General features: G+C 37.0%; 2 protein-coding genes across 7 annotated transcripts; both read left to right on the top strand.

Annotated features, from left to right (window-relative positions):
• The first annotated feature begins 20,897 nt into the window (after positions 1 to 20,897).
• TNPO1 (transportin 1) lies at positions 20,898 to 114,514 on the top strand. Of its 2 annotated transcripts, none has more exons than XM_032336001.1 (25): positions 20,898 to 21,016; positions 61,204 to 61,317; positions 64,056 to 64,131; positions 68,069 to 68,218; positions 71,046 to 71,152; positions 72,817 to 72,950; positions 76,879 to 76,960; positions 80,318 to 80,440; positions 82,759 to 82,877; positions 86,045 to 86,105; positions 86,604 to 86,772; positions 88,647 to 88,799; positions 90,125 to 90,350; positions 92,620 to 92,791; positions 94,031 to 94,117; positions 95,242 to 95,349; positions 95,485 to 95,643; positions 95,724 to 95,811; positions 98,386 to 98,484; positions 98,696 to 98,791; positions 101,654 to 101,729; positions 102,606 to 102,705; positions 105,282 to 105,356; positions 106,199 to 106,341; positions 108,765 to 114,514. In XM_032336001.1, the coding sequence occupies exons 1-24, from the start codon at positions 21,002 to 21,004 to the stop codon at positions 106,304 to 106,306; spliced, it is 2,697 nt and encodes an 898-aa protein (XP_032191892.1). In that variant the 5' UTR covers positions 20,898 to 21,001; the 3' UTR covers positions 106,307 to 106,341; positions 108,765 to 114,514. The 2 variants fall into 2 exon arrangements, with proteins under 2 accessions (XP_032191892.1, XP_032191893.1); XM_032336002.1 differs by lacking the exon at positions 20,898 to 21,016 and adding an exon at positions 60,930 to 61,070.
• Positions 114,515 to 141,735: 27,221 nt separating this feature from the next.
• FCHO2 (FCH and mu domain containing endocytic adaptor 2) lies at positions 141,736 to 257,868 on the top strand. 5 transcript variants are annotated; one of them, XM_032335998.1, is made up of 26 exons: positions 141,871 to 141,956; positions 157,812 to 157,903; positions 172,902 to 172,976; positions 174,981 to 175,122; positions 175,214 to 175,366; positions 184,803 to 184,907; positions 191,769 to 191,867; positions 193,024 to 193,120; positions 206,242 to 206,286; positions 209,102 to 209,174; positions 212,214 to 212,238; positions 218,195 to 218,252; positions 218,532 to 218,707; positions 220,149 to 220,160; positions 220,629 to 220,653; positions 222,611 to 222,653; positions 225,042 to 225,136; positions 229,182 to 229,297; positions 233,683 to 233,812; positions 238,423 to 238,534; positions 242,309 to 242,464; positions 242,805 to 242,937; positions 252,287 to 252,486; positions 253,569 to 253,633; positions 256,759 to 256,923; positions 257,258 to 257,868. In XM_032335998.1, the coding sequence occupies exons 1-26, from the start codon at positions 141,924 to 141,926 to the stop codon at positions 257,278 to 257,280; spliced, it is 2,448 nt and encodes an 815-aa protein (XP_032191889.1). In that variant the 5' UTR covers positions 141,871 to 141,923; the 3' UTR covers positions 257,281 to 257,868. The 5 variants fall into 5 exon arrangements, with proteins under 5 accessions (XP_032191888.1, XP_032191887.1, XP_032191889.1 ...); XM_032336000.1 differs by lacking the exon at positions 141,871 to 141,956 and adding an exon at positions 165,299 to 165,351 and having other exon boundaries at positions 157,815 to 157,903; XM_032335997.1 differs by lacking the exon at positions 157,812 to 157,903 and having other exon boundaries at positions 141,736 to 141,956; positions 229,182 to 229,285.
• The last annotated feature ends 30,490 nt before the right edge of the window (positions 257,869 to 288,358 follow it).

The raw sequence follows: 288,358 nt of genomic DNA, 5'->3' as shown, positions 1-288,358 counted from the left end.
GGAGAACATAACAGAGTGCCTAATGAGAATAGGGCCTCCTGGTCCTTATGAACAGCTCCAAGATACAGGAACAGAGAGAAGGCTTGCAAAAGGCCAAGTAATGTTTTTGTGACATTGGTGGCTTGTTCCATTGCATCCTAGGAAAATGAAAGTTCTGACCAACTCTGAATAATCATCCTTTGAATGGATATACTATAATATGTGTAACCACTTCCCTTGTGAACATGTCGTTTTCCCCCCATTTTTTTAATGTTATAAATGATGACACCATAAGCATCTTTGTAGATAGAACTTCTTTTCTTCCATCATGATGCAGTGATTATGAGTCCAAACCATGGACCTTCCAGTTTCAGCTCCGCCAAGAGACAACCATAGGATCTTAAGCAACTTGGGCATCCCCTCAGTCTCCTTGTCTGTAAAATGGGGAGTAATAAAAGTACCTACTTCATATGGCTGCTGTGAAGAGTTAATTTATGTGAAGCACTTAGAAATGTCCTTGGCACAAAAAGACACTCTAGATGGTAATTACTATTAATGGTGAAATTTTGTCTAAGGTTGAATCTTTGGTTGTAAAGGTTTTTATGTTTTTATACTCTTGATATTTCATGCTAAGTCACTTCTTTTTTTTTTTTAAGATTTTATTTATTTATTTATTTGACAGGTAGAGATCACAAGTAGGCAGAGAGACAGGCAGAGAGAGGAAGAAGCAGGCTCCCTGCTGAGCAGAGAGCCCGATGCAGGGCTCCATCCCAGGACTCTGGGATCGTGACCCGGGCCAAAAGCAGAGGCTTTAACCCACTGAGCCACCCAGGTGCCCCAATGCTAAGTCACTTTTTAAGAATTAACTGTTATTCCATTAATTTATATCAACAATAGGGAGGCCTGAATTGTTATTTTTCCATAGCCTATTCATATTTTTGTGGTATTTCTTATACTTTAAAGCTCATTAAATGTGAGATGTTACCTTATTGTTGTCTTTAATGCAAATGTATTTAATTGCCACTGGAGACATTTTTTTACGTTTTCTCTTGTTTGAATGCTGTTAGTGTACTTTTGTTCTTTTCAGGATTTGGTGTGAGGCTTTAGCTTTGACTAAAGACTGATATCTTTAACAATTTTTAGCTCATCTGTCATATTTAACACAAACAATTCCCTGCTTATTTTCTTTGTTAAATTCCTTTACTAATTATCATTTTATAGAGACTTAAAATGTTTGTATAATCATATAGATCTATCTTCTATTTTTTTCATTTCTGTTTCCTCTGCTATTTTTCTCATTTTCTTCTACTTGAGTTTGTTAATATTTAACTTCTTGGAGTTTTCTCCTAAAAGGTAGAAACTCAGTTCCCAGCACAGGGTGACCAACCTATAAATATTTGTGGGATGAATGAAGAAGTGAAGGGGCAAGTGAATCAGCCACAGTAGTTCACAGACCACATAAATCTGGGACTATATACTAAGGTCACATTTCCTTTAGTAGCCAAATGACAAGAACCATGAACCATTTCATAGGCTCTAAGAAACTCATTCTTCCTTGGAATTTGTTTCCCACAGACCTATTACACAGTCCCCTAAACCAGTCCTCAAGATCATTTATCACCATGGTTGAAGCCAGAGGGTCTACCATTTAATGGACCCAGAATGCCATTCTTCCCAACCAGTTTCTCTTCCAGGATAGGCAATCATTTCTCCCTTAGTTCACCAAGGGACAGCCAAGACAAGACTGAAACAGTTAACAAAAATGTACTCTGGGTTCAAGGATGCAATAATGACACTCAGGATAGATTATAAGCACTGCTAAAAGGTGTAACTTTTAGCACACTGAGTGTGGCAATGCCCAGCTCACCTCCACCCATAACAGAAAATCTCCAGGCGTTGCTACACACTAGAATTCTGGCCCTAAGAATTCCTATGGCAGGAATGGGAGTGTGACTGTGTATGTGTTCATCTCTGTGTGTGTGTGTGTGTGTGTGTGTGTGTATGTACAGAAGAAAGAGAGTTAGAGATAAGCAGAGAGAGAAGCCTCTTCTCCAAATCCATGTCCTGCTTCCTATGGTTGTTGCAAAGATCGAGTTAAACAAATTAACCAATTGACAGTGGGAATACCCACACGTTCAGAGCTTAATCTGGCTCCCACCCTCACACAAGACAACAATAAAGGTCAGCAGTGCATTTCCCAAGGTGAAGTTCTTCTGTCTTAAGTAATACTATGGGAAAGGCACCAGTGGTCCAAACCAAGTATTCTTGTACTGAGTCCGGTCTTGCTGATTTCCCTTTCACACTTTTTTTCTCTAACATGAAAAGATCAGGCCTACCCAGCATGGTCCAGTATGATAATCACCTGTAAACAATTAGTTGAGCAAAACACACACACCCACTCTATCTCTCTGTCCATCTATCTCTTCCAAAAAAATAAATAGTACTTTTCAAAGACCATTCAACCTAAACCCATATTCTGGGGTGCTATAATTTGAATGTTTGCCATCCCCCAAAATTTGCATGTTGAAATCCCAAGACCCAACATGATGGTTTGGAGGAAGGGGGGCCTTGCTGAAAGTATTAAATTAGAAGGCTGACCCCTCATGAATGGGATTAGTACCTTATCAAAAGAGGCTCCAGGATATTCTAGACCTTTCTACCACCTAAAGACATAATGGAAAGTCTGCCATCATCAGACGGACCAGGCTGATCTCTGACTTTCAGTCCCCAGAACTGTAAGAAATAAATTTGTGTTGTTTATAAGCAACCCTGTCTGGAATTTTCTTATGGGAACCTGAACAGTCCAAGCATGGTGTTTTTCCCCTCTGATTTTAAAAGGACATACACCAGTCAATAAAACCAATTCATGCTTCAAGATTAAACTTGTCAGCTTAGTGGAGACTTCAGTTTCCTCCAAAAGCAACAATTGAGTACTTGTTCCACATTCATGTAATTAAAAGGATCTATTCTGGTGCTTTTCTCAAAACTAAGGAAGGATTCTTGAAGGATGAATTGATGACCCCATCTCTACGAGAAGAAAACTGGAATCTTTTAAATAGCCAGCTTTCAAAAACAGTAAAATCCTGACAGGCAGCCTATTGCAGAAGGGATAAAAGTGTAGTGTGAGGTGAGGGCCAAAGTTGATTTTTCTTCATATTAATATCTGGTATTCTTACTAGCTCTTAAACCATCCCCATCATTTGGGTAGGCTGTGTTTATATATTAAGCATTTATATAAAATGGGGTTTTTAAAAAGATTTTATTTACTTATTTTTTTTAAAGATTTTATTTATTTATTTGACAGTAGATGGAGAGGCAGGCAGAGAGAGAGAGGGAAGCAGGCTCCCTGCTGAGCAGAGAGCCCAATGCGGGACTCGATTCCAGGACCCTGAGATCATGACCTGAGCTGAAGGCAGCGGCTTAACCCACTGAGCCACCCAGGCGCCCCTTATTTACTTATTTGACAGACAGAGATCACAAGTAGGCAGAGAGGCAGGCAGAGAGAGAGAAGGGGAAGCAGACTCCCCGCTGAGCAGAGAGCCCGATGCGGGGCTCGATCCCAGGACCCCAAGATCATGACCTGAGCCGAAGAGGCTTAACCCACTGAGCCATGCAGACACCCCTAAAATGGATTTTTTATTCCTTTTGAATACCCTTTACTTCATTTTTTAACTAATACAATATCATTTCCATTCATTTCCTTTAAAATTCCAGGATCTACCACATATTGTTCCTCTTTATTTTTCCCTTATTTTTCTTTAGAGTGCTAGGGTTGACCACTGAGGGATAAAGCACTGATCCCCCGCACAGCTGAAAATCCACTGTAACTTCTGGCTTCCCAGAAATTTAACCACTAATCACCTAATTTTGACTGGAAGCCTTACCCATAACATAAACAGTTGATTAACACGTATTTTGTATGTTATATGTATTATACACTGCACTCTTATAATAAATTAAGCTAGAGAAAAGAAATGTTATTAAGAGAATCATAAGTGAGAGAAAATACATTTACAGTACTGTACTATATTTATTTTTTCAGATTTTATTTAAATTCCAGTTAATTAACATATAATGTAATATTAGTTTTAGGAGTACAATTTATGTACTCTATGTACTTTAAAAAATTCATGTGTAAGTGGATCCACCCAGTTCAAACCTGTGTTGTTCAAGAGTCAACTATATTTGATAATTCTGTCCATTTGTTTTGTCAGAACAGTTTTGTAGTCATTTTGTTGAGTTCTATATTCTTTAGTTTTTAATGGGAATACATTAAATTTATATATTAATTTGGGAAATATCATCTCTGCTATCCACAGTCAGGGTGTGTCTCTGTATTCATTGGGTTTTTTAATTCTTTCATTAAAGTTTTTTATAGTTTATGTGCCTTACACTTTCCACATTAATATCCATGTGCTTTATAATTTACTGACATTGCTAACAAGATCTTTTCAGTTATCTTCTCTAGTTTGCTTTTACTGATAGTAGCAAAGATTTGTATGTTTATAGACTTGTATTTGTCCATTTCACTGAATGCTTTTAACATTTCAAATAGTTTTGTGGAGGGTGAGAATGGCTTAATTTAGGTCTTCTATTTCTTCAGTTAACATTTCTGTTTCCCCTTCCCCACCCCACCAATATTTAGTTCTCATTTCTCTTGAAGATCCTATAAAAATAATTTTCAAGGGTGTGTGGCCAGGTCAGTCACTGGAGCATGCCACTCTTGATCTTAGGGTCATGAGTTCTAGCCCCACGTTGGACATAGAGATTACTATGGCATGTATGTATATATATGTTTATAATTTTTGCATTATAATGGAAAATTCTGGTGACAGCTTTGTTTTGCTTTGTTCATTTTTTTAAAGGGAAATGTTGCTGGATTTGCTCTACCGTTTATAAAATTAACTCCATTTTAAATTCTTAGTTCTTCCTTTTTTATGTTAAGAAAGAGCGAGCCTATATCTCACTTTTAAGGAGTTTAAGACTAAATGTTGAATTTTATCAAATATCATTTGGAGCGGCGCCTCGGTGGCTCAGTGGGTTAAAGCCTTTGTCTTCAGCTCTGGTCATGATCCCAGGGTCCTGGGACTGAGCCCTGTGTCGTCAGGCTCTCTGCTCAGCAGGGGGCCTGCTTCCTCCTCTCTCTCCACCTGCCTCTCTGCCTACTTGTGATCTCTGTCTGTCAAATGAATAAATAAAATCTTTAATTTTATATATATATATATATATATATATATATCATTTGGAGCTTTTATTGCTATTACCTTATATGTTTTTACTATTGAGATTATTGATATGTGGCTTCTGTTTTGATTTTCCTTTGATTGAATCATTCATGAATTCAGAGAGAATTTCTTTAATTTCCCAGTGTTGAGTAGCCTTCTGTCTCTGTGTCACATTTCTCATTTTAAATGTTCTTTTTTTTTTTTTTCAAAGCCTTCATTTATTTATTTGACAGACAGAGACCACAAGTAGGCAGAGAGGCAGGCAGAGAGAGGAGGAGGAAGCAGGCTCCCTGCTGAGCAGAGAGCCCAATGTGGGGCTCAATCCCAGGACCCTGAGACCATGACCCGAGCAGAAGGCAGAGGCTCTAACCCACTGAGCCACCAGGTGCCCCCACATTTCTCATTTTATTCTCTCCATGGCAGTTACTGCTATCTCGAATTCTCTTATTTATTTGTTTATGTATTTATTGTCTGTCCCCTGTGCATTGGGCCCTTACTGGGATTGTTGTTTCGAAGTCCTTATTGGTGAGCTCGTCATTGCCATATTAAATTGTCACATACCCTGATCTAACATTACAGTGCTATCTTGGAGCTGATGAAATCCAAAGCTGTTCCTAAATCCTGGCTTTTCCTACAGATCTGTTTGCAAGTCATGTCTGTGCAGAAGTGGCCTTTCACTCAGGAGAGAGCTCTGCATGGAACTGACAGTTTTCAATTTCTGAGCTAAAGTTCTAAGCCTCTGTTAAGTCTTGATGCCACTGGACACAAGAAGATCAGGGATTTGCATATACTTTTATTCAAATATTGTACAAATAAGATGTTATTCTTAAGCTTTTCTAGCAAAACAGAAACCATTCCTAAGCAAATAATAAGAACAAGATACTAGCACTAGATAAGAAAAAACATTTGGACTCCAGCCCAGATATTTTCATTTATTTACCAAGTGACCTTGGTCAAATTATTTATACTCTGTTAGATTTCTCCTCTATAGAATGAGGGAACTGCACTAGATTTATCAATGCCTTCCAGCCACAATTGAAAATGAATAATTTATTAGAATTTATAAAATTAATATTAATAAACTACTCTTTTTATATCTAAGTACTTAAAATAAAGCTTGGTACTTCAGGTACTGTCATCTTACCAGAATATGGTGGTAGCTTAGTGGGATTTTTTTTTTTTCCCTGAACATCAAATCATCTCTTCAAATTAAATCACATGAATCAAGTGATTTAGAGATCGACTTCTGTAGTGGAAAATTCTGAGGTAATCTCCTGGGCTCCACTGCTTATTCTAGAAACTGCTCCTCCCTCTTTTACTCCCCTCCCACTGCAATGTATCCACAGCAGGACAGTCCTATTGCAACAGGACTCTTCCTTCCTGGCCACAGTTAATCAGCAGTGGTCCAAGTTGGACACCACATTCCTTCAGGAACAGTAAGTCCCATCCTCAAGTATTTGGGTCTTAGGGCAAAAGAAAATTTGAAGCTACAAAAAGTAAACCTTGGGTATACCAGGTAGCCGTGTTCCTCACGGGAAAGAGTGTCTACAGAAACAGGAGGCAAGCAGACATTGTTGCTGCAAGGATGAAATATATTACAGTCCCTAGAGTAAATTGTTTAACTCTTCTTTGAGATATACTTCAGCATACATTCAATAAGCCACTTTTGCCTTAGTTGGTCAAAATCTGGTTTTGGTGCCTCGCCCTCCCCCCCAAATCTAATATAACATAACTCCCATCCAAATAAGTCAGAATCTCTAGTCTTCAGTTAATCTCCCTGCCAAGGATGACTACTTCGTTTCTAGCCTTGTTTATCTCTGTGACTTCTATAATATTGTCTTGAGTTATCTGTTCGTGGTACTTCTTTGAAATTGGAAGATTTCTATTAGCCTAACTAGTAAAAGATGTTCTTTCTAAAGTACTCCTAAAATGACCTGCATGACTTAGAGATATTTTCGCCTTGTTTCTTTCACTTCTGAGCCCTTCTCCTTCAGATTCTGTTAAAGCACTATAGTTTCCTGTAAAAGAAAACTCTATAGATCCAGATCAGTAGACGATATCTATATACTTCTATACACTATCTACATACTTCTGTTGCACCATAAGAATGGCCTTAATTTCATTTACTCAGATCTTTATGTGAAAGAAAAAAATAAAAGATGTGTAAGAAATAGTCATTTGAGGCAAAACAACTCAAGATACATTAGAATCATGGTAAATCATCCAAATGGCAATGTGATGACATCCTGCCTCTTCAGCAATCCAAATTCCAATATTACAACCATTTTTAACAGAGTAATGTACGCCCTATATTGGAACATACTTCTGAGGAAGGAATACAAATTATTTGAGCATAATTATTACTAACAGGCATAGAAAAAAGGTTAATGAGGAAATGGGAAAGGTGTTAAGGGATATAAATTAATGGCTTACTATTGAAATTTTCCTTTGTTTTGATTTTTCAGATGTCTTATCAGCTTGTGTGTTCTTCATAATTAAATTCCCTAATCGTTTTTCTTTCTAATTTCTGCGAATCTGCATCCCTCAGAAAAATCCGATTCCAAGTTAGAAAGCTTTCCTTCTGTTTAGTCCTTAGAGACCCTGAGATATGTTTTCCCCCACAGGCAACACGAGTCCTGTGAGATGGAAGCACAGCTTTTATGCCTTAAAATCCATTTATCTAAATTACAATCATGACCAGTATAGACAAAGCAAATCCAAATTACCACTTCCACTTTAGGCCAAGTAGCAAAGAGATAGCCCTCGTTTCAGAAATCTTTACATTTTCTCTGACAGGAGTACTAGGAAAAGCATAACATACGGAATCACAAATTGGTCTTTTGACAAACTGCCAATCGAGTGACTCTTAAAGGAAGAACAACAGTGAATACCATGGACAAGACAAAAGTAGTAGCTGAGAGATGCAGCTGAAAATTGAACTAAAAATGCAGAGAATGGCCTGCAGGGAAGAAGTCAGTCCAGCATATATGTAACTTCAGAGCCCCAAGGGAAAACTTCAGAAGGAAATCTTTTATTGCTTTTATTGCTTTAAAATTTATGAATAAATATAGCAGAGAATCCCTGTGGTTTGGTGGAATTCTTCGATATTATGACCCCAGAATTTCTGGTACAGAAATTAAAGTTGGAAAAAGAGTTTCCTATTTTCTGTCTCCAGGGATGATTTATTTGAAAAGATTTGCATATATATTTAATTTGCAAGTTTTGCTATGACAGTCTATGTTTAAAAACATAAATCTTTCTGGACAGAATATCTTCCTTATATGAGAGGTGAAGATTTACTTCTAAATTAATTTTGTGAGGAATTTTCATGACCTACAAAACATGAAAAATTATAAGGCCATTTATTTGGATTGATTTAATGTTATCCTCCATGGGTTATAATAAAATCATAACAGTATTCTTAAGATACCAGTGGAATTATGCATAATTTTTTAATACTCATTTCCAGTTGCTAACTTAATCTACTGACTCAAAAGTTATATACATTGAAATACTTCATCTCTTCCTCAAAATTTAAAATGAAACTATGTCCAGTATATTATCTACCATTTACTTTTCATGTTTTTAAAATTATTATGTTCAGTTAGCCAACATGTAGTACATCATTAGTTTTTGATGTAGTATTCAACCATTCATTAGGTGTGTGTAACACCCAGTGCTTATCACCACACGTGCCCTCAGGTTTTCTTTCCCCCAGAGTCCAGAGTCTCTCATGGTTTGTCTCCCTCTCTGATTTCTTCCCATTCAGTTTTCCCTCCCTTACCCCTATAATCCTCCTCGCTATACCTCATGTTCCACATACCATTTACTTTTTAAAAACAGAATCAAATTTTCCAGTTTAACCTGTTAGATGTATTTTTCTCTCCTCTCCTGTATTAAATCCCCTGAAAATGTCAGTAAAGGAAATTTTCTAAAACGTGTAAGTCCACAAGTGCAAGTAGAGCTGGAAAGACACTACAGCAACAAGAATGTTAACCAATTTGTGAAGATGGAAAGCAGATGAAGAAGTGGAAACTGGCTTAGAAGAACAGAGAAACCTAATATCTGAGTGCCAAATACTCAACTGAGGCATGCTGATTCTCTCTGTAGAGCCAAGGAAGGGCTCAGGAATCAGATGTATTCAAATAGGCATAGATGCAGAATTTCACTGACAATATTGAAAATGTTGAAAAGAACTCTACCTGTGAAGCCTGACCAGGACTCCTGGCTCACCTTAGAAAAGTGGGAGGTTTATTCTCTCCAGTAACCAAACTAGAGAGTCCCTAGACTTGAGGATTCTAGACCCGGGAAAGGGCAGGGATGAGGCACCAAAAAGAAAATAAATCAGAGTTAGCATGATGTCCAAGGCAAGCTCCCACTTCCATGCCTGGAACCCCTTCCAGATCCCAGAATACCCACAGGCATGCTCATTCCTCCCAGCCAACATATCAGTCAACTTAGAAGTTGTCTCAGTGCCCACAATGAAGATGCCCACTTGTCCATAATTTCTCCATCAAAACAGAGCTTCCAGTCTGCTTTTCAGTACCTTACTCTTAAATATGCCTGAATGGTGAGCAAAATCTCACCAGACATTTAAAAAACCTCCAAAGTGAAAAGATGAAAGGTAGAGGCAAAAATAAAAAGAATTTGGGGTAAGGGGAAAGAATGCAAGCAGTAGAAGAAAACTTCACTTTTAAACTTTGATCAGTATCCCCCAAGACAGAAAACGAACCCTGAATGTTTCCTGCCATGCTCTCCTTAAAAGGGCTAGATTTGAGATGCCTTTAGGTACCGCTCTCACTGAGTTCTACCACTATTTGCCACTATTTCTTCTTTGTCAGGGCTAGGTAACCTGCCCAACTCGTCTTTATCTTTAGTAGAGTATAACACAATTACTCAAAACATTTATCAAAACAGAGACATTCTTACAGGGAAAAAAAGGCTCTTATCCCTCTATTATACGGTTAATAATATTAGAGGAATTAGTATTATTTTCAGTTCACTTAGCAAAAATCATCTCCCATTCCAAGCAGTAATAATAATAATGAGAAGGCAGATAGCTGGTATGTACGGAGCGCCTCCTTTGTGCTGGGCACTGTGACAGACTATGGACAAGGACAGTCTCTCGTCACGCTCTCCACAGCCCTAGTCGGTGGCTACTGCTATTACTCTCATCATAGAGATGCAGAAACCAAGGATTCTAAAGGTTGCTCAACAAGCAACCTCTCCAAGACGGCAAAGAATTTGAATCTACTTGTGCCCAGCACTAAAGCTTTGTCTTCAACCTCCATGTTTACTACTTCTCAACGAAGGAAAAGGAAATCAAAATTGTATTGTAAGCATGCAAATGGAAGGGGATTAAATGTTAAACTGGTGACTTATGTCATTTGATAGATGTCTTCCTCAGAAGTCTCACAAGCTGGGGCATCTGGGTGGCTCAGTTTGTTAAGTGTCTGACTTCAACTCAGGTTGAAGGGTTCTGGGATGGAGTCCTGTGTGGGGACTCCATACTCAGCAGTGAGTCTGCTTCTTTCTCTCCCTTTGTCCCTCCCTCCCCCGACTCATGTGCACTCATGCTCTCTTCCTCAAATAAATAAATAAAATATATATTTTTTAAAGTTTTGCAAGTTGAAGATAAAAATAAACCTAAAATGTTACAGAGGAAGTAGAACTCTTCTCCTAGTCAGGGCCTCACACAAGGCCTTTACCTTGATAGGGTTACCGTGGTCCAAAGTTGGAGGTCCCTAACTGCTATTTTAAGAAAAGGTCCCCAGCAAGATCAGGGGTCACCCAGCAAAACTCTAAACACAGAGGTAGATCTACTTCTCAGGAGCAAATTCTCATTAGCCAAATGCAGGGAGACTTATACATGAAGAACCAAAATGTCAGTGTCTAAACATGCCTGGAACAGTTTTTTCTCCATTAATCAAATTTGGGTGGAAAGCTAAGTTATAATCAGAAAGCTGCTTAGCTAGCGTGGAAATAAAGCCATTTATTTATGGATTCTCTTAATAGCTAGCTAGCTTCACCAAGTGTTAGAAGGTGGAGGGGGGACAGTGAAGATTCCTCCAGACTGAGAAGGCACTTTGAGGCAAAAAATGAAGCAAACCACCCATACCATTGACGGAGAGTTTTACTCAAGGTCACTTGCTTGTGAAGACGGAGAGGGGATCAGGTGGACGGTGATCTAGGTGCTAAACCACTATATTTTCTGCAAAGTTCTGGTCTTAATCCACAAATTTATAGAGCAAAGATGTGGTTATCTAAGGTGACATCATCCATGTGCCAAAGGAGAGGAAGAGGAAGCTGGCTCTACAAGTTATCTAAACTTTAGGGAGGATCAGAACAAGCCTTCCTGCATTCTGGTCGGGGCATACGTTAACCTCCAATGAGCCTGGAACACGAACTGCCAAGGGAGGTCATGGGGAGGATATGAACGAGATGGAGGGCCAGAGCTGGAGATGGTATTGTCAGCACTCCTACGTCAAGCTGGTAGTACATTCATCCACTCATCTGCTCAGTTACTGTTTATTTAGTTCTTACTTTATGCCTGGCATTGTTCTTAACACTAAGAATGTGAGTGTTGATAAGAGAGACAGAAGTCCCTGTTCTAATGAAGTCTGCATTTTAGTGAAAGACATGCACAACCTCAAACAAATACAGAATATGACTTCAGATACTGATAAGTGCAATGCATAAAATTTCATGGTGAGAAGATAGAAGTTTAATAGGTTGGTCAAGAAATATCTAGCAGGATGTTTGCAACCTGAAGGGGGACAGCAATTCAGCAGAGAAAACAGCAGGTGTTGAGAACCAAAGGTGGAGATGAGCTCAGTATATTTGCAGGACAGTATGGCTGCAGTCAGGTCTGCAAGTAATGGACAGGTGGGAGATGAGGTCAGAAAGTAGGCAAAGGCCAGATCATGTAGGGCTTCATAACTGTGATAAGGACTGTATTCTAGGAGTTATTGAAGCCCTTGAGGAGGTTTTCAGAAGAATGGCAGAATGTGATTTCTGAGAGGCCCTGGAGCGGAGTGAGAGGTAAACATGTACTTTTCCTTGAGAATGGAGTAAGTCCTAGATGCTAAGCTAGGTATGTGACAAGTGACAAAATTCTAGCTGATGATAAATGAAATCGGAAGGATTCATTTCTCAAAGGAAGGCTCATATACCTCTCCTTATTTTTTTTCCCTTTCCACTGGCTGGGATGTGGTTATAAATCCCCAAGGAAAAACCTGGAAATTCATACTGAACCATGAGAAGGGAGCTTCATGCTAAGGATACAAAAGCAGCAAGATGGAAGAACCTCCATCCCTGGTAATTTTGAACCTTCCAGGCCCGCTGTGAACTGCCTATGGTTTATATGAGAGATAAATTACTATCTTGTTATGAGTTTTCTGTCACTTGCTGCTGAATCAAATCCTAACACACTCTGTTCTTAGCTTGCTTAAGACTGCATAATGACTAGAAATTTAGGGCCAGGACACTTAGAGGAGTCTTCCCAGCAACACTGATGGAACATACTGAGCCCTACTTCTAGTTTATGGTAGAGAGGTCAGAACTTGGCAGTCTGCTCATTGTGGCACCCAAACTCCACATAGTAGGCAGCCCCAGTCTATTCAATGAAGTCTGTGTCTTCTATTCCTGTGAACCCCTTGGCTGAACTTTGTGCTTCTCTGACATAAGATAGGCAAATACACTCTCCTTCCAACCCTAAAAAAATTTTTGAATTTAATAGAATCTTGCCCTCTTTCTTAATGTAGGACCCCTCAACTCTTACTAATAGTAAAATCACATCCAGTTTAAATTAGCAAAAGTTGTAGATCCAGTGGAGAGGGAAAGGTTGAAGATAGAGGAAAGAGAAGCCTGGAAGGAGATCAAGCAGATAAATGTTCTTCACTAGGAGAAACCTGGGGTAGGCTTTTGTCACTGAATGTTCTCCAAAAATCCATCCAAGTTGTTGTGTGTATCGATAGTTTGTTTCTTTTTATTGCTAAGCAGTAGTCTATGGTAACCATTTATCTATCGAAGAACATCTGGGTTGTTTCTAATTTGGGGCTGTTACAAATAAAGCTGCTATAAACACACAGGTTTTGTATGAAAGCAAGTTTTTGTTTTTTCTGGGATAAATGCTCGAGAGTGTAATTGCTGGATTATATGGTAATCACATGTTTAGTTTTTTGAGAAAGTGCTAAACTGTTTTCCAGTGTGGCTATTCCATTTTATCTTCCCAGCAGCAATGTGTGAGTGATTCAGATTTGGGTAGTGTGGTTTTGTTTTTTGGGTTTTTTTCTTTTTTCACCGGCCATTCGGATAAGTGGATAGGGATATCTCATCTCTGGTGGTTTAATTTGCATTTCTCTGATGGCTAATGATGTTGACTAGTTTTTATTTTTGTTTGTTTTTTAAGATTTTGTTTCTTTATTTGAGAGAGAGTACACGCTCGCACACTTTGTGTTTTTTTTTCTCAGTCTTGCTAGAGGTTTATCAATTTTACTGCTTTTTTTTTTCCAAAGAAGCTTTTTGTTTCATTGATTTTTCTCTTCTGTTTTTCCTGTTTCTAATCTCCGTGATTTCTGCTCTTATCGTTATTATTTCCATTTACTTTCAATCTGCTTTTACATTACATTTGAAGTGAGTCTTTTGTAGATGACACTTGGCTCGAATTTTAATCCACTCTGCCAATCAAAATACAATGATGTTTATATACCATTTATGTTTAATATAATTATTTATATGTATGGGCTTTAAGTCTGTCATTTTACTTTCCGTTTATTGTTTTTTATTTTTGTTTTTCTGCCTTTCTATGAGTTATTGTACATTTTTTGAATTTCATATTGAGTTATCTGTAATGTTTTTGAATGTATCTCTACATAACTTTTTGACTGGTTTCTCTAGCTGGTACATTATATATATAGTTATAGTTATATATTGTATGCATTACATATAATACACATGTGTTCTATTTAATAAATATTATGAATGTGTAAGTTATCCCAGTATAATGGTGGTGTCATTTTACCAGTTCAAGTAAAGTGTAGAGCACTTGTCTCCTTTTATGTCTCTTTACCTTCTCCATTTAATACTATAATTACATTACATATTTCCTCTTCATACATTTAGAACCACATTAAGTCAATGTTAAAATTTTTGCTTCAACCATCAGACATCATTTAGAAGATTCAAGGAAAAGGAAGGGGCAGCTGGTTGGCTCAGTTAGTTAAGCATCTGATTCTTGATTTCCACTTGGGTCATGATCTCAGGTCTGTGAGATGGAGCTTCACCATCAGAGGGATGTCTGCTTCTCTCCCTCTGCCCCTCCCCCAATCACATACTCTTGCTCACCTTCTAAAATAATAAGTAGGTCATTTCAAAAAAAGAGAGAGAAGGGAAACTTATTATATTTACCCATATTTTTGCCCACCTTATTCTTTCTTCCTTCTCAGTGTTCCTACACTCTTTATTTTATGATTTCCTTTCTGTTTAAATACCTTCCTTTAGCCATTCTTTTACAAAAAATCTGCCAGTTACAAAAACATTTTAGTTTTCTTTTTTCTGAAAATGTTATGATTTTCATTCCTAAAGGATATTTTTGCCAGATATAGGATTCTGGGTTGATAGTTCCTTCCTTTCAACACTTGAAAAATGTAGTGTTACTTCCTTTTGGATTCCATGATTATTTTTTTTTAACACAGATATTATTTATTTATTTATTTATTTGAGAGAGAGAGAGAGAGTGTGTATGCATGAATTGGGGGGGGAGGGGTAGAGGGAGAGGGAGAAGCAGACTCCCCAGTGAGCATGGAGCTGACATAGGGCTCGATCACAGGACACTGACATCATGACCTGAGCTAAAGGCAGATGCTTAACCAACTGAGCCACCCAGGAACCCCTGGACTCCATGATTTCTGATGTGAAATCATTGTCATTCAAATTGCTTTTCCCTTACAGGTTAAATGTCATTTCTTGCTCCTGTCTTTGAGGTTTTTAGTGTGCAGAAGTTGAACAGTGGGTCCTGTCATGAATTTCTTTGGGTTAATCCTATTTCATTTGTTTTTTTTTTTAAATGACTTGTATTGAGATACAATTTATGTACTATAAAATTTGCCCTTTTAAAATGTACCATAATGTGGTTTTTAGTATATTCACAGACTTGAACAACCTCCACTATCTAATTTTAAACTGCTTTCATCACCCCCAAAAGAAACACTGTATCTATTGGTAGTCACTCTCTATTTTCTCTCTTCAAATCCTTGAAAATGAATCTACTTTCTGTTTCTGTAGATTTGCCTATTATAGATATATAGAGAGAGATATATGGTCTTTTGTAAGTGAATGCTTTCACTAGGCATGTTGTCAGGGTAGCATGTATTAGTACTTTATTCCTTTTTAGTACTAATTAATATTCCATATATGGATATAATATATTTATCCATTCATCGGCTGATGGACATTTGAGTCCATCATTTTCCACTTTTATGGCTCCTATAAATAATGCTATGGTGAATATTTGTGCACAAGTTTTGTATAGACATATGTTTTCATTTCCATGAGGAATGGAATTGCTGGATGATATGGTAAATCTATGTTTAATTGTTTGAAGAAATGCCAAACTGTTTTCCAAAACAGCTGTAGCATTTATATCCCTACAAGCAATGTATGAGAGTTCCAATTTCTCTACATTTTTGCCAATATTTGGTATTAACTGTCCTTCTTATTAGAGCTGGGTATGAAGGGGTATCTCATTATTTTAATTTGCATTTCCCTAAAAGCTAATAATGTTGAGCATCTTTTCCTATACTTACCAGCCACTTGTATAGGTTCTTTGGAGATATATAGATTCTTTGCCCATTTTTTAATTTGGTTATTCATCTTTTTTATTATTGAGATTTAAGAATTCTTTGTTCCAGACACAAGTCTCTTATCTGATAGATTATTTGCAATTTTAAAAAATTCCATGGGTAATCTTTTTACTTCCTTTCTTAATGGTATCCTTTGTAACACAAACTTTAAATTTTGATGAAGTCCAATTTATCTAGTTTTTTCTTTTGTTGCCTGTGCTTTTGGTATTGTATCTAACAAGTCTTCAGTTTTCCTAACTGAAGATCATAAATATTTACTTTCATGCTTTCTTCTAAGAATTTTATAGTTTTAGCTCTTTCATTTGGTTTTAGCTATTATACTTAGCTCTTACATTTTGAGTTAATTTTTGTACTATTACATGAGGTAGAGATCCAGCTTTATCCTTTTGCATGTAGATACTCAGTTGTCTCAGGACTGTTTGCTAAAAACAGTCTTTCCCCATTTTATTGTTTTAACACCTTTGTTGCAACTCTGTTCAGCTTCTTAAGTCTGTAGGTTTATGTCTTTTGTCAAATTTCTTAAGTTTTCAGCTATTATTTTTAGTGTCACCCTCTTTCTTTTCTTCTTCCAGGACTCTGAGGATATGAGTGTTAGACCTGTTGTTAATTCCATGAGACTCTATTCTTTTTTTTTTTTTTTCAATTTATTTTCTCTCCATTGTTAAATTAAGTAATTTCTATGGTTCTAGCTGCATTTTCAGTGATTCTTTCCTCTGTCTCCTCCACTGTGTTGTTGAACCCATCCACTTTGTTTTTGATTATGGCTATTGTATGTTTTAGGTCTAAAATTTTATTCAGCCATTCTTTACATCTTCTATTTTTTCCATTTGTTCCAAGTGTTTTTGTAGTTGCTTACTGAAGTGTTTCAGTTCTGCTTTAAAATCTTTGTCAGATAATTCTAACATCACTTGCCTTGGATTTGTCATCTATTAGTTGTTTTTTTGTTTGTTTGTTGGCTTTGTTCTTGCACGGTTTGAGATATTTCTGGTTCTTGTTAAGATGAGCAGTTTTCAATTGAAACCTAAACATTTGAGGTATCATGTTCTAAGACTTTGGATTTTATTTAAATATTCTATTTCAGCTGGCTTTTTCTGACAAAGCACCGTTAGAGGAAGTGGGGGTGGGGAACAGGCACCACATTCTTACTGCCAGGTTGGAGAGTAGTCTAAGTTCCTCACTTGGCCTCCATAGACACCCAAGTCTGTCTGTCTCTCTCTCTCTCTCATTACTGGCCAGTGGGAAGAAAGTCCTGGCTGTCTACCTAACTTCTTTGACACCATAGGACGGGAGATGGGGTTGAGGCACATTTTTACAGTCTGGTGAATGAGGAAGTCCCCGCTTTCCACTACACCTTTGCTGACTTGTGTTGGAGATGAGGAGGAGTGGTCATGATTTTTTCCTGTAGTTTGCTTTTCTTTAGTTTTATTGGTTATTGTCTAAATGGTTTTTGTTTGTTCATTTTTTTGTTTGTTTTTTAATCTTTTGTACTGCCTCTTTTCTCGTTCTTCAGCTAAAGTGAGCATTATTTTGTTGGGGATTTCTTTGTCTGAACCACTGGAATTTTCAGGTTGCCAACTCCTTCAATTTTAAGTCTGGGATAGAGGAGGCAAAAAAAAAAAAAAAAAAAACACCAAACACACGCCAAAAAACCCAGGGAACTACTCCTTATGTTGTTGCTTGGGTCTTGAGGTCCTTGCTGGTCTGTCTTCTCTCCATCTTTCAGAGTCTTCATATGTTTGTTTTATATGTAATGTTTAGGGGCACATAATTGTACTTACTAGGAGGAATAGGGAAAAGTAGGTCTACTTCATCTTCCCAGAAGTAGAAGTCTAAGTAGACCTTTTTATAAATAGACTCATATTTTAATCACTGAGAGACATTAATAGTTGAGGGAACTTTGAAGTTAATCCTTTCCCAGATAATAATAACTCTCTAATTTATCTTTTTTGTACATTCAAACAGTATAGTGGGTTTGCTTTAAATGAAAAATGCCTCTAGATTATTTACACATTTCTGAATATGTAAATAACTGTTCTCTTTCAAAATTTGAATTAAATTCTTCTAAATAATTACTTTAAAAAAATTTTTTTTCCTTAATGCCAATCTGAAGATACTGCAATGGAAGGTGATTCCTGAAACTGTCTAGTATTAAAGATTATAATGAGAATTCCCACATCTTTCCCAAAGTATATGGTGGGAATATTTCCAGAAGTATTCTATTTTAAAAGATTGGCGGTATCTAAAAGATTATTTCACTTCTTTTACTGTGTATCTATATATTCACGAACAATTTCCTATTAAAGATACTTAACTATTTCTAGATTTCCAAACCTATAATTTTTTTCAATCACCACTCCTCCTTCTCAAACACCTGTTCTTTTATATATATTAATACCTAGTAATACTATCTTTCATTGTCCTCTAACTATCTGCCAGGCACTCTGCTAATGAGCTCTTAATATACTTTATCTTATTTAATCCCACTTAAGACAGGTGAAGCTCAAAAGACTGAATGGGAAGCATTCATAAGTGTTAAAGCTAGCATCTGCATACAGGCCCTCTGCCTCCCAGCTTCATGCTTGTTTTGACAATGCTGCATTGACAGAGTAAGCATCTTTTTCTTCAAAGGGGAAAGTTTATAGGTATGTTTCTCCCTTAATGCTATTTTGTAATTTCTACCATTGTTTATTTTTATCTTTGTCCATTTTTTTTTTTTTTTTACCTAAGGAAAGAATTAATGCAGAAATTTTAAATATAGGATATGTGTAATAGATTTGGGGGTTAAAAATTTAAGTTATTTACCTCTTTTAACTTAAGTATATGTCATTAAAAAATACTGACAAAGTTTTACTACAGGAGTTCTGCTGCTTTGTATTTGGGCATAAAGAGAAAATATTACTGAATAGCTGCTATTTCATGAGCAAAGTATGCAAAGGGTAAACAAATAACAGAAAAAATAAAATAAGCCATGTTAATAAACCCTTGTTAATGGTAAGAAGATCTACTGTTTAAAACATCTATTTTTAATTTAACCTAGAAGGTAGAGACAAAAATGCTTTATATAGAATCATCTCTTCATTCAATGCAGAACTATTTCATACTAAATTTTTAATTCGCTTTCATTTAAATTTCATAGAAGTATGTACAGTAATTTACTCAGTCTCAATTTCACAACATCTGATAATCAATATTTTTTCTTTCAAAAGATTTTGGTCAATAAATCCTTTTACATACACCAAACAATACTTCATTTTCTTAAGTTAATTTCAATTATTATATATAATAATCCAAAGTATTATTCAGGTGAACTCCTGAGTAATTGCTTTGCCAGTAGTTCTTTACATCCATCATTATTTGCTTAACCTTTACATTTAGAAAGAATTTCTATTACATTTCTTTAGCAAAGTAGAATGCAGATACCACGCAACTGATTTGTACAGATCAGGGCTCCCTTGATGTCCCAAAGAAGTCCCACAGTGGGACTTTTCAAATGCAGAAATAAGCCCCTTTTGTTATTTGGATATTCTGGATAAATGTTCCTGCAGATACACTAACCAACCATTTTGGAAGGTTTGCATTAAGTATTTTTTTCTTGCAATCTGTTCCCATTTAGAGATCTCTTTTTGCTGCATGCTCCTGTATCCAAGTGCTATGAAATTAACATTAGGAATGGTGGGTTCATAATTATGAGCATTTTAGTTATTTAAAATATTTTTCTTACTATGTTCCATTTCCTAATCATAAAAATAGTCCTATACTCAAAATTTAAGGGAAATAAATTGTTTTGTAAAATGACTTGTTGCAAATGAAAATTATTAGCAAGTTTGTTAACAAATAACCTATACCAATATAAATTTAAGAAACTTTCTAGTACTAGTACTGTACTTTTATCTAGACTATGCCTGGAAGACAACAACTGCTACACATTTTCAAAACGTGATATACACAGCGCTTGCAAATAGGATAGTCGAAACTGCCGGCATTTTACACAAGTTGATCTTATGAGGAAGAATATTATCAGCGGCATCATCACCGTAGGATATAATGATTATCCAGCTATGCAAATTAAAAATATTCACATATAGCCCATTTATATATAAGAATAATGTGGGTAAGGGAACTGTTATTTATCAATCATTACCATTATCATAATTGAGTATAAAAATAGCCATCTCTCCCATTTTGAATTATGTTCTGTTCTGAAAACCGAAGACATTTTAATTTATCGTGATGGCTGCTTACGGAGAGAAGGGCTTGTTATTTCTAAGAGCAAGAAACTAGCTTTATTTGAATACACACTAGGACATGTAAAAATTCTATAAACGCATTAATTTTAACGTACACAGCAATTGACATGCTAGGTGCAGTAGACCTCAAAAGTCAATCACGCAACATTAGCAAGCAGCCTTCTGCCCATCTCCATCTACTGAAGTCGCCTATTTATTTATTTAGTTAGTTAGTTTACCAGCGACTTTGGAACTGTATTATTGGGGACTGGTGGCATGCTCCGTGTTAAGTAGGCTCCCGGGGTAGGGCTGTCACTTGGGCGAGTCTCCTGGGGTACGGAAGTTCGCTGGCGTGGGGTCGTCATGCTAGGAGGCCCTGGACAGCCCCCAAGCATCCACACTTCCAGGGCCATTTTGGTCGAGGCTTCACCGCGCTGAAGAGCGGGCGACAGCTCGGCTTGAGCAACCACCGCCGCTCGCCGCTAGGCTCAGGTCCGCAGGCCTCGCAGGCCCAGGCCCCGCTTTTCCCAGCCGCGCCGCCGTTGCCTAGGCGACCGCCGCCGAACGTTCCCGAGGCGGGCCCCGCCCCCCGGCCAATCGGACCCGCGCTCGCCGGAGCCCAGATTCTCTTTGTTCCGCAGCCATTTCAGGCCCGGGACGGGAGGCAGCGCCGCTACGGCAGAGGGCCCGAGCGCCGGAGGCCTCTGGGATGGTGTGGGACCGGGTAGGTGGCGTTGAGGGTGCGCGGCCCCAGACTGGAGGGCGGGAGCGGAGGGCAGCTGTTCCGAAGCTGCCTGACGGGCTGCGGGGAGAGGCGCCCGACCCGCCGCCCTCCCGGCCGTTTGGAGCCCGGCGGCGGCGGCGGCGCGGTTCTAAGCCCAACAGCTGCCGGCCGGGGCGTCCTGCGGGACACTGGCAGGGGTCGGGCAGCGCTCCTCAGGTGTCCGAGGTCAGGGCCTGGGCCCTGTGGGGGCGGTGCGAAGGGGAGAGCCTTCTCGCTGGGGCGCTTTTTGTTAGACGCGGCGTTTGAGGGCCCTGCTGTCGCAGTCGCTGCCCCAGGACGGCTGCTTCCTGCCGGTTCTGGGCGCTTTGAGGCACTGCCGGGCGCTGCCCCGGATGGCCCGTCTTTGTCCCTGCCCGGCCCTCTCTGCCCTGGCGTCCGGGGCCCGCACACATTTTCGCCTCCACACTCAGCTGGCTGATCGCTTTCTCTGGGCTGTTTTTGCCCCCTGGGGCCTCTTGGCCTCACGACGTGTTTACATAATTTTAAGGTTTGTACGGGCTTCGCGTGGGTTTGTTTTTTGCACTTCCACCGTTTTGTACTTCTCCCACGCGAACACGGAAAAGGGAACAGCTGCTGAGGAGCAGACCGGCTACCACGATTAAAAAGAAACGGCTTCCTTCCTTTAAAAAGGATCGATTGTTTGTCTACCGGCTGTAAAAACCAACTGGATGTTGCAGAGATTGCTTAGCCTTTAAGTCCGTTATCTTAACGATCACTAATTACTTTGGTCCATCAACAGATGTAGAAATTTGAACTTGGCGGCTGTCCACAAATTGATTTTGACAGTTGTATTAAGAAGCTTAATAACAATCCTGCCTTGAAACAGTGATGACTTCAGTGATGAGATTATAAATAGTACTTTATTTTTCAGAATAAAGATTTTTTTTTAAGTTATATGGCCTAATAGCTATTTGGAAATGTGAGATTATAAAATGGCTATTCTGATCTACTCATTTTTAGGATAACAAAAGTACCTTTCGGGTTTTAAGTTTCCCTGTTACATCAGAGCTTTCCGATTTGAATGGCAAATAAGTTATACTTAGTGAAAAGGGGACGCATTCCTTTTTGTGGGAAAAAGTTGTGTTTTCTCCTTTTATCCTACTCTGCACACCATTCTTAGAGAATGTCTCCACCGAGTTGAAAACTTGTAGCCGCAAAAAGGAGATTGTGGTTCAAAGGTGCAGATTTCTTTTTTACTCCTCCTGTAGTCATAAATGCATAACAGTTTAGCAGTCCGGTTTTTACTTCACCTAATTTAATGTTAGCCTGATGAACTATTAGAGTTTCATTTTCTTTTTCCTATAAGGGGCCCCCACCTCCATCAGCCTTGATCAGTTACATTTTTGCTCTAGGTATTCAGGGAATTATTAAATTCCTTCTGCTGAAATGTCTATAAAAATCTTTCAAAGTAATCAAGCTTATTACCATTATATATTTTGAGCAGGATAAGATTTTAGCAAAAATATATATGATCCTGGTTGTAAATATTTCCATTATCAACATTTGATACTGTATTCATTGTTTTTATGACCAGTTTTTCTTTTTTGTATAATGTTAAAGCCTTCACATGAACTCAGTTTTTCTAAATACTGTAAATGAACTGCATTGAAATGTAAATGTACTATCTTTAGAAGAATTGCTGACTTTTATCCATGTTGGATTCTGCAAATACTGTTTTTAAGAAAAGAAATTTGGTTAATAAAGGAAGGCAAAACATGTGACATAGGTCATGATATAGATTTATCAAGTGTAAAATGCAGAGAGGAGCACAGCAATTAAGTGGGAGTTGTTTTTATTGCCGAGGGTATAAGTTGTGAATATTCTTGGGATTGATAATTGAATACATATATTGGTGCCCAAAAGTTCTTGTTCCAGAAAATCAATTGGGTTTACCAGCAAAAGGGTGAGAAAGCTGAAAGAATCAAAGTGATTGATTAACTGATAAAACAGTAGAGAATAATGCCATCTTTAAAAGGGATCAGAGACAAAAAAATTCCACAAATCTTTCTCAGTTGCTCCCATTCATCCAGTCCTATGGTAGATATCCAGTGAGAGCAGGTGAGAGATGTCTCCTGGGTCATAGGGTGAGTGAACTTTATGATGGAAGATGGATGTCTGTAAGGCTGGTAACTAGATTTATAGTTATATGGATGGGTGTAGGAGAGAGTTCCTAGAAACTTTGTTTGGTTAACTCTGGACCTCCTTACTAGAATTCTTTGGAAGTACTGAAAGTAGGTGTAATAACTAAGAATGGTTAAATGAGTCTTAGTGGGTAAATGAGATAATGGAATAGGAAATAGGGATGCAGATTTGTCTTAGAAGTTTCTGGAGTACGTAGAACCTATAGAGGAATGGTGGCTATCTCTTACCTCCAAAATGACACCTGATGCAGAGCAGTTATTTGATTTCAGAACTGAAGGAATGCCTAAAGCTAAAAGAAAGCTGGTAACTGAAAGACTGCAGGATTTGAGTTGACATATGCCTTTTTAATGGTTAAAATTCAAAAGCAAAGCAAATCTTTGAATGTTACAGTTAGGAATAGGAGCTCTAGAGCCAGACTTTTTGGATTCAGATCGTGGTACCTTCTGAAATTAGGTGTGAATTTGAGCAAATTATTTAATCTCACTGTGCCTCAGATTTTCTCATCTCACAGTTCTGTGAGGATTAAATGAGAATGCTCTTAGGACTGGGACTGATGTAGTAGACACTCCATAAATAATAACTGCTGTTATCATCATAACGATCATTAATATGTTAGAAAACAACTCATAAAATTATAATCACTAGTATCTAGATTATGAGATAACTACTGTAAACCCTCTGGTACATTTTTTTCCAGTATTTTTTCTGTTTATTTTGATTTTTACATAGTTGAGACTTTACTATATGAATAACTTTGCATTCTGCTTTTTTCACGTAGCATCATAAGCATTTTCTCATGCTATTAATTATTTTGTCAGCATCTTTTAAAATGACCACATAATGTGACTTTCTCATGATTAAACATTTTCCTATTGGACAATCGGCAAGTTTCTGATTTTTTTTTTTTTTTTTTTTTGCAGTTCTAAGAAACACTACACTGAACATCCTTGTACATGAAAAAATTTCTGGGTTTTAGATTATTTCATTAAGATAGATCCTCCAAAGTGAAAATATTGGGTTGGAGTATATGAACATCCAAAGCTCATGGTCCATATTCCCATTTTGCTTTTAATTAAGGGAATTTAATAATGGGCTTAAGCTAAATTGAGGAGCACAGCATTTATTGATCTTATTATTGCTTGAGATGGGAAAGAAGAGGGAGTAAATTAACATTTTTTCCCTGTAGTATGCAAGGCATTATTTGTAGGCATTTATCACTCATTTGTTACTTTTACATACATTCTGCTCCTTATCATAGCCTTGTATTATGTATAGCAGTTACCTATGGATAGGTGAGTTCTTCCAGAGTTTTCAAGGTGAATCTGAATATAGATCTGCCTAATTGCAAATCTGAATATAGATCTGCCTGATTGCAAAGCTTATGTCCTTTATTTGTAAAATTTTAGATAATATACATATTAGGAATCTCATAATGAATACATATATCAAATGAATACAGAACCTTATAATGAATTTTATAATTTACTATAATTTAGTGGAGCTACTAATTATAGATCATAGACCATATTACAAAGATAGTAAAATTTGACCTGGAAGTAATGAATGGGTAAATGACATAAACCAGACATGGCTTAAATATCTGCATATATTTTACAAAGGGAAAAAATATCCTTACCTGAATGAGATGTAATTGGTAATGAGTATTTAAAGCTGATTTCTCAAATGATTTGTGGTGAAACACTCTTAGTAATGACCTCAACACAAATAGGGTAGAAAAAAATCCCATCAGGTTTGGGGTGTCTATATAAGAAGTGACAATGGCCTGTTAAGTGACCAAATTGAAAAACAGTTTAGTAAAACCCCTGCCAAACTTAGCTAAGGTCTTAATAGAGAAATAACAACAACAACAAAAAAATCATAGAGATATTTCAGTTAAGGAGAATAAGACTACCCACAAGCTGTTGGAAATTAATTACATACTGAAAACTAAAGGGAAAAAAATTTAACTGGATTTTATAGTTGACTTTGAAGCACTCTGAAGCCATTAGTAAAATAATATTTGGCAAATCCCCTTAATCCTCAGGTGCAGAAGTGGCTGCCATAGATAAAAAGGGTCATCTCAGAAAAACAAAGATTTCATTGCTCTTGTCTTTACTAAGGAGGGAATTAAATCAGAGAAATACTTCACAAAATTCTGAACATTCTAAATAGATACACATGAAAGATTAGAAATAGGTGGTATTCACCAAAATTGTAAAGAAATAGTCATAAAATTAATATGCTGCCATTAAAAATAATGTTTTTGAAAAATACTTAAGTAAAAATAATAGTTTTGGCTGGAGCATAAGAAAATAAGAAAATTATGAGAAAGAAGGCAAATTATGATGGTTTTTAAATGTGGCCATTTATTCAGTTCCTTAACATTTATTAGTGCTGAGGTTGTCCCTTTTCATTAAGAGATTTATATACTACTGGAGAGAGAGAAGTAAATGAAAGAGTACAACAAAGTATAGTTACAGCTTTTATGGTATAAATCTGGAGGCATCCAGCAGGACTAGTAATAGGTTCCAAGTGGAGAGTGGGAGAAGTGACTTAGGCATTTCAGGGGAATAGGAGCAGCATTTCAGAGACTATGTCAGCTAAGATAAGGACCTACTGTGTTCCCAAATCTCCCAGTAGTTCAGGGGCCCTAAAAGGTACAGAGCAGGAATCCACAAACTTTTCTGTAGAGAACTAAATAGTAAATATTTTCTGCTTTGTGAGCCATACCATCTCAAATGTAGTACAAAAACAGGGACAGTACAGAAACTAAAGGGTTTGACCAATTTGACTCGTGGGTCTTAATTAACTCTAATAAATAGTAGAGGGATTTGAGGAGGAAATAACCTACTGGGCCTAGCATGAGCCATTGGAATATTTGAAACAAGAAATTCACAACACTGATTTGTGTGAACATTTAGGAATGGAATAAAATAGAAAAACAGGGTGCCTGGGTGGCTGAGTTGGTTAAGCGACTGCCTTCAACTCAGGCCATGATCCTGGAGTCCTAAGGTCGAGTCCTGAATTGGGCTCCCTGCTCAACAAGGGAGTCCGCTTCTCCCTCTGACCCTCTCCCTTCTCATGTGCGCGCACTCTCTCTCTCAAGTAAATAAATAGAACCTTAAAAAAAAAACCCAAAACCAGTTTCTTTCGAAGCACTATAAACCATTAGGAAAAGACAACTCAATTTCTTAAATGGCCAGAATCACAGAGGAGGAAATACAGAGAGCTAACATGAAATGATGCTCTCCCCCACCAGGAGGGAAGTGCAAAGTAAAATGGTGAAGATTTTGTTTCCCATTATACTTGCAAAAGTGAGAAAATTTTGCTAGTATGTATTGGCAGGGTTGTACTGAAACTCGTACATTAAATAAATCAGTAAAGCCATGTTAATTTTCAAGCAAAAACACTTTGACCCAGCAATTTCCATTTCTCAGAGAAGCATGTGGGTGTATCAGGAGACATTTGTGTTCAAGGATCTCTCAGTAGCCACAGAACCTCCAGACTTCCAGGTCACGTTTCATCATCCACACTCCAGTTCATGAAATGGTCTGTATTTGTCTTTTTTTTTTTTTTTTTTTTAAAGATTTCATTCATTTGCTTGACAGAGATCACAAGTAAGCAGTGAAGCAGGCAGAGAAAGGGAGAAGCAGGCTCCCTGCTGAGCAGAGAGCCTGATGTGGGGCTTGATCCCAGGACCCTGGCATCATGACCTGAGCTGAAAGCAGAGGCTTAACCCTCTGAGCCACCAAGGCGCCCCTCTGTATTTACCTTTTAAAAGCAAACAAAAAGCAGGGGCACCCAGGTGGCTCATTCCGTTAAGTATCCGACTCTTGCTTTTGACTCAGGTCATGATCTCAGGATCCTGGGATCCAGCCCCATGTTGGGCTCTGCTCTCAGCAGTGAGTCTGCTTGCTTGAGCAATCTTCTCCACCCACCTCTTTCTCTTTCTCAAATAAATAAATCTTAAAACAAACGAACAACCCAAACTCTTCTAACTCTGTATACCCTTCTACTGTTCCCACTGGTACAGTCCAACATCTGCAAAGTCCAACCTCAATCTATTCTTAAAAATTCCCTTCACTTTCATGCTCGTATGGAAACCTGACTTTTGTACTGTGTGGTTGTGGCTGTTTTTTCATTTTGTTTTGTTTTATTTTTTCCTTTCCTGTAACTCTCCCTATCACTATTCCTGGAGGTGAGAAGGGTGTCTGCTATGCATCTCTTGGCTGCTTTTGGACTATTCTTCCTCCCTTCTCTCTCAAAATCCTCAGATTATGTAATCTATTACCCCTTATGATTGTTACCAACTATTGATAGCATAATTGATATCGGTGACTTCCAGGTCATTCCTCTTCGTTCTTTAGTTATTTTAGCTCCAGCCTCATTACCCTTTCTTCAGACTGCCTGTCTTTATAATGAAATTGCAAAGAATATACATAACTAATCTTTCCAGTATCCTGTCCTCTCATTCCTAGACCTTTCCTCCCGGGCTTGTCTACCCTGTCTCAGTTACTCCCATCGTGATACCCCCTTGCCTTGTTAGTAACTGCAGTCCTTCTGTAGTTACAATTTTGTGTGTTCTACTATGACCCCAAATCCCCCATTTCTGTCAGTGGCAACTCCATCCTTCTTGTGTCTTAGTTATCCTTGACTGTGGTTTTTCTCTGACTTTTCAAAGAAAGTGTCCCACAAAGGCTTTTGTACTAGATCCCATCCTCTCTCATGTGCTCAAGGACACTGATTCAGCTTCTCTTCTGCCATGTCATCTTTATTGAATTCTATCAGCAGACAGGCATGCTGTTATTTCTCCTATTATTTAAAAAGCGAATGGATAAGGAAGATGTGGTCCATATACACTATGGAGTATTATGCCTCCATCAGAAAGGACGAATACCCCTTTTGTAGCAACATGGACGGGACTGGAAGAGATTATGCTGAGTGAAATAAGTCAAGCAGAGAGAGTCAATTATCATATGGTTTCACTTATTTGTGGAGCATAACAAATAACATGGAGGACAAGGCGAGTTAGAGAGGAGAAGGGAGTTGGGGGAAATTGGAAGGGGAGGTGAGCCATGAGAGACTATGGACTCTGAAAAACAATCTGAGGGTTTTGAAGGGGTGGGTGGGAGGTTGGGGTACCAGGTGGTGGGTATTATAGAGGGCACGGATTGCGTGGGGCACTGGGTGTGGTGCAAAAATAATGAATACTGTTACGCTGAAAATAAATAAAAAATAAATTTTAAAAAAAGCAAAAAACAAAACAACAACAAAAAAATACCTTGATTCACTTTTCACCCCATTTCCTCATTTTTCAGATTTCTTTTTGCAGCATTATTCCTCAGAAGACTTTTCTACACTTGGTATGCCAAATTTTTCCCTCCCATGTACTCTCCTAAACCCATTGCAGTCAGGCTTTTGTCTGTAGCATTCCTGCTGGTGCAGCTCGTGTTCTCCAATAACTTCCATGTTATCAAATGCCATGTGCCATTTATTCTGTTCATCTTACGTGGCCTATCAGCAACATTTGACAGAGCTGTTTGTTCCCTTATCCTGGCAACGCTTTCTTCTTTACTTTTCAGTATACTACACACCCCTGCTTATCTTCTACCTCTGTCCTGGCCTCTTATAATTCTCCTTTCCTTTTCTCACAGACTTATGTTGGAGAACCCCAGGGCTCAGACCTTGCTTTTTGTTTTCTATTCTTTGTTTTTCCTATCAGTATTCACTTCATTGGTTATTTAATTTAGTCTCTTGGCTTTTATGCCATTTAAATACAGGCAACAGGCAAAATCAAATCTTCAGCTCTTCTCTCTAATTACGGTCTCACATGTTCAACTCAGTATTCATCCTCTCTACCTAAATGTCTAATAATGTACAACAAACTCAGCATGTCCAAAACTAACCTAAACTTCCTCCCCAGTGCCTACTTTATATACAGATTTTCCCCATTTCTGTCAGTGGTAGCTCCATCCCTCCCATGGCTCAGGCTAAAATCTTAGCATTATCCTTGACTTTGCTTTTTCTTTGACTCTTCATATCCATTCTTTCAGGACAGACTGTTTTTTTCTATGCATCAAAATACATCCAGAATTTTACTGTGCCTTGCCTTCTCCAGTACTACCAACTTGATCCAAGCTACTGCTGTCATAAATACTGTTTAAATAGGTTACTATCTGGTCTCCCCATTCTACCATAGTCTGTTCCAATAGCCTTTTCTCAATATAGTGGTAAGAACTAGCCTTTTTCAAATTAAGACAGACCCTATTGCTTCTTCATTTAGAGCACTGCATTGACTCTTCTTTTGATTAGAAAATCTAGTGCTTACAGTGGCCCACAACGGCTCTCTGTAATCTGCCCAACCCACTCCGCTTTCTCCTTACCTCCTTGACCTTATTTCCTGTTACCAGTTCCCTCCTTGCTCACTGGCCACCTTGCTATATCAAAAACATATCAGTCATGCTCCTACTTAGGACCTTTGCTTTAGCTGATTCAGTTGTCTGAAATCTCCTTTCCCCAAACATCTACTTGGCTCACTGGCCTTACCTTCTATTCTTTGGTCAGGTCTTACCTTCTCTAAACACCCGTTTTAATACTGCATCCTACCCTCTCTCATCCCCCTTATCCTGGATTCTCTTTTTATTTTTTGCATAATATATACCCTTCTATAATGCTATTATCAGGGGTCAGCAAGCTAGAGCCCCACTGCCCTCTGGCCTGTTTTTGTACAGCCTGTGAGCTAAGAACAGTTTTTACATTTTAAAGGGTTGTAAAACAAAAATCGATAATATACAACATGTGACTTGCAAAACCTGGAACATTTACTTATCTGGCCCTTTGCAGACACAGTTTGCATTGTATATTCTGTTTATTGTCTTTTTCCTCCCACACAAATGTAACCTCCAAGAGGGCAGAGATCTTTTGTTTTATTTATTGCTCTATCTGCAGCAGCTAAAACAGTGCCTAGAATATAGTAGGCATTCAGTAAATATTTGTTAAATGAATGAAATGCTTATAATAGTACAAAATTATAAATAGGTTAAGTATTCAGTAACTCATATTGCAATTAGTAATAAAGTAGAGCTATATATAATGAATAGGAAAGCGAAGGCATATTTTGAAAGGGGTTTTGTAATTATTTATTTATTTAATTAGTCTCTGTAGGTATTTATAGGCTGTGCTAAGAACGTGAGGTTTTATTTTAAGTGTGATGAGAAACTGTTGGAAGGTTTTGATGGTTGGAAGACTTGATTTAATTGCAGCTTTGACATCATTTTTGCTGCTTCATCTCAGAGAATGGGCTGTGATGGGACAAAACAGAAAGGCAAGTAAAACCCATTTTAGTAGAACATTCTCTTGTAGAACATGCTAGTATATCCTACATACCTGGACTTAGGGTAGCCTGGAGGAGGTGAGAATTGGTCAGATTCAGAGTATATTTTAGGGTAAAACTTGATAGCACCGACTTTTGATTTGAATGTGGAACATAAAGGAAAGGCCTGAACAACTGGGTGAACACAGTGACGTAGGCAAGTGGAGGAGAAACAGATATGAATGGGATGAGGAGAAGTATCAAGAGTTGTGATTCAGCCAACAAAGTTTAAGATGCCCATTTCACAAACAATTATAAAATATTGATGCTTAAGTGTGGAGTTCAGAGTGCTATTCAGTGACACAGACTAAATGAAGATTATATAGACAGAGAAAAGAAAGGGACCTTGGGTATTTAGAGATAGGGGCCAGCAAAGGAGACTGACGAAAGAGCAGCCAATGAAGTAAAAAGAAAACCAGTGAGATGTGAGACTAGGAAGGAAAAGAACGGTTGCTTGTGTCAACACTGTGGAAGAATGGTGTTAAGGCCAGGAAGAAATCACTGGGCTTGGCAACAAGGAAATCTCGTTCTCACTGGAGTGGAGTAAAGATGGGGACATGGTGACTGTAGAGACCTTTCAAGATGTTTCTGTGAAGGGCGCGTGGGTGGCTCAGTGGGTTAAAGCCTCTGCCTTCGGCTCAGTTCATGATCTCAGGGTCCTGGGATCGAGCCCCACATCGCATCGGGTTCTCTGGTCAGCATGGAGTCTGCTTCCTCCTCTCTCTCTGCCTGCCTCTCTGCCTACTTGTGATCTTTGTCTGTCAAATAAATAAATTTTTAAAAATCTTTAAATTAAAAAAAAATGGTTGTGTGAATGAAAGGAAGTGGAGAAATTGAGTGATAGTGGAGAGGATTGGAGTCAAAGCTGTTTTTTTAAAGATACTATTTTAAAATAATTCTAAACATAGAGGAAAATTGTGGCAGTAATTCATACAGTTCCCAAATACACCTTACCTGGATTCACCAGTTGTTTACATTTTGCCACATTCTTTTTTCCCACTACCCCCCCAACACAATTTTCCTTTGATCATTTGAGAGTAGGTTTCATACATCTTGCCTCTATCCCTTCAATACTTTAACGTGTATATCTTAAAAGCCAGGATATTCTCTTCTGAAACCACATATAGTTATCAAATTGAGGAAATTTAAGTTTTTTACCTTCTGTATTATAGTTTTGTCACTTGTAACAGTAACTTTTTTTAAAAAAATAAAGACTTATTTATTTATTTACCTATTTTAGAGCAAGAGAGCATGCACAAGCAAGGGGAGGGGCAGAGGGAGAGAGAGAAAGAATCTCCAGCAATCTCCCTGCATCATGAGCGTGGAACCCAGTGTAAGGCTTATTCTCACGACCCAGAGATCATGACCTTAGTCAAAAATCAAGAGTTGGGTGCTTAACCAGCTGAGTCAGCAAACTGTTCCTAATAACATTCTTCATAACGTTTTTTCCTCTAGTACAGGATCCAGCCAGGGTTTTATATTACATTTAATTGTCTTTTTTTAGATAGAGGTTTTTTGGTTTGGGATTTGTTTTTTTTGTTTTTGTTGGGTTTTTTTTTTTGAAACTTGGCTATTTTATCCTCATAACTACCCCATGGTTAATTATTCTTTCTCTGACCAATAAATGGCAGGAACAAACGCAAAGTCAGGCAGAGAAATTCCAGGGTTTGCACTCCTTTTTTTTTTTTTTTTTAAGGTTTTATTTATTTGTCGAGAGCTAGAGAGAGAGAGCGCTTGCATGATCAGAGGGCCCCCTGCTTAGCAAGGATCTCTTTATGTGGTGAGCTGAAGGCAGATGCTTAACCAACTGAGCCAACCAGGTGTCCCTCGGGTTTGCACTCTTAAGCTCTGTACTACAGTGCCTCTCAAGCAGTGCATGGAAAAATCTGAAATTTCCTATTTGAAGTGGACTAATATGTCAAATATAAAGATCAGAGGCAATGAGCCTTCTATCGAAAGGATGATTTTAACTTTCTAGATCTGCATTATAACTCTTTGTAGTGGTGGATCAGGGTTTAATATGTCACCCTGATGAGCTTTAGGACTGAAGAAAAAGCAAGAAAAGTGAAGATATTTAAACTTTGTATGTAAAACCTGGGGCGCCTGGGTGGGTCAGTGGGTTAAGCCTCTGCCTTCGGCTCAGATCATGATCTCAGGGTACTGGGATGGAGTCCCGCATCGGACTCTCTGCTCAGCGGGAAGCCTGCTTCCCCCTCTTTATCTGCCTACCTCTCTGCCTACTTGTGATCTCTCTCTCTTTCTGTCAAATAAATAAAATCTTAAAAAAAAAAACAAAAAACTTTGTATGTAAAACTTTCCAGCCTTTGGCATAAACTATATGTCTTCAGAGCTATTGGTGCTGATTCTTTAGAAACGCAAAATAAAATACTTGGTTAATTCTTTTGTGATAGAGTTCAGTTGGAAGTATATGGGCATGATCTAAAGAGCCCTGATGTGTTTCAAAAAGAGTTTATTTAAGCTCATAAAATGCTACTTGTTTAACCATTATTAGAAAATATTATGAGACTTAATTCAGAAAGAGAGCATTAAACAGTGGCTCATTGACCACAGGTACTGCAGAACAGGAATTAGAATGCTCCATTGGATTTTTTTTTAAGATTTTATTTATTTGAGAGAGAGGGAGAGATTGAGAGCATTCACAAGCAGTGGGGAGGAGCAGAGGAAGAGGGAGAAGGAGGGGGAAAGATTCTCAGGCCGACTCCGCACTGAGTACAGACCCAGACCTTTGCAGGGCTGAATCTCATGACTCTGATTCATGACCTGAGCCAAAACCAAGAGTCCAAAGCCCAATGGACTGAGCCACCCAGGCATTGGATTTTTAGTTGAATAATGCTTTACATCATCTCTGTTAGAGTTTTAAAGGGTTAATGGGTAAAGACTTCTGTTGGGTAGAAACCCAAGTTATGATAAAACATTTTCTGACATTTTCAACTAAAGATTGTTCTTGCTATTGAATATGACTTCTGTAAGAAGTGCCCTGATACAAGAGCCCAAGTATTTGCAGAAAGAATCAAATGACATGTAACTTTGTAGTCCCATAACTACATTTGAACACTTGAGTTGAATACAAGTTTCACTGAAGGCTTGGAGAGCTTTCAGTAGCAAGTATAAAGAAGAAAATCTTGCTTTTGTGTGTGGAATATGACCAGACTGATTGTTTATAATCAACAAAATGTTTCACTTCTAGAAGCTGAGAGGACCATGGTCTTTAGTTGCTGTATAGCTGGGGAAATGAACCAAATGAGTATTAAGTGATTTGTGTAGGATTGCCAGGCTGCTATTCTCCCTATAGGGAAGAAGTGAAATAAGTGCCCCAGATCTCTGACACGCCTTTTTTCCTGATGTTATTTTGGCTCTTCATGGCATAGAAGATTTAAAGACCCATGGTCTGAAGCAGTTGGTCCTAAAGCTCCATGAAATTACAATGGGTTTGTTAGCTCCAGAAAGGCTGTAGCTGTGATTTCAAGGGTCTGTGTCACCCATCTTTCTCCTGGCCTCATAACTTCATCCTTCGATAAGTCAAGGATGAAACACTTGGAAAAACTGTAAAAGTAGGAGGCTTTCCTGGAATCTTGTTTTAGTGCAAATAATAAGCTCAGATTCATGAGTGTGATATAGTAGTTTAAGATTTAATGTAGGAATTTGATGGGGAATCTTAAAAGCTGGTAGAGAAATAAAAGGTTGAAGCATAAAAAGGAAACGGCTCTAATAAAAATCCCAGCTTTACTTTCCCCTTACATCCTAGAGGGTAGGGGCTTTTGTTTTGGCATTGGTGCTTGCTGATCTGGTACACAGCAGACAGTTTTTTATTTGTAAAACAGAATTGATACATTCATACTTCCATGAGATTCTAGTAGAGTTTCAGTTGCTCAGCCATCAGGACAAAATTGTGATTTCAGGTAAAATTATCATTTTCTGAATCTTGGAGATACAAACTCCTGGACATCTTAAATGTTTTGAATCAGATTCCTCAAATGCCTCACAATGATTTGAATTGTTGAACTTATTAACATAAAGAAATCTTAGGAATTTGTGCTTGTAATTTCCAGCTATAAAATCCCACATTTATCAGTGCTTACTGAATGTTTGCCTGTTGATTTAATTTCTGGAGTTCTTCCTTCTAGAATATGCATACTACTGTAAGAAAGCATAATGAAGAGTTCACTGGAGATTATGTATTTTATGAACTGTAAATGTGGATTAGTTGCTGTATGAAATTTTTTTTTTAGTGGAAATACTTCATGTGGCAAAGATTTGCTTTCTGTGCACCCAGCTGTACTCCAAGAAAATCATGTAGGAAAAGTGTTTTGTTCTGTTTTTTATAATAAATGAATTTATTTTTTTCCCTAAGAATCAGTTTAGTGTAATGGAAATAATGTGTGCTTTTGAAGCTTTCTTTAAACTCCTTTGTCTACCAATTACAAGTGTGTGCTTATGGATGGCTATCTATCTCATAGACCACATAGGTACACAGAACTTTACCATTGGTTTCAAGTGAAGATGATTTATAAACGTGTTTGTTTTCCATCCCTTCTTAGTTACTACATTAACTTCCTTAGGCAGAAAAGTAGATAAAGAATCCGTTGGTGATTCTAACAATTTTTAAAATCTTGAACAGTTTTTATTTACTGTTTTCTGAAGGTTTTAATTTTAAATTATTTATGAATTATTTTCTTAAGGAGGAAAATGATACATAACACAAATAATTGACTAGTAAAATGAAAAGAACCAGTTCTGTAACCTTTATCAGTTTAGTATATGCTTCATGATAAATTTAAATTATTTGTAGTATGTGCTCACTTATTTCTTTTCTTTTTTTTTTTAATTTTATTTATTTGACAGAGAAATCACAAGTTGGCAGAGAGGCAGGCAGAGATAGAGAGAGAGAGGGAAGCAGGCTCCCTGCTGAGCAGAGAGCCCGATGTGGGGCTCGATCCCAGGACCCTGAGATCATGACCTGAGCCGAAGACAGAGGCTTAACCCACTGAGCCACCCAGGCACCCCTGTGCTCACTTATTTCTGCAGTTGAAATTTTCTTATACACTAGTAAATTTTGCATGTAATTTCCATACTTGTGATTACCGAGAGACTCTTTAGAACTTTTTTCCACAACGGTCTTAAGAACTATTGTAGAAGAATTATCGACCCTCTTTTCTAAGCTAAAATTTAATTTACTTTTGGCTTTTATATTTTTGTGGGATTTTCTTTTCTTCTCGTTCCACATAGGGTTTAATCAAGATATTTATTGATTCTTTTAAGTGGTACTTCTAGAATTGTGTATCAATGTTTTTGAAAAATTAGGAACTTGATGAGAGGTGATTGAAATTTTTCAGTAGTCTCCAGGCCTAACTTGGGACTTGAATGCAAGACCCTGAGATCAGGTGTCAAATGCTGTATCAACTAAACCAACCAGGTGCCCTGAAAATTTTTTTATATTAAACAAAATGTTGGTATTCTTGTTTCAAATTTTGTGGTAGTCTTACTTTTCTGTATATATATTACTTAGTATTTCATTCAAACATTTAAGTAAATCCTAATATTAATTTGTTATAACATTAAAAATTTTTCTGTGCATATAAGATATTTAAACTGTACTCTAAAAACTAATCAGAAATGTAGAAACTATAGTAATTCCCATCATCTAAGTAAAAGTAAAACTTCCATTCTTTTTATAAGACTAGGTCTCTGGGATTATAAAACAGCTTCTTTGGTATAATTCTTTTTTCCATTACTATAAAGATTTTTTTTTTCCACTATCTTATAAGTGTGTGTCTACTCATTTTAATGGCATAATCGAGGAAAAAGTTTTGCAAGTATTTCAATTTTCTGTAAGTCCACAAAGTTTAACCCTTTAAGTGCCATAACCTTTAAGCATTTTCATATAAATCTTTCTAAATTATATTTCACATCTTGACATTTTAACAAGTAGAAAGGGTGTGATTTAAGCTTTTTGATGATTCTGTCATTATTGTGAACATTCTCTAGGGTTTTTGCCCTGTCCTATATATGACTTAAAACAATTAGACTTTTGGAGATTTTTATTACTTATTTTCATTTTCAAGGTAATAAAACCACAGTATTGAAAAAGAGAAAAGGCCCATAATCTTAACACTAATCCACTGCTAGCTTTTCATTGTTTCTTTCTAGTCTCTTTCATTTAACTGTCTTTATCTTACACGATTTACTTCTTTGTAGTTGTTCTCTACATACAACTTTTTATCACTTTTTTCACTTTCTAATCATAATCATTTTCCATATCATTACAGAAATTAACCATCTTTTTGAATAACTGCATAATAACCCAACAGTTGAATGGTTATGCATATATTTATTGTTATATTAGAAATAATCCCAGGATAAACTCTTTGACAATAACATTTTTTTTTCTTTATTTAGGATTCTTAAGATACAGTCTAAGAAGTGTAATCATGAGGACAAAGGGTAAAAAAATGCGTATGGCTCTTGCTACAGGTTGCTGAGTTCTGTCAGTTTACCTTCAGCAATTTGTTGGAGTTGATTCATCATATCTTCAGCAGCAATAGGGTATTATTGTTATAAAATTATCTTTGCTAATTAGTCTAAAAATTCTGTCTCATTATTCAGTATTTTCCCAGGTTTATTTGCTCTTGTATTTTGTGCATTTTCTTTCATGTGTTGTCTATTGGTTCTAAAATAGTTTTCTAGATAATTAATGTATTACTGTCTTGTTGCATCATCTGACTTTGTATTGCTCTGATATGCTAGGAGCTCCCTTTTGTATTTGTTCAAATAAGTCATGTGTTTATCCACCATATTTCTAAATTGTGGTGCCTCCTGGAAATGTGTAAGAGATACTGTAGGTTCTTTGACATGCAGACTGTGCTAGTCTTGGGAAACCAGTATTAATTGAAAGCTAACATCATAGTGAGAGTAAATTGCCACTCGGTCTATATCTCTCACAGATGTAAAGTGTTCAGGAAACAAATATTACAAGGAATTTTTTCCCTTGATGGCAGCAGGGGCAGTGATTGCCAGTGTTCAAAACCAAAATTGTATAATTTGGAAAAGGCAGGGAACAGGCAGAAGTAGATGAGTAAGGAATTCTGTTTGTAAAAAGGATGTACACCTGAACTTGCAGCTGGCTTTATTCTTGGTTTTCTCTATCTTCCTACTCGGTTTATTCTCCACCCATTTGGATATCTCTCAGGGACCTCCACATCAGCTCTCCAGTCTAGTCTGATTGTTCAAGCTAAGGAAATTTATTTCCATAGTAGTCATCAGCCTCATTGTACCAACCCTTACAGTTCCTAGGTAACTCCCTAAAAAGTTTAGTTCCTTCCACTTAAAGCAAATAGAATTTGGGAACAGCTTGTTATAATGTAACATTTAACATATATAATCATGTGATTATATATATAGTAGTTATTTAATATTTCTATTATAATTAAGCTCTTTTGGTTCCAAGGAAGAGAAATGCATTCAAATTGTCTTAAGAGAAACAGAGAGATTTATTTTAAGTCATTTGTGGAAGTAGAAAGCCATCAGGAAGCAAGACAACTCCCAGGAGTAGTTACTGTCTGTCTGGTGGTCTATATAATCTTGCTCAGTGGTTCCCTCCTTCTCTCCGTGCTGTCCATTCTCGTCTCTGTATGCTTAGAATTTCCGCCCTTTTGTAATTTGTCTTGCATGTGCAGTCTAATGATGGCCCTGTGCCTACCACATCGTAACATTTTAGCGTCTTCTTTGAGAACTGTTAAGTGGTAAATGATCCTAGTACTTTCTATTCATATTTATGAGAAAGGAAATCCAGCTTATTTAGCTCATCCTTTTGTGCCAGGATTCATCATCATGTACCTGGTCTTTGTTTAGTCAGTCACATTTAGGAAATGCAGTCACAACTTTGCCATTAGACCCAACACTTGGAGCATGGGCTGAGGTCTACCCACTTCCCTTTAGAAAAAGGTTTTGGTTTTACTGGTAGATAACTAGCAGAAAATCGGTATACTATGAAAAAATGAAGGGGGTTAAGAACTTCATGTTAGGAGTGCCTGGGTGGCTCAGTTGGTTAAGCGTCTGCCTTCAGCTCAGGTCATGATCCCAGGGTCCTGGATTTGAGCTCCGCATCAGGCTGTCTGCTCAGCAGGGAGCCTGCTTCTCCCTCTCCCTCTGCCTGCCACTCTGCCTTCTTGTTTTCTCTCTCTCTGTGTCAAACAAATAAATCTTTAAAAAAAAAAAAAAAAAGAACTTCATGTTATAGAACTCAATCTTCTGTGTTTTTAAAAGTTGAAGCCAGATTCTTCCTAAAATTCATTTGTAATGTTTCGAGGTCTTGATTCCAACCCCTTTTTTAAAGGATTGGGAGCACCTGGGCAGCTCAGTTGGTTGAGTGTCTGCCTTTGGCTCAGGTCGTGATCTCGGGGTCATGGGATGGAGCCCAGAGATGGGCTTTCTGCTTGGAGGGGGTCTTCTCCCTCTCCCTCTGTACCCTCCCTCTCTCTCAAATAAAATCTTTAAAAATAAAACAGAAGGATTAGATAGAGGTCTGTTGTTTTCATCCTGAAGATGAGACGTTATAATAACCTTTCTGAGTACAGTTAAAGTTGATGAATTCCAGTTTCATGGGCTGAAGGGGTTGGATGGTGCTAAGGATGTTATATTCAGTTGGCTAATAACTCAGTATCTCTATTTGGAAGAGGGCAAAAAGATTTTTAAGCCAAGATTCAGTTTTAAGGGTATATTCTTATAAGCTGAACACTTTGTTATTATATATAGTAGATTAGCATTATTGTGTTTATATCCTCAGATTTCCTTACCATCTCACATTTCATTCTAGGTTTTATATTCATTAATTTTTTTATTCCTCAGTCTTGGTTGAGTCTCATTGTCTCTTTGTCACAGTAAGAGATAAACAGACTTGAATACTCACAACATATATGCTTTTGTTTTCTGTGCTAAATGGTTAGCTGTATAGTACCATCTGTCCTACATTATTTCTTGCTATTTTTTTTTCCATTTGTGGAAAATGAAATTTTTTACCTCTGTGGAACTTGTTTTGTGATATTCTTTTCCAATCTCTTTGTATACTGTGAAGACTACCTTCACTCAACTAAATTTTGCCCTCGTAAAATTTTTATAGATTGACTACATTCATATCTGATTTAATTATTCAACATTTGATTTCTGAAGCTTTGTTCTTATTATTATTATTCCTTCAATATTTCTGTTTAAATGAGAAGTCATACAGCCTATTTTGTTGAATATCCTTTTATCATACAAAAATAATTTCATCTTTGGGGTGCCTGGCTGGCTCAGTCAGTGAACATGTGACACTTGATCTCAGGGTTGTGAGTTTGAGCCCCATACTGGGTATAAAGATCACTTGAAAATAAAATCTTAAAAAAATAATAATTTCACCTTCTTCTTAATGGTGTCTGATGGTACAAACTGCCATCAGTAGATCTGTCTTAATGTTAATTTTAGTGGGAGTTGAAGTGCAAAGGGAATGAATGAACATTAAGGACCTACCATTGTAGCATTTTGCATTCTCATTTAATCTTCCCTTCAGCCCATTTCACTGAAAACTAAACTGTCGCTTAGAAAGTCAAGCTACTTTTCTCAAAAAGACAGTGGGAAGGACTGAGGTTGAACTCCTGTATATAGGACTCTGGAACCCATGCTTCCTTTACTCTGTCTTCTAGCTTGCCAACAATAAATAGCATAGAACAGTATTCAGGTTAGGAACTAAAATTGCAAAAATTGATTTTCTTTTGTAAATTGTTTCTCCTGTCTCTATTTCCTACAGTACGACATGTGCCTCTGTTAAGTGTGAGAAAGATTTCAGTGAACAAAGGAAAGATTAGATAAAAGCTAATGATGATCAGCCTACTAACCACTTAACTATTTATTTATTACCTTTCTATTTTATTGGCTAAATTACTCTGACCCTTTTCCAATTCAGCTCTTGCCAGTGATCATAGTGCTATGTTCCTTTTCCTGTTTACACTTGAAAATGTGAAATAGTGAATCAACTCACTGCACCATAACAATCAAGGATATAGACATGAATGCGAAATTCTTAGGGCCCTGTCACTTTAGAACTTTAGGAGCAATCTAACCACAATGACACAGTACACTTTTAGTTACCAAAATGATGTGTAATGGTGGTCCTAATTTTTCTAAAAATTATCAACTTAGAGTTCTATCAATATACAGTATCTCACTTCATAAACGCATAGATTCTAAAATACTGGGGCACCTGAGTGGCTCAGTGGGTTAAAGCTTCTACCTTCGGCTCAGGTCATTATCCCAGGGTCCTAGGATGGAGCCCCACATTGGGCTCTCTGCTCAGCAGGGAGCCTGCTTCTCCTCCTCCTCTCTCTGCCTGCCTCTCTGCCTACTTGTGATCTCTGTCTGTCAAATAAATAAAAGTCTTTAAAAAAAAAATACTGGCTCATGCCTTGTATTGACTGACTTTATAATTTCAGATGTGTTACACAGAAAAATGTTTGACTATTTGCATCATAGCCCTTTTTATCAACTCCTTAAATATAGTAAGTGTAGCTATAATCAGTAACTTGCCTGGTGCTGATATATTTTAAATCATTCAGTACCAGGATTTTACCAAGAGCTATCATAGTCTTACTTGAGCACATACAGATTTGTCTCTGTCTTGCATACATGTTCACACATAATCAAACAGTGTAGAGAAATGTTATTTTAAAACAAGCTTCTCTTCTTTATACTTATATCTTATGAATCATGAATTAAAGGAACAGTTCAGAGTAGAAGAAACTTTGGAAATGAATAGGAAGGCTTCCATTCCAAACCCAAGTCTTCTTTTGGTAGGGGAGAAGGAGGGAGAAATAATAGTAAAACTTTCTTATCCACCTATCTATTTAAAGAAAAAAATTTTAGCTTTTTTGAGATATAATTGACATATGATATTGTGGAAGTTTAAGATGTACAACATAATGATTTGATATATGTATATATAATGAAATGATTACCACAGTAAGGTTAGTTAACATGTCCATCATCTCACATGGTTATAGTTTTTTAAATTACTATATTATTTTTTTGGTAAGAACCTTTAAGACTTATTTTCTTAGCAACTTTAATATATATATATTTCAAATGTAAGTATATATATAATATATATGTGTATATATAATATATATATATTAAGATTTTCTATGTATATATGTGTGTGTGTGTATGTGTGTGTGTATATATATATATATATATATATATAGTTAAATATAGTCCCCATGCTATATTACATCCCAGAACTTAATCAGCTTATAATTGGAAATTTGTATCCTTTGACTGTCTTAAGTCATTTCCGCTCTCCACTTTTACCCTGGCAAGACCAGTCTGCTCTCTGTTTCTGTGAGATTGGGGTTCTTTTTATTTCTCAAATAGGTGATCCACAGTTTATGTCTTTCTCTCTGATTTATTTCACTTAGCATAATGCCCTAAAGTTTTATCCAAATTGTCACAAATGGCAGGATTTCCTTTTTTACAATGAATAATATTCCATTATATATATGCAGTTGACTTTGAGTAACATGGAGGTTAGTGGTGCTGACCACTGTGCAGTCACAAATACACATATAATTTTGACTTTCCCCAAACTTAATTACCCATTGCCTACTGTTCACTAGAAGCCTTACCAATAACATAAAAAGTTGATTAAAACATATTTTGTATATATTCTATATACTTCATTCTTAAAGTGAGCTAGAGAAAGTGTTACTAAGAAAATACATTTATAGTATTTATATCAAAAAAATTTTGCACCTAAGTGAACCCGTATAGTTCATATCCAAAGTGGTGTTCAAGGGTCGACTGTATATCACATTTTCTTTATCCATATATCTGTTGATGGACACATTTATTTCCATGTCTTGGCTATTATAAGTAATGCTACAGTCAACATGAGGGCTTAGTTATCTTTTCAACATAGTGATTTTAAGTAGAATTGCTGGATCATATGGTAGTTCTATTTTTAAATTTTTAGGAACCTCCATTCTGTTTTTCCATAGTGGCTGCACCAGTTTACATTCCCATCAATATGAGTTCCATTTTCTCCACATTCTTGCCAGCATTTGTTATCTCTGTTCTTTTTGATAATAGCCATTCTAACAGGTTTGAGGTATTATGCTATTTTGGTTTGGGTTTGCTTTTCGCCATTTGAATATCTTCTTTGGAAAAAAATGTATATTCAGGTCTTTGCCCAGGTTTTTTTTTTTTTTTTTTTTTTTAAATCAAATTGTTTGGATTCTTTGCTATTAAGATGTATGAATTTCTTACATATTTTGGATATTAACTCCTTAGCAGATATTGGTTTGCAAAACTTTCTCCCATTCTGAAGGGTACCTTTTCATTTTGATGATGATCTCCTTTGCTATGCAGAAGCTGTTTGGTTTTATGTAGTCAAAAGTTTGTTTTTGCTTTTGGTGCTTGTGCTTATGGTGTCATACCCATGAAATCATTGCCAAGACCAGCTTGTGTTTTCTTCGATTTCTTTTATTCAGTGTCTTAAAGTTTTCAGTATACAGATCTTTCCCATCCTTATTTTATTCTTTTTATTGTTGTTGTAAATGGAATTACTTATTTTTTAGATAATTTATTGTTAGTGTATAGAAATGCAACTGGTTCTTGTATGTTGATTTTGTATCCTTTAACTTTCCTGAATTCATTTATTAGTTTTTGATAGAGTCTTTAAGATTTTCTATGTATAAAATCATGTCTTGTGTGAATAGAGATAATTTTATTTCTTCCGCTCTGATTTGGGTGTATTTTATTTTATTTTATTGCCTGATTGCTTTGGCTAGGACTTCCAATACTATATTGAATAGAAGTTGTAAGAATGGGCATCCTTATTTTGTTCGTGATTTTAGAGGAAAAGGTTTTAACCATTCACTGTTGCATGTCATTTTACTTGTAGTTTTGTCATAGAGGTAGTTTTGTGATAGATGATCTTTGTTGAGATATGTTCCTTGTACACCAAATTTGTTGAGAGTTACCATGAATGGAAATTGAATATTGTCAAATGCTTTTCTGCATTTCTTGTGATCATATTCTGTCTTTTATTTTATTTTATTTTATTTTATTTTTTTAAGATTTTATTTATTTGACAGAGAGATCACAAGTAGGCAGAGAAGCAGGCAGAGAGAGAGGGAGGAGGAAGCAGGCTCCCTGCAGAGCAGAGAGCCCAATGTGGGACTTGATCCCAGAACCCTGAGATCATGACCTGAGCTGAAGGCAGAGGCTTAACCCACTGAGCCACCCAGGCGTCCCATGTCTTTTATTTTATTAATGTGATATATCACATGGATTGATTTGTGTCTGTTGAATTGTCCTAGCATCACAGGGATTAATCCACTTGATCATGATATGTGATTTTTTAATATGCTGTTGAATTCATTGTGCTAGTAATTGTTGAGAATGTTTACATCTATATTCATCAGAGATAATGACCTATGGTTTCTTCTAGTGTCCTTATGGGACTTCATACCAGAGAACTGCTGGCTTTGTAAAATGAGTTTGGAAGTGTTCCCTTCTCTTCAGTTTTTTGTAAGAGTTTAAGAAGAATTGATGTTAATTTTTCTTTAAGTGTTTGGTAGAATTCAGTAGTGAAGCCATTTGGTCCTAAGCTTTTCTTTATTGGGATTTAACTTTATTCATTTTCCTTACTTATTTTAAGTCTCTTCAGGTTTTCTTTCTTCATGATTCAATTTTGGTAGTTATATGTTTATAGGAATTTATCCATTTCTTCTAGCTTCTCCAGTTTGTTGGTATATAGTTGTTCATAGTAATCTTTTGTGATCCTTTGTATTTCTGTAGTATCAGTTATAATAGCTCCTTTTTCTTTTATAATTTTATTTATTTTGTTTTTCCCTTTTTTCATTAGTCTAGTTAAGGGTTTGTCCATTTTATCTTTCCAAATAATCAACTCATAGTTTTGTTGATCTTTTCTATTGTTTCCTTAATCCCTATTCCATTTATCTCTGCTCTAATCTTTATTATTTCCTTCCTTTTTCTAACTTTGGCCTTTGTTTTTCTTTTTCTACTTCCTTGAAGTATAAAGTTATGTTGTTTGATGTATTTTCTTGATATATGTATGTGCTTATGACTATAAACTTTTCTCTTAGAACTGCTTTTGCTGGGGTGCATGGGTAGCTCAGTCGGTTGAGCCTTTGGCTCAGGTCAAGATCCCAGGGTTCGGGGTCGACTCCTGCATCAGGCTTCTTGCTTAGTGAGGAGTCTGCTTTTCCTTCTGCCTGCCGCTCGCCCTGCTTGTGCTCATGCTCTCTCTCTCTCTCTCACAAATAAATAAATAAAATCTTTAAAAACAAAAAAACAAAAAACTGTGTTTGCTGCATTCTATAACTTTTGAAATGTTGGATTTCCCTTTTCATTTGTGTTAAGATATTTTTTTATTTCTTGTTTGCTTTATTCTTTAATCCATTGGTTGTTCAGGAGTGTGTTGTTTAATTTCCATGTACTTGTGAATTTTCCATCTTTCTATTATTAATTTTTAGTTTCACCATTGTGATCAGAAAAGATACTTGATATAATTGCTATCTTGAATTTGTTGAGACATATTTCATTTCATTGTCTTACACAAGATCTGTCATAGAAAGTTTTTGTGTGCGCTTGAGAAGAATATGTATTCTGCCTCTTTTGGATGGAACATTTGTTAGGTCCATTTGTTTTATAGTGTTGTTCAAATCTACTGCTTCCTTATTGATTTTCTGTCTGGATGATCTATTCATTGTTGAGAGCGGGATGTTATAGTCCCCAGCTATTATTGTATTGCTGTTTATTTCTCTTTCTAGTTCTGTTTGTATTTACATTATTTATAAGTGCTTTGATGTTGAGTGCATAAATATACAATAATTATATAACTTCTTAATAGATTGACGTTTTTATATTAATGTAATGAGTTTCTTTGTCTGTTTAGACCATTTTTAGTTAAAGTCTATTTTGTCCAATATAAATATTGCTAGCCTGCTTTGTTTTGGTTACCATTTACTTGAAATACCTTTTGCCGTCTTCAACCTCAGTCTGTGTATGTCCTTAAAACTGAAGTACATCTCTCATAGGCAACATATTGTTGGATCTTGTTTTTTAATCTTGTCTCCCATTGTCTTTTTGATTAGCAAATATAATCTACTTACATTTAAAGTAATTATTGATAGGTAAAGACATATTGTCATTTTGATAATTGGTTTTTGACTGGTTTGTAGATTGTTTCTTCCCATCTTGCTATCTTCCTTTGTGATTTGATGACTTTTTATATTAGTATGCTTTAATTCCTTTTTCATAATCTATCAGATTTTTCTTCTATGGTTACCACAAATCTCACATACAGTGTCTTATAACAAAGTTTAAACTAGGCTGTCCTTCAGAATAGAAAGAGAGATAAAAAGCTTGTAGGACAAACAGAAGCTAAAAGAATTTGGGATCACTAAACCAGCCCTGCAAGAAGTATTAAAAGGGATCTTTTAAGTGAAGGGAGATCCAAAAAGTAACATGGACCAGAAAGGAACAGAGACAATATACAGAAACAGTGACTTTACAGATAATACAGTGGCCCTAAATTCATGTCTTTCAGTAGTTACTCTGAATGTAAATGGGCTAAATGCCCCAATCAAAAGATACAGGATATCAGATTTGCTTTTAAAAAAAAAAAAAAAAAGCAAGGCCCATGCATATGATGTCTGGGAGAGACTCATTTAAACCAGAGACACCTCCAGATTGAAAGTGAGGAGATAGAAAACCATTTATCATGCTAATAGACATCAAAAGAAAGCTGGGTGGCAATCCTTATATCAGACAAAATAGATTTTAAACCAAAGACTGTAATAAGAGATGAGGAAGGACACTATATCATAATTAAAGGGTGTTTCCAACAAGCATATCTAACAATTGTAAATATTTATGCCTCTAACATGGGAAAAGCCAATTAACAAAATTAAAGAAACACAATGATAATACAATAATAATAGGGGAGTTTAACATCACCCCCTGCAATGTACAGATCATCTAAGCAGAAGATCAACAAGGAAATAGGGGCTTTGAATGATACACTGGACCAGATGGACTTCACAGGTACATTCAGAACATTCCATCCTAAAGCAACAGAATACACATTCTTCTCAGGTGCACATCAAACATTCTCCAGACCACATCACATAACTGGGTCACAAATCAGGTCTCAATGAGTACCAAAAGATTAGGATCATTCCCTACGTAGTTTCAGACCACTGCTTTGAAACTGAAACTCAGTCACAGGAGGAAATTAAGAGGAAATTAAGAAATACAAAGAAGCAAAATAGCTCCTACTAAAGAATGAATGGGTCAACCAGGAAATTAAAGAGGAATTTAAAAAATTCATGGACATAAATGAAAATAAAAACACAATTGTTCAAAATCTTTGGGATGCAGCAAAGGTGGTCCTGAGAGGGAAATACAGAGCAATACAAGCCTTTCTCAAGAAATGAAAAAGGTCTCAAATACACAACCTAACCTTACACCTAAAAGAGCTGGAGAAAGAACAGCAAAGAAAGCCTAAACCCAGCAGGAGAAGAGAAATAATAATTAGAGCAGTAATCAATGAAATAGAAACCCAAAGAACACAACAGATCAACGAAACTAGGATCTGGTTCTTTGAAAGAATTAATAGGATTGATAAACCCCTGACTAGACTTACCAAAAAGAAAAGAGAAAGATCCCAAATAAATAAAATGAATGAAAGAGGAGAGGTCACAGCCAACACCAAAGAAATAAAAACAATTATAAGAACATATTATGAGCAAGTATATGCCAACAAATTTGGCAATCTGGAAGAAATAGATGCACTGCTGGAGACGTATGTAAGGATAAGCTACCAAAAGTGACCCAGGAAGAAATAGAAAACCTGGACAGACCCATAACAAGCAAGGAAATTGAAGCAATAATCAAAAATCTCCCAGCAAACAAGAGCCCAGGAATTCCCAGGGGGAGTTCTACCAAACATTTAAAGAAGAATTAATACCTGTTCTTCTGAAGCTGTTTAAAAAAAAAACAACAGAAATGGAAGGAAAACTTCCAAATTCTTTCTATGAGGCCAGCATTACTTTCTTCCAAAAATGAGACAAAGACCCCAACAAAAAAGAGAATTACAGACCAATATCCCTGATGAACATGGATGCAAAAATTCTCACCAAGATACTAGCCAATAGGATCCAACAGCTCATTAAAAGGATTATTCATCACAGCCAAATGGTATTTATCTCTGAGCTGCAAGGAAGGCTCAACATCCACAAATCAATCAATGTGATACACTACATTAATAAAGGACAAGAGCCATATGATTCTCTTGATAGATTCAGAAAAAGCATTTGGCAATGCTTTGGTATAGCATCCTTTCTTGATTAAAATTTGCTCTTCACAATGTAAGGATAGAGGGAATATATGTCAGTACTATAAAAGCCATCTACGAAAAGCCCACAGCGAATATCATTTTCAGTGGGAAAAAACAAAGGTTTTCCCCTAAGATCAGGAACATGGCAGGGATGTCCACTCTCACCACTGTTGTTCAACATCGTGCTAGAAGTCCAAGCCTCACCAATCAAACAACAATAACAACAAAAATAAAAGGCATCTGAATTGGCAAAGAGGTCAGACTCTCAGTCTTAGCAGATGACATGATACTCTATGTGGAAAACCTAAAAAACTCCACTATGAAATTGCTAGAACTCATACAGGAATTCAGCAAAGTGGCAGGAATATAAAATCAATGCACAGAAATCAGTTGTATTTCTATCCACCAACAATAAGACAGAAGAAAGAGAAATTAAAGAGTTAATCCATTTACAGTTGCACCCAAAACCATAAGATACCTAGAAATCTTAGCCTAACCAAAGAGACAAAGGATCTGTACTCAGGAAACTATAAAAAACTCATAAAAGAAATTGAGGAAGACACAGAGAAATGGAAAAATGTTCCATGTTCATGGATTGGAACAACAAATGTTGAAATGTTTATGCTACCTAGAGCAATCTATATATTCAGTACAATCCCTATCAAAATACCATCAACATTTTTCACAGCGTAGGAACAAACAATCCTAAAATCTGTATGGAACCAGAAAAAAGCCTGAATAGCCAAAAGAGTGTTGAAAAAGAAAAAAGCTGGTGGCATCACAATTCTGGACTTCAAGCTGTATTACAAAGCTATAATCATCAAGACAGTATGGTACTGGCACAAAAAACAGACATATAGATCAATGAAACAGAATAGAGAACCCAGAAGTGGACCCTCTATGGTCAACTAATCTTCAACAAAGCAGGAAAGAATATCCAATGGAAATAAGACAGCCTCCTCAACAAATGGTGTTGGGAAAATTGGACAGCCACATGCAGAGGGATGAAACTGGACAGTTTTCTTATACCATAAACAGAAGTAGACTTAAAATGGATGAAAGAACAACATGTGAGGTGGGAATCCATCAAAATCTTAGAGGAAAACATAGGCAGCAACCTCTTTGGACCTCAACCGCAGTAACTTCTTGCTAGACATGTCTCCAAAGGCAACAAAACAAAGGCAAAAATGAACTATTGGGACTTCATCAAGCTTTTGCACAGCAAATAAACAGTCAACAAAACCAAAAGACAATCAACAGGATGGAAGAAGATATTTGCAAATGAAATATCAGATAAAGGGCTAGTATTCAAAATCTATAAAGAACTTATCAAACTCAACACCCAAAGAACAAATAATCCAAATAATCCAATCAAGAAATGGGCAGAAGACATGAACAGACATTCTTCCAGAGAAGACCTACAAATGGCCAACAGACACATGAAAAAATGCTCAACATCACTTGGCATCAGGGAAATAAAATAAAAACCACAACAAGATACCACCTCACACTGGTCAGAATGCCTAAAATTAACTAGTTAGGAAAGGACAGATGTTGCAAGGATTCAGAGAAAGAGGAACCCTCTTACACCGTTGGTGGGAATGCAAGCTGGTATGGCCACTCTGGAAAACAGTGTGGAGGTTCCTCAAAAGGTTGAAAATAGAGCTACTGTAAGACCCAGCAATAGCACTACTGGGTGTTTACCCCAAAGATAACAAGCTTGGTGATCTGAAGGGGCACTTGCACCCCAATGTTTATGGCAGCAGTGTTCACAATAGCCAAACTATGGAAAGAGCCCAGATGTCCATAGACAGATGAATGGATAAAAAAGATGTGATGTAGTGTGTGTGTGTATAGATTATGTATAGATAAGTGTGCATATATGTGCATATATACACACAGTGGAACACACACACACACACACACACACACACACAATGGAATACTCAGCCATCAAAAAAGAAATTTGCCATTTGCAATGACATGGATGGAACTAGAGGATATTATACTAAGCAGAATAAATCAATCAAGATAATTATCATATGAACTCATTCATATGTAGAATTTTAAAAAATAGGATCATCAGGGAAGAGGAAAAAATAAAATGATGAAATTAGGGAGACAAACCATAAGAGACTCTAAATCATAGGAAATGAACTGAACTGTAGGGAAAGAGGGGGTAAGGTGGATGGGGTAACTGGGTGATGGAATTAAGGAGAGCATCTGATACAATGAGCACCAGGTATTATGTAAGACTGATGAATCACTGACCTCCATCTCTGAAATTAGTTATAAAAATAAATAATTTTCTATTTTGAAAGAAATAAAATCTTCACAAGGACGTCAGACCAAAATATGCAAATCAACCGTATAGTTTTTTAAGGTCAATATTAATAAACAACCTCCACAGGCACATTTTGCATATCCTTGCTGTACCAATTAATTGCCAATTATTTTCAACTAAAAACTTAACCCAAATTTTATGTATAGACATGATTTAGTATGGAGAACCCTAGTTTCCTGATCTGTATAGACAAAATTTAAGAACACATTTTTGTGTAATGAACACATTTTGCTAATGTCATTTTAAACCAATGGAATTTTTGTGCTTGGGCTGTGAAGTAAAGATGGTAGTTATTTATTAAAGATATTTTGATACAGTGTCTTTATAATAAACTAGGCCATAAATTTAAAAAATAATAATAATAAAAATGAATAGTTTAAACTCTCTGGAGCGCCTGACTGGCTCATTTCAAAGAGTATGTAACCCAATCTCACAATTATCAGTTCGAGCCTCATAATGGGTATAGAGACAGCTTAAATAAATAAAACTTAAAAAAAAAAAAAGTGTAAACTCTGTAAAGAAAAGTTTAAACTCTGAAAAACAAGGTGCAGTTACCATACCTGACCTGAAGAAAGTAAATACTAACCAGTAGAGCTATTGAATTTTTGGTTATGTATGGAATATAGAGGAAGAGAGAAGTCTACTCAAGAAGTCTACCCAAGAGTTCAGTTAATGGTTAGTCAGGTGTTCATGAAAGTTGCAGAATGAGAAAAATATAGTAGACAGGCCCTGAAGTCAGGTACGGCTGGGCTTAGGTCCCACCTTTGTTTATTATGACCTCTGTGACCTTGGATGCATTCATTAACTTGACTTAAGCCTGTACCTTTTCTGGAAAATGGAAATGATAATAACCCCTATTCATGGAATTCAGTGAGATCATGCATTTAAAGCACTTAGTATAATAACTGGCACATAAGAAGTGTTCCATAAATGATAACAGGGTTGCTGTTATTACTAGGCACAGTTGAAACTTTAAAATCACACAGATTTGGTTTTGAATGCCCAATCTGCCACAAACTGGCCAGGCAAGTACTTAACCTCTCTCAACCTCAGTTAATATAAAATGGAGTTAATATCTACCTCATACTGCTGTTGTGAATATTAAATGAGCTGAAGTATCTAGGAAATACCTGGTTGTAGATTGGATTGGATTTTGAGATCAAGTTTTCCTTCTTATCACCTGTTCACTTTGATACTAGACTCCTTTTTTTTTTTTTTAATGTTTGTAAAGTATTTGAGTCATATGTCTAGTCATCTTTAAAGGTCTTCCTGAAAGAGCACTCTAAGAATATATTTAAATTTCCCTTAGTACCTATTTTCCATTTTCTTTTTTGTTGTTAATCTTTTTTGCTTTTAGATGACAATAAATTGTAGTGCCTAAGGATTATAATTTTAGCCTTTTAGCATAATTCTTCCAAGTGGTGAGCTAGATCATTCACTCCAATCAATCAGGGATGATTTAAAACCTATTATGTGCCTCACACCTTGTAACATCAGAGAAGCTATATGGTCCCTCCCCTTTAATCTGTTCCAGCACCTTTCAGACAGCTTGGGCTGTACAGTTGGGTTTTGCTTTTCTCCTTTTCGTTCTTGAGCCTTGATCGCTGATTACTTTATAGAATCTCTTAAAGGACTTTGTAGTTTCACTGATAGCTATAATTTAACAAGCCAGTTGACATTTTGATTCTTTGACATTAAAACACCTCATTTTTAAAGTTATTAATAATTTGCTACCTTTAGACTTTGCCTTTTTTTCTTTCATACCTGATCTTTGATTTGATTTCTCATAAAAGTTTTATTAGGTATCTTTATTTTCCTCATAGCCCTTTGGATATCTCTGTTTTTTGTTTTTGTTTTTGTTTCTTCCTTGTTCATCATAGCATCTTTTTGTACAAAGCCAGTGTAAGAGACATTGACTTTGGAAGTCTACAGATCTGATTCACATTCAGCAAACGACTTCAGTTGTATTTTGTTGTATCTGTTTGTCAAATGAAGATAATACTTACCCACCCAGTTACAACAAAGCATTGTTGTAAAGATTAGATTTAGAATATCTTGAATTCGTGTACTCAGCACTATTGAAATATTCCATTTTATATATGTTCCCAATAAATATACTGCTTTATTTATTGCTTTATTTATTTATTTTACAATAGTGAAATATGATTTTTACTTTTCTCTCTTACCTCATGACCAAGGTATCAAGTATATGTTATTCCTTTAGCATACAAATGGTTTTATTTATGATTAACCAGTTTACAGAAATATGTTTCTGTTAGAAAGGCAGTATATCAGAGGCTTACAGACTGGACTCTGGAGCCAGATTCAAGAGGTGTTTTTTTTTTTTTTTTAAAGATTTTATTTATTTATCAGAGAGGTGGGGAGAGAGCGAGCACAGGCAGACAGAATGGCAGACAGAGGCAGAGGGAGAAGCAGGCTCCCTGCTGAGCAAGGAGCCCAATGTGGGACTTGATCCTAGGACGCTGGGATCATGACTTGAGCCGAAGGCAGCTGTTTAACCAACTGAGCCCACCCAGGCGTCCCTGGAGCCAGATTAGATGGGTTTAAATCAGGGCTCTGTTTATTATGTAAGTAACCTTATGCAATAAAACAAGTAATTTAACTTCTTGGTGCCTCAATTTACTTTTCTGCAAAATACAGGAAATTTTAATACATCATAGAGTTCTAAGGATTAAATTAGCAAATATGAGTGCTTAGGACACTGGTTCTCAGACACATTAGCTGTTGGTATTTTTTAAGCTATTGGTATTATTGACAAAATAATATTCGTGTTTATCCTTTTAATATATAAGTACTAAGTATTTTGGTAGTATTCTGGCTCTGTGTGAAAGATGACAGCCTTTCCCCTAACAAACTGGAACTCTTATTTTATTTTATTTTATTTTATTTTATTTTATTTTATTTTATTTTATTTTAAAGTTTATTTACTTGGGCGCCTGGGTGGCTCAGTGGGTTAAGCCGCTGCCTTCGGCTCAGGTCATGATCTCAGGGTCCTGGGATCGAGTCCCGCATCGGGTTCTCTGCTCCGCGGGGAGCCTGCTTCCTCCTCTCTCTCTCTCTGCCTGCCTCTCTGCCTACTTGTGATCTCTCTGTGTCAAATGAATAAATAAAATCTTTTAAAAAAAATAAATAAAAAAGTTTATTTACTTAAGGAATCTCTGCAACCAACATGGGGCTCAAACTCTGAGATTGGAACTCCCATTTTATCTATCTGTCCATCTGTAGAGAGTGAGATAGCTAAAGTGGGGAAGGGAAAAGGCAGAGGGAAAGAGAATGTTAATTAAACAGGCTCCTCGCGCTCAGTGCAGAGCGCAAGGTGGGGCTGGATCTCATGACCCCGAGATCATGACCTGAACCTAAATCAAGATTTGGGCTGTTTAACACACTGAGCCACCCAGGCTCCTGGAACTCCATTTTAAATTCAGATTGGACAGTTAGATCTCCTGCAGCTCCTGCCCTCCACTGATTTCCCACTTTGATGGGTTTTATGTAGAAATCATTTTTTGTTAGGAAAATATTATGCTTATTGTGAAAGTTAACGTAATACTGAAGAGCAGGAAGTTAACCTCTCCTTTCTCATTTCTGCTTCTTAGGAAGAGTAATTCTCTTCCATATTTTTATTTGATCGTGTCTTTTATTAGTTTATAACCCCTTTCACAGGCTTTCTGTTAGCCTTAGTATGTATGCTAACCCTTAACATGGCTGTGAGGTCCTCTTAGCCCCTGCCCGCCTCTCACTTTCATTTTTGGTAATTCCTGTTAGAGTCTCAAGCAAAAAGTCATTTCTTCAAAAAGTCATTCTTTTCTGACTTCCTAAAGGGGTAAGTTTAATGTCCCCCAGCCCTTATACTTGTTCTGCCATAGTCGTTCTTCTACCATAGTGCTGCTCTCTGGGGTGGGGGTCGAGGGGGGTCTTAGAATTGATGAAGTGCTCTTGGCATTTAGTTGGTGGGGCTGAGGGATTCTAGATGTTCGCCATTAAGAATTATCTTTTTGTTGTTGTTGTTTGATGATTTTTTTATATTATGGTTTTTTTCTTTTTTTTTTAATTAAATTCATTTATTTTCAGCATAATAGTATTCATTATTTTTTCACCACATCCAGTGCTCCATGCAATCGGTGCCCTCTATAATACCCACCACCTGGTACTCCAACCTCCCACCCCCCCTTGCCACTTCAAACCCCTCAGATTGTTTTTCAGAGTCCATATTCTCTCATGATTCACCTCCCCTTCCAATTTCCCCCAACTCCCTTCTCCTCTCTAACTCCCCATGTCTTCCATGTTATTTGTTATGCTTCACAAATAAGTGAAACCATATGATAATTGACTCTCTCTCTGCTTGACTTATTTCACTCAGCATAATCTCTTCCAGACCCGTCCATGTTGCTACAAAAGTTGGGTATTCGTCCTTTCTGATGGAGGCATAATACTCCATAGTGTATATGGACCACATTTTCCTTATCCATTCGTCCATTGAAGGGCATCTTGGTTCTTTCCATAGTTTGGGGACCATGGCCATTGCTGCTATAAACATTGGGGTACAGATGGCCCTTCTTTTCACGATATCTATATCTTTGGGGTGAATACCCAGGAGTGCAATGGCAGGGTCATAGGGAAGTTCTATTTTTAATTTCTTGAGGAATCTCCACACTGTTCTCCAAAGAGGCTGCACCAACTTGCATTCCCACCAACAGTGTAAGAGGGTTCCCCTTTCTCCATATCCCCTCCCAACACATATTGTTTCCTGTCTTGTTAATTTTGGCCATTCTAACTGGTGTAAGGTGATATCTCAATGTGGTTTTAATTTGAATCTCCCTGATGGCTAGTGATGATGAACATTTTTTCATGTGTCTGATAGCCATCTGTATGTCTTCATTGGAGAAGTGTCTGTTCATATCTTCTGCCCATTTTTTGATATGATTGTCTGTTTTGTGTTTGTTGAGTTTGAGGAGTTCATTATAGATCCTGTCTTTTTGTCTGTACTGTCATTTGCAAATATCTTCTCCCATTCCGTGGGTTGCCTCTTTGATTTTTTTACTGTTTCCTTTGCTGTGCAGAAGCTTTTGATTTTGATGAAGTCCCAAAAGTTTATTTTCGCTTTTGTTTCCTTTGCCTTTGGAGACATATCTTGAAAGAAGTTGCTGTGGCTGATATCGAAGAGATTACTGCCTATGTTCTCCTCTAGTATTCTGATGGATTCCTGTCTCACGTTGAGGTCTTTTATCCATTTTGAGTTTATCTTTGTGTACGGTGTAAGAGAATGGTCGAGTTTCATTCTTCTACATATAGCTGTCCAGTGTTCCCAGCACCATTTATTGAAGAGACTTTTTTCCACTGTATATTTTTTCCTGTTTTGTCAAAGATTAATTGACCATAGAGTTGAGGGTCCAAGTCCCGAATGATTTTTGAACATCCCACTAGATGGTCACATAGATGAAAATAATGTCAGCCTAAAGTCTAACATAATTTTACATATACATAAGGAATTTTTTGCAGGATTTTAATTAAACGTTGAGTTTTCCAGGAATAAAACTACTGTACTATTGAAGGAAGACTATGTCTTGTTTTCTTTGGAGTTCACTATTTTGGGAAATTGGGTCAATGACAGCAGTATTTATCACATTCTTGTAATTCACCATATAGGTAGAAACATCTGACTCCTCAGTAAATATTTTTTTCAATGTAATTGAAATTAGAAGGAAAAAAAAAGCTCTTGAACCAAAGAGGAGGTAAAGCATTTTTTTCTTCCTGGCCAAATATATTTGTGTACCTCTCTCTTCCTGTTGCGCCTTATTCATATCATTCACAGACCACACATCTGTCTCTCTCATTAAACCAGAGTTTAGTGGGTGTAATAACAGTATTTTACATACCTTTGAATCTTTGTTGCTCATTGAGCACATGGTAGTTGCTCAGCTTAATATTCAGTTGAAATAACTGCAACAGCAATAGTATTTATTCAGCAAATATTTATTGAATCAGACTCTGCTAGGCAAAGAGGGCAAAAAGATACTGTCCCCCTCAAAGAACACATGATCTGTTGCCAAGACAGACCTGGAAATAATTATAATATAATATGATAGTTTACAAAATGGCAATAGCTATAAACTTTAGATCTGTAATGAAAAAAAAAAAAAACATGTAAGTCTTATGGGGAGGTCCTGGAATAATACCATGAAAGAAAAATAGTATCCAGTATCAATTATAGTGCCAAGGAAGACTCTCAGTAAATATTAGAAATTGAATAGATGAGCATAGCTCATCTGAAGAGTGCAAAGGAGTTTGCCAAATTGTCAAATGTAAAGAGAACATTCCAGTCAGGAAATCCTATTCAGAGGCTCAGAGGTATTGGAGACTCAGTATTGGTAGAGCATAAAGTTTGAGGTTAAGTCGTAAGAGAGAAAGCTGTTCCTAGAGGTGATGGACCAGATCATGAATGGCCTCCTCCGTGAAAAAGAAGTTAGATTTTTATCTTGCAGGCAGTGGAAAACCAATGATATGACAAGTAAATCTCCTCTATTTCAGGGGCATCTGGGTGGCTCAATCAGGTAAGCATCCGCCTTGGGCTCTGGTCAGGATATCAGGCGCCTTGATGAGCAGGGAGTCTGCTTTTCCCTTACCCTCTGCTCACCCCCCCCCCCCCCCCCCGCTTGTTCGTTCTCTCTCTCTCTCTGTCAAATAAATAAATCTTAAAAAAAACTACTATATTTCAAACCATACCATATGCCAGGCAGGTACGAATAATCCTACTACAGAGTTGATACAGTCTTATTTTATAGTTGAGAAACTGAAACTCAGTGAGATTAATTAACTTGCCCAGGTTTTCACAGCTACTAAGTGGAAGAACTAGGATTTAAACTTAGGTTGGTTGAGTCCAGACCTCCCATCTCCTTTTTAAACTGTATTTTACAGCCCCTCCAGCAGGGAGGAAACTAGATTTATTTTTACTTTTTTCAACCAGTGTCTTTACCTCGCATGATTTCCAACTCTGGCAAAATTCAAAATTTTTATGTACTTTTAAGTTCTTAACAGTTTGGGAGTCTTTCATTTGCTGAAGGCCCCAAATGATATCTTACAGTAACTTAGCAGACTACTTTATATTTTGGTGTCGTCTTCTATCTAGCTAGTTCAAATAACTGTCTTGACAAAGAGTCTTTGGTTGCTGGGGGGTGTTCACTATGGAATGCCATGGCCCCGTCAGCATGATTTGCATACTCCAAAAGAGAAAAATTTGAAGCACTACTTCCCTTTTTTGAAATACATAGATCATAGTCTTCAGCATATATAAAGAATTATAATTACTTTAAGAACATCCGGTGTTAATCTTGATATTCTATTTATTATGGATGTACTTTACTATTTAAAAATGAGTTCTGCCTCAGAATCTGGTGTCCTTGGTTAGCGTTAAGTGCTTCTGATGTTAATCTAGATTTGTGATCCCTCTGGCCGCCCTAGCAGAATATTCTTCCTAATTTTAATGGCTATTAAAATGTGGTAAGTTCTGGAGATAAGGGTTGTGATTGCACAACAATGAGAATGCACTTAATGCCCTTAAACTGTATACTTGAAATGGTTAAAATGCTAAATTTTAGGGGCGCCTGGGTGGCTCAGTGGGTTAAAGCCTCTGCTTCAGCTCAGGTCATGATCCCAGGGTCCTGGGATCGAGCCTGGCATCTGGTTCTCTGCTCAGCAGGGAACCTGCTTCCCCCCACCCCCCTGCCTGCCTCTCTGCCTACTTGGATCTCTGTCTGTCAAATAAATAAATTAAATCTTTTTTAAAAAAGACTTCAAAAAATGCTAAATTTTATATCATGTATATTTTACCACAATAAGAAAAATATGGCATAGAAGTTCAAAATGACTTCAGATCTCTTTCTTATCAAGCAGTTAACCACATATTTTTGAGAATCTTTTGTTCCCAATAACTTGAGGTAGGTGTAAGGGAATGGTTTATCTTTGTTCTACCTATCCCATCATCAAATTAAATGTTCTTAATACAAACTTAGGGGAAAAAAAGGACTTTACTTACTTTGATGCAGGTATAAAGACAGAAGCATGATAATGATATTATGAGGCACTCATCCTCTGGATGGATGTGATGAAGATGCCTTTTGGACTGGCTGCTATTGGCCCCAGCTTCACTTTATTCAGAAGGGTGGCTAAGGAGTTAAGTAGGCTATCCAAAGGTCACCTACCCTGCTTTGAGGTGCATGGTTACAACTCCAGCTCTCTAAAGTTCAGATTTTTAGGTTCCCTCCTCTTAACCTCCCCCTGTCCCCATACCACAGTATCAGGAGAAATTAAATTTTCACCCATTAGATTCACAAAAATTAAAAGAATGTGCTGGTGAAGATATGAAAGACATTCATATTATTGGTGAGTGTGAATTGCATAACTGTTTTTAGAAAATAATGTAATAACTGTTAGGAATTTTTAAGTTCACATACTTTTGGTTTAATAATCCCACTGAGTTGCCACTATTGTGTATAGACATTAGTACAAGATTATTTTGTGTGTGTGTTGTTCATTGTGGTTAAGAAAGAAAAAAAAGTACAAGCATCCTGGAAGCCAGTTAAGTGGTTGAACAAATGTTCTACCATTCTAAAAACCCATACTTAGCTATTAAAAAATGAGTTAAATCTATATGTTGGCCGGGAATGTGTTTAAAAGTTGTAGCATTAATAATTTGTAGTATGATCTTAAAACAAAACAAAACCAGAACTATATGTATGTTAGAGAATAGAGAAAAGTGTAATAGGATTCATATCAAACTTAAAATGGATTCTGTCACGGACATAAGCTTAGAGGTAGGATTGATTAACTTTATGTGTACAACCATGTTTAATTTGTTACAATTTTTGTAATTTTTAAGAATTTTTTTAAAGATTTATTTATTGACAGAGAGAGAGAAATCACAAGTAAGCAGACCAGCAGGCAGAGAGAGAGGGGGGAAGCAGGCTCCCTGCGGAACAGAGATCCTGATGCGGGGCTTGATCCCAGGACCCTGAGATCATGACCTGAGCTGAAGGCAGAGGCTTAACCCACTGAGCCACCCAGGTGCCCCCAATTTTTGTAATTTTTAACAAGTTTCTGAAGTAAGAGGGAAGGAGAGATCTATAACGATAGGATTAATAATAGGGATTACTTTGGATAACTGAGAAATGGGTACAGTGGAAACCTTGGTACTGGTAATGATCTATGTTTTGATGTGGGCTTTGGTTACACAGGCATCTTCAGTTTATAGTAATCCATATAGTTGTATGCCTATGATTTGTATAGATTGTATATATATCAAAGTGTATTAAAATTATGTCACAGCAATACAAGGGAATATGATCATGTTTTTAAAAAGCACTTTGAGTAAATATAATGATATATGAAGGTGGGCAAAAAACAGGACAGCCCCATTATTATGAAATATAAGGTACATATAAGCACACAGAATGAAGACTGGAATGAACTACAATATTAACAGATACCATGTCTAGATTATTTTTGGTTTTGGGTTTTCATTTTGGGTACTTGAGGGAGTCTGTAGGAGGTGGTGAGCAAAGCTGCACTACAGGATATTAACCAGAAAATAAGGGTGAAGGAGGAAAGGTTTAAAAAAAAAAAAAAGAAAGAAAATGCCAACTAGAGACATGGGGTTAAAGTCAGGTAACTTTAACCCCTGCTAGGAAGGTACTCCTACTAGGAAGGGACTAATTTCATCTGTCAAACCATCATGTGGTAATAAAGCCATATGAAACATTCTTTCATCATACTGTTTGATTTTTACAAATAATTCATACTTGATTCTCAAGTTCTGTTTTTGATTAAGCATGTTTTAATGAAACTGTGTCATTGATAAGTTTCAAATGATTGTAGCAAATGCAACTCTTAGTAGCTTAAGAAACCTATACTTCCCCCAGTCTTCACTAATTAACTATGGTAATTTGCTCAGATATTTTTGAGCCATAGTTGGCATATCAGGGCTAATACTTCCCCAGGTTGGCTTGAGAATGAAATGAGAAAATGTATGTGAGAACACTTCAATGGAATTAAACACGATCCGCTTATAAAATTACATTATTTTTGTTTTTCCTTTGCCCCAAAGTCCTTAGTTGTGAAATGTGGGTCTTTCAGATGGAATTTATTTCACTTGAGATGAAGAGTGCAGTTTTTTCAGTCATGTTCTGCAAATGTCAATGCAACATTTAGTGTTTATCGAAGTGTGGATTGTGGTTACATTTTTAACATTTTAGACCAAATATTAGTGCTATGTATGTCAAATTGAAATGTAAACTTTTTTCCTAAGTATTGTTGAGTTGTCGGGAATTATCAGGCTCTTTTCCCTATTCCAGTTATTCTTAATTTTTCACCGTGTTAACTTAAAATGACTAATACCCAAAATCAGATCTCTTCAGGTGTTTTGCAGGGGTTTGGATAAGAACTCAACTTCTGATGAGTCGTTAAATCAGTAATAATCTGGACAGAACTCCATTTGGGTTGGGTTGGGGAAAACTGCGTGGCACTAGGACCCAGGGGGCTCCCGTGAGCGGATCTAGGGGCCAGATTGCAAATTCGCGGTGACTCAGTCTGGTCGGCTCCTTGCGCTCGGCGGCCGCGGCGGCAGCAGCAGCAGACGTTGGCGGCCGAGCTGCTAGGATCAGTACCCCCCGGGTTTCTCCGTCCGAGACTTCTTTCGGGGCACCCCAAGCAGGTCCGAGGCGTCTGGGGAGCAAAGGGGTCGTTCTGGAGGGGAAAGGGGGGTTGCTCGGCGCGGGAAGCCCTCGGGCCTGTGCACGGGGAGTAACATTTGCTCCGTCTCTTCCTGTGTCTGGCTTTATTTGCAGCAAACCAAGATGGAGTATGAGTGGAAACCTGACGAGCAAGGGCTTCAGCAAATCCTGCAGCTGCTGAAGGAGTCCCAGTCCCCAGACACCACCATCCAGAGAACCGTGCAACAAGTATCCTTTCCGAGGCCTTGCCTCCGCCCGCGCAGCTCGCCCCGCGCGGGGCCAGCTCCCGGCGGCCGGGTGGCTCCCGCCGCCCCTCCCCCTCCTCCCGCTCCCCGGATCCCTCCGCCCTCCGCCCGCCCGCGGGGAGAGGCCCGCCCGCCGCCGCAGCTCTTGCCCGGCGCCTCGCGCACGCGGCCCTCGAGCCCGGGTCCGGGGTGCCGCCGCTGCCGCCTGCTTCCGGCCCGCGGGAGGCGGGGGCTCTCGGCCGCCGCCCGCGATCGCGACATGTGCGCCCGCCGGCCCGCCACGTTCCCGCCCGCCCACCGATGACCTGCCCACGGGGTGGGGAGAGGCGCGGGCGGGTGCCCCGAGTGTGCCGCGGACCTCCGACCCCACACAATGCGCCTTGGGCCGAGGGGCGGCGGTCCGAGCGAGAGTCTGGGTGGAGGGCGCTGTGTGCGAGACGGGACTCGCCGGCCGAGCGTCGGGCCAGAAATGGGGTGGAGCTGGCGCGGGGTTTAAACTGCCGCCGCATTGGTTTGGGGTTTCTTCGAGGCCCCTGCTCTCAAAGGGTTGGAGGACCTACAAGTGGGGGGGGTCTCAGGTCTCACCCTGGGGCTGCTCTTGCTCACACCTGTTGCAAGTTTCTTGGCTCCTGAGGGAAATAGGCTTTTTGGCTCAAAGGCTGACTGCTCAGTTACTCCGTTTTTACCGAGTTTGTTGGGGTTGCAGTCATAATTGCTACGGTTTTAGAGCCCAGAAAGGTTAAAAGAAGCAGCAAAATCTGTGCTGTGTGTGCTCTCTCTGGTGCCCTGAACGGTGGACAAATAAAAGCTCTTTTTGGATACGATAAAGGAGACAGATTCAGTCACAAATAAGCTTTTTATCCCTGTTACTTTGAGGCTAAAGAATTCTTTAAAAAAAAAAAAAAACCTTAAAAGTCTGCTGTTGTTGCAGAAACAATTTGATTTTTATTGGTAGTGAACAGAACTATAAAATTTGATAAGTAAGCTCTTTAGTGCAGTTCGGGCTTATTTGAATATAATACGCTGTTAAGGTGAAATTATGTACAGTTCCGACAGAAACTCTGGTAAGTTGAAGTCGAAGTACTGCATTGCTACTCTTAAGTTAAAACTTGAAATAGGTGAGGAAGTACATAACTTCTTAATTAATAATACACTGCTCATTTAAAACCAGAGAGGATAATGTGGTGCTAGTGCTGAGGTTAAGAGTAGTAGCTTTGGAGTGTGTTGGACCTTGTATCTGAAACCTTGCTGGAGCCCAGTCTTAATTTCTGTTGTCATGGCTGTAGGAATGACAAGATATTTAATGAATTACAGGTAATTGTATGACACAGTTATTTCTTAAGTTAGCCAAGCCTGTAACCACCTTGTAATTTCTTCTATAGCACTGTATATCATTATTTTCTATTTTGGTACATATTTATTAAATACCTTTTATATGCCCGCTACTGTGCTTGGGCTGACAATCAATTTTACAGTTTATTCTGTGTGCCTGGAGCATGATATGCCTGCTGCATAAAGAACAAATTAAATTTCAATACGTGAACCATATTTAAAAGTACACATTGCTTTATATTTTCAGAGTGTGTAATGATGAATGACTTTGTTCTTTTGTGTGTCCTTAGGAAAGCATTTGTTTTATTATTGTTTCTGTATAGGCTTGAGCACCTTTTGCAAGACTATTAGTAATATGGATAGTTGGCCCAAGTTGTAAGAAAGTAAATTTTACCAGGAAGTATTTTTGAAAAGTTAGCACATCAGCTTGTTAATATTGGCCCTTCACTAAAGAAAGAAACCACTAGGTTTTTCTTTGTCAAGGAAAGTAGACTTTGGAAATTTTCTCTTTGTCAAGGAAAGTAGACTTTGGAAATTTTCTAGAGAACGTCTTTTGCTAGTTAATTCTGACCACTAACTGTTGAGGGTATTTTAGTATGAAATAAATAGCTAATACAGTGTACCTAGAGTTTGTACCATGGGATTAAATAAAAAATTAGATCTCAGTGAAAACATTTGAATATTTGTCTAATAAAAGACAATTAGGAGTATTATTAAGAAGGGTATTAGAGGTTAAAGGGGCGTGAAGAAAGATATAATAGAACATTATGTTACTGTTGACTGCCAACAGAATGAAATACCTGCAAATGTAAGTCACCAGAAATGGTAAGTCTTGGGGAGGGGGAACAGTTTGAGAACTATTGCAATTCAGTAATTTTATACTGACTTTATGTAGTAAGACTTGATATGTAGACTTGTGTATGAGTGGCATTTTATAGTCTGTTTTTTAACTCTGGAAAAAGGAGTCTAGTAAAAGCACTTTTATAAAGTTAATTTCTCTAAATGATTTTATTTCTTTGGAATGCTTTCCATTTTTGTCATTATTTTTGTATCTAAATACCCTTCTAATTAAGTATTTAAAGTTCAGATAAATCCAGAATTCTGTTTTGAAAGTTTCTTTGCTATTTTGAACATTCTGAAGGTGGAAGTTGGCTTATGTTGTAATGAATTTAATTGATATAAAATAGTTAAGTGTAATATTTCAGTCATAAAGCACCTAAGAAATCTCATGGTGAGGTTGATGGTTTTAATAAGATAACTTTATTCTTCTTGAGGAAAAAAAATGCTGGATTGAAAATACCATGAAAGGGATTCTTGATTTTAGATATAAAATGCTTAATTTTTCCTTAGATTACATTGAGAAGTTTCCTTAACTACTGTTTGTTCTAGAAACTGGAACAACTCAATCAATATCCAGATTTTAACAACTACCTGATTTTTGTTCTTACAAAATTAAAATCTGAAGGTAAGTAAGGATTGTATTGATAAAACTATTTGGAAAGGTCTTCAAGACCTATTAAAATAGGCTGAGAGTTAGTTTAATTTAAAGATTCTGCATTTTGTAGTAACCACTACTTTACATATGTGGAATGAGTAGAGACTTGAGTCTAAGTATTTAGATGCTTAATAAGCATTAGGTTGTTAATTGGGTGTTTTATAATAAATTCCCTCATGTTTTATGACTGAAAAGAGTGTTTCAAAGTCTGCTTTGGTGTTTTGCTTGAATTCTTATTCATAAATGTCATAAAGGTTGATTTAATACACAGATTGAATGTAGCATTTACTAATTAACTAAGTTTATGTGGGTACAGAAAAAAAATTGAAAGTTCATATAACCAAAATGTAAATTAAATTAGTCGTGTCACCCAGAGAGAATTATTACTACTCTTGATTAATGAATTCTAGTCTTCTATGGCTATATACACTTTAAAATTTAACTATAATAGGGATCATTCTTTTCATAAACTTTTGTGGTGGTTGTTTTTTTTTTTTAACTTCTAACAGTACACTGAACAGTGTAATGAAATTTTTTCATTAACTGTTCTTCTGCAATAGTCTTAAATTATTTTTATGCCACTTCAAAACCTGAAAATTAGTTTTATTTATTTATTTTTAAACTAGTTTTATTTTTTAAATGATGTGGTTATTTGATTGTTTATAGTACAGGTCATGTGTCCCAGTAGATTTTATTCATTTCACAAATATTGTTGAGCACCACTTCATTTCCAGGCTCAGGGGCAATAGAAGTAAACAAAATAAGAATCTCTGCTCTCATGGAACTTACACTTTAGTGAGAGGTGTTCTTCATATAGTTATTTGATTATTGAAGATTCCCTTCCTGAAACATTGTCAGATGCACAGAAGGCACTCAAATACTATGGAGTAACTGGCCTCTAAATGTAAACATCATACGCTGTTCAGTGATTAGTGTTTCAGAAGCCACAGAGCAATTAGTTAAAAAGGAAAAAAGAACCAAGGGCACTTGGAGTTGGGAAGCAAGTCTTAGTGACACTGCTTCACCTGTCTCGCTTTTCTCAGTTATATAATGCCTGTGTTAGACTACCAAACCATTTGTAAGGGTTCATCTCCAAAGCTCTAGGCAGTTAACGGCCTTAATGTGTGGTAAAATCTCACTGATTTTTTGTTTTTTTAAGATTTACTCGTTTATTTTACATAGAGCCACTGGCATGAGTGGAAGGAGGGGCTAAAGGAGAGGGCCGGGGAGGATCCTTAGGCATACTTCCTTCCTGCTGACCACCCAGGCTTAATTCCAGGACCTGGAGATGATGACCTAAGCCTAAATCAAGTGTTGACCACTCGACTGAGTGAGCCACCGAGGCACCCCTCATTGATCTTATGTTTATTAAGATTTTGATAACTTATAGAGTACAGTGATTTGTTTTTAATTAATTTTAAATATTCTGGTTAACTTGAGCGATTTTAATTTGTGATTGAGGGATGTAGTGGAAACTAAAACTTTTCCTAAATCTAGGTTTTAAGAAACTAGAAATTCCTTCAGCATATATTTAAATTCAGCAATTACTACTCTTAGTTTTTTAAATATACCTAATACTTATTTCTTAATATAGAAATTTTATTTTTCCTACACAATAATTAATAATCAAATTAGTGTTACTCTTTTTTTTAAGAACTTTAGTATTTAGTAAATGAATTTTTATAAAATTGTTGTACTTGAAAATTTTTAAACTTATTTTCACCAAGCCATCTACTCTGTTATGTTGTGTGCATACCCTAAATTCCAAATATTAGAGATTGTTAGAATATTATGCTCTTTCTTGAAGTTTTGGGAATGTAAGAATAAGTATTTTTAAAAGGAACCACAGAATTCAAAAAGCAAGAGAGTATGGGTGACTACCTTCATTTCATTAGTCACCATTTCTCAAAGGACAGAGGAGCTTAACATCTGTGTAACATAATATTCTTGCGTCTTATTTAGAATGCAAGTTTACTATGTCTGGTTTTTTATTTTAAACAAAACTGGCATTGGGGTCATCATATTAGTGAAGGAACATAAATAACATCTTTAAATGGAAATGCTTACTTAGTAATCTGTCTACCATCCTCTTGTGAATTTGTTACACTGAACTATGGAGTAAAATTTTAGGTCTGGAAGAGACGTCAGAGATAAGCTTATCTAACAGCAAATTGAGGGCCAACAAAGTAAAGCCTTAACTTTTTTTTTTTTTTTTTTAAATAAATGGTTGATTGGTGGCTCTTTGGATTTAGGACAGGACATGTTTTACCTTAAGTAAATATTTTAATATAAAATACTTTTTAATTTTAAACCATTTCTGCTTTGTATTGTGACTTACCAAAACTCTTCATCTTACAGCATTTATTGTAAAAAACAGTAATGACTTTCTTATAAACAAATACATGCCGTTTAAGATAAAATTATATGACTGAATTACTAAGGACTAATTTAGACAAAAGGATTATTGCTTGAAGAAGTTAAAATCTGGCTATTTATTTTATGGCAGTTTTAAACTTGCAAGAGAATTTAGAACTGTTTCTGTTTTGTTTTTACGTTATTCATTGGAATGGGTTGTAATTGAACCCAGAAAGAAGTTTTTAAATGGTGACATAAAAGGTTTCAGAGTGTATTGCTGTGATGACCTGAATGGGGTTTATGGGCAGAGAAACTTTGCTATCCTTTTGCCCGTCCGGTGTACATCACCCTGGAATATATCAGTGCTGGTCAGACTATGGGAGCATACTGCAAACTAGAACAAGCTCAGTATTCAATTTTTTAAATAGCGTTTGTAAAACAATAGTGCTGTAATAGCATATTCTGTTCCCCACACCAGCTTTTCATGTCTTGCAGTCTTTTAAGGAGGGTGATATTACAGCATGCATTGAAGTCTAGGCTTGAGCCAGGCTCCTGAGATTCATATTTTGGCTTCCCCACTTAATAGCCTTGTGTGACTTTGGCAAAGCCCTCAGTTTCTTCATTTATGCATTGGGGATAATAACTCCTGTCTCATGAGGTTGTCAGGATTAAAAGCACACTGTTTGAAATGCTTACTAACACTTAGCAGTGTTAGTACCTAATAAGATTCAAAAAATATTAACTATTACTAATACTGGTGGTGATGCCTATTGGTAAAGCATCACTTACATTCTACTGGTATTAAATTTCTTCTTAAAAATTTGTTGACATGTATCTATGGACTAAACTTCCTTATGTAAATTCTATTTTTAACTTCTGAAAATTTAAAAACTGTTCTACCCCCCCCTTTTTTTTTTTTAGCTCAGAGTCAAGTGAAAAACATGATATAAATGAGCATCAGTTATTTGTGTGTGAAGGTGATCCCATGTATTCTTTGTCCACTTAATTTTTTAATAGGATATTTGTAGTCACTAATACTTTCAGATCTGTAATTTGATGTTTGTATCAAGTCCAATAAAGCTTGAGTACAGTGGCCATATATAAACTAAATTAACTCTTAAACTAAGTCAGTGGTTCTCAACCAGGTGCAGATTGCCCTCTTCCCCACCCCCCATTGCAATCCATTCCACTTCTCCAACAATCCAGACATTATCTAGAAACATTTTTGTTGTTATACCTTGGGAAGGTGATACTGGCATCTCTGGCCAGTAATACTGCTAAACATCATAGGATGCACAGGACAACACCCAGCAAAGAATTATCTGACCCAAGATGTCAATAATGCCAAGGTTGAGAAACTCTGAACTATAAAGCATGGAGCTAATCTTCTGATAATCATTTATGATACTTTTTTTTTTCCTTTTTCCTGGTTATAGCAAAATTACTGGAATGTTGCAATCAATTTTTGAATATAAGTATTTTAAAAGTTACTGTTCTTCCATATTTTGAAATGAAAACTACTTTAAAAGTCAATAATGCTGTTTTATTACAGATGAACCCACAAGATCATTGAGTGGTCTCATTTTAAAGAATAACGTGAAAGCGCATTTTCAGAACTTCCCAAATGGTGTGACAGACTTTATTAAGAGTGAATGTTTAAACAATATTGGTGACTCCTCTCCTTTGATTAGAGCCACTGTAGGTAAGTTACATTGTTACATAGTTTTGCTTGTCTGGTTTGTAACTGGATTGTTTTTTGAGATGGTAGACTATTCTCATAGGAACTTTTGTCATCCATTTCATGTTGAATTGTGAGGAGGGGGGGGGGTTTCATTGCCACTTTCAAATGCTTTGGAAATGCTTTCAAATGCATTATTATAGTAAAAGCCCCTAATTAGTGAGATCAGAGTCACTGGTGTTTGCTTAATCAAAGTTCATCAAGTGGGACATAAACAAATACTAATTTAGGACTATGGCCTTTTTTTTTAGTTCCTTACTATCTGACTTCTGTGTATAATAAACATGGGATATAATTTCGTTGCACTTTCTTTACGTGGAAAGAAAGTTCCGTAAAACAACTTAAGAATAGGACATTAGGTTTTGCTATTTTCTATCCTTGTTTTTAATAATTGCCTTGTCTGTATCTAATTACAGCAATTTTTGAGTCTTTTCAGAGTTTTCAACTTAATTCAAAGAACTGTCAGTTTATGTAATACTAAATTAAAATGTTTAATTATAATAGCTGGTATAAATAGGTTTGGGAGTAAACACAACTGACTGTCGGTGATAGTTGGTGGATAGCATTCCTGGACGCAGAAATAGGCAGGAGGACTTAAAAGAGTGGCCTACTAAAGGGCAGCATTCAGTATGCCATGGGACTTAAAGCAGCTGCATTTCACAAAGATCTGGAAAGCTTCCGTTAATCTGGCAGGTTGGTTGAATGGAAGTCAGTTAAGAACGTCCATAATGATTAAATTATTTTCATTGAATGTTCTTTACTTTTGTATTTTTTGTCTCGTGGTGGGTTTGAAAAGTACCCAATACATCTTTTACTTAAAAAACAAAGGCTCTGTGACTTCTCCCAAAATATGCAAGTCTTAAATATTGCCATTATTAACACTGATTTTAAATGGGATGGATGGAGGGCATTTGTGATTTGAGAAAAGGGAATTCCTGGTTTATTCTGATGGACTCTCTTATACCTTCCTAATGTTCTGCCCTCCTTTTAACAGTAGTAAAAAAGAATGGTGAGTATATGCCAAAATTGTTTCTCCTGTTAAAGAATATGTGGTTGGTTTGTAATTTTATTATTTTGGTGACTATCCTTTATGTGTGTTTATATAATATGGGGAAAAGATTTTTGGGGGAGTAGATGAAACTATATGGGCCAGTTAAATTTGAATTTGTTGGTCTATCAACATTCTCTAATGTTCTTCTAGCAGAAGGTAATGCATGTCAGCAGTCTGTTAGTGCCAAGTTGTAGCTTGGCATTTAATTTTTGTTACTGGTTGGTTTGTTTGTTTTTTAAAGACATGCTTAGTTTTCTTTAGGCAGATCCAGAGTGTGCTTTTACCCTTTATTCTTAAAAATTTTAACTTTAGGAAAGAAAATTTGGCAAGAAGGAGCAGCTCTGCCCTTGGCCTTGATGCTTTTTGATCTTGCTAGAAGACTGTTTTAAGGGTTTTGTCTTAAAAATGCTACCAATCCATTGACTCTTACCATATAATTTATGGGGGGTTTTGGGGGGTTTTTTTGTTTGTTTTTAGTGCAGAGTACATATTGGCTAACAACGTTGGGCTTTTTAGTGCCACTGGGAGCAGTCTTCTCAAAACTAACTGTGGGAAATTCAAAGACAATTTATACACAGAAACAAGAAGAATGCACTGTTTAGTAATTGATTATTTACTGTATGCCGGGCAGGCATTTTGTTTGCGTGTCTCACTGTGAGTTCTCAAAATAGCAAGAGAATACTTTTTCTTTTTTCTCACTTTTACAAATTAGTATTTTGAAGTTTAGAGTGCAAGTAATTTGCCTACTGTCAGAGTTTATACAAATTTAATTATGGTACTAAAAGGTCTATAATCATCAAATGAAGTATATTATCTTACTCATGTTAAATTTGCTAAGGCAGAGAAAAACAAGGATGATGCCAGTGATTCATCCTTGATCCTGTAAGTGGAAACTGGTGGAGGACTGTGTGGGTCTTTCCACACCAGAAGGGTTGTTGCACACAGGATTGTTCGCCATTGATGGTTCATCTACTTTCATTTTCCCTACCTTGGTCCTTGGCTGTGATCCGTCCTAGCTTAGAGAGCTGATTTTCCCTTTATGCATTTTTGTTAAAAACTACTAGATTCAGATACTCATCACCCAGTGATAAGCACTGCTAATGTTTTGGTATATTTTCTTTCTACTATTTTGTGTGCAATTTCTATAAAGGAGGAACACGTTTGACCCTTAGAACAGTGCAGGTTTGAAATGCGTGGGTCCACTTACATGTGGAATTGGTTTTTCTGTAGATACAATAAATGTATTTGTATTGTGATTTTTAATAACATTTCTCTAGCTTACTTTATTGTAAAAACCATATAAAATACATGTATACAAAATTTGTTAACCAGCTATGTTATCATTGAGGCTTTCAGTTAACAGTCGGCTGTTAAGTTTTGAGGAGTCCGAAGTTACGTGTTGATTTTCGACTGGAGGGTAGTACCCCTAACCCGGCCACATTGTTCAGGGGTCACCTATAATGAGTGGAACTGTTCTTGTTATTGTTGGAAAAGAGCGAGGCGTATAGTTTTTTTGTATAGATAATTGTTAAAAGTACAAAAGAAGGTAAACGAAGTGTTGGAAAACAAGATTAGAAACCTCTAATTTATGCTGTGGTTTTTCTACAGATGTGTTGGGGTGAAAAGAGGTCCTGGGCTGATGTGGGCCATTTAAATGAGCGTGTGTGCATGCGTGCATTCGTGTGGCAGTATCTGACATAATGCAGTCAGATTCCCTAATGGTATGTGTTTCCTTTCAAGGTATTTTGATTACAACCATAGCCTCCAAGGGAGAATTGCAGAATTGGCCTGACCTCCTACCGAAACTCTGTAGCCTGTTGGATTCTGAAGATTACAACACTTGTGAGGTAAAGAAACATGCTTCTTAGATTTTCTTCTCTATTTTTCTTGTCATGTTGTGTATTTGCAACCTTTGGAAAAAATACTTGCTCTGAAACATACAACTTCAAAAACTTGAAAGCTTCAAGTTACCCTCTTATTTTACATTAGTGACCATTTATCTTATTGTTTTCTATAATGACTGTTAAGTTATGAAGCCTCTTTACTATAATTGCTATAAGGACGTATAATCAGTCAATCCATTAATGTGCTATTTTTTGAAGATAGGCTTAAATTTACCAAACTTGATCACTTTCAGCCTTCTCTAAATTGTTTCTGTGCCTCTTTATGACATGGCTGAAGTATATGTAATCTAGCTTTAATCATGTAAAGATTATAATCTCCTATTTGCCACTGATAAGTAGCAACCTTTGCGTATGGGAAAGGAAGTCTATGGATTTCTCACTATTTATGAGTACTTTTAAATATCTCTTTCATTACCAGGCCTCTAGTTTGTGTAGAAATCTGTTTTGAATGGAAACCATTTTAGGTATTTTGCTTCTTCTAAAGAAATAACCTAACAAAAAATTTCAAGTGGTCTTTTGATTTGGCAGTTTGTTGCCAGATCTGAAAGAAGGAAAGGAGGGACTGGAAAGAGAGGGAGTAAGCATTCCAGGAAAAAAAAAAATTTACTTTCTCATATATACATTTTCCATTAAGTAATACACTAAGATGGAGCACCTGGGTGGCTCAGAGGGTTAAGCCTCTGCCTTCAGCTCAGGTCATGATCTCAGGGTCCTGGGATAAAGCCCCATATCGGGCTCTTTGCTCAGCGGAGAGCCTGCTTCCCCCCTCTCTCTCTGCCTGCCTCTCTCCTTACTTGTGATCTCTCTGTGTCAAATTAAAAAAAAAAAAAGAAATACACTAAGATTACAGAGAAACTAAAATAATAATGTTCAACCATCGAGTAAGAGTTGATTAAAATTTAAATTGTGCTTTGGTATAGTGATAGTAACATAAAGGAGATGAGAATTTTTTAAAACAATCACTTACCAAGAATAAAAACTTAAAACTGCAGTAATCATGAAATTATGGAGCTTCTACATAAGTCACATTTTAAAAAGAAAGTATTCTTCAGTTAACTGTACCATGAAAATAAGCACCAGGTTTCTCCTCCTGGTGGAATTATAAGCAGTAAATTAGATGTTTGAGGTAATTAGTAGGTTGCATATTGTGTATAGGAGCTCTAGGTTGGCCCCTTTAGTTTAAAAATGGTTATAGGGAAATAGTTGCTAATTCGAATTTTCTGCCCTTTTAACTGATTTTGTCACCATTACCCAGTGAATGGTTTACATATTAAGTAATTTTTAAATGATGTTAACTTCTAAAATTCACCAGAATATTTCGGGAGAAATTAGCTTTTTTACTCTAGTTTCTGCCAACCAGAATATCCTCTAATTGTAAGTCATTCAATGCTAAGATAAAACACACCATTATATTTGAACTGAGATTTTTAGATAACTTAGTGGTATAGTGATTTCTGTCTTAAAATTGATGACTAAATTTATGGATTTTATGAGGCAGTATTTGATGGGGACTGAGAACATTAATTCATACACATTCATCAGTATTTTTCAGTTTGCTTTTAAAATGCCTTCATTTTTAGTTCTAATGATATAAATGTCTTTCACAGGGAGCATTTGGCGCCCTTCAGAAGATCTGTGAAGATTCTGCTGAGATTTTAGATAGTGATGTGTTGGACCGTCCTCTCAACATCATGATCCCCAAATTTTTACAGTTCTTCAAGCACAGTAGTCCAAAAATCAGGTACTTGTGTAGCCAGTATTAAATTAACTCACCCTCCAATATAACATCTGGATTATTTAGTAATTATAGATTAAGAGTTTTACATCTAATTAAAAACATTTGGAGCGTGAAGGTGGAAGGATTTTTTAGAACACTCGGCAATCAGTAGGCCTAGTTGGGCAGAAGTTAACCTTGGGCTGCTCTGTTGTCCTGTATATATCCCTAGTTTCTCAAACGGTGCCTAGCATATAGTTGTTGCACGATTATATTTAAATATTAAGTTAACCTTTGACTGACTTATCATCTGTTATCCTGTCAAGCTATAATTATCAAGGTGCTTTCACACTGTTTAAGTGTGTAAGACTCTTTTCTGTAACTACACCAGAAGTTCCCACAAACTGCTGTACTTTTTTTCCCCGTTTCCAGTTAATGTGTTTTAATCTAACTTGTCTTTCGTTTATTGATACTGTGAAAAAGTCATTGCTCTTCTGATTGGTAGTTGCTTTGTTTTTTGTTGTTTCTAATTGTCAGTGCTTCGTGTTTTTATGTAGAATGACCAAAAAACATACTGCCATTTAAAGTAGAAGTTATGAGGGTTCCTAGATGTAGTTGTTTAAGGATATCCATCCAGCAGCATGAACTTTACTGCATATGCTGGGATTGTTCATTTAGATGTCCTTTGGAGCTTACCCCCAAGATCCCAAGCTGTATTCAAAGGATTTTGGTTTGAACAGTATGACCAGAGGGCAGTCAGGCATCTTTCTCTCGCTTAAATTCTGTATTTAGTTCTTTTTCTTTTACCTTGATTTAATTTTAGTTATTTTTTATCTTAAATGGTACTTACTGCAGTGTTGTTCTCAGAGAGATACATGCTCATTTATGGTAGTGCCATGCAAATAAGTAGTAACATGCCGCAAATAAGATGTTACTCTTCCCGAAATAGTTAACTAGATAGAGTTCATGTTCCCTAGGAAGTTGTCTATTAATCTTTAAAGTAAGGTGATGAAAGAAAGTGTGGTAATTTGCCTACTTTACTTCTAAGAAAGAAACTCACTTTTTTGTGACCAGGTCTTAGCAACCAAAAGAATAACAGAAAAATCCAAGTAACATGTTCCTGGCAATTGTTCACTATTGCTGGACTCACAAGTTTTTTGTAATTTAATACATTTTTGTAGCTGGTCAGTTGTTTAAACTTAACTCGGTAGAGTTCTTTACTACAGAAATGTTTTTGTTCAGTGAATGTTCTTTATTACCCATTTGAGAATCTGTTCTACATACCCATAAACACTTTTTTTCCATTTTCATGTATACTTGGGTAAATGTATCTGCTGTATGTTTTAGCAGTACACTGAACTCCACCTTTATAGGATTTTATTCTGTATTATTACTTATTATCTTGTTTATACAGCTTAACTGGTATTTTGTATGTACTCTTAAAAATGTTTTTTCCATCTCAATAACGGTTGAACTTTGAGAATATAGAATGAGGCAAAGGAATGTAGTTTTATCCATCACATGACTAAGCAATTGAAAAATTAGAGCCATGTTATTTTTTAAACCCTACCAGAGGTACACAAAGATGGTTTATGATTTTTGCGTCATGATGTTCTCATCATGGCCCACTTCCATTTTGTCTTTAGTTACTTATTAGGTATTTTTAATAATCACTACCACCTAGAACAAAAGCTAAGATCTTGATGACAGCAACCCACATCTCATCCCAACTTTTTCCTTCCCTTGCATTGTTAAAAAATATATATATATTTTTAAGATTTTATTTATTTATCAGAGAGAGCACAAGCAGGGGGAGAGCGGCAGGCAGAGGGAGAAGCAGGCTCCCCACTGAGCAAGGAGCCCGCTGCTGGACTTGATCCCAGGGCCTTAGGATCCTGACCTGAGCTGAAGGCAAGATGCTTAACTGAGCCACCCAGGCGTCCCTAAAAAATAAATGTATTGCATATATATGTAAAATGCATGTCTTTGTGTGTTTGTCTTTGTTTTTAACTTTATAGAAAGTATTTAATGAATTTAATCTTTGGTGGCTTTTTAAATTTAATATTATATTACTAAGGTTTCATCCATATTTTTTCATTGTAGCTCACTTGTTTTGACTACTGTATACTACTTGGCATGGTTATTGAACAATTTATTCATGTTATCCGCCCCCACTCCCCCCTTTGCAGCTTTTGGGTGGCTTCCGCATATTTGCTGTTGTGGATAGTACTGCTGAAAACATTTATTTCTTGTCTCCGTTTGTGTATTTGCAAGAGTTTCTCTAGGAAGACATAAAACTTTTGGGGAGGAATTTTTGGGACAAAAGACAAATAACAAGGAAAGAACACCAGAGTTTTCCAGGGTGGTTGCATCAATTTATACTCTTCTGTTAACAAAGCGCAAGATTCTCTGGGTGCACAGCATTTAGTATTGTGATGTATTTTAATTTTCACCAGTCAGATACAAAATTGTGTTTCATTATGAATTTGATGGTTTACCTCTCTGTCATTAATCATGTTGAACATCTTGTCATAGGTTTATTGTCTGTCTGTAGTACCTTTTTCTTTTGTCTTTTTCTCTTGGGTTATCAGAAAAGGCAGACAGAACAGACAAATAATTTCATGATGAATACTGTGGAAAATAATAGAATAAGGGATTAGACAGTGATTCATAGGTATTGTATATAGAAGGTTTTCTATAAAGGTTAACGTTTGTGCAGAGATCCTGAACAAAGTTAAAGTAGCCAGTCTTTGGAAGGTCAAGGAGAAGGACGTATAAGACAGTTAACACCAAGTATAAAGATCCTGGAGTTAGGGATAAGCCTTTTACAGTGACAAAAGAAGAAAACTTTGTAGCACAGTAGAAAAATTAGGAGAGTAGGAGTAACCACAGCATAATGGAAAGTCTAGGCCTAGGCCAATAGTCAGCAACCTATGACCCATGGGGTCAAATTCAGCCCATAACCTGAGCTAAGAATGATTTTATATTTTAAAAGGTTGTGCTTGGGGGATGGGGATGAAGCTGCCACGGAGGTCTTATAATATTTACCATTCTTTTGTAGGAAAGTAGATTGTGTATTTTTGGAGTAATCTGAACAAGGGTGTAATGTGATGTTATTTATGTGTGTCTAAAAGGTTGTGGGGGCTTGTAGTAGCAGGCCATCCTTGTAGTATTTTTGTTGGAAAATTAAAAGAAGAAGGGTCCGGGAATGGTGTCATCATTTTTCCTTATCACTTAAATTGACAAGATTGTGTCCCACTTATATTTACCATTTGATCTTTTGTAGGAAAAGTTAGATGATGTGGTTTTGGAGCAACCTGAACAAGGGTGTAATGTGACAATTTTATTCATGTATGTGTAAAAGGTTGTAGTATAGTCTGTAAAGGATGTCAGGAAACCAGTTGGAGCCTGTTGGAGTAATCCGGGTAGTTCGGACTAAGGAAGAAGTGATTGGCTTAGGGGTGTGTTTTTAAAGGTAGTGCCATTAGGAATTGCTGTGGACTTGAATTGGCTACATCTGAACACAAAAACTATAGACTTTAATCATTTTTAGTTTTAAAAGGAATAAATAGCCATGATTTTAAAGTCTGTAGGTATATAAAACAATTTTCCAGTATGCCTCCATCCACCGTCCCACCCTTCAGGGGTATCTACTATTAAAAACGTGGACATGCCCTTTCTGACACTTAACATTTTGAAAGAAGTATTAATGTAATACTCTGGAACCTGTGTTTTTCACCTAATATATCATTCATTTTCTGTGTTAAATATTCAAAGAAATTTAACTCATTCTTTTCAGGGTGTGTATGTGTATATACATATATATGTATGTACAAACATGTTTATGGCTATACATACATCATAATTTATGGAGGAATAGTTAAGTTCTTGTCAGTCTTCTGTAAATAGAAAAAATCTGTAGTGAGCATTGTTAAAATTTAAGTTTTGTTTCTAGGTCTCATGCTGTTGCATGTGTCAATCAGTTTATCATCAGTAGGACTCAAGCTCTGATGTTGCACATTGATTCTTTTATTGAGGTAAGATTTGTCTCCCCTCCCCCCCTTTTGCTTTTGGGAAAGTTAGAAAATGTTAAATTTTTTCTGATGGTATTAAAATTGGATACAGTGTAGTCTTTGTGATTTTTGTTAACTGAAAATAAAAGAATTCTCTATTAAACTGATTTTTTTAACTTACGGTACAAACATTGATTATGGTTTGTAGGTGCTTAATATCTTAACTAGAAATTTTTTATTTGAATGTACTATTCAAATTCCAGATGTAAATTGAGTGTCCCAGTTCATTTGCTGTATTTGAAACATGAAACATTGGTGAGTCTGAGTAATCTTAAACTTGTTCTTTATTAAGAATCTGAAGGCACAGACTAATAAAAGGTTGGTGCTTCATTTTCCATTGGTTTCCATTGTAGAATTGGAGGTGTCGGGAAAAATTTGACTCCTGAATCTCTGTAAGCATTTAAAGGCCCTTTTACATTTTTGATAAAAGCAGAAGGTCAAGCATCATTTTCTGGCCATGAACTCAAAGCAATAGAATTGTTTTTCAGAATTACTACCACTTGATAACAGCAGGTGTGAACAAGTTAAAGTTCTTTAAGCACTTCACTTTGCTTTTCATTAAATGAAAGCTGTCTTTTACTCTCCAGCTTTTTTTTTTAAAGATGTATGTATTTATTTTTAGAGAGCAACCCTGGGCTGGGGAGAGGGAGAGAAAGAATCTCTAGCAGACTATCCAGTGAGTTCAGAGCCCAGTGTGGGGCTTGATCTTATACCCATGAGATGATGACCCGAGCCAAAATCAGGTGTGGGACACTTACCTGAGCCACCCACGCATGCATGCATGCGCCACCCACTCCCCTCCCACCCTGGTTATGCTTAAAAATTTTAGGGGCCATCCTGCTAGTATTTTTGTTGGGCAATTAAAAGAAAGAAGAGGGGAATGTTTTCATCATTTTTCCTCATCACTTAAATTGACAAGCTTCTTTCTGAGCATTTCTGACCAGTAGACTATGAATAGTAGGATCCTCTAGCCATTTAAAAGTTGAAACTAAAACACGAGTCTTTAGTGGATATTTACTGAGTCATACTATAAATGAGGCACTGTGCTTGGTGCTAGGGTTACATAAATAAATTTTCTACCTTCAGTCTACCTTGAGGTAGAGGGCAGTGGATGATACTAAAAGTCTGGAGTAAGACTGCCTGGGTTCAAGCAAAGCTCAGGTCCACAGCTGCTAACCTTGGGCACATTATTTAACTGATATTTTCAGTTTCAACATCTGTAAAATGAGGGCAATAATAGATCTACCTTGTTGGATTGTTATAAAGACATTTGCTGTAACTAAATTGGAACAGTGCCTGCTACAAAGAATCTGGTCTACATGTTAGCTATAGCTATTATTATTCTTAGAAGTAGTAGTTGTAATAATATTTCCTCTTAGTGTTTCACAGCTTAAAAAAGGAATAGGAATAAATAGCCCAACATCTTATACAGAAATGTAATTCAGAATAAAAGAAATAAAATTCTCTCTGAAAACAAAAATTCCACAGGACCATACTCAGCAAGTGGAGCAAGCATGTTTCTCAACATTTTAAAGTATTTCCCAGTGGTGTTAAATACCATGTGAACACTTTGTTGCTCCTTCATAATCCTGTAAGATTCAGCCAGTTCTCCATCCAAGAGGAGTAAAACCTCCATAGGAGGTGCCTGACACATAGTAGACCCTCAAAAAGTGTTGGCTAAATTAGTAAGTGGAGGGGCGCCTGGGTGGCTCAGTGGGTTGGGCCTCTGCCTACGGCTTGGGTCATGATCCCAGGGTGCTGGGATCGAGCCCCGCATCGGGCTCTCTGCTCGGTGGGGAGCCCGCTTCCTCCTCTCTCTCTCTGCCTGTCTATCTGCCTACTTGTGGTCTCTGTCCAATAAATGAATAAAATCTTTTTTAAAAATTAATTAATTAATAAGTGGATCATTTGTTTCTTTAATTATCATTGTTTTCATTGGGGGTGGATGTTTGCTGAGTGTGACAATAATGAATGAAAATGTATTGGTTATTAATACATGCCTAAGATGTATCTTGACAAAGCTAGATATTTCTACTTAAGACATCATCCGATTTAATGAAGACTATCAAACATGTTAAATATGTCTGATTTAAAAAGGAACTACAGAGTTGTGAAAGCATCAGATGCAGGGACAGGACTTGTAGAGGTCGAAATTTTTAAAATTTCACAACAGTACTTCACATACTGTCACATTTGGTGTTTGAATTTCTCTATTGTCTTACCCCTTGTAATAAGCTTTTATGTTCCTCAGTTTGGAGATTTTTTTTTCCCTGCGGTTTTTTTGTGTTGTTTTGGGTTTTTTTTTTTTTTTTTTTTTTTTTTGTGAGAAGATTGTGGGACACTTTGGATTTTATGTATTTTTTTTTAATGATCATTTTACTACTTTTAAATAAGTGTGTGTGTGTGTGTGTGTGTGCGTGCGTGTGCACGTGCACAGAGAAAGAAAAACTCAAGAATGAGATGGGGGAAGGCTTATTCTGTCTTCTCACATGTCCACTTTGCAACCTCTACCAAAGACAACCTCTTCTTCTAGTGGAGGCTTTTTGATACAGTGAATGAGTGTGGACTTAAAATTCCATGAAAACCATATTCAGATTCTCCCCTGCCTAGCAAGTTAGGTAACTTCTATATTTCCTTATCTGTAAAATCAAGTAATAGTGTCTTGTAGATTAAATGAAACAGTCTGTCGTTTATTCAGGCGCTTTTCTTCCCCCTTAACCTTGGTGACAAACTTGTTAAGAACAGCATAAGATTAATGGCAACTTTTACTGCTTATTCAGTAGTTGACTTGGTGAACAACAGCAGTTTGGGGTTAAGTTGTTGGAAACTCCGCATCCATTTCCCCAGTATCGATGCTTTTAAAGAATTTGTACCTGTTACTACCTTAAGAATCTGGATTGGTAGAAATAATCTCTGGACACACAGTACTTTTGAAGGAAAATAAATTGTATAATTTTTTAAAATAAATTGTATTTTAAAGATTATCTTCTTCTAGGTGAGCTAGATGAGTGTCCCATGTTCTAATGACACAATTTTATTCTCAAAAACTAAAAATTACCTTAAAACACAATTAGTCAGTCTTTCCAAAAGAATGACTTTAGATTATTTACCAAGTCATACTTTTTGGCAGTTACCATCTTATGTTTAGTTAATTGTTTTATAACATAGTATTGCAGGCCAGTTAATACAGTGTTTATTTGTACCATATCTTCTTAGGGTTTCTCTAAATGTTAACTAACTTAGAGATGACTTGTTATTATGTATAAACCTTTCTAATACACAGGAATGCTTAACTAGAAAAAAATGTTTCTCATTCACTAGAACCTCTTTGCTTTGGCTGCTGATGAAGAACCAGAGGTACGGAAAAATGTATGCCGGGCACTTGTGATGTTGCTTGAAGTTCGAATGGATCGCCTGCTTCCTCACATGCATAACATAGTTGAGGTAATACAGGTGACTTAAAGGCGCGCTCCTTTTTGTCCCAAGAAAAATCATGAGAACAAAATGTATAATGTTAAATTGGTTAAACACATTTGTTGGCAGTGATCTATGAAAAACAGCTCACGATTGTCTTAAAATTATAAGTTCTCTTTATGTGAGATTGAAGGTGTTTATAGGGGGGAAAGTTACTTAAAGGAATAGACAGCTTTTAACAAGAATAACTTACGTAAATTTTTTGTGTTCGCTAGATACGTGTTAGGCTAAATGATTACTAGAACTGTGGTAGGTTAAGTGGCACATTCTTGTGTCGTTGGAGTTGGAATTAGAAGTGTTTGCTTTCCACCCATTACTGGTAAAGCTGATGTGATCCTCTTACGATTTATGGTAAAAGTGAAATTTCTGAGTAGAAAATACATAATTGTTACAGTTAGTTCCATCAGACCATTTAGATTTTAAAAGACTCCTTCAATCCCTATGCAATTATAATTTACTAGAAAATTCTGAGTATGTTGATGATAGGTTAGTAGGAGGTAATATGTAGTAACAAGATAAAATTATTATTAGAACAAAATAACTTGTTCGGGCAGTACTCAGTCCTGATAGTGGCAAACTGTACCACCTACGTTTCATATTACTGGATTCATTTGTATGTGAGTAGTATATGTATAGCTTTCCAGTTGTATTAAATAATACATTATTTAGATCCTCCCTTTCACCTCCAGAGAATTATGGTCTGTAGAGGGAAGATCTTCTCTTAAAGGATGGGGATCTGTGACCGGTTAGAAAAAAGCTAGCATCTATAGTGTGCAGCAGCTCCTTTTCTAAAGCATAAGGAAAGATAGTTGCAAAGCAGCATTAGAATAAGAGACATTGGGGCGCCTGGGTGGCTCAGTGGGTTAAAGTCTCTGCCTTCGGCTTGGGTCATGATCCCAGGGTCCTGGGATCGAGCCCCGCATCGGACTCTCTGCTCAGCGGGGAGCCTGCTTCCCTTCCTCTCTCTCTGCCTGTCTCTCTGCCTACTTGTGATCTCTGTCTGTCAAATAAATAAATAAATAAAAATCTTTAAAAAAAAATGTAAGAGACATTTTCTCTGATGAACCTGTTCTCTCTGAAGTGCCTAGAAGAATCGGGTCAAGTTGGTTGAAGGTTTAGTGAAAGTTGGAGCTAATAGGAAAATTAAAAGATACTTTATCATTTGCTGGGGCCATGTCACCTGTGGGGAGGCTAACTTAAAATGGTATAGTTATTTAGCAGTATTCAGCATGGTAATAGGACTTGGTGTGGAATGTAATAGGGATTGGCCTGTCACAATTCTTGTGTTGCCACGTTTTGTCATGTGAGATGTTTTAGTCTGGAAGAGAATATGTACAAAGGCTGCATCTAACACTTGACCCCATTTCCAGACCCAGGTACTTTGGGAAATCGTATACGTACCTTTGATTATGTTTATTTTTGCACATAAAGGTTTTTTAAAGAGGGGTAGACGCTGCCTTTGGATAAATTTCAGGTTGATGTTCCTTAAGAATGAATTTGGTTAAGAATGTTATTTGAGGGCTCCTGGGTGGCTCAGTGGGTTAAGCCGCTGCCTTCGGCTCAGGTCATGATCTCAGAGTTCTGGGATCGAGTCCCATATGGGGCTCTCTGCTCAGCAGGGAGCCTGCTTCCCTCTATCTCTCTGCCTGCCTCTCCGTCTATTTGTGATCTCTCTCTGTCAAATAAATAAAATCTTTAAAAAAAAAAAAAGAATGTTATTTGAAGTTAAGAATAAGAAATAAGAAGTAAGAATGAATTTGGCTTGGCATGTTAGAGACTATAGATTATAATTTCTTTAAGAAATATCCCTACTTCCTTCCAAATACAAAAATTCAAGTTTTGTAATTGCATAATAATTGTATGTCACATATGTTACATATGTGAAAATACATGTAAGAAAGAGGTTAAATAATTATGTTTCGAAAATATTCTTCATTTTTTTAATGAAAGGTATAATGGACTTTATTTTGGTATTTCCAAGAAGACTGATTATTTAATACATGTTTAAAATCTTGGTGGTTTCATAAGAGAAAATACACCTCTACAGAAGCAGATATGCCATACATAGTTTGAACACTTTTCATTAAGCAGCATTCCAAAGTTGTTGTTAAGTTTGGCTGGATTTTAGAGTTGACTCGGGAACTTTTTTAAAAAAATTAAAGCCAAGGTTAAGAATCACTGTAAAGTTAAGGCGATAGCAGAGGACCTTTAACTTGCTGAGCCAAGCATTAGGTTTACTTTAATTTTATGATCTAAACCAATTAATATTAATGCTTCTTTGTTTTCAGTACATGCTACAGAGGACGCAAGATCAAGACGAAAATGTAGCTTTAGAAGCCTGTGAATTCTGGCTCACTTTGGCTGAGCAGCCCATATGCAAAGATGTACTTGTAAGGCATCTTCCTAAGTAAGTGTTCCTTCTTTTGAATGCTACCTTTATCTTAAATTTATAGTGATTCCTCATTTTTACATTTTTATGTTGCATTCTGCCATCAGGGAAGGAAGTTCTAAAGAAGCCAGACTTAATTTTAGTTGGCATAAGCATGTGTTATAACTAAAGAGATTATTCAGGAAGCAGTTGTTTTTTGGGATTTTTTAAAAATTGCAGATGGGGGACGCCTGGGTGGCTCAGTTGGTTAAGCAGCTGCCTTCGGCTCAGGTCATGATCCCAGCGTCCTGGGATCGAGTCCCACATCGGGCTCCTTGCTCGTCAGGGAGCCTGCTTCTCCCTCTGCCTCTGTCTGCCATTCTGTCTGCCTGTGCTTGCTCTTCTCTCTCTCTGATAAATAAATAAAATCTTTTTAAAAAAAATAAAAATAAAAATAAAATTAAAAAAAAAAGAACTAATTTCTTTAAAAAAAAAAAATTGCAGATGGTTTATTCTAAATCATAATCTTAATTGTCCAAACAAGTTATTTTGTTCTAATAATCATTTCATCTTTTTACTACATATTACTTCCTTTAAATAAGGTTAACCTATCATCAGTGTACTCAGAATTTCCTGGTAAGATAATTTTAATTGCATAGAGATTGAAGGAGTCTTTTAAAATCTAAGTGGTTAGCATAATTTTTTCTTCAGGGACCTCACCCCACCAAATGGATACATTCTCTCTTCGAACTTTCTCTTTCTATTTTTTCTACATAACTTTATAATTTTTTCCATCTTAAAAAGAATAGACAAGGCTCACTGTCTTTACTTCTTTACTTTACCTCTTGTTAACTGCAGAATTTTATAGTCTTCCATCTGTCCTCACTATTTCCGCCCAAATTACTGACAGAGATAATAAATGATTTCATTGTTGGTGAATGAAATAAAGCGGACTGTGCTGCAAAATGCCTGTAGCTTATGAATAGGGTTTTATTTATTATAAATTGGATATAGTTCTGTTTCATTAGCTGTAATGTTAAATTACTATTAATCTGTATTTTAGAATTTAGAAGGACTTTTCAGCTTGAAAATTTGGCCATCCCACATTTTTATATCTGTCTAGGGAATTTTAAGTCCCACTGCTTTCTCCTATTTGCTATTCCTTTAGTTAATAAGGGTTTACAAATTAACTGATGGTAAAGTTGTACTCAGAATTGGTTTTGCACATATTTAATTGACATTAAAGTGTTTAACTCTTAGAAGTAAGGCCTCTGCTAAGGCCTAACACATGAATGTGGAGAGTGAGAATTTCTTATATCTGGTGTGGGGAAAGAATTATTTTGGAGGCAGGCCAAACTGGTCTTGATTTCTGACTCTCCCATTACTTAAAATTAATGACCTTGTGGAAGTAATGTAACCTCTCCTAGCCTTAGTTGACTCATCTGTAAAATGAAGATCTTAATACCTTCTCATTAGATTATAAGGAAAGTGCTTATTAATAAGCCCACATGGTAGTCATGGGTATGAATTTCCTTTGGCTGTTCACATTTCCCAAGCCGCCCAGAACAGTTAAAGGTAGAATTCAGAAGCAGAGAACAATTGACTTTTTTTTTTTTTTTTAAAGATTTTATTAATTTATTTAGAGAGAGAGAATGTGCCAGCTGTGGGGGGGCAGTGATGCAGAGGCATTGGAGAGAAAGAATCCCAAGCAGACTCTCTGTTGAGCGCTGAGCCTGGAGGTCTGGGTGGGGCTTGATCTGCAGAACCTTCATGACCTGTGCATAAATCAAGAGTCCAATGTTCAACTGACTGAGCCACCCAGATGCCCCTAGAACTGTGGCCTTTTAAAAGCTTCCTAAGTTTTCTCAAAACCTTTTATCCACAGTAGACTCTTAAACGTGTTAAGGGCCCAGTGAGAAAGGAAATCATCAAAACTTAAACCAGTCAAAGCTTAAACTTCTCATAGCTACAAAGGGAATTGAAGTCATTAGTATTTTGACCTTTCCTTGTGTGTTTTGGTAAATTTTTTTTCCTAACTACTCCAGGATACCTGGGATTCCATGTTTACAGACATCTTGGTTCTGGCTTAATGATTATGTTAATGCTTCAGATTAGACATGATATCCTGACTTAAGCATTTTCTTACTGGAAATTTAAGTTCTTAATTTCTTAAGAAATTAAAATTTCTGGGGTCCCTGGGTGGCTCAGTGGGTTAAAGCCTCTGCCTTCGGCTCAGGTCATGATCTCAGGGTCCTGGGATCGAGCCCCACATCGGGCTCTCTGCTCAGCAGGGAGCCTCCTTCCCTTCCTTTCTCTCTGCCTGCCTCTCAGCCTACCTGTGATCTCTGTCAGATAAGTAAATAAAATCTTTTTAAAAAAAAGAAATTAAAATTTCCTAATTTCTTCTTTGAAGGCTATAATATAATAACCTTACTGGTAGAGTTCTTTTTCCATTTTTGCGTTATTTCTTTTGAATAAATTATTTTAGACTTACTATACATTTTAAACACTGTCATCTCTTTTATTAAAAGGAGTACAAATACTGAATGTAGGCTAATTGTAAAAGTGTCACACTCTTTAGAAATAAAGTAAATGATTAATTTTATCCCTTTTTAGCCTTTCCAGTTTTCCAAAAATACCAGTTTCTTTTGCATATCCTTTCTAGATAGTAGTCTGTTTATATAAGTAATTACATGGGTAATCTCATTATTTTTAACTCCAGTAGAACCATGCTAAATGTGTTTTATACATTTCTGTTTCATTTTTAACTGTACTGTAATTTATTTTTAACCAAGCCCTAAATGACATATATTTAGATTGTTTCTAGTTTTGTTACTTCATCAAGAAACATTAAGTCTTAAAGAACTGGGAATGTTTGTTATGATGTTCAGGATAAATTTCTAGGGGAGAAATTACTAAATTTTTTGTTACTAGTTTTATTTCTAACCACTCTTGATAAACTACCTTATTCTTAACTAAGATTTAATCCAGGAGATCCCATATGTGAGTATGTAAAGGGGGCCTGGGATATGTATTAGGAATACTCCATATTTGAGAAGTACAGACATCATAGAATATGCTTCAAGACCAGATTAGCAGTGGTAGTTGTCTCTTTGATGTTTCTAGTATGAGTAAGGTCATTAAGACTTCTTACTAATTCTTAGAAGATTTTTAGATCTTTGTTTCATGAATTTATCCCTTTACAGATTGATTCCTGTATTAGTGAATGGGATGAAGTACTCAGATATAGATATTATCCTACTTAAGGTAAGGAAACTTCTCGGATAAATAGGTAAGGTTTTTTTATTGATTCTAGAGAATCTTTGAATTTGACTAAGAGCATATTTACTTAAAATCGACCCTGTATAAGTATGTTTCTTCTTATATATGCTACAGAGTTTAAAGGTAGAAGCCATCAATGAGTTTGGGTGCTAATGTACTCTAACTTCATTGGAACCAGATGGTTCTGGTAGAGTTAGCATAAATTTCCTGTTGTTTCAAATTACTTGTAGTTTGTTTTAAAATTTTCAAATACAGTCTGAATTTTATACAGATGGTCTGGATTATACCAGCTGATGGGAAACAATGTAATGCAGTTACAGGTCCTGAACCTAATATGCAGTGAGGTAGTTTTTTCTCCCCTTGACAAAGATTTCTTTTCTGCGCAGGGGAGTGGTTCTTAGGTACACTTTCAGAACCACATACGTGGCGTCATCTCTCAATAATGATAATTGAATATCATCACAATTTTTCTTTTAAAAAAAGGGTGATGTTGAAGAAGATGAAACAATTCCTGATAGTGAACAGGATATAAGGCCACGTTTTCATCGATCAAGGACAGTGGCTCAGCAGCATGATGAAGATGGAATTGAAGAGGAGGATGATGATGATGATGAAATTGATGATGATGATACAATTTCTGACTGGAATCTAAGTAAGTGAAAAAGAAAAAATAGAGTTGCCTGCTTTGGTAGCAACTATATTGAGAACTAAGTCATATATTGTACAGTGTCCTCATAAAAGACTATAATTCAGTGGTTTTTTCATATATTCACAGAGTTATGCAACCATCACCACAGTAAATTTTGGAACATTCTCATCACCCCAAGAAGAAACCCTGTTTTGTTTTTTGTTTTGTTTTGTTTTAATATCCCATTTAACTTTACAACAGCCTTAGGTTGGTAAGGAAACTGCAAAAAGAGAAACTTACCAAGGTTGGTTATTTAACATGGCTAGTACTAATGACACACTTAATTTTTGGAACCCAGGTTTCCCATAGCAAGAGAGCCAATGTCTTCACCTCTGTCAGATTGTAGTAGCCCCTGTTATCTGCAGGGGGGTATGTTCTAAGATGCCCCCCCAACCCGACCAAAAGGTGCCTGAAATCACAAATATTTGCAAACCCTGTATATATTGTTTTTTCTAACACATACATACCTACAATAGAGTTTACTTTATAAATTCGGTACCATAAGAGATAGCAATATTAATTGGTGATAAAACAGAGTAATTATAACAATATACCATAGAAAACATTATGTGATGTGTTCTTTCACAATTTCTTAACTGTGCTGCATTCACCCTTGTGATGATATATGATGATAAAATGTTCACATGATGAGATGGGAGGGGGCGTTAACTGAAATAGACATTATGGTATAGTGGTTAGGCTACTATAAACCTTCTCATGATACATCAGAAGAAGGAGCATCTGCTTCCAGACTGCACCTAACTGAAGGTAATCAAAACCATGGAAAGCAAAACAGCACAGTGGGAGGCTAGTATACCACCTCCTCGTATATCCCTACTTTTAGGCTGGAGACAGGATACAGGTAACTTTACAAAAGCACTAATGTAAATTGAATTGGGGGAGGGAATTACTCCCTCTTAACATCCCACCCATTTTCATACCCTTCCAGAAGTTTTTCTGTGCACATGCAGAAAAAATGTATGTAAAAAAAATTTTTTTTTGGAGACAAGGCTGACTTCCCAGCAGTGAAATGAGATTACATGTACTCTGTTCGTTCTTTTCCGTTTATCATATAACTAACTCATTCTGTATCAGTACATTAAGATTTCTTTGTCTTTCATGGTAGTATAGTACTCATTTGTATGGTTCCATCATACAATATAACCAAGACCCTTATTGATGAGTAAGGTGTTCCTTCTAGCCAATTTAACAGCCTTTTTTCAAAAAGGATTTTAATATTCTTTAATGATTTGTGACCCACTATTTAATATGCCTGATCACATTTGGAAAGATTTTTATGCTTAATTATATTTTTGTTTTCTTAATTATTACATTAAATGAAATCTTAATTGATCCATAGTTCCATGGCTAATAGTTCCTTTATCTGGAAGGAATGTTTTCTGGCCTGTTTTATGCTTCAGATGCTAGTGACTTAGTACGATTTCTTTGCCTGATCTCTTGTTGAGGCATTATGTATTTGATTTGAAATGATCTACCATTCAGAATATTAAGTAGAAATAATAAATGTACACATTTTACTGCAGGTTGTAGAAGTGGGTATCATATCCTAGAAGCACTAAATTGAGTGGAACAGTATTTTGATTTTTCTCTGTAAACAAAAGAATCCTAGTGTGGCAGTCATATGCAAAAGAGAATACCTTCATGATTAGGTTTCTAATTCTTGGCCAAAAAATATTTCTTGTTGACAGATTGCTTCCTATTTAATTGAAGTCTTTAAAACTGTAGGTGACTAAAGTGTTGTACATAGAACAAATACGATAATAGGGTTAATGATAATAGAGTTTAATGTAATGTTTTTGAATTAAATATTTGTTTAGGAAAATGTTCTGCTGCTGCCCTAGATGTTCTTGCAAATGTGTATCGTGATGAGCTTTTGCCACACATTTTGCCCCTTTTGAAAGAATTGCTTTTTCATCATGAATGGGTTGTTAAAGAATCTGGCATCTTGGTTTTAGGAGCAATTGCTGAAGGTAAGTCTAAGTCAAAACTGAACTGTGAAGTCTTTAATAGGCTCTAATGCAGATGGACCACTTTAAGGAATGTTATTTCTAATAAGCAAAGATGATTCAGTCTGGAATTCACATACTTTTTTGCTCTCTTGTGTTGCTAATGTGGAACAGATGACACTGTGATCTACGTTAACCTTAAAAAAGATGTTTAAATCCAAAAGTCCTCTTACCAAAATCAGAGAGGAAGGCAAACCATAAGTCTTATGACTCTTAATCGTAGGAAACAAACTGAGGGTTGTTGGAGGGGAGACTGCCGGGGGGCCGTGGGGGATGTCGTAGCTGGATGATAGGGCATGTGGTGTAATGAGCTAAAATTCAGTTAAAATTATTTCAGTTGAATACTAAACTGATAAATGCAGCCATAAAAAATATTCAGATCAAAAAAATAGGAGGGCATGTGGTACAATGAGCACCAGGTATTATATAAGACTGATGAGTCACTGACCTCTCCCTCTGAAACTAATAATACATTATATGTGTGTTAATTGAGTTTAAATTTTTAAAAAAAAAAGCCTAAAGGAATGAACTGGAAAAAAAGAAAATACCTATATAGCAGCATTAGTAAATGATACTAATGGATAACTAACAAAAATGGAAGAAAATACCTAAATAGCAGCATTAGCAAATGATGCCAATAGATAACTAACAAAAATGGAAAGACAGATAGCCCTTAAACACATGAAAAGATGCTCAGCCTCCCTCAGAGTAAAAGAATGCAATTTAAAAAAAAAAAAAAAAAACCTGTCAGGACAAGTTTTTACCTTGAACCAGTTAATTATTATTTAGCCATAGGCTTACTTTTAACCCCATCATGATATTTTACAAATGCTTCTTTTACAATAAAGGGAACAGAATGAGAAGGCTGATGTTAGAAGCATCCCCACTGCTAGAAAAACAGTTTTCTCCATTGGTAAGTGTTAAAAACATGGTAGGAGAGTCACATCAACCCCCATAAAGGGTTACTGTGTCTTGGAGATAGGCATATATATACAAGAAATTGAATTATTTTGTAGGCACTTCTGAAAGCCATAATTTGTGTAGCAGAAGTAAAACAAGCTTTCCTAATTACTAGAAGATACTTAGGACCAATTAACTTTCCTTTTTTTTTTTTTTTAATTTTGGAACAGATTATTAGAGAATATTTATTGCGATAGAGATGATCTCAGTATTTTCTATTTTTTTGATCTGAATATTTTTTATGGCTGCATTTATCAGTTTAGTATTCAACTGAAATAATTTTAACGGAATTTTAGCACTTTCTGAGAGATTTGTTACTTTTTTTTCAGGTTGTATGCAAGGCATGATTCCGTACCTGCCTGAGCTCATTCCCCACCTTATTCAGTGCCTCTCTGATAAAAAGGCTCTTGTGCGTTCCATAACGTGCTGGACTCTTAGCCGCTATGCACACTGGGTAGTCAGCCAGCCCCCTGATACGTACCTGAAGCCATTAATGACAGAATTGCTAAAGCGAATCCTCGACAGCAACAAGAGAGTACAAGAAGCTGCCTGCAGGTGGGACAAATCCATAACATTGTTGATTGTGGGAAAAGGGAGTGGGTATTTTAGTGAGAAACTAATTTTCAGCTTTGTGGTGGAATTTTGGTTTTAAACTGTTAATGGAGCTTTTATTACCTGTAGATTCTGTAAATCAAAATGTGAGTCATTTAGGTGTCAGCTGTTTCTTCAATTCATTTCCTTTCTCTATGCCTATGGTAACAGTAGAATTCTTTCATCTCAATTCTTGCAGACATCTAGAGTGGTGATAGTGAGGGTCTTGCTCTTGAAGGAATAACAAAGTTCGACCAGACTCACATCACATCATTAGTTTAAAGGTCAGCTAGAAAAGTCCCACAATGACTTAGCTTTCACTTAGTGAATCCACTCCAGTAGCTATATGTCGTTTGGGTTTGGGGCTTTTTTTCTATCAGATCAGCAGTTAGTTTCATTACTATAAATATTCCAGTTTCCTGAACAAACCTTTTGTATTCTGAAAAGTCCTGACATATTTACAGCTCTTAACTTTTTAATTAGAATTGCTTTACTGTTGACTTTGTTAATAAGAAAAAAGGGAAATGAATTTAAGTGGAGTTGTACTCTTTACCAGATGAGAAGCAAAAACACCTGAAAGCATTCTAATCCTTAATAAGAGGAAAGAACATTGAACCAAAAGGGCTTTGGCACTACTTTTTTAATGAGGGGAGGATACATACTATATTTGGTTTCCTTAAGGTGTTTTGTGGTTTGTTTGTTTCTTTTTTTAAACTCTACTAGTCATTAGGCATGTATTAAATGCTATGTTTACAGTCCCTGCCATCTTAAATTTAGAGGCTAGTATAGAATACTAAACAACTGTATGATTATAATTCATGGCAAGTGCTATAAAGGAAATACATAAACAATTTAAGACCGGGCTTTCACTAACAAATGGCTTAAGCCTGTTGTTTTGGGAAATTGCTGAGTGGGTAGAATAGAAAATAATACAAACCTTAATTTTAGAAATGAAGAGCCAGGTACACCTTAGAGTCCAGACAAATTTAGGCCTAAATTTAAGTAACGACTCAGACTCTTTTGAGTGTTTGTTTTTTGTGTCTTAATTTGTCTTAATAGGTAAGCCATACATAAGGCAAGTTTATGATAACAAACTTTGCATCCTAATGTATGGTATCAAATTTAGACCAACATTTTTAAGCTTTATTGAGGAAAAGTTGACAAAAATAATCCATGTATTTAAAGTGTACAGCGTGGGGGCACCTGGGCGACTCAGTGGGTTATAGCCTCTGCCTTTGGCTCAGGTCATGATCTCCGGGAACAGGGATCAAGCCCCACTTCAGGCTCTCTACTTAGCAGGGAACCTGTTTCCTCCTCTCTGTCTGCTTCTCTGCCTACTTGTGATCTCTGTCAGATAAATAAATAAAATCTTTTTTTAAAAAATGAGAAAGTATACGGCGTGATGACTTGGTAAACATACATTATGGAACAGTTAGCAAGATAAAGATAATTAAGACATCCATCACCTGACATAGTTGACATAAGTAACTCTTTAGCATGATAAGAATGGTTAACTCTCAGGTATACAACACTGCCTTTTTTTTTTCTTTTTTTTTTTATTTCTTTTTCAGTGTAACAGAATTCGTTGTTTTTGCACCACACCCAGTGCTCCATGCAATGCGTGCCCTCCATAATACCCACCACCTGGCTCCGCCAACCTCCCACCCCCAACCCCCTTCAAAACCCTCAGGTGGTTTTTCAGAATCCATAGTCTCTCATGGTTTATCTCCTCCTCCAATTTCCCTCAACTCCTTCTCTCCATCTCCCCATGTCCTCTGTGTTATTTATTATGCTCCGCAATTAGGACGGCACTGCATTATTAATTACAGTCACCACGCTGTACTTTAGATCTTCAGAATTTATTCTTACAACTGAAAATTTGTGCCCTTTGACCACCTGCATCATCCCTTTCCCCTCCTACTAAAGGAAGCATTTAGGAGGTCACGACACTGCTCAGTTTTTTGAATGATTGAATATTAAGAACCAACAATAATTTTAGATGTTACTATTTTAGTGAAGCAAATGCCTGTAGGTGGCAGCCTCTTTGAAAGAAGTGAGAGGAAATGGGGAATGAATAATAAAAATAAGCTTCTAGTATAGTGAGGTAAGGAGATAGGCATATAAAGTATAAATAGATGTTGTGTATACTACAGACTTGGTTTCCTATCTCTGTGATAAACTGCAGCAGTAATAATCTCTCTCTCTTTCTCTGTTTTGTTTTTTTAAACTCTAGTGCCTTTGCTACCTTAGAAGAGGAGGCTTGTACGGAACTTGTTCCTTACCTTGCTTATATACTTGATACCTTGGTCTTCGCTTTTAGTAAATACCAGCATAAGAACCTGCTCATTCTTTATGATGCCATAGGAACTTTAGCAGATTCAGTAGGACATCATTTAAACAAACCAGTGAGTATCTGTGATTAACTATTAAGAAAAAAATACATACCATATTTAAGATCAAAAGGTTAATATATATTTGGAAATGAAATTGGGGAGATGTGAACACTTAGTGTGGGTTACTTTAAGAAGGTAGATCTTAAGTCAGCAAACATACTTTCTAGATAGTATTAAAAGTAAATATGTTCTTGGTGTGGAAATCATATCAGCATATCACATGAATGTACCAACACTTTTTAGAAAAGGGATGATAAAGGTCTTGTGGGTTTCACCTTATGCTTAATTCCAGGTATTTTTATCTAACACTTCATAAATATTAAAGCTTTAGAGTACCACATTTGTTTTCTTTGTTTTCTCACTGGAACTTAGAGGTGTAGGGGGAATGAACATATACTAAGATAAGACAATTAGAAATTGGGATAATAAGTTGGAAGTACTGAATAGTGGTATAGAAGAAGTATGTGTATATGGCTAAGGAGCCAAACTCTGTTTTTAGTAGGGTTAGGAAGAGTATGATGGAATTGGATTTGTTTGAATAGGATTTAAATAATAGAATTTCAGGCTCAAAATTCCCAGCGGAAGAATAGATGGCATGTTTATGATAGCTATATGAAGTCTTTAAAAAATTGTGTTTAGAAGTTAAATTTAAAGCTTAGTGCAAGACACTTGGTTTGTGGGTTTGCTTTGATGTTGGTTAGTCTTTTGTGTGCAGGGGGTTGGAGAGAGTTCTTCTGAATGTGTTAGACCCTCTGGAATCTGTGCCCCTTGTTTTTATGATTACCATTGTTTATTTAGTATTTATTTATTTATTTATGGATTCTAAAGTTTAAAGATGCTTAAATGATTATGAATCGTCTTATACAAATGCCTCTGTAAGCTTACCTGTCATTTCTAACATAGTGTACAGCAAGGACCATACTATATGTTAAAAGCTCCAGAACTGGAAAATTGATCAGAGTAAAACTTACACAGATTATCCCTATTTTGATCAAATAATTTTGGGGTAGTGGTATACTTGTATACATTTTATTTCAAAAAGGATATACAGTGACTTAAAAATAGAACAAGATTATAAAAAAGCAGAAAATAAAAATTTTAAATGTGCTAATTAGGAGAGCAGACTGAGTCTTTAAAATGCATTCTGTAATAATTTTACACGATTACTCTAAATGGATTTTAATTTTCATAGACCCAGAAAAGGCTTGTATGATATATGATAGTGGAGCTTTATGTGTTTTTCACAAATAGGAATATATTCAGATGTTAATGCCTCCACTGATCCAGAAATGGAACATGTTAAAGGATGAAGATAAAGATCTCTTCCCTTTACTTGAGGTATGCTGAGCTGGTAACCTTTAGTTAATCTAATAGCGTGTTTCATCAAAATACATCTGTAAATATAAAATGTGGGAATATGTGATGAGTAAAATATTAATAGATGAACATTTTGAATCACTTCTATTAAAATGCTGAATAAGTAGGTAACTGCCCTTACTTAATTATGGTACTTCCATACTAAGAAACACTGTTAAACAGAAAACCCATAATGGATGTGTTAAGTTGGTTGGGTTTTGTTTTCTTTTTCTTTAGGTCATCAAATGATTATATTACATGTTTTCTCACCTGCTCGGCTTCAGTGTTAATCAGTTAACTTGGAGATGTTTCCATATCAGCTTATAGGTCCTCTATTAAATTGCATTTGTTTATATAGATACATAGCTCTACCATGACAGTTGATATAGTTTAAATTATTTGGTGTGTTATATACCTATTGTATATACACACATTTAGTCATATGTGAAGTAGCATGGAGTCTTGGTGCTGATAAGGGAAGGACTTTGCTTCATACCCTTTCTGTCCATTTTGAGGTTTGATAGTTGATATGTTATTCAAATAACTGAACATGCAATCAAATATGATAATTTAAATGAATTGATGCTGGTAGAGCCATTTCAGTCATTGCCATTCTTGTTTCCCCTGTCATTTCATGGGTCATCATTTCTGCTGTGGTTGGTTTGTCCCTAGCCAGAGAAGTAAAAACCTCCATGACTAAGCAGTGGCTGATTCTGGCCCAGCAAAACAAGAAAAACCATTATGCTTAAATAGATTTACTTTCAGGCAGGCGCTCAGGGTATCCTCATTAAAACTCCACCCATATCATTAATCATGAAAGGATAAACAAATATCTTATATTTGATGAAAAAAATAAGCATATGTAATACCTAATCTGGTTCTCCAAGGATAATGTTCCTTACAGAAACTTTTTTGAGGAAACCTCCACAAACTGAACAGCATTTGTTGAGTGGCATCCAAAGAGGAGAGGTCTGAAAAGATAACCTGCTATTGTAGAATAGTAGAGCAGGCTCACACATGACCGGAAACTTACTGAATACTCTTGTAAGCATTTATCATAATTTTAAGTATGTCCAGAAATTTACATTTTCCTTTATTCTTTTTAGTGCCTATCTTCAGTTGCCACAGCCCTGCAGTCTGGTTTCCTTCCATACTGTGAACCTGTGTACCAGCGTTGTGTAAACCTAGTACAGAAGACTCTTGCACAAGCCATGGTATTTTTAAAAAAATAGTTACATCTACTCTCCCTCGCATCATAAGCATTTTTCTAAGGATAGACATAATGTATACAAATTTTTTTCATCTAATTGATTCAAACTAAGTTTTTTAAAACTTTTGTCTAATTTCAGCTGAACAATGCTCAACCAGATCAGTATGAGGCTCCTGATAAAGATTTTATGATAGTGGCTCTTGATTTACTCAGTGGCCTGGCTGAAGGGCTTGGAGGCAACATTGAACAGCTAGTAGCCCGAAGTAACATTCTAACACTAATGTATCAGTGCATGCAGGTGAGACTTGTTAAATTAAAATGTATTAAAACCTGATGCTCTGTGTCACATTGGGGTTAATTTCTTCTTATTCCTTGTAGGATAAAATGCCAGAAGTTCGGCAGAGTTCCTTCGCCCTGTTAGGTGACCTGACAAAAGCTTGCTTTCAGCATGTTAAGCCTTGTATAGGTATGAACATTTCCTACTGCTATGATGTGCTTAATATTAGTTTTACATCAGTTATATTTCTCTATTATTAAACTGAAATGTCATGGAATCCCAGTTTATAAATACATACTATACTAGTTAAAGCTGCTTTGAGTGAAACAGGTAGGATGAGAATGTCATTGCTCCCTTAAATTCAAGATCACTTTTGAGCCGGTCATGAGGCACTCATTTATAGTATGACTGGAGAAAAGCTGGAAAAGTATTACTTTAGTGTGAAGGACATGCCACCTGTGTAACCTTGGTACCATATGCTAGTTTACTGGTAACTTTTGAGTAACATTCTTCTGCGGGCGTTAGAGGTACCCACAAGTAATAATAGCCTTTCTCATAAACCAGTGTACTTTTTCAGATATCATAGGAAACTTTCCAAAGCATTTACTTTAAGTAACAGTTTGTTTTTGTTTTAACATTACAGCATTGTCTTAGCCTTTTGTGACAATAAGAGGTTCTTGAATAACGTAAACTGAACTGCTCTCAAAATCGTGGATTAAATGGCTTTTTGGTTTTCTTTAGAATCTATATCCCAGCATTTTGGATGCTAGTTTCTTAAAATACACGGACCTGAAATGGTTTTTTCATTTGATACAGTTGTACTTTGGGTTTTTCAGCTTTCTGCCCCCAGTTATATTGAGATATGATTAACATATAACATGTGTCAGTTTTGGCTGTATGACCTAATTTGATATAGGCATATATTGCAAAATCACAGTAAGTTTAGTTAACATCCATCACCTCATGTACTGAAAAGATTTTTTTTTTCTTACTATGAGAACTTTTAAGACCTCTCATAATAACTTCCAAATATTGGAATTTATATTACAGTATTATTAACTATAGTTATCATGTCATATAGTGCAATGCCAGGATTTATTTATTATTGGAATTTTGTACCCTTTGACCAACTTGACCCAATTCCCAGTTGTGCTTTTGAATAACAACTGTATTTCTGAACTTTGAGTAATAACATTAATTATGCTGTGCTAAACCCTCAGGTTTAAGCCTGACTACTCTAAATGAAAGTGTAATGAATTCTTATTTTTTGGAAAGCTTATTCTACCAATACTTAACACCTGCTTTAGTTTTTATGAATTTAAACTTGTATGAAGGATTTTCTTTTCTTTTCTTTTTTACTTTTTTTTTTTTTCAGACTTTACAAACCATGTGTATCTTCTTCAGGAGGTATACTGTGTCTAGCTACCTTTTTCTTTTCTCTCTTTTTTTTTTTTTTTTTTTTTTTGTTATTGGCCATGATGGTTATTTTCTAGATCAGGGTTTTTTCAACGAGGGGCAATTGTAACACTACATCAGGTAGCGTCTGGAGACATTTTGTTTAACTCTGGAGGTGTGTTATTTGTACCTAGTAGGTGGAGGCAAAGAATGTTGCTAAAGATCAAACAAATGCGTGATACAGTGCCCTTCATGTGCACCACCCTCCCCCAATGGCAGAATGATCTGGACAAAATTATTGTATTGCTGAGGTTTAGAAACTCTGGCTTTAAGTCTATTAACTTAGGGTGCCTGTTCAGTAAAGTGTTTGCTTTCAGCTCAGGTCATGATCTCAGGGTCCTGGGATCAACCCCCATATAGGGCTGTCCGCTTAGCGGCCAGTCTGCTTCTCCCTGTCCCTCCGTGAGTTCTCTCAGTTTTGCACTCTCTTAAATAAAAAAAAAAATCTTTAAAAAGCTTATTGGGGATTTAAAAAAAGGATGCTACTCTAATTCTTGATTTAACAGTGAGAATATATACATAGAGACATTTCTCATACCAGTGTATTATTACCATGAGGTACAAACCATACAGGGGAGGCAGGATAATTACTTGATTCTTTCTCTTTGTTTACCAGTTTTCAAATAATGAATTGATTCCCAGCATCTTCCACAGGTATCTATATTGTGTTTCAGAGTTCAGTTTTTTGTTTGTGTTTGATTCTTTTTTGAGTGTCAGTATGAATTCATGATGCTCAAATTGTCCTACCACTGGCAGTGGGAGCTTAATTAAATTGGCTCCTTAGTCCTTCCTGGTATGACAAAATAGTCCAGGCTTGTTTTGTACATTTCCTGCCTTTAGCCTGCAATGAGACGTTTCTCTGAGAGCCCTCATTCCTTTTAAGTGGAAAATGATATTTAGAGATCACAATCTGAACACTAAGGTCAAAGTTCTTTAAAAGCCAAAATCATTGATTTTTTTAAAAATATTTGTGCGTGTGAAAAACTAGCTTTGAAGAAAGTCATATCATGTTTTCCTCGTTTTTAATTTAAATTTTCTCCATCTGATCACAAGAGTGATTACTCTGACCAACTCATTTTAATGATACCTAAAATAGACCGAAATTAATGTTTCCTGGTCTACTTCATAGAAAGTTCAGTGGCCAGATAGTGCCTTTTTTACTTTCCTAAAATTAAATTTTATCAAAATCTTTTAAAAATTGGTATTTCTTGCCTAGATTTCAGTTTCCACCTAGTAGAGTTCCTTTAAAGCACAATACACTGCTGTTGAAAAGTTTACTACATAGTTATTAAAAAATTTTTTTTCTAGCTGATTTCATGCCTATACTGGGAACCAACCTAAATCCAGAGTTCATTTCAGTCTGCAATAATGCCACATGGGCAATTGGAGAAATCTCCATTCAGATGGGTAAGATCCTTCTCCCCTTTTAAAAGCACTGTAAATTTTTAGATGCCTTAATACTTTTGTAATTGCTTTTTCTTTTTAACCTAAATGAGTTTTATACATAAATATTTATTATTAACTTATGTCACAGTTAATAAAGGGGACAGAATATTTTATGTTGATATTTTAACATTAAATTTTTTCTGTTTTGTTTTCTCTTTTGGGGGTGATTTAGGTATAGAGATGCAGCCTTATATTCCTATGGTGTTGCACCAGCTTGTAGAAATCATTAACAGACCCAACACACCAAAGACGTTGTTAGAGAATACAGGTACCATATGACTGAACTGTTATGGTGAAGAGAAAACTATTTGCCTTTTAAAGTTAAGATGCGTAGAGAAACCAAAGCAAAACTAGCTTTAGAAACCCAGCTTATTATTAACAGCTATTTGAGATTTCAGTGACAGTATGTATTAACTGTATTGCATAACCAATTTTCAGAGACTTTCAAAAACACTCCCCCCTATTATGTGTTTAAATACTCCCTCAAATGGATCCCAGCTAAAATAACTATTGAACAATATGAATTTTAATTTATATTAATTCAGAGAGTAACTGGCAGCTGGGAAGTAATTTTTTTTTTTTTTTTTTTAATCTACAAAATTGTAGTCAAAAATAGACATCAGTGTAGAGGCTAATTGGTTAACAGTGGCATGTGTATTTTGTATTTCATTGTATTATTTTCCTTCAAATTGGGAACTTAAGGCAGTACTTTATGGGATTTTTATTCAGGAGGCTTGTTTCTCTTTTGCATTTATAGAGAGCATGTTGATATTAAAGAGTACCTTCCATACTATAGAACACATTTCAGGGTGATTTTTTTCTTTCCACCACCCTGATTTTTGTTAATAGTGATAAAAGATGTGAATTTTGTTTTCAATCAGGCACATCCTTTTCTTTATATAACTAAGATATAATTCCAGTAAATATATTCATAGTCAGTGAGGGTTTTACCAAAATACTATATGAAGATTAAAATAAGGTCTTCTAAATAAGAAAATTTGTTTTCAAAGGCATTTTAATTTTATATTTAATTATAGAAGGTGAATATTTTAATGTGATTAAAGTTGATATGTTTATTGGTATGGAAGGAAATCTTTGAATTAAGAAACAGTTATATAGCTGTTTGGCTGTATGGGTACTGTTTATATCGTGACGTGAATTAGATTTTCTTGCTGAAAAGTATAAAAACCTATGTATTAGGATGGTTATGAAATCTTGTCAGGTTTTTATTTCTTTAGAATGCAGTACCGATACATGACATTCAGATTTGGAACACTTGCCATTATAAAATTACTGTTGAACCTAAAGAAACTTCCTATTTATTTTTAAATGTGAATGCATAACTGCAAATAAATGTTGAATGTAATGTATACTAAAGTTTCTTGTGGGATATCAGCTTGTGAATTTGTTAGATAGTTCCTTTAACAAATTGGCTTTATTTATAAGTTTATATTCTAATTATTATTTTACTGTAAACCAAGAAGTTGATAATGTCCATCAAGTTGACAAATTAAATTGATATGATTGAAAAGCACTTGGGATTCACTGGATTAATCTTATCACAAGTGGCTGCAGAAAATGTTCCCATTATTCCTTATCCAAAAGGGGGAAGTGGGTGTTAATTAACAAAAATAAAACCATTGTCCGTGGCTAATGTCTGTAGATTTTAGCAACTTAATTACTGTCTTCTTAATATTTCATAAAGCCAATTCTAAGTACATGCAGTTATTTGCTCTTTTTCCAATTAGTATATCCTACACTGAACTTTTTCAATGGACCATCATCTGCTTTATCGCATGTTTCATTGGATTGTTCATACTTGCCTGTTTAATGAGAATGTTGCATAGTTTGTGTCTTTTGAACATAGGTTTTCTTTCTCTTGCTTCATATGAATCTGCTGGATTTTAGTATTATCTGTGTAGTTTGCTTCAAGTAATCCTTAAACATTTTTCTTTACCCTCCCCCACCCTTTTTTTATGAAAGGTTAACCTGTAAGTTTTTGAGAGAACACCATTAAAGCACCTTATGGTTTGTTTTCTGTTTGTATTTTTTTTTCCCGTTGTGTATAAATGTATTTATATGTATGTACCTTTGAATTGCAGAATGCAGTTCTGAGTTGCAACTTCTTTTAGCCCTTCGTAAGTTTAAGGACTTCCTGAATGAATTTTGATGGTGAATATGTTTGAGTAATTCCCACTTCGAAATTTTTAAGTAAAATTCTAGCATGTGATCAGTATAATGTCTTACCTATTTTGTGCTATGCCTTTTATAGCAAAGACAGATTATGTGTTTGTTCCTTTTGTCCACATATCATTACAGTGGACTGTAAATTTTCTTAATGTCAAATAATGGTTTGAAATTAGTGGGCTATTATCTGAGTTGTTACCATGATCATCACCATCAAAGGTTAATTGGAATGGAATTTGACAACCGCACAGCAATTTTCCAATTCATTCATTAGGTGTATACTGTAACCCCTAAAATTTGATGGTTGATTTTGATATCAGGCAACAAAAAGTCCACTGGTTCATTTTAGAAATGTTAACAAACAGAACTACCTAAATTGCGATTGAATTTCTAGGTGATTTTGAAAGATTGGAAATCACTTATTTAAAAAGACATAGAGAAGTAAAGAAATTTCAACTGTTTTAACTTCTGAGAACTGTGTTTGAGTAAACAATTCAGAAATGTAATCATTCGCATTTACTAATAATTCTGGGGGAAAAACATAGATTTCATTATTAAATTCTGAAATTTCAACTGACTTTGAATGGAGAATCTCTAAATCCATGCATTTTAATCGCTCATCTTTTTATTAACAGAATTTCTTCTTACTTGATTGAGCGAGAAAAGCACTTCATGGTTTTTGGTGTTCTCTCAATCTTTAGTTTTTTTAATTCCTTTTGTTTTCCTTTTTCCAAGAGTATGCCATATATGTTGCTGCCCCTTATTTTAGGGGGTGGTAATAAACAGCACTGGTGAAATCTTATGTTTATTATCATACACAAATTCTGTTGGTTTCTGTTTCTGAGTTATTTGTTGTTTTTTCTTTATTTTTTCTCCTTCCCCCTCATTTGCTCATGTCTTGGTTGGCGTTTGGTGGTGTATAACCGTGATTGCGTTACCTTAGCAATAACAATTGGTCGTCTTGGTTACGTTTGTCCTCAAGAGGTGGCCCCCATGCTACAGCAGTTTATAAGACCCTGGTGTGTATTATTCAATCTTTTTTTTTTAATTCATTTTTCTTCACTCTTTCTTTCTCTTTCTATCTCACTTTTAGATATATTTTCAGTTGGTTACAAAAATCACAATCCTTAATCATTGCCAACCATGTGACTAATCTTGTCCTATCAGGTTTGTGAGGTTTTTCAGTAGCATCGTCATGTATATTTATTTTATGTTGTGGCTAACGACTAATTGATGCATGGGATAAGATTGTCACATGCTTGCTGTGTTAAAAAGCTTGATTATACATGAAAAGCATTTAAATATCCACCAGTAAAATAAAGATGCATGCAAATTCTATAAATTTAGGTTTTTGCATTGTTTCTTTTTTAGAATTAATTTGAAAACTTGGATTGCATTAAGAAATACATGTTTAAATTATGTTATGTATAAAAACTTTATTTGCTTGTTAATGTTAAAGTTAAACATCTACACCATAAGTTGTGTAATAATAGTTTATATTGTGGCAGTATATCCTATGTTCTGCTTCTTTCAATTGATAATCTTTCAATTCAAGTCATTTTTAGTAGTGTTTAATGGAATACAAGTTATAATACAGTTTTAAAAATAACGTACTCTTGGCTCAACTTCAAGTTTAAATGGGAGATTAAAATCAACTGTCCATTTTATAGATGCAATCTATTAATAAGAAAATGTGAATTTCAAGGCTTCCACTATATTGAGATTAGAAGATGAGCCAGACATACAGGGAGAATGAGAAACTTAAACTTCATGAAAATTCTTTGAATCTAAACATTACCTATACTGTGTGCTTATTCCATTAAATACTGTCCATTAGTATTGTGATTGAACCTGCTTTTTATTTAAATGCTAATCTCAGTTCTATAATTTAATAGGTGCACCTCTCTGAGAAACATAAGGGACAATGAGGAAAAGGATTCAGCGTTTCGTGGGATTTGTACCATGATCAGTGTGAATCCCAGTGGAGTAATCCAAGTAAGATGTCACAAAGATTTTTTAAATTTTAATCTTCTGAATAATGAAGCTTTAAAGGGTGAATTATTTTAACACTTTAATTATGAAAGTATCACATACCACTTATTTTTCAAAGATAATAAAAACAAATTATGTGTTGTTGTTTAAAGATTTTATTAATTTATTTGACAGAGATCACAAGTAGGCAGAGAGGCAGGCAGAGAGAGAGGGGGAAGCAGGTTCCCTGCCAAGCAGAGAGCCCGATACGGGACTCTGTCCCAGGACCCTGAGATCATGACCTGAGCTGAAGGCAGAGGCTTAACCCACTGAGTCACTCAGGCACCCCAAAACAAATTATGGTGGTTTTTTTGTTGTTTTGTTTTTTGTTGTTGTTGTTGCTGTGGGGGTTTTTTGTTTGTTTTGTTGTTGTTGTTTTAGATTATTTATTTATTTATTTATTTATTTATTTATTTATTTGACAGAGAGAGAGAGAGAGAGAGAAAGAGATCACAAGTAGGCAGAGAGGCAGGCAGAGAGAGAGAGGAGAAAGCAGGCTCCCTGCCAAGCAGAGAGCCCAATGAGTGGCTCGATCCGAGGACCCTGAGATCCTGACCTGAGCTGAAGGCAGAGGCTTAACCCACTGAGCCACCCAGGCACCCCAAAACAAATTATGGTGGGGTTTTTTTGTTTTGTTTTGTTTTTTTTGTTTGTTTTGGGGTTAAGAGAGTGACCCACGGAATTAGAAATAAACTTAGAAATTCAGTAGTTAACAAAACAGAATACTGAATTAACCATTGAAACTGTTACAACTTGGAGAGGTTAGGATTTATTTCTCTTGTTTCCTTAGTTTAGATAGTATCTGGACATTTTTAGCATTTAAAAAATTATTTGGTGGAAGTATCAGATATGAATCTGATAACCTCTGGATCCAGGTGTCAGTTTGCAAGACACACACACCGGAGGAACGTGTTGATTGACACCATGTGTATGAAATCAACAGAATGCAGGCTGTGGAACTCTAGGTTAAGTATCCCAGGTTACTCAGCAGGTGAATGGTAAGGAAAAGAAATTATGGGACATGTTTTCAAGAAAATAACCTTTCATTTCCAGGAGACACATGCTTTGAACATCTTTCAGTCAATATTTTCTGATACCTCTTGTCTTGTGTTAATGACTGTGTTTGTTAATTTGTTTAGAAACATTATTAATTACCGGCTTGAAAATTCAAATTAATGTAGTGATAGGCATTGAAAACTTGTAAATTAGAAATGGAAAAAGTCTTTTGACTTACTTCACATTTGTAAAACAATAACTTGTATGAAAACAAGCCGGATGCTATCTTTGGAAATAGTCCCTAGTTGCAAAATAACCTCCTGCTATTAAGTTTCTGGTTTTTTTTAATACTTAAGAACTTTATGTCATCTTAAATGTGTTTTAGAGTTATCTGACACAATGTATATTATATTAAGAAGAAACATTTTCCCATCAGGATTTTATTGTTTTGTTTTCAAATTAACATTTAAGACGGTGAGAGTAACACGTATATATGTGGTCAGTAAATCACTACCAACTTAAGAATTAGTACAAATCTCTGCTTTTTGCGTATTATATTTAGATGTGGTTAGAAGAAAATATCTTAAGTGTTATTTTTTATGTTTAAATTTTCATCACAAATTTTAGATATGTAAATATTTTAATTTTTAACATGAGACTTTGATATTTGGAAGAAAAAGAATCATAATTCGAATAAACCATGAACCTCAGGCACCTGGAATTTTAATTGCTTAAATGTGTGTTTTATGCACATACTTCAGTCAGTAAATTTTGAAATTAAGAAAGTTCTCTGACTTTAGTAAAATTTTAAATAGTTGACATATCAGAACATAAGCAGTAATCTTAAGTGCTCTATATTGAACTGCTGTTTCAGTATGATAGTCTAGATCAAAAAGTATTTAAATGAAACACTTAAAGCATATATCTTTTGTCACCTGTTCTTATCATGAGAGTAATGCAGTTTTTCCTAGTAATTGAACATTGGGTTTTTTTGTTCTCTTTTTTGTTCACTCTGGTTTGGGTTTCGATAGGTATTATAACTATATAAGTAGTTTTTCTTCTAGCTTTTGGTCATTTTCTTTAAATTTCATGCTGAAATTTAGATCTGTTAATTACTATACTTCAAATCAAGCTTATTTGACATATACTTAACTTGCTTTAAATTCTTTCTAGTCCAGTCACAGCTGTGAGATGATTGAATTTATGTATTTCTTTAATTCAGTAATTTAATTAATGAATGAATGGATTAATATTTTAAGATTGGTGCTCATTTGGTACTTTAATTCCATTGTTGGTGCTACATATTTACTAGACGGGTTCTGTGGTGTAAAAAGAAATTTTAAAAGCGCGTTAAATTCCAGTATAAACTGAATGAATAGAGATTCCTTGATGGTGGAATAATAGGGACAGCCATTATTTTATCACTTCTTATCATACTTGATTTTTTAAAAAAAAATTTTTTTGAGGTAGGATTCTGTCGTGATAGGTACATTGTGCTGTGTTTGACAAATAGCAACCTAAGGTGTATTTCCTGCTTGTTACAGGATTTTATATTTTTTTGTGATGCTGTTGCATCGTGGATTAACCCAAAAGATGATCTGAGAGACATGTTCTGTAAGGTAAGGTAACTATAAAGTCTCCATGATAAACATCTTGGGACTATTACAAGACTAGTTGGAAAGTTTAAATTACGTTTACATTTCATATAGAACTAGACTCTTGGCTTCGGATCAATATTGGTAGATCATCTATATTGATCTTTTTTAAAGGTACAGCAGTGACTCTATCAGAAGAGCACGCACTTCAAAAATATTTTCTCAAGCAGTACTGCTGATTGATGTCCCATCATCCCACCTACCCAAAGCAGCATATATTTTCAAAGACAGCTGAGTGAGATTTGGAGTATAATGTAAACTGTTGAATAAAGTAAATCTGAAATGGTTTCCACGGGGATTAAGTCTATATAGTTCTTTGTTTTAGTAGTGTCCCTTTGGATTCATTCTGGTCAGTACTCAACCATAACAAAATAAGAATAAAATGTTGTTACCTGTTTGAATCCTCTTATCCGAAAATTTGTCAGCTGTGATTGCAGACATGAACTTAAAGCTTTATATATTTCCAGTTTGAAAAAACTTTTATGTGACATAAAAATTTTATCCATTGGATGAATTCTCTACTTTGTTGTCCATTAGTAGTAGGTCAGAGTTTGCTTAGCATGCATCTGTTACTAGGACACTTGCTTGAATTCTAAACTTTTCAAACCAAGGTTTAGAATATATTATGAGGTGCTTTTAGGTAAGACATGTAGTGGTATAGCATCCAACAAAGTTTGAGAACCATTGATTTAAAATTGATAAAATTTTAGAAAAATAAAGTCAGTAGTGTTTTATTTCGGAAGCTATGCAGATTGGAATTTTTCTCCTGTTAGTGACGAATTAATGATTTTTTTCACTTCTTGCAGATCCTTCACGGATTTAAAAATCAAGTTGGGGATGAAAATTGGAGGCGTTTCTCTGACCAGTTTCCGCTTCCCTTAAAAGAGCGTCTTGCAGCTTTTTACGGTGTTTAATCTCATACACTTAAGCTGCAGTCCCATAATTAGGGGTAAGTTTTAAGAAGTTTGCGGAAGTTTTTGAGGGTAAAGAAACTTGGATCTACAATCTAAAATTACTGAGTAGAATAAAAGCTGTATGTTTTCTGCAGAGGTTGAGTAAAACTCAGGCTATATTAGCCTTGAAATTTAAAATCAAAGCTAGAGAATTTTCTTTAGAAACTAGCAAGCAAGGTAAAATGCATTGTTTTACTTTGAATCCTGAGTAAAAAGAAAACCAAATTGGTATGCTCTTTGGATTACTCAACAAACTAATGCCTGTTTTTAAATTTTTTGGCCTGTAAGAAGTCACCGACATTTACTTTGGTAGGGTAAAGATTATTTTGAAGTGTAAATTTATAGTCTCTGATACATCAAGGACGTCTGTGTTGTGAGCTTTTGAGAAAAGCCTGCTAGAATTGCAGCTAGTTTTGGGCTCAGCAGATGGGAATATTTAATATTCATTTTTCAACATGTATTTTATTGAGCACCTACCATGTGACCTGCATTGTATTTTAAAATGAACAATGGATGAGTCTGTTTGGATTTGGGGTAGTAGAGGGGTAAGTCCATTTGGACTCTTGTTCCTTGAGTTTTTCTGTACTTAAATCAAACTAACAATCCTGATCTCACGGCTTCAGTTCTTTTGTTATTTTGAAGATTAAAACTATATGTGATGTCAGAACTAAGTATATTACCTAACACACTAAGTTGGCTCAATAAATGCTAGGAATATGGGTCAGTACAGTGAATAAGGATACACTTCTTTAGGTTTTGAACATGAACTGAGACATAATTGACTGGAGAGCTCAGAGAGTATACTCTGTGTGTGTCCAAAAGATGTCCACCAAATTTAATTATCTCCTTTGTTAGAGTTTTTGTTTGCTCTTCTGTTCATTTACTAGGAGCTAGATTTTAAACCTGAAAAGGTTTCCACATCCATGCTGTATAACCTATAAGGCAGTAAAAATGGACTTGCAACCTCTGGAATATCTCAGAGCCCTTTGTGTATTGTCCCCCTGTAGTTTTGAGTACTCGTGGCTGTTTTGTGGCTTTAGCATTTTGAAATAGTGTTTAATTGTCTTTATATTAAATCGTGAGAATGTCATGGATGAGAATGACTCTTAACATCAGGGCCTGAGAGATGATACAGTAGTGAGTTGAGTGTTTAGCACTTGCATATTTGGTAACTTCTGTATCCCTATCATGTCACCAGTTACATTGATTTATTGAGTTGATCGTGTTCTAAGATGAGGCATAAAATAGTTACCTGTTTCCTAATTAGAGATGAAAGTGGATCACTATCTTCTATTCCTGCCTTTTTTCAGAGGCAGGGAGAAGGTGCTGCTTGTACTTTCCCACAGATGGGCTAATCGTTCTCTGTGAATCCACTTCAATCTTCATATATACCCTGTATTTGGCTTGAGTGGTTAGTAGATTTTTGTTGTGAAAGGACCAGCATTAGGTGCTGGTTACAATATCCTAGTGATCTGATTTTAGTTCTTTATGTGGTTACCATTATAACTGCTAGTGTTGAAAAGGTTCTTTACAGGAATATCAAGAAGCCTGAGAACATAGGAAACGATTGTGTGGGATAGAGTCAAAAGAATTATTTGTAAGGAACATCTAGAAGGAGATGTTAAAATTTACCTTTTTTTTAAGATTTTATTTATTTATTTGACAGAGATCACAAGTAGGCAGAGAGGCAGGTGTGGGGGGAGGAGCAGGCTCCCGCTGAGCAGAAAACCCAGTGTGGGGTTCAATCTCAAGACCCTGAGATTATGCATGACCTGAGCCGAAGGCAGAAGTTTTAACCCACTGAGCCACCCATGCACCCCTAAAATTTACTTTTTTGCTAATACTGATTCTAGTAAACTTAGTGTATTATGAATACCTTTAGTGCTTCCTAAGCTAGAACATCAGACAACCAACAAGAAGTAATGTCCCTTTATTTTTTGATGGATTAGATTTTTTGGTTTGCTTAATATTGGACATACTGGGGTAAAAAAGGATAATGTTTTCATTCTCACCAAGTTAAAGGATTGTTTTAAAGAAAGTGTTACTTGATTTTTGCAGAAAGTAAGACATCTTGTTAAACAAGTGAGGAATAACCAATCGGGGGGATAAAGAATTAGATTGATAGCATCCTACAGGGCATCCATTGAACTTCATATATGTAATGTAGAGCTCCACACGCCTCTCTGCATGTCCTCAGCTTGGTGTCACTTTTCATATCTGACACAGATGACTATTGAAAGCCATAGGGGAAGGTATTAACATGGGTTATCAGTGACTGCTGGCATAATCTTAGGCAATTTGTCCAGTTTTCATTTTCTCTGGTTAGAGATAGCATTCTTACTTGATTAATTTTGTGTTTCGCTGGCTTTAAGAGAAACTGTTTTAAAATATAAAATTGCTTTGTTTTGTTTTCTTACAGGTCCTTCAGTCTTGGAGACTATGAGGGAGCCTCTGCACCCAGGGAAAATGTTACCCTTTACAGGGGGGAAGGGTAAACCAGTAGGGAATACAGTACAATCCCAACCCTACTGGGAGGGGCGGGAGGGAGGTGTTGCCGTCACTGTATTAAGTCGATGTTGGGAAACGTTTTAACATCTGGAGCCTTTGTGGGTGGAAATCTGTCTCCAATTACAACTCCGCACTGGATGTGAAGAAGCAAAAAAACAAACAAAAACAAAACCTATTCAGTCTACTCACAAAACAGTACATCCTGGAATATTATGGGGAATTGTACCAAAACAAGAACCACATAAATGATGCATAGGGATAAGAAAGATGAAAAATTCTATAGCGTACAAATAAAGGAAACCTAAGAATGGGGGTTACAAACAGTAAAGAAGCTTTTTTTTTTCTTAATTTAAAGATTTTTATAAATTTTCCCACGTGTTGGGGCCTTGTTTTTGCATGCTGATGAAGAACTACACAAATGAAGCTAATAGAATTAAAATCAGCTTGCCTACCCATAGTAGAAGCAGGTTCTTGGAAGTTACAATTTAAGGTACCCCAAAAAAAGTTGGAAATAAAACAAAACAGATTTAAACAATGAAGCACCCTGTGAAATGCCAAATGAGTCACTCCTTTTACTTTTGTGGGGTGGGCAGGGAGGGAGGAATAAATGGGGTTGGGCATATCAGACTAAAGATTGACATCTTGATTTTGCATTAAAACATTAATGTAGTGGATATAATTTGATGGTTGTACTTCATTAGATTTAATTTCTAGGCCAAGACGTTCTTTTTAAAGTGCAGTTTAAGGTTCAGGCATGCATTCTGGCTCATAGTGATTGAAAGTACTTTAAATTAGTGGGAAAGTAGCATGCTTGCATCGCATAGAGTGAGATTGGTATTCATTTACCTCTGTGGCGCCAGTTTGTGTTGCAGTTTACCAATTCAATATAGCCCTGCATTTAAAATTCCTTTTGAAGATTTGTGGATTTTTTATTTTTATTAAGAATATAGATATAAAGTACTGTAGTTTACAGCTAGGCCTTGAAATATCTTTTTAGGATCTTGTTAGGAGTAAGATTGATATTGTATTGTGTGTAACCTGCACAATGTGGAAAGCTGATATACCTGTGCAAAATCTTTGCCTCTGTGCTGTCAGTGTGATGTGCTTTCTGCATGGTTATATACTACTAGTGATTTTATCAAAACTTCTAAAACTTAAAATACATGGTAAAAGATCTGTAAGAGGCTGCGTAAATGTTAGTTGGCACATAAAGACAATTGTAGAAGTTGAAGACATGATTGCTATATTTCAATGTTTATTCCCACTCAACATATTGCCTTCTAAGCTTTCTTTTTTTTGTTCAAAGCATGATCTTAAAGATATGTTTAAGTTAATGGATGTAATGCAGGGTTCCTACACTGTATTGGCGCATGTTGGTGGCCCTCTGTGCCCTAGATATATGCACACAGGGTGCAAGTAAAAAGCTACAGAGTGAAAGTTGGTTTGGATCCTCTTCATTTCATTTGTTTAGCTTTTCTGTTATTTTTCTCTACTTACATGTATTCCTGTGAATAAATCCTTGTTAAGTTAACCCTTTACTTTTCCTTCCATGTGTATTTTCTTATATACTGTGAATGTGAAATCCTAACTGGTACACTTGATCTTGTGTGCATATGGAAGTGCAAGTCTTTATTAATTTGGATTGCCTGAACAGTGTATCCCATGATGATGAAGGAAAATGGAGAGATTTTTTTCTTTTTAACTCTGCTGGTCAGAGATGAAGCCACACCTTTCCATTTTTCAATGCTGCATATTTAATCTGCAACAAAAATGTTAAGCCATAACAACCTTTTTATATTTTAGTTTGTCACCTTTGCATTGCAGAATAAATCCTGAATAACCATTTTTATAAGCAGTTGCTCCTCTTTGCATGGTTCTGTTCTTCTAAAGGTGTTGAATGATACAGCCATTGCACTGAAGTTTGAGCTGTATGCGTGTGAATTTAAAAATACCGTTTCAAAAAATTTCAGATGCATGGTAGCATGCAGAAAAGGTTTTTGTTACTGTGTGTGTGTGTATATGTGTGTATTTTTTAAAACATGTTCTTTCACCTTTTTTCCTCTACTTTGGCTTTGCAAATTTCAGTCTGTAGAGCCTGAAATTAAATCCTATTTTACAATGTCCAGTTTTTTGGGGTTTTTTTGTTTGTTTGTTTTTAATTATAAGTTGGATCCAAAGGGTATGTAGCATTTTGCTTTCTAGTACCTGGCTTCGCTGGAAGCTCAAAATTTGCTTCATAGTCTTCACAACCTGATTAGAGTAGCTATTTTATCCTTAAATCCTAGTTATAGTCTGTAGTTTTTCAAATATTCTTTAGAATTTATTATGGGAGGATACCTTAGTATTCTGGAATAAATAAAATTTAAGTTGGAGGAAATGGCAAAATGCTTCTCTAAACACTTTACTAAAACAAACATATAAAAACAACCTTCAGTAAAGTTATCTGGACCTGTGATTGACAACTCTTATTGACTGAAAGCAGTTTGTCACCTATTTGATTAAAAGTTGGTTTTTAATTAAGAGATAAGGTAAGAATGTGCCCATTTTTGTAGTCACTTAACTTTTTAAATTAAAAGGAAATTTAATTTAAAAAATAGTGAAATTAAGTAAACACGACTGGCAACCTGATTGGGTTGGGTTTTTTGTGTGTCCCCCCTCACCATGAGGTTATTGTTTCTCCCTAATTTATATTTCAGATACATAGTATAGCATAGGAATTTGCAGAAGCCATTTAAGTTATCTTTTGAGGTAAGCTCTGATTTAGCATTTATTCTGATAAAAATACATCATGGGATATATATATAAAGCAACTTAATTCTTGTGGTGTAGTCTTAATAGTTTTGAATGTTGACTGAATGTCTATGAACTTGTGTTTGTCTTTGTTACATTCCAGTGTTTCTGCCTCTTGGCATGCTTAAAGCACGGCTTACTTCATCTGCTCCTTACACACTAAAGTGCTGTTAGTGTGCTCAACTACAGAAATAGCCGCTGCTAAGTGATGTAGATTTTCTACTTGAATATTTTTATGTTGTAGGAACCTCAGGAGGTCAGTGTTTACTGTTTTATATATGCCTTCTTTTTCCTGTTCGAGCTTCTCTCTTTGAAGGATTCTAACAGAACAAAAGCTGCTGATCAACCTAAGTTGGAAACAGAAAGTGTATTTAATATAATTTAAATGCATGTTTGGCAGTTCAGTGTTGTAGTCAGTCCATTAGCAGGTGAACTTAGTGCCACAGAATTCATTTATTCAGGAAAGAATTTTGCTTTTTGTATTGTCTAATCTCTTTAATAACTTCATACTGTGTAAAAAAAAAATCACTTTTTTATATTTTTTAGTTGGTTATTTCCCAAATAATCAACGTGTAAATAATCTTGAAGAGCCAGTTCTGATGCTTTACATTATTGCTACTTGATTTTGTGATGCAAGTTAGGTTTCAGAAGAATAGATTTTAAGACACTTAACCAAGCCATTACATCTTAAAAACGAAATAAGTAGCATACATTTTGTAATTAACATATTGATAAACACTGTGATTTTTTTTGTTAAGACTTTTTCATTGATCTGAATTGCTTAAATGGCATATATTGTAAAATAGGATCAGATGTATATTTTAAAATAATTTCAACTGACTTTCCTCTATTGAAATGCTTTGTCTACTCAGTTATGGAATATTCAGATACAAGTTTTATCTCAGGTGAATACTCTTGTATCCTTTTTGCTTTGGTGACATATGCTTATAAGGGGTCATCATACTTAACTTTGTTTTTTAGTGTATTTCATGAAGAGTCTTTGCATTTAGTCAGATTTTCTAGTCCTTACTCTAGCAGACTAGGGGGAGTAAGATCCCTCCTGGCAAGACTTTTGCATGCAGGTTTACCTTGAGAGTGAGTTTAATTTGGTCCTCATCTTCGCCAAACCCTCAAGATAGGAAAATGGATTTTTTTTTGTCCTGTATTAAATTACCCTGCATAGCTGAAATGCCAGAACTAAAGTAACTATATCTTAAGCCCTTTAGTCTAAATTTAACTTAAGTCTTTCGCCATAAAGAAAAAAGTGGGTTTTTTGCTTCATATAATTAATCTATATTATTCATATTGAATGTATTAACAGATAACGGTGCAAAAGACACTCTTCCCAATAGAAGAGTGTACCATGCATAACTGCAATTTAAATCCTTTAGTAGTACTTTAAATAAAATACACACAGCTTTGCTTATTGAGGTGTTCTTTAGTTTTGTTTTTGGGGTTTTTTTTGGTTTTTTTTTTTTGTTTTTTTTGCAAATATTACAAGGGGGAAAACACTAACTGTTGCTACTAGTACTGTTACTGAAGTGTAGGCATTGGAATCTTAAAACTGTGGTCTTCAGATTAAGGGATAATCTAGTTGAAAAATCAGATCAATAAAGAGCTGTGTAACAATATCATCTAATAATTATACCATGCAAGAGCATTGTATACCTACTTTAGTACATTTCATACTGTATTAAATATGGAGATATTTCTAATGCCTCTTAAATTTTGCATAAAAGTTTCATTCACTTGTACACTTTCTGGGTGACATGTGACTAATTTTTTCAGTCTTATGTAGACCTTTCCCCCATTGGTATTACTTACATGTAGAGGATTCTTTATCTTTATGCCTAATTATTATACATATTAATTTTAAGGTATACATTTAATTATAGCAATTGTTTATTGTGATTTGTATCCCAGAATGTATTGTTTAAAAAAAAAAAACCTGTATGCATGATTTTGAGGGAAGTTAAAACGGTGATTGTTTTTTTCACCTCTTGTACATTTTAAAACCAAATCTATTTGCCAAGCATTGTATCACTAATTAGGAAAGTAGTATTTTCCCTTTCGTTAACAATTTTTGTTCATCTACCATAGAGTCCCCTTTTACTATGGCTTGGTATTATGCAGAGTTAGTGACTTTGCAAATCTAATTATCTTCCTTAAAGCCTAATATAACATGGTTAGCCTATAAGGCAGTGTTTTTCCCCTCCTAATACCAGCCTCATAAAGGGGTTTCACTGTACTTTCCCCATATTCCCTTATTGATGTTCTCCTATGTGGATATATAACCAAATTAAGATTGGATGATTTTTATGGAGATAATAATTAGACAATACTGTGTAATTAATTTTACTTAATAGATTATCATCTGTGAGAAGAGATGTTTAAACGTGGTTAATGACTTCACTTCATATTATAAGGCAATTTTACAATTAATATTCATGTTAACATTGGGTGCAATAATTTAGTAGTTTTAGCTTTAGTTATAAATAACTGGATCTTTCTGCTGACAACTTAGGTTGTATGAGTTATGCTTAAAAGCTTTAAATCTGATGTTTCTGTACCTGCCACACTATGTTAGAATGTGTCCTTCAAATATATCCTCCTGCAACTTCTCAAACTGTACTAAATTTCTTGAAGTCTAACTCTGTGCTAACAGATCTTCATTTTAAATAGAATATGGTTTTAATTTTTGATAAGCTGCCTGAATTTTAAGAGAGTTTTTTGGGGCCACCAAATATTTTGGATCATGCAGAGAATATATATTGTACTGTAGTAATTTTGTATTTACATTTGTATGATGTGACATAATAGATGTGAATGTTAATCACTGCTTGACTATGTTAATAAAGTTGTTTAACTATAGATGTTTCACTCTGATTTTTAATGAAAGGAAGTGAGCTTTCTTTTCCCTCCCTCCCCCCATTTTGGGTCCAGATAAGTCTTGTTGCGTTGTTTTTTGTTGTTTGGGGTTTTTTCTCGTTTGAGGTATTTTTCTTAGTTTTTACACATAGTACACTCATCTTTGACAACCATTTTTAAATTTAGTATTTTTTATTTGTATAATTCAGAAAAAAATTTTGCCCCTTGTTTTACTGCTATTGTTGGTGTATTTTCTAAACAGTAGATTCTAGATTCAGCTCTTGGTGGGCAAGGAGGGAGAAAATACTGCTCTGCAAAGGAATTAAAAGACGAAGTCCTGAATAAAACATTGTAAGGCTAGATTGCATGAATGTGTATGAATGTTTGTCCTATTAAGGCTTCCTATTTATCCTTCAAAAAATTAAAACTTGTGATTTTGGAAATTAATACTTATAAAAATAGTTTTAGGTTGTAACCCATTATTACAGTTGCATGTGACTAATTAAATGTATTAATATATTTCAGGAGAAATGTGTGCACAACTGTTGAGTAGTCTTTTCTTATTTGAGATTTAGAATACCTCAGAACAAGGAATCTGAAATTAGATCAATGCAACCCAAAAAACGTGAAGGGAAATGAGGCTCCTCAGATTTCTTTCCTTTTGTTACTGGCTCATGAAAATATTTGATAAAACCTCAGTTGTGTTGGCAAGGGGTTAAAAAATGTGAAACTTGGGTGGTATAGTACTTACTCTAAAATACAGATTACATCTTTATGAAAGAGTGTAAGATTTTAGAATTTAGGTTGTAGGAGAAGATACTCAAAGGCAGCCTAATTATTAAGTTGCTCAGGATCCTGATTTGCCGCTGCAATCTCAGAAATTGTGCCTGAAGCTAAAAAAAATCGTTTTGGGGGGTAAGTCTTGAACATTTTAGTGAGACTAAAATGCAAACTTCATGATTGTTTTCACTTTATACTTCCTTTTGAACTAATAGGCATTTTGATCTTTTGATGAGTTCATAATTGATGTGACTCCCATAATGTACATCTGATTCTTCAGGAATGATGGGAAAAGGATTTGAACTAGACAGTTCCTGAGTATGGACTTCCTCATTCCCATACAGTTGAATACAGAAACTGCTGAAGCTGTGACAGCCATTTTCTACTCCTTGACCTCAGAGTCCTGTTCACTTGATATAAAAGAACCTCTTGAAACATCAACATTGATCTCCAGTCCAGCACAACTGCAAATTACAATGTAGAAATTTAACATGAATTCTAAACCATTGGCAAAAGTGATTAACTGGAAAAATGGTGTACTAAAGAGCCATTCATTCCATGCCTATTACAGCAGTCCTTGCCTGACTATTCTAACTGTTCCTTTTCGAGCTTTATGTTGCCTTTCAAAAAACATCAAGCATTTTAAGAATTGACTTTCTGTGCACACAGTAAGATAGTGAATTGGTGCATTGTGCTCAGTATCCAAATTTGCCTGTTAATCTGCATCAATGTGATAGCTACATTATTGCATGGGCAGTTTACACAACTGTCTTACTACTACTGTTGCACATTTAGAAGTCCTCATTTTTTACTCTTAGAAATAAAGTGATGAGTGTCCCTGTGCTGAAATGTTTGCATATGTCTGCAGTGATGTCTTAGTGCAGTTTCCCTATCTAAGGAGATGGCTGTGGGCCAGCTTCCTTTCTGCTAACATACTAATTCCCATACCCAGCAGCAACATCAGTGGATGATACTGTGTGCTGTAAGTTGTAATTTAATAGCAAGGTTTTCTAACTAGGAAACTCAATATACAAAATCTCTTCATATTACACATTTAACAGTTGTTTAAGTCGTCTGTCACTGGCACATACCCTGGTTTCATGGACTTGAATTCTCTTGTAGGAATGCAAATAAGTGAGTTCCATGGTGGCAAGTGCTGGGGAGGAAACAGATGAAAGGTATGGTGGGAGAGAGGCAGGCCTGGTATTTTTAATGAGATGTGGAAAGATAGAGAAAGGTCTAGAAGGTATCATTGAGCAAAAACTTGAAGGGGCAAGCCCATGGATGTTTGGGAACAAGTATTAGATGGTATTGGTATGCAAATAAGAAGGGTGTACCTTCAGCGTGGGGTGGGGGTTGACAAGGGAGAAGAGTAGTTAACGTATGATCCAAGAGGTAATTGAAGGGGCCTGAAGGTATAGGTCATTTTTGCACTTCAGTCAAGGAACCATTGTAGTCTTACCAGGATTTGTTTTAAAAGAGGAATCCAGATTTGCTAACATATCCAGATGGATTGTGAGGGAAGAACTCAAGATGACTCTTGCTTGTTCTGACTTGCAACCAGAAGGATGGAAATGTCATTAACTAGAACTGAAAAAAAAAATCTAGCATTCGGGTTGAGACCACCCTGTGGGGAGAGAAGTAAGCAGTTGGGAGTACAGAGGAGATGATCTGGCTATGGAAAGGAAACGGGATGTGTAAGTGGTGCTTTCAAACCATGAAGGTGAGCATCATTTGAGGACTGAGGAAAAACGATGGTGACTAAACCAGACACCATCCCAACACTGAAGTCTTTTTTTTTTTTTTTAAATAAAGACTTTTATTTATTTGACAGACAGAGATCACAAGTAGGCAGAGAGGCAGACAGAGAGAGGAGGAAGCAGGCTCCCTGCTGAGCAGAGAGCCCGATGCAGGGCTCGATTCCAGGACTCTGGGATCATGCCCTGAGCCGAAGGCAGAGGCTTTAACCCACTGAGCCACCCAGGCACCCCCCCCCCCCGCCCAACTCTGAAGTCTTAAATGAGAAAACTAGAGAACCATGACATCCAGATGGATAGAACAAGAACTTTGCATTTAGCACTGTGGAAGTCATTTGGGCAAACTTACGGGTATAGAAGGATCAGAATAGGAGCTATCTTCTTGCCCAAGGATTGAGAGCCCATAGGTTTTCCTTTCCCTCAAGGTCAAGTAGTTTTGTTTCCTAAAAATAAATAGTTCGAGAAATGTAGAAGCTTTTGAAAAGCGACCAGATCAAAGTGGCCAGAGATACAGAACTTCCCTAAATGATAGGAAGCTTATAATGTCTACATTTAAAGTTTAAAAACTTCCCAAAAGATTAGCAAATGGTTTCTGTTTGTTTCTAGACAGGATCATTTCAGAGTTCAGAAGAGATGCCAGAAAAATTGTGAAAGAAAGGTAGTAGTGAAGATGGAGCAATCCCAATCAATTTTTTTTTTTTTTTAATTATGGCTACAGGAAAACTGCTTCAAGAACAGGCAACGCAAAAGAACTAAATCCGGAAACATCTAAATATACACGAATCTAGTATATGACACTTAAGTGAAAAAAGAATGGACTATTTGACAACTGTTGGGAAAACGGTAGACATTCGGGGGAAAAAAAACTTATTCCTACCTCATATTGAGTAAGGAAATTCTAGATATCTCTAAATGAAAAATAGTAATAGTAAAACTTCATATAAAGTTTTATATAATTTTCTTTGTATATAATCTTGGTGTAGGGAAGGCATTTCGAGGTCTGACACCCCAAGTGAGTCTTGAAAGAGATTTGTTTAAAAAGCCTAAAAGTTCTGCATGACAAAACTTGGAGGAAACTTGGCAGCTCCTTTCACAGAAAATGTTTTCTTAAGTTATAAAGACAAGTCAGCAAGGCAACCCAATAGAAGAACAGGCAAAGAATATTAATAGTTCACAGAAGACTGAATGTAGTTTCATACATATATTCAACTCAGTCAAGTGAAATTTATACTTAAATTGCTTTCACATTGATAAATGTTAGGCTTGGTGATGGTGTATGCCTCCCTGGAGAATACAGAAATGGAAATTCACATATTGTTAGGCATGAAATTAATACAAATGAAGGGCAATTTAGAAATACCAAAATAAACCTCAAAATTACAAATACACATGTATATGCTTTGAAATATAAATCATCCCCTAAGTAACCTATATGATAGCCCGCAAATTAAAAGATGCCACATATTTTCCACACTAAATAAGCAAAAATAGAAAATACCGGTAGGAGTGTACAACAGAGGAACAGGAACTCTCACAGTGCTGATTTGGTGCAACTGCTTTAGAAACCAGTTTTCCATTACCCAGAAAAGTTGAACACTTGTATATGCTAAGACTCAGTAATTCTACTCCTAAGTATATACCTTAGAATAGCTCCATATATGTGCCAGGAAACACAAGAATATTCATATAGGCAAAAAATAAAGTAGCAGTCAAAATGTTTCACAGAATGGATAAATTTAAGAGTAGAACTGAGCAGGGGTCCCTGGCTGGCTCAGTTGGTGGAATATGCGACTCTTGATCCTGGGGTTGTAAGTTTGAGCCCCCATGCTGAGGGTAGAGATAAATTAAAAATAAAATCTTAAAAAAAAAAAAAAAAAAAGCCCTAAGCAAAAGAAGCTGGTTTCTGTAGAATGCCTACAGAAAAACCATTTACATAAAATTTAAAAAACAGGGATACCTGGGTAGCTCACTCAGTTAAGTGTCTGCCTTCAACTCAGGTCATGATCCCAGAGTCCTGGGATTGAGTCCCACATTGGGCTCCTTGCTCAGCAGGGAGCCTGCTTCTCCTGCCTGCTGCTCCCCCTGCTTATACTCTCTCTCTCTCTTTCTCTGGCAAGTAAATAAAATCTTTAAGAAAAATTTTTTTAAGAACAGCCGAAACTAAAAAATACATAAATAGGAGTGCATACATGTATAGTATAAAATTCATGTCTAATACAAAATGAAGATGATTAGGTCTTAGAGAGCTGAGGATGCAATCATGATCAGTGAGTTGTAGCTAGAATCTTCAAATGGTACATAAATAAGTACTCATGTATATTTCACACATAACTTCATAATAAGTTGGTCTTTTGTAACAAAATCAGACCTGAACTAAAAAAGCAGGCAAGTTTCTGGTAACACTTGATGAGCTAGCCCCAGGTCATTTGAATCCAATATACTCAGGAACTAAAGACCCATGGGAATTTTGTTGTTCAACTTCTCAAGTATTCAATACTTTCTACATGGCCAGGTTATATACTACATTCACTTTCCTGGCAGCTTTACTGATAAACTTCGCTAAGTCTTTTATTTTTATATTTTCACTTTGAAGGCACATTTTCCAAAATAAAGTATAATTAAGATGTCTTCTTAATGCTTACTTCCTTATCATAGCTCAGACTTTCAAAAATTAAAAACAAAACAAAACAAAACAAAACTCATTTAACTTCATTTAACTTCAAAAATTTAACTCCGAAGTCCCACTATATGAGAGAAGGAAGGAATCTTTTTTTTTTTCATGAACTTTGGGATTTTACAAGAATTTCTTTTTGTTATGCCTCATCCTTTTTGACAATTGTAGGCATGCACATTTTCTTGAAGGTTCTTAACATGAACTTTACTTGTACACCCAAGGATGTAGAATCAAAATACCTCCACTAGATGGAGCCATTTACCTAGCTTAATCCCAGAGTATTAGTGCACTGTAGGAACATAAGGCATATACATAGAAAGTGAGATTTTCACACCCAACATGTCATTTTTACATGAAAATAATCTTGAAAAATTATTTTCTGAACGTGATTTTTAAATTTTAGTGTTATTCAGTGTTAAAATTCAGTGTTATTCTTCCTTAGAGCACAGGGAATTTTCACGAGGCTTCCTCAAAAGGAAGCTTCCTCAAAAAGCTTGTCAGTCCAGACATGACTTCTCAAACTTTAACATGCATACATGTTCCCTGACAGTCTTGTTCAGGAGCAGATCCCATTTCAGTAAGTATGGGTGGGGCCCATGAGTGCACATTTCTAATAGCTTCCCAGATGATGTCGCCATGCTTGTTTACAGACCTTACTTTGGGTTGGCAAGAACCTAGAGAATTTTTAGGAACCTAAAGTTTCCTTATGATAGGAGGGACTAAATGGTTATTCAGAAATGGTTAGGGGCTTTGTGTATCTTGTCTGCAGTGCCTGGAGCAATTCCTGAAACAGAAGTAGATGCCCAGTAAATGTTTGTTGAATGAGGACAGTGAGTGCTTTGTGTACAGTAAGTCATTTAATAATCTTGAGAGTGTATGAAGTTGCTTCTTTCTTTCTTTTTCTTTTTTTAAAGGTTTTACTTATTGAGAGAGAGTGAGAGAAGCAGACTCCCCCACTGAGCCGGGAGCCTGATGTAGGGCTTGATTCCAGGATCCTGAGATCATGACCTGAGCCGAAAGCAGTTGCTTAACCGACTGAGCCACCCAGGTGCCCCAAAGGCAGCTGCTATTATTATTACTACTATTATTACTCCAGTTCACAGACAAAGAAACTGAAGCCCTATGTAGTGGAACTGGGATTTGAACTCAAGCACATAGTTGAAATTGTCAGTCTGGCTCCACGGCCTGTACTTTTAACAAAGTTACTATACTGCCACTCATTTTTAGGCAAGCCCCTCACCAACAAAGAGGCCCAAAGAGATAGAGACACTTACTGTCCAAAGGCTGTTGTAATGTATCACTTCATGGCCACTTATTCCTGACAAACTGGGGTTTGCTATGCTGCTACATCGAGTCCTGACAATGGGAGTGGAGAGTGCGCACTGTTGGCACACAGACCTTTTCCCCACCCTCCGCGCTGGCGGACAGATTGGGGTGGGAAGGAAAGAAGAGATGTGCAACTAAGACCCACTGCACATTCATGAAGGAACAAGCACCCCCACAGCCCTTACCCCTTTATCTAATCTGGTTAAGTTTTGTAGTTTCATTGACCCAAAGAACGAACAATGATCCCAAATTAGAGATGACCAATAGACAGACTCTCCTTATGTGTTCCTTGGGACACAGCCACCTGGAATCATTTAACATCTCTCTCACACTCTTGCGGGTGTTTTGCTGAGCCAGGATCCTGTGTTGGGCCATCTTTGGCTCACTATTGAGAATTGCTATTCCAGTTATATCATGTATTGTCAGAAGGAACTTTTACTTTATATTTATTTGCATTATTTTTTCCTGATCTTCTAGGGCTACCATTTGATCCCAGGGGCAAACTCAGTCAAAAGGATACAGAACTACCAGAAGTCAACCAGAAGTCACTCATTATTTAAAGAGTCATGGGGTGAGTTATACTCGTAAAGTTTACTCACTGTTACTGGAACAAATTTCCTACAACGAATTCTACTTTATGTGCTTTCCAGGGGAAACGTGAACTTCCGTAGCTTTGCATTTAACACTGAATTAATACCCTGGTAAAAACATTTTTATGAACGAGTTTATGAAGATCCATGGATCCCTCAGAAAGTTCTTATCTTCTTCCTAGAAAACAGAAAAGTCAGAGCCAGTATAAATTAAAATTTCCATAAAACTTTTTCCCTACTTTTTATTTTTATTATTTTTTAAAGATTTATTTGTTTGTTTATTTGACAGAGAGAGAGAGAGAGATCACAAGTAGAGAGGCAGGCAGAGAGAGAGGAAGGGAAGCAGGCTCCCTGCTGAGCAGAGAGCCCTATGTGGGACTCGACCGAAGGACCCTGAGATCATGACCTGAGCCAAAGGCAGCGGCTTAACCCACTGAGCCACCCAGGCACCCCTTCCCTACTTTTTAGATTGTTTTAGTTCCCTGTGATCCCTAGGTCGCTGGCCCATACGTTCTCCTATCTTTTCTCCCATAATGAATAACTATTCTAGCTCAGTACTTTGAAGAAGTATTTACCATGTTAAAATTGTTTCCTTCTTCTGCTTCTTACGGGCCAAATCCAATTTTCACAAATTTCTGTGCCATCTGCCTCTTACGACATCTCCCAGCTCACATTCACCCTTGTCTTGAAGCTACCGCCACACAGACATCATTGTGCCTCCAACCTGTGTGAAGTGAGGAATACCTTCTTATCCTCACACCATCTGTTCCTCCCATCTCTTCCTTTTGATTCACATGGCTTGCTCCTTTTGGTAATTCATATTTCAGATTTGGTAATTCATATTTCAGCTCCCTGTGGGAGCCTCTCCTCACCACCCAATCCAACCTGCAAGTCATTTTCTGTCATATCTCAGGTTTACTTTTCAGCATCACTGGTTTAGTTCATCACATCTCTCTGAATCCCCTCCAATCTTTGACAGTTACTCGGTCTTTTCCTTCTGTTTGCTGACCTTGCCAATTTTGAGGAGTATTTGGTATTTTATAGAATTTTATATTACACTTCCCAATTTTGGATGGTCTGTTTTTGTTTTAAGCTGGGGTTATGGTGTTTTGTTTGTTTGTTTGTTTCTATCAGTATGAACTCATAGATATTTGTTTTATTCTTTGGGTTATTATCTAAGGCTGCCACAATTTTTGTTCACATGGTTCCAGCTTTGATTACTGGGAACACTTTCAGGTTGGTTTCTGTGTACTTTTGGTATGTCCACATCCTTCCTTATTTTCATTTTTAGCACTTCCTTACTTTCTAGCACGAAGTGATGCCCCAGGCTCATCTTGTATCTGCTCCAGCCCTAGAATCAGCTATTTCTTCAAGGAACCCTATTGCCCTTATTGGAGAATGGAATTTAAAACCCAAGATCTGGGTGCTGGGTGGACTAACTGCTACCAGATCATAACCTTCCCTACGTCCTCTCAATGGACAGAGCAAGGAAATACATGTATATACACTAACCCGAGTATACCCACGCATCTGTATTTATTTCTGTATCAGTATGTAAAAATGAACTTTATTTATAAATTTATCCTGGCATCTGCAACTCTAATCCATCCTAGTCTTCCCTTCGGCTCCTGCCTTGCTTATGTATAGCTTCTTTCTCCGAAAGTAATAACCCAGCCCAGTGAATTTACTTATTTGGTCAACTCCAGTAAACACATAAAGCAGTTTCAGAACTTCTAACCAGAGCCGCTGTGAGAAACAAATTTACCACCTCGAGAGCAGTGGTCGTGTATAGTTCTTTCTTTCTTGGGCCTTATCGTCCCTCGTCGGAACACCATGCCCTCCCCTTGTCCAGAGCTCAGCTCCTTTTTCCACGCCACACTTAGGTATCTGTTACATTGACTTGTATCAATCTTCATTTCATACTTGGATTTCTGCCTCCCCCAACTTCTTGGTTGATTTTTTAAAAATCTGCCTCCAGTAAAAGTTCTATGGATTTTGACAAATGTAACAAATCATCTCTCCACCACCCCAGTATTATACAGAACAGTTTGATACCCTAAAAAAAAATTCCCCATGCAACAACTTCTTTGTTGGCAGCTACCCTCCTCTCCTCCAGCCTTTGGCAGCCTTTGATCTGTTTGCCATTCTCATAGCTTTGCCTTTTCAATAACATCCTGGAATCCTACAGTATATAGCCTCTTGAGCCTGGCTTCTTTTACTTTGGCAAGAGCTTTTAAGATTCATCCATATTGCATGAATCGATGGCTCATTTCTTTTCACTGCTAAGGAGTACTCCATTGTATGAATATACTACAGTTTAATTATTCTTCCCCTTGTTGGGGAAAGTGTTGGTTGTTTCCAATTTGGGGAAATTATGGATAAGACTGCTATAAACCTGCACATACAGGTTTTTGTGTGAACATAAGGGATTTCCTTGGGTAAATATTAATGGGTAAATGTTGTTGTTTTAAGTCTTGAAGTTTGGGGGCAATTTGTTGCAGAGAAATTGATAATACTTCTTTCCTGAATCGTTTGAGAGTAAGTTGCAGATGTTGCTTTATCCATGAATGCTTCAATAGGTATTTCATAAAATACTCTCTTGCGTGACCACACAAAAGTGACCAAAATTATAATCCAATTTGCATGCTTGTTCAAATTTTACTCATTGTCCCAATGTCATTTATAACAAAATAAAATGTCCATATCACTCATCATATTCAGGCAAGTTCATTTCTCTTTGTATCCTTTAATCTGGAAAGATTCCTCAATCATAGTCTTTCATGATATTGACATTTTTGAAGAGGATAAACCAATCATTTTATAAAATGTCCCACAACTTGGGTTCATTTACTGTTTCCTTATATTGGATCAGAAATATGCATTTCTGGCAGGTGCCAGTATGTGCTGTTATTAATCATGTCAACTTTGCTCTCTCTCTCTCTGTCTTTTCTTTTTAGAAAGCACATGAACTCACTCAAGAAAAATTTGAGATTTGCGCAAGAACAACCTTCAGATTAGGGACCTTTACTGTTAGAGTGCTTTTATATATTTCTGGTGGCTGACAAAATTGTACTGATAATTTTATTTGAAGAGACAGAGTATGAGCAGGAGTAGGGGTGGTTGGGGAAGGCGCAGAGGGAGAAAGAGAATCTTAAACAGGCTCCGTGCCTAGTGCAGAGACAGAGCTGGGGCTCGATTCACAACACTGAGATCATGACCTGAGGTGAAATCAAAAATCCCATGCTGGGGTGCCTGGGTGGCCAGAGGGTTACGTGGTTTGTCTTCTGCTCAGGTCATGATCCCAGGGTTCTGGGATCGAGTCCCACATTGGGCTCCGTACTCAGCGGGGAGTCTGCTTCTCCCTCTGTGCTCTCTCTCTCTCATTCTCTCTCAAATACAAAATAAAATCTTTAAAAAAAAAAAAAAAAAAGGAGGGGTGCCTGGGTGGCTCAGTGGGTTAAGCCTCTGCCTTCGGCTCAGGTCATGATCTCAGGGTCCTGGGATGGAGTTCCACATCCGGCTCTCTGCTTGGCAGGGAGCCTGCTTCCTCCTCTCTCTCTGCCTTCCTCTCTGCCTGCTTGTAGTCCTTCTCTGTCAAATAAATAAATAAAATCTTTAAAAAGAAAAAAAAAAGAAGTCCCGTGCTTAATTGAGCCAGGCAATTGATCTCTTAACTTAGGTCCTGTCTAGCACATTTCTCAAATATAAAGTTACTATTTTCCCCTTTGTAATTAGTAAGTATCTTATGGGCTAATACTGTAAAATTAGGCAAATATTGTTTCTCATTAAACTTTCACTCCTTCATCGCAGCATTTATTGATTACTCTTGAGTCTGTTATTATTATGCAGACTATGAAATTGTGTTCTTTAACATCTTTTAGTTGACCTTCTATAGTAAGGAGGGGCTTTCCTTTCTCACTTTTGTCCTTTTACGTACATTATGATTACTACTGTGTATGGATTTATCTGTGCTTTATGTCTGTCCCAACTCTTTTCTATCTTTGACTTTTTGGGGAGAGATTGATTATACCTTTTTTTCTTTCTTTAATGTCATTTTTTTCTTGTTAGTTTGAACGTTATATTCTTTTACGGTGATTTCAGCTATTTGAACATTCCTACCTAATATGTCACTCAATGCTGTCTACAATTAACCAGTATTTTTTTTTTTTTTTGAAACAGTGCCAGGGCCTTAGACTGTTGTAACTCTGGTCGTCACCCTCTCCTACTTATGGGCCATTATTGAATCTTACTTCAGTTCCTGCTCTTTTTTAAAAACTCTATAAAGTATACATTATATTTACTTTTATATTTTACTTTTGTTTGGGTTTATCCATATATTTGCTATTGTCTTTCCTTATCATTTCTTTTTGTATCTCAAATCTTTTGTCTAAAGTCAATTTTTATATGCCTGAAATATATACTTAAGAATTTCCTTTAGTTTTACTAAACTCTGTTCTTGCTTGTCTGAAAAAAAAAAAAAAAAACTCTTAATTTTGTTTTCTTTCTCGAAAGGATATTTTGGCCTGGTTTAATTCTAGGTTATTTCTTTTTTTTTAGAACATTAAAGATATTATTCTACCCTCTTGAGCTGTACACTGTTGAGACAGCAATCTATGAGGCAAAGCAGCACTGGGGTAGGTGATCTGTTCTTGTCTTTTTTTTTTTTTTTTAAAGATTTTATTTATTTATTTGTTAGAGAGAGAGAGAGTGCGAGCACATGCAGACAGAGTAGCAGGAAGAGACAGGGAGAGAAGCAGGCTCCCTGCTGAGCAAGGAACCCGATGTGGGACTCAATCCCAGGACACTGGGATCATGACCTGAGCTGAAGGCAGCCGCTTAACCAACTGAGCCACCCAGGCGTACCTCTGTTCTTGTTTTTAAGATCTTTTTTTGTCTTTGGTGCATGTTTCACCGAGATGAATCTGCATGTGGAAATATTTATAATTTATCCTTCTTATAATACACTGGACTGGCTAAGTCAGAAGATAAATGTCTATTAATAATTTTTATACATTCTCTTTGTTAAAATTAATTACTTTATTTTTTAATTGAAATATAGTTCACACACTTACATTAGTTTTAAGTGCACAACATAGTGATTCAACGTCTCTATATGTTATGCTGTTCTCACCACAAGTGTAGCTGCCCTCTGTCACCATACAGCACTGCTACAATATCATAGACTCTATTCCCTATGCTGTAAGCTTCATCCCTGTGATTTATTCATTCCATAACTTCAATCCTGTGTCTCCCACTCCCATTCACCCATGTCTTCCATTCATATCCCTAGCCTATTCTCTCTTAAAATATTGAAACTTCTCTTTCTTTATTTTTTAATCCCTTATTTACTTCTGGAACTGCCCTTAAATGTTTGTCAGAACTTGCTCTATCGTCTCTACCTTTTAATATTCTTTTCCTATTTTTATCTCTCACTGTCTTCAGAGATTTATCTTTCAAATCACTAATTCTAGCTTTAATTCTGATCTGCCATTTAATCCTCCTGTTGAGTTTTTTCCTAAAATTTTCTAAAAGATTTTATTTATTTATTTGAGAGAGAGAGAGCACGTGCAGAAGAGCAGTGGGTGGGCAGTGGGTGACAGGGAGGCAGGGGGCTGGAAGAAGAATCTCTGACAGCCTTCAGGCTGAGTGTAGGACCTGAAGGGGGTTCCTTCTCATGACTCTGAGATCATGGCCTGAGCTGAAACCAGGAGTTGGACACTGACTGAGCCACCAGTCGCCCCGGCCTCCCACTGAGTTTTAAGCTTTAATAATTATAGCATTGACCAAAATTCTAGCTGACTCTTTTCAAAATTTGGTCATTTTACATAGTCTCCAATTACTTGCTCATTATTTTCAATCTTTTTTTGCTTTTAAACATGCTCATCATAGTGGTTCGTAATTTGCCTCTGATAATTTCAGTATCTGAACATATTGTTTGTCTGACTCTGGTTATCTCTGTTACCTCTATCACTTATGGTGCCTGATTTGCTTGTGTTTTGTGATTTTTAACTTTGCTCTCATATTCCTTGAAGTTTTATTCACAGAAATCCTTGACCCAGGGACTTAAATTATTGTCCCCCAGAGAGGATTTTTTAAATTTCTCTTATTTATTAGAGAGAGAGGCATGATCAAGGGCAAGAAGCAGACTCCCCCCTTAGCAGGGAGCCTGAGGACCTTGATCCTCAGATGCCGAGATCCCGACCTGAGCGGAAGATAGACTCTTTACAGACTGAGCCTCCCAAGTGCCCCACCCCAGAGTGGTTTTTATTTTCCTCTGCTACTTTTTTGGCATGTAAGTCGCCCAGGGCCACTGAAATAAGTTCTCGGCTTGAGGTGTTTGTTTGTTTGTTTGTTTGTGTTTTCAAATAGCATGAATCCAGACTACAAATTCATATAAGTGCTAGCTTGTGTTGATTTTTGCAGAGATTTGCTTTCTCCATCCACTGTGAAGGTCAGGATCAGCAAGTCTCTTTGCTCTTCCCTTCTTTACAGTAGATTTGTTTCCAGCTCACCTTTACCTTGATAACATTGTCTTTGATGTCCCAAATTATGATAAAGGTGATGTTGTAAATCAGTAACAAAATGAAAATTTAGTAAACACTTGTGTGATAACTTGAAGAAAACTCAGATCCCTATATCATGCCTTAAAATATATTCTTAAGAGATTAAAGATTTGAAAGTGAAACGTGAAATCAGGGAAAGATTCTAAATGGACTCTTTATGTTCGTTTTCTCCTGAAGCAGCTTAACAATTTGGCAGAAGTGAGACAAATTTGGTCAGTAGAGAGCCTTCAGGGTAAGGATCACTGACAAGACAGAAGTTTTGGATTTCATAGTGTCAAGCAGGTGATATCCAGGGGCTTATCTATTGCTGCATGACAAACCACTTCAAAACCTGGTGGCTTGGGGGCTCCTGGGTGGCTCAGTGGACTGGGCCTCTGCCTTCCACTTAGGCCATGATCCCGGGGTCCTGGGATTGGCCCCCGCATCGGGCTCTCTGCTTAGCAGGGAGCCTGCTTCCCCCTCTCTTTCTGCCTGCCTCTCTGCCTACTTGTGATCTCTCTCTCTGTCAAATAAATAAATAAACTCTTTAAAATAAAACTACAACAACAACAAAAAACAAACCTGGTGGCTTAAAACAACAGCAGTCCTCTATTTTGCCCATTAGTTTTAGCCCAGGAAAGGAAAATTGATACCACGGAAATCAGCAAATGCTGCAAATCAAGGCATGCTCCCTTCACCCAGAGCCGGGTGTTAAACATTTACCAGCATACTACTGCTCCAGGGTAACTAAGATTAGAGAAAAAGGACAATGCCCCCAAGGGTCAGAGAGACTATGCTCAGAGAAGTTACCTAAATAATCTGCCTATCCCATGAGGCAGATCCTTGTAACCAATGCCTGCATTCACTCCCAGGTGAGCAGGCACTCCTATTTGAAGTGAGGAAATGCATTCCAACTATGAAGTTCAGTTCAGTTCAGACCTGCACCTATGAATAGCAGCAGAAAACCAAGATTCTGGGAAACTAAAAACCAAGAACATGAAGGAGAACAGCAAATTCAACGAACAGAACTACCCTGGGATAAACTATAGAGTTCTGGAAATAGTTAATATCACATAATAACACATAGTTAATAGCCTCAGAGTTAGTTGAAAGCACATCACACCCAAAAAAGAGACAGCTGTTGTGAAACATGATCAGAATTGATGAAAAATTTAAACTATGATTGCTAAATCTAAGAGTTGGGCCAAATATGCAACAAATGAGTTGGAAAACTGAGTTGAGAAAATTCTTCCAAAATGGTATGCCCCCCCCACAACCAAAAAAGTACGAAAAAAGAAGAAAGAGAGGGAGAAAAGGAGGGAAGGATGGGATGGAAAGAGAGAGCATGAGAAGAAAGGAAGGAAGGTAGGAAAGAAGGGAGAAATGAAAGAAAGAAAAGATAGGGGGCACCTCGGTGGCTCAGTGGGTTAAAGCCTCTGCCTTTAGCTCGGGTCATGATCCCAGGGTCCTGGGATAGAGCTCTGCTTTGGGCTCCTTGCTCAGTGGGGAGCCTGCTTCTCCTTCTCCCTCTGCCATGCCCCCCAGCTTGTACTCTCTGGCTCTCTCTCTCCATCAAATAAATAGATAAACTCTTAAAAAAAAAAAAAAAAAAAAAAGAGGAAGAAAAGAGTTCCCAGAACCAAAAAGGAGCATGAAAAGAAGGGGCCTATTAAATGCCAGGGAGAATTAATGCAAAATTATCCTTTGAAGGTATTCAAGTATTAACATGACAAAGAAAATTTAAGTCTTTTCCTGCCTCTGTTTTTAGAAGCCACCCGTAAATAATTTGAAGAATGAGAAACAATAATGCCAACTCTATATCTGGTGAAACTAGAAGGCATCTGAAGCTAAAATAGAAAGGAATACTGCCAGTCTGGCAAAGGTCAAACAGATGCAGGGAAGTTTGGAGCCCAGAGCTCCAGAGAGGAGGAAAAGCCAGTAGAAACCACCACTCCCAAGTAAAGTACATCGCTTGAGGTGAAAATCGATAGTCCGTCTTTAGCAACAATGGAATGAGGAGGTGGGAATGTCTCTGGAATCAGTTTGTTACTGAGAAAAAGCTAAGGAAGTTGATTTAAGCAAGAAATATCATAGACTAATCATATTTTTCAGGAAATAGTCTAGTATTGAGGGAGGAGAGAGAGGGAGAGGACTGCGTTGTGTCATGCTTTTGGTGCAGACCTCAAGTAGGCTACAGAGAAGCGAAATCTCAAGGAGCTGATGCACACACACAACTCTGTGTTATGAGGAGAGTTTCTTCTGATCATGAAGGCAGTCTTGGCCTTTCTCACACTTTCTCTTACTGTCTAAATAGCTTGTTTAAAGCTGAATAAGTTAAGAGAAAAAAGAAAGAGCTATCACAGAAACAGTGGGAAGAGACAAGAAAGAGTAGTGGCGGGGAGGGGAAACAGGCAATACAAATGACATGAAGAATTCTCACCGTTGGAGCAGTTAAAAACAGACAAGACAAATTGTCATGAATTAAGTTTTAAAATTGGGTCTCTATTAAATTCATCTGTTTAAAATAAGAGCATCAGGCAGAAATATTTAAGGGAACATATGATAAAAACATGAAGACAAGTTCTTCATGTTGTGACACAAGATAGTTGGGTTCAGTGAGAAGTGGAAAGAAAAGAAAAATGGTAGAGAGGCGCCTGGCTGGCTCAGTTGGTAGAGGACATGACTATGGATCTTGGAGTCCGAGTTTGAGCCCCATCTTAGGTATAGAGATCACTTTTTAAAAGTTAGAAAAAAAAATTGTGGATAAGAACATGACATTGGAAGCCCACAATGGAAAATAGGCTTTGCTGAAAGCACAATGAGGTAGTTACACAGAGGATAGGTTAAAAAAAAAAAAAGAACAAAATGAAAAAGCAACATTGTTATTTTGGAAAACAAGGAAAAGAAAAGCTATGTATGCATGACTAGTGTTTGTCAGTCTAAACACTGAAATAAGATAGTTAAGATATCATTCAAATAACATTTAAGAAGTATCTGAGATATAATTCAAAAGAATATTCCAGTAACCAAAGACTTACACCAACTGACTGAAGAGACACAACATATCATTGGCCAAACCTACTTGCTAGATACCAAAATTTGTTCTCCCCTTCTTCCAAAGAGCTGGCCATATGGCTGGAATCCTTGCATCACTATTGGTGTTGAGTTCTCCTATGACCTGACATATGTTGCAGACAGTTACCCTACAGAGAACTAAACCTGGTTTTGTTATCATAATAATTTAGCCTATCTCAACAGACTCAGAAAAAATGAATATGGAACATTTATAGGAAGAAATATTATAATATATTCATTTGCCTTCAAAGAAAAATAGATAACCTTTTGAACAGACAGGTTGAAAAAATAATGTAAAAAAGGAAAAATAATTCTGGCTAGCCTCAGATTTCTCCACAGGATATTTCCTACTAGGAGAGAGTAGAACAACCCTATACAATCGAAGAAATAAAACCTGACACAATAACTGCACACAATTGAAGTAGTCAAATAGTCATTGAAGCAAAAAAGGTAAGAGGAGAACATTTTACTTTTGTTCTATTTTGAAAATACCTTCGGTGGTGACATTTGTATTTTTTCTAACCAAGCATCCACTGGATTCTGGTACTTCTGGTTCTTGCCCTAACTCCCAATCCTAGTTTGACCACCATTTTTTAATATCTGAGAAAAAAATAATTTTGATTTGTTTCTTCTCTTTTAATATTTAAGTTCGTATCTACTTTTATTTTATGTTTTGTTTTTTTTTTTTTTTTAAGTAGGGTCGATGCCCCATGTGGGGCCTAAGCTCACAGGTCTCAAATCAAGACTTATACGCTCTACCAACCAAGCCAGCCAGGCACCTTATAAATTTTTTTTTATTTTTTGAAATGGGTAGTACTTCTACATAGAACAATACTCAAAAGGTGTAAAAGTCAGCTTCTTTTAATTCCTATTATCTAGTTCCTTTCTTCAAAGATAATTACAGTGGCTTTTGGGTCTTTTGGATTAAATTCAAAGGCAGGCATGGTTACCAGTTTCTTATATATCCTTTCCAGGATAGGAAATGTACACATAAGAAAATACTCATAATAGACATAGATTATGTATCTATGTATAAAACATTTATGTATATGTATAAATGTGTACATATGTTTGCATGTATATATACAGTTTTCCTCAAGATTTTTTCTTAATTATTTTTTAAAAAGATTTTATTTATTTATTTGGCACAGAGAGAGAGAGTACAAACAGGGGGGGTAGCAGGCAGAGGGAGAGAGAGAAGCAGGCTTCCCACTGGGCAGGGAACCTGATGTGGGGCTCCATCCCAGGACCCTGGGATCATAACCTGAGCTGAAAGCAGACACTTACCTGACTGAGCCACTCAAGCACCCCTAAGGTTTTATTTTTAAGTAATCTCTGTATCCAGTGTAGGGCTTGAACTTATAACCCTGACATCAAGATTACTCACTATATCGTCTGAGCCAGCCAGATGGTATAGGTTTTTCTATTTATTATTTTTTTTCTATTTATTAATATATCTTGATGAATCCCCATAACCACCAATACAAGCACATGCACCTGAAAAAAAAAGAAAGAAAGAAAGAAAGAAAGAAAAACAAGAAAAGACACCACAAAAAGCAGTATGTAGCTGTTTTTTACAACATATAAACTACTTAATCTAAAGGGTATATTTGTGAATAATGGAGGAAAGAAGAAATATAATGAGATTACCCAGAAGGTAATGGTTTAGCAGCTTTCTTTTTTTGGAGGAGTTATACTTGAAGACAGCTTGAAGAAAGAATTGGGTTTAGCTCACATGTGGGAAGTGGGAAGAAAAAAAAATAACATACATCTTCTGGACCTAATAAAAAAAAAAAACAACAACTAATTGGTGACAGTTTGTTCTTAAAACTGTATTTAAAAAGCATATTAAGGCAGACGTCATCTAGTGAAGTTGTGAGGCTAGAAATGAAATTTTATTTTGTCACCTTTCAATCTGGCCTGTTTGGCCTAGTCCAGTGGCCTCCTTGTAAATAGTTCATCAGAATTTAGTGGTCTTAAGGATTTGATAGAGAATATTCCAAGACCACAGACTGCTGCTTTGGTTGTATGTTCCCTCTGCCGTCAGAAGTGACTGGTTTTTAATACAATGACCAGACATCCTGTTTAGCGTGGGACAGCTCTAGATTTTGCCTGGAATCTGAGTTTTGGACACTTACATTTTTTGCATGTTTCAGAACTGACTGTGAGGAGAGAAAAGAGTTTTTTTTCAAAGAATTAGATATAATTACATTAGTTTGAGATTTTTATGGGATCCTTAGTAGTTCGCCTTCATAATCATTCAGAAAACCTGGTTTAGAGAGATGGTAACCAAGGGGCTTTCTGAGGAACACCAGACCATGAGTTTAAAAAAAAACCAAACACAAATAAAAGCTCTTGTTGGATGAGTTTAACTTTCACCCTTGACTAGTATTTTTTTTTTTTGACCTCTTGTGTTTCTTGAGGACTCCCCTACCTTCCTTCATTAAGAGTTTGTTCATGCCACTGTTAACAGTAGTTTACCATCCACTAGTTGTTTGACCTTGGCAATCTATTTAATCTTCTAGAGCATATTGTCTCATCTGTAAAGTTGGGATCGTAACAGTAGTGGTTTCATAGGGTCCATGTGGGGACTTAGGCAGGTGATACATGAAAGGGGCATTTCCCATGCAGAAAAACACAACTGCACATGCAGTTAAGGAGACTTTTTCCAACTTAGGGACCACGGTCCTATTAGACTTATTAGCTGTAAAACTAGAAACACCCTCCTGAAGCTCCACTTTCACTCTGGATCCCTTTCCTCTACTCAAGGACCACATTTCCACCCTTCTCTCCTCTTTCCTTCTCTTTGGCTCATCCTCTCTGGCATCCAAGCATGACTTACTACCACTCATCTTAACTCTTCCCCTTTCATCCTGGGTCCCTTCAATATCTACCTAACTCACCCTTCCCTCTCACAGCAAAACTTCTTGAACAAGTTGTCTTTACTTGTGGTCTTTACTTCCCTTTCTCTCTTCAACCCGTTATAATCATATTTATATCTTCGGCACGTCAGAGAAGGCTGGCTTGCTACGACTCCTCCTTCCATCCCTAAACCTGCTGGTCATTTCTCAGTGTTTGTTATCCACTGACCAGTTTTTGTTTTGTTTTGTTTTAAGATTTTATTTGTTCATTTGAGAGAGAGAGAAAGAGTCAGAGAGAGCACAAACAGGGGAACAGGCAGAGGGAGAGGGAGAAGCAAACTCTTTTGCTGAGCCAGCCGGGAGCCCAGTGTGGGGCTCAATCCTACGACCCTGGGGTCATGACTTGAACCAAAGGCAGATGCTTAACCATCTGAGCCATCCAGGCACCCCATCCATTGACCAGTCTTAAAACATTCTCTTGGCTTCAATGTTTTCCCTTTTTCCTGGTGCTTCTACTTTGCTACTCTTCCTTCATCTCTATTGCTGGCTCAGTTCCTTCTCCTAACTGAAAATGTAGAAATGCCCCAGAGCTTTTTGTTCAGCTCTCCCCTCCTGTCCTTTCTGTCTGTGATCTCATCCATATTTGTTGATGACCCTCAAATTTACATCTGCAATCCAACCTGTGTCCTAAGTTCCAAAATCATGCATCCAATTGTCTGATAGACATTTCCCCTTGGATTTCCAGTAGGGCCCTCAAACCTAACAAGGCCAATCAGAACCCTGGGTCTTCCTTTCTTCGAAACAGCTGCTTTTCATATCCTTTCTATCTTTGTGGCACCCTTTTACATCTGAGTTCTCAGGCACAGCTGCTGGGATTATCTTTGATTTCTTTCTTCCCCTGACACCCCATGTCCACTCCATTAGCAAATTCTGTCCGCTTCACAATCAAAATAGATCTTAAGCCGGATTGCTTCTTCTTCTCACTTCCGCTCTGTTGGCTAGTCCCTGCCACTGTCTTCTCTTATCAGGACTTCTGCATCTGTCTTTTCAGTGACCTCCCCTTTACCACCAATTCCCCCTCACCCTTTTGCATAGAGCAGTCAATGTGATCTTGTAAAACATAAATCCGGTATCTCTGAAGCTTGAAAACCCTCTCTTGGCTTCCTATTTCACTTAAGACTATAAACCAGCCTCGCCACCCTTGACTCTGCTTTCCTCTCTGACTTCATCTCTGATCTTCTCCCTTTTGATCACCACTCCAACCATGCTGGTCTCCTTTCCACTTATTTGAACACATGAAGCTCATTGCTAACTCTGGGCCTTTGCACAGTTTGATCCTTCAATGTGGACCTCTCTGCAGATGTTTGCATGGCTGTTTCCTTTGGGTCATTCAGGTCTCTGCTCAAATGTCACTTCCTTATAGACGTCACTCTAGGTGAAGAAGTAACCACTCCCCACCACAATCTATCCCAATTATATGTCATAGCATGTATCACTATTCAAAAGGTTCTCATTTATTTATATCCTTGTGGTCTGTCTGCCCACACTGAGTGCAACAAGAGTAGAGAAGTCATGTGTTTTTCACTGTTGGATCCCCAGTGTTTAGAAGCAGGCCTAGCTTAATATAGGTGTTTACTAAATGTTTGATACATAAATGGTTGGGTGGAGCTCCCTCCCCTCAATTGTCCAGGAAATTCAGGGACTATTCTTCTCACTAGTACTTAGTGCTACTGCTAAAATCTAGTGCCACGCGTGAGGCTTCAGCTGATCTCCAGAGGAGACCAAGCCCATTCCTCTATTCTTAGCTGATCCAAAGGTGCCTCTTTTTGTGGGTTCCTATGGTTACAATTCCTGACGCTCTGTTCTTCCAATTCCCATATACAGCTAGCTCCTAAGCTGCTAGCCGATCCCAGAAGCGCTAAATTTTAAAAGTTGCTCTGGATTCTGTTATCCCAGGGACCCAAAGACCTCTGTGCTAATGGAAGAAACTCCCTGTGAATCGAGGTCAATTTCCTGTCATTATCTTGAAAAGAAGGAAAGAGAGAAAGAGGTAGGGGGGAGAGAGAAAAATGAAAAAGGACAAATTGAATTCCTTTGAGGTTAGCCTGAACAGTGATTTGTTCATTTTTTACTCAGTAAATCTTTATTGATTGTCAACTATACACCAGGTACTCTTCTACGCTTATTATTTTATCATTGTCATCATCTCTATTGTCTTATTTCTTATATATCTATATTAGATTGTGAATGTTGTAAGAGCAGAGATGGTCTTTTCATGGTGTTAAGTGCCCAGTTATTGTCTCTTGCTTGAATCAATGAGAAGAGAAGGTTAATGAAAGACCTAGGGAAGATTTGCCTGGTTACATTTATATTCAAATGAAAACAAAGAACAGTGATTGCTCTTTAAATCGTACTATATTATTACATTAAACTTGATTTTAGCCAAAAGCCCGAAAAGAGATTATGTTATTACATTAGAATATATTTTAGATGTTTAGTAATTGTCATAATCTCACCATCTCAACACATATTTTCCATTTTCTTTTGATTTTTGTCCATTTATATGTGTATTTGTACACCCTTAAAAATTTAATGTATCTCATGTCATCTTCTGCCTTTCCACTTAACATTAATGACAAACATCTGCATGTTTAAAAATTATTGTACCTTTATGACTTTCTGTAATCAATTTTTCTTTTCTTACTTTTTAAAAATTAAAAAAAATTTTTTTTTAAAGTAATCTCCACCCCCCAGTGTGGGGCTCCAACCCATGACTCCAAGATCAAGAATTGCAGGCTCTGCTGGTTGAGCCAGGCAGATGCCCCTATCCTGGGTTTTTTGGTGTGTTGTGTGTGTTTTTTTTTAAATTTTGAAACCTGTGTTGGGTTTCTTGTGATCCTGAGCACCATAAAGCCCTGAAAAACCTGTCAGGTGTTTTGTGTTTCTTTTACAGACAGCTGATAAGAGGGTCCATTGAAAAGTACATCTCATTCTGGAGTTAGAGACGATGCCACATCAAAGAGCAGGCAGTCGATCCCAGCTGCAAGCAGGAGAGAAGGGCATGCCCAGCAAGCTGCTCTGAAACAAGAAGAGTGTAAGGAAGATGATATTTAGCTGCTTTCTGCACTTTGATTAGCATGTTTCCATCTCCTTGGCCTTGCATAGCTGCCTACCTGGATACCATCTGCTGAGCTTTTGCTTTTCTTTCTGTTTTATGTAAAGTTATTGCTTTCAATATGTTGCAGTGGCATAGGGAAAAACAAGAGAACACCAGACTTCTGGGACCCGCCTCTTTCTCTTCAGCCTTCTAATGGAGCTTAGTTCTGCTGCTGCTTGTTTTCTTCAGTTTGAAGTACAGAGGACTACTGCGCCTGACACGGGATGCTGTCCTTGAAGAAATTAGCAGGAAATAGAGGTTTATAGGAGCTTCTCCTCTGCTGCTCTTGTCTTGGAAACAATTAGAAGTACATTTGCAAAATTGTATTGAAAATAAATGGGAAAATTATGTTTTATTTTATAGCCCACTTTTCTGGAACAGATCTAATTTTTAAAAATGTTTTACTAACTTATTTGACAGGAAAGGTAGGGAGAGCAAGCACAAGCAAGGGGAGCAGCAGTCTCTCCCCTTGAGCAATGAGCGCAACGTGGAGCTAGATTCCAGGACCCTAGGGTCAGGGCCCAAGCCGAAGGCAGCCACTTAACTGACTGAGCCACCCAGGTGCCCCCAGAGCTAGTTTTAAATGAAGTAATGAGGAAATGGCCTTTGTAACTAAATGTTGATTAAGGGGGTGTGAGCTGTGACCCCAAGATCGGAAATAAGAGATCAAACTAAGGAATGAAAAGGGGGACATTCTTTGGATATCTTGTCCTCAAATCTGGGAGACAAGTTATATTTTGTAAAACCAGAGAATGTAGATTTAGGTAATTTTGTGTTCATTTCTCCTGTCTCATTTGCTACGACTTGTCAAATTATGTTATAGCAGTTATGTTAGAGCTTTGGTTATAACATATATGCTTGGACAGAGTTTAATGGGGACCAGCAACATCCCCTGAGAGCCAATTTTGAATATTATTATCCAAATTTAATTTTGTCTTTATAACAAAAGGCAACTTATCTTTTAAGAAGTGTACTCAAGCAGTGGTGCCTTGGTGACTCAGTAGGTTAGATAGCTCTCAATTTCAGCTCAGGTCATGATCTCAGGGTCCTGGGGTTCTGTGCTTAGTGAGGAGTCTGCTTGAGAATTCTCTCTCCATCTCCCTCCCAGTCTCCCCCCTCAAATAAATAAACCTTTTTTTTTTTTAAGATTTTATTTATTTATTTGACAGACAGAGATCACAAGTAGGCAGAGAGGCAGGCAGAGAGAGAGGGGGAAGCAGGCTCCTTGCTGAGCAGAGGGCCTGATGCAGGGCTTGATCCCAGGACCCTGGGATCATGACCTGAGCTGAAGGCAGAGGCTTTAACCCACTGAGCCACCCAGGCACCCCAAACCCTTTTTTTTTTTTTAAAGAAGTATATTCAAGCCCCAAATAATTCTTTTGAAAATATTTGAAATAATGTAAGACAATTAAATCAAGTAGAATGTAAATAATGCCATTTTTATAAGCTCTAAAGACCTAGCACCAATGAAAAGTATGAGTAAAAGAATGGAGTTACTACATATTCAAAGTTTCACCCACCCTTGACATTTCCCTGATAGGTTCAGTCATTCACCTGTTGTCTCACCAAACATTTATTGAGTGACTATTAAGGGCCAGGTGGCATAGGCAATGAGTAGAACAGTGTTGTTATCTGTGTCAGTTTTTAGTATTTCAGAATGTGTTTGAATAAGCAAGGGCTAAGTGTTTGGGTCACAAATACTTAACGACACATAAGTGAGCTACCCTCTCAGGGCCTTATCTACACTCTGCCAGACTGTATACACATCCCAGGAAACCTCACTTGAGAGAACAGAATGTGCCTGATACTACCCACATTCTTCTTGTACTTCACCATCTCCTCTGAAATTTAGTCACCTTAATTGCTTTTACTTTAAATTCCCACAATTAAAATATCAGGCAATTATAGCAAGGGTGTTTTGGCCCTAATGAGCTTTGTAAATATCCAAATACACAGAATATTTATCTTTATGGCAAGTCTGGGTCTGACAGTTATGAGATCAGAGGTAAGAGTACAGATGGAGACCAGTGTACCATGTGTGGTTATTTGAGTACTATGCTAAATTGTCAGAGTTAGAACACTAAAAAGAGGAAAATCTGTGCTTAACACCACATTGTTGTTTTTTTTTTTTTTAAAGATTTTATTTATTTATTTGACAGAGAGAGATCACAAGTAGGCAGAGAGGCAGGCAGAGAGAGAGGACGAAGCAGGCTCCCTGCCGAGCAGAGAGCCTGATGCGGGGCTCGATCCCAGGACCCCGGGACCATGACCCGAGCCGAAGGCAGAGGCTTTAACCTGCTGAGCCACCCAGGTGCCACAACACCACATTGTTTGCAAAACAATACTTCGTTATGTAAGAATCTATTGCATTGGGGTGCCTGGGTGGCTCAGATGGTTGGGCATCTGCCTTCCATGTCTCCATGATCTCCAGGTCCTGGAATCGAGCCCCATGCCAGGGTCCCAGCTCAGTGGAGAATCTGCTTCTCCCTCTCCTTCTCCCTCTCCCCCTGCCTGTGCTCTCTGTCTCCATCTTTGCCTCTGTATCTCTATCAAATGAATAAATAAAATCTTAAAAAAACAACAACAATCTATTGCATTTGTGCTGGGAGGAAAAATTGAAAAAGTTAACTAATTTGTCTTCTCTTACTTAAGCACTTCTGCTGCTCAGATTCTGCCTGAACTCCAAAGGAGTCTATCTCTGATATGGGAAGCTATCCTACACACAGATTTTCACTGCATTTGGCGTTGTGCTTTTTGTTTTGAAGACTTAGGGCAAGAGCTATGAAGAATTGTTTCCTGAGGGGCCTGAATGGTGTTGGTCATGAGAGAGGGTCTATATGGTTATGGGACAGAGGTCAGCATCAGATCGTCACTGGCAAAGGCACCCATTTGTTTTTTAAATAAATTAATGTAATATGTAAGGCCCTTTGAAGTATAGGCCTAGGATAAAGCTTTTCCTCCTGAGATATAAGCTGGGTAGTGCCTAGTGACACTAGGATTTTAATGCCAAGCTTATTTGCAGAGAGATTTAGATGGCTGTATTTTTTAGAATTTTTTTCAGGATGAAGAAAGATAGTGCTAGACTAATGGTTTAGAAAACAGTAGCAAGTTTCTAAGTTAGACTTTCCCAATGTTATGGCAGTGTTATGAAGACTTTTTAAAAAGGAAATAGTAAACATATACGAAATGACAGTGTTATGTAAATGACAGTGTTATGAAGACTTTTTAAAGAAAAGGAAATAGCAAACATATACGAAATGAGTGTAGTGTTATATAGTGAACCACCATGTTTCCGTTACCTAGGTCCTAACAATTGTTCTAACAATCCTGTTTCATGCATACCTCTACTCAGTGTTCCTCCCTCAGTGAGTTATTTTAAAGCAGACTGTTACCTCCTATATATTTATAAAAGATATTCTTAAAAAAGATATAATCACAATACCAATATCCACTTATTCCCAATTCAACAAACACTTCACAGTTTTAATCACGTGCAAGGCATTGTGGGGTTTTTGCTTTTGAGGATGAAAACAAGTTTCCACCAAGAAACACGTGTCCTAGTGTTCATTGTATCTGAAGTCAGAGGATCCGATGTGAGTGTATATAGTTAAAGCTACACGAAGTCTATTAGTGGGGCTTGGTGTCAAGAACAGCAGACTTCGGACTGAGCCGACCTGGTGACAGTGAACCTGAGACCTCTCCACAAGGGTTTAATTTTTTCCCCCTAACCTCTGGAAAGCAAGGCATGGGAAAGGGATTTAGTTCATGTTGTGCCAGGACGTGTTTAAACTTGTTTCTTTTTCCAAAATGTACAAGCTGCTAAGAGAACTAGAGACTTAAATTAACAAGTCTTGGAAAAGACTTTTTTTTTAAACTGCGTGGGTCAGGGAAATTCGTTCCTTTCGGGTCACGTTCCTGCCTCCAGCTGGCCTGGTTTGCTAGGGGCGTGCTAGAGGTCGGCGGCTTCCGCAAGGAACTTGGTGCCCGGGTCTCGCGCTGTTCCAGAGACTCTCAGGCGACACTGGGCGTTTCCTCTTTTTCCGGCCTCGGAAAGTTTTTGTTTTGGTTCTTAGTTCCCTGTCAAGGAAAGGAACCCTACGGACCAAAGGTTTCCCAGTCTCCTCCCGGTGGCCGAAGGCCAAATTTCCCCCATCACAGCTTGACCAGACTTGGTCCCTTCAAGATCCTCCAAGGCCGGGGAAGCGCGTCTTGCGTAGAGGAAGAGAGGATGGCCGGCCCTTTTTTTCCCTCATCCGTGGGCCAGTACCCATCCTACCGCAAAGGGTGCGCGCAGTCTCCCCAGTGACTCCCCAAGAACCCGGTTCTCCACCATTCCCAAGAGAATACTCAATTTGGCCGCGCCCGCGCTGGGTAGAGGGGAGGGTTACTAAAACCCGGGGATAGGATGAAGAGCGCATGCGCAACCAGGCGGTGGCTTCCAAGAGTTCGCCCTGCGGCAGCAGCCGCTAGGTGGCGCATGCGCCCTGGAGGGTGCGGGCCGGTCTCCGGGAAGAAGGCAGCGGCGGCGGCGGCGACGGCGGTGGCGACGGCGGCGGCTGTGGGGAAAGGCGGGGGCGCCGTGGGGGCCGTGCCCGTGTTTACACAGCGGCGGGCGGGCGCGGACGCGGAACCTGGCGCGGCGGCGGCAGGATGGTCATGGCGCATTTCGTCGAAAATTTTTGGGTAAGAGCGGGATGTTGGAAATTGGGTTTTGGTGTGCGAAGCTTTCTCCGCCTGACCTCGGCCTGTGTGCGCTCCGGGCGGCGGCGAAGCCTCGGCGGTGAGGGCTAGCGTCCTCGGGCCGCCGCCGGCTGGGTCCCGCCTGTGTGAAGCCGGGAGGGCTGCGGGCCGCCGGCCGCCAGGTCTCGCAGGCTCGCAGCCCTTGCGGGGGTGAGGGCTGTCAGCGCGGCCCCTCATCCCGCGGCGGGGACGCTTGGGGGCAGCCCGCCGCCCGCGCTGGGACAAAGCGCCGGATGGGGCGGGAGACGGGACCCGGCCGGAGGCTTTGGGCTCCGGGCGCGCTTCACGGCTTGGACGCGGCCGCGGGGCCCGCGGCGCGGCCGCCTCCCAATGCGCGCTGCCAGCAATCGCCGGCGGGAGCCGGGCGGAGGGGGCTCGCCCCCGTCCAGCGCCGCAGCCCCCATCTTAGCCCTTTTGCCCCCCGTGGTTTCCACACGGAGTCCCTTGCGGGCTTGGCTTGGATCAGCACTTCCTCTCGGCCTCGCAGCTCGGCTCTTTGGTCTGCGCCCAGGACTTTGCCTCTGGGCCTGTTCACAAAGCGTGTAAAAGTTGAATTTAATGTAACTGGATTCCTTGGGCTTAAATGCACGAAGACTTCTCCTTGTGTCCTGTGCTCCTTCCCCTTCCTCATTCTTTCCACACCCCTCTTCTTAACTCCGTATTAGTATTAGGTGGTTCTCTGAGAATGACTTCAGTCACCGTGCGGGGTGTTTTTCTGTATTGTTTGTTGTAATGGGAAGTGCAGTGCAGCCGAGTGCGGGAGAAGGAGCATGTTTACCTCGGTATCTTGGGTCAATCTCAGTGGAAGTCCTGACAGCTGCAAGTACTACAGCTCCATTTTAGTTAAAATTCAGAAGTAATTAAAGGAGTGCTCTTTCAGAGAAGAAGAGGTGTGTCTTAAATTCTTATTTCTAAGTGTATTACGTATGGACTTAGTAATCAAATCAGCTCCTAGTCATTTGGTTTGAATGTTTCTTGTTTTCCGCAAGCGACATAAATACGAGGCATTAGGTTTTTCTTTAAGAAATACCCTTATGAAAAAAAAAATACCCTTATGGGGCGCCTGGATGGTTTAGTCGTTGGGCATCTGCCTTTGGCTGGGGTCATGATCCCAGGATGTTGGGATCGAGCCCCGAGTCAGGCTCCCTGCTCAGCGGGAAGCATGCTGCTCCCTCTCCCCTTCACTTTGCTTGTGTTTACTCTCTCTCTTTCTCTCTCTGTCAAATAAAAAATACTTAATGAAGTTACAGTTCACATACTATACACTCAGTTAAGTGTACAATTCAGGGGTTTTTCGTCTGTGCAGTTACGTCACCACATCAATTTAGAACAATATCCTTACCTCAGAAAGAATCTCTGTATCCATTAGCCCCTAACTCAGCCTAGACAGTTTACTAATCTATAAATTTCTGCCTTGATAGATTGGTCTCTTGTGGACATATATAAATGGGATCATATGTGTTATCCTTTGTTGGCTTCTTTTCTTTAGCGTGTTTCCACACTTCACCTGTGATGTAGCATGTATTGGTACTTAATTGCATTTTATGGCCAAACATTCCATTGTGTGTGTACACCACATTTTATCTCTTCATCAGTGATAGACGTTTGGTTGTTTCCATTTTTGGGCTATTATGAATAATAAATACTGCTATGAACATTTTTGTACAGGTTTTTGTGTGGAAATGTTTTCATTTCTTTTTGGAATGGAATTGCTGGGTCATGTTGTTACTCTTTAACATTTTGAAAAACTGCCAAACTGTTTTCCAAAGTGACTGCATGGTTTACAATCCTGCTAACAATGTCTGATGTTCCAGTTTTTCTGCATGCTGGACACCACTTGTTATCAGTCTTATTGTAGTGGATGGGTGTGAAGTAATACCTCATTGTGGGTTTGATTTCCATTTCTCTGATGGCTAATGTTGAACATCTCTTCATGTGCTTAGAGAAATAACTTTTTAGATTCATTGCCCATTTTTAGATTAGGTTATTTGTGTTTTTATTATTGAATTGCAAGAGTTTTCGTATGTTCTGGGTAGTCTTTTATCAGATACATGATTTTGCAAACATTTTCTTCTATTTTGTGGGCTTTTGTTATTCTTGATGCTGTCGTTTTTGAAAACTTATTTGTTTTTAAAAGTTATTATTATTTTAAAATATTTTATTTATTTGAGAGAGAGAAATCACAAATAGGCAGAGAGGCAGGTAGAGAGAGAGAGGGGAAGCAGGCTCTCTGTTCAGCAGAGAGACAACATGGGGCTTGATCGCAGGACGCTGAGACCATGACCGGAGCTGAAGGCAGAGGCTTAACCCACTGAGCCACCCAGGCACCCCTTAAAAGTTATTTTTAATTGAAGTATATAGTTGATGTATAATATTAGCTTCAGGTGTACGATGTTCAACAATTACATATATTATGACATGCTCACCAGTGTAAGTGCCATTACTGTCTTGCAGTATTACAGTATTATTGACTCTATTTTCTATGCTGTACTTTTCATCCTTGTGACTTCTATAATTATAGCAGTAGGTTTGTACCTCTTAATCATCTATTTCACCTATCCCCAGTGTCCCCCCGAACCACCCGTTTTTTCTCTTTATGAGTGTTTCCGTTTTTTGTTCATATGTTTTTTAGATTTCATATATAAGTGAAGTCATACAGTATTTGTCTTTTTATGTCTAACTTGTTTCACTAAGCATAATATATTCTGTGTCCATCTGTGTCAGATATGGCAAGATTACATTCTTTTTTATGGCTGAGTTGTCCATTGTGTATGTGTACCACAGCTCCTTTATTCATCTATCGATGGACACTTAGGTTGCTTCCATATATGTTGGTGATTGTAAATAATGCTGCAGTAGACATAGGGGTTCATATACCTTTTTGAATTCATGTTTTCATTTTCTTCAGGTACATATCCAGAGGTGGAATTACTGGATTTTATGGTTTTTTTTTTTTTTTTTAAAGATTTTATTTATTTATCTGACAGAGAGAGACACAGCAAGAGAGGGAACACAAGCAGGGCAAGTGGGAGAGGGAGAAGCAGGCTTCCCGCTGAGCAGGAAGCCCCATGTGGGGTTCCATCCCAGAACCCTGGGATCATGTCCTGAGCCGAAGGCAGATGCTTAATGACTGAGCCACCCAGGTGCCCCAATTTTATGGTATTTCTCTCTATATATTATATCTATATTATATATATCTAGGAGATATATATATATCTATGGAAATATATATATATAATATATATAATATTTGATAATATTATTTTCCACAGTGGCTACACAAATTTACATTCTCACCAACAGTGCGAGACAGTTTCCTTTTCTCCACAACCTTGCTGACAATTGTTATTTCTTTTTGATAGTAACCATTCCAACTTGTGTGAGGTAATTTGATATTGTCCTTTGAAGCATCAAAATTTTAAATTTAGAAGTCCAGTTAATTTATTTGTTATTACTTATGCTTTTATTGTTTAATCTAAGACGTTTTTCCTAATCCATGGTTACAGAGATTTACTTGTGTTTTCTTCTACGGGTTTTATAGTTTTAGTTCTTATATTTAGGCCTGTGATCCATTTGAAGTCAGTTTTTTTGTGTGGTGCCAGGAGGAGGTTCAGCTTCATTCTTTTGCATGGATATGTAGTCTCAGTACCTTTGTTGAAGGGCTCCTCTTTCTCTGTTAAATACTCTTGACACCCTTGTCAAAAATCAGTTGACCATAGATGTATGGGTTTATTTTTTGATTTTTAGTTGTATTCCATTGTCTGTCCTTACGCTAGTCCTACACTGTTTTGATTACTATGGCTTTGTAGTAAGTTTGGCATCAGGAAGTGAGAGTTTTCTAGATTTGGTCTTCCTTTTCAAGATTATTTTGCCTATTCTAGGCAAAATTTTGCCTATTCTTGCCATTTCTGTATGAATTTTAGGTGTAGCCTATCAATTTAATTGGTTTATTAATTTAGGTATAGTTGATGTATATAACCTGTCAACTTTAGACTTCAGGTTTTAGGCAACTTTTAAAACTATTAAATTGGATTTAAAATTGGCATCCCAAAATGTTTTGCTTTATTTTATTTTATTTTTTAAATAATCTTTACACCCCATGTGAGGTTCAGACTCATGACCCCAAGATTAAGCATGCTTTTCAAACTGAACCAAGCAGGTGTCCCTTGAATGTCTTTTGATGGATGAATGTGTCCTTGGGGTTACTGGGTTCCTCAGTCGATTAAACATTTTAAGCATCTGCCTTCAGCTCAAGTCATGATCCTAGGGTCCTGGACTCGAGTTCCATACGAGGCTCTTTGCTCAACATGGAGTCTGCTTTTCCCTTTGCTGGCAGCTCCCGCTGCTTGTGTATGCTTTTGTGCATGTCTATGCACTCTATTTCTCTGACAAGTAAATAAATAAATAAAATCTTAAAAAGAAAGAATGTGTTCTTTTTTTTTTTTTTTTAAGATTTTATTCATCTATCGCTTCTCGGCCTTTTGGCTAAGATCAAGTGAAGATTTTATTCATCTATCTGACAGGCAGAGATCACAAGCAGGCAGAGAGGCAGGCAGAGAGAGAGAGGAGGAAGCAGGCCCCCAGCTGAGCAGAGAGCCCCATGTGGGGCTCGATCCCATGGGATCATGACCCAACCCTAAGGCAGAGGCTTTAACCCACTGAGCCACCCAGGCACCCCGAAAGAATGTGTTCTTGATGCTTGCTGACTTACTTCCAAATTGTTTATCAGAAATTGAAGTATAGTTTACTGCAAATTGTACGTTAACATTTTAAAGTTACTTTTGTTTCTGTTAATTGAGCTTTGAATATAGCCTTATCTAATGATTTTTGGCTGTTATGAATAATGCTTTCTACGAACATTCTTTTATCAGTTTTTGGGTGCCCCTTGTCCTTTTTAAGGGAGAGACAGGAATAAATTTGGATATCTGAAATCTAGAGAAAACACCTAGTCTAATTTACGTTTTTGTCATTTCACATCCCCAATATTGAACACAAACAGTTAAAATAGATTTCATTTTATTTATTTCCAAGCCTGGAATTAGGGCTGAAAACTCTAAATTAAATATAAAAGCTTTATAAAAAGTTCCAAAGGATGACTAAATGAAGTAGGGAAAACTAAGAACAAGAACTAAATAACTTCAGAGAATTTGATAATTGTCTAAGACAACTTAAAAATTTACATATTTTAGGATCATTTATAACTTCTTAAAACAGAAATTACAATATTAGTTTCACTCTTCTCCCCTAGTCTTTAAAGTAGCACTGTCAGGTCAAATAAAACTTGTCAAAGTGAGGTAATGGGAAACTTTAAAGTTTTAAGTTTCTAACCAAACAACTTATTAATTTTTGTTTTCCCTCCATATAAAAAGACAAACCTTTTTGTTGTGGCATTTGTTAGAGGAAAGTTTGAATCATTCAAACTATTTTCAAGCCCTTTTGAAAGTAGCACATCCTGCCTTTTTCTTTAAGGTATGGTTTTTCTTAACTAAAACAGTATGCTACATTATGAATTACTTAATATTATACTTTGAAGAGAAAAACGTATTTAAAACTTCCTATACAACAGGTGGTTTGTTGCTGATAAGTCATTTTTTGCCACAAAGTATAGTGCCTTTGATAGTAAAGTTGAAAATGTTTTTCTTTTTCATTAAAATTGGATAACAAAATTAATTTTGATAGAATTCCACACTATTGCCTTGGTATATAAAACAGTTGTTAGTCCTTCAAAAGATAATGTAACTTAACTTTTTTGCTGATATTATAGTAAGTATCTCTGTACACTGTTTCTCAGAGTAGGGTACTAATTTATAGTGCTCTTGAGATTGTGTCAGCATTGCACTGTAGTAATTAAAATGGCTTTATGTTTTCATATAAACCCAGATTAATTGAGGAGTTAAATTTTGAAAAACATATGCTTTTTTATGTATAATTAACATACAGTGTTATATTAATTTCAGGTGTACAGTATACTGATTCAGCAATTCTATACATTACTCAGTTCTCATCATAAGTGTACTGTTTATCCCCACCACTATTTCCCCCATCCCCACACTAACCTCCCCTCTGGTAACCAGCAGTTTGTTCTCTATAATGAAAAGTCTGTATTTTTGGTGTGTTTCTTTCTTTGTTTTGTTTTGTTAAATTCCACATATGAATGAAGTCATATGGTATTTGTTTTTCTCTGAGTTATTTCACTTAGCATTATACACCCTAGGTCCATCCATGTTTTTGCAAATGGCAAGATTTCATTCTTTTTTTATGGCTAAGTAATATTCCATTATATATATTCATCTTCTTTTATCTGTTCATCTATATAGATGGACCTTTGGGTTCCTTACATATTTTGGCTGTTGTAAATAATGCTGCAATAAACATAGGGCTACTGCTTATATTTTTTTGAATTAGTGTTTTCATATTCTTTGGGTAAATACCTAGTAGAATTACTGGATTATATGGTAATTCTATTTTTAACTTTTTAAGGCATCTCCATAGGGTTTTCTGCAATGGCTGAACCACGTTGCATTCTCATCAACAGTGCATGAGGGTTCCTTTTTCTCCACATCTTTTGTGTTTTTGATTTTAGCCATTCTGACTGGTGTGAGGTGATAACTCATTGTTTTTTTTTTTTTTTAAGATTTTATTTTTTTATTTGAGAGAGAGAGAATGTGAGCGGGAGGAGGGGCAGAGGGAGAAGGTTGCCCAAGGAGACTCTGCACCCAGCCTGGAGCCTGATACAGGGCTTAATTCCACAACCCCAAGACCATGACCTGAGCTAAATTAAGAGTCAGAATGCTCAGCTGACTGAGCTACCCAGGCACCCCCTCATTGTGGTTTTGATTTGCATTTCCCTGATGATGAGTGATATTGAGCATATTTTCATGTGTCTGTGGCCATCTGTGTATTTTCTCTGGAGAAATTTCTGTTCATGTCTTCTGATTTTTTAATTGGATTATTTTTTGTTTTTTTGTGTGTGTTTAGTTGTATAAGTTCTTTATGTATTTTAGATACTAACCTCTTAAAAATTTATTTTTTTAAGGAATGGATTTCATTGGTGATAGTTATTTAAGGGGAAAAATAAAACATACCTGATTTAAATAGCTTATCAACCTTATTTTATATAATAATCCTGATGTCTATAAAATAGTACGCATTCTCCCAAAGACATCAAGTATTCTTTAGCATATATCACATTGTAATGAGCTGACATTTAGTTAGGTGACCTTTTCCAAAAATTATTTCCAGTCAGCACATCAAGAATGAAATAATTATCTTGGGTGTTTTTATCCTGAAGTATTTCTTTGTTTCTTGTCCTTATTTCTTGTATTGTTTAACCAGTTTTGTCTGTTGGTTTCATTGGTATTGTCATGCTTTACTTCTAAATAAAATTGGAGCACTTGCTTAATTTCCAGAATTTGATCCATCATTTACATGGATAAACTGGGAGGATTAAAATGTTTTTTAAAAACCTGGAATTGGGGGGTATCTGGGTGGCTCAGTGGGCTAAGCCTCTGCCTTCGGCTCGGGTCATGATCTCAGGGTCCTGGGATCGAGTCCCACATTGGTCTCTGCTCAGCGGGGAGCCTGCTTCCCCCTCTGTCTCTGCCTGCTGCTCTGCTTACTTGTGATTTCTCTCTCTCTGTCAAATAAATAAATAAAATCCTTAAAAAAAAAAACCTGGAATTGCTATTAATAGGACTTTGAAGTGTAAAACATTGTATTTTTGCTTGATTTTTTTAAAAAAGCTTTTATTTATTTGACAGAGAGATCACAAGTAGGCCAAGCGTTAGACAGAAAGGGAGGGGGAAGCAGGCTCCCTGCTGAGCAGAGAGCCCTATGTGGGGCTCAATTCCAGGACTCTGAGATCATGACCTGAGCAGAAAGCAGAGGCTTAACCCACTGAGCCACCCAGGTGCCCCTGCTTGATTTTTTTGTAATCTAAATTTTTTTTTTTTAGATTTTATTTATTTATTTGACAGAGAGAGATCTTAAGTAGGCATTGAGGCAGGCAGAGAGAGAGAGAGAGAGGAGGAAGCAGGCTCTCCACTGAGCAGAGAGCCCGATGCGGGGCTCGATCCCAGGACCCTGAGATCATGACCTGAGTGGAAGGCAGAGGCCCAACCCACTGAGCCACCCAGGTGCCCCTGTAATCTAAATTTAATATCCTAGGGAGATTAATACCTAACACCTATACCTGCACCCACACACATGTATTCCTGGGGGGTATAACCCATATGTAAATTGAAATATATATATTTTTAGAAAACTAGTTGAGGTAATCATAGATACCCAGATTATAGACTTTTTTTTTTATTGCTTGAAATTTCCAAATACTGCTTATGATATGATCCCATTGGGTGGTACACTGAAATTTAAGAAGTGTATGTGTATGCATATTTACATATACATTAATTAAAATATTTGCAAAATTTATGTGGTTCAGTATTCAAAAAGTACCAAAGGGAACACAGTATAAAATCTTATTCTTTTGTGGCACCTGGGTGGCTCAGTGGGTTAAGCCTCTGCCTTCGGCTAGGGTCGTGATCTCAGGGTCCTGGGATCGGGCCCTTCATTGGGCTCTCTGCTCAGCGGGGAGCCTGCTTCCCCCCCCCCCCCTGCCTGCCTTTTTGCCTACTTGTGGTCTCTGTCTGTCAAATAAATAAATCTTTAAAAAAAAAATCTTATTCTTTTTTCCTCAGCCTCCAAGATCTCCACAAAGGCAGTAACTGTTACCAGTTTCTTACATAGCTTTCCAGAGATGATCTCTGTATATAAACAAGGAAATTATAAACACTAAGTTAGAATGTGTGGTTGTTTAATTGTTAGCGAGTTATCTGTGCCCAAATTGTTTCCAACTGCAACAAGCTAGGAAAATGCGAACTACAGATTCATCTAAGTTTGTTCAAATAGACTTGACAGATAGACATTATAAAATCAGCATTTTAGATGGCAGTAAATTTTACTGTGAGGCCTTTAGAATTTTTGGGGGGTGGAATGGTGGTTTGTTTTGTATTTTTGCTTTAATTATAGGAGAAATTTGAAAGTGAGAAATTGATACTGATTTAGTCTGTGTAAATTCAATTCAGGGGAGGGATTTTAGAACATTGACATGGAAAGGATAAAACTTTGCTGTCTGGGTTCTTTTGTAGCCATGCACACTAAATCCTGAGTGCTCTAATCCTTTCAGAACTACTTAAGTTATTTAGGCAAAGGCATGGGAGAACAGGTATGCTTTATATCATCGTACACATTTGGCTAGCGGAAGCTTTTTGGAAGTAGTTTTTTGAGTACTGTTTCTTGAGGTTATCCTTCCTGGTTTGACAATTCTAAAACATTTAACAAAAGCACCCTAAGAGGGACGCCTGGGTGGCTTAGTCTGTTTAAGGGTCTGTCTTTGGCTCAGGTCATGATCCAGCATCCTGGGATTGAGTTCCGCATCGGGCTCCTTGCTCAGCAGGAAGTCTGGTTCTCTCTCTGCCTGCCTCTCTCTCTCTGTCAAATGAATAAATAAAATCTTAAAAAAAAAAAAAAGCACCCTAAGAAATCCGTATAGAAATATGGTGCCATGGAGATGTAAAGGGAATAAGGGTTTGATTTTCAGTTTACCTAGTGTGGAAAAATGACAGAATATTACAGTTGGAAGAGTATTAGTATTAGTTTGGTCCACAGAGATGAGCATAAGTTGGTCAGATGTGGGGGAGAAATAAAAACAGTACAATAGAAGCTGAGACCTAAAATGGTAACTATTGGTTAAGTTGCTAGAGAATGTTGCTGAGATAGCCAGATTCAGAGAATTAAATTGAGAAATGATTAGTGAACTGTAGGATGAATTTGAGACACACAAGTCCATTAGTTCTATCAGGAACATGCTCCTTCCCTGATGGAACAGCAGGAGTAAAGGTTACAGAAGATAGGAGAAGCATGTTTGCTTGCATTTAGGGATAGATGGGAAGGTACAATGTAAGTAGAGCAAATTGGTGATGCTGGACCTTAATACTACAAAGTGTTAGTTTTTATTTGGTTGAAACAAGAGCGGTGAAGGTGGCTTTCTTTTTTAATTTTAATGTTATGTGGTAGGTAGAACAGAGAGTACAGAAGAAAATTAAAATTATATATAGCTTTACCCTGTGTCCGCTGAGATTTTCTTTAGAAATACAACATGCACAGTGGGTTCTGCTGTATTGTTCTGTAGCTTGGTATTTTCAAATGATAATTGCCATCAAACATTTTTCTCATATGATTAAGTATTCTTTGAAAATATTTTGTAGTGACTTTCATAGGTTTCCATGGAATAAATAGGTAATTTTTAAAACTGCTCCTAAAAAACTTTAAGGTTTTTTTTTTCATTTATGAATTAGGAGGAGATTTAACTATTAATATGAACAAGATGTCAGTTGAAGAAGGTAGCCTTTGCCTTTGAAAGTACAGATTGAAGAGTTTTTGAGAAAGCTGAAATTTTTTTTATTTTGAGATTAATGAAAATTATATGCATTTACAGTATATTACAGAAAATTTGAAAGTTATAAGACAAAAAAATTATCCTCTTTGCTTCTGCTATTTTTGTTGAAGCCATGTAATATCTTTTAGGTGGCTTTACAGATTTAATTTACTGGAAGAGGTGAGTTGTAACTGAAGACATTAGGGAGTATTTGAAGGGTTGGAAATAATTTCTTTAATGTGATAAGGTTTATTTTCTTCAGTCAGCCAACAAATGTGTTTGAGCGACTACTGTACCTGCAGCAAGTAGTTCTTACTGCTGAGCAGTGCTTGTTTTACATCTTCAGTCACTGTTTTCTGCTTTAAAAACATCTTGCAAATGGTTCTGTAGAATAGTTTTGATGATCATGTGTGAAAATTTCAATGTATAAATAGAAGGTTGACTAGAAGAGATTATAACTTGTGGTTAAATGTGCTGTTTACTTATAGAAAAACTGCTTACGTAAGAACTAGAGCAAAAGGAAAATGTAGAGTGGTAGGAAGTGATGATATTTATTTATTACCTTTGAGGCAGTTTGAGGTTGAGAGGAAGGTTAGGCATGTTATTTGCTGTTCACATGACAGCACCTTTTGACCCTTTGATCCCCTTCCAAAAATTTTTAAAAAGATTTAAAAAGGAACAAGGTAAAATAAACATCAATTCATAGTGTGATTGTACAGTATACACTATCTCCTGCCTGTTTTCTAGAATCTTGGAGTCATCAGAAGTGAACGATATCCAAACTTTTTGTTTTTAGTGTTTAACTTACTGTTGCTCTTAAAAGGTTCTTTGAAGGAGAAGTTTCAAACCATTAACTAAAAATCTCTGGGATTTATAGCTTTGTGTTTTTCCACTATTACTATTCATGGGTCTTAAAAAACCAAGGTACATTAAACAGTTCCATTTTCATTAAAATAGGTATTTCATAGCTTTGTTAATAGAGATGCACTTTTTCTTCAAGTGGGGAGTTGTTAGGTTGTATTTTATATTTATTTAAATAAATGCCTTTGAGTTTCCAAAATAGGTTTGATGACGTATTCAAACCTTTAAACTTGAAATTTCAAGTATGTCTTGTAGATTCTGAATTAGACTAAAAAAAACCTGTGTATTTCCAGTGACTTGGTGACCTTACTTATAACTTAACTATCTTTTTAGCTAAATTTTAGTTCAGTTGATAATTTTAAGTGCAAAACTATGCATGGTATGATCTCATTTTTCTATTAAAAAGTAACATGTTACTATATGTTTGGGAAAAGGAATCTGGATTGTTAAACATCAGACTGTTAAGTGCTGTCAAATTAGAGCAGTAAGAGGAAACAATAGGTCCTGAGAAGTTTGTGTTTTCTTAAAGGACTTGCGTAGTTCTGGACTAAACATCTTCAAAGGATGATAAGATTTTTTTTTTCTACTTCCTATTAGGAATTATTTCAAAGATTTTTTTTAACACTTGTTCATATAGGATTATAAGAAGATTTTGTTTGCCTCAGGCCACACTCATTGTACTTTTATGAAAGTACTATCTCTTTTTAAAGTGCATGGAGACCAGCAGGTAGAAGATCCTACCTTAGTTAAATCTTCAAAATAATTGTCTTCCTTGTGTCAGCAATGGTGTTAATAGCAGCTATGGTCAGTTAATACTGCAAATCTCTCTGCAAGAATTAATTGATTGAAATAGGTAAAAATACTTGCTCATGCCTTTGACAAGTTTATCATGATATATTTAATATATTGTGCAATTCACTTAAAGTGTACAGTTCAGTGGTTTTGGGTAATACAGATAGATGCATCCATCATCACAGTCAATTTGAAAACATTTCCATTACCTCAAAAAGAAAACCTGTACCTTTTGTCACCTCCTACCTTATAGCCCTCCTCCCTAGCAGCCCACTCATCTACTTTCTATCTCAGTGTATTTGCTTATTCTGGACATTTCATATAAATAGAATCCTACAATATCTGGTCTCTTGTGTCTGATTTCTTTAACTTAGTGAAATATTTATGATGTTCATTCATTAAGTCACATGTATCACTGTTTCTTTTTATTGCTGAATTATATTTTATTTTATGGGTATACTCTTATTTTGTCTTTTTATTCACTGGTTGATGGACATTTAGGTTGTTCCTAACATTAAACAACTGGGTAATAGACATTTTGTCCTAGCATTAGGTTAATTTTGGCTGTTTTGGTAATTGTGTCCTGCTTTTTTCCATTGACAGTATATCTGGGCAAATTTTTAAAATTAACAGTTAAAAATCTGCATTATTTTTAAACTGTAGTCTTTTAAAAAACACCATATTTTTTTTTATTGTAGTATATATGTCATTTACTTAACCAGTAATATTAATGGATTTTTAAATTTTTTTTCAGTTATAAATAGTACTTCAGTAAATATTCTTCCACATTTATCTTTGTATGTGTGTTTGTGTAGTATAGATTCTTAAAAGTAGAATTGCTGGATCAAAGGGCATAAATATTTACAGTTTTAATAAAATATTAGAGACCAGAAGACATGTTTAGTCGTAGTTCTATTTGATAATAAAGGTCTGTTGTCAAGTTATTTGTGCGTTCATCATGTATTCGTAGTTAGCCAAGGAAAACAAGTTCTTGCTTGAGTTAACAGAATATGTTAAAGGAAAAAAATATTTTTGTGATGAAAATAACAGAAACATATCCACTTCAGGATCTCAGATGATAACATGGATATGCAATTCAGGAATACTTTTTGCTATTTTACTTTTCTTTGAATTAGAAACGCCTACTAAAAATGTCAGTGGCTGCTGTAAAAATGATAGCACCTTGTGGAGGTACTTCTAGTTAAAAAAAAAGACTGGGTAATCTGAAACAGATTCTATAACAGAATTATAATCTGTTAAAATTGTCAGTTTCAAGGGTGGTCTCTCCCTGTTTCACCAGAATTTTCAGTGTTTTGTCCAGGTGAAGACACTGAAGCCAAATGGGTCTAAACCTGAGCTCCACTGCTCTGTCTTCTTTATTTTTTGATATATAAATGTGTATATATTTAATATTTAGTCATCTGTTATCAAAGCTATAAATTAAGTTTTTGACAAGGTAACAATATGACTTGCAGTCTTTATTGGACACTTTGAAATTTTTCTTAGACTAAGTTGTATGTGTTTATGTGTGTGTGTGTGTAGAGAGAGTGCACTAGTGCCATTTGAAGTAGTAAAATTTTTGCTTAGTTTGTGCTAAAGGAAAGTTCATGAGTAGTAAATATTTGTGTTAATAAGTTTGTGAAATTATTAAAGAATAGTTCCTGGAGTCAAATTCAAGTTTTTCGACTTCAGTAAATGAATGAATCCCTAAATAGGAAGAAATGACAAATGGATTTGTAATCATGTAGGGTGTTTGTTTTTAGTGGTTAGTGCCTTCTGAGGCAGGCTTCTTCTATATTACATCCTTATTAGAATGAGTTTTCCTTGTCTTTCCAAGTGAAGACCTGAGGGATGGAATAGCTAGCACTATTTCCCAGGGTGTGTTAATGCTGCTTTATTAATATTGTTATACTGTATTAAATTAATAATCCTCATTTCCTTATTGGGAATTTTAATTAATATGTTATTTGGATATCTGAAGTTCCTGGATAAAGAGCTTACTTCAAGGACTTCTTAATAAAAACCCAGATTTCTGAATATAATTTAACCTTTTCTTGTTGCTTAACATTTTTAATACTTTAACAGTGAAGCGAAATGCTCAGGACCTTATTGCTCCAATTACTAGTGGTTTCCAAGATCTCATCTCCTTTAAAAATTTTTTTTTTCTTTCTCTTGTAAGCCTGGTAAATAGTATTTCTAATAGTCTTTGTGCCTATTTGAATAGCCCTTTATTCCCAACTTGCTTCTAATTCGAATATGCGTAATGCACATTGGGAACCCAGGTAACCTGGCTGGTAAGATATTTTTTTAAAGATAGATATTTATTTATTTGAGAATGAGTGAGTGAGTGAGCACAAGTAGGAGTGGGGGGAGGGGCAGAGGAAGAAGTAGAGGCAGACTTCTTGCTTAGCAGGGAACACAACCCCAGCTGAAGCAGACGCTTAACCAACTGAGCCACCCAGGTGTCCCCAAATATGACATTTTATTTTATTCTATTTTTAAAAAAGATTTTCTTTGTTTATTCGAGAGAGAAAGAGAGAGAGCATGGGGGGAGGGTAGAGGAAGAGGGAGAACCAGACTCGCTGCTGATTAGGCAATCCCACATGGGGCTCCATCCCAGGACCCCAGGATCATGACCTGAGCTGAAGGCAGATGCTCAACTGACTGAGCCACCCGGAGTTTCCCCCAAATATGACATTTTAATTTATCATATATATATGGCAAAATAATTAACTTTTATATTCATTTATAAGTTTGTTAGGGATCACTTCAGCATAACTGGAAGTTTCTGTGTTTCCTGTTTTTGGTGAACTGTGAAAAAATTAGGGTTCATATTGTGTAATTCTTGCTTATTGTATTGCTATTTCCAGCAAAGATACTGAATTCTTCATTATGTTATTTTCACTGAAGAAAAAAAAAACTGCCAATTTTAGAGAGAGTTATTGAGCTTAGTTTATTCATAGTTGTTTAAGTTTACTAGAAGATGCATTAGTTATTATAAACATTTTGTGGTATTGAATGTGTAAGTGATTAGTAATAGGCTGTCTTGATTCGGAAGTCAAGATTTACTTATTTTATTTTTTATTTTTATTTATTTATTTAAAGATTTTATTTATTTGACAGACAGCAAGAGAAGGCACATAAGCAGGGGGAGTGGGAGAGGGAAAAGCAGGCCTTCTGCTGAGCAGGGAGCCCAATGCCGTGCTAGATCCCAGGACCATGGGATCATGACCCAAACCAAAGGCAGGTGCTTTAAGCTTAAAGGGTTAAAGCCACCCAACGACTGAGCCACCCAGGCACCCCGAGATTTACTTGTTATAAAGCAGGGACTCTGAATAATCAGGAATCCCTTAGTTCATGTTGAAGGAATTGAAATGGGATTGATAATGTATTTTAAAAGATCCATGGTTACCTTTTCTAAATTATTCTGCATGTTATTTTTAAAAATTTCACTAATAAACTCACATGAGTGATTATGGAGTGTACATGTGTGTTTAATGTGTGTATATGTATATATAATAAATTGTAAACTTTGTCAAACTGCGTCATATTCCTTTGATACAGTTTGAAGTCCTATAATGAGCAACATTGGTTTAATTAAATTTAATGCTCACATGAGCATTAGAGTTGCATATTGGTTAATATAGGGTTGTTCTTAAGTCGTTTTGATCTTTTTTTGTTGTTAAACTAAAAATCTTCTTCAATTTTAGGGGGAAAAAAATAGTGGCTTTGATGTCCTTTACCATAACATGAAACATGGACAGATATCAACAAAAGAACTAGCAGATTTTGTGAGAGAAAGGTATGTATTTTTTTAATAGTAATTTAACAGTTTGAGTTAAATTTTAGAATATAAGTGAGAAAAAAAATTGTTTTTGAGCCATGCTCTATTTAGGGGGAAATGAGAGAGAGAGAATCTTATGCAGGCTCCTAGTGTAAAGCCAGAGGAGGGGCTCAGTCTCAAGACTCTGAGATCACAACCTGAGCGAAAATCAAGAGTCAGACACTTAACCAACTGAGCCACCCAGATGCCCCAGAAAATTTTAGTTAGATCTGGATTAAAATAAGTACACTCTTGAAAAGTGTATTATATATTTTAAAGTAGTGTGATTATCTAGCGGCTACACACTAAGGACTGCATAGTGGCTCCAGGGAGTATTGCTGAACTCCTGGTTTGTATTCATTGTTTATAAATAGCATTACAAACGATCTAAATATAAATACATAAATAAATGGAATTTTGTAGGATAAAATACTATCATTTCTTTAAACAAACATGTCATTAAACATACTAAAATAATTTGAAAAGTCTAAGGTTTTTAAATTTGTAGTTTAATTATGTATTATTTATTTACTTATTTATTTAAATTTTAAGTAGACTCTGTGCCCATTGTGGGGCTTGAACTCACAACCCCGAGAGGTAGAGTTGCATGCTCTATCAACTGAGCCAGGCATGTGCCCCTCTAAGTTTTATTTTAAAGAAGTATAAGTATATATTTTTAAATTCTTTAAGTTTATAAAAATGTGATTGTCTTTAAGACTCTTAGAATATGGTCATCAATTTAAAAACTTAAAAATTAATGTAATTTTATTTGATTAAAAAGTTTTTTTTGTGGCTAGGCTCACTTGGTAATTTTTATAGGAGCACACTTAAGAGAGGTAAAGAGTTTACCTTAGTAATAGGGGGATATGTGTGTGTTTGTGTATATGTGTTTTTAAGATTTTATTTATTTGAGGGAGGACAAGCAGAGTGAAGGGCAGAGGGAGAAGCAGACTCCCTGCTGAGAATGGAGCCCCATGTGGGGCTCAATCTGGGGACTCTAGGATCATGACCTGACTGAGGGCAGATGCTTAATCAACTGAGTCACCCAGGAGCCCCAGCAATATTTTGCCTTTAGATATAATACTCCATTTTGGGGGGTACCTGACTGTCTCAGTTGTTGGGGCATGCTGCTCTCAGTCTCAGGGTCATGAGTTCAAGCCCCATGTTGGGCGTAGAGGTTACTTAAGAAAAAAACAAAAATACAGTAGTCCATTCATTTATTCTTTCAATAATAAATATCCCATGTCTGCTGTGTGCTAGGCACTGGTCTGGATTCTGGTAATATAGGGGTTAAGATAGAGCTGCTGTCATCATAGAATTTACCAGAACATAGGAATTGGGGAACAAGGTTTTTTATGTAAGACCAATCCTCTTTTCTCTTTCACTTCTCTTTTGGAGTTAAGAGGGAGTCCAGAAGCTCTAAGTGCTGTGGATAAAGCTATCCTTCATTGGCTTCTGCATCATCCTTGGCAGGAATAAAGAAGAGGTCTCACAGTGCTGTGTCTCCTGGCATGTCCTGTAGCCTTCCTTCTCCCCCAGCACTAACATCACTAACTGTAACTACTTCGAAATCATCCAGGCAGTTGTCATCATGCCTTTTAGCCTGTTTATATCAGTCACGCTAAGAAGTCCACAACTCCTGAGTCATCCTTTTTTGTCTGGAATCTAATCCCTTTATGATTCTGTGGGCTCTTAAGACAACCCCTCCCTCCACTACCACGTTCCTGGTTTAATGTTTTCTTCATAGCACTTACAACCATCAGATACGTGATATTTATTTGTCCGTCCCTCTCCTCTAGAATGTAAACCCTACAAGGGCAGGGATTTTTTTTTCCTTTTTTTTTTTTCTTTTGGTGGGGGTTGGTGCTTCTTATATCTCTTGCATTTGGGAGAGCGCTTGGCTCTTAGTAAGGATTTTTATGATAGAATTAATCTCTGACTTTACTGCCCTGATCCTAGCTATTATTATTGTTGCCTGAACTGCAACAGTAGCTCCTGTCTTACATATCTACATTCATTCTTGTTCCCCTGCAACTTATTCCCCTCACTGTAATTGGAGTGCCTTTTCTAAACCTCAGAAAGGTTTGTTACCTCTCCTGTTTAAACCATTTCAGATTCTTCCTATTGCTGTGAAGGTGGGCCTGCCTGCATCTTGATCTGATCCCAAACCACCTTTCAAGCTTTAGTTCATGCCAGTCTCTTCCTTATTCTCTTTCCTCTCCAGAGACATTAGCCATTTTTTTTGAAAGACGTCTTCCAGTCCACAGTTTGTACATGCTTATTCCTGTTTTTGCCTAATTAATGCCTGCTTATTTTTCAGAGCTCAGCAGTGTGGTCCCTTCTTCATGGATGCTTTTCCTTATTTCCCTGATTCTGTCAAAAACACCTGTTATAGTATCTCTCAACATCATATATCTCTTTGCAGTATTTATGAAATTTTATAATTATTCATTTTTTAATATTTATTTCTATGTTTCCCTATAAAGAATATAGTATTTTTTTGTATCCTGGTGCCTAGAACAGAGCCTGGCACAATTAGATACTTCTGTTACTTGAAGGAATGAGTGAGAAAGAAGGAAAGAAAGATATACTCATAAACATACAGTGTGCACTAAGGATTGTGTATGTATTATTTCATTTAACTATGAAAACTCTAATTCCTGTTTTATAGATAAGAAAATTCGGGCCTAGAAAGGTTAATTTCCTGTCAGTTATTTAGAGTTTCTCTCCTCCCTTCATCCCTTCTTCCCTGCTGGTCTGTTCCCTTTTTCCCTCCTCCATTCCTCCTTTGCCCCTTTCTTTTTTGTCTCTTCCTCCATTACTGCTTTCCTCTTTCCTATCTTCCTTCCAACAGCTTTATCAAAGTATAGTTGACAAATAGTATACTACACATTTAAAGTGTATAATTGGATAAATTTTGACGTATACATACACTCAATGAAACCATCACCACAGTCAAGGTGGTGAACATATGCATCATCCCCTTTGTAATTCCTCCCTCTGTCTCTCCCTTTTATCCCTGAGCACCCACTCATTTGCTTCTGAGACTTAGGTTAGTTTGTATTTTCTAGAATTTTATAGGAATGGGATCATACTGAATATACTCTGTCATCCAGTACTTTCACTCAGTATAATTATGTTGAGATTGATCCATGTTGTTGCTTGTATCAATAATTCATTCCTTTCTACTGTTAAGTAGTATTCTATTTATGGATACCACAATTTATCCATTCAAATGGCAAAGGAAGTTAGTTGTACCTATTTTTGAACTTTGTATTAAGTATATCAATTTAATCATTATATTGAGTGTTCTTTTGTCTTCTTTTACTCAGCATGTTTGTGAGATTCATTTTTTTTTTTAGATTATTTATTTATTTATTTGAGAAACAGAGATCACAAGTAGGCAGAGAGACAGGCAAAGAGAGAGGGGGAAGCAGGCTCCCCGCTGAGAAGAGAGCCCGATGCGGGGCTGGATCCCAGGACCCTGGGATCATGACCTGAGCCGAAGGCAGAAGCTTTAACCCATTGAGCCACCCAGGCGCCCCATGAGATTCATTTTTTGAGTGTAGTATAATTATGTTCAATGTTACGTAGTACTAAATTGTGTAAATATGCCAAAATATGTCTACTACTGTTTACAGACATTTGGATTCTTTCCAGTTTTTTTTTTTTGCTATTACTAGTAATATTGCTTTGAATACTCCTGTATGAGTCTTGCTATACATATACTTATATTTATATTACGTATATACCTTAGAGTAGAATTGCCAGGTCATAGAGTTATGTATATGCAATACCAAAGAATTTTCCAAGATGGTTGTACCAGTTTATACCAGCAGCAGCCTTGTTTCAGAGTTCTAGTTGTTAATGTCTTCATCACCACTTGGTATTGCCACTCTTTTAATGTGAATCATTCTGATAAGTGGAAGTACATGTCTCCCCCACTTTTCAGAAGTTGGTGTTACGCCACTTTGCTCTTAAGAAAGATATATATCACTTTGCCAACCAAGAACAATCCTTAGAGGATTTTTGCTTTTGCAAAAAATAGCAAAATGAGAAAATAATGTTTGGCATTTGTTTTGCAGTGAGCCCTTATGGAGGCGGTGTGTACAAGGAGAGTGGCGCTGCCAAGCTCCTTCCCTGGGAACTGCTTAGTATCTCATTTTCATGCCGCCATAGTTTTGAACTGTGTCTGTGAACATCTGTGCCTTAGCTCAGTTTATTTTATGCATCTGTTAGCAAGATATGCCCTACAGTATCAGAAAAGCCTAAGAGGGGTTATTTTTTGGGTCTGGTAAAGCTCAAAAATTTTTCTGTATAAATTAATGGTAATTGCTTCTTTGCTTTATGCCATTTTGGCTTATGAAAGATTTCATAGGAAGGCCGTACTTTTATTTTGTTTGTTTTTTTATTGAAAAAAATTTTATTTATGTATTTGAGAGAGAGAGTGTAGAGAGAGTATGAGGGGGGAGGGTCAGAGGGAGAAGCAGACTCCTTGCTGAGCGGGGAGCCCAACATGGGGCTTGATCACTGGACTCCAGGATAATAACCTGAGCCAAAGGCAGAGGTTTAACCAGCTGAGCTACCCAAGTGCCCTAGAAGGCTATACTTTTAGATTGTGAGGGATACCTGTATTTCATTGTGGTTTTAATTTGCATTTTCCTGATAGATGATGACCTTGAGCATCCTTTCATATGTTCATTAGTTATTTGCATTTTCTCTTTAATGAAGTACCTGTTAATCTCTTTTTTTATAAAATATTTATTTGAGAGAGGGAGAGAGAGCACATAATGTGTGCAAGTGGGGGAAAGGATGGAGTGATAGAGTCCTCATGCCGACTCCCTGTGAGCAGGGAGCCCATCATGAGGCTTAACCCACAACCCAGGAGATCAGGACCTCAGCTGAAACTGAGTGGGATGTTGATCCGGCTGAGCCACCTAGGCGCCCCTTCTGTCCATCTCCTGTGGTGTTTTTTTTTTTTTTTAAACCCTGTTAAAGAACAAATTGAAGGAACTCTATGTATTTTGGGTGAAAGCAATTTGTCAGCATATATACACATTTATATATAAATCCCCTTGATTTTTATGTATTGACTTCGTGTCCAGAAACGTGTAAGTCCTTGCTTATTCTGATAATTTATCTGTAAATTGTTTTGGATTTTCTGTGTGTACAATCATCTTGTACAAGTGACAGTTTTATATCTCAGTTTCCAGTCCTCATACCTTTATATTTAGTTTTCTTATCTTACCATACTGAAGTATTACTTTAGGTGTAATACTGAATAGAAATGCTGATGGCAGGCATCTTGTCTTGTTCCTGGTCTCACATTTATTTCACTCTTATTTTTTTTTAAATTTATTACTATTATTTTTTAAGATTTTGTTTATTTATTTGACAGACAGAGATCACAAGTAGGCAGAGAGGCAGGCAGAGAGGCAGGCAGAGAGAGGAGGAAGCAGGATCCCTGCTAAGCAGAGAGCCTAATGCGGGACTCAATCCCAGGACCCTGGGATCATGACCTGAGCTGAAGGCAGAGGCTTTCACCCACTGAGCCACCCAGGGGCCCCTTACTCTTGTTTTTTTTAAGTTAGGCTCCATGCCCAGCGTGGAGCCCAACATGGGGCTTGAACTCAGGACCCTGAGATAAAGACCTGAGCTGAGATTTAGAGTCCGACGCTTTACCAAATGAGCCACCCAGGCGCCCTTCACATTTCACTCTTAAATATTATATATTTACTCAATTTTTTTCCTTACTGTTAATCAAATCAAGGAAACTTCCTTTTATATACTGTTTTGTAATTTTTTTTAAAAATATGAATGGATGTTGAATTTGGCCAGTACTTTTCCTGTATCTATTGAGATGTTTTTCTTTCTTTTTTCCCCCCTTGTTAAAATCTGAATTTGAATTTTGAATGTTAGACTTTCCATTTCTGATACAAACCAACTTGGTGGAGATATACTATCACTTTTATATATTGGTGGGTTAGTTTGCTATTTTATTTAGGATTTTAGCATCTATATTTGTTACTGAGATTGGCCTGAAAAATTCCTTTATCTAAGTGTCCTTAGGTTTTGGTCTCAAGGTTAGTTAGGCTTATAAAATGAGTTGCATATATCTCATTTTTTTATTCACTGAAAAAATTTGTGGAATATTATAGTTTCTTCTTTATGTGTTTCATAGATTTTGCTAGTAGACCCATCTGGACTTGAAATCATCTTTATAGGAAGGTTTCAAATTACATACTTAATTTCTTCAGTAGTTATAAGACCATTCAGATATTCCAGTTTTTCAGTGAGTTTGATAAGTCACACACACACACACACATACACACACACACACACAGATTTTTAAAGATTTACTTATTTTAGAAAAAGCTCGAGCATGCATGAGTTGGGGGGAAGGACACATAGAGAGGAAGGGGAGAGAAGTAGACTCCCTACTGAATGTGGGAGCTGGGGGCTGGCTTGATCCCATAATCCTGAGATTATGACCTGAGCCAAAATCAGGAGTCTGCCACTCAACTGAATGAGCCACCCAGGCACCCTAATAAATTACATTTTCAAGAATTTTTATAATTTCATCTACATTTAAAAATTTTTTTTCATTTTTATTTTAACTAGGCTCCATGCCCAATGTGGGTCTTGAACTCATGACCCTAATACTAAGCGTTGCATGTTATGTTATTGACTAAGCCAGCCAGGCACACCCCCTTTTATGAACTTTTTAAATGCCTGCTGGATCTGTATTAGATGTCTCCTTTTCACTCCTGACATCAGTTATTTGTGACTTCTTTATATTTTATGATCAGTCTCATTTGTCACTTGTTTGTTCTAAGTTTTTATAAAAAAAGCAACTATTGGCTTTGCTGATCCTTTTTGTATGTTTATTTTCTATTTCATTAACTTTCTATTCCTTATTTCCTCTGACTTTGTGTTCTTTTTCTAACTTTGAGATGGATGTTTAACAATGCTTTTCACCCTTTTTTCATTTCTTTTTTTTTTAATACTTAAATTTTTTTGAGTAATGTGTACACCCAACATGGGGCTCAAACTCAGAACCCCAAGATCAAGAGTTGCATGCTCCACCAGCTGAGCCAGCCAGGTGCTCCAGCCTTTTTTCATTTCTGATATATTCATTTAAGTCTGTGAATTTCCCTTAAGCATTGCTTTATTGTGTCTCACCAGTTTTGAGTAGTAGAATTTTCATTATATTTAGTTTAAAGATAGTTTAATTTTCTTGTGCTTTTTTTCTTGCCTCCCTGGGTTATTTAGAAGTATATTTTTAAATTTCTAGATATGTATTGATTTTTAAAGGTATATTTTTGCTTATGCTTAATTACATGTATTTAGAGAACATACTCTGTATGATTTCAGCATTTTGAAATATGTTGACACTTGGATTATGGACCAGGATAGAGTCAATTTTGGTAAATATCTTCATGTACCTGAAAGTCTGTGTTCTGCATTTGTTGTCTATATGTTTTTAAGTTTGTGCATTCTTTTGTTCATTTCTAATCTTTCCCCACTGGTTTTTGTTTTTGTTTTTTTTTCCTGCTCATTTTATCATTTCCTAAGAGGATTATAGTTAGTTTCCCATTTTGATTGTGGTTTTTCTGTTTATCCATGTAGTTCTGTCAACTTTACTTTTATATATTTGAAGCCATATTAGTAGGTGGATACACATTATTTTTTTTTAAATTGAAGTGTGGTTGACATAATTAATGTTAACATTAGTTTCAGGTGTACAACATAGTGATTCAACAACTGTATACTTAATGCTATGCTCACCACAAGTGTAGCTACCATGTAGTACCATACAGTGCTATTACAATAGTTTTGACTGTATTTCCTCTGCTGTACCTTTTATCCCCATGACTTATTCATACCATAAATGGAAGCCTGTACCTCCTGCTCCCCTTTCATCCATATTGCCCATTCCCCCTCATCCCTCCTGTTACCTTCCTTCTGACAACCTACCAGTATGTTCTCTGTATCTTTAGGTCTGGTTTTGCTTTTGTTTGTTTATTTTTTTTTTAAGATTTTATTTATTTATTTGACAGAGATCGCAAGTAGGCAGAGAGGCGGGCAGAGAGAAAAGGGAAGCAGGCTCCCCCTGAGCAGAGAGCCCAACGTGATGTCGGCTTGATCCCAGGACCCTGAGACCATGACATGAGCTGAAGGCAGAGGCTTAACCCACTGAGCCACCGAGGCGCCCCACATTGTTCTGTTTTTTAGATTCCACATATAAGTGAAACCGTATGGTATTTGCCTGACATTTCACCTACTGTAATCCCTCTTATGTCCATCCATGTTATTGTAAATGGCAAGATCTCATTCTTTTTTTTTTAAATTAAATTAAGTTTAATTTTTTTCAATATTGTTCCAAAATTCATTGTTTATGGACCACATTCAGTGCTTCATGCAATACGTGCCCTCCATAATACCTACCACCAGGCTAACCCCCCCACACACTCCCCAAAACCGATCTCATTCTTTTTATGGCTGGCTGAGTAATATCTGTATCCATCCATTCATCCATCTTGTCCATCCATCCCACATTTTCTTAATCCATTCATCTAAGAGTGGACGTTTAGGTTGCTTCTGTATCTTGGTTATTGTAGATGATGCTGCAATAAACACAGTGGTGCATATGTCTTTTCGAATTAGTGTTTTTGTTTTCTTTGGGTAAATAACCAGTAGAATCACTGTATTATATGGTATTTTTATTTTTAATTTCTTTGAGGAACCTCAATAATGTTTTCCACAGGGGCTGTATGAATTGACATTCCCGCCAACACTGCATGATGTTTCCTTTTTCTCCACATCCTCGCCAACACTTATTATTTCTTGTCTTTTTGATACTAGCTATTCTAACTGGTATGAGGTGATACCGCATTGTGGTTTTGACTTGCATTTCTCTGATGATTAGTGATATTGAGCACCTTTTCATGTGTCTGTTGACCATCAGTATGTCTTCTTTGGGAAAATGTCTTTAGGTTTTCTGGGCAGATACAACTTTAGAACTAATACATCTTCAGGTGAATTGAACTTTTTATCATTGTGAAGTGTTCTTTATATGCCTGGCATTGTTTTTTGCTTTAATTCTACTTTTTTTTTAAAGTGTCATAAGTTTGCTTTTGTTAAGTTTTTGTGTGGTATTTGTATTCTTTTTTTTGCTGCGTCCTTGTGGTGTAGTGTGTTATTTTAAAAGGCATTTTTACTTTAATTGGAGAATTTAGTCCATTACGTACAGTATAATTGTAGATATATTTGGGTTCAAATTTCTTGTCTCAGAGGTTGTCAGATTTTTTTGTGTAAAAGTCAGAAAGTAAATATTTTAGGTTTTGTGTACCATCTGATCTCTGTTGCAGCTATCGTCTTTGCTGTTTTAGTACAAAAATAGCCATAACTAATATGTAAATAAATGAGCTTGGCTGTGCTCTAATAAAAATTTATTTATAAGAACAAAAATGGGCCATATGTGGCCAGTGGTGCTGTAGGTTGCCAAACTATATGCTATTTTAAATTAATATTTTTTATCCTACTTACACTGAATTTTTTCCCTCTTCTTTCTTGCTTTTTGGACTTTAAAAAAAAATTCTTCTATTAGCTTAGAAGTAATACCTTCTACTTTTCTTTTAATGGTTATCCTAGGTTTACAACAAAATTGAGAGGAAGATGTAGAGATTTCCCATTTGCCCCCTGCCCTTACAGATGCATAGCTTCCCCCATTATCAATATCCTCCACCAGAATGGTATATCTAAAACATTTGTTTTAATTTCTTAATTTTTAAAATTTTTATTTAAAAATTTTTAATTGACATACAAAATTTAGTTGACATACAAATTATATTAGTTTCAGGCATACAGTGTACTGAATTGATAATTGTGTACGTTAGGAAAAGCTCACCACAATAAGTGTGGTTACATTCTGTCACCGTACGAATTTATTCCAATATTGTTGGCCCTGTTCCCAATGCTATACTTTTCGTACCCATAACTTACTTATTTTATTCCATACAAACTGGAAGTTTGTATCTCTTATTAATCATCTTCTATTTTGTCTGTATCCCCACCTCCCTGGAATATGGTATATTTTTTACCAGGTGTGAACCTACATTGACACATTATAATCACCCAAAGTCCATTGTTTTGCCTTGGAGGTTCACCCATACATTATATGGGTTGGACAAATGATAATGACATGTATCCATCATTACAGTATTATGTAAAATATTTTCACTGTATTAGGAATTCTTTATGCTCTTTTTCACTGATTGCCTTTTCTAGTTGTTATATGGTTGAAATCGTACAGTATCTAATAGACTTTTCAGATTGGCTTCTTTCATTTAGTAGTATTCATTTAAGGTGACTTAATGTCTTTTCATGCCTTGGTGGCTCATTTCTTTTTAGTACCGAATAATACTCCATTGTCTGGAAGATACCTTGGTTACTTCCAAGTTTTGGCAGTAATGAATAAAGGTCCTATAAGCATCTGTGTGCGGGTTTTTTTGTGGACATGTTTCCAAATCTTTTGCGTAGATAACAGGGAACTCCATTGCTGGATTATGTGGTCAAAGTATGTTTAGTTTTGTAAATAACTACCAAACTGTGCCAAAGTAGCTGTATCATTTTGCATTTCTGCCAGCAATGTTGGAGAATTCCTTTGCTCCACAGCCTTGCTAGTATTTGGTTTTCTCAGTGGTTCAGACTTTGGTCCTTATAATAGGTATATAGTTGTATCTTGCTTTAATTTAGATTTCCTTGATGACATATGATATGTAGCTTCTTTTTATATGCTTATTTGACACCTTTATATCTTTTTTGGTGAGATGTCTGGTTAAGGTTGTTGGCCCATTTTTAAATCTCATTGTTGTCTTTTTTTTTTTTTTTTAAAGATTTTATTTATTTATCAGAGAGAGAGAGAGGAAGAGAGAGCGAGCACAGGCAGACAGAATGGCAGGCAGAGGCAGAGGGAGAAGCAGGCTCCCTGCCGAGTAAGGAGCCTGATATGGGACTCAATCCCAGGATGCTGGGATCATGACCTGAGCCAAAGGCAGCTGCTTAACCAACTGAGCCACCCAGGTTTCCCTCTCATTGTTGTCTTATTGTTGAGTTCCAAGAGTTCTTTATATATTTGAGATAAGTCTTTCTTCAAATGTGTCTTTTGCAAATGGTTTCTTCCAGTCTATGACTTCTCATTTTCTCGACATTGTGTTTCACAGAGCAGAAATTTTTAATTTTAATGAGGTCCAACTTACTGATTTCTGTCATAGGTCTTTGTTGTTTATCTGGAAAGACATCACTATATCCAAGATCTTCTGGGTTTTCTCTTATGTTATTATTTTCTAGGAGTTGCACAGTTTTGCATGCCACTGGATTTTTAATTATTTATTTAAGAATTTTATTTAGTTGAGAGAGAGAGAGAGAGCGAGAGCATGAGCATGGGGGAGAGGCAGAAGGAGAGGGAGAAGCAGACTGCCTTGCTGAGTAGAGAACCTGGTGTGGAACTCAGTCCCAAGACCCTGGGATCATGACCTAGGCTGAAGGCAGAGACACCCAGGTGCTCACTGAAAATTTTTTTTTTTAATTCAAGATCATTCCAGTATCTATTGTTGAGATGTTAGGTATCAGTAATTATTGCTTCTTTAAAGGTAATATTTGAAACCTGGCAATTCACAGACCTGTACCCCTGGGGATAAAAATACATTATATGTTTATAAAAAATAAAAAATTAAAAAAAAAAGGTAATATTTGGTTGTTGGAAGGGTTTAGCTGCTTTTAAGATTTTCTTTTAGCCTTTCATTTTCAGCACTTTTCACCTAGGTGTAAACATGTCACCTAGGTAGACATAGTTTTACTATGTGATGAGGTATAGATTTCTTTTTATTTATACTCTTAGGGTTTGTTGGGCTACTTGGATCTGTGGTTTGCTCTCTTTTGCCAGTTTTGGAAAATTGTCCATTATTTCTGGAAATAATTCTTCTGACTTCCCCCAGCCCCTTTATACATTAGGTTTTTTTACTTTGTCCTTTTTCTGTTTTCCATTCTTCCATTTCTCTTCTCTGTTTTCCATTCTTTACTCTCTCTGAGCTTTATACCAGGATAGAGTCTTCTCACTTCTCTTCTGGTTTACTGCTTCTCACTGTAGTGTATTGAATCTGCTATTTAACCTCATGGGTTGAGATATTAATTTTTGATACTGTATTTTTCAGATAAAGAATTGTATCTTTTTTTCAAATTTGCTATGATTTCCTTCAATTTTTAAAAATGATTTCTATTTATCTACTGAAATTCTTGATTGATTGATTGATTTACACTCTACACCCAGTGTAGGGCTTGAACTCAGGACCCTGAGATCAAGAGTCACATGCTCTAGTGACTGAGCCAGGTAGATGCCCCGCAAATTCTTGCTTTAATGTACTATCTCCTTGAAGATAATATATGAACTCAAAATCTAAGCTTTATAATCTCAACATTTGGAACATTGCTAATTTGTTCTTCCTGGGTTTTTGTTCCTTTGTCTTATTTGCTTATGTGCCTGATGCTTTATAAATGTGTGTAAGACATCCATACCAGGATCCAGTATCAGGGTTTGAAAAAATACAGTTGGTAGTCCCTTTGAAAGCTTGCCTATTAGGTTTATCCTTACTCATTGAGTGTCAGCTTAACGTTACGGGATTTCCCATGCTTCCCATCTCTGGTAAGTCTCAATCTAGTTTTGTCTCCCTTACCCTGTGAGGCTTTGAAAAACTCTGCTCCTCTTCTTAGTCTCAGTTTCTGCTTCTAGATGCCCCCCAGGGAAAAGCTGACCAATGTATCTGACTTATTTCTTTGAATATCCTTCTCTTAGATCTTGGCTTACTCATTGTTAATTGCCACCTGAGCTCTCTGATGCCTTTTAGTTAGACCCTTTCTCCATGATTTTCTGGTTTTCATCATCAGGAGGTTTTTGTATCATTTTACTGGTGCGGGAGATTGAATCACTTTTTGTTGCTGTTAAACTTACCCATTGAGATAATGTTTTTTTCTGTATTAACTTTTTTTAGATGATCAAAGTACCACCCTTGTGTGATACAGTATGTTAAAAAAGACATACAGAAGTTTAAAGGAGCGAAAAAACTCACAGTTCCATCAGTGAGAGAGTTACTGTTAACAGTTTTTTTTAATTTATTTTTTATTTATTTTCAGCATAACAGTATTCATTATTTTTGCACCACACCCAGTGCTCCATGCAATCTGTGCCCTCTATAATACCCACCACCTGGTACCCCAACCTCCCACCCCTTCAAAACCCTCAGATTGTTTTTCAGAGTCCATAGTCTCTCATGGTTCACTTCCCCTTCCAATTTCCCCCAACTCCCTTCTCCTCTCTAACTCCCCATGTCCTCCATGCTATTTGTTATGCTCCACAAATAAGTGAAACCATATGATAATTGACTCTCTCTGCTTGACTTATTTCACTCAGCATAATCTCTTCCAGTCCTGTCCATGTTGCTATAAAAATTGGGTATTCAGGGGCGCCTGGGTGGCTCAGTGGGTTGGGCCGCTGCCTTCGGCTCAGGTCATGGTCTTGGGGTCCTGGGATCGAGTCCCGCATCGGGCTCTCTGCTCGGCAGGGAGCCTGCTTCCCTCTCTCTCTCTCTCTGCCTGCCTCTCCATCTACTTGTGATTTCTCTCTGTCAAATAAATAAATTAAAAAAAATCTTAAAAAAAATTGGGTATTCATCCTTTTTGATGGAGGCACAATACTCCATCGTGTATATGGACCACATCTTCCTTTTCCATTCGTCCGCTGAAGGGCATCTTGGTTCTTTCCACAGTTTGGCGACCGTGGCGATTGCTGCTATAAACATTGGGGTGCAGATGGCCCTTCTTTTCACTACATCTGTATCTTTGGGGTAAATACCCAGTAGTGCAATGGCAGGGTCATAGGGAAGTTCTATTTTTAATTTCTTGAGGAATCTCCACACTGTTCTCCAAAGAGGCTGCACCAACTTGCATTCCCACCAACAGTGTAAGAGGGTTCCCCTTTCTCCACATCCCCTCCAACACATGTTGTTTCCTGTCTTGCTAATTTTGGCCATTCTAACTGGTGTAAGGTGATAGCTCAATGTGGTTTTAATTTGAATCTCCCTGAAGGCTAGTGATGATGAACATTTTTTCATGTGTCTGATAGCCTTTTGTATGTCTTCACTGGAGAGGTGTCTGTTCATATCTTCTGCCCATTTTTTGATATGATTGTCTGTTTTGTGTGTGTTGAGTTTGAGGAGTTCTTTATAGATCCTGGATATCAACCTTTTGTCTGTACTGTCATTTGCAAATATCTTCTCTCATTCCGTGGGTTGCCTATTTGTTTTCTTGACTGTTTCCTTTGCTGTGCAGAAGCTTTTGATTTTGATGAAGTCCAAAAGTTTATTTTCACTTTTGTTTCCTTTGCCTTTGGAGACATATCTTGAAAGAAGTTGCTGTGGCTGATATCGAAGAGATTACTGCCTATGTTCTCCTCCAGGATTCTGATGGATTCCTGTCTCACGTTGAGGTCTTTTATCCATTTTGAGTTTATCTTTGTGTACGATGTGAGAGAATGGTCGAGTTTCATTCTTCTACATATAGCTGTTAACAGTTTCTTTTTGTAAGAGAGCTAGGTGTTGTGGCCATAGGGTTGGGGAAAAGTTTGAAATAAGTTTGGTTTGGATATTTTTAGTTTGAGGGGACTAAGATAACTAAGTATCATGACCACATACCTACTTTTTTTTTTTTTCCTTTTTACATAAACTCTATACCCAACCTGGGGCTTGAACTTATGACCCCAAGATGAAGAGTCGAATGATCTACTGACTGAATCAACCAGGCACCCCAGTACCTACTTATTTTTAATATAATTTGAGTTTTTTTGTTTCAGCAGTTTTAATTATATTTGATAATTTTTCTATGTGTTTGAGAGCTCTTATCCTATGGAAATTTGATTTAACAGAGCTACAATAGAAGAAGCATACTCCAGGTCAATGACGAAACTAGCAAAATCTGCAAGCAATTATTCACAACTTGGGTGAGTTAGTTTCTTTGAAAAATTCTTTTTCTTTTTTTTTTTTTTGAAAAATTCTTTTTCAATTTTGATTTAGGCACAGTTCTTGAGAATATTTAAGTTCTTGTTCATAAATATAACAACATATAATGTACTTATTTGGTTGTGGTTTTATTATAGGAAATTCTGCCTTATTTTTAGTTACCAGGTGAGAGGTAGAAAAAACATGGATTGACTTCACCTGTGTTTCCTGATAATAAAGATGTTGACAGCATTTCTGTTTTTGGAATGTGTGGTTCTCATAAATAATGGATGTATTTTACAAGTTAGTGTCATTGCTTAAGATTATAAAGATTTTAAATATTAACATCTTACTGATGGGTATTTAGCCTAGAAATTGTTTCCTCTGTATTTTTTGCCTTTAAACATAACTTAGACTGGTCAGTTTTCTTTTTTTCTGTTTATTATACATTAATGTGTATTATATGACCGAAAAAATGTTCTGTATATCAGACTTTTAAAAATGTAATGTATATTTGACATTCCTTAAAGAAACCTCTACTTAGAGAAGTCTTACGTTGAACCCCTTTACAATATAAAGAATCCTTGGGTAAGGGGACACTCCTCATCTTCCTGCATTGTGAAATTCACACTGTCATGTATCAGGTTTACATTGAAGTGATGTACATATATTTTGGTGCTGTCATGAGTGGATACTTTCCAGTTATCTATTTTTACTCTCAATATTTTTCATTTAACTCCTTGCCAGATTTGATGCTGATTTAGCTTTTAAAATGTGGGGTGAGTTCTAATCAGAACAGCCCTATTCTAAGAATCTTAACTTTCCTTTTTGAACTTCTTTACTGTTGCTTAAAATGATAACTGTGAGTTAGCATTCTCACTGGATAGGAAATATAGTAATTGGGACAGAGTACATATTAGGATAAGTAATTTCTTTCTCTGCCATTTTGCCTTGTGCTTCTGTTTGTTTTCAAGTAGAGGTCTGGTCATGGTGCAAAACAGATGATGTTGAAAATATGTTAGGTAGTACCTGAGGAAATCATAGATAAAATTATCCTTAGATTATTCCTTATTGGCCAGATTGGTTTAAGCTAAGCACTGACATCCTAAGTACTATCCAAGATATAATAATATAGTAATTCTTGGATATACTTGAGCCTGCAGAAAACACTAAATTCTCAGTTTTGTGAAAAAGTGGTAGGAATGTATGTCATGTTTCACGTACCATGTAGTGGAAAAGGGACTGTCTTAGTGTTAAAGTACATAGATAAAGTGATCTGAAACAAGATTTCAAGTAACAGCATTAAATTAATTCTCAAATGATTATTAATGATGAAGATTCTTATAAAATCCTGTGGTGTGCCTTTGAGTTTGCATGTTTGAATTCAGAGGAATTTATATTTTTTGATGAAGCTTTTTTTTTTTTTTTAAAGATTTTATCTATTTATTTGTCAGAGAGAGTGAGCACAGGCAGACAGAGTGGCAGGCAGAGGCAGAGGGAGAAGCAGGCTCCCCGCCGAGCAGGGAGTCCGACGCGGGACTCGATCCCAACATGCTGGGATCATGACCCGAGCCGAAGGCAGCCGCCCAACCAACTGAGCCACCCAGGCGTCCCTGATAAAGCATTTTAAATGAGCACTAAATAGCCAAAAATTGAAATTTGTTAAAAGCTGATTTTTAACAGTGATTAGAAAGGCTTCTGATGCAAGTCAAAAAAACCCCAAATCAACTCAGAAAATAGTATGGTATAATTAAGAGAGGGCCATGGCCAGACCTGTGATAAATATTTAACTGATTCCTCCTGTGTACTTAAGGTCCAAATATTTTAATTAACCAAGGATTAAAAAAAATCACTGTTCAGTCTGTCAGTCATTTCATTTGTGCTTTATTTTAATTTCCTATTTTGTCTAATTAAAATTGCTGAATATAATACTTTTTCTGTTTGTTCTGTTTTGGAGCCTTAAACTTTTCTTTTATTAAATAATTTCCATATTTTCTTTCCCTTAGAACATTTGCACCAGTGTGGGATGTGTTCAAAACATCTACAGAGAAATTAGCAAACTGTCACTTGGATCTTGTTAGAAAATTACAAGAACTAATAAAGGAAGTTCAGAAGTATGGAGAAGAACAAGTAAAATCTCATAAAAAGGTATCAGTTTTTTCCCGCTAAAGGAATGATAGATGAAATATTGAGTGCTTTACAGTGCAGTTGTTTTGATGAATCATTTCATACCACACAGACTAAAGAAGAAGTTGCAGGAACTCTGGAAGCTGTTCAAACCATTCAAAGCATAACTCAGGCCCTCCAGAAATCCAAGGAAAATTATAATGCCAAGTGTGTAGAACAAGAACGTTTGAGAAAGGAAGGAGCTACACAAAGAGAAATAGAAAAGGTAATTGTAATAAAAATAATCTCTGTGGTTTCAAAGCCCTTTTAAACAAATGACTGCATTTAATCCTCAGACACTCAAGAATGATCTCATACTAAAGATGAAGACACTGTACTGTGCCTCCAAGTGTTCATGATTTACCTAAGTGAAAAAGAGCTAGGTTTGTAGAATATGTTGTGTTGTGTATAAAAAATACATTAGCAGATACATAAAAAGAAATAATTTCTTTTTTCCGTTGACATTTGTTGGCTATTTTTATAATAAGATACTTGATAATATACTGCTTGGTGTAGGGTTTAACGTAAGGTAAATTTTTTTTTTAGTCAAGATTGGTATACTTAGAAAGGCATAGATACTTGAAGATAAGCTTTAAAATATGTGTTGTGGGTGACTTATTGCTGACTTTGACGACATTTATGTAGTATTGCGGTAAACCACAATCCTTTCCCCCACTCGGCGTTTTAAGTGAAAGTAGATTTTTTCCCCCTTTCAGAACAGTCTAAACTAACCATTCACTTGTTTGATGTGTTATATCTCCTTTAGGAATGAGCCATAGGGAGTGATAATTTTGAAAGCTTTTCTAAAGTATGGGACATATCCACTAAAAAAAACCCAACAAGTTGTAACTGTATTTTAGCAATTACAGTAATTATAGAAGTGTATATATATGGACAGAAACTAGAAGAGAATATGGAAAAAATCAAAACAGTTGATGGATTTTGGCATAACTAATTTCCTTTAATGTTTGTGCAATAAATAAAAGTTGGGAAGGAGAAAAAGATAAGTCACAGTATGTTTACTATTTTAAAACACCATTCCAGACACAGCATTTGTAAATAAAATATGATAAGGAAAAACAGAACAAAATTATAGGACTTAAAAAAGTAGAATATTATCTCTGTGAACCAGAAACAGAATGGAAACTGAAAGTGGTGTGTAGAGATTGGTTTTGCTGGTTTTGCTGGACTCACAGTCCTAAGTTAGGCTGTGGAATTTAAGCTCTTGTTTCTTAAAAGGGACTAAGTGTTACCCATCCGAGATAAAGCACAAGGAGTCCCACTGTCTTTGTGAAGCAATATAGGGAGAAAAAAAGAAAACTCTTAGGCTGCTGACTAGGGCTAAAGCTTTATCAGAAGGTAGGGGCTAATGGACACAATTCTGACCCAAATCAAGCTAAGGAACATTTCATCACTTTTTTGGCCATATCCCCCATATTCTTTCAGGGAAGTAATTAAAAACTGCCTTTATAAGACTGATACTAAATTGGGGACTTTGAGGGGTGACACAAAATGCCATGAAAACTATTAGGTGGGGTGAGCACAAAGGATAAAACATAACACAATTCTAGTTGGTGACATTTACATTGCATTCTGTGGATCTGTCCCACCTCACTGATGGAGTGAGAGAGAAGAGGCGAAGGGGACAAAACAAGAAACCTCCCATTTGAAATGAGTGAACAACCAAAATTCTAGAGTACACCCAAGAAATCTAGTGCTAAGACAACAATAAATTTACCAATTGGAAGAAGAATTCACTCAAGATAAAATTTAAATTTATAAAATAGATGAACAAAAAAGGTTGTGTTCAGTATGTTCAAAGAGATAAATGAATATAAACTAGTAAATAAAATTAAGGCATAATGGAACAAGGTCTACTTGATAGGGAAACAGCTAATTAGAAAACTTGGAAATGAAAAATATGGTTATTGAGGAAAAAGTAATAGAAAATACAAACTTGGGACACCTGGGTAGCTCAGTTGGTTAAGGGTCTGCCTTTGCATGATCTTAGGGTCCTAGGTTTGTGTCTTGCATCAGGTTCCCTGCTCAGTGGGGAGTCTGCTTCTCCCTTTGTGCAGGCTCGCTCGTTCTCTAAAACTTTAGACTTGATGTAGTCAAAGACTGAATTTGGAAGATGGTACTGAGGGAACCACCCAGAACATTAGTACAAAGAAATAAAGATTACTGGGGCACCCGGGTGACTCAGTCAGTTAAACCTCTGTCTTCTGCTCAGGTGTTAGTCTCAGGGTTTTAGGATTGAGCCCCAGGTTAGGCTCTGTGCTTAGGAGGGAGTCTGTTTCTCCCTCTCCCTTTGCCTCTCCCCTATTCATGTGCATTCTTGTACTTTCTCTCTCTCAAATAAATAAAATCATAAAAAAACAAAAACAAAGGTTACCAACATTCATCTGATGTGAATTCCAGAAGAAAATGGAAAGAATGGTTGTTTAGTAATATTTAAAGAATTCATAGCTCAGGATTTTTTATACCTGAAGAAATTCAGTAGTCCACAGATGAATACAACACTGTAAGTTAACTAGAATTAACATAAAAACTTAAGAAAATAAAAAAACTTAAGAAAATATATATGTATATATAAATACTAAAAAAAATAAGAATTCCCAGATTAAAAGTACATTCTTGGTGTTAAGTAGGTTACATAAAGGTAAACTCAGACCTAGACTCCAGAGAAAAAGAGAATATTAAAAGCTACCAGGTGTTTCTGGTTTTCTCACATCTTTGCAATCAGAATTCATTTTCTGCTGATGATACCATTATTATCACTGTTGATAAGGTGACATATATATGTGTATTTTTATTGCCTATGTGAACTTGGTTATTCTGTGTGGTAGCATGATTGGACAACTGCAGCACTTTTGATGTTTTAGTTAACAGACCATCTTAAGACGATTTGAGGAAGGAATTGTTCTGGTTTTTGTCTAAAAACTTTTTGTTGAGACCTTCTGGTAAGATCAAGAAAATGTGAGCACTGGTGTTTAGAAGAAAATTGGGAGATAATGAGCATTTTTAAGAGGTATTACATCAGTAATGGTCTTGATGACATTGAAGATAATATTGTGTGGGGGAAAAAACACCTCAGCAGTCTCTCAATTGGAAAGTAATTGAGAAAGTTTACATCTGAATATGTGGAAGATATAATTCAAATAATTCATTTTGCTTTCCTTTTTATTCTGTATCAGTATACTTCTAAGTCTAAAAGAGCTCTTCTAGAAGTATAAAATTAGAATTTTAAGTGATAAGAAAGAATTATTTTATATTTTAGATGATAAAATTTTTCTGTTTTAATGGTACACAAGATAATGGTGTACTTTATAAATTAATGGTATATCAGAGTTAGTAATAATCAAGTAGGTACATTAAGCCTAACTTCTAAAAGAATAAAAGTCTAATAAGTCTTAAATAAGGACAAAGAAGAGGATATTAAAATTTATTGATAAGGGGGCGCCTGGGTGGCTCAGTGGGTTAAGCCTCTGCCTTGGACTCAGGTTATGATCTCGGGGTCCTGGGATTGAGCCCCGTGTGGGGCTCTCTGCTCAGCGGGGATCCTGCTTCCCCCTCCCTCTCTGCCTGTCTCACTACCTACTTTTAATCACTCTTTGTCAAATAAATAAAATCTTTAAAAAATATTTATTGATAGGAAAGGAAGGAGGAAATAAAGAATGGTAGGCAAAAAGCTCAAAGTTCAAATATACCAAAGCCATGATGTGTATAAGTGAATTAGACTCCTCTAATAAATAAGTTGATTGTCAAATTGGAAAAAAATTGTTATTATGTAAAACAACTTTAATGTTTAACAGCAGAAGACTGTTTCATATAATGGGACTATTCAGCAGTTCAAATAAATTTTATAGGATAAAGTGATAGATCTTGGATTTAAAATACTGTAGCAAAAAAATATTGGAAGGGGAAGAATGGATCGAATCTTGAAGTTATGTGATAGGTTAATGGAGTTTATTGCACTTCTTTTGTGTGCTCTAAAATGTTTATTATTAAAAAAAAAGGAATGCACTAGAATGACATGAGTCATTGACCTGGGTGAATCTAAAAAGCATAATGTTGAGCAAGAAAAACAAAGTTCCAGAAGAATATGTAGATTTTGATGCCTTTCACATAATCTTTAATTCTCTGTAAGAAAACCTTTTAAAGTATAATTAACTGTTCAAGGAACATGCATAGGGACAGTAAACACTGAGTTACATAATGGGAGTTTCCTTTGCAGAGCAAGTGGGAATGGGATTGGTAAGGACATTGGGCCTCCCTTTGTCTGTTTAATAATTAATTTTTTTCCAAAAAATGAAAAAGATAGGAACAAATACAGATAAAGCCAACTATATTTCAAAATAAGAGATTATTTTTTAAAATGTGAGCTATAGGAATAGTTCCTATAGGTCAATAACATACAGGTCAATAAATTGGTATGAATTCCATATCGTTAATGCAGAAGTATGCTATTTGAAATTTTCCAAAGGTTGAAAAGTAATCCTGACTAAATAGTGCTCTTTATTTGTGTGTATGTGTGTGTGTGTGTGTGTGTGTGAAACCCAGCAGATTTAACTTAGTACCTAGTGTGTACTAAGTGTAGTGACCACTTGCAGAATATATGGTCCCTAGAAGTTAGGCTTAAAGAAATGATTGAATCTTTTTATATAAAGCAAAAAAGGTTTAATATAAGGTAATTATTTAGATTAAAGGATTTTCTTTTCATTAACATACTAGGCAGAGCTATGGCATATGGTTGTTTCCAAGGGTTGTAAGTTGGTGGATTGTGCTTTTTGTAGTCATGTGGACAGCTTAGAGGAAGGGATGCTTTATTCTTTTTTTTTTTTTCCCCAAGATTTAATAAATTTATGTTTCTCAGAGAGAGCATGAGGTGGGGAAGGGCAGATGAAGAGGAAGAGAAACTTAGCAGACTCCCAGTATGGACCTGAATATCATGACTCTGAGATCAGGAGCCAGGCTAAAATCAAGAGTTAGACGCTTAACCGACTGTACCACGCAGGCAATCACAGGCACTTAAACACAAATATTTCTCCTAGTATATTGGTAAATTTATTTAAAAAGGTAAAGAAATCAATAAAATGTAGGATTTATTTTATTATTAGTAGGTAACTTGTTAAAGCCCATCTTTTTTTTTGTGAGAAGGAATGTAGCTGTTTTTTTGAAAGTGTAATTTCCTCATTTAAGAAAAAATGCTTTAACTTCCCTTTTTAATAATGACTTTGTGGAAGTGGTCAAATTTGTAACTACTAGGATATTGTTTTTACAATTCTACCCTATAATTTACAGTATTTCTAAGTATATATACTATTTAGAAAGTTGTTTTGACTCAACTGAGTGTTGCTATTTGTTTCCTCTGAGAGCTCTTTTTTGCTTTAAAAAAAATCAAGATGTTCCCAATACAATTACTTTCTAAAATTGCCTCGACATCTTTTTATATGATACCCTTATTTTTCTTTAAATTTGGTTTTGTCCTTACTCAAACACTTTGTGTCAACAATTTTTTTCATTTTATTCCTTTATGATGAAGTACTCCTTTTGTTAGTTTTCCAAGATACTTCTTTAAGTTGGTACATAATTTCCGTAGGATTCTGGCCTATTATTTTTACTTTTGAAGAGTGAGGGCTGATGTAAAAAATCTAAGTTAGAACTTTAAAAGGGTATCTTCTCTGTTCCTTCATGCCTCCAAATAAGAGAAGTGAAATTTTCCCCAACTTCCTCGTATCAGAAAATATGCTCCAGAAGACTTACCTGTCCTTTTATATTCTGAGTAAGATCCTGATCTGAACTTTTGAGATGAAGAAAATAATTTTATGGTTGGCTATAGTGGACAAATAAGTTTGTGGTGAGTTGAAAACTAAGTAGACTTAGTTTTACAGTGAGAACATTCCGGGAGGAAAAAAGAAAGTTAAGATAAGTAGGCTGGTTTAAATTTTTAGAAATTGTTAGAATTTTTAGAATTGTTTCTAAACCTATTGATTCAGTAAAAATTTGAGTACCCAAACTAGTTTGAATTCTAGAGACTGACTATTGGAAGAAGAAATGATGCTTCAGGAACTTCTTTCCATCTTTTAAAGTCCTGTAACTATTTTTTTTTTTTTTTTAACTTGAGAGAGAGAGAGAGAGCGCACAAGTAGGCAGAGGGAGAGGGAGAAACAGACTCCCTGCCAAGCAAGGAGTCTGATGTGGGGCTCAGTCCCTGAAGCCTGGGATCATGACCTGAGCCAAAGGCAGACTAATGACTGAGCCACTCAGGCGCTCAGGTGCTGCTTTAAGTCCTATAACTAAGTATAATGAATAATGTAAATAATGGCTTTGTTCACATTGTAGAGATGTATCATAGGTCTTTTAAAGGAGTAATGGCACTCTAGGCAGTTATCTTTTATTCCTGTTAGATTACAAATTCCTTGTGAGTGAGAAACTGTCATTGTATCGTCTGCAACACAGCATATGTGTTTACTTGGAAAAATAATCATTATAGCAAATAATAGTATTTGAATTTTTCTTGTTTGTTAATATAATAAAAATTAAGAGTTTATTTTACTTTAAACAGAGGTGAAAGACTAAAGTCTTGGTTTTTTAAATGTCTTATTCAAGCATTTTTCTGATTGTTGGATTATGAAGTGATAATTTATGTGCAGTAGTAAGTGTTTTGGTTTCTACCATGTGCTTGTCATTATGCTAGATGTTATGAAGGTTACTACAGGCTAAAATACATATTCTCCCCTTCTGTATTCAAGAAGCTTCCTTCTTTGTGGGGAGCAAAAGTATTAAATAGTACAGAACAAGAGGTTAGAGAGAGATTTTAATGGTAAGTTTAGAAGGAGAGGTATCCTGTTTTGTACAGAACCTGTAAAAAGAGAACAGGGACGATATCATGAAATAAATTACTTTTAATTTATTAACCAGACAAATAAAAATAAAATAGTATAGCCACAATCATTATAGCCCTATTTTGGGGGACTTTTCCATTTTTATGAATTTTTTCCAAATTGCAGTTATCTCTAAGTGATCACAATTCAAGTCTTCATTCAGGAGTAGAAAAAAAAAATAGCAGGTGTTAGAAAAGGGCAAAAGCAAAGAAGGGGCTACTAGTGGGACTACGTTATTTTGTGAGGCTCTGTCATTGAAAATCACTCCATGGACTGTACGTTGCTGACCATTCTTGTACAGACTGAAAATACAGGTAGTTGGTAGAAGAAACTGAAGTCTCTTGCTGTAAAAACAAACAAGAAACCCAGATAGCCAAAGGAAACCCAGATAACCATACCATTAAAATTTTTTCTCAGATCTAGCCAATTTGTTACCTATGATTTCTGTGAAGGTATTAAATTTCAAATATCCATCTCATCTAATTGTTACATGTTTAAACAAGGCCAGGACTTCAGAGGAAATATACTAACAGTAGTGTAAATAATGTCAAAGGGCCTGAGACAATGGGAAAAGAGGTTTATTTTTAGGAATAAACTAGAAAATCAGTATAGGTTTTAACCACTTTCTACTCTAGGGATGGAGAACTCAGTACAACTCTTAGATAAAATAATAGCAAAATACAGTTATATTTTCCAGTTGGTGTTACTTTTAGAAACCATAATATGGCTGATACCATTTATTTTGTAGCTTTAACTATATGCCAATCCCTGTCCCGATCATTTTACATAAGTCACATTTCATCACCACTAAAGCTTTAAAAAATAGGCGGTATTCTTCCCATTTTAGGAATGAGAGAACTATATAAAACTCTAAGACTAAGTCTTTCAGGAAAGCGTGGACCATACATGTTTAATATAATGTATGTAGTTATATATTAAGGAGCATACAGAGGGGCCTTTTATTTGTTTGTTTGATTTAATTATTTTTATGAACATATAATCCATTATTTACCCCTGTACAGAGGTACAGGTCTGTGAATCATCAGGCTTACACATTTCATAGAACTCACCACAGCACATACCCTCCTCAGTGTCCATAACTCAACCACCCTCTCCTTACCTCTCACCCCCTAGCAACCCTCAAGTTTGTTTTGTGAGATTCAGAGTCTCTTATGGTTTGTCTTCCTCCTGATCCCATCTTGTTCATTTTTTCCTTGCCTACCCCCCAGGCCTTCCACCCTGCCTCTCAAATTCCTCATGTCAGAGAGATCATATGATAATTGTCTTTCTTGATTGACTCATTTCACTCAGCATGATACCCAGAGAGGGGCCTTTTTAGAGAGTAGGACTGTCTACATCTCTTGCCAATCCCAGCCTTTCAGGTAAACCCAACTTTCTGTTTCTAATTCTTATTTTTAGACTTTTGAATGTAGCAGGAGATGATTACATGTTGTTTCTGATTGGCTGTATATAAATTACATGTTTTTCAGCCTTACTTAGCCCTCAGTAGCACTTAGTAGCACTTTTACTTGTCTGGTATCATCAGTTGTATCTTCTGTAACCCTGGCTTGAAGTGTTCTTCATTCTTCATTCTCTTACGCTTCAAGAAAATGGAGATATTTTTATCTTCCTTTTTTTTTTAAAAAAAGATTCTATTTATTTGACAGACAGAGATCCACAAGTAGGCAGAGAGGCAGGCAGAGAGAGGGGGTGGGAAGCAGGCTCCCTGCTGAGCAGAGAGCCTGATGTGGGGCTGGATTCTAGGACCCAGGACCCTGGACCCTGGACCCTAGAATCATGACCTGAAGGCAGAGGCTTTAACCCACTGAGCCACCCAGGTGCCCCTTCCCTTTTTTTTTTTTTTTATCTTCTTAAACTCTTACTTACACTTACACTCCTCACCTCCCAACCTTCCTTTGTCCAAATCGATCAGTCCTTTGAGAATAGTCGTTTCTGGAACCATATGTTTGCTTGAACCTACAAGGTACAGAAAGTCTTCCTTCTTCCTGAATTTATATCTTCCATAGACTTTATCTTTACTTCCATGGCTTTGTTGCATTCTGCCGACTTCTAGGTAAAAATAGGTTCTACTGCTTTCATGAAGTCCTTTAGGAAGAAAATTTATTTTCATATTCCTCACTACCTAATATTTAATATATTAAGTTTTAATTGAGTAAGTAATTTTGATAAAACTTGAGCTATAATAATGCAATAACAATTTTTTAATAATAGAAATCTTGAAAAAATCTATAAACAAATTTATAGATTTATTGGAGCATAATAGAAACTGAGAAGCATCAAAGAAAATGATTTTCTCAATTTTTGAGTACCTTTATAATTATTAATCAGACATTAAATGGAATATGTTTATGTTGTGGAAGGAAGGAAGACTTGAAGGTATAGAAAAGAGTGTCAAGCATATTCTGATCATATTGTCACATTTTTGTTGATTGAATTCTTAAAAACATCGTATCATTATAATGTGGTTATATGATAATACTCTGGGTTATAAAATGAGAGTATTTAACTTTTCAAGGCACATTCCATCAGACGGGAAGGAGAATCAACATTTAGTTTCTGTGTTATTCTGTGACTATAACAAAAATAATTACTAATGAGGACTTGAAAAAGAGATGTTAAAGTTAATTTATGTCATATTGGACTCACCATAGGCCTCATCCCTTAAAATGCATTTAAGTAGTTATTTCAAATGAACTTATATCAGGAAACAAAATAGGTCATTTTATAATTAAAAATGTTTTTGTTTTGTTACAGGCAGCTGTTAAATCTAAGAAAGCTACAGATACCTATAAACTTTATGTGGAGAAGTATGCATTAGCAAAAGCTGATTTTGAACAGAAAATGACAGAAACAGCTCAGGTTGGTATTTTTAAGCTTTAAATCTAAAACAGGGTATTTGTTTTACTGATAGAAATAATATAATTCTTTTGTCATGTAATTTTTTAGTATTAGAAATGTTGAAATGTACAATGTGTATGTTTTATTAGTGCTATTTTAAAGATACACGTCTTGTTTTGGCAATGAGGACCATATGTAATAACTATCACATTATAAGGGATTATTTAAGTGTATCAGAAGAGGCTGCTTAAAGAGAATGGGGGAAAGTGAAGATATTGAGAGATGATGAAGACAGGTGATTGTTAGTTAGCCTTATGTATGAATTGTAAAATTGACTTCTGCTTGAGAAGAAAATTACAAATGATTCACTGCTGTGAATATAGCCTTTAACAAAAAGTCAAGAATCCCTGCTCTCATAGAACTTCCATTTTAGTTAGGGAGGACAGACAATAAAAAAAAAATCTGTCTCAAAAAAAAAAAAAAAGTCTGTCTCCCATAAGCTTGGGATAATTTATAGACCATTTGATATTCTTAGAGCCTTAATTAAAGGCCTAGGTTTAAGATGGATGCCTTTTATGAATCATATATAAAACTCATACCCCCATCCTCTTGTACCTTTTTCTTGTTTTGTTTTTCTCCTTAGCACCTGTTATTTAATATGCCATGAATTTTATTTTTCTGTCAGGGTAGGCTGGGTATACTGGGGTGATGAAAAAACCCCCATATCTCAGCGGCTTATAAGAGCAAGGGTTATGTTCTTATCATTATGGGCTGGCTGGAGCTGTTCTTCATCTTTTGTAATCTGTTGAGGCTGGTGAAGGAAGCTCTTTTTAGAACATTATTCTTAGTCATCATATTTGAATGTAGTAAAGCACACTGGTTCTTCTACCCATTTTTTTTTTTTTTTATTATCTGTCTTCCTTCACTAAAATGTAAGTTCTATCAAAACAGAAATTGATTATTTCCTCACCACTTTTAAAATAGCTCCCATGGTAGGCATTCAATAAGTGTGAAGAAGGACTTCATGAAGCTGCCTTTTTGGATTCTAGGGAGTCTTCCTGCTTAGAGTGATGAATGATTCACATCTCAGAAATCAAAATCCTTTCATGCTTGTTTGCAGGCATATATGCTTCCGTCTTTACTTGCCATGTTTGTAGGCACTATGCTAGTTGCTGGGTATATACAGTATATGTGTAAATAGAACAAATATCTCCCTGCTCTAGGTGGACTATACAATATAGAGGAGGGAGGTAAACATTAAATACATGATTAAATATAAAGTTATGAATTATTAAACCTGTTACAAGGGAAAAGAAGGATTATATGAGATAGAATAATAGGAGCAACCTAATTTGATTTGGATTTGGTAGTTGGGAAAGGTTTTTTTTGGAAAAGTGGGATTTAAAACTGAGACTTGAAGAATGAGTAAAGAGACACATTCTAGAGCAGGAGTGTTCCAGGTATTGAGGACCCATGGATGTAAGACCCAGACGTATGAAAGAGCTGTCACATTGTAGAAAGCAAATAGTGCTTCATGAAAGTGAGTGAAGAGAGATAGTGGTAAGAAGTGAGGTTAAAGAGATAAGCAAGGACAAGGCTGTAGTGAGGGTTTAGGTTTTCTTAAGAACAGTTGGTAGAGAGTTCCCCTTCTCCACATTCTTGCCAACATTTGTTGTTTCTTGTCTTGTTAATTTTTGCCATTCTAATTGGTGTAAGGTGGTATCTCATTATGATTTTGATTTGTATTTCCCTAATGGCCAGTGATATTGGGCATTTTTTCATGTGTCCAAATCCCAAGAAGCTAGAAATAATCTCAAACTTTCTAAAAAGAAAGAAAAAGAACAGTGCATAAGTCAAATAAAGGAAAGAAAAATTAAAAAAAAAAAAGCGGTTGGAGGACACTGAAAGATTATATGCAGTGCGGGACTTGATCCTAGGATCATGACCTGAGCTGAAGGCAGTTGCATAACTGAGCCATCCAGGTGTCCCCTGATCTTCATTTTAAAAGATAATTCTGGCAGTTCTGTGGAGCATGGATTATAGTTGGGCCGAACGAGAATCAAGAGTCCAGTTTGGCAGGCAAGTAGAGTGGTCAGGTTAGGATGAGGGGCAGTGTGGTGGTTGGAAGAGAGAATTGAGTGTGTTTGGAGATGTCAAGGATTAGAGAATGGGGGAATTCTTGGGGAAATCAGAATCTCTTCTGGCTTTTGGCTTGTAAGTTTGTGTGGTTAGAAATGAATGGAAAGACTAGATGAAGAACTATTAGTTTGAGGAGTTGGAAGAGGATCAGATGTTCAATTCTGAACATGTTAATTTTGAGCTGCCTGTACTTAAGCTGGAGATATCATGTGGGCTATTTTGGAAGAGCCAGAAAATCTGGGCTGGATATAATTAATGTTCACAGCCCTTTGTTTACACTTCTGAATCCAGAATCTCTAAAAACCAAGTTTTTTTCTGAAATGAATTTGGCAGCAAAACTTGACCAGAACTGATGTAAGGCTATGTATTTATCCCACCTACATTGAATATACCTGTTTTCCTTTAGAAATATTAATGTGTTTGATAAACAGATGCCACTGTAGATCCTTCTTTCAGTATTGTGAAAGATATGGTAACAAAGCCACATTATCTTTATTTTAAAAATTCAGAATATTTGAACTCTCAAACATCTCGTTCCAAAGTTTTGAATGAAGGATTATGAGCCTGTGTAAAATAAGGGCTTGTCAGTACTCAAAGCCATAATGACATTATCTTTGAATAGAGTGTGGGGAAGAAAGGACCAAGCTCTGAGAGACTCATCATTGACAGTTTGATTGAAGAAGGGCTGCTGAAACCCAAGTAGGACAAGCCAGACAAGGAAGAAAACTGGGAAGAATAATGTCATGGCAGCTGGGAAATGATAATATTTCAAGAATGGTTTAGTTAATTGTATTAAACGAGGGTCTAACTCTAGTGAAAGAAAAAAATTCAATTTCTAAAGCAACCGATTATTGTAGACTTAAGCAAGTGCTCTTTTGGCTTCTGAAACCTTAACACTTATTTATAAGACAATTATTGGTTCATTAATTTGGCATCAACATGACTAGTTTCTGTCAGAAAATGTTTCATTTCAGCTGTTTAATTTGGAAAAATTAGAATTTGCTGGAATCAGTTTTTTATTCATTTATATTATTTTATAAAAGTGTTTTGAAAGAATTTTTAGCACTCATTTTTCCCTCTCATTTCTTTTATTTTTCATTACTCCCCCCCCCAAATTGGCATTTTGTTTATTCTGCTACTTGTAAGATGAGGATATTAATATATTTGAGCAGATGTATATCCATGCTGCTTTTAAGTAAAGTGATGGTATATACTGTGCTAATGTGTGTATGTTTGTCCTCTTTCAAGTTCCCTCTGTCTATCACACATGTACAACGACAAAACAGGCTATCATTTCTTAATAGGTAGTAGACTTTAAATTTTAATTTCAGTTAATTAGAAGTGAAAAGAATTCTTTTACATTTTCATCTTTCTTTGTTCCATGCCTAGCATGTTGACCTAATCACGGTGGGATGGGGTATAGCAGTGTAGTGAAAATCAGATTTGGGTGACAGGACCTGTATTTCTTTACTAGTAGAAAAAGAAATTGAATGTGTGGGATGAAAGAGGTTAGGATTTATTTGGAATATTTGTGGTTTAATTATTTTCATTTGGGGTTAAGAAAAAACATAATAAAAATTGTGAATTTTCTTCATGTGTATGTTTTCTACTATTAACATTTAATGATATTTAAAAACTGGAAAAATATGGAGATTTTGTTTAAACAGTTGGCTCATTCAAGTAAGCTTTGAGATTTTGCTTAAACTACACCTTCAGATTAGGGACTTTCAGTATTAGGGTGCTTTTAAAAAATTTTTTTTTAAATTAATATACAATGTATTATTTGTTTCAGGGGTACAGGTCTGTGAATCATCAGTTTTAAACAATTCACAGCACTCATCATAGCACATACCCTCCATAGTGTCCATCACCCACCCACCCTTTCCCTTCCCCCCAACTCCTTCCCTCCCCACCAACTCCCCTCCAGCAACCCTTTGTTTGTTTCCTGAGATTAAGAGTCTCTTATGGTTTGTCTCCCTTATGTATTAGTGGCTGATAAAGTTGTACTTTTTCTTTCTTTTTTTTTTTTTAATTTTTTAAAATTAACATATAATGTGTTATTAGCCCCAGGGGTACAGGTCTGTGAATCGCCAGGTTTACCCTTTACAGCACTCACTATAGCACATACCTTTCCCAGTGTCCATAACCCAGCCACCCCCACCCAACTCTGTTTGTTTTGTGAGATTAAGAGTCTCTTATGGTTTGTCTCCCTCCCGATCCCATCTTGTTTCATTTATTCCTTTCCTTACCCCCCTAACTCCCAGTTGCCTCTCATCTTGTACTTTTTATTTATTTCTTTAAGAAAGAGAGTATGTGAATAGAGCAGGGGGACTGGGTGTAGGGAGAGGGAGAAAGAGAATCCCAAGCAAACTTCCTGCTGAGCGTGGAGCCCTTTGCCAGGCTTGATCTTTGCCAGGCTGAGATCATGATCTGATCTGAAATCAGAAGTCAGATGCTTAACGGATTTGGCCATGCAGGTGTCCCCAAAATTACACTTTAAAAAAAATTAATGTAACAGTACATATGAATACAGTATTAGGGTGCTTTTTAAAATTTTAAAAATTAACATATAATGTATTATTTGAAATTTCAAGGAAGAAAAGTCTGATTTGTTCAAGAAAGTTCATTTATTTATATCCAAATACTTGAGGCTGTAGTCCCATTGTTGAATTACTCTGTTTAGTAGTTACTAATTCTGAGGAAATTGATATTTAGCAGATCCCCTACCCCCTCTTAAAAACACAGCTCATTCACAGACCTGTACCCCTGGGGATAAAAATATATGTTTATAAAAAATAAAAAATTAAAAAAAAAAAACACAGCTCAGTTTCTAAATTGCTTCTGAATCACGCTTTGAGTTTCTGTGTGGCTTCATGTTTCAAGATATTTTTAAATAATTAAGGCTATGTCTTAATCATTTTTTTTTTAAAGATTTATTTATTTATTTGACAGAGAGAAACAATGAGAGAAAGAATACAAGCAGGGGAAGCGGGAGAGGGAGAAGCAGGCTTCCCGCCAATCAGGGAGCCTGATGTGGGGCTCAATGTGGGGCTCGATTCCAGGATGCTGGAATCATGACCAGAGCTGAAGGCAGATGCTTAAGGGCGGAGTCACCCAGGCGCCTCTCAGTGTAGCTCTTTCAAAAGAGAATGAAGATGGCACAGTTTTCTTGGGATTAGGGATTATCCTTATGAAATTTGTGGCTGATGATTTAGCTTTTCTGGATTTGGGTCTTATCTGTCAGTGAGAAAATATCTTGTTCATTAAATTGCAGAAATTTAAGCTGAAGGTGAATTTGTATAATATGAACATAAAATCATGCTTTTGCCAGTATTCCTCACTTCTTAAGAGAGTAATTCAGAATCTTGAAATGCTGGTATTCTTATTGATTTGGTCAAAATTGGTCAAAGCAAGACATTTTAGCTCCACCATTTCTCATGAATATAATTGATTTAAGTTTTTGGACTATTGTTGCATTGTTGCCAGAACTATAATTTCATCATTACTGATTTTTTTTAAAAAAGTTCAGACCCTTTGCAAAAATATGAACATGATCATTTAGCTTTGTGGTTTTCTGATCATGTGACGCATTGCTGAAGAAAATTGCCTATTAAATATGGGGTGAGGGAACTTAATTTGATAATCTAACTAGAAAAAATAACGAGATATTTAGGCCTATTCCTTAGAACCGATTTAATTTGGCAGGGAAAAAAAAAAAAGGGTAATCAGGTTTGTGTACTTGAAATGACAAATGTATTTTGTTTGAAAATAGCTAGTTCAGCATTTACCAAATCCTGTTTTGAGGAATATTATTGTTGTGTGAGATATTAATAGATACTCAGAGAAGAAGAAAAAAAGGGCTGTGTGGTCAAATTTGGAAAACACTGGGTTAAGCAAAATGAAACATATTTTATTTCAGTATTTCTCAGGCTTCTTAATTTGTGTATTAGAAGCCAAGTCTAGCAGTGGTTTTCTTCCTGGGGAATAAATACCAGAATGACCTGGGAATTTTTTCCAAACAACATTCTTATCTTTTTCCACCCCCATTCCCCAGGGAGTAGTAGAGAATCTATGCATTCTGTGGTTTGAAAACATTTTCCAGGTGATTGGATATATCCCTACCTTCTGTTGAGAACTGTTGAGATGGAGTATACAGGCATTTCCGTATTTCTTTGACCAGAGATTACCTCTTTAAAAGCCATGTAATAACATTTCAAGGATTAGACACTTTGAGAGTCTTCGGGCTAGGTTATAAAGTCTTCAGAAGTAAGCAGTAGCTTTTGCTTTGCCAATTAACTGGTCTTTAGTTGGAAACACTTCTACCTTCGCTTTCATGAAACTTCTCATTTGGGTCTCCTTCCAGTTTTCTGACTGTGATTATAGATTTAATTTGTGGTGTCTTCAAACTCTGAACAAGTTCAGAGAGATGGCATAGTGAGAAATAGCATAGGGAAAAGTTAATGTATTAAAAAGTTAAACGTTTGAGTATATTTATTGGACTCATTTTTCTAGAAGTATTGTTAAACATTACATAATGTTAGCTTGCTTAATTTGGTTAGCTATATTGAGATGATTTAAAAGGTCTTTTGACTGCAAGTTCAAGCCCATATTGGGGGCTTGAATAAATAATAATTTATAATAATAATTTTAAAGTTTTGATCTGATTTTAAATTTGAAATTAAAGTTTTGATTTCAGAGTGTATTTTTAATGTAGATATATAACTTTTCATATTTGTTACCCAGAAGTTTCAAGATATTGAAGAAACACATCTCATTCACATAAAGGAAATTATAGAATCCTTGTCAAATGCTATAAAGGAAATTCATTTGCAAATAGGCCAGGTAAGTTTTTCCTTTTGTTGAAATGACTCATGAAAATTTTATGTTCATTAATGACTGTTTAAAAATCTAAAACTCCGTATGATACTGGATTATTTCAGGTAAAAATGTGTATTTACAAGTATTAAATATAAACTGGGACCCCCCCTTCCCCCTCCCGGTGACTCAGTTAAGCATCTGCCTTCAGCTTAGGTCATGATCACACGGTCCTGGTATCAAGTCCTTCATTGCACTCCCTGCTCAGGGCAGTCTGCTTCTCCCTCTGCCTGCCACTCCCCTTGCTTGTGTGCAGGCTTGAGTGTGCTCTTTCTATCTGACAAATAAAATCTCAAAAAAAAAAAAAAAAAAAGCTGGATTTTTGATTGGCCGCCAAGGATGATAATTCAAACCAACTGTTAAAATTAATGGATAGCTCAGTCCTTTTACTTTAAAATTCTGGAGTTATCAATTTTTGGATTTTTAAAATAATTTTACTCCAGAACAGTAGTAAGTTACAGAACTTGTGCTTAAATGGGTACCTGGGTGACTCAGTTGCTTAAGTGTCTGACTTTAGCTCAGGTCATGATCTCAGAGTCCTGGGATTGAGCACTGTGTTGGGCTCCCCACTTGGCAGGGAGTCTGCCTCTCCTCCTTCTGGAGCACACGATTCTTGAACTCAGGGTTGTGAGTTGGAGCCCCACTTTGGGTATAGGGATTACTTAAAAACAAAAATCTTTAAGAAAAAAAATTTTTGCCCCAAAATACAAAAGCAGTTTAATTATGACACCTTGGAATATACTGAAGTAGAGTAGAGAAAGATGAGGTCTGTTATTTTTTGATTTTTAAGGATTTAAATATTATTACAGATCTATATAAGTTTTAACTTATCATAAGAATTATGTGTCTAAAACATTCAAAGATGAGGACAGGAAACTTCCTTGACTTCTAAGACAGTATCTTTAGAGCTTCATGTAAACAGTGGTTGATACCCACAGGTCTACTAACACTACAAGGTAAGAGATCATGTTAGGTAAATTAAAGTTCTCAAAGGTTTTGGGTCAAAAAAACCCCACATGTTTTGGTGTAATGAATTTTAATTGCTTTATGCAAGTTTTGTCTGAAATACAGTAAGAATTTTTGATGGAAAAAGAAAAAAATTACCTTTATTTCATTTTAATAGGTCCATGAAGAATTTATAAATAACATGGCTAACACTACAGTTGAAAGCTTGATTCAAAAGTTTGCTGAGTCAAAAGGCACTGGGAAGGAAAGACCTGGTAAGATGATTAACTCTGTTAAGGAGATGTATACAGATCTCTCCTCTAGCAACAAATATATTCGATTTTAAATTCCTAAGCTGCAAAATGGAGCTTGGGAGATACCTAAAAATCTATGTAAATTATCAAGTATTTACTTTGTGTCTGATATGTTAAATTAATATTTTTATTCTGGTCTTTAGTGGTTAATAATTTAATATTAAAGTAATTATAATCTTTAGTAAATTAATATGTTGTCATTTATTTATATTTTTTAAAGACTTAGCAACAGAAGCCCAGTTTATTTTAAAATTTTTTGAATTTATGGACATTGACACAGAATGTTATGTTAGTTTCTCATGTGCAACATGGTAATTCACCTTCTCTTTGGGTTAGGCTGTGCTCACCACAAGTGTGGGTACTATCTATCACCATACAACACTATTACAATGTCATTGTCTATATTCCCTATGAACAGAAGGCATTTTAGTAAGAGGAAGGTGGGAAAGAATATTGAGCCCTCAGAACATTGAGGCCAACAGAGAACCTTTCATAAAATTTAATAACTTGTAAAATTTCCTTATTGAAATATATATTCATCGTATATATGTTGAATATATAAGATATATATTTGTTGCATGCATATATTGAATATATACGTTGATTTTATTACATATATACTTGTTGCATGTTAAAACATTCAAGACAGTGTTTCACATGCTGGAGACACACCATTGAACAAATGAGTACAGGAATCCTGGTTCCTGTTTTATGAACAAATAATTACAGTGTCCTGAATCTTACTTTTAATAAACATGTTATATCAGATGTACTAAGTAGCCCATTGTCTTGCCCTTCTCAGCATAGAGCTTCCAGATTTCTTGATTTTGTTTATTGTTTACTATATCATGTTCTTGTAAGATAATTTGTTTCACTCTATAGGTAAAAATAATGCAGTCTAGTAAAGAAATTAAAATATGGTTTGGAATTCAGGAAGATGGTTAAGTGATTTGTCGGGAAGTCTGGGAGCCATTTTTCTTTAGTGCAGTTCCCAGAGCTAAGGCTTGTAACCTAAATTTTCCTCACTTTTTCTTTTCAGATTTTATTAACTCTCAAATCATTGGTTCACTTATGTTAGTATTTTCCCTTCAGATCTTCTTTTCGTGCTTTCTCTGCCTACCTAACCAGTTGTAGCAGCTTGATTTCTCAATACTGGCACAGTAGAGATTTCTTCTCTAATCCATTTTACATGTTATACAGCACATTCGTATTTTGACTATACAATTATGAACTTACAATTGCACTAAAATCTTTTCACTTTTCATTGTAGACAATGAAATTTAGGCTCTGGATTTGGATAAAGCTTTTCAGGATCTGCTCTGACTAGTCTTTAGTCTTACTTTCTATTATGACCCTTCACTGTAGCCAACTCGAACTGTTTGCTGTTTCCTATACATGCTCCTTTTCTGCCTTGGTATCTTAGTTGCCCTTATGTTCCTTTTCTAGGAAATGCTATATCGCATTTCTTTCCTGCTCTGTGTCTTCCCATTTATTTGTCAAGTAAATAAATTCTTAAATACCCAGGTCATTTGCTACTTCCTCTGTCAAAAGTGCCAGTGAACTTTAACTGTACTTTTTTCCCTTCTTTTTTTTGTTATTGGTGCTGTCTACCTTAAATTTTAATAATTGTGCGGATATAAAGAAAAGTTCTGTATTTGATTCATCTGTTTATCTTCTTCATGGGTAAAGAATACATTTTTGGTGAGTGAATGAACAAATGGACATAGAATAGTAAAGTTAGGGTGTTACGGAGGTTATGGTGTTTAGATTTGCTATTAGAAAAGTCTTGGTGAGGAATAATAAATAATTATGGTTAAAGTTTGGTAAGACTTACTCTTTGCGATATAATGTGCCAGCCACTTTGCGGCCAAACTTTGATCTTCAGGAACTGTTTGAAGTAGGTACTATTATTCTCATTTTAAAGATGAGGGAAATGTTGAGAGGTTAAATGATTTGCCTAAGTTAGTATATGACAAAGCAGATAGTAAAATGCCAGGATTTTTGGCCCCAGGTACTGTGCTTTGGAGAAACTAGAATAGAATGAACTGAGTTTACATATATAAAGAGAATGAGGATGTTGAGATACATAACTACAGAAAAGTATGAAGCCCTAAAATTCCTTATAAAGAGATTAAATTATGGGGCACCTGGGTGGCGCAGTTGATTAAGCATCTGACCCTTCATTTTGGGTCAGTTCATGGTCTCAGAATGTGAGAGCAAGCTCTGTGTCAGGCTTTGTGCTGGGTGTGGAGCTTGCTTAGGATTCTGTCTCTCCCTCACCCCCTGCGTGTGCACACTCGCTCTTTCTCAAAAAAAAAAAAAAAAATATATATATATATATATATGTATATGTATATGTATATGAAGACCAGTTAAGAAAGGTAAAAACAGTTGGAGAACAAATTCAGTTTTTATATAAAGCATTTAGAAGTGCTGATAGATAAAAAGCAGAGATGTATTGGCTGGTTAAAAGTGCCTCAGAACACTAAACAAGATCAGTGGATTGTATTATCATTGGTATCCTGTTTGTGACATGACGTTTTCAAGTTTTGCAAAATGTTATCGCTGCAGGAAATTGGGCAAAGTATACAAGGAATCTCCCTGTATTTCTTTTTTTACAACTGTATGTGAATCTATAATTATCCTAATAAAAATTACAATTATTTTAGGGGCACCTGGGTGGCTCAGTTGATTGTGTGTCTGGCTTATGATTTTGCCTTGGGTCATGATCTCGTGGGTCCCGGGATTGAGCCCCATGTTCCGCTCCGCGCTTAGCACAGAATTCGCCTCAGATTCTCTGCCCTTTCTTCTGCTCCTCCTTCAGCCTGTGCTTGCATGCACACACTCTCTCTCTCTCTCTCTCTCTCTCAAATAAATAAAAATCTTTTAAAAATTCAGTTATTTTCTTATCTGTGGTATTACTTAGCCCTGTAGTTTGTGGTCTGTTCTTTATCAGCAGTAAAGTTTTTAAGCCCCATTGCCCTCATCTGTAAAGTGGGGATAATAATAGTATTTCTCCATGGGGTTTTTCTGGGGGTTATATGAGATAATGTAATACTTATTGAATACTTGATAAATACTATGTTAAAAAAGTAATATATTTCTGATAAATGGGTAGCTAATTATAGATGCTGTTTCTTTTATAAATTTAAACATAGTGGCCTCAAGATATACTGTGACATGTAGAAAGTCCATATATCTAAATGACAAGGCCAGTAATGATGATGACATGAGCTTTCCTAGAATAATCACTAAGCCAAGAATTAGGTGACTGTTTTAGGGTGACTGTTGACACAGTGACTATAAATGACTGATTTTCAAAAAAAATGGTCCTAGAACTAACTTTAAAAAGAAAATATGGTGTCAGAGTGTAGGGGATAGAATAAATATTACTTCTCTAGTTGGCTTGCTATGGGTGACTAGTTAATAGCTCTTTCTTTGTATTTGTTCGGCTTATGGGCACCTGACAAGTGAGTCTGGGGGCCTGTTTCAGCGATGAAAATTTTGTGTTTCTCAGAAGAGTAATATACTCAAAAATTTGCATTTGATTACATGAAATTCATAGACTTAAAGGATTTTGTTTTGTGAGATATATTCTTTCAGTTGTATATACTGCTGATTGCTATTAATATTTTCTTTGTGTTGTTTTGTAAGGGCCCCCTCTGGTGGATGAATTGCTTCTTAAACTGATTTTCATCCTGTGGGATTTATACTTTAAAAAGAAAACAAGTTCGTTAAAAATTTATATATCTAAACATTAACCTGTTTTCTTATATTGGAAAATGACCATTTTTTCATTAGTCAGTTACCTGTTCAGAGATACAACCTTTAATTTAACTTTATGTCCAGTTTTCTTGTGCAAATCAAACACTTTGAGAGCATTAAATTTTTTTTTAATTCATTGAGACTATTTATACTACTTATTATATGAAGTGCTTTTTTTATCATTACTTTTTAAAAAATCAGGATGGGGTGCCTGGGTGGCTTAGTCAGATCAGTGACTGACTCTTGGTTTCAGCCCGGGTTATGATCTTTGAGTTGTGAGATTGAGCCCCGGTGGGGCTCCATGCAGAGTCTGCTTGTCCCTCTTCCTCGCCCTGACACTCTTGTGCACATGGGCACACACTCTCTCTCTCAAATAAAGAAAATCTTTAAAAAAATTTAAAAATTAAGATATAATTGACATATAGTATTATATTCATTTTAGATGTGCAGTGTAATGATTTGATGTATGTATATGAAGAATGATTAACAAAATGAGTTTAGGTAATGTACATCTCTATACAGTTAGAGTTTTTTTTTCCTTGTGATGAGAACTTTTAAGACTACTTTCCCGGGGCACCTGGGTGGCTCAGTGGGTTAAGCCTCTGCCTTCGGCTCAGGTCATGATCTCGGGGTCCTGGCATCGAGCCCCGCATCGGGCTCTCTGCTTCGCAGGGAGCCTTCTTCCCTTCCTCTCTCTCTGCCTTCTTCTCTTTCTGCTTGCCTCTCGGCCTACTTGTGATCTCTCTCTGTCAATCAAATTAAAAAAACAAAACAAAACAAAACAAAAAAACTACTTTCCCAGTACCTTTCAAATATACAGTACAGTATTTAACTATAGTCACCATGCTATATATTATTACATTTCCAGGACTTACTTACCTTATAATAGAAGTTGGTACCTATTAACCATCTTTAACCGTCTCACCCACCCCTCACCCGGTAGCTCACACTTTTGGGAACCACCAATCTGTGAACTGGATCTATGAGTTTGGTTTTATATTCCACATATAAGTGAGATCATATAGTATTTTTTTCTGACTTATTTCACTTAGCATTATGTCCTCAAGGTCCATTCATATTATTGCATATGGCAGGATTTCTTTCTTTTTTAAATAGCTGTGTAATATCCCTTTGTACATACACAACACATTTCCTTTATCCAGTCAGTGGACACTTAGGTTGTAACCCTGACTTTGCTATTGAAAATAAGGCTGCAGTGAACATGGGAATATATGTTTTTTTGAGATAGTGATTTTGAATCCTTCAAATAAATAGCTACAAGTGGAATTGCTGGATCATATGCTGGTTGTATTTTTACATTTTCAAGGAGCCTCCATATTGTTTTTGTCATTACTTTTTAAGTACTGCCTAGCTCTTCTGGAATTAGAGTCAGTGTAAGTGGATTCTTTGAATATCAAAGTGCCTGTGGTCTGAAGGGTTATGAATAAACAGGTGTTTTATAACTGTGAATATCTTTCTGTACTCTAATGACATCCTAGTATACCTGTTCATTCTCATGTAGTTTAATTGCCAAAGGAGATTAAAACCATTTTTCTTGGAGTTTCCTGTTTTATAGTCATTCTGCTAATTTTGCTGTATGCTTTTTATAATTCATAAAAGTTAAGCAAGTTTCCATTTGTAAGAAACAAAAAGATAAATAACCTAAAAAGTTGGTAGGCCAGTATATAATATGTTTAAATAAAAGACTTTGCTGAAAAACTTACCTGTATTTTCATTATATGATGATATAGGTTTATAGCTCTCATTTGAGGACATCCAGGGATTATGCTGTGTTTAAAGATAAAAATATGAAAATCCTAGGGTGCCTGGGTGGCTCAGTGGGTTAAGCCTCTGCCTTCGGCTCTGGTCATGAACTCAGGGTCCTGGGATCGAGCCCTGCATCGGGCTCTCTGCTCAGCGGGGAGCCTGCTTCCCCCTCTCTCTCCGCCTGCCTCTCTGCCTCCTTGTGATCTCCCTCTCTGTCAAATAAATAAAAAAATAAAATCTTAAAAAAAAACCCCGAAAATCCTGAGAAAGGTGCATATGAAAAACAATCAGCCACAAATGAAAAAGGAAAAATAAGATTCCTTTGGTCATACTGCCTAAATGAAATCGATTAGTTTAGATATTTGGAGAATTTAGCTTCTACATTATGTTTATTATTTTATATTTATTTTTTAAAAAGATTTATTTATTTTAGAGAGAAAGCACATACGTGCAAATGAGTGAGCAGTGGTGGGAGGAGCAATGGGAGAAGGAGAGAGAATCTTAAGCAGACTCCCTGCTGAGGGTAGAGTTGGGGGGGGCGCTCTATCCCAGGACCCTGAGATCATGACCTGAGCTGAACTCAAGAGTCAGCTGCTTGACTGACTAAGCCACCCTGGCACTCCTATGTTTATTATTTTAAAGTATAGTATAAAGCAAATAATTTTTAAAAAAATTTAAGGTCATCTTTCTAGAGCTCTCAAGGATTTGGAATAATGCCAAATGTACAAATAGAGCTTCCTACCACTCCCCCACCAAAGTTTTTTTTTTTTAAATCAGAGAAGCAAAAATGCTTGGGTAGAATGTAAAATTAAAAATAGCTAGAAAGAGACAAGACCCACAGACCACACGAGTTAGGCTGTGATTTCTTGAGTTTCTATTTCATAGTTTGGGGGAATGACTTAGAGGAATCATCCTCTTTCATGATATGATTAGGGAAGAGGATAATGTAGATTAGCACAAACAGAAAGTAAAAGAGGAGAGCTCTCCAAAGAAGTAAAATAGAAAAAACTTCTGGAAAAAAAAAAAAAAACAACCAAAAAAAAACCCCAAAAAATAAAACCCCAAAACCCCAACCCCCCTACCACAAAAACCCCCAAAACTTCTTTCTGTAACGAAGTACACCTTTACCTGTTGTGTCTAGCCACTCAAGGCAGAGGCATAGAACTATGCCCTGTGGGATATATATGGAACTTAATGATTTTCTTCTCTATCTTTTCAAGCAGGAATCAGCAAACTATGGCCATTGAGTTAAGTTTGGTACTGCTTATTTTAGAGTTGGATTATAGCAGCTTGTACAGGCTTATAAGCAAAGAATTGGTTTATGTTTTTAAATGATGGGGGGGATAAAAGAGTATTTTTGTAATACACAAAAAGTAGAAAATTTAGATATCATTGTCCAGAAAAGTAGTTTTGAACAGTTGCACTTAAGTTTATGTATTGTCTGTGGCACCTTTTATACTGTAACAGCAGAGGACAGTAGTTGTGAGAGATCTTACGGCCCACAAAGTCTAAAATATTCACTCTTTGCAGAAAATATTTGCCCATTCCTGTGTTAGAAAATATACTTTCTATGTAGTATAGTAGTAGGTATATCGTACTGCATCAGAATTGTGTACCTCATAATAGTATATAATCTATTTTCAAAAAAGCTGATTCTGCTCTTCTTTGTGGGTTCAGAAATGATTTATTCTGACACCTTGCAATTAACTCCATCTGCAGTCATATCACAGCATAGTAATTGATTCTTATAATCTATATTGTGAAGTGAAGATTAAAATATGAGCAGGCTTTGTTTAAGAAAAGCTTATTGCATTAATTTGAAGTAGCCACTAAAAATATTAAATGTATAAACTCTGGCCACAAAGTAGAAGTAAAAAAAGTTAAGGTAAGCTGATGACAGTTTTTACATGTGCATAATAAGGGCAGAGTTTTAGTTCTTTTTGCAGTATGTAAAAGAAGCTAGCTTAAACCACGTTGAACTTAAAAGGAAATTTATTGCAAAGAAACTGAGGTATCCAAAATCAGGAATATAGCCAGGCTGCAGAAGGAAACCCAAACCTGTGGGAACACTATGTATCATTTTCCTTTATTCAGTCTTTTTATATCTACTGCTTTATTTTCTTCTTTGCACAATGGCTTTCTTTGTTTTTCCAGGCACGTGACAACTGGTGACCTGTCTGTAATTTCTAGGTACTTCTATTTATTTTTTAATTGCAGCCACAGCTCAGAATTAATCCAGGTTTTTGTCCCTTTACAGATTTCTGGGAGAAAGAATCTGGTCCAGGTAATCTTGGATCAGGTAATTTTTCTAACTTAGTTCTGACTAGGTCATGTGGTATAAACATGGCTTCTGCACCACTTGTGGGAAAGGGGGAAATTCCCAGGAAAAAGAGATAATAGTGAGCTGAGTAGAATCACCCAAGGTTTTATGAGTATCATTGAGAGTAAAAACATGACTCACTCTAGGAGGTATGTCAAATAGGGAGGTGGTGTCAGATTTTGGATGTGTAGAAGATTATATTTCACTGTTTTGATTCTTTGTTTGGAGAACTAGGTAAAATTTTGAAAGTTTATGAAGTTTTACAGTGACTGCAATTTCCTAGTGAAAAACCTGTATTTTTCATTTAAGACCATGGTTCCTAAGTTTGTGTCATCACTGATAATTGAGCCTTGGGAACATAGAAGAATCAGTAATGGAAATTTTTTTCTTTCATTTTCCTTCCTTTTTTCCTTCCTTCGCTTTCTCTCTCTCTCTCTCTCCCTCTTGGCTTCTCCCCCATCTCTTTAAAAAAAAATCTACAGACAGTTCACTGCCCCAGAAATTCTGATTTCAGTGGTCTAGGGTGGATCCTTGATAACACTGTATTTTAAAACGCCTCGTCTGAGTCTAATGTGCTGCCATTGTTCAGAATCCACTGCATTTTATCACTGGATGCTTGTTATAAGTGTAGTCTCAAAACCTACCCAGGCCTACTGAAAGAGGATTTGCATTTTAATAATATCCCCAAGCAGCTTATATGTAGAGTAAAATTGGAGAAGCACTGTCTAGAATTAGTGAATATCTGGCAATGGACCCAAGGGCTCCCTTGGACTGTAGTTCTCAAAGTGTGATCCCAGGACCATCTGCAGTCACCTGGGAGTTTGTTAAAAATGTACATTCTGAACACCAACCTAGACTTTCTGAATAGGACACTGGGGAGGTTAGGGACAGCAATTTCTGGTTTAATGAGCTCTCCAGATGATTCTTATGCAGGGAGCATTGCACTAGGAGATTAAGGTAGGTATTGGGATTTGGAACCACTGGATTAAGAGAATTCTTTCTACAGGCCTTTTTTTAAAAGATTTTATTTATTTATTTGACAGAGAGAGAGATCACAAGTAGGCAGAGAGGCAGGCAGAGAGAGAGGGGGAAGCAGGCTCCCTGCTGAGCAGAGAGCCCAATGTGGTACTAGATCCCAGGATTCTGGGATCATGACCTGAGCCGAACGCAGAGGCCCAACCCACTGAGTCACCCAGGTGACCCTCTATAGGCCTTTTATTAAAATACTTCCTGAAGTGAAGTAGCATTGATGTTGCAACTTAACTTTCAAATGATTTAACAAGCTAAAAAAGGGGGGAAAAACCCTCTCTGTGTGTATAGGTGCTTGTAGAGAAAAGGAAAGCTTGTATGGCAAAAGGTTATTTTCTGCCATTGCATTTATAAAAATGGTATAATCTAGGAGTACCTGGGTGGTTCAGTTGCTTAAGCATCTGACTTGTTGATTTTGGTTGGGGTCATGAATCTTGGGGTCATGGGATCCAGCCCTGTGTTGAGCTCTGTGCTTAGTGGGTAGTCTGCTTGGGATTCTCTCCTTCCCTCTGCCTCTCCCTTAGCTCATGCTCTCAATCTCTTTCTCTCTTTAAAAAAAAAAAAAAAAAAAAAAAAAAGGTACAATCTAGGTTCAAGTAGAGTAACTAGTTTAAGGTAAATAGCCAGCTGGCAGGTAGCAAAATGAGAACTTGAGTGTCCATGCCCTCTGTACATCACCAGAACTGGAGTTTGATGTTGTTTTTCATGTTAGCTTGCCTGAGTTCACCATCCCAGGCGTCTAGGAATGTGGCTGTGTTGCATTCTATAGGCCCAGGAGTGAGCTTGAACTTTAGTCATTGACTTCCGTTGTCATGACTAACTGCCCCCCATCCCTCTCCCACTCTCCAGTGTCATAGTTCCCTCCTCAGCCCCTATTATCATCATTCTTACTATTAGACTTGGAATCTGTGCATGTTCATATATTTTATTTTGGCTTCTAACAGAACCAAGTGTTCTGTGGTTTGAGTTGGGCATATGCAGAAATAATGGTTGATTTGTGTAGCCCAGACTTACTGTTTCAGTTTTCAGGCCAGTTATTAACTAGACAGAATTGCAGATTTGCCTTGTTGGTAGTCTGAGATTTAGAAATAGTTTCAAAACAGTGGGAACTAGTAAGTATTTTACTTTTTAAAATACTGTACCTCATCCACAAAATGTTTCTGTTGATTAAAGATTGCTATTAAATTGTCTTTCCTACTGTAACATTTCTTAAAAGTTCTGATCCATATTAGAATTGGATGAATTCTTTAGGTTGTTGACTTTCTCTTTTTTTTCTTTGTAGCAATAATTTATTCCTACCTGATGATTAAAGAAAAATCCTCTGTAAGAATTGTTTTACTTTATTGTTGGCCTTGTGGAGGTCTGCCTTTAATTGAACTCATGATGGCATTTTTATATAATGTGTAAAAGAGCATCAGGAGACAGAGCCAACGTGGTCTTACTTGCTTTTATACAAATTAAATTGCCCTTGTGGCCCAGCATAAAATCAAAGCACTAAGAGCAGTTATTTATTTTGACAACAGAATTAATTGAGCCTAAAACAGTTGAAATTCCAGTTGTAGCAAACTATTCTTTCTGGGTCTCACTCTGGCTTTGGGACTGTCAAAAAAAGTAACTTGTCTTATGATTAAATAGCAGAATGATGGGCAGTGGACTGCATTTGAGGGAGATGCTGAATAAACTTTCTACTTGTGAAACATTTCAGAAGTGACATGCTACAGGGGGGGTCAGAATGTGCATTGCTATCCAGCTGAGCTGTCAGCTGGCACAGAGCCAGGCACGCAAAGCTTTGCCATGTGAAGCAGCATGTGGAGCATATGCCATTTGATAAAATCTTTTTCATGCATGAGTTAATTTTTTTAAAGGTATTTTTAGTTATATTATACCAGAAACCTTCATATTTGTCTTTAATAGAAAAACTTGTGTGCTGAAGGTACTCATTTTAAAACTTCTGTATGTATTTTACAGTTCGAAAGGATGTGGCATCTTATATTTCACAAGTGTTTGTCATTTTGAATAGTTTATTTTTATTGGGCATTTCCCTATTCCAAATGGATTTTAAGAGGATGTTTAGAAAAGATAAAGGAAAAGCAGTCGACATATATCTGGTATAGGCAAAAGGTTATGTGAGGAAAAAAACATAGAATTTTGTTTGAGGAAATTTTGGTAGAGTTAAGGGATGCCTTTGCTATTTTCATATATATGAAAACATCCAAAAATCTTAAAAGAATGTATATCATATTTGCTAAAATGATATAAAAGTCTTTCTAGATGTTCTGTTTTAAAATATTTGTAAACAATGCAGTTTGTTTGGCATTGGTGTTTTGTTTTGTTTTTCCTCTCTAGAATAAGCCCGTGGCTTGAGTATTCAAGATTCTGTAAATAATTACTGGTCATAGATTATGCGATGTGTAGTTGTAGGAGCTCCCAGATTATTTGATAGGTGGTCACAGTCTCTTAAGGTTTATTAGTAAGTGATAAAGCTAATAATAAATAATAAACTGTTGGTAATTTAGGAAGAGATTTTTCATTCTTTATAATTTTTACATCACCTAGTTGCTAATTATTAGATGGACATACTGCAGTTCTTTGCCTTTATTGATCTTTCGGTTTCATCTCTTTGTAAACTGTTAACTTAAGCCTCTAATGGATTTTAACAACAAGCTCATTTAATGAATCTTAGCTTCCAGATTTGCAGAGTGGACTTGAAGTCTTTAAATTTTTAATTAGGCCATGTTCTGGTTCCAAGGTTTTTTGGATGAAAGTAGTGAATGTATTGTTTCTTTTTTTAGTCACATGATATATATCATAAGAATACTGTAGTAAGAAAGGTATTGCTAATTAATTGATTAGGACCTTGTTTATCAACTCTCTTTTATGAGTTTTTTTAAATAAAGTTATTTTGCTTATCCCTAAATGTTAATGTATTCTGTTTGAATAGAAACCAGAACTGAAGAAGTAGATCTGAGATTTGGTCAAGAAAAAGGACATTTTAGCCAGTATTTTTAGGTGTTCTACTTGTAGAGAAATTTTTCTTGTTAATCAGTGGCTTTCTTTTGCAATGGAATCATCATTGAGAACTCTGATTATGAACTTAAATATAGGTACAGTAAAGCTTAACATCTCAGAAGAACCAATAACGAAATCTTACATTTTCCACTTTTCAAGCTCTGTTTTTAAATTTTTTGAAATAATATATTGAACCTATTACTGCCAATAAGTTATTTCAGAAAAATACTGGACTTGCATAAATTTAAGTATTAAAAAAACAGTTTAACAGAATGATAGTTTAACAGTTTAACAGAAGATAATTTTTTAGTCTGATACTTAGCTTTGGGGTGTTTCAGTAGAATAGTGATTCATGCTTTTTGCTAACTTTCTTACTACCTGAATAATTTAGTATTACATGTAAATGAAATATACCATCCCATGGGACTTAAGGCTTATCTCAGCAGATCTGTTATTTTAGGGCTCTTTTGTTTTTTAGCTGATTTCTATTTTATCATCTTCTTCCCCTCTGTTGTCTATCCCTCATACCAGTGCTAAATTAATTTTCTTGTAAGCCACTTTGTAGGGTCATGTATGGATCACCTCACATGAAAACTCTTCCCATTACCTGCAGACTACAAGTGCACATTCCTTGATGGACTTTATAGTTAGAGCCTCACCATTTAGCTGCTGTGTAATTGGTGCACTTATTTGTTCAGCAGATATTTGTTAAAGACCTATATTTGCCACTTCACAGCACAGTAGTCTACTAGACAAACAAATTCCCAAGCTTTAGATTCTAGTAGTATTTACTATGTTGTTCCCCCTGTCATTCCCATGAATACAACCAAGGATTCAGCAGCTGCCTTTTATTATGCTTGTTTTCTCTCAAGTATCCTGCAAGCTCCTTGAAAGCAGGAACTACAGATTAGGTTTGTGTCTTCAGTTCCACGGTATCTTATATAAAAGGTTTTCAGTAAGTTGTGGTCATAATAATAGGCTCATTTCCATTTTTGTCATTTTTAGGATTATTTGAATTTTAAAATTATTATTTATATTATAATTAACACTATCAGATAACACTAGAGCTCATGTCAGGTCAGTTAAAAAGCTGTGATGGGATCTGATCTGAATGTTTTCTATCAGCTTGCTTTTTTTTTTTTTTTTTTTTTAAACTTGCAATTGTTCATCTGTTTTTTGTTTGTTTGTTTAGGCCTTATTGAATTTGAAGAATGTGACCCTGCTAGTGCAGTTGAAGGTAAGTTGGCTACTTGTAATAGTGTTAACTAGCTAATATCTTCTGTTATTGAATAAATAAAGAGTGGCTATTATCCATTGGTGTTAGCCTGTCGGTGCTGTGAGTGATACAGAAAATCTGAATGTGGTTTGAAGACCTATAGATAATGTTCTTCACTTAATAAGCAGTAGGTTTGCCCAAAGGAATAGTGAGTGTGTTAGCATATATATCTTAAAAGATGAAATATAGCATGTATTTATTTTCAAATATCATTGAGATTGTTTTCTTTATTGATATCCATTTTAAACATTTTCATGTCATAAATATGAAAATGATTACTGCACAATAACGTGTAAGACTTACTCTAAAGTGAGAAACATTTCAGTAATTAATGAGGTTATATATTAGTTATTATTACTATTATTTAAAATGAGTGATGATGTGACTTGGAGAAGGGGTTCACAACCCTTCCTGTTTGTTTGCTTGCTTTGTTTGTTTAAAGATCTTATACACACAATGTAGGCTTGAGTTTACAACCCCAAGATCAAGAGTCCCACACTCCTCTGATCCAACCAGGTAGGCTTCCTGTTTAAATAGATGATTTTCATAGTATGAAACCTAAGAGATGCCTGCTATTTTTGTCAAATTTTATCTATGTCACTTTGTGAGCTCCTGGAAGTAGTTTGAAAACAATCTTCTATTTTTTTCCTTCCAACATTTATTTAAGAATTTGGAGAAAAGGTTTGCTGTTGTGTATAAGGTTCTCATTGGAGAAGTCAGAGGCTCTGGTCCCTAGACTTTTTTTTCTTTAAGAGAGGGGCTGAGGCAGGGAGGGTTAGAGGGGGAGAAAGAGAGAGAGAAAGAGAGAATTTTTTTTTCCTTTCAAGATTTTATTTAAATTCAAGTTCTCATATAGTGTAATATTAGTTTCAGGAGTAGAATTTAGTGATTTCATCAGTTGCATATAACACCCAGTGTGCATTACATCAAGTGCCTTCCTTAATGTCTATCCCCTCGTTACCCTATCCCACCACTCGCTCTCCTCCAGTGCCTGGGTGGCTCAGTCAGTTAAGCATCTGTCTTGAGCTCAGGTCATGATCCTGGGGTCCTGGGATTGAACCCCACTTGGGGATCCCTGCTCAGTGGGAAGTCTGCTTCCCCCTCTCCCCCTGCTTATGCTCTCTCTTTCTCTCAAATAAATAAAATCTTTAAAAAAGAGTCTCTTATGGTTTGCTTCCCTTTCTGTCTTTATCTTATTTTTCCTTCCTTTCCCCTATGTTCATCTGTTTTGTTTCTTAAATTCCACGTAAGAGTGAAATCATACGGTATTCATCTTTCTCTGACTGACTGAATTCACTTAGAACGATACACTCTGTTTCTGGGAGAGAGAGAAACTTTTTTTTTTTTTTTAAGATTTTATTTATCTGACAGACATCACAAGTAGGCAGAGAGGCAGGAAGAGAGAGAGGAGGACGCAGGCTCCCCGCTGAGCAGAGAGCCTGATGTGGGGCTCGATCTCAGGTCCCAGGGATCATGACCTAAGCTGAAGGCAGAGACTTTAACCCACGGAGCCACCCAGGCACCCCGAGTGAGAGAGTCTTAAGCAGGCTCCACAGCCCGTGTGGAGCCCAGTGCTGGGCAAGATCTCATAACCCTAAGATCATGACCTGAGCTGAAATCAAGAGGGGGACACTTAACCAGCTGAGCCACCCACACGCCCTGGTGTCTAGACTTCTTACAGTTCCTAACTTCTTATAGTTCCTGTAAACAGTTATTTAAGTTCTCTGTACTTCAGCTTTCTTGGTTGTAAAATGTGGGTAGTTGGGGCACCTGGGTGGCACCTCAGATCATGATCTGAGGGTTGTGAGATGAAACCCTGCTTCAGGCTCCATGCTCAGCTTGAGATTCCCTTCTTCTCCCTCCCCTGGCTTGTACTCGGTCTCTCAAATAAGTAACTAATCTTAAAAAAAAAAAAAAGTGTAGATAGTAAATATTACTCTGTAAGAATAAAAATGTATTTGATTTTTAAAATATAACATGCTATACAAATGTATGATTTAGGGAATTAATTTTGCGTGAAATTTTCGATGTTCTAAAACATCTGAATTATAATCCTCACTATAGTATTTAGTAGCTGTATAACATTGAGTTAAAAAGACAAAAAACTACCCTGGGTTTCCTCATCTGTACGGTAAGGAGTTATCTTAGGTATGCTCTGCCTGTCAGAGTAAACAGCTAAGCTTTAAATGCTGAATTCCATCAACAATCAATAGCACGACTAATCTCTAAAAAATAAATTTGTCAGGGACGCCTGGGTTGCTCAGTTGGTTAAAATAAATTTGTCATGCAAGAAGAGGAGGAAGAATTAGGCAAAACAAAGATGATCTTTGTTTCTCATTTATGGTAGAATCAACTTACAGCAGTGTTTATATTAAAGATTATATATGGGCAAAAGAATGCCATATGTTTTCTGTGTTTACTGTTAATGGATCTGTTTCCGGGAGAGAGAGAAACTTTTTTTTTTTTTTAAACAACACATTTAGGGCACCTGGGTGGCTCAGTGGGGTAAGCCGCTGCCTTTGGCTCAGGTCATGTTGATCAAGTGAATGTTTTATAACCTTTTGGTGCATAGCAGGCCATATTAAGTTAAGAAAAGACTAAACAGATTGTGACTCTGATTTAAATGTTAGGGTTGAGCACTTGATACTTTTATTTCTTTATCCAAATTTAGCATTGATGGAAGCAAATCATGTGTCAAGATATAAAAGATATTCATAAATTTAATATATTTATCAGCAACAATTATGTTTCTGTAACAGTATATATTTATTTTAAGGTGTAAAACCAAGGAAAAGAAAGACTTTTGGTTTACCAGGGATAATTAAAAAGGAAAAGGATGCAGAGTCTGTGTAAGTATATTACATATTGTCAAAATCCTCTGTTATTAAGAATAAGACTGTTGTTTTGAATTTGAGAAGAAAAAAATTCCATCAGAAATAACTTAAAGTATGTATGTCTAAGGTTTAAAAAATACACTTTTCTAAATAAATGTACTACCTCCTCTGGCTTTAGATAAAAGTATTCTCTTATTTTAAAATTTTAAGATGAAAGCTCTAGTGTCTTGATACTGAAACTTTAAAGGTACCCTTTTTATAAAACATACATGCATATTTAAAAAAAAGAAGTGCAGAGGAAACTAAAAATTCTTCTATATCTTAATGCCAAAGAAAAAAAGCCATGGTCAACAATTTAATGAAAATCCTTTCTAGACAACTCTAAACATATAGGCATATGTGTACACATAAATAGAAAACAGGGGAGAGCAAAGGCACTAACATGTTTTAAACATTTATACTAGGTCATCAATTTTAGATGGGGGATGGACTATAAATATGATTTATATATTTTTAAAATTAAGTTAATATACACAGAATATATAGTTTGCATACAATAAATTCAACTAGTATTGAGTAAGTGAAGTTTTCTACCTTGGCTGTGAGTTAGAACTACATGGAAAATTAAAATAGATGTATTTATGCCAGGCCCCACCTCAGACCAATTAAACCAGATTCTCAGGCTGTGAGGCCAAGCATAATTTTTGTTTGGTTTGGTTTTAAGCAATCTGTGTGATTCCTAACATACACCTGGGGTTGAGAATCTCTAAGAACTATGATTTGCAAGAGACAAACTGGAATCTATCTTACTGTAATTACTCAACCTTATATATATTGACAAGATGCTAATCAAATCTTAAATGATTTGTTGACCATGTGACACTGGGTGAAAATTTGTCTAAAATCCCTACTTCTCTAGCATAATTAGCAGAGCTGTCGTAGGCACTCATATTTTCAGTATAAGAGAACAGTTTGTGCTTTGGGTGTTCTTACCTTCTGCCTAGTTAGATTCTTTTTGAATTTCTCAGTGTGTCTAAGTCTGTTTCTTCCTTTCTCCCAAGTTTTACTTGGTTAACAAGTTAAGACCAATTGCAGAGTAATTTTTATTTGTAGTTACCATCTCATCTACAAATGTCTTTTCAGAATTTATGAAGGGGGTATTTTGTTAAAGAGATGGAATCTAATCTTTTTATAACATTTGAAATACTTACGGAAATCTAAACAGTTGATTTGTAAGTGAAATTATAAATGTAGCCAGTTTGTCTGTGGGTGTATTATAAAAAATAAAGGCCTGAATATCAAATATTTTTTATAATGTATGGTTTTCACAGCTGTCCATTCAGGCAGCGTGGAATATTTTTGCATATTCTATGTTTTTAAAATAGTTTTCATGATCAGTAATTTCCCAGTACCATGATTAGGCCACTCGGATATTGGAATGGTTTTTACAAACACTGAGAAGACCAGAGCCAAAAACCAGTACTTAAACAACTGTACCATGATTGCTTTCTTTCAACACTTGGAGGCAGGAAAACTGTTAGAAACCGCTTTGTTTGAAATGCCAGAGGCTCTTGACATGCTTCTTCCAGTAGCCTGAAGGCTTTGAAATGCCAGCAGTTGTGGAAGACGGGTCCTGTTCAGAGCTTGCTGAGGGCTTGCTCTTCCTGGGGCTTCAACTGCAGGTCTCTTTGCAGCCCACTGTGAAAGCAAACAGATGAGTGCTTTGACACAAAGACTGGTGAGCTCTGGCTGAAAGCCAGAGAATAAACCGTTTGAAACTTTGACACTTTTATATTTAAAGTATATCTTTTTAAAAAAAGAAGGAAGTAGAATTGCTCCAGTGTCTTAAATTATTTGATTCTGTAGAGGGATTGAATTTTTTCTTATGGTGCCTTTTCTGGAACATATCCTTAAGAGTATGCATAGGAATGCACCAATAAAAAGGAAGCTCTTTTTCAAAACTTGGAATTTTGAGTGACATTTAAGTGGCTATAAAGATACAAGAGGCTTACATTTACCCTCTTTGGTGCTTTCATTTGGATTAAGAGCAGTGTAGTCATCTTTTTTTTTTTTTTTTTCATTATTTCAGTCTGTTCCATCCTGTCTTTCTTTAGCAAAATTCTTCAATTTGTAGATTTTTTTCTGGTTTGTGCTTTAGTCTTTGGGTAGAGATGACCTGTTTATCCTATATATTAATTTAGTACATTTTATTACTGTTCATTGGACTCTCAAGGTATACCTAATATGTGTGTTTTCAGTCTCTTATTAAAGTGGTGGATTCTGATACTATATATGCATTAACTGTCTCAGGCCACTGAATATGTAACTAATCCAAATGCCTTTTAAATGTTCATTCTAATTTTTGTTAGTGAATTTGTTAAACAATATGTATATAGAAATCCTTCTAACCTTATTCCTCATGGCCTCAATGTCTTTATGGATTTAGGTCTTTATTTGGTTGATAAAGTTGGTCTACTTTATGTTTTAATTTTACATTCAAAGCACTTCTTTTCTAGCTTATATCCAAATTAATACTTATCAGTTAAAAGATAAAATACCAGTTTTATATTTTAGACTTAGATTTTTTAAGTGGAATTCTGACTACTTATTTAATATATTTGGAGAAGAATGGTTTGGCTTCTCTATATATATGCTAACTATGGATATTACTTCAAATAAAACTGAAGTTTTTAACAAGAATATATTGTAAAGAGTTATTTAAAAGCCAGTAGCAATCCTTGTAGGACTGGCAGCTTCCTTTATATGATTCATGTGTATATTTATGAACAAGAAGTGCTTTTAAAGTCCAAGTTTTTAAAATACTTGTAAGCTGTGTAAGTTTTATTTGCCATGTATTGTGGGTATTGGATTGCCTTCTTTTGAACTTTAAAATCATTTGGTATATTTTAATCCTCATGATTTGATTTTTCTAAATATATTTGTAAAGTTTAAATAAAAGCTATGTTTAAATAACAAGGTAAACACATTCAATATACAAGAATTATAGATAATTCTAATAGTTGATTGTTTCTAATATTTTGTTTATTTTAATAGGGAATGCCCTGATGCAGATTCACTTGTAAGTTGATTTTACTTTGATATAAACCATCTATATTAGCTATTTTCATTAGGAAATAACCAGTATATTTGGGTTGAGTTGTTAACAAGTCTTTCCAAGAAAAATACTACATTTACTATTAAAATTATTTTACAGGTACATTTTTGGCTGTATATTACTAGATGCTTTCCTATTAAATAGAAAGTAGTTCTACCTACCTTTGTAAAGTACATTTTACTTTTAAAATTTGAGTGGTACTATACCATGTTGCCTTTTCTTGGGAAATATGCCAGATCTCAGATCTGTATACTTTATTTTAAAATGTGATGCTCTTAGTAATGTTCCTCATCATTAAAATATTATTTTTATCTATTCAAGTAATTGAATTTTAATAGATTACCAGTTTAAAAAAATACAACAATCATGGTCAGTATTTTTCTGTGCTTTTTGCTTGTAGAACTTTTGCTTATATTTTTTATTTAAATATATTTCTTTGTATGTAATTGAGGAAGACATTAAATGGAGCTCCAAATAAGTTACAGTGTGAGAGTAGATTTACAAAATAGTCTAATATATAGACAGACACATTTTTCAAATTGTTCATTAGACTGGTTATGTTGCTAAGTGTAGTAGAGTCAAGCTGTCTGTCTCCTTTGCTTGTTCTTGCTTATATAATTACTGTTTCTTTTGGTCCCACGTCATTTTGATCTTTTACAGCATAATGGTGTATCAGGATAAAGATATTTTGTGAAATAGTGTGTTTTATGTAACTTAAATAAAACCTAGTATATTTTCTTTAAAATAAGAAATTTATGGTTTGTTAATAAATGTAAAGTGAAAGTAGAGAATTAGATTTCTAGTGAGCTCTAGGGTTAAAATTATCCACTGTTTTAGAATTACATTTAATTTACCAATTGTCTGTTTGGATACACTTGGCTTACTAATTAATGAAAAAGTTAACAAATGTGTTTGACATTTCCTTCAGTATTCATCATGCATTTCATTTTGGAATTATTTATGCGTAGCATTTATTTGATGATTGCAGTATTGAATTAAATAGTACTTCTTGTTTTATATATACTCCCTTAAATATAACATTTGTAATCCTCTTAGCTCATTGATACTATTCTATAATGATCAATATTAACCAAGTTTGGGGACGCCTGGGTGGCTCAGTTGGTTAAACAGCTGCCTTCGGCTCAGGTCATGATCCCAGCCTCCTGGGATCGTGTCTCACATCAGGCTCCTTGCTTGGCAGGGAGCCTGTTTCTCCCTCTGCCTCTGCCTGCCACTCTGTCTGCCTGTGCTTGCTCTCGCTCCTCTCTCTCTGACAAATAAATAAATAAAATCTTAAAAAAAAATACTAACCAAATTTGAGCTTCTATTCAGAACAATTAGAAAAGGAATTAGAAAAGAACTTTTAAAGAGGATGCATAAGGCTAATGCCGTATAAGAAATTATTGATAAATTTGTGTAGAAAGAAAACATCTAAAATTACAAAAAATAGAAGAATTTGATTCAGTGAAGATAAATTGGCAGAGTATATTTGCAAGACATGTAATAAGGGGCTACTTTACTTTGTAGAGTTATACAGATCATTATCAAAGGTGACCAATGTCCCAGTAGAAAAAGAGCATTATAAAAATGGGCTATTTTTCGGAGCACCGGGTGGCTCAGTGGGTTAAAGCCTCTGCCTTCGGCTTAGGTCATGATCTCAGGGTCCTGGGATCAAGCCCCACATTGGGCTCTCTGCTTAGCGGGGAGCCTGCTTCCTGCTCCCCTGCCCCTGCCTGCCTCTCTGCCTGCCTCTCTGCCTACTTGTGATCTCTGTCTGTCAAATAAATGGATGGAATCTTTAAAGAAAAAGAAAAGGTAAAAAAAATAGGCTATTTTTCATAAAAAGAAATAGAAGTGGTAAATAACCATAAGAAATGTTGTTCAGAATAGTAGTCTCATTCTGATGCAAATTAGAATGAAATTCCTATATTTACCTATCATATTGGCAAAGGTTTTGGTATATTGGTAGGAATGTAAATTGATATAATCTGTCTTCTAGGTAGTTTGGCAGTGTCTTCTCAAATAAGAAATGCATGTTCTTTTTTGACTCTCCAGTCCTACTGCTTGAGGTTTACCGTTACAGCTATATTCACAAACTATATGTATGTGATTGACCAAGGTAAATGCACACAGTAGTCATTCCCTCCCCCATCCCACCCCTGAGGTTTTGCTTTCCATGGTTGGAGTTAACTCATGGTCAGTCATGGTTCAGAAGCAGATGATCCTCCTTCTGATATATCATCAGAAGGTCATTAGTAGCCTAACGCTACATCACAATGCCTACTACATCGTTCACCTCATGTCATCTCATCATATAGGTATTTTATTATATCACATCATCACAAGAAGGGTGAGTATGGTAAAATAAGATATTTTGAGAGACCATATCCAGATAACTTTTTTTTTTGAAAGATTTTATTTATTTATTAGAGAGCTGGGGGAGGAACAGAGGGAGAGGGAGGAGTCTAGATGATGTAGGGCTCTGTTCCAGCACTCTGGAATCATGACCTGAGGCAAACCCAGGTGCTTAACTGACTTGAGCCCCCAGGCACCCCCTCACATAACTGTTATTATAGTATATATATATATTTTAAAGATTTTACTTATTTATTTGACAGAGATCACAAGTAGGCCTAGGGGTAGGCAGAGAGAGAGGAGGAAGCAGGCTCCCCGCTGAGCAGAGAGCCCAATGTGGGGCTCGATCCCAGGAACCTGGGATCATTACCTGAGCCGAAGGCAGAGGCCTTCACCCACTGAGCCACCCAGGCGCCCCAACCACTTACCTATTATAGGACATTTAGTTATTTCTAGTTTTTGGCTATTAGGAAAAAGCTGCTTTGAAGATATATAGGTTTTTGTATGGATACAGTATCCTTCTTTGACCCTGGTAATTTTCTTTTTGAAGTCTGTTTTATTTAACAGAAGGACAGTCATTCTCTCTCTCCCCAACCTTTTAAAAATGTTTACATGGTATATTTTTAAAATTATTTTCCTTTCAACCTATTTATGTTGTTATATATGAAGTGAGTTTCTTATATGCTATATAGATAGCATCTAGTTGGGTCATGTTTTTAATCTTGTCTTTCAATCTGTCTTTTGTTACATTTGGACAATTTCTACTTAACGTAATTATTGACCTATCAGGGCCAAGTATGTCATATTATTTTTTGTTTCCTGGTTTTGTTTTGTTTTGCTTTTCATTTTGTTTTCTTTTTCCGGTTTTCCCTGTGGGTTATTTGAACCTTTTTAAGAACGCCATTATGATCTATTTATAGTCTTTTAGCATATAATTGTGTGTGACTTTCTAAATGGTTCCTCTAGTTCACTCTCTAGTACCTTCAGGTAGTTTTTTTCGACCAGAGTTTACAGTTATAATCTTCAAGAGGTTGATCCATAAGCAGCTTATTCAGCCCTATAGAAAATGGCTCAGTATTATTTGAAATTATTGCATTGTACTAAATAATACACTGTAAACAAATTTAAAAGTAGTATCAGCAAATCCTTAGAATTTCTAGGGGCTTAAATATCTGGTATGTTTCTAGGGTAATGGGAATAAAAATCAGGTATTTTATAAAAACCTTAATTCTGGGGCGCCAGGGTGGCTGCTGCCATCATCTCAGGTCATGATCCCAGGGTCCTGGGATCCAGTCCTGCATCAGACTCTTTGCTCGGCGGGGAACCTGCTTCTTTCTCTACCTCTGCCTGCCACTCTGCCTGCTTGTGCGCTTGCTCTCTCTCTGACAAATAAGTTAATAAGATCTTTAAAAAAAAACCAAAAAACCTCTATCAAAAATTTTTTAAAAGGAACCTTAATTCTGATATTTAATGAATTCACATTTGGTAAAGTTTATTTTTTAAAATATTTTTAAATATTATTTGCATATAAGCAGGCAATATATAGAACTCAAAGTACTCCAGTTCTAGGGATGTAAATATATACTTGTTATCTTTTTAGTATATGGAATCTGCTCTTTACTATTAGATTTTCATTTCTAGATTTTAATCCAGCCTGTTAGCTAAACTCACTGCTGGCTACAGTAGATTTTTTATTCAGATTGGAAGCTGTAACCATGTAAATTCTGTTTTAGTTCTCCATGATTTTATGCTGTGCCTGTGAGATTATCCTTCATGTTCCTTTTGCTGAGCTTTAGCAGGTGAATGGAGGAAGAACAGCAAACTTTACCAGTAGAAGAATATTGGCTCTCCAATTCCACTGATCACTTGGCATTTCTTGGTGATCTTTTTTTTTTTTTTTTAACTTTTTGTAATTGTTTTATTCTTGTATTTTTTTGTAAGTTAGAAGTTATTTCCGGGACTCAGTCGGTTAAACATCTGCCTTCAGCTCAGGTTATAGTCTCAGGGCCCTGGGATTCAGCCCCACATTGGCCTCCCCACTGAACGGGGCTGGGCGAGGTCTGCTTGTCCCTCTCCCTCTGCCTGTCCTCCACTTGCGCTGTCTCTCTTTCAAATAAATAAAATCTTAAAAAAAAGAAGTTATTTCCAAATAAAAGCGCTTGTATACCCTTAGCTTTTTATTACCTTTGCTGTAACAGTTTCATTCTCCTTACATGCATGTGTTTATGTAGGCGTATATAAGATTTTTTCTGATCCATTTCAGGGTAAGTTCTGTACATTATGGCCCTTTAAGCCAACTACTTAAATGTGTATTTCCTAAAAATAGGAATATTCTCTTAACATAGCATCCTTTATCCATTCTACTTCATCATTAATTCTTGGAGGTACAATACAACTTCATTGTATTCTGATTTCTCCTTCCAGTGGCTTTTTCCTCCCATAAAGATAAGCAGATATCTGTGTTTTTAAATTCTCCCATCTTTCTTACTTCTAGGCTTTTTTCAGTTAGCAGTATTTCCTAGAAGTCATTTCATATGAGTTCAGTAATTGAATAGTACTCTGTTTTCTCTATGTACTATAGTTTCTTCAAATATGCTTGGACATTTAGGTGCTTTCCAGAAATTTTGAATTATAGATAATCTTTGGTGAATAAACCTGTTGCATATGTATGTTTAAATTGTTGGGGGTGGGGCGCCCGGGTGGCTCAGTGGGTTAGGCCGCTGCCTTCGGCTCAGGTCATGATCTCAGGGTCCTGGGATCGAGTCCCGCATCGGGCTCTCTGCTCGGCAGGGAGCCTGCTTCCTCCTCTCTCTCTGCCTACGTGTGATCTCTCTCTGTCAAATAAATAAATAAAATCTTTAAAAAAAAAAAAATTGGTGGGGGTGTATCTTCAAGGTAAATTTCTAGAAATTGAATTTCTGGGTGGAAGAGAAACACCTATCTGTTTTTGTTAGATAATGGTAAATTTCTCTCTGTAGGGATTGTTCTATTTTGTACTTATATCAGCAGAGTATAAGAGTACATTTTCCCACAGCTTTGCCAACAGAGTGTATTTTTGAGCTTCTGAATTTTTGCCTGTCTCCTGGTTGACAGACCATATTTTAGTGTAGTTTTAATTTTCCTAGTCATCTTTGTTTTTTGTTGTTGTTGTTCTGTATTTTTTTAATAAATATTTGTTTATTTAACCTGCCAATCCTCTGATTTCATCATCTCTCATTTCCAGGCACATACAGTCTTGTGATTTTATTTCTTCACTTTGAAGAATTGGGTGAAAATTTGGTTACAGAACTGCCAGTGTTCCTGCCCGAGCACCCGTTTTCTTCCTTTTAGTGTTTCTGCCCTTTCATTTTGCAGTACTTTTCTCTTTCAGACAAGTGAAGTACAGAGTGTGAGCTGAAGCTAACTTAACCAAAAAGATAGAACTTTCCCACTGTCACTAATTTTATGAACCCATTGTTGATAAATGATGTAGCTGCTGTAAAAGGTAAAGCTGTTTTGCTAATCTTTTATATTTCTGTAGTTGGAGCCATCGTTACAGTAAGTCTTTTTCTTCTTTTTCCCATAGAACATTCCTGATGTAGATGAAGAAGGCTATAGTATAAAACCAGAAGCAAATCAGAATGATATCCTTTCATCATCTGGATATTCCTATGGATTGTGTCTATAAGTAGACAGTTATAACACAATATTCTGTTTTTTAATAAAGACTTCAGTTTTTAACTATAATAAAATGTGACTCCATATTTTTCATTTGATGTGTTTTTACTAATGAAAGTTAGTAGTTCTGTTTTCCTTAAAGTCCATCTGACCTCTTAAAAGTTTATATTCCTTTTTATAAACATGTGAAAAACTGGTTATGCATTAAGATAGTTTAAAAACTAAATTCTTTAACTGATATTCACATACCAAAGAGAACCATTTCTACTCATCTAGTGATTCTGATTCTGAAGATGAAGAACCAAAGAAGTATCGGATACAGATCAAACCCATGCATCCAAATAACTCGCATCACACAATGGCTTCCTTGGATGAATTAAAAGTGTCCATAGGAAATATCACTCTCTCCCCAGCAATATCTGTAAGTAAGAAAATGAGCCAAGTTCGTACTTTGTACATAGAAGCCTTTATTTATTTATTTTTTAACTCATCTGCTTGCATCTGGTTAATTTTAGCAATAGTTAAGCATGTTGGATAAGGAAATACTTTACAGTTTTTCTTCCTTTTTATTGAGGTATATAGTTCTTAGATTTTATATAGGCCAATAAACTTGAGTTTGGCTTAGCTTTGCTTCCCTTTGAAAGTTTTACAAGGAAACAAAAATGTAGAAAATCTATTTCTGCCATTTTATAAACAGTTTGTATGTTTCAGAAATTTGAACTGGCAGTATTAATCTTTTCCTCATTTAATTTTAAAGATTTTCATGCATATTTTATGAACCTTATGTGAAAATGGGTATTCCATTAAGAAGGATTTAAAGATTAAATTATATGTCTACTGCTTTTGTAACTGCATTAGTTGTTTTCCTATATGTTTTATATAAAAAAAGGCAAATATAAGAATTCTTAGTGATTGTGGTTAATTCCTCGATTCTGATATGCCATACTTAACAGCTTATGAGGGAGGAAAAAAAATAATCACAGTGACTAATATTTCCATTGATGTCATACTCTAAGGAGTGTGAAACTATGGGGAAAAAAGCATGTCCTAAAATGACAATTTAGTCTATCTGTACATGTTCATCATAACTGATATTAGAGACCTGTTTTCCTTGATAATGGAGAATAAAAGTTCTCCCCATTTTATATTGTTATTTAATATGTATTTTAGATAGCCTGTATGTATTTGGGGAAAAAGTATTTTTCTCTCAGTCATGTACTTTTAGCATTTAATTTTTTTTCTACCAAAAAGTTTTGAAGTGAGTTTTTATTCTATCATTGCTATTTTAACATGAAGATTAGTGCCCAGATTATTATATATAATTATTACAATATAGATCTAATCATATTAATTATATTATATATGTAAATGAAAAGAAGTTATGAAACCACTAAAATTTTTTTATTGTGTAAGAGCATTAACTAATTTAAAAAATAAATGTAAATAAAGAAAACCCGATTCTAGGGGAATATATACCAAAACATTAAGCACCTAGCTCTGGGTAGTGAAATCATTAATGGTTTTAAATTTTGTCCTTTGTACTTCTCTCTCTCTCTCCTATTTTTTAAAAGATGGTGAACATACTCTTTTGTACTGAGAAAATAAATAATGAGAAAATTTTAATCATTAATACTGGGTTTGAAAAGAGGATAGTTTAAGTGTATTTTCTTGGCCAGTTTGCTTATCTAGCTCGTGTCCCCTAACAATGTTCTGCAGGTGTTTTAAGATGTATAGATTTTAGGTATGATTCAGAAGAATCACAAATAGACAAAGAATAGACAAATTATGAAACTAAGAAAATAAGATATGTAAAATTCTAAAATGGACACTGTGTCTTTCTTTTTCTTTCTATGTACAACTAGAGACATAGCCCAGTAAGTACAAGATTTTTTATTTTTACCTACTGACTTAAAAAAAAAAACCTTTTGATGTTTGAATGTTGATTTTTAAAGTATTTGTTTTAAATTTTTTAAATTAGTAGATTATAGTATCTTGCTGTAGATACCAGCATTTTGATATTTTAAAACATTTTATTGAATGTTAAAGGTACATGTATTATCTTTTACTATAAAACACTGAAAGTTTTTTTTTAATGTGATTTTTGAGTAGATATACTAAAAACAACTTAAAATTAGGTCCCCATTAATATTTTATGAAGTCAGGGTGCCTGACTGGCTCAGTCTGTTAGAGCACGCAACTCTTGATCTCAGCATCCTGAGTTCAAACACTGTGTTGGGCATGAAACCTACTTTTTAAAAAATAAAAAAAAATTTTTTTTTAACAAGTATTTCATTACCATATTCTTTGTTTAATGACGCTTAGTGTTTGAATTTCTGTTTTAGGTGCAGATGAATCGGAATTCTTCTAGTGAGTTTAACATTTAAATTGGTTATTTTGTGTCTATGAAAATGCATCAGGCAAGGGCATCTGGGTGGCTCAGTTGGTTAAGCGTCTGCCTTTGGCTCAGGGATTCCAGGGTCCTGTGATTGAGCCCCAGGTTGGGCTCCCTGCTCACTGGGAAGCCTGTTTATCCCTCTCCCTCTCCCTCTGCTGCTCCCCGTTCTTGTGCACGTGAGCATGCGCTCTCTGTTAAATAAATAAATAAAATTAAAAAAAAATTACCAGGCAGTTTGCTAAGCTTATTGTAGCCTTACATATGTATGTAGTTAGAGAAATAAATAGTTTGTTCTCATCACAGCTGTTAACAACAGACTAGAAGGATACTAACTTTAAACAGAAGACAAAGTAGGTATATTATTTCTTTTAACATTTAGACATGCCTTCAAGTTTAATACTTGGCTACAACATTTTTCAGAAATCAACAAAGCCAAAGAGTAGCTTCTTTTTAACAAAGTTTAAAACTGTTTTAACTGGCATAACTCTGCCTCATGAGCCAGAAGGCATTATGAGATGAGCAAGTTTTAGCTTTATGTATTTGTATTACATTGGTTTTTTTTTTTTTTTTTTAGTATAGTAACTTCATTATACTAAAAAATTGGGTGGATGCTGACATCTTCTGCAGCATCATGCATTAAACATAGCAAAGGTGGGAAAAAGTAAAATTGAGGCAGCCTACTCAAAAGTTATGCAATTTTGTAAACACAAGCCTCAATAAAGATCATAATACCAATCCTATTAAAAATTTTAGCACAGTTAGGGGCACCTGTGTGGTTCATTGGGCTAAGCATCTGCCTTTGGCTCAGGTCATGATCTCAGGATCCTGGGATCAAGCCTCAGGTTGGGCTCCCTGCACGGTGGGGAACCTGCTTTTCTCTGTTCCTCTGCCCATTCCCCCCGCCCCTTCCTCTCTTTCAAACTCTCTTTCAAATCAAATTAAAAAAAAAAAATTCTAGCACTGTTGACAAGACCTATTAAATGCATAATAAGTACCAAATGAAAAGTAAGATTTTAATTTTAAAAAAGAAATGATAAGTAGCTTGATATAGGGATACCAGGAAAATCAGGATGAAGGTGGGCTGCTTTTATGCAGTTACTTACATAAGGGCGGATTGCAGAAACATTGAGGTGAACAGTGCAATAGGTACTTTGGGCCAGACAGAGGGCCAAAGTGAGCTCAGTGGGACCGTGTGGTATGAAGGGGCATCCTGTACAGTGTGGTATTCCTCATAGTTTGCTGCACTTATCCATGTTGGTGTGTTTTCATTCAACAGCTATTGGTTGGTGATCTAAGACATTAAGGTGCAGGGAAATTTGCGTACAAACCGACCTGACTTTTACACATTACTGATTCTCTTTACTCTGTGTACAGTTGCTAATGAAATGATTCACATTACCAATGCAAAAAGGAAGCAAAACAGCCTATCTTATAAAGACTGTTGCTCTAGGTTCCTATAAAATTTTTTCAAGATACAGTATCCTTCAAGAATAACTATTTTTGGTCAATATAATAATAATATTCTTAGAACCTGAAAAATGCTTTCATTATTCATCAGTTCTTGAGCAATACTTATGTATTTCAATATATGTTCTAACTTTCATCGTTCTAGCTTGTATTTTCTCTGGTCTGAACAGCAGTTTAATTCTCATGACTATGATAGTTTCATTGATTTAAGTAATTTCTTACCAAAGATGTTAGAAGAAATGAGGACACATCAGAAATTCAGCTATTATTTTGATATTCTCAGGTGATATTCTTAGCATGTTAGAAAACTTGTTAAAGTCTTATTTTTCCTTTTCTCCATAATTTAAGAAACTGCTATCAAGTCCACAATTTTTAAATTGTTCATAGTAAAGAGTTATGTGTTTCTCTTAACACTTAAATCTCAGATTATGAATTTTTTCATATTTTGGTTTTTTTAATTAGGTGAAGAGTTAACAAAATCAAAGCCATGTGCTGCTTCCAATGAGTAAGTTTCACAGTTAAATTTTATTTTTAAATAGACTATTTTTAGAGCAGTTTTAGGTTCATAGCAAAATTTAGGGCAAGCTGCAGAGGTTTTGCATATATATTCACTGCCCCCATATATGCCCAGCCTCCTTCACTATCAGAATCCCCATGAGAGTAACATTTATTAGAATTGATGAACCTGCACTGACACATCATTGTCACCCAAAGTCTGTGGTTTACATTAGGATTCTTGTTCTTGTATATCCTTTGAGTTTTGACAAATGGGTAAGGACATGTGTCTCTACCATTATGGTGTCATACAGAGTACAACTGCACTAAAAATCCTGTGTTCTCTACCTGCTCATCCTTACCCTTTTACTCTGTTTAGAATTAAATATCATTCTTTTGTCCTTTTTTCCTAGAGAGTTTTATTATCTTTGCAGTTTCATTTGGCGTGTTGGTAATCATCCTCTTTTCTAAGCTGTCAGACACTCTGTGGAGTTTCTAGTTGTTTTAAATTCTCATTTGATACTATTTATAATTTTTTTTTAAAAATCCTTATACAGTTGTATTTGGCCTTGGTGACTTTGCTACTTCTAAATAAAGCTGGGATCCCAAGTTCATACATGTCTGCATTTCAACTAGTTATTCTCATGGGGATTTTCTCACTTTCTTCTATCCGTTTTGGCTGTGGTCATGTAAAATAGACTGTCCTTTTCATGAACTTCAAAACAAGGAAATGTCTCAGTTAACTTAAAAAGGCTAGCTAGCTCTTTTTAAAAAGAAAAAAAAATGTTTTAAGCCAGTGTTTCATGGGTCTCTGTCATTTCAGTATCTGTCAATAAGAACACATTCTTTTAATTTCTTTTCTGCTTAAGTAAAAGTGTAGGCTTCATTAAATGGATAGTTTAAAATTATTTGATACTTTGAAAGCTAGACACTAATGGAACACATTGGTGGTATTCATTTATCATTTTTAAAGATAAGTTCAGTGTTTTAAAAATTTTGTTTTTAGTAACTTACGCAATCATGATTTTAGGTTTTATATATAAGATGCCGTGTGCTTTCATGTAGGTGCGTGTTGAGATACTAGATACATGTTTATAGGTAATTGTACCATTTTCTCTGAAATGAGCCTGCTTTCTAAGATTTAAAAACACTATTAAATAATGTAGTTTGAGACATTAAAATATTATTTTAATGGGATTAATCTTTTTACCACTTTATATATATAAATGTTACTTGTCAGTCATAGCTCAGTAAAGCTGGAAGTAATTTAAGAGGTGGTGGCAAAGTTCAGGTACTTCAGGATTTTAGAGGTTAGACATTTTAAAAGCTTATGACTAAAATGAAAGAAACATTCATATAAAAGCTTTTATTAAAATAAAGAGCTAAAAGTTGAATCCTGAGAGAAATTAGTCCATTAGATTTCAGGGGGTCATTGGAGGGAACTCTTTGGTTACATAGCATGTTGAGATTTTTGAAACTTGAAAGTTGAGCTCTTGATGATTTTGTCCACAGTCTTGATGACCTCTCATAAAAAGATGTACATGATCCAAACATTTCACTAGACTGCCTCAATGGCCCAGGCTGTGGATTGTCTAGAGAGAAGTCCTGCCCTTCTGTGACCTACTATATTAATCAGACCTTTGAAGATTATATCAAGCTGTTGGGCTTACTTCTGTACTTGACAGTTTCAGAGATGAAGGAATAGAGTAAAAGATTCTTTTAAAAGTACTTAACTCTGATGTTAAAAATTTCTGCCTGATTTTCTGTGTATGATTTGTGCTAGGTTTCAGTGAGCAGACCTGACACTACTGTAGAATTAAGTACCTTTGTGTCCTTGGGCAGTTCATTTATGCTCCAGGGGACTGCTTTTCTTTCTTTGTAAAGCTGAAATGATTTCTGTTCTTATAGCCCCAAAACCAGAGTATAACAAGGTGTGATTGGTGCAGATTAATCTTCTCTGCTGCCTCCCACCAATTTTACATGTTACTGGAGGTTCTGCTTATAGTAGTTTAAAAAAGTTTTAATTTAAACCAATATTTGTTAAGTTTCTTCACACAATCCATTGACAGAATAGCTAACTTTTAAATGCTATGTATTTAGCTGTACAATTCTGTGAGATAAAAATAAATGACTAGGGGTGCCTGGGTGGCTCAGAGGGTTAGGCCTCTGCCTTCGGCTCAGGTCATGATCTCAGGGTCTTGGGATCGAGCCCGACATTAGGCTCTCTGCTCAGCAGGGAGCCTTGCTTCCTCCTCTCTCTCTGCCTGCCTCTCTGCCTACTTGTGATCTCTGTCTGTCAAATAAATAAATAAAATCTTTAAAAAAAAATAAATGACTAAATTTTATACTAATAAAATATTCCTTTGTTAAAATCTTTATTTTTAAAATGCTATGGCAGGAAAGGGACCAGCGATTTACTTGCTTGGGATCCCCTGTTTGGACCATCTCTTGATTCATCTTCTTCAGCTTCATTAACTTCATCATCATCATCAGGTAATGTATATATGTGTGTGTGTGTGTATATATATATATATAGATATATCTATATATGTATATTTAAACTGAGGGATTCATTAGTTACTTTTCTCCTGATTGACTTATTCATCACTTTTGTGTTATACTTAATGGTCAGAAATATTCTTATCTTCTCATATTGCCAGATAAAGTGATTTGATGCTGGTTAACTTAGCTGAAAGATCCTATGGCTTAAACAAAATTTTATGGAACACCATTTTTTTTTCATTTTTGTATTGCCATGAATCATTCCCTTTTCAATGCCCAAATAATTCTCACTGTTCTTAGATAATTCCACTATATAAATGTGCATTAATGTAATCCGTCTTTTCTTATCAGATATTTGAGTTGCATCCAGTTTTCTAGTATTACGAACATCCATGGATAGAATTTCGTGAACGTGTCATAGTACCCTTATAATTTATCAGTACAACATTTGAGTCTCTAGATAAACCCATTGATATTTATTGCCAAACTGCTTTCCAGAAAGGCTTTAGCACTTCCCAAGCAATGTGTCAAAGAAACTTGAGTGCTTTTTAGATGTTGTTTTGGCAGGAATATGTTCATTTTCTCTTTTCTTCAAAATATAAAATCCCACACTAGCCAACAATCCAAGTAGGCATCAAAATGCTTGTTAATAAAACCTCTGCTTGTTCAAAGCAAGAGAATAAAATCCACTTTAAGCTGGTCTTCAGCCTTTTCTGGGATTTTAGGAATGCTGTTCAGTATTTGGGGTTAGGGGAGTGAGGGAATTGTCGGGGAGAGAATGTGAATTGATTGAGTTCCTGCCACATTGCTCTGCTAGGAGTTACACATATTCTATTTAATTTCTCTTCATCAACTACTTCATGAAGTCCATTTTATTGTCCCTGTTTTATAGATTAAAAAAAAAAGTAAAGTTCAGAGATGATCAGGAACTTCTCTGAGACCATTTTATACGAAATGAAGAAGCATTGATTCAAACCTGGATCTTACTAATTTTCAAGTCTTCATTCTTTTCATTGCACTCTGACATATTAACTAAACTATAAGCCATACCAAAACATTTTACTATTCTGTTTATAAACCAATTTTTAAAAGAAATTGTAAAATGGATTGTTAGGCAACCTTAATTCTAGTTTGGAATTTTGAAGGAAGTGGTCTGTATTTAATATTTGAATAGACTGTATAAGGAAAAGTTGAAAGTTGAGTTGTAAGTATACAGGAAAAACCGAAGTTGTCATTATAGTCTCTTTTTTGTTTAGTGAACATGTCAGAATGATGTTTTGTATTTAGAATGAAGAGCCTTCTAAGTAGTGTTTTTCAGTTTTGTTAATGTATTTTTTATGAATTGTTTTTTCAAAATATTGAATAAAAATTTTCACATTGGTATCACAGTGGCTTTAGTTATACAGAGATTCCTTCCTAACTGCCCTTAGTTTCTTACTCCTTTTCAGCACAGTCTCTTCCTTTTCAAAAAACATACTCTTGGTAACTATCTCAAGAACGTTTTACCCCTATCACTTTTAACTTCAGGTTAAAAATGATTCCTTTTTGATCAGTGGCCATTTGATGTGTGGTAACTAGGAAATAAAAAGTAACAAAGTGTTTTAAGTTCACTTTTGTAAGCATTTTTAAACCTTCCTATACAGTCTGAAAAATGATGAAATCATTTTACCTTCCAGAGAATGTCAGTCATGTTGAAAAGAGATGATGGTAAAAATTTCAAAAGATTTGACAGGGTGTAAAGGTGTTAGTACTGTGTTACTCAGCAGAGTGCCTGACTGGCTAGTGATAAAGTAAGGCAGAGTAAGTCAGTGTTGGCGTTAATATAAAAAACTAGGGTAATATTTTCCAAAAGATAATTTTAAGGGATTTTTGCAGATCACAAGTGGTCAGTTAATTCATGAACAGAACAAATGGTCTACAATAAGACTTGTCATAGGACGGTTTTATTTATATATCAGTGTTTATACTTTTACCAACTGTTAGAGTTAGCTTTTGTTCCTCTGAGAAAACAGGAATAATTATGGCTTATACATTTTGGACCTTCAATTTTACTCGTATGTTTTTTAAGTTTCTTAATGCTCATACTTATTTTCCTTGGTAATAGAAAGTTTAGACTTGTGTTTTTTTGGAAAATGCATTACTACATTTTTCTAATTTTGAGTGATTAAAATAACATTAACCTGAAACAAGAAAACTCTCTGGCTACATAGATTCATAGTTTTGTTTGAATTTTCTTGTTGCTTCTGGTGTTGAACTGCTTTCCCTTCCTTCAGCTTAAGGAACTTGAAAGAGTGCAACAGAAACTCTGTGTCTCACACGGATTTGTTTGAGTGTATAGTATTTGAGTCTTTACTTGAAACCAGCATGTATTTGGAATTTGAAAAAGCAAATTGTAATTATTTGAAAGAGCTGAACCTTAACAGTTCTACCAGGCTAAGTTTGTTTGGAGTCAGTCTGAATGTCATTTGGATAGGCGATTTGCCAGTATCTGTCAGTGCTATTTTCATTGATAATGGGCCTGTCTTTAAAGTCTGTATGTCATAGCACAGGGAAATGTTATGGTTTTCAGGTTGGTGCACATTTCTTCCAGTGAACTGTTTAAAGTAGGAGCGCAGCATGAAAGAAGTGGTGCTCAATGGAAGAAGGCAGCAGCCTTAGAATCTGCACATGGTTTCTTAGCAGCTTTATGTTGTTACCTTCAAGCAATTTGAACCTTGCTTTTATCTATTATCCCTTCATAGAATAAGCTTTCTGAAGGATTCCATACCCCTCATGCTTTGACTTTCCTATCTCTATGACTACCTTTTTCTTTTCTTTAGGTCTTTCCCTGTTTCTTCCATTCCTTCATCAGTGACCATGGGTCCTCAGTTTGTTTCTCCATGGATTTATACTGAGGCCTATTCATATATATTTTTTTATTCTTTTTTTTAAAATTCATATATTTTTAACTTTGCACATCTGCAAACTTAATGTAATGGTTTATATTTCTTCCCATCCATATTCTTCAGTCTGAATTACAGCCCCACCTTTTAGAATGAACCAGAGGGATGATTTAAACAGGGATGTCTATGTGGTTCAGTCAGTTCAATGTCTGCCTTCGGCTCAGGTCATGATCCCAGGGTACTGGGATCAAGTCCCTCCTTGGGCTCCTTGCTCAGCAGGGAGCCTGCTTCTCCCTCTGTCTGCTGCTCCCTTTCTCTGACAAAATCTTAAAAAAAAGAAAAAAGATGATTTAAATTTGCTTCCGTTCTTCACTCTTTGTTTTATGCTAATACATTTGTGACTTTTGATGATGTACAGTTGAATTTCATTAATTAGGAATACTCAGGTTAATGTCTGATTTATAAAGTGGCAGAACTTGCAGACGGCATTGAAAATCTGAACATTTAATTTATGTAGAATTTAAGAGCAGTGAACATTATTATTTAGGAGTTCTATAAGCTGTTTTCTTACCAAAAATTAACTGTAGTGATTTGGGGGTATTTTTTTTATAAGTAGGATATTTTTAATACTTTTAATTATCACGAGATACTTTGCAATGTAATTCAACTTGTAATATGACTTTTAATTAAGGTAAGTGTTTTATTTAGACTTCAAGTTACTACTTTGAAAGTGTTATTTCAAGTAAGACTTGGTCTTACATTACTGTCTGTCAGTAGATATACTGGCAATAAACTATAGACCTTAGACTTCAATTGGTTTATTCTCTCTAGATTTATCAGATTTTATTTTTTAATGTGTGTAAAGAATTAAAACAGGAATAAGTTGCTGTGACACATGAACTGATCAGTTAATGTGTGTGTGTAAGTGTGTGTATGTGTGTGTGTGTGTGTTTTCCAGGAATATTGTTAGCTCAAGAAAAGCTTATTTGCTAGATTCCCAGTATTTCAACAAATATCTATAATTATATAAGTATTTAAAAACTCCTGAAAATGAGCTTTGACTCCTCTAAGAGTTCCTCTATGATAGAATGTCTTTATGTAAGGATTGCTATATACTAATGATTTTCTTCAAATTCTCTTTTTCCCCTTACCAGCCCGGCCCACAACTCCTCTTTCTGTAGGCACCATTGTCCCACCTCCAAGGCCTGCTTCCAGACCAAAGCTTACTTCAGGCAAACTCAGTGGGATTAATGAAATAGTATGTACTCAGGTGGTTTTTTGTTTTTTTGTTTTGTTTTTTTTTAATTATAACTGTTTGATGTAAGATGCAAATGATATTTTTTCTATATGTCCCATTACAGTTAAGCACTTGGAATTATCTACTGGAGTTTTGAGAACTATAGAAAAGTTTCTCCAGCCAACATTTCCTTTACTCCTTCATATTATCTCAGTGATCATATGCATGGAGTAAGACATTGTTCAGGAGGAAATGAGATTCCTGAGAAAGCATATAATAAAAATACCATTCAGTATCCATTCTTTCGCATTTAAGAAGCAATACTCATAGAATTCTTCTTTAAGTCAAATGCTAAGGAAGAAATGGTGGCTGTTCTTAGGACTTAGAAGTATACTGGCAGCTTTGTTTTATACATAAAGAAACTAGTGTTTGTTCGGGTCACTTAATTGACTTGTCAAAGTACATGTTGCTTCTAGAAAAAAGCATCAGCCTACAAAAGTTGTCAGATAATTAAAGGAGATCTACAGGTAATATTCAGAGTGAGCTGCTCCCAAACCAGTCTTCTTGCCTCTCATCTCTTCTGCTTTACTTAATGTTTTACACTGATTGCCAGTATTACATTTCTAAAAGTCAAGCTTAACCTTCCTTTTCCCCAGATAGACATTTCCAGTGGTCCCCCATAATCCATATTGTTGAATGTTTTAGCTGAATGTACAAACCTTTTTATCGAGTGGCCTCAACAACTTACGTTCTTACCTAACTGCCCAGCTTTCTCCTCTTTGCAACCTGTGCTCCAGCCCTTTGAAACTTTCCAGTGTTCCCCAAACATATCATGTTCTTTTATGCACCCATGTCTTATTTTGCTCCCTTTACTGAAATGTCCTTCAGTTGTCTATGTAGGAAACTGGTCTCTCTTTTTTTTTTTTAAGATCCAGCTAAATATCATCTAGCTAAAGCCCTTTCCCCCCAAGTAGATGTAATCATTCTCTTCCTTATACCCATATACTTTGCTCAAATTTCTTTTAGCGTACAAACTATGTTATATATTCTTTCCTTGTATATTCCCTTCACCAGACTATACCTTAGCCAATCTCATACTTTGCATAATGCTTGTCACATAGTGAGATATTGTTTCATGAATAAATGAAAAGACTGGAGCACCAAGTGTTGAAAGGGTGACATCTTTCTCCTCTTATCTTAACGAACAGACTTCAGGGAATGAACTCAAAGACTCTAGGTACAGGCTGCCAAGGAGATGATTATTTGAGCAATATAAAAATGACTAGCTCTTATTACCATGGGATTTTTTTCCTGATTGTAAGAGATCATGTAAAATTTGGGAATTAGAGAAAAAACAGAAAATTAAATTCCCTTCCATATTTCATGACCCAAAGATACCCAGTTAAACTTTTTATATATACCTTTCATTAATTTTTGAATGCTTAAGTATTTATTCATTCACAGTAAAACATAGTTCTTAAAAATGCAAGCTTATTAGTGACTAATTACTTGAGCAGCATTAGCCAAATTATATATTTGGAGTCTCTGTTTCCTTATGGGTAAATAGGTATAAAGAAAATAGGTGGTGTGAAACTTAAATGAGTTACTCTGTGTAAAACACAACTTTATGGAGTGCGAATTATTGCTCAAAGTTACTGTGAATGATAAATCAAAGGTCATACCTTACTTTTTTTTTTACTCTTCACTTGAAAATATTTGGGGGATACCTTTCTATTTCATGAATTATTCCATAGATTTCAAACTTCTTTCAAGAAGTTTGAGATTCTTCTTTCAAGATTCTTCTTTCAAGAATCCTTTGTCAAATGATCTTTTGAGTTGCAAATCTATTAAGTAAATAAAAATGGGACTTTCATACTCAAGTCTTTCACCCTTTACTCCCTGCAGTAGCCTGGCAAACCTTCTAGAAACCATCCTCTGAGGGCTTCAAGGAGCACCTTTTGAAACAGCTGCAGAGCATAAATGCTCTATCTTGTAATACCACTGTCAGCATTAAACTTTCAAAGGTTTTTAGAGATGTGATTATTTGACATTTAGTTTATATGTAAATTTTCATTATTCAGTGTTGTCTTAATGATTTCATTATAAACAATGTCTTAATGAATATCCTTTTATTTACTTCTTTGCAGACATGATTAACTTAGTAAAAAAATCAAGGTAAAATTCATGGACTAAAGACACATTTTTAAGACTCTTGATGATTTTTATTGCTGTCTTACCCACCAGGAAGGTTATGCTGATTGGAATTCTCTTCAGCTGTACATCAGAGTGCTCTTTTCCTTGCATTCTTGTATGCGCACTTTTCTGGAGGAGACTAAATGTTCACAGGGTCTATAATCATACCCTTTCACATTCCTATAGTGAATGCCTCATTGTTCTAGAGCAGTTGTTTTCAAAGTTTGTTCTCCAGACTAGCAGCAGCATTACCATCACTGAGGATCTTGGTAAAAATGTAGTTTCTTTGGCTCTACCCCAGACACATCAGAAATTTTGTCAAGTGGCCGTCCAAGTGATTCTGATGCATGTTTGGGTTTAAGAACTGCTGTTCTTAAGTAATGCTATTCAATAGAAATACCATGCAGTAATACATATAAAGTTTCATAGTAGCCACATTAAAAAAGGAAAAACAGTGAAATTAACTTTTTATTTACTCATCACATTTAAAAAAAATCAATTTATAATGTAATCAGTATAAAGAGTGAGAATATCTTTTCTGTTTGTGTGTGCTAAGTCTTCAAAATCTGTGTATTTTATACTTAAAGCTCACCCCACATTTGGACTAGCCACATTTCAAGTGCTAGTGGCTACTGTACTGGACAGTGCCATAAACCACTTGAAAAAATGGGTGTGTTTTTGTCTTTTCCTAAAAAATTACAAAGTACACATTCTAAATTGTAAATTATAAAAATGTAGTGACATGACATTGGTCATGAGGCCATGTTGCTACAGGAGAAATTTCCCCCACAGTAGTTGATGTGTCTTTTTTCTAAGCTTGCAGGTTTTAAATTAGCTTTGAATTATTATGTGTTTGGCCTCGTGCCATGCACTACTTCCATCTGTATACATAGGGAGCTGCAGTTTCAACCTTACTATATTTTTTCAGTCTATTATTCATCATTATCAGGTCATCAGAAAGCCATTCTCTGGAACCAATAGTTGAAAATAGTTATTTGCGGGAGTAGGGGTTTACTTAGTATAGAACAGTTTGGATGGTATCTAATTTTTATTTAAGTGTGTATCTGTAAGTGTATATTCATAGAATCAAGAGTTCACCAATTTCAGTGTGTGAATGCTTATAAAGGGTTTTGTTTTTGCCATTTGTTTTTCATGTCCTTCAGTCAATTGAGGACAGGAACAGTATCTGTTCATTGCTTTGTACATAGTTCATAACCCATGACCTGACACGTAGTAGGCACTAGAGAAGTACTGTTTTCACTTAATACTTTTAAAAGCAGGAAAAGGTTATTTTTAACACATTAAGCCACCCAGGTGCCCCAGGAAAAGGTTATTTTTAAATAAGGAAAATATGCCTTATTTTAAAAAATGAAATCCCTGAGGAAGTGTTGCTCATCTATTATTGGAACACTTAGGAATGTGAAATGGAAAAACCCATTTCTCCAGGTAAAAGAAATGAACTGAAGTTCTATTTTTTGTATTTGTTTTTATGTTTAGAAGAGTGGGAAGGCAGTAGAATTAAGATTTTCTCAAACCTCTTTTATGGGGTAAACTGTCTCTATAAAGAAACATTACAAGGAATTATAAAGGGAAAATGGGCATATATGTAAAAACCAAAAGCAAAGGGCAAACAAGATTTAGGGTTTGCAGAAAATAAAGCAAAGGATTAGTGAAAGCTCAGGTTATACTAAGCCCTCCTGAAACTAAATCAGAGGAAGCTAGCAAAGACAACTATAAAAGGCGCAAAATGCCAATCTTATTTTTATCAATTAAAAATTTTTTTTTTTCTTTCTTCTAAGTCTCATCCATTCATTGCTGACAAGGGTACAAAGAAATACTCTCCTACATTTATAGGCATTAAAGTGAATAATCCTTTTGGGAAGCAGTTTGGCCGTATGTATGAAAAGCCTTCATACTGTTTAAACTTCATACTGTTTAAACTGTGAAACAGAAGTTTAACTTCTGAGAATCTGTCTTAAACATACTTTTGAAATGGAGAAAATATTCTATGTATAAAGGTTCTCTCAACAGCATTATTTTAAAATAGACTTCTCTGCCTTTAATCTCCTCTTGAAAATGATTTGACCTATGGCATTTGTTTTTAGTTATAAGAAACAATAAATTTGGTTGAGTATATTAAACTTAATTTTACCTGATACCTATAAATCTTTTCTTATAAGGAAGAACTGTTTTAGGATTTTGGTAAATAACTTTTTGTTTTTAAGCCCAGGCCATTCAGCCCACCTATAACTTCCAATACCAGCCCACCTCCTGCAGCTCCTTTAGCCCGGGCAGAGAGTTCTTCCTCTATCTCATCTTCAGCTTCATTAAGTGCTGCCAACACTCCAACAGTAGGTAAGTGATTATCAGAGATTACTTGTGATAGTCAGCACTCCCAGAATGGTCAGGCTGAATTTTGTTTTTTAATGAGCTGATGAATAATTAACATTACAAATTTTGATTTTTTGGAAACACAGCTGGCATTATCAGACTAACCACATTTTCCTTTTCTGTTACGCGGTTTCTATTATTTGAGTAGGAGGCCTTTTTTTTTTTTTTTTTAAAGCACTAAGAGTATTATAAACTACTGACCAATACAAATAGTTGAAGGCAAAATATAATGCAGTCCTTTCTCATATGAAGTGATACTGGCATTCCTCAGTTTTTATTTTAATAATGATTCAACTTAAGAAAGGAGTTTTGTGCTTGCAGTTATTTCTACAAGAATTTAAATCATGAAGATCTAAAAGTAGTGGATGTTAAGAGTACAGGCGTATAAACCTAGATCCCTCCAAATAAATCTAGTATTATATTACATCTAGATTTTGCTCAAGACATTTTTCTGTCTTCACTTCTAGCTGTTTTTATCTACAAATTCTTATTGTTTTCTTGACCACTGTTAATAAAGCAAAAAGCCACTTAAAGCTGCTGTTATGGGAGTGACAGCTTCCTATCAAAATTAGAATAGTCCCTACTGCTGCTTGTAAGTAGTAATGAGTCTATCTTTGATATTGCCAATCACTGATGCACACAACTCAGCATAATTCAGTCGTTCTCAAAGGGTGATCCTTGTACTTGCACCATCTGTCTGCATCACCTGGAAACTTTACTAGAGACAGAGACCTTTTCAATCCCAGACTGGTGTGGGGCTAGCAGTTTTTGAATGGGCCTTCCAGGAGATTGTGATGCATGCTAAGTTTGAGAATAGCCCTATTTTAAGCAGATTTAATTATATCTAATTTGATTTGTTAAAACTCAGAAAGGAGAGAAGTGCATTTTCTATGTGTGGCCATTGTAAAAATGACATAATATAGGCTAACGGAAGATTAAAAGTTACTTGAATTTTTACATGTCCAAACATGATATTACCATCCTATTTTATATACCTTTATGAGCATATAATTTTTCCTCTCTTTTACCTTCAGGTAGAGTACATCTAGTAAGTTTTTCTTTTTGCTGTATTGAGCACTTTCTTCATTTATTTTCTTTGTATATGTGTTTTTATTAATTTGGGTTTTTGCAGACTGTTTTAGTCATAAAGAAACATAGATGGGTCCTTTAAAAGTTAGGTGGTCTGGGTAACCAAAATTTGGTTTAGTTCTCAATTTTCTCTAGGTTATTTAGAAGGATTTCAATTTGTGATGGAAATTATTTTGATTGAGTAGGTACATATTTGTTTTTAGTTTGGCCCCATGCCAGCAATAGGAAAACCACAGGTAGGTGATAGCTATTACACTGACAGGTGGGATGTAATGTGGATTTTGTATAACAAGGCACTTTAAATCTACCATAAAAGTAGCCTTTTTTTTTATTACAATGCTTATTCAGCTCTGTTTAAGGTTTTGATTCTTCTTGAAAATATTTTCTTTTCCTGCAATATTTTGTATTTAAATGTAATAGAAGATGATAATTTGATTGGGACACTCTCTGAAATTGAAAAGCACTGTGAGACTTCACAAGGTATTGTATCAGAAGCAACGTATGTGTTGACTAATGTTCCTAAAGTGTATCTAAAATACTTTGTTACCTCATTTTTCCTTTTTCAGCAATGTATGCTGTCTCAGAAGTCAAGAATAACTCTAAGGTTTAACTTTCTCTATTTTGTACTAATTATGTCCAGTTTCTGTACAGGATCTGTTGATATCAGCTCCCCACTTTTAAAAACCTATAGTGTTTTTGTATTGCCCTCCATCTGCTTGCTTTTCTTTCCTCCTCAACATTAAGAACCATCCATAAATCTTACTGCTAAAGGTGTCAGAACCATAGAAAAAGTGATGAGAAAAGAAGCCAAAAAACTATGTCAGTTTAAAAAATGGTAATACCTCAACTATCGGAGCAAAGGCTGTCCTAGGAAAGCCATTCATATTGTGAGGTGAGGTATAAAGGTAGCCGATAATTGGGAGTATTTTTTAATCCTGAACTGAAAGGAATTCCACAAAACTATCCATTGATTGTTACAGGAAGATACTTCTTACTTCAATTTTATAAGCTCTCTGCATTTTCAAATATAAAACAATGACTCCAAAATTAGAACCCATGATATCCTTCTAAAGAATACAAGGAATTTATTTCTAAGAAATGATTTATTCTGAATAGTACTTTATAAATTAGACTTCATTGCTTTGTGAAGGACTTGGTTACATATGTCCCATGGCAAACATTTTTTTTGAACTATGCATGTGCAGTATAAAGGAAAAGAATAGGAAGTACTAAAGGGGATATGCCAAGATGTTAAGTGTATTTTGAGTTTTTTTTCCCTACTATTCAGTGCTTTTTTTCCTACTTGCCAGTATTTCAGTAATGGACTTACAATTTACAGGGACTGTTTCAAGAATTCTCAATTTATATGCCCAAATTGGATCATTGAAAATAATAACATGTAGGTTTCTTTTGATTTTCTTTGTCAAAGTAGGAACAACATTAATGTTACCCATGACTGTGTAAATCTCCATTTGTTGTAGGTGGTTTAAGGGAAAAGATTAAATTCACAGTTGAGAATATAGTTTTGTTTAGTAAAAAAGAATATAATAGCTTTCACCTTCCTCTAAAAAATACAATTTTCTGAATTTCTGGTGACCCTCTAGTTTAGAACAATATATATATATTTTAAAAAGTTTATTGTTTGCATAGTTGTATTCAGTTAATCTATACTTAATCTTCTTTTTTCCCTCAGCATTTTCTTATGCACTTATCTGGAATTTCTGCCTCTTGATCAGCCCTTTATCTTTCATTTAATAATCTCTCACCTGATCCAGAATTGAATCTCTGACAACATACATTTTTCTCTTCATTCCAGGATCCACTCTGTGTTCAGAGTTATCTTAGTAAATGAAAAATATAGCCATGTTTCTCTTAAACATTTTTAGTGGTTTTTAGTGCCATAAAGATAAAATTAAAGTTCCTCCATGATGTGATGTGGGCCTTAATCATTTCTCTAGACACATTTCCATTTCTTCTCTTTCTAGTCATCCCTCATTGACCAAGTATGTTCATGCTTTGTAAAACTACTTTTGGTTCCAAAAGGCAGCATTTTTTTTCATGCCACCTTGGCTTAGTGCTGGACACATGTTAGAGTTAGTAAATAGTAGCTGTTGTGATTCCTTTTTTGAGATTTTTATATTACTCAGTTTTTAATTTTCATATGAAATTAAGTTTTTCTTTTTTTTCTTTAAAAGTCGGGGGGTGGGGGCATTTACTTTTCCCATTGGCCTAGAAGCAGTTCTTATTTTTCATCCCTGAGCTATTTTTTTTTTTTTAAACTATGAAGAACTTTCTAAGGCGTAATTCTTCAGAATATTAAATACCACCAAATCTTCTTAGCTGTTAAAGCTAACAAAAGATCTGTTTGTAGAATGTCAGTGTCACTTGTGAGGCAGAGAGTTAGTACTGATTTTTGTCAGAACTAGTATTTTAGGTATTTCAGAAGTAACACAGATTTATAGACCAAAAGCATACATCCAAATTTCTGAGACATCTGTTGACCTAGATTGTTCATTCTTTTTTTTTTTTTCAATTTATTTATTTTCAGAAAAACAGTATTCATTATTTTTTCACCACACCCAGTGCTCCATGCAATCCGTGCCCTCTATAATACCCATTCTTAAGGGAAAAACCGAATAAACTGTATTATTGGCTTTTTCTTTTTAAAGAAATTTCATCATTTATTGTATATTAAATAAAATGCTCCACTTGCAAATCAGTAGCAGTAGTGGTAAAGTGTGAATGGGAAGAGTACATTTGTCCAGAAAGGCAATCAACTACTTTGAGGAATTTTCCTATTATAAAATAAACCTGAAACTTTACTTAGGTTAAAGAAAAAAAAACAAACCCGAACACACGTATAGATTAAATTTGCTTACTTGAAAATAATGTTTATATGAGTTGACTTTAAAGGTATATAAACTAAGTAAGTAAACTTTATATCAGGAATGTTATAAAAAAGTAACATCATTAATCCCATTGGTCAAGGTAAGGAAATAAAATGTAAGCATTAGACAAAGAAGAAGTAAAAGAATTATGATGAGTAGTGTATCATTTAGAAATAGCTGATGTATGGAAGTAGCTGAAATACAAAAACCCAGTTTAATGCCCTGCTGTATGTGATTGGTAGAACCGGAAACAATTTAGTATCTGAAGGGTTGTGAAGAAATGTTTTACTAATTTTAGTTGTTCAGGGGAAGGGATTTTCCTTCTGATACTTCTTAACAAAATGTTCAGTGTCATTTCATTTAAAAGAAGTCAGTGTGACATGTTTTCCGGTTTTTTTTTTTTTTTTTTTTTTGTCCTCTGTATTATGTTTCAGTGTGTTCTGTGCTCTATTTCTTAACCTCCAGATTTACACATGGGCCGTCAGTGGAACCAGTAATAGAGTCATTTGTGACAAGCTAACATTATGAATTTACCTGTCTTGTTATTTTATAAATGTCTTTCTGTAGGATTTAACAAATGAATTGTATGTATTCTAGGTGTGTCACGAGGTCCCAGCCCTGTCAGCCTTGGAAATCAAGACACCTTACCTGTGGCAGTTGCCCTTACAGAATCTGTTAATGCCTATTTTAAAGGAGCAGATCCCACCAAGTTAGTTTTAAAAAGTGTGTGTGTGTGTGTGTGTGTGTGCGTGCGCGTGCATTTAGTAGGGAGAGGGCCTAGTGGTATATTTTCAGAGTTACATTTTGATTCTGTAATAGAGTTTTCTGTTACTTATTTACCTGCCTTTTTTGCTATCAAATATAGTCATTTAGCAAATGTCTTTCTTAAAAAACAAACAAAAAAATCACTATAATCAGCAGTAGTAATGCCCCCCCCCAGTTTATTTATATTCTTCCCCAGGGTTTATGACCATTATGACCCATCTGTTGGGTCATACATAACTGTAGAGCAGGATGATGGCAGATGACTAGAAGGGGATAGAACTCTGAATCTTGGCTTAATGTGTATCTTTGGTAAAATGTTACGTTTGCCAGAGAGACTTAGAATATATGTCTCATTTTTTTTTTAAAGATTTTATTTATTTATTTGACAGAGAGAGAGATTACAAGCAGGCAGAGAGAGATGGGGAAGCAGGCTCCCTGCCAAGCAGAGAGCCCGATGCGGGCTTGATCCCAGGACCCTGGGACCATGACTCGAGCGGAAGGCAGAGGCTTAACCCACTGAGCCACCCAAGTGCCCCTATATGTCTCATTTTATTTATTTATTTATTTATTTATTTATTTATTTTTAAGATTTTATTTATTTATTTGTCAGAGAGAGGGCAAGAGCGAGCACAGGCAGACAGAGTGGAAGGCAGAGTCAGAGGGAGAGGGAGAAGCAGGCTCCCTGCGGAGCAAGGAGCCCGATGTGGGACTCGATCCCAGGACACTGGGATCATGACCTGAGCCGAAGGCAGCTGCTTAACCAGCTGAGCCACCCAGGCGTCCCTATATGTCTCATTTTAAAGACTATTGTCAAGGAGTCAGTTTAACCCCCTTCTTTTAAGAAAAGATTTTGGTGAATGATCACCCCTACTTTTTGTGTATAAACATACTCATTCAACATATATTCATTCATCAAATATTTGAGTGCTTACTATGTGTAAGCACTCATGTGAGAAGCAGCTTGTTAGTTTTCTCTTATGGTAATGCAAACCTTTTAGAGTAGAACTTTGTTTTCTTTAGTGAAGTATCCTCCACACTTGAGTACTTGATGGATAATTATATGTTGAACAACAACATGTAAGGGAATGGTATTGATATGTGCTATGAAGAAAAATAAACTAGGGTAGGAAGAGACAAGAGTTACAGTAGAGGGCTGCTTTTTTTTTTTTTTTTAAGATAACCTTTTTGATGCTAAATTTAAGGAGATGTTTCAAAGACATTGTGGAGCAAACCATGCAGATGTGTGAGGGAAGAGCATTCCAGTGAGTGTAAAAGGCTGAGATAGAAGCATGTCTGGCATATTTGATGAACAGCAAAGAGATTATCATGTCACTAAGTTGGAGTTAGCAAGGGAGTAGTCAAAGATAAGTCCTTAGAGGGACCAGATCAGGTTGGGAATTATAGACCATGGTGAAGAGTTTGGAGTTTATTTTGAGCAAGGTCAGAAGCCAGTGAAGGCTTTTGATAGAGAAGTGATGAGGTTGCCTAGCTTTTTGAAGGAGCACTCTGGCTGCCATATAGAGAATAAACTAGAAGGAGCCAGAGTTCAAACAGAGAAGATTAACTGCAGCAGTCCAAGTGAGAGATGATGGTGGTGTATATAAGGTTATTAGCTGAGGAGATCATGAATGATAGTACGATATTGAATTCCTTTTGAAAACAAGGGCTGTCGAGATTTGCTAAAGGAGGAGATTGGTAGGTTTGAAGTACTTAGTAAGACAACTAAATATGTGATTCTGGAGTTCAGGGAATAGGTCTTAGGTCATTAATTTGTATATAATCCTGAAAGCCATAGGCCTCAGGGAATAGAGAAGAGATCTCATGAGAACTCTCGCTCCCTTCAGTGCTTTGAAAACAGGAAGATGACAATGATTTGGTAAAGGAATTTGATACAGCATGCAGCAGGAGAGGTGAGAGAACCAGTAGAGCAGTGTCCCAGAAATGAATTGAATAAAACCCTTTCATGAAGGATGGTGTGCAGCTGTAACTGATACTGATGATACTTCAGGAAAAATGGATTTTGACATTCTGGAGATCATTGGTGACATTTACCAATGATTTTAGTTGAGTGTTGGAGATGAAAGCATGCTTGGAGGGAGTTCAGGAGAAGGAGATGATGCAAATAGGGCTATATTTGGAAAGAGCAAGTATAGAAAATTTTCAAGATGTTTTGTTCCAAGTGGAAGGAGAGAGGTGGAGTGGTAACAGTGGAGAAATGATAGAATCAAAGACAGTTTTTATTCATTTTAGTTTGTTTTTTAGAGATACATTTTAGCATGTCTGTACACTAATTGGAAAGATCATTATTTTTGGAAAAATTTGAACTTTCAGGAAAAGGTACAATTCTATGAGTAAAGTCCTTTGATATGTGGAAGGAGATGAGCTTTATGCAGAAGCAGGGAAATTGGCCTTAAGTGCATTGACTGGTCATCTGTTGAAACAAGAGGGAAGGTATGAATACAGAGTCTAGTAGGAGTTCAGTTTTGAGGCTGTAAGTTCTTTCCTGACTTTATTTCCTCAGTATAATTTGAAGTCAATGACTGTGACTTTGGGGGAAGGAATACTGCATGTTGGAGGAGAAGGAAGATATGAGAAGAGGTAGCATTGCATAATGATGGGCCAGGAAATCCCAAGGGACAAGGAAATGAGGATTTGAAGGAATGGGTGAAAATACCGTAGGAACTGTGGATTGTGAAAGCTTTGAGGAGGTTGGAGACTGGGAGATGTGGTACTAGACAGAATGAGCCAGGAAAAGAGGAAGTGGCCATTAGAGGAGTGGGGACACTGAAACTGAGATGGTGGAGGGGCTTTGGTGTGTCTGAGGTAGGCTGGAAGATAGGATCATTGGAGGTAAGGGGCTGAGAACTAGGTGAACAAAATATTAGGAGGATTATCTGTGTGGATGTTAAAATGGCTACAAATTATGATAATAGTGGTGCAGACACAGACTTGACAGTGGGCCAAGAGCTAAAATTTTCAGGGAAATGAAAGAAAATATTGAAGGTAACTTGAAAGGGATGGAATACCAAGTAGTATAGTTTGATGGTGTGGGTTACAAAGGGGGCTAGAGATTTTTAGGAAGGAAGTAGGAACAGAGAGTTGGAAGGGACAGTGAGAAGCAAGGAAGACCTCTCCCACTGCCACTGTCAGGCCCAGGACTGTGTGGGGTTTTCAGGGAAGAAGAGCTGCAAGTGGAGATGGTGTGAGGGAAGGAGTGTCTTTATAGGACAGCCAGGGGAATGTTTCCACAAACACGTGGAAGAATATGAGCTTGATGCTTGCATTTGTGTTTGGAGTTTAAGTCTAAGCAAAGACGATGATATGTGCATTTGCCATTTCACACAAAATCTTTTTTTAAATAATTAAATTGAAAAAATAATCCATAATTCATCATCCATAATTATGACAGATTTTTTTATGTGTCCTTCTTAAACCAAGCATGTTTTAAATGGTTATTAAAACACCTTATAGGGGCACCTGGGTGGCTCAGTGGGTTAAGCCTCTGCCTTCGGTTTGGGTCATGATCTCAGGATCCTGGGATCGAGTCCCGCATCAGGCTCCCTGCTCAGTGGGGAGCCTGCTTACCCCTCTCCCTCTGCTGCTCCCCCCAACTTGTGATCTCTCTCCTTCTCTCACTCTCTGTCAAATAAATAAATTCTTTAAAAAAAAAATAACACCTATATACACCACTTAAAATTTTCCAACTCCCTAATTTCAGGTGTATTGTGAAGATCACTGGTGACATGACGGTATCATTCCCAAGTGGAATTATTAAAGTCTTCACTAGCAATCCATCTCCAGCTGTGCTGTGCTTCAGGGTGAAAAATATCAGCAGGCTAGAGCAAATTCTTCCAAATGCACAACTTGTGTTCAGGTTTGTGTACTTTTGTTTTGAGGGTGAAATTTCTGTAAAACTTTTTCCTTCTTTATTGAAACAATAATAATTGAGTTGCGTGACAACACAGCCTGCTGTTGCTTTTGTGTTTCGGGTGGTGGTGGTGGTGGTAGTTGTTAAATCCTTCTCTCCTGTCCATTATTATCTCAGTGTTCAGGCACTGCTGTGTTCTATTCTTTATCCCCCTAACTTTAGTTTTCCATCATCCCCCCTTTTGGGTTATTCCTACTAGTCTTCCCTGGGTCACCAAATGACAATACAGAAGCAAAGGATAAAGCCAAGTCGGATAAAATAACAAAAATATTTCTTCTGCATACAGTGATCCATCACAGTGTGATTCTAACACAAAAGATTTTTGGATGAACATGCAGGCTGTTACTGTCTACCTCAAGAAGCTATCAGAGCAAAATCCAGCTGCTTCTTACTATAATGTAGACGTATTAAAGTATCAGGTGAGTGTCTTATCCTTACAAAAGTCCTAAATTAAAATAATAGAATCTCACAGATTAAATGAGTAATAGGTCATGGCCAAATGAGATTTATTCTAGAAATTCTAGAAATTCAAGAATATTTCCTTAACTTTTTTTTTTTTTTTTAAAGCTTGCATCTTTTTTTTTTTTTTTAAAGATTTTTTAAAAATTTATTTGACAGACGGAGATCTTTACCAGGCAGAGAGGCAGGCGGAGAGAGAGGGGGGAGGGAAGCAGGTTTCCTGCTGAGCAGAGAGCCCAATGCAGGGCTCTATTCCAGGACCCTGAGACCATGACCTGAGCTGAAGGCAGAGAATTAACCCTCTGAGCCACCCAGGTTCCCCCTAAAAGGACTTTTTTTAAGCTGAAAAGAAAGGGGACTAATTAATAAGAAAACAAATGAAAGTATAAATCTCACTGGTAAAGGTAAGCATATGTGGTAAGATGTAGTGGATAAATTACTTTTAAAGGTAGCATGAAGATTAAAAGCCAGAAGTAGTAAAAATAAGTATACAATAATTAGTTGAGGAATCACTAGGTAAAGATAAAATGTAACATTCAGAAACATCAAATGTCGGTGGAGGGGAACTAAAAATAAGGTAGTGCTGTAGATTATCTTCAAACTTCAGTGGTTCTAAAAATAGTTATAAATAAAGGTTGTTACATGTAAGCCCTCTGGTAACTACAAAGCAAAAACCTACAGTAGATACACAAAATATGAGAAAGGAATTTAAGCATGCTATTAAATAAAGTCCTCAAACCACAGAGGAAGAGCACAAAAGAAGAAACAGAGACAAACTACAGAAGCAGCCAGGAAACAGTTGACAACATGCCCATAAGTACACACCTATCAGTAATCTGTAAATAATCTTAAATTCTTCAATCAGAAGACAGAATAGCTGAATGAATTAAAAAAATAATAGAACCATCTGTATGCTGCCTTTAAGAGACTCACTTCATTTTTAAGGCCAAAGTTAAAGGATTTAAAGAGAAGTTCCTTGCAAATAGAAACCAAAAGAAAGGTGGGGTAGGTTAGTAGACAAAATGGATCTAAAATAAGAGGAATTAAGAGACAAAGAAGGACATTACATAGTGATAAAGGTGTCAGTCCACCAGTACGATGTAGTATTTGCAAATATTTATGTACCCAACATTGAAGCTTATAGTGAATATATAAGCCTATATTAGGAGACCTAAAGGTAGAAATTGATAGCAGTATGATAAGGGAATTTAATACCCTGCTTACAACATCTAAACAAGATATCAATAAGGAAACCTTGTTCTTAAATGATATGTTAGAGGGGATGAACTTAAAAGCTATATGCAGAGCTTTCCATCCAAAAGCCAGAATATACATTTTTCTCAAGTGCACAGGGAACATTCTCCAGGACAGATCATAGGTTAGGCCACAAAACAAGTCTTAATAAATTTAAAAAGATTGAAATCTTATCAAGGATCTTTTTTGACCACAATATGATGTGTAACTAGAAATCTGTTACAGGAAGAAAACTGGAAAATTCACAAATATGTGGAGTTTAAACAGTATGCTGTAGGGGCACCTGGGTGGCTCTGTTGGTTAAGCATCTGCCTTTGGCTCAGGTCATGATCCCAGGGTCCTTGAATTGAGCTCTGCATCAGACTCCCTGTTCAGTGGGGAGCCTGATTATCCCTCTTCCTCTGCTTCTCCCCCTGCTCATGTGTGCTCTCTTTCTCAAATACATAATAAAATCTTTCCAAAAATTAAGGAAAAATAATATGCTACAGAACAACCATTGGGTCAATGAATAAATCAAAAGAGAAATTAAAAATTCTCTCAAGACAAACAAAATTGGAAATACAACACAGAAATTTATTGAATGCATCCAAAGTAGTTCTAAGAAGGAAGTTCATATCAATAAATGCTTACCAGGGAAACAAAAGTCTCAAATACACTAACTTCACACATCAGAGAACTAGAAAATGAAGCCCAAAGTTAGTGGAGTGACTAAAGCAACAAAGAGCAGAAATGAAATACAGATGGAAAAGACAATGGAAGAGCTAGCTCGTTCTTTTTTTAAAAGAGATTTTAATTTTATTTATTTATCTGACAGAGATCACAAGTAGGCAGAGAGAGAGAGAGAGCGGGGGTAGGGGGGGAAGCAGGCTCCCTGCTGAGCAGAGAGCCTGATGTGGGACTCTATCCCAGGACCCTGAGATCATGACCTGAGCTGAAGGCAGAGGCTTAACCCACTGAGCCACCCAGGCGCTCCTAATCTTGTTCTTTTAAAAGATAAACTTGATAAACTTGTAGTTAGACTCACCAAGAAAAAAAGGAGAGATGGCTCAAATAAGATCAGAAATAAAAGAGGAGACCTTACAGCTGATAACCACAGAAATACGAAGAGTCATGAGAGACCATTGTGAACAATTTTGTGCCAAAAAACTGCACAACAGATAGAAGCAACAGATTAATTTTTAGAAACATACAGCCTTGTAAGACTGAATCCTGATGAAGCAGAAAAATCTCAGTAGACCAGTTATAGTAAAAAGACTGTATCAGTAATCAAAAAGCTGCCAGCAACAAAAGTCTAGGACTACACTGCCTCACTGGTGAATTCTGTCAAACATTCAAAGAAGAATAGTGATCCTTATCAAACTATCACCCCCTGTCCCCAGAAAAAAAGCAGTAATTCCATATTATCAGGCCAACACTGATACCAAAGCCAGACAAGGATACCACAAGAAAAGAAAACTATAGACCAATATTGCTGCTGAACCTAGATGGCAAAATTGACAGCTAACTTGTCAGCAAACCAAATTCAGCAGTACCTTAAAAGGATCATACACCACGCTCAAGTGGGATTTATTCTGGAGATAACCAAAGTGATGATTCAACTTTGACAAATCAACCAACATATTGAAATAGAAGATTATCATCATCTCAGTAGATGCAAGAAAACCATTTTGACAAAATACAACATCCACTTATGATTAAAAACTCCAAACAAACTGAATATAGAGGAAATGTATCTCAACAGAATAAAGTCCATATGTGACAAACCCACAGTTAACATACGCAGTGGGGGAAAGCTGTCAGCTAAGATCAGGGATGATGAGAAGGATGCCTGCTCTCAACAGTTTAAGTCAATATGGTATTTTTTTAAAAAAAGATTTTATTTATTTGGCAGACAGAGATCACAAGTAGGCAGAGAGAGAGGAGGAAGCAGGCTTCCCGCAGAGCAGAGAGCCCGATGCGGGGCTCGATCCCAGGACCCTGAGATCATGATCTGAGCCGAAGGCAGAGGCTTTAACCCACTGAGCCACCCAGGCGCCCTTTCAATATGGTATTTTAAGTCCCAGCCAGAGCAGTTAGGCAAGAAAAAGAAGTAAAAATGCTTCCAAATTGGAAAAGAAGTAGTAAAATTGTCAGTACAGATAATGCAATATGTAGAAAACCCTCACCAAAGAAACTGAGAACTAATAAATTAAGTAGAGTTGCAGGCTACAAAATCCATATACAGAAATCTTTTCTATTTTTGTGCAGCAGTAGTGAACTATCAGGACAACAAAAGTATGAAAGCAATCCCATTCACAGTTGCTTCAAAAGAATAAAATGCCGAGTAATAAATTTAACCAAGGAGGTGAAAGAAAAATGATTAAAGAAATTGAAGGTGACACAAATGGAAAGCTATTCCATGCTCATGGATTGGAAGAATTAATATTATTAAAATATCCATAATACCCAAAGTTATATAGAATTTCAGTGTAGTCCCTGAAGTTCCAGTACCATTTTTCACAGAAATAGAACAATACAAAAATTTGTGAACCACAAAAACTCCAAATAGCTAAAGAAATCTTGAGAAAGAAAAAGCTGAAGGTATCACACTTCATGATTTAAAATGGTTATTACAAAGTTCTGGTAGTCCAGACTATATGGCATGGCCATAAAAACAGACTCGTAGATCAATGGAACCGATTGGAGTCTAGAAATAGGTTAGCGCATACATCAGTTAATTTGCAGCAAAGGAGCTAAGAATATGGGGAAAGGATAGCAATAAATATGTTGGGAAAATTCTTTACAGGGTAAAGAACAAAGCTGGGCCCTATTTTACACCTTACTCAAAAATAACTCAAAATGGCCATGTACTTGAATGTACGACCTGCAACCATAAAACTCCTGGAAGAATAAAAAAAAGTGGCTAAGTTCCCTGACAGTGGCTTCGGCAATGATTTTTTGGATCAGACCAAAAGCAAAGGCAACAAGAACAAAATTAAACAAGTGGGACTACCTCAAATTAGAAAGCTTCTGCACAGCAAAGGAAATGACCAGAAAAAGAAAAGGCAGCTTATTTATAATGGGAGAAAGTCTTTGCAGGGTTACTATCCAAAAGAATTCATACAACTCAATAGCCAGTGATCTGAGTATAAAATAGGTAGAGAGTATGAATAGACACTTTTTTTTAAAAAATATTTTATTTATTTATTTGTCAGAGAGAGAGGGAGAGCGAGCGAGCACAGGCAGACAGAATGGCAGACAGAGGCAGAGGGAGAAGCAGGCTCCCTGCCAAGCAAGGAGCCCGATGTGGGACTCGATCCCAGGACGCTGGGATCATGACCTGAGCCGAAGGCAGCGGCTTAACCCACTGAGCCACCCAGGCGTCCCTGAATAGACACTTTTTCCAAAGAAAACCTACAGATGGTCAGTAGGTACATGAAAAGATGCTCAGCACCACTAGTCAGGGAAATCCAACTCAAAACCACAATGAAATAACAACTTCCCACGTGTTAGAATAGCTGTTATTAAAAAGACAAGAATTTGTAAGTTGTGGAGAGGATATGGAGAAAAAGGAATCTTTATGTACTGTTGGTGGAGTTGTAAATTAGTGCAGCCACTATGGAAACAGTATGGAGGTTTCTCAAAAAAGGAAAGAAATTAAAAAAGAACTACCATGTGTTGTAGCAATTGGATTTCTAGCTAGCTGTCTAGCTAGCTGAAGAAAACAAAAACACTAATCAAAACTTTATTTTCACTTCGATGTTTACTGTAGCATTATATTTTTCCTGATAGCTCACTACTGCTGTACAAATTAATGCCTGTAATGTAGACATTATTAACAATAGCCTAGACTTGGAAACAACCCAAGTGTCCCTCGAAAGCTGAAAACATAAATAAGATATAGTATATATGTAATGGAATATTACTTGGCCATAATAAAGAATGAAATCTTGCCATTGGTAACATCATGGATGGACCTTGACTGCATTATGCTAAGTGAATTAAGTCAGACAAAGACAAATACCATATAATCCCACTTACATATAGACCTTAAAAAACAAAATGCCAAGCTCAGAGATCAACGAACAGATTGTTGGTTGCCAAGTAGAGGGTTTCAGAGGGTAGGCAGAAGGGATGAAGTGATTCAAAAGTACAAACCTGCAGTTACAAATAAGTCATGGGGATGAAAGATACAATGTCCTGACTAAAGTTAGTTAAACTGTGTTGCATATTTCAAAGTTACTAAGAGGGTAGATCTTAATCCTCCTCATGAGAAAAAATAATTGTGAGTATTTTGCAGTGTATAGAGATACTGAATCTTTAAGTTGTCCACCTGAAATTCATGTCAGTATATCACAATAAAAATTCTTTTAAAAATCTGTTAACACTATCCTTTCCTGTAGCCACAGTGAACACGACAATAAAAACTAATTAGGAAAAAAACTAACATAATCCCTACTGAGTTAAATATAATCATAAAGGAGTACTTTATTTAGATGAAGAGTCAAGTCGTAAACAGCTTAGATGTTTCTAAAATAACTTACAAATTTAATGTAATCCTGCTCAGAAACCCAGTAGAAGAGTGTGTGTATAGGGTGTTTGGAAACCTGACAGTCATTTTCAGGTCCTCTGGAAGAATAAAGCCTGGAATAATCATTAAAATGTCTTAAATGATAATGTGGAGTAATAAGTTTTGAGTTTTAATGAGTAAACTTTTTTAAGGTGTTAGTATTTATAGTAGTTTGGAACTGGCAGAATAGAGGGCCAGATCAAAGGAACAGTATGTCTAGAAATGAATCCAGGAATAAATGGGAAACTATTTATTTGACAAATTAGCATTTCAAGGCAATGTGGAAATGATGTTTTTTGTTTTGTTTTGTTTTGTTTTGTTTTTTTCCAGTAAATGGTACTGGGGCATCTGGCTGGAGATTTGGGAAAAAATTCACTCAATCCCTAACTCCATACCTTTAAACAAAATAAAATCTGCATGTACCAATAATAATAACAGATGAAACCATAAAGTTACTAAAATAAATCATGGGTGAATATAAATCTGTGGGTATATATGCAGGTGTGTGTATATAATTCCATATATTTTACATATTTTGATCTTGAAATGTTAAGACCTAAGAGTAATACAAAACCCAGAGGCCATGGAATGAGAGTGAGATCTTTGACAACAAATAAATTAGTGTATATAAACTCCTTTTGTTAAAACAAGTTCTTAAACAGAATCTGTATTTATTTTTATATATTTTTTAATATTTTTTATTAATATATAATGTATTATTAGCCCCAGGGGGACAGGTCTGTGAATCACCAGGTTTACACACTTACAGCACTCACCATAGCACATACCTTCCCCAATGTCCATAACCCAACCACCCTCTCCCTACCCTCCCCACCCCACAACCCTCAGTTTGTTTTGTGAGATTAAGAGTCTCTTATGGTTTATCTCCCTCCTAATCCCATCTTGTTTCATTTATTCTTTCCCACCCCCCAAACGCCCACGTTGCATCTCAGCTTCCTCATATCAGGGAGATCATATGATAATTGTCTTTCTCTGATTGACTTATTTCGCTAAGCATAATACCCTCTAGTTCCATCCACGTCATCACAAATGGCAAGATTTCATTTCTTTTGATGGCTGCATAGTCAGAATCCTTATTTAATCTGATGGAAAAGTATTTATAAGAAAGACCAAAGACTTACTGTAAACTGTATAAATTAGTAAGTAAAGGTGATTAACTCAAGATAGGTAACTTACAGAAGATGCTCCATGTCAGTAGTAATCAAAGCAATTAATATTTTTTAAATAGTTTTCTTTTTAAAGATTTTATTTATTTATTTGAGAGAACGAGCGCACAAGCAGGTGGAACAGCAGGCAGAGGGAGAGGGAGAAGCAGGCTCCCCACCGAGCAGAGAGCCAGATGTGGGGCTCAATTCTAAGACTCTGGGAATATGAGCCAAAGGGCAGCCACTTAACTGATGGAGCCACCCAGGCGCCCCCAGAGCAATGAATAGTAAGACAACAGTGAGATACTGGTTTTTAGCCCATTAATTGACAAAAATGGGCAAGATGCTCTATAAAAAGAGGTGGGACCACTTGTTAGAAGGTGTGTAAGTTAATCAAACTGATTAACCGATTATATTGCTGAATAGTTGAATTTTTAAAGAATTACTTAGAGAGAGAGCATGAGCAGGCGGGGCAGAGGGAGAGAAAGAGAAATCTCAAGCAGACTCCATCCTGAGTGCAGAGCCCAACATGGGACTCCATCTCAAGATCCTGAGATCACAACCTGAGCTGAAACTAAGAGTCTGATGCGTAAACAGCTGTGCCACTCAGGTGCCCTGAATAGTTAGTTGAACCTTTAATTCAGCAATTCCACCTCAAAAAATCAGTTCTTCACAAATGGGCAAAAAGCGAAGTTACAAAAATATTCAGTGCATTTTATGGAAGCCAGTTACGTACACATCTACGGAAGAGATTGATTAGTTGATCGATTAGTTATTACAGCCTTTAAAAAGAATGAGATTCATGTATTCATGCCTACCAAATGTGTTTAAGGATATGTACCACAGTGTTAACAATGGGGAGTAAGAATGTTAAGGGATAGGTTTTCTATTTCATATACTTCTATACTATCTGAATTTTTTTAAAGATTGTATTTACTAGAATGAGCACAAGCAGGGCGGGGGAAGGGATGGAGAGGGAGAAGCAGGCCTCCCTGCTGAGCAGGGAGCCCTATGCAGCAGTTGATGCTAGGACCCTGAGATCACGACCTGAATCAAAGACAGACGCCTGACCAACTGAGCCACCCAGGCACCACCCCTTGCCCCCATACTATCTGAATTTTTAATAGAATAGTTATATTAAAATGGCTTGTGTTTCTAAGAAATACATAACTTTAAAAAGTGCTGCCACTTAAGTGGGCTTAAAGTTTATCCCAAGTATTCATTATTATTAATTCTGTAACTATTATTCAGTGCCTGTTCACCAGGAATAGCAAGGAAGATAGTACATGTAATAAGTAGATAATAATATATGTTATCGAGAAAAGGCAAAGTGTGTGGAATAAGGAAGAATGAAAATGTAATAGAGTACATTTAGACAGGGTGATCAGGGTAGGTCTCAATAGAAAGGAGTTTGAGCAAGGAGTTAAAGAATGGAAAAGAATTACACCATTTACTGTGGGTCATGTGATTTGGATAAGGAAGATGTGGTCCATATACACGATGGAGTATTATGCCTCCGTCCGAAAGGATGAATACCCAACTTTTGTAGCAACATGGACGGGACTCGAAGAGATTATGCTGAGTGAAATAAGTCAAGCAGAGAAAGTCATTATCATATGGTTTCACTTATTTGTGGAGCATAACAAATATCATGTGATTAAAATTAAACACTTGGAGTTGGAAGTATTCTGATTCTCGATTTGGAGTATTGCATGATTTATCTTCAATTTAAATTCTTTTAATTTATAAGGAATCTTAAAATTCGATGTTAGATATAGGGAGATACTCAAAAGTTACATACATAGATGATAGGATACTTTATGTGGAAAACCCAGAAGACTCCACTCCAAAACTGTTAGAACTCCTACAGGAGTTCAGTAAAGTGTCAGGATATAAAATGGATGCACAGAAATCAGTTGCACTTCTGTACATCAATAACAAGACAGAAGAAAGAGAAATTAAGGAGTCGATCCCATTTACAGTTGCATCCAAAACCATAAGATACCTAGAAATCTTAGCCTAACCAAAGAGACCAAGGATCTGTACTCAGAAAACTATAAAGTACTCATGAAAGAAATTAGGGGGGAAAAAGGGAGTCCCTTCCCCTTCCCCAGGAATGTGTATTTAGCACAAGCATAATGGATATTTTGATGTAGATAGTCCTAGATCTATCTACACTTGGATAGTAGCTCTTAATCCTTGGAGATGAGCCTGATTTATTCTGCCTAGCAATATTTCCATCATTATTTTTGATTCCAAGACCTCTTGTGTCATACATGTCATAAGCATGGCTTGTTTACTTTTTGGGTAAAAAGCTTTGTTATTTTTTTCTCTTCAAAGGTATCATCAAACGGTATTCAGTCTACTCCTCTAAATCTTGCAACATACTGGAAATGCAGTGCTGGCACCACAGATCTTAGAGTGGATTATAAGTACAACCCAGAAGCTATGGTGGCACCAAGTGTGCTTTCCAACATACAGGTGGTGGTACCTGTGGATGGAGGAGTCACAAACATGCAGTCCCTTCCCCCTGCGATATGGTAAATTTTAGATTTCTGAATTCCTGATAAATTTCTGCTGCAAGTCCCAGCTTCTAGAACCTAAGTTCTCAAAGTTGTCTTGGAACTTTGAAAAGTTTTAGTGCATTTTACCATAGAAACCATGGTGTGTATGAAAGATGCTGTTCATCCTATTAGTCAAATCACTGTAACCTCAATCCAAAAGTGCACTTGCTGTCCCACCCGGACTTGAATGATTCAGTACAACTTTACCCTTAGGCAAACTACTTAACCTCAGATAATTATTTTGCAGGGTTAAATACAGCATCTAGTATATCTGTAAGAACAACTGTCTTACTAGTTTAGTAACTCTCATCTCTTAACTTCCTCTTATCCCCCACTTTTTTTTAAAAAGATTTTATTTATTTGAGAGAGAGACAGTGAGAGAGGGCATGAGAAGGGAGGTCAGAGGGAGAAGCAGACTTCCCCGGGAGGCGGGAGCCGGGAACCCAATGTGGGACTCGGTCCCAGGACTCCAGGATCAGGGAGTTGTTCAACTGAGCCACCCAGGCACCCTCTTGTTCCCTTTTTTAATATGAGTAGAGGTTCTGACATTCTATTTGCTTCACTCTTTAATAAAATCTTCTTCTTCTTTAGTAATAAAGGTACTGAATCACTTATCCAATTTTACTTTCTCTGACCAGAAGAATTTTGTAATTCAGTAAATTTCCACTAAGATGTAGCATTATATCATAAACACATCTTTACCAGGTAATACTAAAAGTAAATTTAGCCCTCTAGTTGTTCTGGTGAAATATTTATTTGTGTATTTATTTTTTAAAAGATTTTATTTACTTATTTGACAGAGAGAGATCACAAGTAGGCAGAGAGGCAGGCAGGGGATGGGAGGGGGGGAAGCATGCTCCCTGCTGAGCAGAGAGCTTAATGTCAAGCTCGATCCCAGGACCCTGAGATCATGACCTGAGCCAAAGGCAGAGGCTTTAACCCACTGAGCCACCCAGGCACCCCCTGGTGAAATATTTAAAATACATTTATTTATTAATTGCCCATCCATTTGTAAGGCACTGTGCTGGACAACTAATCTGAAGATACTGTTCTTATAGGAATGCAGAACAAATGAAAGCCTTTTGGAAACTGTCTGGTATTTCAGAGAAATCAGAAAATGGAGGTAAGTGTGTGTATGCTTTTTTTGTTTATAATGTAGTACCCCTGAAAATGGATTTTTTAGGTGTTTTTATGGAACGCTTTCTCTTGGATTTTCTTGCCTTCAGTTCTAGAATTGACCACTAGGTGGAAGTTAATGCCTTAAATTTTAAGAGTGGACTAGTTGAAATTCGGAACACATCTCCCCCACACCTCCTGTCCCCCCAAGATAGAATATGCTTATCTCTGTAAGAAAAAGCATTTGTTTTGCCATAACCTTTATAAAAACTGTCTAAGTGCATGTGCTCACAGGATAACTTTCAATTTACTTCATTAGGTGTTTTCAAGCAGAACCTATCCTATTAATAGAACCTATTCTATTCCCAATCTATTCTGCTGGGTAACCTGTTAACTAACTGAAATTCTTTAAACACCCTTGAGGTCATTCTGTTATGGGGGTCCTTCTGGCTTCCCAGAAATCATGCAAAAGGTTCCAGACTTTAAAAATCCCCTTTGTTTGCCTTCCCACCTTCCATCAACAGCTTTTACTTCTCTGCTTATTATTTTAAGGAGAAACAAGTTAATTGCTTACTCCTACCAAGTCTCCATCTGTTTGTGTTCAGAATGCAAAGGAAAAATCTGCTATCTGGTCATCCTAGTGTCTCCCCTAAGTCAATTTAGAATATAATTTCCAGGACCGTCAAGTCTTTAATTATTCTGATTTTGTCTTAAAGTTAAGAAAATTCTCCTGCTCTCCTTTGAATGCCTAATTAACCTTCAATAACTTTTCCTATTAAGTAGAGTTTGTTTGTTTTTTTAAGCTTTCCCAGTTTTGCTTACGGGTTTTTTCTTTGAACATTTTAAGCATAAAACATATAGTTTTATGTAGCCATATAGTTATAGTGGCTACTTATTTATGCATACCATGCTGAATCAGACCTCAGCTAGAGAAATATGTGTTTGCTGAAATAACCAAGATGACCTACAGTTACTTTGTTGCTGTTTGGTACTTGAAGTTTGCCTATTTTCAGATGCCAGTGGTGCTGACTTTTACACAAACAGTATGGCTTCTGGGGAGACAAATTTGAAATTCCTAGTTAAAACTAGAAGTAAACCAGAAATCCTGTTTAAATTGAGGGCTTACAACCAATTAGCAGGGAAAAGAGGACATATATTTTTCCCCTATTTAATGAAACTCTACTATTTTAAGTACTAACAAGGGAAATTGTTCCTTCAAAAATAAGATACAGATTTTCTAACCAGGTATTTTAATAGTTTGCCTCTGCTCTTCAGGTATCAGTGTATGTAAAGAAATGGAAAAATCTTTTAAATGTGGTTCTGATTTGGTTAGTCAGCCTTTAAAAAGAAATATCCAAATTAGAATACTGTAAAATAGGAATATATTTCTATTCTGGCTCTATGCCCAGAAGAGGGACAGGAAATAATTCTCAAGTTTAAGGACTGCCAAGGTGGCTGCTCTTGGCCTGTAGTAGAACTTTGACAGAATTGAATTGCCTCTCAAGAGAATTGTAAAAGTTTAAGGAAGGTTTGGACAGCATTTAAGAATTAGGCAGCAGTTCACCTCCAGCTGATCTGTGCCATCATGCCCAGCCCTGTGGGCTGGATTGGGGTTACGGTATCTTCCTTCAGATTTCCATGGTGTTCAGCTTCTGTGCAGGGAATCCTAGAATGTCGCTCCTGCTACCTACCAATTCCATCTATTTTCCTTGACCAGAAACCTGAGCACACTCCTAGACTCCCCCTCTTTTCCCCCTTTTTTGACTCCCAACTCTGAAATATGTTTCAAATGCATTTACTTTTTTCCTTTCCCTTAGCCAAGTTGAGATCCCCTGTTTAATCAACTGTCACAGAGTCCTACACTGTCTTATTGGCTTTTAGATAGTTTCCCTACCTTGTATCTTGTACTTCTCTCCCCTTGTGAGATACTAATCTGAAATGTTTTTGTCTTACCTTTAGTGGCTCCCTAGGATTATTTCTTATGGTGAATTATAAAGATACTTTGAGCTTGTTCCTTCTATCACTCTAGTCTTACCTTCTGCCACTCTTCCATCCTGTTCTCCAGCTCTTCTGTGATGTATGCAGGTCCCTTAAAGGCACTGTGCTCTCTCATGTCTCCCATCTCTGTACCTGTAGCTACCTCTGCCTGCAATTCACATTGTCATCTTCACCATCATTTTATGTGCTTCTATGCCCATAGCTCTTGAGAGCTCTTCTACAGCATCTGTCACAGTCTTCATAATTATTTGGTTTACAATTTGTGGCATATGATTAGACTGAGGTATGTTGAATAAATGGTTATATTGAAAAGAAAACATCTCAGAACTACCTAGTTGACCGTTGACCAATGTAGGGGTGAGGAGTGCCTAACCCCCTGCTCCCCACCCGTCCTGGCAGCACTGTATAGTTAAAAATCCACGTATAACTTTGACTCCCCCCGAAACTATTAGTAATAGTCTACTGTTGACCAGAAGCTCTACTGATAACAGTTGAATACATACTGTTCTGTGTATTATATGCCGTTTTGTCAAAACAAAGTAAGCTAAATCACAGAGAATATTAAGAAAATTGGAAGAGAAAATCCATTTACAGTACTGTACCGATGGGGGAAAAGTCCATCTTTTAGTGGACCCACATAGTTCAAACCAATGTTTAAAGGTCAGCTGTATTTGGCATGGTAGACCAGTTAAATTTTAAGAAGCAGAGTAGAAAATAATGGCATTGGTACAGCTTTCCCAAACTTACCTGTCCTTCCTTCTTTACCTCTCCCACGCCCATATAATGGTAGTTGGCTGTCATTTCCTTTTGACTTTATTCCTTCTCATACTCCTTCTAGGGTTCCCTCTGAACTGCCCTCATGGACTTCCTTTTTCTCTTTTTAGTGACTTCAGCATGTGTCTGTAGCACATGTGCTTACTATTAAGTTAGAGAGAAGTAGGGATTAAATTAATTCAGACTCATTGAATAAAGTCTGCTTTGGAAACAGGACAATGGTTCGTTTACTGTATACATTTTATGAATTTGGCATAGGACTTATGAATTTGGCATAGGACATAGTTCATCATCTTCATTTGTTTTCTTCTGTCAATTTTATGTTGCCCTATTTAAGTTATTTTATTCTTTGCCTTATAGGTTCTGGGTCCCTCAGAGCAAAATTTGATCTTTCAGAAGGACCTAGTAAACCCACCACACTTGCAGTGCAATTCCTCAGCGAGGGAAATACCCTCTCAGGAGTAGATATTGAGCTTGTAGGCACTGGCTATAGGCTTTCCTTAGTAAAGAAGCGGTTTGCCACTGGTAAGTTGGGAGATTTTAAGTTTTTAATGTACCCGGGAAACATTTATATTCGAACAGTACTTTTCTAAGCAACTGTTTAATAACTGTTAAGCAGTTTATAATCTGAAGTCATGAAAACTTTGTTCTTTGACCTTTGTACAAAGTGCTAGGTAGAGACACACCTGGAAGAGAGTAATCATGGTCCGGACAGCCGGACGGACACCTGTGATCTGTTTCTAATGTATTGTCAACAGCAGGTGGGAACTGAGTTTATGTATCTGTACCCACAGTGAAAATGTCCTCCTTTGAGTTCACGTGAAGGTGTAATTTCAGGGGTCTGCTCTGTGTTTTTCAGGACGATACCTGGCAGATTGTTGATGGACCTGGGACACTGGTTGGCTCGAAAGAAGTACAGGCTTGCCATCCTGTGTTGTCTATTCTTTCCAACACTATGTTAGCTTGAATTAGGTCTTTGACCATACACATATTTGAGAACTGATTACAAACATTAAGTTGCACTTTTGAAGTGGGTCATCAAAAGCAATAGCACTGAAATGATTTTCAGCACTGAAATGATTTTCAACACTCTTAATGATCAACTGCCATTTTCCAGAAGCACATTTGTTGAGATTCTCAGTAAAATGAAGTTTTCCTAGGCTGAAATTTTACATTATCTTCAGTGTCTATGTTCAGTGGTAGTGTATTATCAGGCCTAAAATTTCAGGAGAGCAAGCACAAAATAATTCAGCTTTCCATAAATTTTTAGAGTCAAAGATAGTTTTGAAATTTCCTGAGTTTGATATTGAATGGAGAAACACAGAATGTGACTTGTAAGTTTTGGATAATGTTAATTTAGAATGCTGAAATTGAGTTATGTGCCATAAAGTAATCAGACCAGAGTCTAAGGCGTATGCAAAAAATGTATAATTTGATTCTCATATAAACATTAATAAAGTGTAAATGGTGTTTTGTATATTTTTAATTCTCAAGTGCAATGTTTTTTAAATAAGCTTGCAAAAGACAGCAGAGAAATTTACTTCTGCAGTTAGTTAACTTTATAGAATTTGTGATTGTTTTTAAGAATTAATGCTGTAGATTTAATTTATTTTTATATGGATTACATAATGTGTGCCTTTTAAAACAATAACAAAAGCCAGAAATGTGCCTATCCAGTTTGTGTTCATTAATGTGCCTCACTTTTTTTCCCCTGGCAGTCTGGATCTTCTCTCTTCTGTCTTAGGGTGGTCAAGCATTTTTACAACATAATTGCCGTTTGTGTAAATACCTTTGGCCTTAGTTGGGAAGGAAATTCAGAGTAACTAAAGGATAATTTGTACTTTAACACTGTGGCTCACTTTTTCAGTGATACACTATAGCCACTCGAAAGAGAAATATACCCAAACATATACCTGCATATGTTTGCAGGGGGAAAACGTTACCTTCAGTTATTCCACCTGAGTATGTAAATCATAAAGGAAATATTGAAAAACTGATTAATGGTTAATTGGTAACTGCTGTTTTATTTCTCAGCTTGGCACTTCCCTTCATTCTTTTTATCATTGGAAAATTACATACGTTACTGAACGTGTTGTGAGCATGAATTTTTTAATTTGTGAGGAACACATTTAAGAAACATTAGTTTTGGCATTGGAGAAGTACTGCCGATGTTTTCATTTCAACAGTTGGGAAAATTACCCATTTATATGTTTTTATTATATAACTGCCACCTGCTAGAAATGTGGAGATTATTTGAAGTGATGGATTGGGTTAAGCATTTCTTGAACTACTAATATTAAATAGTAAAAAACCTAACTTTATAGCAAATCCTGATTAATTGAAGGACTTAAAATATTTTGGACAGTTTCATGATTTACAAATGAAAGTTTTATTTATAAGGATAAATGCCAGTGTCCTGCATTTTATGTAGAAGTGATAAATTGTTATATCATAATTTATATAAAACCACTAATTATTTTGTTAAGCTTTACAGAACATAAAACCCCTACTAAGACACTTATGTAATGTCTTGCTCTACTAAATAACAGCAGAAAATCTACTTACTAGCAATACATGTAACACAATATGTGCTTTTTAAATATATTCAGTGTTAGCCCAATTCTAAATTTAGATTTCACTAAAGCAGCACATTAAGACAATTTGCTGAAATGTTCATCTTTACTACACAGTGAGTGAAATGAGAATTGCTAACTCTTATATTGTGTTCTTTTAAATGCCAATTATAGCCCCTTACTGAAATCTTAAATGTAACTGCTTTGTAATCGGGCTCTTCTAATGAGCAGTTAATACTTTATTATTGGACTTCAGACACCATTACAGTCACCATGTTTGTTTCTAAATCAAGTATTACCTGACAATGTACAAATTAGTGAAATGGTTAAACTTCTGCACTTTCTTAATTACCACAGCCTTCATACTAAGTGTTGATACCTACATTTGTATTAGGCACAGGTTACAATTTTGAAGCCATATGAGTTTATATTGATTTTTGTTTTTCATTTAAATCCACTAATGGTGTAAAAAAGACCAGTAGATTTTCAATGGGAAATGTATTTAGCAAGCTGGTTCTTGCTTATGTATAGTGATAAACTTTGTAGCTGCCTCTTTAACCAAGAATTTGTAAACACAGAACTCTAACAAATGTGAGTTTTTAAGAAATGTTATTTACTACTCTGAGTTGTAATTAGAACAATGCAAATCTATCTTACACAATTTTGTAAATATTTTTGATTTTTTTCATAAAATGTAAATTTTACATAAAAGTGGTACTCTTAATAAACATGTAATATATAATTTATCTGTTGGTTTATGTGTCTTTGTACCCCTACTCATAGGACTAGGCAAGCTAGGCAATTGGTTTGGAGCAATTGGTTTTGAACTTAGTATCACCATTTAGACGGGCATACATATTGCTCTGTTAATTTTAATTAGCTATATCAGAAAACTTTATTTGCAGTATAACCCCAAAATAAAGAAATTGTTTAATAAAAGAGTTTTAAATATATTTAAATATATTTTTTAATGTAGTTTCTAAGTATATTTAAATTGATGTTAAGCTTTAGCAAAGATTTTCCTCCTGACCAGCTGCTTAAAAAACAATCTTGATGCAGTTTTAAAACCATACTTTTCATCGGTTGCTGGTATTAGTCAGAACAAGTGATTTCTTGGCCTTTTCGTTATGGTTGCAGTGTGGCTGCCATAGATCCAGAGTATATATTTACATTGGAAGCTGGGGGAAGAGGATAGTGCCTGGTGTACCTGTTCTTTCAGTAGAGTAAAAGCTCTTCCAGAAGCTTCCACCATGTATGTGTTTATATCCTGTTGTCTAGTATTGTTTAAGAGAGGCAGAGTATGCAAGTAGCCTTTATAATGAAAATGGGCAAAGGAGAAGAGGCTGGACCAATAGGTCAGTCACAGGATTCCTGACAAATACAGGAGTATTTCCTTATAGCTTACTGCCAATTGAATCTTTGCATTATCCCAGTCAACTTCAAACTCAGCAATGGGAAGGGCAAACTTGAAAATCTTCTGTTTTTATCTTTAGGAAGAATCTATCAGTATAACCTTTGTATAGAGTAATTTGGAACCAGAGCACACCAATATCTGTGGTGAACGTAGATGCCAAAATCCTCAAGTATTAACAAACCACATTCAACAATCCACTAAAACAATCATTCACGACAAGCAGGATTTATTCTGGGGATGCAAGGATGGTTTAACATACACAAAGTCAATATGGTACACTGTATTAAGAAAGAAAATTAATGATCTTGTAATTACAGTTCAAAAGATGCAGAGAAAGCATCTGACAAAATTCAATATCCATTCATGATTAAAAACTCTCAACTAAGTGGGCAGAGAGGAAATATACTTCAATATAATAAAGGCCATATATAGCAAACCCATTGTTCAGTGGGTGAAATGCTGAAAGTTTTCCTCAAAGATTTTGGACAAGATAAGGATACCCACTCTGAGCAGAGTGCTTCAAGTCCTACGTGAAAGGCATCCAAGTTGGTAAGGAAGAAGTAAAACTTAGCAGTTGCATATGAAGGATCTGAATATAGAAAGCCCTAAATACTCTACCAAAAAACTGCCAGAACTAAAAAATTCAAGAAGTTTGTGGGATACAAAAACCAGTTGCATTTCTATACACTAATAGCAAAGTAGTAGAAAGAGAAATTAAGAATACTAAATCCCTGTTTACAATTACATCAAATGGTATAAAACCTAGGAATAAATGTAACCACTGAGGTAAAAGACCTATACTCTAAAAATTTTAAGACACTGATAAAACCAATAAAAGCACAAATGGAAAGATACACTATGCTCATGAATTGGACAAATATTGTTTAAAATGTCCTTTCAACCCAAAGCAATCTACAGAGTCAATGCAATCACTATCAAAATAACCACTAGTATTTTTCCACATACTAGAACAAAAACAAAAAACTCGTTTTTGTTTTTGTTTTAAGATTTTTTAAAGTAATCTCTACACCCAATGTGGGGCTCAAACTCACAGCCCTGAGATCAAGAGTCACATGCTCCACTGACTGAGCCAGCCAGGTGCCCCATTAAAATCTCAAACTCTTAGGGAACTAAAAAAGACCATCAATAGCTCAAGCAATCTTGAGAAAGGAGAACAAAGCTGGAGGCATCAACATCCCAGTTTGCAAGTACACTGCAAAGCTGTAGTAATCAAAACGGTGTGGCATTGGCACAACAACAAAAAGATTGATGAAATGGAAATGAAGAACCCAAAAATCCATGGTTATGTGATCAATTCTTCTACAACAAAGGAGGTAAAACACAGTGGGGTAAAGACAGCATCTTTAATAAATGGTGTTGGGAAAACTGGACAGCTACATGCAAAAGAATGAAACCACTTTCTTATACTGTACAGGAAGAACTCAAAATAGATTAAAGATCTGAATTCATAAAACTCCTTAAAGCATAGGCAATAATCTTTTGGACATCAAACTTAGCCATTTTTGGATAGATTTCTCCAGGTGAGAGAAACAAAAGTAAAAAAATAAACAGTAGGTTTATTTTAATTGTTAATTAATTGTTTATCAAAACAAAATGTTTTTGTCCAGCAAAGAAAACCACCAAAAAAACAAAAAGGTCACTGAGAGAAAATATTTACAAATGATAGATCCAGTTAGGACTTAACACCCAAAATATATAAAGAACTTATTCAACACCAAATACTCTGATTGAAAAGTGGACAGAGAACCTGAATAGACATTTTTCCAAACAAGACCTAGAAGTGGCCAACAGACACATGAAAAGGTGCTCAACATCACTCACTGTCTGGGAAACTCAAGTCAAAACCACAAGGTTTTGGAAACACAAGGAAACTCAAGTCAAAACCACAACCTCTCACCTGTCAGAATGGCTAGAATCAAAACACATGACCAAATGTTGGCAAGAATGTAGAGAAAAGGGAACCCCCATGCACTGTTGGGGGAAATGCAAACTGGTATAGCCAGTGTGGATAGCAGTATGGAGATTCCTCAAAAAAATCCTAAAAATAGATGTACCATTCAGCCCAGTAATTCCACTTCTGGATATTTAGCTGAGGAAAATGAAACATTAATTTCAAAAGATACAGGAAACCCTCTGTTTGTGGCATTATTTACAGTAGCCAAGATATGGAAACAGCTCAAGGGTCCACAGATAGATGAGTGGATCAAAAAGATGTGGTGTGAGGGAGGAGTCAAGATGGCAGAGAAGTAGCAGGCTGAGACTACTTCAGCTAGCAGGAGATCAGCTAGATAGCTTATCTAAAGATTGAAAACACCTGCAAATCCATCGGCAGATTGAAGAGAAGAAGAACAGCAATTCTAGAAACAGAAAAACAACCACTTTCTGAAAGGTAGGACTGGCGGAGATGTGAATCCAAAGCGAGAGAAGATAGACCCCGGGGGGAGGGGCCAGCTCCTGGCAAGTGGCGGAGCAACGGAGCACAAAATCAGGACTTTTAAAAGTCTGTTCCTCTGAGAGACATCGCTCCAGAGGCTAAACCGGGGTGAAGCCCACGCGGGGTCAGCGTGGCCTCAGGTCCCGCAGAGTCACAGAAGGATCGGGGGTGTCTGAGTGTCACAGAGCTTGCGGGTATTGGAATGGGAAAGCCGGCTACAGAGACAGAGCCGACAGTAAGATCATAGCTCGGGGTTACCTTGAACCAGTCGCAGGCTCGGTAAGCTCGGAGCACAGCCAGAGGTCAGGCAGACGGGAGTAATTGGGCGCTGTTCTCTGAGGGCACACTGAGGAGTGGGGCCCCGGGCTCTCGGCTCCTCCGGGCTGGAGACCAGGAGGCTGCCATTTGTATTCCCGTCCTCTGGAACTCTACGGAAAGCGCTCAGGGAACAAAAGCTCCTGAAAGCAAACCCTAGCGGATTACTCAGCCCAACCCCTGGTAAGGGCGGTGCAATTCCTCCTGAGGCAAAGACACTAGAGAATCACTACACCAGGCCCCTCCCCCAGAAGATCAACAAGAAATCCAGCCAAGACCAAGTTCACCTACCAAGGAGTGCAGTTTCAATACCAAGGAGAGCAGCAGAATTCCATAGGAGGAGAAAGCAAAGCACGGAACTCATGGCTTTCTCCCTGTGATTTTTTAGTTTTGCAGTTAAAGTAATTTTTTTCTTTTTCATTTTTTTCTCTTCTTTTGCTAAAATTTTTTTTAACTTTTACCCTTTTCCTTTTTAAAGTTTTTTAACTAGTTTATCTAATATATATATTTTTTCTTGTTTTACTTTTCTTTATTCGTTTTCTTTTTTAATTCTTTTTTTTTCTTTCTTTCTTTTTGAACCTCTTTTTATCCCCTTTCTCCCCCCTCACGATTTGAGATCTCTTCTGATTTGGTTAAAGCATATTTTCCTGGGGTTGTTGCCACCCTTTTAGTATTTTACTTGCTCCTTCATATACTCTTATCTGGACAAAATGACAAGGCGGAAAAATTCACCACAAAAAAAAGAACAAGAGGCAGCACCGAAGGCTAGGGACCTAATCAATACAGACATTGGTAATGTGTCAGATCTAGAGTTCAGAATGACAATTCTCAAGGTTCTAGCCGGGCTCGAAAAAGGCATGGAAGATATTAGAGAAACCCTCTCGGGAGATATAAAAGCCCTTTCTGGAGAAATAAAAGAACTAAAATCTAACCAAGTTGAAATAAAAAAAAGCTATTAATGAGGTGCAATAAAAAATGGAGGCTCTCACTGCTAGGATAAATGAGGCAGAAGAAAGAATTAGCGATATAGAAGACCAAATGACAGAGAATAAAGAAGCTGAGCAAAAGAGGGACAAACAGCTACTAGACCACGAGGGGAGAATTCGAGAGATAAGTGACACCATAAGATGAAACAACATTAGAATAATTGGGATTCCAGAAGAAGAAGAAAGAGAAAGGGGAGCAGAAGGTATACTGGAGAGAATTACGGGAGAGAATTTCCCCAAAATGGCAAAGGGAATGAGCATCAAAATTCAGGAGGTTCAGAGAACGCCTCTCAAAATCAATAATAGGCCCACACCCCGTCACCTAATAGTAAAATTTACAAGTCTCAGTGACAAAGAGAAAATCGTGAAAGCAGCCCGGGAAAAGAAGTCTGTAACATACAATGGTAAAAATATTAGATTGGCAGCTGACTTATCCACAGAGACCTGGCAGGCCAGAAAGAGCTGGCATGATATTTTCAGAGCACTAAACGAGAAAAACATGCAGCCAAGAATACTATATCCAGCTAGGCTATCATTGAAAATAGAAGGAGAGATTAAAAGCTTCCAGGACAAACAAAAACTGAAAGAATTTGCAAACACCAAACCAGCTCTACAGGAAATATTGAAAGGGGTCCTCTAAGCAAAGAGAGAGCCTACAAGTGGTAGATCAGAAAGGAACAGAGACAATATACAGTAACAGTCACCTTACAGGCAATACAATGGCACTAAATTCATATCTCTCAATAGTTACCCTGAATGTTAATGGGCTAAATGCCCCAATCAAAAGACACAGGGTATCATAATGGATAAAATAACAAAACCCATTTATATGTTGCCTCCAAGAAACTCATTTTAAGCCCGAAGACACCTCCAGATTTAAAGTGAGGGGGTGGAAAAGAACTTACCATGCTAATGGACATCAGAAGAAAGCAGGAGTGGCAATCCTTATATCAGATCAATTAGATTTTAAGCCAAAGACTATAATAAGAGATGAGGAAGGACACTATATCATACTCAAAGGGTCTGTCCAACAAGAAGATCTAACAATTTTAAATATCTATGCCCCCAACGTGGGAGCAGCCAACTATATAAACCAATTAATAACAAAATCAAAGAAACACATCAACCATAATACAATAATAGTAGGGGACTTTAACATTCCCCTCACTGAAATGGACAGATCATCCAAGCAAAAGATCAACAGGAAATAAAGGCCTTAAACGACACACTGGACCAGATGGACATCACAGATATATTCAGAACATTTCATCCCAAAGTAACAGAATACACATTCTTCTCTAGTGCACATGGAACATTCTCCAGAAGAGATCACATCCTCGGTCCTAAATCAGGACTCAACCGGTATCAAAAGATTGGGATCATTCCCTGCATATTTTCAGACCACAATGCTCTGAAGCTAGAACTCAACCACAAGAGGAAGTTTGGAAAGAACCCAAATACATGGAGACTAAACAGCATCCTTCTAAAGAATGAATGGGTCAACCGGGAAATTAAAGAAGAATTGAAAAAAATCATGGAAACAAATGATAATGAAAATACAACGGTTCAAAATCTATGGGACACAACAAAGGCAGTCCTGAGAGGAAAATACATAGCGGTACAAGCCTTTCTCAAGAAACAAGAAAGGTCTCAGGTACACAAGCTAACCCTACACCTAAAGGAGCTGGAGAAAGAACAATAAAGAAACCCTAAGCCCAGCAGGAGAAGAGAAATCATAAAGATCAGAGCAGAAATCAATGAAATAGAAACCAAAACACCAATAGAACAAATCAACGAAACTAGGAGCTGGTTCTTTGAAAGAATTAATAAAATTGATAAACCCCTGGCCAGACTTATCAAAAAGAAAAGAGAAAGGACCCAAATAAATAAAATCATGAATGAAAGAGGAGAGATCACAACTAACACCAAAGAAAAACAAACTATTATAAGAACATACTATGAGCAACTCTACGCCAACTTGACAATCTGGAAGAAATGGATGCATTCCTAGAAACATATAAACTACCACAGCTGAACCAGGAAGAAATAGAAAGCCTGAACAGACCCATAACCAGTAAGGAGATTGAAACAGTCATTAAAAATCTCCAAACAAAATCCCAGGGCCAGACGGCTTCCCGGGGGAATTCTACCAAACATTTAAAGAAGAACTAATTCCTATTGTCCTGAAACTGTTCCAAAAAATAGAAATGGAAGGAAAACTTCCAAACTCGTTTTATGAGGCCAACATCACCTTGATCCCCAAACCAGACAAGGATCCCATCAAAAAAGAGAGCTATAGACCAATATCCTTGATGAACACAGATGCAAAAATTCTCACCAAAATACTAGCCAATAGGATTCAACAGTACATTAAAAGGATTATTCACCACGACCAAGTGGTATTTATTCCAGGGCTGCAAGGTTGGTTCAACATCCGCAAATCAGTCAATTTAATACAACACATCAATAAAAGAAAGAACAAGAACCATATGATACTCTCAATAGATGCTGAAAAAGCATTTGACAAAGTACATCATCCCTTCCTGATCAAAACTCTTCAGAGTGTAGGGATAGAGGGCACATACCTCAATATCATCAAAGCCATCTATGAAAAACCCACCGCAAATATCATTCTCAATGGAGAAAAACTGAAAGCTTTTCCACTAAGGTCAGGAACACGGCAGGGATGTCCATTATCACCACTGCTATTCAACATAGTACTAGAAGTCCTAGCCCCAGCAATCAGACAACAAAAGGAAATTAAAGGCATCCAAATCGGCAAAAAAGAAGTCAAATTATCACTCTTCGCAGATGATGTGATACTATATGTGGAAAACCCAAAAGACTCCACTCCAAAACTGCTAGAACTTGTACAGGAATTCAGTAAAGTGTCAGGATATAAAATCAATGCACAGAAATCAGTTGCATTTCTCTACATCAACAAGACAGAAGAAAGAGAAATTAAGGAGTCAATCCCATTAACAATTACACCCAAGATACCTTGGAATAAACCTAACCAAAGAGGCACATAATCTATACTCAGAAAACTAAAAAGTACTCATGAAAGAAATTGAGGAAGACACAAAAAAATGGGAAAATGTTCCATGCTCCTGGATTAGAAGAATAAATATTGTGAAAATGTCTATGCTACCTAAAGCAATCTACACATTTAATGCAATTTCTATCAAAGTACCATCCATCTTTTTCAAAGAAATGGAACAAATAATTCTAAAATTTATATGGAACCAGAAAAGACCTTGAATACCCAAAGGGATATTGAAAAAGAAAGCCAAAGTTGGTGGCATCACAATTCCAGCTCTATTACAAAGCTGTTATCATCAAGACAGCATGGCACTGGCACAAAAACAGACACATAGATCAATGGAACAGAATAGAGAGCCCAGAAATAGACCCTCAACTCTATGGTCAACTAATCTTCGACAAAGCAGGAAAGAATGTCCAATGGAAAAAAGACAGCCTCTTCAATAAATGGTGCTGGGACAATTGGACAGCCACATGCAGAAAAATGAAATTGGACCATTTCCTTACACCACACACAAAAATAGACTCAAAATGGATGAAGGACCTCAATGTGTGAAAGGAATCCATCAAAATCCTTGAGGAGAACACAGGCAGCAACCTCTTCGACCTCAGCCGCAGCAACATCTTCCTAGGAACATCGCCAAAGGCAAGGGAAGCAAGGGCAAAAATGAATTATTGGGATTTCATCAAGATCAAAAGCTTTTGCACAGCAAAGGAAACAGTTAATAAAATCAAAAGACAACTGACAGAATGGGAGAAGATATTTGCAAACGACATATCAGATAAAGGACTAGTGTCCAAAATCTATAAAGAAATTAGCAAACTCAACACTCAAAGAACAAATAATCCAATCAAGAAATGGGCAGAGGACATGAACAGACATTTCTACAAAGAAGACATCCAGATGGCCAACAGACACATGAAAAAGTGCTCCATATCACTCGGCATCAGGGAAATACAAATCAAAACCACAATGAGATATCACCTCACACCAGTCAGAATGGCTAAAATCAACAAGTCAGGAAATGACAGATGCTGGTGAGGATGCGGAGAAAGGGGAACCCTCCTACACTGTTGGTGGGAATGCAAGCTGGTGTAACCACTGTGGAAAACAGCATGGAGGTTCCTCAAAATGTTGAAAATAGAACTGCCCTATGACCCAGCAATCGCACTACTGGGTATTTACCCTAAAGATACAAACGTAGTGATCCAAAGGGGCACGTGCACCCGAATGTTTATAGCAGCAATGTCCACAATAGCCAAACTATGGAAAGAACCTAGATGTCCATCAACAGATGAATGGATCAAGAAGATGTGGTATATATACACAATGAATACTATGCAGCCATCAAAAGAAATGAAATCTTGCCATTTGCGACAACATGAATGGAACTAGAGCGTATCATGCTTAGTGAAATAAGTCAAGCAGAGAAAGACAACTATCACATGATCTCCCTGATATGAGGAAGTGGTGATGCAACATGGGGGCTTAAGTGGGTAGGAGAAGAATCAATGAAACAAGATGGGATTGGGAGGGAGACAAACCATAAGTGACTCTTAATCTCACAAAACAAACTGAGGATTGCTGGGGGGAGGAGGGTTGGGAGAAGGGGAGTGGGGTTATGGACATTGGGGAGGGTATGTGCTTTGGTGAGTGCTGTGAAGTGTGTAAACCTGGCGATTCACAGACCTGTACCCCTGGGGATAAAAATATATGTTTATAAAAAATAAAAAAATTTAAAAAAAGATGTGGTGTGTATACATACAATGGATTATTACTCAGTTATTAAAATAATTAGATCGTGTTATTTCAAACAACATGGATGGACCCAGAGGGTTTTATGCGAAGTTATTATGCTAGGTGAAGTAAGTCGGAGAGGAAGACAAATAGTGTTTGATTCCACTTGCATTTGGATTCTAAAAAACAAAAACAACGAACTAAGAACCAGAGACAGATTCCCAACTACAGAGACCAAACTGGTGATTACCAGAGGGGACATGGGTAGAAGGATGGTTGAAATAGATAAAGGGCATTGAGAGGTAGTAACTTCCACTTATAAAATAAGTAAGCCACAAAAAGTACAGCATAGGAAATGTAGTCAGATTTGTAATAATGCTTTATAATGAGGGCACATAGGGCAGGGAGCATTGAGTAATGTATAAAATTGTCCAATCACTATGTTATACAGCTGAAACTAGTAGAGTATCAACTACACTTCAATAATAAAATTTTTACAGATGTAAACATTAAACTTAAAACAGGGAAAATATAGGTATACCAAAGAACATATATATAAATTAAATGTTTACAAATAAAAGTATATGAGAAAGAAATTTTAATTGGTGCTATAGAGAAAGTATGGTCTATCACTACTACCAGGGAATTTCAAATTAAATACCTTGAAACCAGAGGAATTTCTATGAAAAATTTCTAAAAACAAACTCACCGATGTAGCAAAATAATGAGATTTGTAGGTAGAAGTAAAAAGCCTCATGAGGGGGCATCTGGGTGGCTCAGTGGGTTAAGCCTCTGCCTTCGGCTCAGGTCACGATCCCAGGGTCCTGGGATCGAGCCCTGTGTCGGGCTTTCTGCTCGGGCAAAGAGCCTGCTTCCTCCTCTCTCTCTCTCTTTCTCTGCCTGCTTCTCTGCCTACTTGTGATTTCTGTCTGTCAAAAAAAAAAAAAAAAAAAAAAAAAAAAAGGCCTCATGAGCCTGGTAGCAACTGGTAGCCAGAAGATAATTCTAGTTCAACTTTATAAATTTACCTAAAAAATAATAATTCTAACATAAATAAAGTGTTAATCTTAAGAGGTGGAAGATACAAAATACAAGCTTCTTTGGCAAATAAGTATTATCACAGTTGGACTAAAAGCAAACTGCAATTAAGAAAGCATTCAAGTTTTCTTGCTTTGTGAGTCCTTGACTGCAGCTTCCTTCTGAGACTGCGGTATGTGGGTTGTGCATCAAGCCAGGATGATGAGGACAACTTTCCATGGCTATGTCTGCCAGTGTTCCAGGGTGCACCTTGCCTGGATCGTGGTTGATATTTTCAGCTATACGTACCCTCAGCCACCTCTCATCAAAATGACTAGGAGGAGGAACACCCAACAGGAAAAATTCAGAGACTGAGCCCTCTCTATCAGAACTATTGGATATGGACATAAACAGTATGTCATAAAGGGAATTCAGGCTAACAGTTATCCTATGGCTAGGTTGGAGAAAACAATTAGCGACAACAAAGAATCTCTAAGGGCAGAGGTGAGAGCCCCCTGGGCAGAAGTTAAAAATGCTGTCAATGAGATCCAATCTCATCTAAATATTCTAACAGCTAGGGTAACCAAGGCAGAAGATAGAATTAGTGATCTAGAGCACAAACTGATAGAGAAAAAGGATCAGGAAGAGGCATGGAAGAAACAGCTTAGATGCCATGAAAACAGAATTAGGGAAATAAATGATGCCATGAACTGTTCCAACGTCAGAATTATTGGGATCCCTGAGTGGGTGAAGAAAGAGAGAATAGTAGAAGATATAGTTGAACAAATTCTGGATGAAAATTTTCCCTATCTGGCAAGAACTGGCATACGTGTCTTGGAGGCAGAAAGAACACCCCCAAGACCTCGAGGCACTTGATGGTGAAACTGATGAATCATAGTTTTAGACAAGAGCTTCTGAGGGCAGCTAGGGGGAAGTGATTCGTTATGTACAGAGGAAGGTCCGTCATAATAACATCAGACCAGTCCACAGAAACCTGGCAAGCCAGAAAGCACTGGCAAGACATATTTAAGGTACTAAATGAGAAGAACATGCAGCCAAAAACTCTTTATCCAGCAACGCTGACATTCAAAATGGATGGAGAGATAAAGAGTTTCCAAGACCAGCAAGGTTTAAGAGTATGTGACCACCAAGCCGGCACTATTAAGAAATATTAAGGGGGGTTATATAAAAGAAGAAAGAACCCAAGAATGACATATAACAGAAATTTACAGAGACAATCTATAGAAACAAGGACTTCTCAGGCAACATGATATCAATAAAAACTTATCTTTCAGGGATGCCTGGGTGGCTCAGTTGGTTGCACGACTGCCTTCAGCTCTGGTCATGATCCCGGGGTCCCGGGACCGAGTCCCACATCGGGCTCCCAGCTCCACGGGGAGTCTGCTTCTCTCTCTGACCTTCTGCTCACTCATGCTCTCTCTCACTGTCTCTCTCTCAAATAAATAAATAAAATCTTTAAAAAAACCAAAACCAAAACCAAAACCAAAACCAAAAACTTATCTTTCAATAATCACTCTCAACGTGAATAGCCTAAATGCTCCCATAAAATGGCACAGGGTTGCAAATTGGATAAAACAGGACCCGTCCATATGCTGTGTACAAGTGACCCATTTGGAACCTAAAGATACATTCAGACTGGAAGTGAAGAGATGGAGAAGCATCTCTCATACCAACAGGCCTCAAAGGAAAACTGGGGTAGCAATTCTTATATCAGATAAATTGGATTTTAAACTAAAGACTGTAGTCAGAGCTAAAGAAGGACACTACATCATTCTTAAAGGGTCTATCCACCAAGAAGATCTAACAATTATAAATATTTATGCCCCCAATATGGGAGCAGCCAACTACATAAGCCAACTGTTAATCAAAATAGTCATATTGATATGAATACATTAACAGTAGGGGATTGTAACACCCTACTCTCAGTAACAGACAGATCATCCAAGGAGAAAACCAATAAAGAAACGAGAGCTTTGAATAACACACTGGACCAGATGGACCATATATATATAGAACATTCCACCCTAAAACAATAGAATACTCATTCTTCTCGAGTGCACATGGAACTTTCTCCAGAATAGACCACATACTGAGTCACAAATCAGGGCTCAACTGATTCCAAAAGATTGAGATTATTCCCTGCATATTCTCACACCACAATGCTTTGAAACTGGAACTCAAACATATGAAAAAGTTTGGAAGGAACTCAAACACTTGGAAGCTAAAGAATGCTTTAAGAATTATGCTTAAGAATGTTTGGATCAGGGGCACCTGGGTGGCTCAGTGGGTTAAGCCTCTGCCTTCAGCTCAAGTCATGATTTCAGGGTCCTGGGATCAAGCCCCACATTGGGCTCTCTGCTCATCAGGGAGCCTGCTTTCCGCCCCCACCCCCCACCTACTTGTGATCTCTCTCTGTCAAATAAATAAATAAAATCTTTTAAAAAAAAAGGAATGTTTGAATCAACCAGAAAATCAAAGAAGAACTTAAACAATTCATAGAAACCAAGGAGAATGAAGACACATTGGTCCAAAACCTATGGGATATGGCAAAGGAGGTCCTAAGGGGGAAATACATAGCCATCCAATTCTCACTCAAAAAAACTGAAAAATCCAGAACACACCAGTCCTCTTTATACCTCAAAGAACTTTAAAATCAGCAAAAAAATTAAGCCAACCCCATGCATAAGAAGGGAAATAATCAAGATTAAAGCAAAGATCAATGAGGTAGAAACTAGAGATACAATAGAACACATCAAAGAAAACAGAAGTTGGTTTTTTTGAAAGAATCAATACGATCGATAAACCACTGGCCAAACTAATCCAAAAGAAAAGAGAGGGGACCCAAATTAATAAAATTATGAATGAAAGGGGAGAGATCACGACTAACACCAAAAAAATAGAAACAATAATCAGAAATTATTATCAACAGTCATATGCCAATAAGTTAAGCAACCTAGAAGAAATGGATGCACTCATGGAAACCTATAAACTTCCAAAATTGAATCAGGAAGAAACTGACAACCTGAATAGACCAATATTTAGTAATGAGATTGAAGCAGTGATCAAAAACCTACCAAAAAACAAGATGCCAGGACCTGAGAGATTCTCTGCAGAATTCTGCCAAACATTCAAAGAAGAAATAATACCTACTCTCCTGAAGCTGCTTAAAAAAAATAGAAACAGAAGGAAAACTTCTAGATTCTTTCTATGAAGCCAGCATTACTCTGATCCCCAAACCAGGCAAAGACCCCATCAAAAAGGAGAATTTTAGACCAGTATCCCTGGTGAATATAGATACCAAGAATCTCAACAAGATCCTAGCTAATAGGATTCAACAGTACATTAAAAAGGTTATCTACCATGCCCAGGTGGGATTTATCCCTAGAATGCAAGGGTGGTTCAATATTTGCATATCAATCAATATGATAGAACAAATCAATAAGAGTGAAGAACCACATGGTCTTCTCAATTGATGCAGAAAAAGCATTTGCCAAAATCCAGCATCTGTTCCTGATTAGAACGCTTCAAAGTATAGGGATAGAGGGAACATTCCTCAACTTCATAAAATCTATGAAAAACCCACAGCAAATATCATTCTCAATGGGGAAAAGCTGACAGCCTTCCCTCTGAGATCAGGAACATGACAAGGATGCCTCTTCTCACCACTGTTGTTCAACATAGTACTAGGAGTCCTAGCAACAACAATCAGACAACAAAAAGAAATAAAATGTATTCAAATTGGCAAAGAAGAAGTCAAACTCTCTCTCTTTGCAGATGACATGATACTTTATATGGAAAACCTGAAAGACTCCACCCCAAACTACTAGAACTCATACAGCAATTCAGGAATGTGGCAGGATACAAAATCAATGCACAGAAATCAGTTGCTTTCTTACACACTAACAATGAAAATATATAAAGGGAAATTAGAGAATCTATTCCATTTACTATAGCACCAAGAATCATAAAATACCTGGGAATAAATCTAACCAAAGAGGTGAAGGACCTGTACTTGAGGAACTACAGAACACTCATGAAAGAAATTGAAGAAGATGCAAAAGGATGGAAGACCATTCCATCCTCATGGATAGGAAGAATAAACATTGTTAAAATGTCTATATTGGCTAGAGCAATCTATGCTTTCAGAGCCATCCCCATCAAAATTCCACTGGCATTTTTCAAAGAGCTGGAACAAACAATCCTAAAATTTGTATGGAACCAGAATAGACCCTGAACTACTAAGGAAATGTTGAAAAAGAAAAACTAAGCTGGGGGCATCACATTGCCTGATTTCAAGCTTTACTACAAAGCTGTGATCACCAAGACAGCATGGTACTGGCATAAAAACAGACACATAGATTAGTGAAACAGAGCAGAGAGCCCAGACATGGACCCGCAACTATATGGCCAAATAATCTTTGACAAAGCAGGAAAAAATAAACAGTGGAAAAAAAGTCTCTTCAATAAATGGTGCTGGGAAAATTGGACAGCTATGTATAAAAGAAGGAAACCTAACCATTCTCTTACAGCATACATAAAGATAAACTCGAAATGGATAAAAGACCTCAATGTGAACCAGGAATCTTTCAAAATCCTGGAGGAGAACATAGGCAGTAAACTCTTCAACATCGGCCACAGCAATCTCTTTCAAGACACGTCTCCAAAGGCAAAGGAAACAAAAGTGAAAATGAACTTTTGGGACTTCATCAAGATCTAAAGCTTCTGGACAGCAAAGAAAACAGTCAACAAAACAAAGAGGCAACTCACGAATGGGGGGAGATATTCACAAATGGCACTACAGACAAAGGGCTGATCTCCAAGATCTATAAAAAACTTCTCAAACTCAACACCCAAAAAAACAGATAATCACATCAAAAAATGGGCAGATGACATGAACAGACACTTCTCCAAAGAAGACGTATAAATGGCTAACAGACAGATGAAAATGTATTCATCATCATTAGCCATCAGGAAGATTCAAATCAAAACCACATTGAGATACCACCTTACACCAGTTAGAATGGCCAAAATTAACAAGACATTAAACAACAAGTATTGGAAAGGATGTGGAGAAAGGGGAACCCACTCACACTGTTGGTGGGAATGCAAGTTGGTGCAGCCACTTTGGAAAACAGTGTGGAGATTCCTTAAGAAATTAAAAATAGAGCTACCCAAGACCCTGCAATTGCACTACTGGGTATTACCCCAAAGATAAAGATGTAATGAAAAGAAGGGCCATCTGTACCCCAATGTTCATAGCAGCAATGACCACAGTTGCCAAACTGTGGAAAGAGCCAAGATGCATTTCAGTAGACGAATGTATAAAGAAGAGGTGGTCCATATATACCATGGAGTATTATGTCTCCATCAGAAAGGATGAATACCCAACTTTTGTATCAACATGGATGGGACTGGAGGAGACTATGCTGAGTGAAATAAGTCAAGCAGAGAGTCAATTATCATATGGTTTCACTTACTTGTGAAGCATAAGGAATAACATGGAGGACATGGGGAGATGGAGAGGAGAAGGGAATTGGGGGAAATCAGAGGGGGAGACAAACCATGAAAGACTGTGGACTCTGAGAAACAAACTGAGGGTTTGGGAGGGGAGGGGTGGGGTTGGGTGAGCCTGTTGGTGCATATTATGGAGGGCACCTATTGCATGGAGCACTGGTGTGGTGTATAAACAATGAATATCGGAACATTGAAAAAAAAATTTTAAAACATTCAAGCTCAATAATATACTTAATTCCAATAATAAAATGAGCTCCTTAGTACTGATCAATTCCACAAAGCGATATTGCTTATGAGTAACAAGGGTTACTTCTCCTCACATACACTTATCTGATCACTGACAGTTAACAATTTAGAAAAAGTTAATCATTTATTAAATCAATTGTTAACTGGGCACAGGTGTGCACTTAGGGGAATGTGGAATGGTAATAGGAACTGAGCAATCACAAACCCCACTCGTTTACCACAAACATCACCTCTGGTATTTTTTAGTATTTTTGATACTATTGGGGTGGATATAATGGTGGTGGGATCCTGACTGCAAAGGAGGCAGAATAATTTCTTCTCTCAAAAGGGACTTGTATGATTGGCCACAGGAGGGTTTCACTGTCTTTTACTTTTTGTCAGAGAAATTGACCTTCCTGTGAAGACTAGGGAATGACAATGAGAAAACACTAGAAAGTATAACAAAGTAGCCCCCCAGACCCCAAACTTCAACAGAACCTTAAATAAACTAAAAACACAAGTTGGCATGACCTTGGTGAATAAAGCAAGTGACTAAAATTGAGACAAACTAGTCAAAATCTTGTATCATCTACTGATCCCAGAACTTGATCAACAGAGCATTTTACGCTAGGCCTGACAGCACCATCCCATTTCAGAGTTCACATTGACAAGAGTGTTTCCAACTTCAGTGTTGGGTCAGACATCCCAAGGAGATTGTGGCTTTTGTTCAAATGGTCGTGTACCATTTGTTCAGTGGGAGAAGCCCCATATGGTCAGAGTTCAGGCCCGAGTAATCCAGGTTAGCTTCTGTCTCCTATCTCTCCCAGTATGGAAAGACTGGAGAAATAAGACCTACTTTATCAAAGCACTTTAGAACAGAGGATAGGATCTTAATCTAATTAATTTCTACCACCCTGCTGAAGAACAGAGTTTGTAAGGGTGGCAGAGCCAGTAACTGCATAAAACCTAACCTTTTATAGCCACAGGTTCAACTCCTATCCTTAACAATGTGTATCATTAACCTTCTTAAACCCCCTTCTGTGTACCATATGGTGTGTCCCATAGCATTCCTTACATTAACGGAATGAAAAGTACGAGGCTATGTACAACTCCATAGCCATCATTAAACCTCAGGCCTTGCTCCACCTATAATCGAGACTATTTTGTAAACAAAAGTTTACTGTGTATTTGTAGGCATTAATAGAACTCTCTTTTCACAATAGCTTCTTGGCCTTTCAGGGATTCCACAACTTCACTTTGACTATCCCGATGCATACACACCATGAAACACCGTCTCTTCAGTAGGTTCATTCATTAATAGCAGTGCAGGAAAAGTTGTTCTAATTTGAGTAGCTTTTGCATGTCAACAAGATGGATCAACAACTACCAATCTAGAATGATTGCATGGTTGCCCTCCACCATATTGTACCTTTGAAAAACCTACTTCTGTAAATCTCAAGTTAAGAACTGAACCTTCTCACACTGGTTTCAAGCTAACCTCATCATCACTAGGTCTTTCTCAGTAATTGAGATATTAGTGTAAACTACCTCACTTGGTCAAAGTGAAATTGTAGATTCAAACCCCTTACATCTTCCTGGCATATCCAATCCAAGTAGACTTCCAAGAAGCAACATCTGTTTGAGAAGCACTTCCACATTTTCATGACCATACACTAAAAATTGTTTCCATAATTAGCTCTTTAATCCTTTATATCATTTCATTATTATTAACATGTCAATTAGATTAAAAAACTAACTCATGTAAGTAAAATAGATACCCAGTTTATTCACTCTGCTATTATTCTAATTTCAATTGTTCTATCATCATCACAAATTCTAAAATTGATAATTTTTCCTAACTATAAAAACTATAGGTCACCAATGAGAGTGAAGCTATGAATTCAGAGATGACAAAGATCTAAGTGTTGATTACTAGTTTATTCTTGCAATGGAGTAAAAGTCAGGAGAACTGCAGCCACCATGAGGGAGTCACCAATCAGTCCTACCTTTAGAAATAACCCAGATCCTCATTTCATCTGAAGATGTCTTACGGTCATGAGCCATTCCCTCCTTAGGGCTAAAGACTAATGCCACTCCCGGGGACCTGAATCAGACAACCCTAGTGTCTACATGACCATATATATACAATGGACAAGGATTGGAAATTTGTGGTTCAAATTATGGCTTCCTGCTTAATCTCCTTGAATTAGTTTCACTAAACTATTAGCTCAAAAAACTATCTGCGTTTATATTATAAAATCATTAAGAAGTTAAATAGCATTAAACCTTCCAAGCTCAAGACAGTTTCACCTTTTCCTGAATTGTATGCCACCATGAGATGAATCAACATGATTACTATGCTTCAGTAATTACAGTCCTATTCATTATACTTTGATTAAAAATTTCAGTACATTTTTATCCTTTAACTCAGAGCTCAAAAAAAACACAACATTAAAACATTGTACTGCTTGAGAAACAAAATGAACAAGGATTTATTGACCTCTTTCATGATCTCAACATATCATTACATACTATTATTCTAATTATTTTATCTCCAAGGATTTTATTGCCCATACTTAACCAGCTAGTTAACTGCTGAATTTCTACCCAACAATGAATTCAACTTATATCAAAACAAATCACAGGCATTCAAAATTACAAATGACAAGCCCAATGCCCAATACATTACCTGTTGACTTAGTGCCAACAAGTCTACTAGTCCCTCTACCACATTCCTTTATACCTGCTACACAGCTCTCTGTCTAGAGACATTCCCTTATAAGCAGGGTCAGTGATAACTGGTTTCCTCTACAAAACAAAAACACTGTAGCTCATTTCCTGCCTGAAGGGTCACCCATCCCACCTACTCCTCCATTAGTAGTTAGCAAAACCATTGGCCTTTATTCACCCTGTAGCCTTAGCCATAGAACCAGAGCCAACATGACTGCTGGCTCCCTACAGATTCATTTAAATGGAGGTCCATCTTCAGCCTTAATGAGTATGAACTCTACTATGGCTTTTACAGTTACTATTTTGATCTTGCTATTGAATTCCCAAAGGCTAGAATTCCCACTGTCATGTTTACACTACGAGTAAGTCCTTCCTTACAGGATCATTCATGATGACCACCAAACTCAGGCACATCCTCTAGTAAGTCCAAGGCCCTGACCACTCAGCAGAGCCCTGCACTTCCAAGAACGCGCCTTTAGAAGGGACTGGGGCTCTCTTTCCCCAGAGGCAGGTCTACTTTGATGCTTCCTGCCTCCAACCCTCTTTCAAAGATCTTCACCCCGTTCCCAGTACCCCCTTTCCCGGGACTTCACTTTCCCCTCTCCCTTGGGAACGGACCAGCTCAGCTCACAGAGGTTTGCTCTCCCCAGGCGAGGTCTCCCCCTCTTACCACCTTATTTATGTGTGCCTCCTCTGTCCACCTGTCCACGTCTCCCAGCTCATCCCCAAATCCACTGTCCTCGACGTCCGAGAAACTCTCGGGTCTATTTCTATTTTGCTGTGGCTTTATCATGGGCCCGCCGTGTGGCCCCGTGCCAGCACCAGCTTCTCAGGGCCTCGGGGTCCTTGTGTGTAGTGAGAAAGGTAGGTCAGGTGGAATCTGTGCTGTCAGATGGTGTTCTGAACAAGTCCACCTGAGATTCGTTTTACCAGCTGGGCTTCTCTGGCACTCGTGAGCTTAAAAAAAGTGTTTTAGGTTGAAAACACACTTTCCACTCCTGAGCTCCAGGACCCCTCCTGCCGGTTTCCTGTAAATCTGAGGCAGAGTTGGGATTAGGATTTTTCCAGAGCCCCTCTGTTCCTTTCTTCTCATGATCAGCATGGGCCCTCTGTTCCTTCCCTCACACAGGTTCCGAGTGTCAGGGGCACTACTGAGGGCCCAGCAGGAAGTGTCTGGCCCAACTTTCAGTCTCCTGACCAGTGTCCCGAGCTTGGCAGAGGCCTGCCGCCCCTTGCACACCAACAAATGTTCTTTTCTTCTGTTGCTCCTGAGTGAGAGCAGACAGGGAAAATGAATATTCTCACCCCATTCACAGGAGAGGGAACTGAGGCACAGAAAGATTAAAGTGCCTGGCCCCAGCTCAGAGCCAGGACAGGACGCAGTACACTGCTGCCTGTTCGTGTTCCTCTTATTGACTCCAAAGGGAACCCTCACCAATATTGCTCATGTCCCCAGCTGGTATCCCGGGTAAGGGCTTTCACCTGGGAAGAGAATGCGTCTCCCAGATTGAAAATGCCAGAAAGATCTAAGCAGGTTAAGTTGCTTCTGAGGAGAGCAGACCCTGCTGAGGTAAACATCTCCCAGCTGGGGTAGAGAGAGAATGTCTGAAATGAAACCCATCTGCTCATATGAAAGAGCTGGTTCCTTCTGCAGGCCAGGGCCGAGAGGAGAGACACAGGCCTCTCCTGACATCGTCAAGTGTGCTGACTGCTTGCTGAGCGTGACTTAAAACATCCTAAGCCCCATTTCCTCCTCAACTCAGAAACACCCCAGAGCAGGTTCTATGACTCTGGGAAATGTCCTTATGGAATCAGACATCAAGAGGACTCCAGTGACCCATTTTAAAGTCCCTTCCACATAAGGGAGTCCACTGCCATCCTCAGTGACTCCTTCCGTGGGCCTTCGTTGGCCTGCCCTCTGCGAGATCAAGCCAGATCGCTCACATGTGGACTTAGCCACTTCCCCATCAAGGTCTGTAGGAGGAGCCAGCATTCCACCTGGCACAGCACTGTCCACCCCGCCCCTCTCCTGTCCCTCCTCAGGAAGCTTCCCCAGGGCATCTGCTGACAGCCATTCCCACCCAGCAGACGTGGGTCTCAGGTTTCTGGTGAGCTTCTCAGCACATCCCTGAAGCTGATCATGGGCATGCCTCAGGCAAGACTGGCAGGAAGAGGAAGTATGCCTGCCTGAAGGAGAATGGGAAGCTGTTGCTATAGGGGGACGTGTTGGGAAACGAGAGATCCGGTCGGATCTCATCTTGGGAAGGGCTCACTTGGATGTGACGAATGAGAGGGCTGCCCTTCCCCACATCCTGCCAGAGGACCGGGCTCCTGGGACCCACTGTCAGACCTCCTTCCCTTGTGAACCCACCTCCCAGAAAACACAGTCTGCCCTGTTGCCACTGTTCACTAACCTCCTGATCACTCTGCTCGTTCTTCTGCGGGTTTAGCCCCGGCATTGCTGCCTACCCTGGGCCTGGGCTGGCTCATCAGCTGGGCCGATTTTAGCAGCTATGTCAGCAATCTGGCCGCCACACTGACCTCTCCATTCCTTGACCTCACATCAGTCAGCCACATGCTGCCATGATCACACCCTAGACTTTGTCGTGACAGTTCCCCCCAACCTCCATAATCCCAGTTTTAAACATCCCACTCTCTAACTACCACTTTCTATCTTTCCAGATCATTCCATCCAGTACCCCACTTCTAACACTCTTCATCCCCATCAATCTCATCACCACTTACTGATCCCTACTCCCTGTGGTCCCCATTCCCTCGTTTCCCAGATAGGAGGCTGTGGTCTACACCCTAGAGTTGCCCAGAGAACTCCTGGCAACATTCTCAACCCCATTGCTCCTCTTACTGGGATGGAAAACCACTTAGTCTTGTCTGGACCCTGCTTTCCTGCTCTGATCCACTCCCACTGCCTCAGAAGAGACACACACTGCCCAGCTCTGCTTTAAGTTGACAGCCTCCAGCCTCAGGGTGGTCCACCCATCTGGGCACTGTCCTATAGAGTTCCCAGTGAGCCCCTCTTCCGCTCTCTTGGGATGATAGTTTCGTGCCTTCTTTCTTCTCACTCTTCTATCACTCCCTCTGCTCCAGCTGCACGAGCCTTCTTGATTCTTCGGGACATGCCCCAAGCATGCCCATCTCCCAGCCTCTCCACCTGCTCTTCCCTTTGCCCAGTCCCTTGCCTTCAGCTCTTTGTGTCCCCTGCTGTCTCACCTTGCATGTCTGTCCACGCATCGCCTCCTCAGGGAACCCTTTAGAGACCACTCTCTCCAAAAGGGTGCCACGTTCTGCACCTGTACTCAGCTTGACTTTTTCCTTTGTGGTTTTCCTCTCTGCTGGAATTTACATATGTATGTATTTGCCTGTTTGTGCTCTGCCTCCCCATCTCGGATGTAAGCCACCCAAGGGTAGGACCTCTGTCTTTGTCTCTTTTGTATCCAAAGTACCAGGACCAGGACCTGGCAGGTAGTATTTGTTAACAAGTGAAGGAATTAATACATACTGCTTGTCTGAAGACAATAAAACTGTATTTCTCTTTAACATAACTTTTAATTCAGCCTTCCCAGGAATAGATTTTCCTTTCTCCAATTGCTGAGTTTTTGTTAATGAAGCTGAGATTACAAATAGTTATGGGCTACTCTGAAGACCTTGGTTTAATACTTGTTAGCCTCCTTAGGCACAGGAGGGAGTTGAAACTCTGACCTAACAGCCAGCTGTCATTGAATTACATGAGTTCAACAATGAATTACATTAACCTCTAAGAATTACATGATAAGGACCCCCCATAGACTCCCACCTTCTCTCCTACTGTGGCTTTATCAATATTCAGTTCATTTATGCTTTGTGTGTTTTTTAAAGATTTTATTTACTTATTTGACTGAGAAAGAGATCACAAATAGGCAGAGAGAGAGGAAGGGAAGCAGGTTCCCTGCCTAGCAGAGAGCCCGATGTGGGGCTCGGTCCCAGGACCTTAGAATCATGACCTGAGCCAAAGGCAGAGGCTTTAGCCCACTGAGCCACCCAGGTATCCCTATGCTTTGGGTTTTAAATGGGTACATTTCTCTGTCAGCTTCCAAATTTGGGGTGTTGAGAGATATGGGTCTGATCATAAAATGCATCAAGAAGTGAGGGTAGATTTTTCTTTTTTTTTTTTAAAGATTTTATTTATTTATCAGAGAGAGACGGGGGAGAGAGCGAGCGCAGGCAGACAGAATGGCAGGCAGAGGGAGAAGCAGGCTCCCTGCGGAGCAAGGAGCCCGACGTGGGACTCGATCCCAGGACCCCGGGATCATGACCTGAGCCGAAGGCAGCTGCTTAACCAACTGAGCCACCCAGGCGTCCCGAGGGTAGATTTTTCATCTGAGTAATAGCTAAAGGTTGGATGAGAACAAAAGTCATATTACAACTCTGGAGTTGGTAATGGGAAGTCAAGCTTGCTAATGATCTGTGAACTTGTATGGCTCTTTCCAAGATGCCTTTTTCCATCTTTCAGTCCTGGTTGGAGCCACACAGTTCACTAGGCAGGAATATCAGAAATACGAGGTGATAGTATTATTCTGTCTCCAGACCAGTGAGATGCAGGGTCTGATAGACCCATGCCTGGCCTATCAGCAGATCACGTTCTTAGCTGAAGCCATTATATTTTCTATCTGATCAAGTCTCCAGGCGGAGCCAGCAGAAGCGGATCAGGAGCACTAGACAACCCCAGGGCCATGGGGAGATTGCCGCCATGGCCCGCCAGCATTGAGAGACTCTACACAGATAGCTTGGTTGAGCTGACTGCCCGGGAGGCTACACAGGCTTCTGTCAGTACTTTCCTTAATTTTCCTGGACTGTAGAAACATGCAAGCTTCCAGAAAACTCCACCCCACCAAGATCTCAGCTCCAAAGTCAACCAGTTACTCGACGGCTTGTAGCAAAACGGGTCGCTTACTGTCCCAGGGCTGTGCAGGCAAGAGATGGCTGGCAACTTCCCATAGACCTGCTCCTTTCCTCTCTTCCCTTTTATGCATCCTCCTATAAGGGAGGAGAAAGAGAACAAAATACATGCTTCTGGCCTTCCAGGAACTCGCATCAGGTAGAGGAGGTAGGCAGGATTCTGCTCAAGCATGGTATTTGTTACTTCACTGTATATCGTTAAGTCGTATGTACTTTGTATAACAGCTTAAATCTTGTTTTTTGAACTACACAGTGTGTGAATAAATCGATGAAACTGTAAGAGTGTATGTGTGTGTGGGGGGTGGGGGCTGTTTAAACTTGACTCTTCAGCACCCCCTTCTGAATCAGCACTAACTCCTCACTGATCTCTTTGCTGCCTGAGGCCCCCTTCACTTCCCACCTGGCCCATACGCTGTGACTTTGCTAATTCCCTATTTGAGAACTTTTAATGGCTCTCCTTTGACTATAGAACTGAATAAAGCCCTCTCAATCTGACACTGAAGGATTCCAAAGTATCATCCCTCTGACTTCCAGATAAATTTCTCTCCTATGTCTCCTGATCCCAGTCAATATTTTAGCCAAACTAGTCTGATCGTTAATTCCAAAGCACTCTTCAACTCTCTGACCTTGGCCCACCATGGACTCTCATTCCGCCAGGAATGTCTGCCTCTTTCCCTTGACAACATCTTTGACATTCAAAATCTGACCCAAGAAGACTCCTAGTTTTTTTTTTTTTTTAATTTAAATTCCAGTTAGTTAACATACAGTGCAGTATGAGTTTCAGGTGCACAATACAGTAGCTCAGCACTTCCATATACCCCCCAGCACCCATTATGACACGTGCCCTCCTTCCTCTCCACTGTCCATTTCACCCACCTTTCCACCCACCAGGAGACTCCTGCTTTCAAACAGAGTAAAATTAATGCTGCCCTCTTCTCTCCTTCACACTGTCACCAAACAAGGACAACAATGAGAAAGAGATATGCAAATTCCCCTTTGACGAAGGAGACTCCTATGTCTCGGAATCACAAAACATGAGGAAGAACTGTCAGGGCAACGGCACTCAGACAGAATCCGAGATCCTGAGCGCACCGGAGGCTGGAGTGAGCAAAGGTTAGCTACCCCCCATCCCCTCATTAGCAGGTCAAGGCAAACATCTCAAGTGGGAACCGTACCCTTGAGAATGTAGGCGCAAGCCCCCAACAAAACTGATAATACATGGTTTTCCAAAAGTTGGTGACCATTGTGAAAGGCAAAATTAAAAACCTATTTCGCAAAGAGAACAAGCAAGTGCCCTGGCAATGGGAGGTACTCTGGGCCCGATTTGTCTCCAAGATAATGCAAAGGAAGAAGGACCAAATGTAGAGCGCATGTTTAAGCCGTCGTGTGGTCCATCTGAGAACTCTGGGGTTGCGATCAAGGTTGGCTTGGGGGAAGTGAAGCCAGGAAGTTTCCAGGGTCCTACTCTTGAGGCCTACAATTGGGGAACCCTGAGTCCAGCGCCACAAGTCCCCCAACCACCCCGGTGCAAACAGTGCCTTTCAGAGCTGTGTACAAGCATCCAAGAGAGAGATACCTTCCTGTCCCCACTGAGGCCAGACCCAGCCTTGGAAGCTCCGACATCTAAACAATCGGGGATGGTCGCCCAGCCACAACCCCTCCCTCAACTCTGCTCTGAATAAGCTCCCCTGTGCCGGGCCCCGGGCTGGGCCGTGTCGTCTGGGCCGCGTCGTCTGGGCACATTTTCCGGGTGGCCGCCACACTGACCAAGCGAGAAAGGGCGTCAGCCACCGGGGAGAGGGAGGTCCGTAGGGATACCCAATCCCGGTTTGGGCAGAACGCTCGTGAGAATTGGCCGGAAAACACCCAGCGAACTCACTTTGGGTGCTGCACGTCTGCAGAGCCGCCCCCTGGGCCTGGGCGGGCATTTCGAGTGCTCATGACCAAAACCCACCAGAAAGCCCTCTGGGAGGCAGGCAGGGTGAGGCCGACACCTCCTGGTCCTCAGCCTCTGGGGGTCCCCTCCCTGGCACTGGCTGATTGGGCCCGGCCCGCCCCAAGGCCTGGGCACAAACCCTGGCCTGTTTTGTCAGCCTTCCATGTCCAGGGTCCTGTCCCTCGGGGCCTCCAACTGGGGAACCCTGAGTCCCGCGCCATGCCTCCCCCTCCCACCCCGGTGCCAATGGTGCCTTTTGGCACTTCGGACAAGCCTTGGGGTAAGAGAAACCTTCATGCCCCCACTGAGGTCAGCCCCATTCTTGGGCGCCCAAGCTGCCGGAAAGGATACGCCCGGCCACAACACCTGCCTCAACTATGGTCTGGAAAAGCTCCCCTGTCCTGTGGCCCCCGAGTGGGTCGCCTTGTCTTGGCGCATTTTCCGAGTGGCCTAGACAGTCGCCGAGTGAGATAGGGTCCTCGGCCTTGGGGAATAGGGTGGTCTGCAGGGTTGCCCAACGCCGGCCAATTCTCACTAGCGTTCTGCCCAAACCGATCCCGGTTTAAGCAAAACGCTTGTGAGAATTGGCCAGAAAACGACGGACGAACATGCTTCGGGCGCCGCACGTCTGCAGGGCCGGCCCTGGGCATGGCTGGGCATTGGGAAGGGTCACGTCCGAACCCCACCATAAAGCCCTCCAGGAGTCAGGCGCTGGCAAGGCCGAGGCCTCCTGGTACTCAGCCTCAGGCGGTCCCATCTCTGGCGCTGTCCGACGGTCCCTGAACTGCCCGGGGGCCCCAGCTTGAGGCCTCGCCTGTTTCTTCAGCCTTCCAATGCCAGGGTCCTGTCCCTCCCGGCCTCCAACAGGGGAACCCAGAGTCAAGCGCCACGATGTCCCCTACTGAGCTGCTGCAAACGGTGCCTTTGGTGCTTCAGACAAGCCTCGGAGTGAGAGAAACCTTAGTGCGCCCACTGAGGTCAGCCCCATCCTTGGGTGCCTCATCTGCCTGAAAAGTCGGAGGCGGAGGCCCAGCTGCAACCCCTCACTCAACTCTACTGCAGGAATGCTCCCTTACACCGCGGCCCATGGGTGGGCCGCATCCTCTCGGCACGTTTTCCAGGTGGCCGAGACAGGCTCCAAGAAAGAGCCCTCGACCTGGGGAAAGAGGGCTGTCCGCAGAGAGCTGCCCGGTTTGGGCAGAATGCTCGTGAGAATTGGCCAGAAAATGCCTGGCGAACTCACTTCCGGCACCGCAGGTCAGCAGGGCCGCACCCCCGGCCCTGGCCCGGCATCGCAAGCGATCGCACATGAACCACGCCAAGAAGCCCTCCACAAGGCAGGCTGCGGGGAGGCCGACACCTCCTGCTCCTCAGCCAGCGTGGGTCCACTCCCTGGCACTCTCTTATGCGGCCGGGCCCACCCCGAGGCCCGGGCTCGAACCCTCGCCTGCTTCCCCAGCCTTCCACTTTCGGGGTCCTGTCCCTCCTGGCCTCCAAATCGGGAACCCTGAGTCCTGCGGCCATGCATCTCCCTGCCATGCCGGCGCCAAGGTGCCTTTTGGCGCTTCGGACAATCCTCGGAGCGAGATAAACCTGCATGCCCACACTGAAATCAGCCCCATCCTTGGGTGCCCCATCCTCCCAAAGTCTGAGGCCCACGCCCGGCCGCCACCGGTCCTTCAACACTGCTCTGGAAACACTCCCCTGCGTCAGGGCCCCTGGGTGGGCCGCATCGTTTCAATGCGTTTTCTGGGCAACCACCCCATGCCCCGGGAGAGAAAGGGCCCTTGGCCACAAGGAGCAGATCGGTCCCTGGGCTGCCCAACGCCTGCCTCCGTGAGGCAGGCTGCGGCGAGGCCAACACCTCCTGCCCCTCGTCCTGCGGGGGTCCCCTACCTGGCGCTGTCCCATGCGGCCAGGCCGGCCCTGAGGTCCGGGCTCAAACCCCAGCCTGCTTCACCAGCCTTCTGCTATCGGGGTCTTGTCCCTCGGGGCCTCTCTCTGGGGAACAATGAGTCCCGCGGCAATGCTTCCCTTCCCATCACGGCGCCCACGGTGTCTTTCGGCACTTCGGACAAGCCTCGGAGTGAGAGAAACCTGTGTGCCCCCACTGAGTTTAGCCCCATCTTAGGCGCCCAACCGCCCGAAAAGTCGGAGGCGCACGCCCGGCCACCACCCGTCCCTTAACTCTGGTCCAGGAACGCTCCCCTGCGCTGGGGACCCCGGGTGGGCCATATCATCTCGGCGCATTTTCCGGGCGGCCGCCCCGTGCCCCCGGGCGAGAAAGGGCCCTGGGCCACGGGGAGCAGGGCAGTCTGCAGGGCTGCCCAACGTCGGCCAATTCTCACAAGCGTTCTGCCCAAACCGATCCCAGTTCGGGCAGAATGCTCGTGAGAATTGGCCAGAAAACGCCCGGTGAACTCGCTTCGGGTGCCGCACGTCTGCACGGCCGCCCCCCGCCCCCCCCCCCCCCCCCCCCCCCCCCCCCCCCCGCCGGGCCTGGCCCGGCATCGCGAGCACTCGCGCCCGAACCCCACCAGGAAGCCCTCTGCGAGGCAGGCTGCGGCGAGGCTGACGCTTGCTGATCCTCGGCCTATGTTGGTCCCCTCCCTGGCGCTGTCCCATGGGGCCGGGCCTGCCTCGAGCCCGGGCCCAACCCTCGCCTGCTTGCCCAGCCTTCTGTTTCCAGGGTCCTGTCCCTCGTGACCTCCATATCGGGAACCCTGAGTCCCGAGACCACACCTCTCCCTCCCACGCTGGCGCCAACGGTGCCTTTTGGCACTTCGGACCACCCTCGGAGTGAGATAAACCTGCGTGCCCACACTGAGGTCAGCCCCATCCTTGGCCGCCCCATCCGCCCGAAGTCGGAGGCGCAGGCACGGCTGCCACCAGTCTTTCAACTCTGCTCCGGGAATGCTCCACTGCGCCGGCGCCTCCGGGTGGCCCGCGTCGTTTCAGCGCATTTTCCAGGCAACTGCCCCATGTCCGGGGCGAGAAAGGGTCCTGGGCCACGGAAAGCAGGGCGGTCCACAGGGCTGCCC

Source organism: Mustela erminea, chromosome 3, assembly GCF_009829155.1.
Source record: "Mustela erminea isolate mMusErm1 chromosome 3, mMusErm1.Pri, whole genome shotgun sequence".
NCBI classification, from domain to species: Eukaryota; Metazoa; Chordata; class Mammalia; order Carnivora; family Mustelidae; genus Mustela; species Mustela erminea.
The sequence above is the reverse complement of the archived record's forward strand: the minus strand, read 5'-3'. Positions and strand labels throughout refer to the sequence as shown.

Bases quoted from the DNA above. Each gene is read 5' to 3' on its own strand.
- FCHO2 (XM_032335996.1), top strand. From the start codon at position 141,751: ATGCGCCCTGGAGGGTGCGGGCCGGTCTCCGGGAAGAAGGCAGCGGCG. The intron at 206,287-209,101 runs GTAAGTTGGCTA...ATTTATTTTAAG, and splicing joins CCCTGCTAGTGCAGTTGAAG to GTGTAAAACCAAGGAAAAGA. The intron at 238,535-242,308 runs GTTAGTTTTAAA...CCCTAATTTCAG, and splicing joins AAAGGAGCAGATCCCACCAA to GTGTATTGTGAAGATCACTG.
- TNPO1 (XM_032336001.1), top strand. The intron at 86,106-86,603 runs GTAAGGAAACTT...TTTTAAAAAAAG, and splicing joins TAGATATTATCCTACTTAAG to GGTGATGTTGAAGAAGATGA. The intron at 98,792-101,653 runs GTACCATATGAC...GCGTTACCTTAG, and splicing joins GACGTTGTTAGAGAATACAG to CAATAACAATTGGTCGTCTT.